This window comes from Schistocerca piceifrons, chromosome 5 (genome assembly GCF_021461385.2).
Source record: "Schistocerca piceifrons isolate TAMUIC-IGC-003096 chromosome 5, iqSchPice1.1, whole genome shotgun sequence".
NCBI lineage: Eukaryota > Metazoa > Arthropoda > Insecta > Orthoptera > Acrididae > Schistocerca > Schistocerca piceifrons.
Window position 1 is genome coordinate 564270838 of NC_060142.1, and position 288358 is coordinate 564559195.

General features: G+C 42.4%; 1 protein-coding gene across 3 annotated transcripts; it reads left to right on the forward strand.

Annotated features, from left to right (window-relative positions):
• Window positions 1-11896: 11896 nt before the first annotated feature.
• On the forward strand, window positions 11897-240416 carry LOC124798139 (endophilin-B1). 3 transcript variants are annotated; one of them, XM_047261413.1, is made up of 9 exons: window positions 11897-12082; window positions 12206-12347; window positions 79238-79366; window positions 80052-80214; window positions 98914-98977; window positions 116190-116225; window positions 123553-123743; window positions 201788-201944; window positions 239419-240416. In XM_047261413.1, the coding sequence occupies exons 1-9, from the start codon at window positions 12014-12016 to the stop codon at window positions 239527-239529; spliced, it is 1062 nt and encodes a 353-aa protein (XP_047117369.1). In that variant the 5' UTR covers window positions 11897-12013; the 3' UTR covers window positions 239530-240416. The 3 variants fall into 3 exon arrangements, with proteins under 3 accessions (XP_047117369.1, XP_047117370.1, XP_047117371.1); XM_047261414.1 differs by lacking the exon at window positions 116190-116225 and having other exon boundaries at window positions 11902-12082; window positions 239419-240412; XM_047261415.1 differs by lacking the exons at window positions 201788-201944; window positions 239419-240416 and adding an exon at window positions 165836-167511 and having other exon boundaries at window positions 11903-12082.
• The last annotated feature ends 47942 nt before the right edge of the window (window positions 240417-288358 follow it).

Genomic DNA, 288358 nt, shown 5'->3' on the forward strand with positions numbered 1-288358 from the left:
AAGTTACAGCAAAAAGACTGCTATATGTCATGTTAGATGAAGGGCAATCAGTGTATATATAATAGAGGGAAACATTCCACGTGGGAAAAATTGAAATATGTCTGCTTGTGTCTGTATGTGTGGATGGATATGTGTGTGTGTGCGAGTGTATACCTGTCCTTTTTTCCCCCAAAGGTAAGTCTTTCCGCTCCCAGGATTGGAATGACTCCTTACCCTCTCCCTTAAAACCTACATCCTTTCGTCTTTCCCTCTCTTTCCTTCTTTCCTGATGAGGCAACAATTTGTTACGAAAGCTTGAATTTCGTGTGTATGTTTGTGTGTCTATCGACCTGCCAGCACTTTCGTTCGGTAAGTCACATCATCTGTGTTTATTTTTATATATATATATATATATATATATATATATATATATATATATATATATATATATATATATATATATATATATCATCATATATATCATCTGAAAACAAAACAAACTTAGCACCTGGCAATGTAACAGATGAGAGGGCATTAATGGATACACGGTTTGGGGTGGTTATGTTGGATTGACTGAAGTCATTTGACATCCATCCTACTTCTCTGATCTGTTTTGAGCCCAATTCACATGTCTCTGAGCGTTAGAGTGGAACGGCCAGCTATACATTTGCAGAACACACTGACATGGTCCTGAATGGCAAAGCTCATGGTAATGGAAGAGGTGCTCATTGCCTTTATCAAAATTGTTTTCCACATCTGACTCCATCTCATATGCTTTTCACCACAATTATTCAACAGCTTTGACAAAGGGGGCCTTTCACATCAGCTGCCCCAAGTAGAGGTCACAAACCCAAATTCCAAGAGACCATACTGCACCACGATGATGTGAACCCATCAACAAGATTAGATTAGATAACATTAGGTTCAGTTATCTTTCCATTGGCCCAAAAAATGAGACGATTCTCATGGGTGTGGAACATGTCAGAAAATATAACATAAAACATTTGAATGTAATAATTACTACTGTGAACATTTGTCAGGAGATTGTTGTAATAGGTTAATAGAATGCGGTAAACTGGAACAGCTAATATTTACAGAATTAACAATTAACATGCTGTCAGAATGAACCACTGTCTTTAAATATGTCTGCTTGTGTCTGTATGTGTGGATGGATATGTGCGTGTGTGCGAGTGTATACCTGTCCTTTTTTCCCCCTAAGGTAAGTCTTTCCGCTCCCGGGATTGGAATGACTCCTTACCCTCTCCCTTAAAACCCACTTCCTTTCGTCTTCCCCTCTCCTTCCCTCTTTCCTGATGAGGCAACAGTTTGTTGCGAAAGCTTGAATTTTGTGTGTGTGTTTGTGTTTGTTTGTGTGTCTATCGACCTGCCAGCGCTTTTTTTATATATATATATATATATATATATATATATATATATATATATATATATATATATATATATATATATATATATATATATATATATATATATATAAAAAAAACAAAGATGATGTGACTTACCAAATGAAAGTATATACACTCCTGGAAATTGAAATAAGAACACCGTGAATTCATTGTCCCAGGAAGGGGAAACTTTATTGACACATTCCTGGGGTCAGATACATCACATGATCACACTGACAGAACCACAGGCACATAGACACAGGCAACAGAGCATGCACAATGTCGGCACTAGTACAGTGTATAACCACCTTTCGCAGCAATGCAGGCTGCTATTCTCCCATGGAGACGATCGTAGAGATGCTGGATGTAGTTCTGTGGAACGGCTTGCCATGCCATTTCCACCTGGCGCCTCAGTTGGACCAGCGTTCGTGCTGGACGTGCAGACTGCGTGAGACGACGCTTCATCCAGTCCCAAACATGCTCAATGGGGGACAGATCTGGAGATCTTGCTGGCCAGGGTAGTTGACTTACACCTTCTAGAGCACGTTGGGTGGCACGGGATACATGCGGACGTGCATTGTCCTGTTGGAACAGCAAGTTCCCTTGCCGGTCTAGGAATGGTAGAACGATGGGTTCGATGACGGTTTGGATGTACCGTGCACTATTCAGCGTCCCCTCGACGATCACCAGTGGTGTACGGCCAGTGTAGGAGATCGCTCCCCACACCATTATGCCGGGTGTTGGCCCTGTGTGCCTCGGTCGTATGCAGTCCTGATTGTGGCGCTCACCTGCACGGCGCCAAACACGCATACAACCATCATTGGCACCAAGGCAGAAGCGACTCTCATCGCTGAAGACGACACGTCTCCATTCGTCCCTCCATTCACGCCTGTCGCGACACCACTGGAGGCGGGCTGCACGATGTTGGGGCGTGAGCGGAAGACGGCCTAACGGTGTGCGGGACCGTAGCCCAGCTTCATGGAGACGGTTGCGAATTGTCCTCGCCGATACCCCAGGAGCAACAGTGTCCCTAATTTGCTGGGAAGTGGCGGTGCGGTCCCCTACGGCACTGCGTAGGATCCTACGGTCTTGGCGTGCATCCGTGCGTCACTGCGGTCCGGTCCCAGGTCGACGGGCACGTGCACCTTCCGCCGACCACTGGCGACAACATCGATGTACTGTGGCGACCTCACGCCCCACGTGTTGAGCAATTCGGCGGTACGTCCACCCGGCCTCCCGCATGCCCACTATACGCCCTCGCTTAAAGTCCGTCAACTGCACATACGGTTCACGTCCACGCTGTCGCGGCATGCTACCAGTGTTAAAGACTGCGATGGAGCTCCGTATGCCACGGCAAACTGGCTGACACTGACGGCGGCGGTGCACAAATGCTGCGCAGCTAGCGCCATTCGACGGCCAACACCGCGGTTCCTGGTGTGTCCGCTGTGCCGTGCGTGTGATCATTGCTTGTACAGCCCTCTCGCAGTGTCCGGAGCAAGTATGGTGGGTCTGACACACCGGTGTCAATGTGTTCTTTTTTCCATTTCCAGGAGTGTATATATATATATATATAGTATTCCCTAAATACTTTAATTCAGCTAAACCAATTGCAGTTGGAGAAACATTACTAGTTTAAACACAATGAAATTCAATCATGGCTCTTTCCCCAGCCATCTGTACCAGCTTAGCCTATGCACAACCTCATTCTGAGAGAATGATGAAATACTGGTAAACACCAAGCATCTACTTCTATTGCACTACTTTTATACACTCAGTTACAGGGTTTCTCAACAAATTATCATCCAAACATCTCCTTTTCCTGTAGCCAGTAATTTTCTTGCCCCCAGGAAAGGTGTACACATAACAATATGCCAAAATACTTTAGCCAAATCAGTTATCTATTTAACGTATAACCACCTTAAGTACCTGCCTGATGACTTCATGACTGTTGTTTGGTACCCAGTTGATATTATATATGTTGTGCAGTCATCAAGGGTACATAGTGGGCCTTCGGCTCCAAAAGCCCACACTTATTATGTTTCTTTGAATTATTTCCACACTGACACTTGTTAATGGCCCAGCATTGAAATCTGCAGCAATTTGCAGAAGGGTTGCACTTCAGTCACATTGAACGATTCCCTTCAGTCGTTGTTGGTCATGTTCTTGCAGGATCTTTTTACGGCCACAGCGATGTTGATGATTTGATATTTTACCGGATTCCTGATACTCTTGATACACTCGTGAAATGGTTGTATGGATAAATCCCCACATCATTGCTACCTCAGAGAGGTTGTATCCTACCACTCATGCACCTGCTATAACACCACATTCAAACTCACTGAAATCTTGATAGCATGCCATTGTAGCAGCACTAACCAGTCCAACAACTATGTCAGACACTTGTCTTATACAGGCATTGCCAACTACAGCATTCTTCAGCTTGACTTGCAGTGGGTTGCATCATCACTGTTGCTCGTCTTGCTCATCCAACACTTTTGCAATCATGTCCAGATGCGGAAAGGGAGGAAGAAGCAAGACTGTTATCGGGGCCAACCTCCCGCTCATGTTAGCTAGGGATGGCTGCAGCAACAAGAACAGGATGAACAAGAACAATGAGCAGTGCTACTGGTGCCAAAAGATGGGGTACCTAGCCAAGATATGCAAGAATACAGTTTGCGTCTGAAGTGCACGCAGGCGGATGACACATCTGACTGTAACAAACCGAGAGGAGTGACTGCTACTTGTACAAACTGCGACGGCACGCACACTGCTAACTCGTACGAGTGCAACAACATGAAGACCTGTATGCAGCAGAAGAGGGTCACCACACAAGAAGAGGTGGCTTATGAAGACAAGGCAGCCATCCTGCCCTCCCATGGAAATAGAGCCACCTGCTGCCACAACTGCAAGTGAGGTTGATGACCAGCACGTGCACGATGCTCCACTGGAATAGACAGACAAGACAACCATGCAACAAATGCTGGAGGTTATGACACAAGCACTACATGATCAAACGTTTCCATTTCACACCTATCCCTATCCTTATACCCCATCTAATATCCCCAAACCCTCCCTTCCCCATAAACCATAATTATTCGGCTAGGATATTACCAACTTGGCCACCATCATCCCTAAGAAGGACCTGTACCTGATAAACAGGCATCCAGTTTTCGCAGAACGTGACTGGCATCATATAATCAAACAGAAGAAGAAGAAGAAGAAGACATCTTATTCATAAACTCGTTAGTCTTTCTAGCACTCCTATTAATTCATTCTTGTCTGCTCAGACTAGTCCAATGCCACTCCAATAGTCCCAAAAACCAATATCAATCCAAAACCAGTGGAGTAAATGTCCAAGGACAACAAACTCCAGCATATAGACAATCTCTAGGGAGGTTGCCATCGCCAGAGTAGAGAGGGCAGACAATCAAAAATTACACGAAGCAAAATGTAGTGTGAGGAGGGCTATGCGAAAGGTGTTCAACAAATTCGAAAGTAAAGTTCTATGTACTGACTTGGCAGAAAATCGTAAGAAATTTTGGTCTTATGTCATGGATCAAAACAAAATGTCCAGACACTCTGTGACCAAAATGGTACTGAAACAGAGGATGACTAATGGCCGAAATACTAAATGTCTTTTTCCTAAGCTGTTTCACAGAGGAAGACTTTGCTATAGTTCCTTCTCTAGATTGTCACACAGATGACAAAATGGTAGATATCGAAATAGATGACAGACGGATAGAAAAACAATTAAAATCGCTCAAAAGAGGAAAGTCCGCTGGACCTGATGGGATACCAGTTCTATTTTAGACAGAGTACATGAAGGAACTTGCCCCCTTCTCGCAGCAGTGTACCATAGGTCTCTAGAAGAGCATAGAGTTCCAAAAGATTGGAAAAGGGCACAGGTCTTCCCCATTTTCTAGAAGGGATGCCGAACAGATGTGCAGAACTATAGACCTATTTCTCTAACATCGGTCAGTTGTAGAATTTTGAAACACGTATTATGTTCGAGTATAATGACTTTTCTGGAGACTAGAAATCTACTCTGTAGGAATCAGCATGGGTTTCGAAAAAGACGATCATGTGAAACCCAGCTCGCGCTATTCATCCACAAAACTCAGAGGGCCATAGACACAGGTCCCCAGGTTCTTGACTTCTGCAAGGCGTTTTATACAGTTCCCCACAGTCGTTTAATGAACAAACTAAGAGCATATGAACTATCAGACGAATTTTGTGATTGGATTGAAGAGTTCCTAGATAACAGAATGCAGCATGTCATTCTCAATGGAGAGAAGTCTTCCAAAGTAAGGGGAGTGTCATAGGACCATTGCTATTCACAATATATATAAATGACCTTGTGGATAACATTGGAAGTTCACTGAGGCTTTTTGCAGATGATGCTGTAGTATATCAAGAGGTTGTAACAATGAAAAATTGTACTGAAATGCAGGAGGATCTGCAACGAATTGACGCATGGTGCAGGGAATGGCAACTGAATCTTGATCTAGACAAGTGTAATGTGCTGCAAATACATAGAAAGAAAGATCCTTTATCATTTAGCTATAATATAGCAAGTCAGCAACTGGAAGCAGTTAATTCCACAAATTATCTGCGAGTAGACATTAGGAGTGATTTAAATTGGAATGACCACATAAAATTAATCATCAGTAAAGCAGATGCCAGACTGAGATTCATTCGAAGAATCCTAAGGAAATGCAGTCCGAAAACAAAGGAAGTAGGTTACAGTATGCTTGTCCGCTCAATGCTTGAATACTGCTCACCAGTGTGGGATCCATACCAGATAGGGTTCATAGAAGAGATAGAGAACATCCAATGGAGAGCAGTGCGCTTCATTACAGGATCATTTAGTAATCGCTAAAGCATCACAGAGATGATAGATAAACTCCAGTGAAAGACTCTGCAAGAGAGATGCTCAGTAGCTCGGTATGGGCTTTTGTTGAAGTTTCAAGAACATACCTTCACCAAGGAGTCAAGTAGTATATTGCTCCCTCCTATGTATATCTCATGAAGAGACCATGAGGATAAAATCAAAGAGCCCACATAGAGCCATACCAACAACCTATCTTTCCATGAACAATACGAGACTGGAACAGAAGGGAGAACCAATAGAGGTACTCAAGGTATCCTCCGCCACACATCATCAGGTGGCTTGCAGAGTATGTATGTAGATGTAGACGTAGATGTATTCTGCCTGTTTACACTGTATTTGAATACTCATTCCTATAGGTCTACCAGTTTCCTTGCCGCTTCAATGTGTAAAGCCTATTTTGTTATGGGGACATGCTTATTACATTCTTTAATACGTTTAATATTTTAAATTGTCATTATTGTATAAAAGAGCATTCAATTGTGGATACTGAGTAATTGGTTATGTTAGTTACATTTACCAAGCTATTGTATTTTCTTATTGCTTTTAAATTGTCAGGGTTTTGTGTAAGGAACATTTTGTTTTGATGCTTAATGACTGATGTTTTAATAACATTCTTATTGTTCATAATACTGTCTGATACTTTTAATGAAATTCTCAGAGTTGTAAAAGATATATGATTAAATGTAGAACATGAGTGGGTGGATGTGGAGATGAAAGTGCATATGTAGAAGCGGGTGTACAATCAATGATCCGATAACAAAAAATGAAAATATTAATAGCAATAGTAATAATGATAACTATTACTGTAAATATGCATTAGAATTTTTAAAGGGAGGTCACAGCATGTTATATTGGAGAGTCGTCGTCAGATGTAGCCTAGAAGTAACTTCGGGTGTGCCCAGGGAAGTGTGTTGGGACCTTTACTGATCAAGTTGTTATTAAAGACCTCACAGACAACATTAATAGTAAAATTATGTTTTTTTGAAATGATGCAATGAAAGAAAATATGTCAATTATTGATAAGACTTTAACGTGGTGCAGACATTGGCAACTTGCTCTAAATCAGAGGCCAACAAACTTTTTTGCTCAAGGGCCAAAACTAGCAATATGATGTGGCACCTCGGGCCGTAGATTTCAAGTTCTTTTTATTAACTGGCAAACCATACAAATGGTGTGTTATGAACCTCTAATAGACTAGCTATAGTAAAGAAGTGAGAGGTTTACCACTGACTTTCTAGCACTTATCGTTAAAGTCAATACTATTCGGACCACTACATGTAGAATGTTCTCTGTTTCAGATTGTTGCCACACTCAATGACCCATAAACTGTAACACTGTAATTGCCCGACGAAATGTTGCTGTGTTCTCTTTGTGAACAGATGGTTAATAACAGCAAATGGACTTATACTTAAATGTATTATGTAACATGAGACATGATCACAACTGTTTTCTACATGTTTTGAAAGTCATTTTTCTTCAATTCACTTGACTGAACTACAACAGCCTTAATTTTATTTCATACTAGATGAGGTACCTGGCATTGGCTAGATATGTATTTATTCCAATCTTACATTATTCTGTCTCTTCCTTCCCTCACGCTCTGACGCCCATCTCAACTTTCCCCTCGCTCACCATCTCTTCACCCCTTTATCTGTCCATTTCGCAGTCCCTCTGTGTGTGTCCATGTCTTCCTCCCCCTTCTCCCTCCACATTACCATCCCCTGCCCCAATAAGACGTTGCCTTTGCTTACCCCACAATATTTCTTTACAGATTGAAAATAACATGTGTATCAGTGTGGTTGAAATCGATCCGAGGGTTTAGGAGGAGAAGTGGAGGATAAACACACTCACTCAGTCACTCACTCACTCTCTCTCTCTCTCTCTCTCTCTCTCTCTCTCTCTCTCACACACACACACACACACACACACACACACACACACACACACACACACACACACACACACATTTTAAGAGCTAATGACTAATTACTTCTCTTAACAAATATGTACCACGTATTACCGTCTCTATAATGTGTATTCATGAATCCAATGCACTTTCATTTAAGATTGATACAATAGCAGATAATTGGTACGAGGCACATGCACCCATTTGTTGTCAGCACTGACAAACAAACAAGAAAACATTTCCATTACAATGTACTGTCCCACTGCAAAGACAAATGTATCTGCCCCTGTACCAAGTGGCACCTGTAAAGGTGATAGAACAAATTTTGATGAAGGAGACGGGTACAGCCGACAGCTGCAAACCATTTATTCTTCACCGGATTTCGATATATATCATTTATTGTTCTTCAGAAACTATAAACATTAGCACCTGTTAAAATGAAATAGTACTTTTGCAAACAAACCACTCGCAACTGTTGGATGTATGTGACTCCTTCGGCACATAACATTGCTTTGCAGTTGCTGACAACAATAAGCCATGTTTATGACACTGAAATTCAGCAGTACAGGGAAAAAGAGTTTTAAATACCCATCCTCCAGTTTCACAACTACTAGATTATGAGGGATATACTCATAGGAGACATAAGAGTAGTTGTGTCACCTTGTCAACAATTACATCTTTAGTCAGTCTTCACAGGAGTCGAGTGTTGAGACCAACAGGAATAATTGTTGTGGTAGCATGAGTCAATGACGACATGTGCAATTCACAGACTTTCACAGAATGACTGTCACCATGTTCACGAGTGGTGAAAACTGCATAAAATGCTGCTGATCAGATTTCAGTAAACTGGAAAAAAAGCATACAGTGCATGTGACTAATTCACTCCAGTTTAATTATCTCTGTTAAAATAAAATTCACGTGGCTTGCATATCTTACAACATTCATGTAGCTAGGCAGGAGCATATGAAGGGTGAAAGGAAGGAAGGGAATCATTAGTAATTTTTAGCCACTACCAAAAACAAATCTGGCCTCAGTGTATCTTGCTCCTGAAATTTATTTTAAAGTACTTTCGTGCAAGATGAGATAGATTTATTATTAAAACATTATATTACATTATTCAAATGGCCACAAAACTTTATTGTAATTGCATTAATCTCAAACTTTCAAAAAATATAGAAATAAATAAGAAATTTAACAAATAAGAAAAGAACAGATGCACTGCACATGCAACAGGCAATATAAGAAAGCTACAAGTCTCTTATTTAATCAGTTTTTATTCATTATAATTGCGAAACAAAAGTAAATACAAATATATAATTTTCATTAATATGACTTGTGATGTTGAACTTATTTGCTATGTCGTCTATATCTGCGTCATTTGGGCTGCATGCAATCCCCATTGCGTCTTCTAAATGACTGGACAACCGATTACGATATTTATTTTTCAGGTACTTCATTTTTTAAAATGAAGCCTCACAATGGTAACTTGAAGGAAATTGTGTTAAAATGAACTGCGCACAGTCTCGTAAATTTCTATATAATTGCTAGGCACACATTTCCTAAATTCAGTGTACTGTTGTTTTTCACGATGTTCTATAAACTGAGCCATCGAAGCTAAATCTGTACTGGAATCACATGCAAGACTGAAGTATTTGCATAGCTTGACTTTATTAATTACTGCCTCAAATATATATTTTGAACTATCTTCTATACAAAGTCGACAGGTAGATTCTGACAGTGTGAGCTTATTTATTTCAGCTGACATTTGTTTACTATTGGTGAAATTTTGAAACAAAGTTTCAGAAACAGTCATCATACATTGCTCCACTAACTCAGCATCAGTGAAAGCTTTCATATTTTTTGCCGGAATATTACATACTTGGTATGATGCTCTTGTGACAGCCTCACTTTGCCCAACTGCTGCAAACATAACGTTTTGTTGCAGATGAATGGTAGATTTTAGATGAGCAATTTTTTCATTTGAATTCATTTGAATTCAAAGGAAAAGCTACTGTAAATGAATGGTGCTTACTTGTGTAGTGGCGAAATAAACTGTATCTCTCCAGTGCCAAAATCGTATCCCGGCATATTAAGCAAGCATCAGTACCTTCTTTGTCTCCATTTATAAAGCACAACTCTTCTTCCCATACTTCTTGGAAACTTCTTTCCTCTTCACATATTTTCCTCTTAGTCACTATTCCTGATGGTACTGCAAACATTATTTATTCCACTAATAATTATATCACCAAATATAACCACAAATACACTCTATACGCGACAAAGCCCGCCGCCGACAAACGAGCGGCCGTGGGCACGCGGCGTGTTTGATGCACGGCTCACATTGTTGGCTAGCAGGTGTCTCACGCCTTTAGCGCTGCGGAACACCGGCACGTGGCGCGTTAAATGAAAGTGGTGAATGGTTTTCAGTTACGTAATTACTTCCCCGACTTTAATCACAATTCTACCCAATTTCCGTAAACAAAACACCGCTACGCCATACAAGTAGATAACTAATGCTACCCGTGCGAAGCCGAGGAGGGTCGCGGGCCGCATGAAAACATGATCTGGGCCGCAGTTTAACGACCACTGTTCTAAATGTTCAGAAATGTAAAATTTTGCACTACACAAAACTAAAAAATGTTGTGTTCTATGACTATAATATCAATGAGTCACTGTTGAAACAGGCCATTCCATACAAATAACTCAGTGTAACACTTTTTAGGGAAATGAAATGATCATACAGTTTCCGTCGTGGGTAAAGCAGGTGATACACTTCGGTTTATTGGTAGAATACTGGATAAGTGCCGTTGGTCTACAAAAGAGATTGATTACACACAACTTGTAAAACCGGGTCTAGAATATTGCTCAAGTGTGTGGTACCTGTACCAGATAGGACTAAAGGGCTATATTGACTGTATACAGAGAAGGGCAACACGAATTATCACAGGTTTGTTTAATCCGTGGGAGAGTGTCACAGCGATACTGAAGGAAATGAAATGGCACTCTTTTGAAGACAGGCTGAACTATTCCGAGAAAGTCACTAACAAAATTTAAAGAATCGGCTTCAAATGATTACTCGGGGATATACTACAACCCCCTAAGTAACATCACAAAGAGATCGTGAGGATCAGATTAGAATAATTACTGCACGCACAGAGGCATTCAATCATTCTCCCAGCGTTTCATACATTAATGGAACAGAAAGAAACCCTAGTAACTGGTACAATGGGACGTACTCTCTGCCATGACCCTCATGGTGGTTTGCGGAGTACAGATGTAGATGGGAGCTGTTACATGATTTGCTTTATTTCTTTCAAGGGTCATTTATGTCTACTGGATTCAACAGTTTTAATTTCGGCGTATAAATATCATGGAGACTTTGCCCCTGAGCTTAAGAGAATTACAATGCAGCAACCTGCTTTTACATTTTAGATCCGTCATCGTGACAAACTTCCCAAACAAAACAGCTATTCATGGCCGGGTAAACAAATGTCGCGGGCGCAGGAACCAGCCAATAAGTATGTGATATGAATTCACCCAATGAGTTTCACTACTGAGATTTACAGATTTTTCAGAGAAATTAGACACACATCCTAGAATCGATATTAATTATTTTTTAAAAAGATATTGGGCCGCAATTTGCAGCACAATGGAAAATCATTACAAGTAAGAATCACATAATTATACTGAGCAGCGTACTTTCTGTATAGAATTTTCTTCGTTATGATGGTTATACGCAAAGTTGCGAATCAAAGATGAAGCATGACAGGGAACTGAAGCCATCGACCAACACAGTTTACACTTTACAGTAAGTGTACAGTGTCAGAAATACAGATGGATATGGACTTCAACGTGAAGAAATTAGTTCGGGACGCAGGGACAGCAATCAGTCGTGTAGTGCAGGTCAGTTGGAGGCCCATATTAGAAACAGTTTTAGAATCGGAATTGTACTGTTGATTTTGTACTGCATTGCTGTCTTATTTTTGAAGTGTCAGTTTTCGTGATTATGTTCTTACGTTTTTCTAGTTAACAGAAGAAAAATTAGGGACGTCTGAAAAGACAGAACTCGATGCCCATTTTGAAAATTTAGCCGAGCGGTCAGATACAACAAAATTATGGACAGAAAAGATACTGAGAGACACGGAAGCCGTACTTACACCAAACCCAGGTGAGTGAAAAATGATTCATAATGTTAGCCTCGCAGTCGCATTAACACAGCATTTATGACTTCCCTCCCTTCACGAATGTCATTTTCTTAATAGGCAGTGGAGTGCCAAAGACAGAGTATTAACATTATTTAACATGTCTTCTGTCAATAGGCGCAGTAATGCCAATACGGAATCCTCGCTTATGTGTATTAGGTGGGGCAAATGTGCGCTTTCAGTGGAAACATATTAAATGTGGCAGTGATTTCTTAACGTCTTATAAACTGTCAGTACTTGAAGTTGACAAACGGTCGAACTAATTCTGAATGTTCAATAGAACCAAGATGTGCTATTGGGAGACAGTAGTCATTAAATGGTTATGTTCTGGTGGGATGAATAGTATATTCTTGGTGTTTTCAAACAAAGTGCAGATGGGCATGTCATATTGTTGTCAGTTATGAACTTATCCTACTGTAAAAAGATCTTGCCAAATAAATACTGGTGTAACAATTAGAAACCTTGGAATAATTAGCACTGCAGTCAGTTGTGAAGTTTTAGCATGAGTCCAGGCATAGTGGTAGGGAAAATTGTCATACTGCTCCAACCTAATCAATTTCAGATTAATCATTTGGTGCAGTGTATTAATGTAGGGACTGAAAAATTACTCAGCTATTCTTACACCTAATTCCCAGAAGCTCACGGGCTATTTTCATGGTAAATGATTGTGACACACATGACAGAAATGAGTGATTTTATCTATTTGCTAGACCTCATGCTGTGCTACAGATCACTCTCACCACAACAAAGTTTTCTGGGGGAAGGGTGTCCACTACCACATTGAGAGTCCATCCTGTGAAAGCCTAGTCATCTTTGCAAACTGTTGTAACCCACAACCATTTGAAAGCAAATTGACTGTCTCAGGATGTGTTCTAGCAACAGATTTCTTCTTTTAGTCAAGTTGTCCCATAAATTTCTCTCCTCATTTTAATTGATTACCTTTTCATTAGTAATCTTTCTATCTAGTCCCTTAGGTTTCTTCTGTATAACCACGTTTAAAAACTTTGTATTTTAATGTCTGTATTGTTGGAGATTTATGTTTGACCTCCATGTAACGCTACACTCCCAACAGGGCTTTTTAGAAAGGATGCCTTAACATTAAAATTTATATTAGACGTTTATTTTTTTTTTCTTTCTCAGAAAAGCTTTCCATGCTGTTACCAGTTCGCATTCTATATTCTCTTCTGTCTTCTGCCTGTGCCAATTATTTTGATGGATAAATAGCAAAATTTGTCTAATAGTTCTAGGGTCTTAATATCCTAAGTGAATTTCTTTGGTATCACCTGATTTAATTTGACTGCACTCCATTATCGTCGTTCTGTTTGTATGGATATTAATTTTATAAACTTTTCCAAGACACGACCCAGTTTGTTCAACTGCTCCTCAGTGTCCATTTCTATTTATTTATTTAGTTGATCATTGGCCATGTAGTACAGTAGTATTGAACATGTCAAACAGTCTGATAGAATTACAATGTAATCGCCAAAGGTCAAAGTTTTTATTTCTTCTCTCCATACTAACTTCCTTTTCCAGATTTCTTGTTTGTTTCTTCCATATCTTGCTGTATGTACACACTGAACAACCTAGAGGATATGTTAAAACACTGTCTCACTCTCTTCTTAACTACTGCTGTCTTTTCATATTCAGCTACCATAACTGCAGTTTGGCTTTTGTATTAGTTGTTCTTGCTACCTTCAGAATTTCACACAGTATTTGTCAACATTGTCAAAGGCTTTCTTTAAATCAACAAATGAAATAATTGTAGATTTCTTCAGGCTATATTCTAAGGTCAGTGTATGATGAGTATTGCCTCAAGTGTTAATTGTCACTATTGTGCAAACATGACTTACTTAACTGATGGTCTGGTAATATTCACAACTCTCGGTAACTGCCCTCTTAGGAATTGGAATTTTTACATCCTTCTTGAAGCGTGAGGGTGCTCTATCTGCTGTATCTCTTGCATACCAGTTTGAATTCTTTTGTTGTGGCTGGCTCTCTCTAATGGATCTCAGTGATTCTGAGGAATGTAGTTTCCTTCCAGGTGCTTGTTACACATTAGACCTTTCAGTGCTTTGTCAAATTCACACACTATTTTAATTTTTTCCATGTTCCTGTATTATACTTCACGATTACATGGAAACATTCCACTATCTTAGCTCCCCAATCAGCGCCATGTTTGCTTATAGTGTCAATCCATACAAAGTGGTCCAGCACTCAGAAAAATTTGAAGTTTTTAGACTGGGATGAGGTGTACCGTGAACCTGATGCCAATTTAAAATATAATTTATTTCATGACATTTTTTAAATGCATTTGAAAACTGCTTCCCCAAGAAAATAGTTAAATATACTCATAAGAAACCTTGTAACAAACCATGGCTTACTAAGGGTGTAAAAATATCTTGTAACCGGAAAAGGGAACTGTATCTGACAGCAAGAAAGAGTGGTGACCCAGAAACTATCAAAAATTATAAAAACTACTGTGTTATATTAAGAAAAGTTATTAAAAAATCCAGGAGTATGTGTATCATGTCTGAAATCAGCAACTCTGATAATAAAATTAAAACAATTTGGAATATTATTAAAAGAGAAACAGGTCAACCAAGAGCAGAGGAAGACAGTATTACCATCAAATTGAATGAAAACTTTATGAACAAAAAGTCAGAAGTTGAAAATATTTTTAATGATCATTTTCTAAATGTTGTGGATATATTAGGATCCAGGTGTTCATTAGAAGATGCTAGGCTGTTAATGGAAGAGGCCATACCTATGCAATTTGATACAATTGAAATCTCACCCACTTCTCCCTCTGAAATTAGGAAAATAATAAACTTGCTTAAAAGCAAAAACTCACATTGAATTGATGGCAGTTCCAGCAAAATACTAAAAGCTTGTTCTCAACAGATAAGTAAGATTCTCAGCCACCTGTGTAATAGCTCTCTGGAACAGGGCATTTTCCCTGATAGACTGAAATATGCTATTGTTATACCTTTGCATAAAAAGGGGGATAGATCTGATGTCAACAATTATCGTCCAATCTCCCTTCTAACAGCTTTATCCAAAATTTTTGAGAAAGTAATGTATTCAAGAGTAGCTTCACATATCTGTAAAAATGAAGTACTAACAAAATGTCAGTTTGGTTTCCAGAAAGGTTTTTCAACAGAAAATGCCATATATACTTTCACCAGTCAAATTTTGAATGATCTGAATAACCGAACACCACCCATTGGGATTTTTTGTGATCTCTCAAAGGCTTTTGATTGTGTAAATCATGAAATTCTGCTAGACAAGCTCAAGTATTGTGGCATGAGTGGGACAGTGCACAAATGGTTTAATTCGTACCTAACTGGAAGAGTGCAGAAAGTTGAAATAAGTAGTTCTCGTAACATGCAAAGATCAGCACATTCCTCAAACTGGGGAACTATCAAGAATGGGGTTCCACAAGGGTCAGTCTTGGGTCCTTTGTTGTTCTTATTATATATTAATGACTTGCCATTCTATATTCATGAAGAGGCAAAGTTAGTTCTCTTTGCTGATGATACAAGTATAGTAATCGCACCTGAGAAACAAGAATTAACTGTTGAAATTGTCAATACTGTCTTTCAGAAAATTACTAAGTGGTTCCTTGTAAATGGACTCTCTCTGAATTTTGATAAGGCACAGTACATACAGTTCCGTACAGTGAATGGTATGACGCCATTAATAAATATAGACCTTAATCAGAAGCATATAGCTAAGGTAGAATATTCCAAATTTTTAGGCATGTCCATTGATGAGAGATTAAATTGGAAGAAACACATTGATGATCTGCTGAAACGTTTGAGTTCAGCTACTTATGCAGTAAGGGTCATTGCAAATTTTGGTGATAAACACCTTAGTAAATTAGCTTACTATGCCTATTTTCACTCATTGCTTTCATATGGCATCATATTTTGGGGTAATTCATCACTGAGGAATAAAGTATTTATTGCACAAAATCGTGTAATCAGAATAATAGCTGGAGTCCACCCAAGATCACCCTGCAGACATTTATTTAAGGATCTAGGGATATTCACAGTAGCTTCTCAGTATATATACTCTCTTATGAAATTTGTTATTAACAACCAAACCCAATTCAAAAGTAATAGCAGTGTGCATAACTACAATACTAGGAGAAAGGACGATCTTCACTATTCAAGATTAAATCTAACTTTGGCACAGAAAGGGGTGAATTATACTGGCACTAAAGTCTTTGGTCACTTACCAAATAGTATCAAAAGTCTGACAGATAACCAACAAGTATTTAAGAAGAAATTAAAAGAATTTCTGAATGACAACTCCTTCTACTCCATAGAGGAATTTTTAGATATAAATTAAGAAAAAAAAGAAAAAAAAAACAAAAATATTAAAAAAAATAAAAAATAAAAATAAAAAATAAACAAAAAAAAAGTTGTTATATCAACTTCAGTATGTTGTTAAATTAACCTAATTATGTCATGTATTGGAAAATTCGACTCGTTCCACATCATTACGAAATATCGTATTCATGATCCATGGAACTAGTATTAATCTAATCTAATCTAATGTTTAGTGGACTCAATGATATTGTTAAAAAAAATTAATTGTTGAGAAATGGTCACTTTTGTGTCAGGTCAGAAGTGCATCATTATATTTATTTATTTTTTTCACCCAGGCATCTGGCATTTGTATAATTATTCAGTAATTGGTTGCCGTAGGACTTTCAGATAATAAACTTTTAGTTGAGCAGTCTCTAGCCTACAGATTAACGTATGGCCTAGCAGAATGTATTCCTTAATATATTTTTAATAGCTCAGTTATAGGTAGCATATTAAAAATTCAATTTTTGAACATAGCAGGAGTAACTTCTCAGCCTTAATATTTTTGTTTTGTTTCAATTTATAGTACAGCTACTTTCTATAGAGTATCAATGGAGAGAAGCTTATGGGTCGTTCCATGTCAAGTGGCCTAAATTTAGACAATCTCCCCACTCTACCATCTCCAATATTGATGAAATTTTTACAGGATGTACATATAGACCTTACGTGAAGCACTGACAAATTACAGCTTCATAAGTAGTATGTTGGAGCCACTAGCCACCTTTTCATAAAGGCTCATTTTTGACATTGCGACTGAAATGAATAAACAATCAACTTTGTTTTACCATTTTTCAGGATCTGGGAGACCTGTGATGCTGAAACTTTATGATCCTGTTCAACTGTGGTAAATTCATCATAGTGTGCTATCAAAGTGGCCCATAAATCTTGTCATACAAAATAAACTTACATTTATATTACATTAAAAAATACATGTACCAGTCGTACTCTTTATGGTTCCCAAGACAAATATTCCAGTTCTTATTAGCTAATTCATTTGCTAAAATTTGTTACTAATGGCAATTACTGTTGATTCTAACAATCTGTGTCAGCCCATTCTTGTTGCTGATGGAGCTGGAATGACAGAAAGAATTTGTTGGTTTGGAATCCAACAAGCATCATACCTAGCTAGCCAATAGAATGAATGAATGAATGTGCAGGTCCATTGGGGTGCATGAAACTGACTAAAACAACATTTTCTTCTTCTGAAACTTCATACACATTACCAATCCACCATTTTCCATCATATATACAGGCAGTGCATTGGCCTGGTTGTAAGGCTGTAATATTTCTGAATGAAACTGTTGCTTGACTTTGGTCAACATTTGCCACAAAATAATTTGTATCATTGGATACTCTTCTAATACAAACTTGCTTTTCATTTAATGGCACAAAATGGTGATTCTCTCTTGTTCCTGATACTGTTCAGCCATTTTTAACCTTGCTTCCTGTTCAGTTTTTAATGTTTCAATTTCTTCTTTTGAAACAAAATTGAACTTGATTCCTCTGATACTCTTTGTACAGTATTTAAGCAAATCAGCTGGTGTCAGACTCTGGTCCTCAGTTGGTATTTGAAGGCTTGCTCTTGCTGCCAGGTGCTTCACAGTTCCTCCAATTCCATCACATGGAGATTTTCCATGGCTTGTGGCAAAATACTTCCATTCAGGTGATATTCCAAAGTCATTTTTATGGTGGCAGAGATTCTGAAAATTTTTGAAGTTTTTGTACTGCGCTGCTGACACGTCACTGAAGCATTAAATGTGTGCGATTTTTCCAAGGAGACACTTTAGATCTTCTATTAATTTCACTATAAAAGCATGTACAGCGATTGCATCATGTTTCAGGCTGTCGCCTATTATACAATAGCTGATGCTGCTGAAGTCAAAGTTATTTCTGAAGTACACAACAAATGGGTGTTTTTCCACTGAAAACGTTGAGCTGCATCCTGGACTATGAAGGAATAATGTTCAGCAAAGTCCAGTAATATGATCAGTTCAGTTGGCTTACAGCTTTATTTTATGCATTTTAGGTGCTTGCTCTGGTGCTTTGCAACATAGTGAGGAGTGGAAAGTTTGTCCATTTTTGAAATAAGATCTTCATTAAAATCCTTGGTGGTCATCTGCTTGGTTTCTAATGTATCTCTATCAGTGTGCACTCACTGTTTAAACTCAGTTGTGTCATTTGGATCACTGTCTTCGAAACTACTTTCTTAAAACTGTTCCAGTAGTTCTTTTCTCGGCCAGATTTCACAGCGATGAAGCATGCAGTCTTGTGATTCCAAATCACACACTGTTTTAGCAATCAGACTCTTATAATCTTCTTTAATTGGAGTGCTTGCAAGCATCAGTTTCACATTTTGGTGTATAGTGTAAACACAGACTGAGTGAGTTCCTGCTGCACCCACATTGATGCACCATTTTGGCCTCAATTTGCAAAATTTTGAAAATCCAATTCCAGGCCCATGCTGAAGTCGATATGCAGCAAACATTTCTTTCAAATTATTCAGAAGGTGTTTTTGCATCAAAACTCTTTTCTTGTATTCTAATTATAGTCTTTTTGTGGACAAATTCGGCTAAATTCTTCATTCTGAAAAAAATGTTGCCACTCTTTCTTTTACGGCATCTTGAATCTTCTTGCCACATTTGTTAGTCGGCAAATCTAATAACCATTTTCTGCCTGTAACTTCCTAGCTGCTTTCACCATCCTCTCTGAAACACCAAATTCTTACATTCCCTCTTTTATAGTCCAGCTTTGTGATACTAATGTCAGTATTTGCAATTTTTAAGGCTGCCTGGACAATTGCAACTTCTCTTTCAATTCTTTAATCAGCTGCTTATAATCTTCACGATCTCGGGACATGTCTTGCTTGTACTAGGTGTTTGAAGATCTTTTGGGGAAAGTCCTCCAGCAGCAACAATGTTATTCGCAGTTGCCTCTTGAACTTCGCTTATTTTTCGTAACCTTTCACATCTTTTTGATACTCTCTGAAATTTGAGAGGGGAGATCTCAAAAGCTGTTAGGCTTGAATAGATTGATACTTCTGGATATGCTTCATCTTTTGACTGGTTTGAAGTTGACTGTGATTTTTCTGCATTCTTTGCCAAAAATTGTTTTCTGCAACTTCGACAGATCTTTTGACCAGGTTTCACATTGCTCTGTCACAGCTTGCAATTGTTTCGCTGTTTCCACATTGACAATCTGTAAACCCTTTTTAATGGCATGGTTCTTTGCACACAAAGGATTACAAGATCTCTGTTGAAAGTAATATTTGTACACAAGTATTGCTTTGTGATGAAAGCATATTTGTGCATTTTCAGTAAGGCATATCTCACTTTGGTTCATTAATTCCTGTTGCTCTACTGAAAATTCTTTGATTGGAGTGAAGCTTTGTTGATGTGTGTGTGTTTTCAGATGACATACAGAATTATCTGCAAGGCCGATGACACATGGTACTGAAACCTCGTTTATATCCATTACACTAAAATTAAATGTATGCTTCCAATTGCCGTTTGTTTCAATATTAGATAAAGTAGGAGTGGTGTGTATTTCCAACTGAAAAATATTAAACCGTCATAGGTAATGGGAACTTCCTTGAGAATACAACAGAAAAAAAATTAAATAACCTGCTAAACATTTCTAAAGAATCACCCCGTACCTTTAAATAAATTTCACTTACCGAAAAAATATGTTTATCCAGTAATGACAACACACTTTACATCATTTAAAAAGGCACACACAACATCTGAACACTCTTCAGTACACAAGTGTGCTTCAGACTGATTGTTGAAGCATGTTACCAAACTACATTGTTGATACTGAACTGATCTGTCTCCAAAGTAAAAACAACTTTTTCTGATCAGACAAGGTGAGCTCAGATAACTCAATTATTATTTGAGCAATCTGGGTGCCACTTGCAGAGCTTTGACATGCTGGCAGGCTGCAGATAACTAAAGTATTAGCTTCAGAAAGTTAATCTTTCAGTAGATACAAGACAATAAAGTATAGCCAAAATTTGGTACGACAAGATTTATGAGCCACTTTGATGGCATACTATGATGATGAATTTACCACAGTTTGACCTTTTGTACTATAACTAAGCTATTGTACCCAAAAAGTTGAACAGGCTCACAAAGTTTGTGCGACAGATCTCTTAGATCCTGAACAATGGTAAAACAAACTTTATCATTTATTCATTTGTCGCAATGTCAAAAAACAAGCCTTTACGAAAAGGTGGCTAAGTGGCCTCACCATACTACTTATGAAGCTGTAATTTGGCAGTGCTTCATGTAAGGTCTATATGTACATCCTGTAAAAATTTCATCAAAATTGTAGATGGTCAAGTGGGGACTCTTAGGCCACTTTACATGGAATGACCCTTACACTTAAAAGATACAATATTTTAAATAATGGATTTCTTAATTTTCTCATTATTTGCCCTGGAATATCTTTGTTAGGTAACCAGGTGAAACTTCACAAATTTCAGTATAGGCTAAATTCCAACATTGAGATTCATTTGGAAGTTGTGAAATACACAATTATGAGTAAAAAATGGTCTTTAACATCTGTGATATCTAGGCAGATAGAGTAAAGTATATCAATTGTACAATTTAAATGTGTGTATGATTAATTATTATTTTTTATTGAAAATGAGCCAACGAATTACATTTCAGTATCTTGTTCTCACCGTATTAGTTTTTACTGCATTGTTCATTGAACATCTGAGAAATTTTTATTCAGATTTAGGCATTAGGTTAAAAGTGCAGGGGAGACAGTTTCTTCAGTACATTTTTAACTTGCATCCAACCTTGATCCTTCTCAACTTTTTTAAATGATTTCTTCAGTACTGGTGGATGGTAAAATGTAACATGCACATCTTGGTTTTGGCAATCAGCATTAACTTTGCAAACCATGACAAATATATAAGTGTGTGTGTGTGTGTGTGTGTGTGTGTGGGAGGGGGGGGGGGGGGGGTTCTGCCTGCCACCCCCTTCAGTGTTGTTTGGGGTGGTCTCTTATGACACATGAACTGTGACCCTTTGATTTTTCTTGATTTGTATAATAGAACATAAATGGATGAACTGCAGCTGTTTGTTTTTACCCATTAGTGCCATTGTATCTCATCTTGAACAACAAAGGAATAATTTTCAGAAAAATTGGCAGGAACTAAGCATTCATCAGCTGCAAAAGTTTGCTTTTTATCTTTCCTAAATTTACTTTGAGCTTTGGCTATAAAATGATGCATTTTCAAAGTTAGCTACAAACACTTCAAAAAAATTCTTCTTGTGGTTTTACAATTGTCACCATTTCCATTTTCTCTCGTCACCTATTGTTTGTGTTGTTCCTTCTAACATGTCAAGTAAAGCTTACTTGCCTATACAATTTTGATAGTTTCCCATTGTAATACAAATGTAGCTGTCAATATTGCATACCAGAACTTCCAAAACATCTTAAGTCAATTCTAAAATTGGCCCAATCTATCATCAACTTTACATTCTGGTGATATGAACACAAAAGGTGATGGGTTCAACCTTCCAGTTTTAATGTTAGGATTTTCTTTTTTGAATTCACTGGAATAGTTCATTTAAATTACACAATACAAAGTTGTTTTGTCTCTGAACTTTAGTACTATTTTGTTTCACAGTAAAACAACATTTTTGCCAGGAATCAAATGGCGATTATTGTCATCTTGATAAAACATAATAACCTTTGGGATCATCTTTTCATCAAGCAAATTAGATGCATTTTGCTTTTGTAATAAAAGTAAAAATTTCCTGTTGTTTTACTAAACGCCGTGTTAATTTAACCAAACATTGACACATTAAATTCATCACAAACTTTTACTGGACTCAAAGAATTTGGCAGTAAACTGGTAATAATAATTTAACCTCTTTGTTTGCAATACGGCAGTTAATTTTTAGCTTTTCCATCAAATCGGGATATTCAGTTGATTAATTTTTAGACCTTTCATCTCATCTAGTACAAATTTGCATTTGAAATGAAACTTTTGATTGTAGTTGCCATTTTGTCAGTTTTTGCATTCAAGGCAGAAGGTCTTTTTTTCTTCATTTGGTTTGCTAATTTTACTAGCAGGCAATACACCTATGATTTTGCATGTTGAATCTACTTTTTTTATTGTTTGATAGCTCACAAAACTCTTTGTATGAACTTCCACCATCCCCCTCTTTGTTAATTACAAATATCGTAGTGTAATATGTTGAACACAATAGTTTACTTAGTATTATATTTATAAAAGGGCTTTTATTTCTAGAACAATGATCAAATGTTATTTCTCTCACGTCTTTTATTATTGGTTTCTTATGTGCTTTAAGAGTCCAAGCAAGGCTGGCCAAAATGGTGATGATTTTTTTTAAATGTTTCATTTCATGCTACTTCAAAGTTGATTTAATATTAGTCGATCTTAACTAAAACAACTCCTCCTTCACTGTAATTTTCAGTTAAAATAATGTCTTTAGGAATCACTCCATATACACTTTTATAAGAAGATATGCTGATAAGAATACCAATTTAACCCTGAGACTCAAGTTTTCAATGGCACACTCCAAAGCTCATAATTAATGGAGTGAGAGTTGGCAGAGGTTGGTGGAAGGAAACACAAAGTGTAAACTTCTCACCATTGATACTCTATAAAAAATAAATTACTATGCTATACAGTGTAACACCACAAAAAATTTTAAGGCTGGGAAATCACTCCTTCCTTAGAAAATTACTCTTCAGAAATTGATTTATTTTAATTTGTGACCAATAGCTTTGTTATTAAAAAATGTTAATTATTTAATTGGATAGGTAAAATATCTTCATACCAAGCAGCAGCAGCAGCAGCAGAATACACACATAAGACTGTTGTGATTGGCAAGCTTTCGGAGCCAGTGGCTCTTTCTTCAGGCAAAAGGGTTGAAGGGGAAGGAAGAAGGGTGAAGGAAAAGGACTGGAGAGGTTTAGGAAAAAGGGTAGATTTCGGGAGAGTCACACAGTATTGTGGGTCAGGGGAGACTTACCATACAGGATGAGAAGGAAAGACTGACTGTTGAGGACTATATCGGACGATATTTGAAAACCTGAGAGTTTAAAGTTGGATGACGGGGTAATATGCAAGACAGAGATTATTACTAAAACATCGTTCACGAGTTGATAGAGTGAAAAGCTAAGTGTATTGTATGTAACAGGGGTGGGAGGGGATGATGAAAAATAGATGGGAAAGAAATGAAATAATTAGAATACTAATATAGAGTGAAGAAAAGAGTAGTTACAGTGAAGAAAGGCTGAGATGGAAGTAATTAATGTAAATTAAGATTATGTGTATGATGAGAACCAAGGACATGTTGTAGTGATAGTTCCCCACCTGTGAAGTTCCGAGAAACTGGTGTCTGGGAGAAGAATCCAGATGGTGCGTGTGGTGAAACAGGTGCCGAGGTCACGAATGTAATGTTGTAGAGCATGCTCTGCAACAGGATATTGCGAGTTGGCAGTATACATCCTTTGCCTATGCCCACTCATCCTAATTGATAATTTGGTGGTAGCCATGCTGATGTAGAAGGCTGAACAGTGTTTACATAATAGTTGATATATGACGTGTCATTTCGCACATGGCTCTCACTTTGATAGTATATATTTTGCCAGTTACAGGGCTATTATAGGTGGTGGTAGGAGGGTGCATAGGGCAGGTATTGCAGCGGGGATGGTCACAGGGGTAGGAGCTGTAGGGTAGGGAGATGAGTGCAGGAGCAGCATAGGGTCTGGCAAGTATATTGCGGAGATTGGGAGGGCGACGAGAAGCTATTCTAGGTGTGGTGCGCAAAATTTCAGACAGAATGGATCTCATTTCAGGGCATGATTTCCTAAAATCATGGCCCTGTCGTAGTAGCTGATTAATGCATTCCAGACCAGGATAATACTGAGTCACCAATGATGTGCTCCGAAGTTGTTTTGTGGAGGGATCAGCAGTGCGAGGATTGGAACTGATGGCCCTGGAAATCTGCTTTTTAACTAGGCTGTGGGGGTAATTATGTGCAGTGAAGGCTGAGGTGAGAATGGTGGTGTACTGCTGTAAGCATTCTGCATCTGAACAGATGAGTTTTCCTCAGATTCCAAGGCTGTATGGGAGGGAATGTTTGAGATGGAAAGGATGGCAACTGTCAAAATGTAAGTACTGTTATTTGTTGGTAGGTTTAATGCGGATGGCCTTTGGTGAGGACGAGATCAACATCAAGGAAAGTGACATGGGATTTGGAATAATACCATTTGAAATTTAATTGTGAGAAGGTAGTCAGAGATTCCAGGAATTTAAACAGGTCAGCCTCACCATAAGTCAATATGGTAAAGATGTTATCAATGTATCTAAACCAAACTGGGGGTGAAGATTTGTGGATCCTAGGATAACCCCCTCCAAGCGAGCCATGAAAAGGTTGGCATAGAAAGGAGCCATCCTTGTTCCGATGGCTGTACCCCTGACCAGTGTGTATGTCTGCCCCTCAAAGGTGACGTAGTTGTTGGTAAATATTAAGTTTATTAAGGTGAGTAGGAAGGATGTCATAGGTTTGAAGTCAGGTGGGTGCTAACTGAGGAAATGTTCAGCAGCAGATGTTGGTATAGAGGGAGGTAGCATCAGTGGTGACAAGCAAGGTGTGTGGTGGGAGTAGGATTTCAGAAGATCTGGAAATCGCCGGTATTTTTGATGTAGTAGGGCAGTCTTTGTACTGTGGGTTGCAGGTGCTGATCAACTAAGGCAGATATACATTTGGTGGGTGCTTTGAAGCCAGCAACTATAGGATTGCCAGGATGATTGGGTTTGTGGATCTTAGAAAGAAGGTAAAAGGTGGAGGTGTGTGGTTTGGGTACAGTGAGAAGTTCTATGGATTGAGGTGCCTGAGGTGTTAAGGAGGGACTGAAGGTCAGTTTCCATCACAGGGATGGTATCTTTATGGCAGGTACTGTATGTAGAGGTGTCACACAGATGGCATAGACCTTCAGTGGCATACTCCTTTCAGTTAAACATTGGTAGATCCTTTGTCTGCTGGCAGGATAATGAAGAAGTCAGTGTATTAAGTAATATGTTCAGCTAGGTGACATTTATTTGTAGGCCAGTGTGTGATGAACTGTATATTTTTATGTGAAAGGCCTAGGACAACCCATTACTAAATAAATTAAAAAACTGCAGATGCTAGCAACTCAAAGTGCTTGCAACCTGAAACAAAAATTGCTGCCATTTCTAAATGATAAACAATAAAGAAATTTTGTAAAAGTTTTTGAGTCCACTAAACATCATGGAATACACCCAACAGATATCTTTTTTTTTTGTTTTAGGTGATCAAGCAACCAATTATTGCTTTTCTGGAACTTTTGGTATAGAATGACCCTTGGTGTGACCATCAGTGTACACTTCTTTGTATTCAGTTTTAGTCTATACTCTTCCCAAACATCTAGTTGTTTCTGTACTTCTTCCATTTTGTTCCCTCACACCATTTAATTAGCAGAAAATAACTTTGCTGTCACCCTCTCTTCCCATGTGTCTTTATAAAATCTGTCATCAGCATAAGAGTGTTTCTCTGCATCAACTATACTGTTCTGTCACCTCTTTCTCTCACACAACTTATGCTTTCCAGGTGCAATTCTTTTATCCACACTAGAACCTGCTTTGCTACCCTTTCCTTCTTAATGCCTACCAGACTCTACTGCTGGATACAGTGTCATAAAAACTAGCCATTCAAATGAAATTGAATCATTCGAAAATAGCTCTAGCATAAATGCTGACAATTTCAAATCGTTGGCTACCAAATTCAGCGATTGCTTCCTCTCAGTGACAACAAGTGTTGCACTCACTAATAAGCAACCAAATACAGGTGATTTGCATTTGGTGGTGCAGACATTGCACTCATCTTCAACAGGTACTAGTTTCAAAAATACAATCTGTAAGGAGATTGCAGAATTCATAATACCACTAAAAATGAGTGATTATGCTGGCCATGATGTTTTGTGTGTTCAGTATTGAAATCTTGGGCTGACTTTTTAGGATTACCCTTGAGTCACCTTTGTAATATATGACTGGGCTTATTTCCTGACAGAGTAGAATATGCTGTAGTCACACCCTTCTATAAAACTGGTTTTCAGCTAGCTATCTGTAGTTACAGACCTATATCACTATTTGCAATCTTTACAGAGGTGTTTTACAGAATTTGACTGCCTCTCTATTTTTGTCAGAGAAAGCAATAGGGGGGTCTCACTAGCAAAGTGCAGGTTGACTGAAAGGTTAGATTCCACCTTTTAGGTTTGACCCATGACATCAGGGTGTTGTGTTGGGTAACATCATGGTGGCACGGTGTTTTTGAGTTGAATTGTGTTTGTAGATGACATATTAATAGTATTTGGTGTTGTACTCTTGGAATTTGCTGTTTCTGTTTTGAACTTGTTTGTTAGGTATTTTAGTGATTCATTTGAAGTTGTTAGTTCATTATGTGATATTGTGATTGAAATAATGTGTGAAGGTTCACAACTGAGTTCATTTGATTTTGTTTGTTGAGGGTTATGCAGTTGTGTTTGTGTTAGGTATAAGTCATGCCATGTGATTCTTATGGTTGAAAATTTGATGGTGTGTGTTTTAGCAATGGGTATGATGGAGAAGTTTGAGTTGTTCATTGCTGGTTGCAGTGAGGAATAATTTGTTGTGCGCAATAAAATTTTTTCTGCTGTTTGCTGTGGATGAAGAATATGTTTGATCCCATGTTTGTTGTAGGCGTTTGAAGTTGGCCAAAGTCCCTGCTTCTTGGACCAGGGGTCTTTATATGTGGCGTTGTCACTGTGATAACGTGTAAAATCCTCACATAGAGGTACCTGGTTCAAGAATTCTGTGTTGGCCATCAGAGACATTGTTTTGGTTATCCATTTCTATTAACAGTCCTCTGTAGACACTTGAAGCAAAAAAAGATGCACCACTAAGAAATTATCCACATGGGACAGAAATCAGTGGATGTGATGTACATAGACAGACAGATGGCTGCAATTTCAGATAAATTGGATGATTTATTAAAGGCAAAGAGCCTCACAAATTGACACAAGTTAGTAATGTGTTGGCCCACCTCCGGTCCTTATCCAATCAGTTATTCAGCTGGGCACAGATTGATAGTGGTTGGATGTCCTGAGGATACTGTGACATTCTGTCCAGTTGACACATTAGATTATTAAAATCCTGAGCTGGTTGGAGTGTCCTGCCCTTAATGTTCCAAACATTCTCAGTTGGGGAGAGATCCGGTGACTCTGCTGGCCGAGGTAGGATTTGGCAGACATGAAGACAAGCAGTAGAAACTCTCACCATCTGCAGGCGGGCATTATCTTTGCTGAAATGTAAGCCAAGAATGGCTTGCCATGAAGGGCAACAAAACGGGACTAGGATATTGTGCTGTAAGGCTGCTGTGGATGACAACCAAAGGGTCGCCCTGGACATTCTCTCATGGTTGTAGGGCCGTATGGCAGATGACAGTGAGCTTGGTACCACACCATTGTCTGTGGCATCTCCATACATGTCTACACTGGTCACCGAACCTCAGTTCGATGTGGGACTTGTCACTGAAGACAATTCTACTTCAGTGAATGAGATTACATGCTGAATGCACCAAACACCACTGTAAATGGACATAGAGGTTAATGGTAGTCGGCACAAAGGACACTGTGAGCTCAGCCCCCTTTCTGTGAGCTGCCTATTAATGGTCCATGTGCTCATTGAAGCCCCAGTTGCACATTGGTTTAATGATGATGATGATGATGAATCCAGGGCTCTGAGTGCCTCATTGAAGATTGCCTGTGCGTGCGCGTGTTTTCTCTTGCCACCGCTTGGCGGGATAGTTTGGTAATATTCACTTCTGAAAGCACCTCCTTTCTTTGGTAGTGGAATTATTACATCTTTTTGAAGTCTACTTCTATTCCCCATGTCACATTTGTACATCTTGCATGCCAGGTGGGACGGTTTTGTTGTGGGTGTCTCTCCAAAGAAAATCAGTAGTTCCGAGGGAATATTGTCTATTCCAGGGGTCTTATTTCGACTTTGTTCTTTCAATGCCGAGTCAGTCTTTTGCAGTTTCATATCTTCTATCTCCTCTTTGTCTTCTTGCTCTTCCCATTCTGTCATAACGCCTTTGTCATCTCGCTTGTATAGCCTCTCCATGTACTTCCTTCATCTTAGAGCTTTCCCTTCTTTGATTAGTACTGGTTTGCTCTCCAAGCTCTTATTATTCAAACAGCTGTTTTGCTTTCCTTCAAGTGCCTCTTTAATTTGCCATAGTTGGTATCTATCTTTCCCCTAGTTAAACTTACTTCTGTTGTCTTGCACATGTTCTCTAGCCATTCCTGCATAGTTGTTTCGCAGTTTCACTCATTTTGCCTTTTGCCTGCTTCGTTTGCTGCATTTTTATATTTTGTCCTTATTTTAATTAAAGTCAGTATCTCCTATGTTATCAGACTGGTTCTGCTATGGCTTGTCTCTATATGTATATGACAGTCTGCTGCCTTCTGTACTTCATCTCTCCCCTTACTCCTGTAATCAGTCAATTGTCGCATAATGCTCCCTGTGAAACTTTAAACAACCTCTCATTCTTTTAACTTGTCCACATCTGATCTCCTTAATTTCCTACCTTTTTGCAATTTCTTTAGTGTTAATCTCCAGTTAATACCTAATAACTTGTGGTCAGATTCCCCATCTGCCACAGGAACTGTCCTACAATATAAAATTGCTTCCAAAAGCTCTCTCTTCCAATTATATAATCAATCTGAAATCATCCATTTTCTCATGGTCTCTTACAAATCATTCTTAATGAAGTGTTAGCAATGATTAAATTATGCTCTGTGCAAAGTTCTACCAGGTGACTTCCACTTTCATTCCTTTCCACCAGTCCACATTCACGAACTTCCTCTTCCTACATTTGAATTAGACTCGCTCATCACAATTTAATTTTCCTTCCCCCTTAACTATCTGAATAATTCCTTTTATCTTGTTATACTTTCTTTCAATCTGTTTATCATTGCGGCTCTAGTTGTCATATAAACTTGTGATATTGTAGTGGTTGTTGGTTTCCTGTCAATCGTGGTTACAATAATGCATTCAGTGTGATGTACCTAGTAGCTTTATCCATATCCCTATTTTCTTGTTCATTAGTAAACCTACTCCGGCATTACCCCTATTTGATTTTGTATTTATAACCCTATACTTACCTGGCTAGAAGTCCTGTTCCTCCTGCAATCAAACTTCACTAATTCCCATTATATCCAACTTCAACCTATCCATTTCTCTTTTTAAATTTTCTAGTCTGCTTGCCTGATTAATGCATATAACATTCCATGCTCCAGCCCATAGAATGCAAGTTTCATTTCTCCTGAAGATGACATCCTCCTGAGTTAGTGCAAGCCGGGAGATCAAAATGGGGGACTGTTTTACTTCTGGAATGTTTTGTCTGAAAGGATGCAATCATTTAGCCACAAAGCACCTTTGGGAAAGGCAACAGATGTAGTTTCCCATGCTTTCATCCATTTGCAGTATACCATCCAACCAACACCCTGTTGGCTGATGTTACGAGGCCAGGTCTATCAATCAAGACTGCTGCCACTGCCACTACAAAAAAGATGCTGCTTCTCTTCAGGACCCACATGTTTGTGTGTGGTGTCTCCACACACACACCCTTGTTTGTGGCTGTACATATGTTCCTGTCAAAAACAGAGCAAGAAACTGACAATCCACACCAATTCAAAAGAAAATTAAAGTATACCTCATTAGACATTCTCACAATTGTTTGGATGTCTGGATTCAGGGAGTTAAATTTCCTGTTAGCTACAGAAGCTGTTTTTGTTATAAAGTTACAAGCAAATAGTATTATACTGTAAAAAGAACTAAATATTTACAGATTCAAGAAAATGTTTTCTTTGAAACATGCCATTGTAATGTTTAATTATGTAGCTACCAACTTCAGATAAACAGTAAAACTGAGAAGGCAGCAGCTTTATTATTATTATTATTATTATTATTATTATTATTATTAAAGTTTGTTTTCATTGTAATTTACTGGATTGCATGAATAGCATTAAGCAATATAGCTACAGATTATTGTTATTGCTGTGTGTAGATTTTCTGTGATATGTGTCTTATATGAACGTGTGCCCTGACTTGTTCCACTGAAGGTTTTCCTCCTTAAAGGATTTTACAGAACATTATGAACGATTGAATGATTGATTGAATGTTAACTAATGCTATTTCAGCCTTTTTTAAAAAAGAAAATTTTTTGGAACACAGGTTGTGATGGCATACTGATCTGCTGTGTAGCTAGAGGCCTAGGTAATTTGAAAGATGACAGTTCGGTTGAGAGTTGGTGAAGAGGTTTCAAACGTGTCAGTTAATGTAAATAAATGTCAGTGTCCATAGTGCTTAGGCTAACTAGAGGATCTGTTGCTGCCTCTAGCATTATTTCCACTCAAGTAAGACTTATGCTTGTCCTCTGACTAAATGGTGTGAGGTGTGATCAAAAAGTAATGAGAACTTTTGTTTTTCTTGAAGAATCTCTATTTATTCATCATCTTCTGCTTTGGACCATTCAGAGCAATCCTCCTCAGATAAAACACACTTGTGCCAGTGCTTTTCCCAGTCTTGTAAGCACTTTTGGAACTCACATTTTGCTATGGTGTTCAGTTCCTTCAGTAATTCTGGTTTTATCTCATCAGCGGCAGTAAAATACTGTCCATTCATGTTATTGTTCAGACTCGGGAACAGAAAGAATTCGCAGAGTGCATAACTGGCAAACATGACGGCTGAGGCAACGTAACGGTTTAGTTAATGGCCAAAACTTCATGAACAAGCATTGAAGTGTTAGTGGTAGCATTATCATAATGCAGGTTCCAAGAGCAGTTTTCAGTTTTCTTCAGATTAGTTCACACAAATGGCTCATAACTTCCAGGTATCATACAATGTAGGCTTTCACGGCCGGTATTGTCTTCACTTAAAACTACCGGGCTGATAGGTCGTGGTTGATGTATAAAACTCTCCCCTGACGTTTCGTCTCTGACTGCGGGAGACATCCTCTGAGTTAAAGTGGCAAACCGCAAAGAGAACTCGAGGAAACACTGATTATATAGGCAGTACAGAGGGCGCCACTGTCCATCACATGGCGGCGGCTATGAGACTGTCTCTGGTAGTACCAACATTCTCGATTGAAAGTAATTGATAGTCACGCTTCCGCTGCAATGCTGAAAACCAAATTTTATCCAGTTTAACAGCTTTGTTTTTCTGTTAAAATTATTATGGTGTTTATCAACCTTGATAGCCTCTCTATACATGCGCGCATAATAATGAGGTTTTAGAGATGACACTTGTCTCGCTGAATTTTATTTCATGATTACCTTCCCAGTAAACATATTCTGCTATGGCTGATTCATCTGTGTGACCCAGGCGGCAATTCCTCATACGTTCAACAAGATGGGTGTTCATGCTTCTGTTTGTGGTACCAATATACACCTGTCCACAACTACAACGAATTTTATATACCCCAGTGTAGCCATAGGGTGTCGTGCATCTTTTGCGGATCGTAAATATTATTTTATTTTCCTGATTGGTCCGAAAATAGTTTCCACCACGTACTTGCTTAACTCTTTCCCAAAGCAATCTGTGACCTTACTAATAAACAGAAGAAAAACCTTGCCTTTCGGCTACTGTTGTTCTTCATTACTCCTGATTCTCTGCCTAGAGCTAAGTGCTTGATCTATATCCTTGCTAGAATAGCCATTCTTCACGAAGCTGACTGTAGATGTTCAATCTCATCTTTTAAATAAACAGGTTCACAAATTTTGTGTGTGCTGTCTACCAAAGTTTTTGTCTAATGTCATGGTTTGAATCTTTACGCAGATAACAATCAGTATGTGTGGCCTTTCTATACATATTATGGCCCAATGTTCCGTTCCGTTGTTTAATCACAGGCACATCCAGGAAATTCAATTGCCCATTACTCTCTGTCTCCATAGTAAATTGGAGTTTCAGATTAATGCTGTTTAGATGTGTCAGGAAGGCATCCAACTCGTCTGCTCCATGTGTCCATACTACGAACGTGTCATTGACATAGCGATACCATCTGGCTGGTCTCTTACTGGCAGTCTGCAATGCCCATTGTTCAAAAGTCTTCATAAATAAGTGAGCCACAGCAGGACTAGGAGGACTGCCCATAGCCACCCTGTCAGTCTGTTCATAAGTCACCATTGTATTGAAAGTAAGTTGTCGTGAGGCAGTGTCGGAATGAAGTCTCAATATTGGTAGGAAAAATATGCGCTAAGCATAAGGTAGCTTCATTTACCAGAATCGTGGTAAATAACGATAAAATATCAAAACTGACAATGATATCTTCCTGGCCCATGCTCATTTCCTTTAACTTGTCAATGAAATGAGTTGAATTTTTAATATGACTGTCCGTCCTACCAACATAAGGTTGCAGCAATGAGGCAAGGAGTCCTAGCTAACTCATGGCTGGGTCTACTTACAGCACTGACAGTTGGCCTCAACAGAACCTCAGGTTTATGCACTTTGGGTAATCCATAAAGTCTAGATGGGGCCACTTCTGTTTTACAAAGCAGCTTCTTATCGTCGGAGGAGAATGAAGACCCTTGCACCGGTCGTTTGGTCATTTTTTAAAACTTCACAGTCTGATCCTTCTGAAGTTTTTTGTAATTGGTGGGAACCGAAATATCATTGATCTTTCCATGATAGTCCTCACTGTTAAATATGGCATGGCATTACCCTTATCTGCATTAACAACAATAATGGTTCTATCTGCGTTTATATCCCTCAGCGGCTTCCTTTGTGCCTGCGACAAATTACTGTTAGGTGGCTTCCATGTATATAAAATCCTAACTGTTTCCATCCTAATTACGTTCAGAATGGAACGTTGGGCCGCAAGGTGTATAGAAAGGCCACACATACTGATCGTTATGTGCATAAAGATTCAGACCATCACCCTAGACAAAAAAGGGGTATAATAAAAACTTTGATGGATAGGGTGAACAAAATTTGTTAACCTGTTTATTTAAAAGATGAGATTGAATATCTACTGTCAGCTTTCGTGAAGAGTGGCTATTCTAGCAAGGATATAGATTGAGCTCTTTGCTCTAGGCAGAGAATCAGGAGTAACAACAAACAATAGTAAGGTCACAGATTGCTTTGGGAAAGTGTTAAGCAAGTACGGGGTGGAAACTATTTTCAGACCAACCAGGAAAATAAAAGAATATTTAAGATCCGCAAAAGATGCGTGACACCCTTTGGCTACACTGGGGTATATAAAATTCGTTGTAGTTGTGGACAGGTGTATACTGGTACCACAAAGAGAAGCATGAACACCCATCTTGTTGAACATAAGAGGAATTGCTGCTTGGGTCACATGGCTAAATCGGCCGTAGCAGAACATGTTTACTGGGAAGGTAATCATGAAATAAAATTCAGCGAGACGAGTGTCATATCTAAAATCTCGCATTATTGTGCACGCATGTATAGAGAGGCTACCGAGATTAGTAAGCACCGTAGTAATTTTAACAGAAAAGACAAAGGTGTTAAAGTGGATAAAATTTGGATGTCAGCAGTGCACCGGAAGTGTGACGATAGATTACTTTCAATCGAGAACATTGGCATTACCAGAGCCAGTCTCATTGCAGACGTGATTTGATGGACAGTGGCGCTGTCTGTACTGCCTATATAATCAGTGTTTCCTCGAATTCTCTTTGCAGTTTGCCACTTTACCACGGAGGATGTCTCCCACAGGCGGAGACGAAACATCAGGGGAGTGTTTATATATCGACCATGGCCTATCAGCTCGGAAGTTTTAAGTGAAGGACTTCCAGGTAGTATTTCTTATTGACTGAATGATCATAAGGCAGAAACTCATGATGCACTATCCCTTTGTAATCGAAGAAAACATTGAGAAAAACCTTCGCACATGATCGAACTTGCTGATTGGTTTCGATATCAAGCCTGAATACCCATGTTTCTTCACCTGTTATAAACTTCTTTAGAAGTTTTGGATCATTCCCAGCTTCATTCAGAAATTCCTGAGCAATGTCTGTGACATCATTTTTAATCAAAATTCAACAGTTTTGGAACAAACTTTGCTGCTTCACATCTCATGTCCAAAACATTTGAAAAAGTTGCTTGGCATGAGCCAAAGAATATGCCAACATCATCTGCAAGCAGTCTGTTGGTGATTCAGCCACTTTCTAGAACCATTTTCTTTCCTTCTTTCACATTATCATCACTAATTGATGTGCAAGGTTGTCCAGGGCGATCATCTTAATCTGCCTTGTAGAGGCACTCTTTGAAACATTTATACCACTTGTAAACTCTTGTCTTACTTCTGGTAGGTTCACCAAAAGTGACAGTTCTGCACTTTATTCCATTTTTCAAGCAAAATTTAAAGCTAAAATCTTTGATCCATCTTTTTTCAAACCTTTTCAAGGGTCAACAGTAAACTAAATATTCAAAACGGCTGAAAATGCAAACATATGTACCAAAAAGATAAACTTTTGAAAATTGGGTGTATGAAGCCTGCAAAATTAAGTTCCTGTTACTCTTTGATTGCACTTCCCGTGTGCTGTCCCAAAACTGTTATAAGCCTTGTGAGCTCATGATTCTTGGGTGAGTTTGTGCTTGGCTAGCAAGAGGCCCAAGTCTTTGCAGCACCACTTCCCTTTCTGTGCTGCATGTCTATCCTCCTATAGTCTTTCTCCCCTCCCTTAGGGAACTTTTTGGGTATTTTCGGGAATGCATTCTGAAGTTTCAGTAGCCTAGCATTGGAACAGTCCTTTGTCTGTTTTTTCCTTCTTTCTTCATTCTCCATCTCTTGCCCTTCCTCCGCCTTGGTGTGTGACATCTCTTTGTTTGTTCGTCCTTCTTGTGTGCTCCTGTAGGCTGGCCCGCATGTCTGACATGTAACAGGTGACTGTGTAACGCGTAGTTTCCAGACCTGGGTTGACAGGTAGGGTTTGCATATACTCCTGGTACAGACCCAGCTCAGGGAGGGGTGACTGCTTGAGCTGTTACCTTCCCAATTGCCAATTGATCCCTCTGCATGGTGTATGGAGGTATGACCTGAGGTGTGAGCAATCACCTAAGGTGAGTGAGCCCCCCTCTTAGGGAGCTCCCTGCCAGAAGCAGAATGCCATCGGATGCGCTGCAATCATGTTTTTTTTTCCACAATGAACCAATCATTCATCTCAGTCTACCTCCAATAAATGTAAATGGAAGAGGCTAAAGTTTCAACAACTCTCCCACCTGTGCCTTGGTGTCATGTACAGGAGGAGCCAATTCTTTTGCAACAGTTAATCCGTTTATTATTCAGAAAGGTTTTGATGCAGTTGCAGGCCCTGCGAACTCCTGCTCTCACTTACATAATGAGACTTTATTTCTGGGGACCAATTGTGAGTTTGAAGTCCAACAACTGCTTACAGCTTTTCCCCTCCACATTCGAGGCCCATCGTGTGTGGAATTCTTCCTGGTGTTATTTACACTCGGCTCCTTGATAGTCTGACCGAGGGAGAAATCTAACATTATCTGTCTGATCAGGGCATCACTGCAGTCCATTGGGTAATGAAACAGGTTGACGCAAACTTGGTGCCTACACACTCTTTTTCTCACATTTGATCGAGTATTGCTTCCATTAAACATAAATGCAGGCTATGAAGTCATCACAATTTGACCGTACATTCTGAACCCAATATGTTGCTATGAGTGTCAACGTTATTACCCACATTTGTGTGTCCTATCAAAACACGGTTAAATGTGTTACTTGAGGGTGATTACCCACCTCCTCCTCCCCACTGTATCAATTGTAAGGGCGACCATGCAGCCTCTTTCCATTAGTGTCCCATGTATCTCAATGAGTGGACTGTTTAGAAGATCAGAGTGAAGGGAAAATACCTTATCCTGTCACGTGCAAGTTGGTTGTTAGTCGAAAGCCCTGCATTTTTCCATCTCGCACTTACAGTGCTATTCATGCTACACCTCGCTCCATGGAGCTCGACCTACGCTATGGGGTGGAAGGTTGTAGGACACCCCCTCCTCGATAGATCAGGGATTCACTACACACAGGAAGCAGCTACATGGTGGCACAGTACTTGTGGTGTGCACATGGTTTTTTAGATTAGGTTCCTCCCCACGAGAAACAAACCATTTGTCTGAAAAATTACCAATTCTTGTCACTGATGTGGGTGTGCCAACTGTAAAATTGTTAGTTCGCTTAAACAGGTCATTCCAAAGGATTTAAATATGATTAAGCTCATGTTAGTAAATTGTCGAAGTGTCTGTAGCAAGATCCCAGAGTTACTCTCCGGAATACACTAGCAGTGCCAATATTGTATTAGGTACCGAAAGCTGGTTGAAACCAGACATAAAAAGCAGTGAAATTTTGAACTCGGATTGGACAATGTTTAGGAAGGATAGGACTCATGCAATGGTAGGTGGTGTGCTCATTTCAGTTAAAAGCTGTTTAAACGTAGTTGAGATAGATACTGGGTCGGACTGTGAAATAGTCTGGATATAGCTGTCATTCAGACAAGGATTGACCATTATATTAGGATGTTTTTATAGACCACCAGCATCCGCAACAAACATCACAGAACATTTCAGGGAAAGTCTTGAGTACATAGGATGTAAATATCCAAATTATCCATTAGTTATAGATGGAGACTTTAATCTGGCATCCATTGACTGGGAAAATTACACGTTTGTCACAGGGGGCAGAAGCAAAGATTCGTGTGAAGTTATTCTCGGGGCACTATCAACATACAACCTTGAGCAATTGGTTAAAAAATCAACTCTAGATGGGAAAATATTAGATACCTTGGTGACAGACAGACCTGATCTTTTTGAGGAAGTTAATCTACAAGAGGGTATTAGTGACCATAATGTCATTGTGGCTTCTATGTCAGTGGAAGTTGCAAAAAAAACCAAAGAAATAGTGTAGAGTTTTCTTGTTTCAGAAAGCAAATAAGTCATTAATGCATATCTTCATAGTCAGCTCCAAGCATTCACCACAGGACACAAAGATATTGAGCATCTTTGATCGGAATTTGAAGGTATTGTCCACCATGTGCCAGAGAAGTATGTGCCTAGCAAAAATATAGGGGAGGGAAAGGATCCACCTTGGTACAACAAACATATTAGGAAGTTGCTGAGAAAGCAGAGAATTTTGCACAGTCGTTTTAAACGTAGTCACTGCCCCGCTGACACAGGAATTACATGAAATGAAAGCAGCTGTCAGAAGGACACTGAGAGATTCTTTTAACGAATTTGAAAGCAATATTTCATCTGCAGATTCTAAAAATAACCCCAAATAATTCTGGTCATACATAAAATCTATGAACACTACAAATAATTCAATACCTTCTCTTGCTGACAGTAGGGGTAATGTAGTTGATGGCCATAAACAGAAGGCAGAAATTCTAAACCTAGCTTTCAAAAACTCGTTTATGGTAGAGGACTGTAGCACCATTCCCCCTTTCAATTATCGAACAAACGCAAGGATGGCTGACATAGTGTTTAGCGTAGCTGAGATTGTAAAACAGTGAAGATCCTTAGATGCCAGGAAGGAATCGGGCCCAGACGGTATCCCCGTAAGATTTTTCTATAGACTATGCTACAAATATAGCACCATTCTTATCCATCATCTATCAGAGATCATTGGACCAGTGGAAAGTTCCATGGGACTGGAAGAAGGGTCAGGTCATAGCAATCTATAAAAAGAGCAGGAAATCAGATGCACATAATTACCGGCCAATTTCACTGACATTTGTTGTAGAATCATGGAACATATTTTGTGTTCAGACATAATGACCTTTCTAGACTCTGAGAAGCTCATCTGCAGAAACCAGCACCGTTTTAGGAAACAGCGGCCATGCAACAAACAGTTGGCTCTCTTTTTGCATGATATACAACAGGCTCTAGATACTGGCTTCCAGGTTGATGCCATATTTCTCGACTTTTGAAAGGCGTTAGACTCAGCTTTGCACTGCCGCTTGCTCCAAAAAGTGTGGACTTACGGTCTATCCGATGACATATGTGGTTGGATGGAAGTTTTCTAACAGACTGGGAGCAGTATGTCGCCTGAATGGGGTGACTTCAACAGAAACAAGTGTAACTTCTGGTGTTCCCCCGGGGGATTGTAATAGGTCCTCTGCTTTTTACGGTTTACATAAACGATCTGGTTGATGGTATTGACAGTGGCATGAGACTGTTTGCCAATGATGCTGTAGTCTACAGGAAAGTAGTATCACACGAAAGTTGTGAACAAATCAATGAGGATTTGCAGAAAATAAGTGTGGTGTAATGACTGGCCGTTATCTTTCAATGTTAGTAAGTGTAACCTACTGTGTATAACAAGGTAAAAATCCCCATTAATGTAAGAGTACAAAATAAATGCCCTGTCTTTGGAAGCGGTAACATCCGTCAAGTATCTGGGTGTGACTATTCGAAATGATCTCAAATGGAATGATCAGATTACACAAGTAACAGGTAAGGCGAACTCTATATTGCAGTTTATTGGTAGAATTCTGAAGCGATACAGTCCTTCAACAAAGGAAATAGCTTATAATACGTTAGTTCGTCCAGTCTTAGAGTATTGTTCGTCTGTATGGGACCCTTACCAGTTGGGTCTGATTCAAGAGGTTGAGGTCGGGTCCAAAGACGAGCGGCAAGATTCATGACTGGTACATTTAGCCATCGTGAAAGCGTTAAAAATCTCATAGAAAATTTGAAGTGGGACACACTTGCAGATAGACAGCGCACTAAACGGAAGGGGTTGCTCACTAAATTAAGAAATCCGGTCTTCACCAAGGATGTAGAGCATATATTATTACCACCAACTTTCAAATCATGCAATGATCATCATTCAAAGATAAGGGAAATTAGAGCTTGTACTGAGGCATTCAGACAGTCGTTTTTGCCTTGTGCGATCCTAAAGTGGAACAGAGGTAGATGTAGATGGTGGAAATGGACATGCAGACTTGCAACCTCCAGTTCAGTACTGCAATTGTGGAATCACTCGGTATTGCAGTAGCATCCCTGTCTCCTTCTCATACAGCTGCACAACAAGCCACCAGATCTTTGCCCCCAGTGTTGAACTCACCTGCTACATAACCAGCAGACTGGAAAGGACAAAAGGAATACTCCCACCAAGACTTTTTACGTCCCTCCAGCCATCAGACATGTGGGTCTTTATCTGCTAACCATAAAGGCTCCAAGAAAGCAAACAAAGGCAATCACTCTTCTCCTTTCTGGCTCGAAGATCCTCTTCAACAGTGTTGCCTTGTGTGGTGTGCTCACCTGGCCGGTGTGCATTGCCTGTTTTTCTACTCTGGAGCCCACAGGCTGATCCAGGTAGCATGCTGACACCTCTGTAGATTTCATGGAGAAAGATCCTCCAGCCTCTACAATCTGTAACAGTGAATCTTCGAAGGCAGCCGCTGAGGTTACTACCTTTTATTTGTTCCCTTAACTCCATTCACCGCTATGACTCTTGTCCAATGGAACATTCACAGCTCTAGATCCAACAAGGAGGAATTATGGCTGCTCTTGGAATCACAGTGTCCAATTGTTTCTGCCTTCAGGAAATGAAATTGCATCCTCACTACTGCTTTGGCTTCCTGCATTTCCTTCTGGTCTGCTTTGACACCCCCCCTTCCCCGAGGATGGCATTCCTCCTCATGGGGAGTCGTGCTGCTCGTTAAGGATGATGTCCGTAGCCAAGCTATCTTACTGAACAGCCAGCTACAAGCTGTTGCAGTGTGCATTTTGCATCCCCTTTTCACCTTTTCTCTATGTAATGTCTACATCCTTTTTTCATTTGCTATCGCCAGAGCGAACTTGCTCCAGCTTTTGGTCAGCTCCCTCGCCCCATCTTGCTGCTTGGCGACTTTAACACCTACCTTACCCTTTGGGGCTCTTGGAGAACCAGCTAGAGAGATTCGTTCAGGGCTGACCTCAGTCAGCTCAACCTCATCTGTCTTAACACTGGAGCACCCATGTTCCAGTCAGACTCCATGCACACGTTTTCCCATTTGGACCTCTCATTCTGCACTGCCCAGCTTGCCAGTTGTCTCAAGTGGTCCATTCTGTCTGAGAAACACTCGAGTGACCCATTTCCCTTGTGCTACCTGTTGGCTGACTTCTACCCCATCTGCATGTAAATCCAATTTGCAGCTTTATGAGGCCAACTGGGGACTTTACTCCTTCCTGGTGCCCTTCACTGAACATTATTCCACAGTTGTGGTGACCGGGTAGAGTACTTATGAATGTTATCCTTACCACTGCAGAATGTTTGATACCTCACACTTCTTCTTTAATGTACCAGGTCAGAGTCCCTGGTGGACTGAGACATGCTGTGATGTGATGTGATTTGCATGCGGAGACATCCTCTCTGCATTTTTAACAGTCGTCCTACGATGGCGAAGTGTATTGGTTATAAACAGTTTCATATGCAGTGTCATTGCAGTATTCAGGAAAGCAAAAAAGCTAGCTGGATTTCCTTTACTGGTTCATTCTGTCTTTAGCCATGTGGTGGCAACCTCCGTCAGCTCTGTGACCAAGGTTCATTTTCCTGTTTCTGGCCTGAATGTAGCAGATGTCATTGTGGACCCTGTTGCTGTCTCCAACACCTTGGGCCACTATTTTGTGGAGATTTCAAGCTCCACTCACCATCATCCAGCATTTCTTTCTTGGAAACCAGTGGATGCATCTCAGTTGATATCTTCTTCCTCACACATTCGTGAATGCTACAGTGCTGCCTCTACAGGAAGCTTGACCATGCTCTCACCTCACCTCATCCTCATCTTCTGCCCCAGGGACAGACGATGTTAACATTCAGATTTTTCAGCACCTCTCTCTTGCAGGCAAACACTCTCTCCTTCATGCAACCAAGCTGCATTTGGGCAGATGGCACGTTTCCCCCATGCTGGTTTGAAGTCGCTGTCACACACATACCTATGCCTGGTAAGGACACGAATCTTTCTTCCAGCTACTACCCCATTTCCCTCACCAGCTGTGTTTGCAAGGGGATGGAACTTATGATTCGTGGTCAGCTGGTATTGTGGCTCAAGTCTCACAATCTATTAACCACTGCACAATATGGAATTTTTGCGCACCTTTCTGCAGTTGACCATCTCGTCATTGTCAGCCTGTGTCATGAACACCTTTCTGTAGAAATGCCAGACTGTAACTGTTGATTTTTGATCTGCTGGAGAATGGGCATCCTCCATACAATGCACACGTGGGGCTCCAGAGGCAGCCTGCCCCATTTTCTCCAAGAATGTTTAATGACATGGTTTTTTAAGGTATGTGGGGCACCTTTATCCAGGAGTATGGGATGCCTCAAGGCTCAATTCTGGATGTCGTCCTCTTTGCTATAGCCACTAACCCTATTACGGCGTGTCTCCTGCAGTGCCATCTCTGGCTCCTTTTCCATCAGTGACTTTGTGATTATTGCAGTTCTGTATTGACTTGTCTCCTTGAGTGGTGTCTTCAACGATGTCTCGATCATCTTTACTTGTCGAGCATTGCTAAAGGCTTTCAATTTTTCTTAGACCAAACCATTTGTATGAATTTCTGGTGGTACAGTTGGTTTCTTCCATCGTCTACATCTTGATCCTGTTGCTCTTCCATTTGCTGAAACTACAAAATTCCTCAGGCTCATGCTTGGTAAGAAAATTTCTTGGTTCTCACACGTCTTACCTGGCCACACTCTGTACCTGGTCCCTCAATGTCCTATGTTTCTTAAGCAGCATTTCCTGGGGAGCAGATAAGACCACAACTCTCCGTTTATACCAATCTCTTGTCTGTTCAAAACCAGACTATGGATGTTTCATTTATTCATCTGCACATTCATCTATCTTATGCCATCTTAACACAATCCACCATCGTGGAATGCATTTAACAACTGGTGCCTTTTACATTAGCCTGGTTGAGTCTCTATGCAAAAGCTGCTGAACTGCCACTGTGATACCGGTGTCATGTCCTCCTCCACAGATACGCATACCATTTGTCTTCCATGCTTGGCCACCCATTCTATGCCCCCTGTTTTGATTACTCCCTTGACTGTCAGTAGGGGGGGCACCCTACTTCTGTTACATTGCGGAGTTTGCTTTTGGCTACTGCTCTGGCAGCTTAACCTGACACTACCTGCCACTTTGCCAATGAGTGTGAACCCTTCACCACCTTGGCATCATGCATTGGCCCGTGTTAACCTTGGACTTAATTCGCTTCCTAGGAAAACTACTCCAGATTCGACCTATTGCTGCAAGTTTCTCGTCCTTCGCATGGAAATGGCAGTAGTACCCTTATGTACACTGATGGCTCTCGGGCTGACTGTGGTGTCGGATGTGCCTTTGTCATTGACACCAACAATTTTCGGTATCAGCTTCTAGGACGCTACTCAGTATTTACAGCAGAACTCTTCGCCCTGTATCAGGCCAAGCAGTACATCTGGCAGGCCATAGACTTTTCACTTGTCATCTGTCTGACTCTGTGCCCTTCAGAACCTCTGTGTGCTGTACACAGTCCATCACATAGTGCAGCAGGTTCAACATAGCTTCCACTTGCTCACTCTTGAAGGAGCCACTGTGTTTATGTGGATTCATGGTCACATTGGTATGATGGGAAACGAGGCTGCTGATGCTGTGTCCAAGGTCATACCTCAGCCCACTAGTTCTTCCATTGCTTCTGATGGTTTCCTCGTTGTCATCTATTGGCAGATGGTATCACTTTGGTACAATCACTGGTATTCTCTTCACAAGAGCAACCTCCAGGGAATAAAACTTCTCCATGTGGCTTGGCCAAACTCTCGGCCCTCTCGTAGCAAGATCATTTTAGCTAGGTTGCATATTAGGGCTCGGTCTTTTTAGCTATCACCATTTGTTAAGTGGTGATCCCCCCCCCACCTCCACTTGATGCTCATTGTCATCAACCTTTGACAGTTCGCCATTTCATGATCCGATGCCCTTTTTCTAATCACTTAAGTTTTAGTGTATGTTTGCCATCTGTTATCAGCCGTTTTAGTGAATGATATGTTGATCATGTTTTATTTTTTTCTGTTGTAGCAGTATGGTGAAGGACACTTAATCTGTGGTTAGGGACCTCCATTGTCTCCACGGCGTATTTTGTGGACCTTTCTCCAAGGGGAAGGCCTTGTTTTTTAGATCTTACCTTCTGTTGTTTGGACATAGTGTACAGCTGCTTTTCGTTGCTATCACTGATTAGTGTTATAAGGCTATGATATGGGTGCTTATGATCTCAGTTGTTTTTGTGTCCTTAAAAGACTGCACATTTCTCCAAAGCTTTGCTCATATACACATTCGCCACACACATTGCAGACATCTCCTCCTCCTCCTCCTGTTCTTTCCACCTCTTACTCCTCCCTCTTCTTTGTCTGTCTGCCCACTGCTCCTCTTCCTCTACACCTTTCACCTACCTCCTGCATCTTGTTCTCCTCCACACTCTCTTGTCCAACACTACCTCCCCCCCTCCCCCCCCCCCCACCCCTCTGCCCTCCATTCCTAATATACGAGGCGTGTTTTTTAAGTAAGGTCCATTTTGTTGTAGACACTAGTAGTTCATGTGCATACCGTAACAAGTGCATGTGTTGTGTACCGGCATGCCTTGGGAGCAACTGTGCTCAGTTTCAGCTATGTAGCTAACCTGTACGATTCTGTTCTGTGCTTTCAAAATGTTTGACTATCAACTCGCCCGCCACATGTGAGGTTCGCTCAGTAATACGGTTTTTGTCAGCAAGGAACCTGTCTGCTGCATAAATTCATTGACAGATTCACAAAGTGTACGGTAACACTGTTATGAGTGAAAGCAAAGTGCGTAAGTGGGTACAAAGATTCAAAGATGGCCGTGACAATGTCCATGATGAGGACTGCTCTGGTCGCCCTTCCTTATTGCGGACGATTTGGTGGCTTTAGGCGAGAATTCATGAGAACAGGTGCTTCACAATAACAGGTCTCTCAAAGGAATTTCCTGACATGTCGAGATCAGTGCTTTACAACATTGTTTCTGATCACCTAAAGTTTAGGAAATTGTGCTCCCATAGTGTGCCGAAACTCCTAACAGAGGACCACAGAAACCAAAGATTTGAGTGTGTGATGATGATCTTGACTCATTATCGTGACGAAGGTGATGGCTTCTTGAGTCAGATCGTAACTGGAGACAAAACATGGGTTTCGCATATCACCCCCGAATCGAAGCAACAGCATGGAATGGAGACACACACTCGCCTGTAAAGGTGAAGGCCAAACAGACTCTGTCCCAGCACAAAATCATGGTGTGTGTGTTTTGGGATAAGCGTGGTGTTTTGTTGGTCAACTTCATGCAACGAGGAACCACTATCAATGCAGAAACATTGCGGAGAAAGCTACGCAGAGTGATTCAAAACAAAAGATGTGGCTTGCTGACAAAGAGAATTGTCCTTCTCCATGACAATGCAAGACCTCACACTGCAGGTCATACCCGTGATTTATTGGACAGTTTTGACGGGGAAGTTTTAGACCACCCATCCTACAGTCCTGATCTTGTGCCGAGCGATAACCATCTGTTCCTCCATCTCAAAAACCACGTCAGTGGCAACCATTACAATGATGACGACGATGTGAAAATGCCAGTGAAATCTTGGTTATTGCAGCTGGCAGCAAGTTTTTATGAAGAAGGTATTTTAAAATTGGTTGAAATTTGATACGTGTTTGAACAAATTTGGCAACTATGTCGAAAAATAGTGAAGTATGTACTTTCTGAAAATAAATTTACTTTTTTGAAATAACCTTTCGTTGTGTTCTTACTTTCAAATGAACCTTACTTAAAAAACACGCCTCATAGTAGGGTCATCGTCAGGCATTGGTATCTCTCTTCTCTGCTGTTCTTGTTAATATTGCCCCACCTGCACTTCACAATGAATTACTTACTGTTGACCACTCCCAAATATGGTCTTACTTTGCTGAAAAATTAGTGCCCAATATTCAGCAGGACAGATTGGAAACTGTACAGCCATTACCTGCATTTGAATGTAATATAGTGTCCGTGAACGGTGGATCATATCAACAGTATAATACATCAAGCTGCTGAAGCATACGTCCCAAACCAAATGCTCAGCTCCCCCCAAGGAGTCCACAGCTCCTTTGTGGATATGTGCGTGGCGAGCACGGGACCCCGAGCTAGTGCGGCTCTTTCCTTTCCAGGCTGCATACCTTCCTTTTCCACATCCTTCCCCATCCCCCATCCTCCCTCCCCCCCTTCACCACCACCTCTTCCCTGCCCTTTCCCCTTCCTCTTCTCCCCCTATGGGAGTATGTTTCGTGCCTACGTCCGGAGACGGACGCTTGTAACTGTGAGACAGTCCTCTTCTTCGCTTTCTATGCTGGAAAGTCTCTGTCCTCCCTTTGTCCTTCTCTTTTGCTTGCCTCTTCTCTTTACCCTCTCCTTTACTGTGGTGTTTGAAACCTCTTTCTTTCCTTCCTGTGCATGTCTGAAGGCTGACCCACGCGTAACTGGTGACTGAGTAACATGTAGTTCCCCACCCCGGTTAGACAGGTAGGACATATACGTACCACCTGGCAACGGCCAGGCCCAGGGAGGGGTGATTACCCAAGCTGATACCTTCCGAACATGCCGATTGGTCCCTCCATCCATATCTCGGGAAGTGTGACCTGAGGTGTGAACAATTGCCTAAGGTGGGAGTGCCCTCAGAGAGGCCCCCCACAAGGAAGGAGCACACCATCGGGGATGCCATTAATCAAGGGGGAGACTTGCGCAATAGCTTCCTCTACGTCTACAATTTCTGCTCACAAGCGAAAGTTAAATGAGTCTCAGCCACGGACAATTCTTCCAGCAGTGCCACAGTTCCTTGTTGTTTCTTGGTCAAACGAAGGTAAAGATATCTCCACAGTCAACCCTTTCATTATTCAGAAAGGTGTAGACGCAATTTTAGGTCCTGCAAAGTCTTGTTCCCGATTATGAAATGGCACCTTGTTGTTGGAAACACTCATCGCCCTCCAGGCACAAAAATTGCTGCAAACTCCACTGCTACACACCTTCCCTGTCCGGCTGTAAGCACACCGCACTTTAAATTCATCACACAATGTGGTTTATACATGCTCACGCGACGGATTGTCCAATGAGGAAATTGAAAACTACCTGTCTGACCAGGCTGTAACGGCTGTACATAGCCACGAAAAGGGCTGACAAGGACTTGGTACCAACTGGTACTATCTTCCCTTACATTTGACAGAGTTTAACTTCCATCGAACATTAAAGTGGGCTATGAGATAATTTCAGTTCGCCCTTTCATCTCCAACCCTATGCGTTGCTATCGGTGTCAGCAGTTTAATCATACCAGCCAGTCGTGTTCCAATCTGGCCAAATGCGTTACATGTGGCAAGGATGCCCATGGGGTGCTTGTCCACCTCCATCCCTTACTCAACGGTATTGGTGACCACGCTGCTTCCTCTAGAGATTTCCCCATTTTCAAAGATGAACAGCTTATTCAGGAAATCGGAGTGAAGGAAAAGGTGTCTACATTTGCTGCTCGTAAGTTATTCGCCAGTCGAAAGCCCACTGTGCCTCCAGCAGGTAAATATAGCACTGTCCTTAAATCTCCTCAGCCTACTAAGGAGGCAACCACGCAGACTTGTGATCTCACCTTTAGTGCCACGGTCGTCAGATTGGCCAGTGCAGATTCCCCGTTCAACCTCCCCACTATCACTTGTTCACTCTGCGGCTCACCCTTAATAGGCTTCTGCTAAATCACGAGCCCCAAAATCAAACACTCGGACTTCCAAAAAAGAACCTACTCGCGAAGATTTTTTACATACCCTGACTTCACAATCATTGATTCTTGCCTCATCTCAACATCCTGTTTCCAAGAAGACTCATAAGAAACCAAGTTCCTCTCCTTCTCTGCCACGGGAGTCTCATCTGCAGCACCACCTGGCGGTAACTGCCCTTGGCTGTCTTCATGTCACCAAGGGGCACTGCTGGCGGCCGATCAACTGGCCGATCACTGGTGGCAGGAGCTGCCCCCTGAACAACCTATGGATCAGGATCTTCTGCCTTTGGCTGACCCCCCAGGGGGCTCACGGTTCTTTCGTGAGTACATGGGTGGCGAGCACGGGGCCCCGAGCTATTGCAGCCTTCCTTCTTTCCAGGGCTGCATTTCCTTGCCCTTCCCCTCCCTTCCTTTCCTTGCTCCTTCCCCTTCACCCTCTTCTCTCCCTCTCTTGGTGTCCTTGCTTGTTGGCCCCACTACCCTTCTGGTTATGTTGGTTTTGCAATTTGGTTTTGTTGTGTAATCACCTCATCCTTTTGGCATTTCCTGGTCCCCCTCTGGGGTTTGACCTCCACTACTAAATTTCTATTCCATAGTGTGAGCCATTTTGGGAAGAGCTCCTTAGCTAGTGTCTCTGACGTGTGCCCTCCTAGTTCATTCCACCTTTTCTTTCCCATCGTTGTCTGATGCTAGAGTGCATAACCAGCACGGTAGCCAGCTCGCGTGGTGGGGTCGCTATGTACCCTGTTGGTTGAGCCCCCCTGAAAACACAGGGATCACACTTCTGATACCTGAGCTGTGACCACCTCATATAAACCTAGGAGTGGTTGCTTGTCATCCTGGAGCATTGGAACTCCTGGCAATGGCCCCCCGTGCCAGACGGCTCTTGCTGTGTGGCGCCCGCGAGGAGAGCCCCTGATCGGACTGGGTGGTATCAGGGCAGCCACTATACAAATGAAATTCACACGGGTCCAGAACTCTGGCCGTTCTTCTGCGGCCGTCTTTCTGCATGGAACTGATTCTTTTAGCGCTGCTTCTCCTGCCCCTTCGGCCTTCCCTTGCATGGCTAACCCCTGGGAGGAGGGTCAGGCCCGTCGGCTAGGGGCAAATCCTTTCTCCCTGCTACCTGGTTTGCACCAGGACTGATGGGGATACTTTAGTCAATACCAAACCTTTACTCTTTGTGGAACACATTGAAGACAAGTTTGGTGAAGTGGACTCCCTGAGCAAGATGCGGTCGGGTTCATTGTTGATCAAAACTGCTTCAGCTGCCCAGTTTGTGGCCCTTTGTGCCTGTAACCATCTTGCCACAATTCCTGTGTCCATTACCTCCCACCAGTCTCTAAATATGGTTCAAGGTGTAATTTTTCACAGGGACCTCATCCACCAAACTGATGAGCAACTTCAGGACAGTCTCGGACGGTGGGGTGTTCACTTTGTTCAGCCTGTTCAGAAGGGTCCGAAGGACAATTGCATTGATACTGGTGCCTTTATCCTGGCCATTGAAGGGGATACCCTCCCTGAGAAAGTAAAGATTACTGTTTATTGATGTGATGTGAAGCTGTACATCCCACTTCCTATGAGGTGTTTAAAGTGCTTGTGTTTTGGACACGTGTTTGTGCTTTAGTTACATGTTCACCCCTTCCTCCTCCTCCTTCCTTACCCCATTCCCAGACCCCTCTCATCCCCTCCTCCCCTGCGGCTCCCACACCTTCTCTTCTGGGCGCTGCACCCCCTCCCCAGCCGGAGAAGTGTCCCCCTTCTTCAGCGTCTGCCAGTCAAGGGCGTCTCTCCCGGGGATACCCCTTCCCGGCACCTTCCAGGCCAAAGGTCTGCTGCCACGTGACGATCGCGAGAACCACGGTCTGTCGGCCCTCAGGTCGCCTGATCTCTTTCTGTTCCCGATCTTGCTGCTGCTGGCTCCTTTATGCCACACAGCCCTCCTCGATCTCAAACAGAAAAGAAGAATAAACGTAAGTTCTGGGACAAGGAGCCTCTGGTGTCACTGGAGGTCCCATCCCCGGAGCCCCCTGCGGGTTCGGGGGTAAGAATAGGCCCGCGGCATTCCTGCCTGTCGTAAGAGGCGACTAAAAGGAGTCTCAAACGTTTCGGCCTTCTGTGATGGTCCCCTCTTGGGTTTGACTTTTTTTTTTTTTTTTCCAAATTTCCGTTGTTAGTGCGTGCCATTTGGGGAAGGACGCCTAATGTGGTGTTTTTTCTATTGGTCCATCATGCACCACCATCTTGCATGTTCCTTATTGTCGTGTGGCGGGATTTACACCCAACGTCTTCTGGGTTACCTCCTTCTCGTCTTGTGCACAATCCCCTTCTTAGCGCCCACGACAACTGTGGACTCTTTAAACACCTAAAATCCAGCACGGTAGCCAGTCCGTTGTGGTGGGGTCGTCATGTACCCTCTTGATGTTAGCCCCCTGACCATGCAGGGATCGCACTGCAGATGCCAGAGCTGTTTCCTCCCCATGCATGCCAAGGAGTACGTGTCCATATTGTCTGGGGCACGGGACTCCGGGCAACGGGATATCGGCCAGGTACCCGTTGCTTTGGCTGGGTGGCGCCCTTGGGGAGAGTCCTCGTTCGGAGTAGGTGGCATCTGGGCGGATATGGCGCAATGAAGCGCAATCAATCACACCAAGCTGGTGGTCGCACGGCCACCAGCATCTCTAAGCGAGGCAGAGTAGATTTTGATGCTGCGCAATATGACCCTCAGTCGTTCCCCTCGTTGGCTGCGCCATGGGAGGGACGTAGATCTAGTGCCAAGTGGGAGCCTTATGTACCGCAATACCTTGTCTGCAGCAGGACTGATGGTGACTCCTTTCTTATGACGAAGCCTCTGTTTTTTGTGGAACACCTGGAGGATAAGTTTGGGGAAGTGGCGGGGTTGTCTAAAATGAGGAATGGGTCCATCCTCCTCAAGACGTCTTCCCCAGCCCAGTCACGAGCGTTGCTCTTGTGTGATAAGCTGGGTGATGTCCCTGTTACCATCACTCCCCACAGTAGCTTAAATATGGTCCAGGGGATTATTTACCATCGTGACCTATTGTTACAATCCGATGACGAGCTGAGAGCCGACTTAGAACGACGTGGAGTGCATTTTGTCCGTCGTGTACATCGAGGACCCAAGACTAACAGGGTGGCGACTGGTGCCTTTATCTTGGCCTTCGAGGGTGATGTCTTGCCCGAGAAGGTCAAGGTAATGTTTACCGTTGTGACGTCAAGCCCTACGCCCCCCCCCCCCCATCCCCCCCCCCCCCCCCCCCCCCCCCCCCCGATGCGGTGCTTCCAGTGCTGGAAGTTTGGGCACATGTCCTCCCGTTGCCCATCCAGCGCCACATGTCGAGATTGCGGACGCCCCTCTCATCCCGATTCTCCATGTGTGCCTCCGCCTGTATGTGTCAACTGTGGGGAGCACCACTCTCCATGCTCACCGGATTGCCCCGTTCTTCATAAGGAGCGGAAGATAATGGAATTTAGGACCCTGGACCGGCTTACTTATCGAGAGGCAAAACTGAAATTTGAAAGGTTGTATCCTGCTTCCCTTCGAACATCTTGTGCTGCAGCCACGTCATCGTCGCCCTCGCGAGCGGCGGTTGTCGCCTCTTCTGGGCCGCCTTCAGTGGGCCCTCGGGGCCATGCCTCTATGTCTGCCCCCCTCATGTCTGGGGGCACGCCTTCCTCTGTTGCCCCCTTAGCTGTTGGGGGGCAAACCCTCTTCTGTCGCTCCCCCCACGCTTACTTCGGGAGTGACGTCTGCTCAAAAACCGGGGGGCTCGATCCCTCCCCCTCCTTCTCCACCGGCGTTGCCTCTGTCGGTTCATCTCTCGCGGAAGGGGTCCCTCGGGGCTCTCCCTTCCTCCATTTCTTCTCCTACCCAGCTGGATGTCAGCCAGTGGCTGAAGGTTCCACCACCTGCTGGTCGTAGGGCTTCTGCATCGTCGTCAGCCTCCGACACTCCTTCAGAGAAGCTCTCCCAGCTCTCTCACCCTAAGGGCAGACGCGAGAAGAAGGAACGGAATGTGTCCAAGAAGGATGTTCCGGCGGTTTCAGTGCCGCCTGCTGTACATAGTCCTGGCTCCGGGGATGAGGTGGAGATCCTCGCCTCGGCCGCGGATCTCGCCCTCACAGAACCCTCAGGGGCATTTCCTATGGCCTCAGCTGACTCTCCCCCGGTGGCAGCAGTTGGCTCTGAGGCGCCGTCTGCCTCTTAGTCGCCTTCACGCCCTCCCAGTCCCTTACTGCTTCCATTCTCCAGTGGAATTGCGGCGGTTATTTCCGCCACCTGCCTGAGCTCCGGATGCTTCTGAGTGCTTCCCCTATTCTCTGCATTGCTCTGCAGGAAACTTGGTTTCCAGCAATGCGGACCCCCGCCCTTTGTGGTTATCAGGGATACTATAAGAACCGTGCTGCCTGTCAACGAGCATCAGGTGGGGTTTGCCTCTTTGTTCACCACTCTGTCTGTAGCTCGCCAGTACCCCTTCTGACGCCTTTAGAGGCAGTCGCTGTCAGGGTTGAGCTCTCACCAGCTATTACTGTTTGCTCTGTTTACATTCCTCCGGATGGGGAGCTCCCCCGACATGTCTTGGCTGCGCTGCTGGCTCAGCTCCCGCCACCATTGCTGCTTCTGGGCGATTTCAATGCCCACAACCCTCTATGGGGTGGGACTGTCTCCGATAACCGCGGTCGTGCGGTGAAGCATGTGTTGGCTCAGCTCGACCTTAGCCTCTTGAACACCGGTGCTCCCACGCATTTCAGTGTGGCCCATGGCTCGTTCTCGGCCATCGATCTCTCTCTTTGCAGCCCCAGACTTGTCCCATCCCTCCACTGGAGGGTGCATCCTGACCTGTGTGGTAGTGACCATTTTCCCATCTATTTGTCACTGCCCCAGTGTCATTCTTCTGGGCGCCTGCCCCGCTGGGCTCTCCACAGGGCTGACTGGCCGGCTTTTACTTCCACTGCAACCATTGAGTCTCCCCCACAGGGTGACATTGACGAGGTGGTCCGTGTCTTAACCACGTCAATCATTTCGGCGGCCGAGGCTGCCATCCTCCGCTCTTCTGGACTCCCTCGGAGGAAGGCTGTCCCCTGGTGGTCACCGGAGATTGCTGAGGCTATTTGCGACTGTAGGCGGGCTCTCCAGCGTCATAGGCGGCACCCGTCTCTAGAGACCCTCATCGCCTTTAAGAGGCTCCGTGCCTTGGCCCGTCGCCTTATCGCACGGCGTAAGCAGGAGTGCTGGGAGAGGTATGTCTCATCCTTGGGCTCCCGTGTCTCCCCCTCGCTCGTGTGGTCCCGGATCCGGTGGATTTATGGATACCAGACCCCTATGGGTGTCCCTGGGATCTCCTTGGATGGCGCTGTCTGCACGGACGCTGCCGCCATTGCTGAACACCTTGCTGCGCACTTTGCTCAAAGCTCTGCGATTGACACTTATCCCCCCGCCTTTCGCTCTCTAAAGGAGCGAGCCGAGCAGACGCAGTTATCATTCCACACGCGTCGTTCTGAAAAATACAATGCTCCTTTCAGCGAGAGGGAATTCCTCGTTGCCCTCACCGACTGCCCTGATACGGCACCAGGACCAGACTGCATCCACGCACAGATGCTGAAGCATCTCTCCCAGGACTGCCAGAGGCACATCCTCACCATCTTTAACCGCATTTGGAGCGAGGGCATGTTCCCGTCGCAATGGCGAGAGGGTCTTATTGTCCCCCTCTTGAAGCCCGGTGCGGACCCACTGACGGTGGACAGCTATCGTCCCATTACCCTCACCAACGTTTTGTGCAAATTGCTCGAACGTATGGTGGGGCGGCGTTTGTGTTGGGTCCTTGAGTCGCGCGGTCTCCTCGCTCCATCCCAGGGTGGCTTCCGTCGGGGCTGGTCTGCCATGGACAATTTGGTGCGGCTGGAATCTGCTATCCGTACGGCCTTTGCCCGACGTCAGCATCTCGTTGCTGTATTTTTCGATCTGCGGAAGGCGTATGACACCACATGGAGGCATCACATCCTTGCTACGTTGCATGAGTGGGGTCTTCGTGGTCGGCTCCCGACTTTTCTTCAAACTTTTTTATTGCGCCGCTCTTTCCGGGTGCAAGTCGGTGCCACCTCTAGTTCCTCTTATACACAGGAAAATGGGGTCCCGCAGGGCTCGGTGTTGAGCGTCTCCTTATTTCTAGTGGCCATTAATGGTCTGGCTGCAGCCGTGTCGTCGTCGGTGTCTCCTTTGTATGCCGACGACTTCTGCATCTCCTTTAGCTCCACGACTACGGGAGTCGCCGAACGCAGGCTGCAAGTAGCCATTCGCAAGGCAGCATCATGGGCTCTGACTCACGGTTTTCAGTTCTCTGCAGCCAAGACTCGAGTTATGCACTTCTGCAGGTGTCGGACGGTCCACCCTCATCCTGAACTTTCCCTCAACGGCCACCTGCTTGAAGTGGTGGACACTTGCCGCATCTTAGGACTCGTGTTTGATGCCCGGCACACATGGGTTCCTCATATTACTCAGCTGAAGCAAAAATGCTGGCAGCACCTCAACGCCCTCCGCTGCCTGAGCCACACGTCTTGGGGTGCAGATCGCTGCACGCTGTTGCGATTGCACAGAGCCCTTGTGCAGTCCCGGCTTGATTATGGGAGCCTGGCCTATGGGTCTGCGTCGCCCTCAGTGTTGACGATGTTAGACCCTATACACCACTGTGGGGTTCGGCTTGCAACTGGCGCTTTCCATACGAGCGCCTTGGATAGTCTACTGGTGGAGGCCAGGGTTCCCCCGCTGCGGATTCACCGCCATCGACTGCTCGCCGACTATGCTGTCCACGTGCATTGCTCGCCGGGCCATCCCAATCTTCGCCTGCTTTTCCCTGCCAAGGTCCTCCATCTGCCAGAATGGCGACTTCGTTCTGGGCTTTCCATAGCTGTCCGCGTCCAGTCCCTGCTGTCGGAACTGGACTCATTCCCTCTTCTGCCTCCCTTCTGGGTCCGTGCACCTACGCCTCCCTGGTGTTTGCCCTGGCCGTCCGTCCGTCTGGACTTGGCACAGGGACCCAAGGACTCGGTTCCGCCTGTGGCCCTCCGTCGCTGTTTTCTTGCGCTCCTCGCCTCATTTCCGGGCTGTGAGACTGTCTACACTGATGATTCCCTGGTTGATGGTCGCACTGCCTACACTTTTGCTCACGCTGCCCATGTTGAACAGCGCTCCTTGCTGGCTGGCTGCAGTATTTTTACTGCAGAGCTGGTGGCCATATTGCGTGCTCTTGAGCATATGCGTTCCTGCTCAGGTACGTCCATCGTCATCTGCAGTGACTCCCTGAGCAGCCTCCAGGCCATCGACCGCTGCTATCCCTCTTCTCCTCTGGTGTCCTCTATTCGGGAGTCTGTTTCCACCATTACCCGCTCTGGTCGTTCGGTGGTCTTTGTTTGGACGCCAGGTCACGTTGGCATCCCGGGGAACGAACGTGTTGACAGGCTGGCCAAAGGGGCGATCGACGCCCCAGCTTTGGAGATTGGCCTTACGGCTCGTGATCAGCAGCTGGTGTTGTGCCGTAAGGTGCTTGGGATGTGGTCTGTTGAGTGGCGTGCCATGACAGCCCCGAATAAACTGCGGGCTGTCAAGGAGACGACAGATGTGTGGCGCTCCTCCCTGCGGGCTTCTCGCAGGGACTCTGTCATCCTGTGTCGGCTCCACATTGGCCATACCTACCTAACGCACAGCCATCTTTTGCGTCAGGAGGATCCCCCCCCCCCCTGTGTCGGTGTGGGTCCCGGCTGACGGTAGCCCACATTCTGTTGGAGTGTCCCCGACTGCGCACCCTCCGGCAGTCTTTTAATCTCCTGGGCACTTTGCCTTTGGTTTTATGTGACGATGCCTCCATGGCTGACAACGTTTTAAATTTTATCTGTGGTAGTCCTTTTTATAGTTCCATTTAGGGAGGTCCTGCACCTTTCCCTTTCTGTGTCTTTTGTCCTCGCGTCTCTCAATGTTTGTTGCTGTTTTGGTGTGTCGTCAGATGGTTGACTCTTTCCCTTTTTTTGTTCTCGTGGTCAGTCAACCAGTCTCCGGCCATCTCCTTTTCTTCTGTTTCTTTCTGTCTGGTGTTCCTCTGTACTCTTCTTGTCTGTAGTGTTCGTTGCCTAATTTGTGTTCTTTTAGTGCCTGGGGGGGTGTCTCCTTCCCCTTGGGGTTTTACCTGCTCCGCGAATTTATGTATCGCCCGTTTTTGGAATGGGGGACTGATGACCTTCGCTGTTTAGTCCCCCTTAAACATCCCAACAACCACCACCACCATCCCCGGATTTACAACCAGATTCTGACCTGTTGTTCATGGATGTCGCCCCCCCTCTTGTCGGCGATGGGTGGTGACCTGGCGGCATGACTGGCTTTAGCCTGTTCAACCCCCATTTGAATCATCGTTCTGTGGTTATCCAATGGAAATGTAATGGATATTACCGTCACCTTCCGGAGTTGAAATCCCTTATTTCGTTTTACTCTCCAGCTTGTGTGCTTCTACAGGAATCTCATGTTACTGTTGATCACTCACCAACCTTCTGTGGGTTCCGGTTTTCTGTCGAAATCGGGGCAGCCCCCTGCGGGCTTCTGGTGGCGTTTGTACGCTGGTTCATACAGACGTTGCTAGCACTTGGATTCCTCTTCAAACTACATTCGAAGCGGTTGCTGTTAGGGTCCACTTGGACGCTGAGGTCATGATTTGCAATCTTTATCTCCCTCCTGACAGGACTCTTACACCTGCTGCCTTAACTGCCCTTCTTCAGCAACTTCCTCCTCCCTTCCTCCTCCTCCCCCTTTTCAGGGATTTTAATGCTCATCATCCCTTGTGGGGCAGTGCATTTCCATCTAGATGAGGTCTTTTCATAGACCAGTTTATTGCAAACCACAACTTGTGCCTCCTTAATCATGGCTCCCCTACTGATTTCAGTGCCGGTGATGGTACCTTTTCTCTCACTCACTTCTGTTGATTCTCTCGCTCCCTTCCTGCTCCCCAATGGACAGGTTACCTCGTTGGTCTTTCCAATGCGCCAATTGGTCTCTGTACACTGCACAGGTCGTGTTTTCTCCCTCTTTGCCGGGTCGTATTGATAACGTCCTATATGGTGTATCTGACGCGATTGTTTGCGCTGCTAGCCTTGCTGTACCACGCTCATCTGGACCATTTCGCCACCGGAAAGTCCCGTGGTGGAGTACGGCCATTGCCATTGACATCTGTGATTGTCGTCGAGCTTTGCAACACCTTAAGAGGCACCCATCCATTGCCAACCTTATTACCCTTAAATGCCTTCACGCCAAAGTGTGAAATTAATCAAACAGAGCAAAAGGATATGTTGGGAACACTTTATTTCTTCCCTCGGTTCTACTGTCCCTATGTCCCGGGTAAGGGCTACACTTTGCTCTCTCTATTGTTGCCATCGGCAGTCCACCCTCCCGGGCCTTCACCTCCCAGATAGCCTTTGTACGGACCCGTTGATAACATCTTGTGACCCATTTTGCAACGGCATCAGCATCAACTTCCTATCCAGCTGCTTTCCTTCACCAGAAACAGCAGGCCGAAGCTTCCGCCTTATGTTTTGCCCCTTGTCAGTCAGAATCTTACAAGGAACCTTTTACTGAATGGGAATTTCTTTCCGCACTTTCTTCTTCTCATGGTTCAGGTATTAAAATTCATGGAGAAGAAGTAAAAACTTTGAGGTTCGCCGATGACATTGTAATTCTGTCAGAGACAGCAAAGGACTTGGAAGAGCAGTTGAACGGAATGGACAGTGTCTTGAAAGGAGGATATAAGATGAACATCAACAAAAGCAAAACGAGGATAATGGAATGTAGTCAAATTAAATCAGGTGATGCTGGGGGGATTAGATTAGGAAATGAGACACTTAAAGTAGTAAAGGAGTTTTGCTATTTAGGGAGTAAAATAACCGATGATGGTCGAAGTAGAGAGGATATAAAATGTAGACTGGAAATGGCAAGGAAAGCGTTTCTGAAGAAGAGAAATTTGTTAACATCGAGTATAGATTTAAGTGTCAGGAAGTCATTTCTGAAAGTATTTGTATGGAGTGTAGCCATGTATGGAAGTGAAACATGGACGATAACTAGTTTGGACAAGAAGAGAATAGAAGCTTTCAAAATGTGGTGCTACAGAAGAATGCTGAAGATAAGGTGGGTAGATCACGTAACTAACGAGGAAGTATTGAATAGGATTGGGGAGAAGAGAAGTTTGTGGCACAACTTGACTAGAAGAAGGGATCGGTTGGTAGGACATGTTTTGAGGCATCGAGGGATCATAAATTTAGCATTGGAGGGCACCGTGGAGGGTAAAAATCGTAGAGGGAGACAAAGAGATGGATACACTAAGCAGATTCAGAAGGATGTAGGTTGCAGTAGGTACTGGGAGATGAAGAAGCTTGCACAGGATAGAGTAGCATGGATAGCTGCATCAAACCAGTCTCAGGACTGAAGACCACAACTACTACTACATGATACAGCCCCTGGTTCAGACTCCATTCATAACCAACTGCTTAAACATCTCTGTGCTCCACAACGGCAACATCTTCTCCAGGTGTTTAACCGTATTTGCCTCCAGGGTGATTTCCCTTCTCAGTGGAGGGATAGCATTGTGGTTCCTGTCCTTAAGCCTGGTAAGAACCCCTTGTCTGTTGACAGCTATCGGCCAATTAGTTTGACCAATGTTGTTTGTAAGTTACTTGAACGGATGGTAGCCCGTCGGCCCAATTGGGTCCTCGAATCTCGGGATCTATTGTCCCCTTACCAGTGTGGCTTTCGAGAGGGATGATCTCCAATCGATCATTTACTTCGCTTGGAATCCGCAGTTCGGCAGGCTTTTTCCCCAGCACCGCCATTTGGTTGCAGTGTTTTTTGACCTTCGCAAGGCCTATGACACGGCCTGGCGCCATCACATCTTACTTACCCTTCATCAGGGGGTTCTTCGGGGCCCACTCCAGATTTTTATCCGCCAGTTCCTGATCCATCGGTCATTCAGAGTTAGAGTTGGTACTGCTTTTAGTTCTCCACGGACCCAGGAGACGGGCATCCCACAGGGTTCTGTCTAGAGTGTCCTTCTTTTCCTCATTGCTATCGATGGACTTGTGGCCTCTGTCGGTCCCTTTTGTCGCCCCTGCCCTGTATGTGGATGATTTCTGCATTTGGGTTAGTTCCTCCTCGATGGCATCTGCAGAACGGCAGCTCCAGGTGGCTATACGGCGTGCCTCTGCATGGACCCTCTCACACGGGTTTCAATTCTCTCCTTTAAAATTGCGAGTGGTCCACTTCTGTCGCCGTACTACGATCCACCCTGATCCAGAGCTCTATCTTGCTGCACAACGATTGCCTGTGGTCCCACAGTTTCGTTTCCTGGGTCTTCTTTTCGACAACAAGCTCACTTGGTTGCCCCATATCAGACTCCTGAAGATAGGATGTTTCCGTAAACTCAATGTCCTTCACTTCCTTGCCCACTCCTCTTGGGATGCGGACCGTTCCCTCCTCCTCCGTCTTTATTGTGCTCTAGTTCTGTCTCGCTTGGACTATGGTTGTCAAGTTTATGGTTCAGCTGCTCCTTCCACACTGCACGTGCTGGATCCAGTCCACCATCGTGGTATCCATTTGGCCACCGGTGCCTTCCCTACTAGCCCTGTTGATAGTCTCCTGGTTGAAGCTGGGATCTCCCCCCCCCACCCCCCCCACTTTCTGTTCGGCGGTCCCAGCTTCTGGTGTCTTATGCACTCACTATCCGTTCCTCTCCCACTCATCCTTCCTATTCTATCCTGTTCCCAGACCATGGACGTCGCCCACCCGACTCCCACCCTCGGGCGGGTTTACCAGTTGGGCTGCGCCTTGCGTCTCTTTGCCGTGATTTTCAGCTTCCTTCTTCCTGTCTTCCTCGCTCCCTCCCCTCCACCCCTCCTTGGTTAGTTCCTCGGCCTCGAATTCGGATGGATCTCCGCCGAGGTCCGAAAGATTCAATCCCCCCGGTGGTGTTTCCGTTCCTTTTTCCGCCAAATTTTATGGGAGTTTCGGGATGCTGTTGTTTTTTATACTGATGGCTCTAAATCTGCTGATCATGTTGGGTATGCCTTCACGTCCTCTGTTGGAACGGAAAGTCATCTGCTGCCACCTACATGTGGGGTGTTTACTGCGGAATTGATGGCAATTTCCCAGGCCCTTACCTTTAGTAAACAATCCCAACACAACTGCGTTTTGTTATGTACGGACCCGATGAGTGGCCTTCTTGCTATTGACTGATGTTTTTCGCGCCATCCCTTGGTCTCTGCCATCCATGACCATCTCGCTGATATTCACCGTGCTGCTTGTTCCATTGACTTCCTGGCCATGTGGATATCCCGGGTAATGAGCTCGCTGATCGTTTGCCTGGGGGAGCAGTTACTTACCCCCCCCCCCTCCCCCCCCTGTTCCCTGTAACCCCTCCTGCAGTGGATTTACGGCTTCACATCAAATCCCACTTCGCACAGTCATGGGCCAATTCTTGGGAGGCTACTCCCCTGTCTAATAAACTTCGTGCAATTAAGGTGACACCGGGCCCGTGGCGTTCTTCCTTTCGCCTCTCCCGAAAGGACTCGACCACACTGTCGTCTCCGCATTGGCCATACCAGGCTGACCCATGGTTTTCTTTTGCGTGATGAGCCCTCCCCACTTTGTGGTTGTGGAGCCTTCCAGTCAGTAGCCCACATTTTGGTTGAATGCCCCCTTCTTTTGGCTCTGCGTGCTAAGTACAGACTCCCTCACACTTTACCTTTGATGTTGGCTGACGATTCCCGGATGGTCTCTCTGGTTCTCGGTTTCCTCCGGGAAAGTGGTTTTTATTCTCAGTTTTAAGGTTTTTAATCTCTCTCTGGTGTTGGGGCACGGCGGTGAGTGTTTGGGTGTCTCCCACTGTAGGCAGTGTTCGGAGATTCCCGATTCACCTCCCTGACCGAAATCCTCTTTTCTTCCCCTTTTACTCTGTTCTTACCCTTTTTTTTTTAAGGCTTGGTTAGTCTCCTTTTCCCATACGTACTTTCTACATTCTAGCGGTTGTACCTTTTAAGTCACAGGTGGTCTTGCCTATGCTGCTTCAGCATAGTGTTGGGTTCGTTCTCTTGCTGACTTCCCTTGTTTTGTTTTTACCATTGACAACATGACTGCCCCTTTACATTTTTAGCCTTTTCCCTTTTATTGTTCTGACTTTCCTGAGATGTCACATTAGCGGAACGGACCACATGTGAAACAAGGGACTGATGACTTTGCTGTTTGGTCCCTTAGACCTCAAACAACCAACCAACCAACCCAGCACTGCCATTTGGTTTTTCGACCTTCACAAGGCCTATGACACGGCTTGGCACCATCACATCTTTCTTACACTTCATCAGTGGGGTCTTCGGGGCCCACTCCCTATTTTTATCCACCAGTTCCTGTTCCATCCGTCATTCGGGATTCAGGTTGGTACTGACAGTTCTCCATGGACCCAGGAGACGGGCATCCCACAGGGTTCTGTCTTGAGTGTACTGCTTTTCCTCATTGCTATAGATTGCTCTGTCAGTCCTTTGGTCACCCCTGCCCTGTATGTGGATGATTTCTGCATTTGGGTGAGTTCCTCTTTGATGGCCTCTGCAGAGCGCCAGCTCCAGGGAGCTATACAGCGTGCCTCTGTGTAGACTCTCTCACACGGGTTTCAATTCTCTCCTTTAAAATCGCGGGTGGTCCACTTCTGTCGATGTACTACGATCCACCCCAATCCGGAGCTCTGTCTCGATGCACAATGATTGCCTGTGGTCCCACAGTTTCGTTTCCTGGGGGTCTTCGTTTCGACAACAAGCTCCCTTGGCTGCCTCGTATCAGACTTCTGAAGGTAGGATGTTTCCGTAAACTCAATGTTCTTCGCTTCCTTGCCCACATCTCTTGGGGTGCGCACCGCTCCATCCTTCTCCACCTTAATTGTGCTTTAGTTCTGTCTCACTTGGACTATGGTTGTCAAGTTTGTGGTTCGGTTGCTCCTTCCACACTGCACATGCTGGATCCAGTCCACCATCGTGGTATCCATTTGGCCATCAGTGCCTTCCCTACTAGCCCTGTTGATAGTCTCCTGGTTGAAGCTGGGATCTCCCCCCCCACCCCCTCCCTTTCTGTTCGGCGGTTTCAGCTTGTGGTGTCTTATGCAATCGCTGTCCGTTCTTCTCCCACTCATCCTTCCTATTCTGTCCTGTTCCCAGACCATGGACGTCACCCACCTGATTCCCGCTCTCAGGCGGGTTTACCAGTTGGGCTCCGCTTTGCGTCTCTTTGCTGTGATTTTCAGCTTCCTTCTTTGTCCTATATTCCACACTCCCTCCCCACCACCCCCCTTTTGGTTAGTTCCTTGGCCCCGAATTCGGATGGATCTCCGCTGAGGTCCGAAAGATTCCATCCGCCCCCCATGGTGTTCCGTTTCTTTTTCCGACGAATTTTATGGGAGTTTTGAGATGCTGTTGTTTTTTACACCGATGGCTCTAAATCTACTGATCATGTGGTATATGCCTCCACGTCCTCTGTTGGCACAGAAAATCATCTGCTGCCACCTACATGTGGGGTGTTTACTGCGGAATTGATGGCAATTTCCCAGGCCCTTACCTTTATTAAACAGTCCCAATACAACCGCATTTTGTTATGTACGGACTCAATGAGTGGCCTTCTGGCTATTGACCGATGTTTCTCGTGCCATCCCTTGGTCTCAGCCACCCATGAACATTTCACTGATCTTCACAGTGGTGCTTGTTCCGTTGACTTCCTTTGGGGCCCTGGCTATGTGGGTATCCCAGATAATGAGCTTGCTGATCATTTGGCTGGGGGAGCAGTCACTTACCCCCCGTTCTCTGTAATGCCTCCTGCAGCAGATTTATGGCTTCACATCAAATCCCACTTCGCACAATCATGGGCCAACTCTTGGGAGGCTATTTCCCTGTCTAATAAACTTCGTGCGATTAAGGTGACACGAGGACTGTGATGTTATTCCTTTCGCTTCTCCCGTAAGGACTCGACCGCACTGTGTCGTCTCCGCATTAGCCATTCCAGGCTGACCCATGGTTTTCTCTTGCGTGATGAACCACCCCCCACTTTGTAGTTGTGGAGCCTTCCAGTCAGTAGCCCACATTTTGGTGGAATGCCCCCTTCTTTTGGCTCTGTGTACTAAGTACAAACTCCCCCGCACTTTACATTTAATGTTGGCTGACGATTCCCGGATACTCAACCTGGTTCTCAGTTTCCTCTGGGAAAGTGTTTTTATTCTCAGTTTTAAGGTTTTTAATCTCGCTCTGGTGTTGGGGCAGGGCAGTAAGTGTTGGGATATCTCCCACTGTAAGCTGTGTTTGGAGATTCTCGACTCCCCTTCCTGGCCAAGATTGTCTTTTTTTCCCCTTTTACTCTGTTTTTATCACTTTTTAGGATTGGTTAGTCTCCTTTTCCCATACACTCTCCTACATTCTAGCTGTTGAATGCTTTAAAGTCGCAGGTGGTCTTGCCTCTACTGCTTCAGAGGTGGGATACTTCCTGCCTCTAGCGTAGCCTTCGGATTGCTCTCTTGCTGACATACCTCATTTTGTTTTTACCATTGACGACACGACTGCACTTTTACGTTTTTTAGCCTTTTACCTTTTATCTTCCTGGCTTCTATGAGATGTCAGACTATCTGAATGGACCACATTTGAAAAAAGGGACTGATGACCTTGCTGTTTGGTCCTTTCAAGCCCAACTAACCAACCAACCTTTGGCTGAATGCCGTTCCATGCTGTTGGCCACCAGCTCTCGGCAGTCATTGAGTTGAGAGCAACCGTGGTAAGATTCTTCCTTTTTCTGTCCACACCGTGTCAAATATCCATTGGAATATCCATAGCATTAGAGCCAATCGGGATGAATTGTCGATCCTCTTATGATCCTACTCGCCGATCATCTTCTGTCTTCAAGAAACAAAGCTGTGTCCCCACGATCGCTTTGTTTTCCCTCATTTTCAGTCAGTCCGGTTTGATGTCCCCTCTGTTGATGGCACTCCAACACATGGAAGACTCATGATTCTTCTCCATGATACTGTCAATTATCACCCAATCCTCTTAAACAGTTCCTTCCAAGCTGTTGCTGTCCGCCTTTCCCTTTCTGAATGCACCTTATCTCTTTGTACCGTATACATTTCATCGTCCACACTGATGGCAAGAGCTGATCTCCTTCATCTCCTTGGTCAGCTCCCGCCCCTTTATTTGCTGGTTGGGGACTTCAATGACCACCAGCCGCTTTTGGGATCTCCACATCCTTGTCCGCGAGGCTCCCTATTGATTGATGTCTTCCATCTAGCGGATCTTGTTTGCCTCAACACTGGGGAACCTACATTTTTGTCTGCCTCCATGTCAGACTTCTCTCATTTGGACCTTTCGGCCGAAACTGTTCAGCTAGCTCGGCGCTTTGAATGGTTCGCTCTTGCTGATACACACTCGAATGACCATTTTCCATGTGTCCTTAGATTGCAGCCACAACTGCCACCTCTGCGCCCAAGACGCTTGAAGTTTGCCCAAGCCGATTGGACACTTTTTCTTCTTTAGTGACATTAGATGACAGTCACTTTCCTGGCGTTGACGATCGGGTCACTCGTGTTACAAAAGTTATTCTTACAGCCATGGAACGATCAATACCTCTCACATCCGATTTGCCCCGGCGCCTCCCAGTTCCTTGGTGGAACGAGGCATGCTGTGATGTAATATGTAATGGCCAACTGTATTCGCTATAAGCAGTTACATGCGTGATGCCATCGCGTCATCTGCGATAGCAAGAAGGCAAGCTGGGACTTCTTTGCTAGATCTTTTAACACCTTCACTCCCTCCTCAGAAGTTTGGAGTCGAATTCAACGGTTATCTGGCATGCCTAGTTTCTCCCCAATCTCTGGGCTCACTGTCGTGCATGATACCTTAGTGGACCCTGTCGCAATTCCTAACTCATTGGGTCAACACTTTGCTGAGATTTAGAGCTCTTCAAATTACCCGCCAGCCTTTATCCCAAATAAATGTGCAGTGGAAGTGTGACCTCTTGCTTTCTCCTCTCAAAATAGTGAAAGCTATAATACTGTTTTCTCCATGCAGGAACTCCAACACGCACTCTCTTATTCTCGCTCTTCGGTCCCAGGATCAGATGGTATCCACATCCAAATGTTGCTGCACTTATCATACCGTAGTCTGCGTTACCTGCTTCGCCTTTATAACTGGGAAGCTATCGTCGTTTCTGTTCCAAAACCTGGAAAAGACAAACATCTCCCCTCTAGCTATCGCCCAATTTCTCTCAAGAGTAGTGTATTTAAGGGTTTGGAGCGTATGGTGAATTGCCGTTTAGCTTGGTGGCTGGAGTCCCGCAGTCTTAACACCTGCCCAATGTGGTTTCCAAAAGCATCGTTCAGCAGTTGACCATCTTGTTGCTCTCTCCACTTATAATATGAACAATTTTCTCAGGAAATGCCAAATGGTAGCAATATTTTTTGATCTGGAGAGAACATAAGGTACCTATTGGAGGACAGGCATCCTCTGCACACAGTTTTCTTGGGGCTTTTGAGGTCAGCTGCCCCTTTTTATTCATGAATTTATGGCAGAGTGCACATTTAAAGTGCGGGTGAACACTACACTCTCCCGTTCTTTCTCCTAAGAAAACGGGGTACCCCAGAGTTCTGTGCCAAGTGTTGTACTGTTTGCCATCGCTATAAATCCAATTATGGATTGTCTCCTTCGATGTCTAGGCTCCCTCTTTGTGGTCGATTTTGCGATCTTCTGCAGCTCTCAAGGATGTCTCGATCACCTTCACTGTTGGAGTATCAAAACCGGCTTCCGCTTTTCCCCCAGTAAGACCATTTGTGTCAATTTTTGGCGTCATACGGAGTTTCTTCTGCTTTCCCCACATCTAAGTCCTGTCGACCTTCCGTTCGCAGATGTCACTAAATTCTTGGGTCTTATGTTTGACAGAAAACTGTGCTGGTCCTCCCACGTTTCCTATCTTTTGGCTCACTGTCTGCGATCTGTCAACACCCTCCATGTTCTGAATGGTACCTCCTGGGGAGCGGACAGAGTGGTCCTTCGCCTCTATCGTGCCTTAGCGTGCTTATAATATGACTATGGAAGCATAGTTTACTCCTCTGCTCGGCCGTCTATTTTTTGGCGTCTCCACTCTGTCCACCACCATGGATTATGTTTAGCGTCTGGAGCTTTTTGCACCAGCCCTGTGGAAAGCCTTTATGCTGAGACTGCTGAACCTCCACTGTCCAATCAGTGGACTGTCCTTCTGAGTCATTATGTTAGCCATCTGTCTTCCATGCCTGCTTATCCGGCCCATGACCTTTTTTTCGACGCCTCCTTGGATTTAGGGTATGCAGGCCGCCCTTCCTCTCCACCACCACTGGGAGTCCGCTTCTGTCAGCTGCTATGTTCTCTTTCCTTGCACTTTCCTAAAACTTTCTTGACAACTGGAGGTACAGCACAGCCTTGGCTCCGCCCGCAGACTGCCTGCTCCGTGAATTTTGTCAGCTTCCCAAGGATGGTACCCCTTCTCTCGTTTATCATCGGGCAATTGCTGCTCTATGCGCACAAATGAAGGATGCCACATTTATTTACACTGATGACTCAAAAACATCATTTGGTGTTGGGAGTGCGTAAATTGTTGGCGACGCACCTAATCGATTTCTGCTTCCCGACAAGTGTTCGGTTTTTCCTGCGGAGCTTTACGCTGTTCTCCAGGCTGTCCAATACATCTGTCACCATCAGCACATCAGTCTCTCTTCTTCAGCCTGCTGTTCGCATGGTTCCCTTCGCTGATCTACCGAGTGTTTTATGTCGTCATGTTGCTCTTTTATGACACGCACATTGGTCTACACTTCCCAATAATAAATTGCGGGACATGAAAGCTCTTCCCTGTGCTTGGATCTCTTCCTCCTGAACTTGTTGTTGGGAGGAGATAATTTTAAGTAGACTCCGGATAGGACACTGTCTTTTTAGCCATCGACGTCTTTTAAGTGGTGATCCTCCCCCGCATTGTCCCCACTGCTCTCAACTGTGGACGGTGAGACACCTTTTACTTCAGTGCCCCTATTTTACTCCGCTACGTGCCCGTCGACAGCTGTCACCTGATATATCTTCCATTTTAGCAGATGAAGCACTCAGCCGATCGCGTCCTGGAGTTTGTGTCAGTGAGATGACATCGTTTTGAGTTTTGCTCCCATTGCTGCTGATTTCCAATTTGCTTTTTTTTTTTACCTTTCCCTTTCCCTTGCCACAGACTGGGTGCTAATGACCGTAGCAGTTTTGCACCCTAAAATTATAACAAAAATAAATAAATAAATATATGCTCAGCTCAGCTTAGAAGACAGTTCATTCTATGACAGAGTGAGAAATATCAATCTGCAGTTTGGAGTAAACAGAGACCTGCATGAATATTCAGAAGCAGACTGTCAGTGCTTCTCATATAGCAAGAGTGAGAGAAAACTCATGCAATAATTGAAGAAACCAGCTTGGACTGTATGGCAGAAGCTCTTATTTTATCATTTCTTTTACTTACTCCATTTGGATATGCTGACCTCAGAGTCTTCAACTTTGTGTTGGTCATAAAATGTGTGATGCAGATAGGTCCTGCATGCTGCTCTTTTTGTAAATGTATCGTTCAATTCTTCCTTGACTATGGTTACATAGTTAATGGCTCTGCAGACCAAGCTATCTGGTGATTGTGATCAGGAAAATGGCAATTATCATAATGAGCAATGCTGATGCATTCTGTGTTGCTGATGTGGTTTGTATCTATTTCAAAACAGTTCTACTGAATTTGCATACTGTAAATATCGTCCTCCTTGTATCTGTCAAGAAAGTAGAACAGTCAGTGGAAACTAATTTTAAACTTATGAAACTAATTTTAAACATCTGCTGAAAGACTTCCTTAATGTTGATAAATGGCTACAGCCACATACAGAGGATTTACATACCTCTGGTGAGCTGGCTTGTCTAGTCATAGTTTATTATATGTTATGAGATTTCCTAAGAGGAATAGCTCATCCTATGCTTTCCTGTATTTCATATTATTGCTTTTACAGCTATGGAACACTTAACGTCAAATTGCTGAGCAGGAAGTTTCTGTGGATTTAAATTAAACAGCACACTGTAGATGTACATGACACATGGTTTCATAGTATGATTAGATTTAAGGTATTTATTCCCCCACCTGTTTTATGTAGATTTTGATTTTACAATGGTGTACACCGATGAATGAAAGCTATTCTGCTTCTGGTGAAACTTCACTGTACTGCAAACTTCATGTGCTTCATGTTACCAACATAACCACATGTTTTCATGCCACTAGACTACATGTGGAGAGAGTCTGTACATTGCATGCCAGTGTTTCTCATCTTGGTCTTTCCCATTTTTAATCATGCTGGTGCTTTGGAAGAATGACTTTCAGTGTACCTCCATACAATCCTAATTCCTTATAATTTTATAAACATGATCATTATGAGATATGCTTGTAGAAGAAAGTAGTAAATTTGTTGAAGTTTTCACATTTTCCACTGAAATTTTAAGTGTAAGCCCTTTTCTGATGCACTGTCATTCTTGTAGTTTCTTATACTGAAATTTGAGTGTTCATGTAAATCTATCATACTGAACAAACTAACTTGCAAGGAATCTTGCTGTTCTTTTTTGAAGACTCGTGTGTACTTCCTCTGTTCAACAAGGTAAGTGTGCTAAATGAACAAACAGATGAGAGTATTGTAACCATCCTCCTTTACAAACAGATTGCACTCAAGACTCTGGTATCTGATTTGCAACTTAAGCAACTGTAGCGAAACTTGATATTTGCAAGCTGACTGATTATGGCAATTGATTACTGGTATGTGGTTCTATAAAGAAACATTATGTGCCTTTTTCGCTTAGATGCCCATAACAACTTTTATGCTGTTAGTTATCTTCAGTTGCTAACAATACTACGTTAATGGTTATTAGATTGAGACTGTACATATATAAGCTGCATTCCATTTTTCGTTTTTTTTTATGAATGAGACCCCGTTGTATAAACCTTAAACAACTTTCGTGATATATTGTTTATTTTTAAATACCAAGTGATGGAGAAAAAAGTTATTTGTGTAGTATCTCTGGCTGTAATGTACATTAGATTAGATTAGATTGTTTTCATTCCATAGACCAAAAAAATGAGATGATTCTAATGGGTGTGGAACATGTCAGAAAGTATAACATAAAACATTTGAATATAATACTCACTAACATGATCATTTGTCAGGAGATAGTCGAAATAGGTTAATACAATGCTGTAAACTGGAACAGAATTAACACAGTAGGAATGAAACACTGTTATGCACTATCAATAAAATTAATCATACACAAAATACCTAACCTTGACTGTTGTGACAAAGTGTTGTCAAAACTGAAGTCTAACAGATATTTTTACTTAAGCTGGCTCAACAGTATGTTAAAATATTCATCTATGAAGTAGAAGGATTTATGTATCAAAAAGTCTTTCAAACTCTGTGTAAACCATGCTTTATCTGAAAGCAAGTTTTTAGTGGTTGCTGGCAATTCATTGAAAATGTGTGTTCCTGAATATTGGACCTCTTTTTGGACCAAGGTAAGGGATTTTAGGCCTTTATGTAGATTGTTCTTATTCCTAGTATTGAGACTATGTATTGAGTGATTGGTTGGAAATAGAGATGTATTACTTCAACAAATTTCATTAAGGAATAAATACATTGAGAAGCAGTGGTTAGAATATAAAGTTCCTTGAACAGGTTTCTCCATGATGTTCTTGAATTTACACAACAAATTATTCTTATCACCTGCTTTTACACCCTAAAAACATTTGCTCGGTTTGATGAGTTGCCCCAGAATATGATCCCATATGATGTAACAGAATGAAAGTAAGCAAAGTATGCAAGTTTTTTAATATTTATATCTCCTACATCTGACATCATTCTAATGGCAAATACAAGTGCTTAAGCAGTTCTGTGGTATGCACTTCCCAACTGAATTTATGATCGAGTTGTAATCTCATAAATTTAACACTGTCAACCTCTTTGATCTGCATGTCTTCATATGTTATACTCATGCTGGAAGGAAATATTTTACAAGTTCTGAACTGCATACAGTGGGTCTTCTCAAAGTTTAATGACAGTGAATCAGCTTTAAACCAGTCATTAATGTCAGTGAAAATTTGATGAGCAGCTATTTCTAAATCTGTACTTGACTTACTACTTACTGAAATGTTTTTATCATCTGAAAACAAAACAAAACAAACTTAGCATCTGGCAATGTAACAGATGAGAGGTCATTAATGGATACAAGAGAAAGCAATGGACCCAAGATGGAACCTTGAAGAACACCACATGTAATTAATTCAGTCAGATGAAGACTGGCTGCTTGCTGCACAGCTATTTCACAACACCTTTTGTTTCCTGTTAGATAGGCAAGACTCAAACCATTTCACAGCATTGCCAGTGACACCATAATATTCTCATTTACTTAAGAGAATGCTATGGTTCACACAATCAAAGGCCCCCCCTGCGGGTCCGGGGTAAGAATAGGCCCGAGGTATTCCTGCCTGTCGTACGAGGCGACTAAAAGGAGTTTCAACCATTTCGGCCTTCCATGTGATGGTCCCCCTTGGGGAGCCTTTTGGGGAAGAACACCTTACGTGGTGTACCACTGGTCCTAAGTGCACTAAGACCTTGGCACTCAGCATTGCACCGGCGTTGTAACCATACCCACTATTCCTCAAATTGGGCCTAAACGCCTGATGGGTTGTCCAAGTTATGCCCATAGTGCATCTCCATCTGCACCAGCGATCATGATGGACTTTCCATGGCACCAGAAATCCAGCACGGTAGCCAGCCCGTTGTGGTGGGGTCGTCATGTACCCTCTAGGTTGTAGCCCCCTGACAACACAGGGATCGTACTGCCGATACCTGAGCTGCACCCTCCCCACGTCAGCCAAGGAGTAGATGCCCGTCTCCTTGGGGCATCAGGACTCCCAGCAATGGTCATCCTGCCAGGTGGCCCTTGCTGCGGCTGGGTGGCGCCCGTGGGGAGAGCCCCTGGTCGGAGTGGGTGGTATCGGGGCGGACGTTTCGCAGATGAAATGTCAACACGTATCAGGTCGCTCTGCGGCCGAGTCTTTCAAAAGAAAAGGTACCGTTTCTAGTTCTGGTTCTCCTGCCCTTTCCTCCTTGGCCACTCCATGGGAGGAGGGACAGGCCCGCCGGCTTGGGGCGAAGTACTTCCCCCGCTATTTGGTCTGTTCTCGAACCGATGGGGGGACATTCGCCACCTCCAAGCCCATGTTCTTTGTTCAGCACATTGAGGACATCTTCGGGGAAATCGAGGCTCTCAGCAAGATGCGTTCAGGGTCCGTTCTTATCAAGACCACCTCTGCCACACAGTTGGCGGCACTCCAGGCGTGCGACTGCCTAGGGGACATCCCAGTATCCATTGTCCCACATCTGGCACTAAATAGGACGCAGGGGGTTATTTTTCATTGTGACCTCCTGCTACAATCTGATGAGGAGCTCAGGGCCAACCTGGAGCGCCGAGTACTTGTCGGGTCCTTCTGGTGTCCCCCCCCCCCCCCCCCCATCCCCTTGAGTTTTACCGGATTCCATGTGCTCTAACAACAGTGACTGGGCGCTAATGACCTCAGCAGTTGAGCGCCCTTAAACCCAACCAAAAAAAAAAAAAAAAAAAAAAAAAACACAATCAAAGGCTTTTGACAGCTCACAGAAAATGAATTAATACATTCTCACTGTAAGTGTGAATAGCTTTCTCTATATCAGAACCCTTCAGGAATCCAAACTGTGACTTGGGCAGTGTATTATTTGCAGTCAAATGTTTGAGACTCTTGAACAAAACCTTTTCAAATATTTTTGAGAAAGCCGGCAAAAGTGAAATTTGTCAGTAGTTTGATGGTATCTCTTTATCCCCCCTTCTTGTAAAGAGGCTTATCTTCAGCATATTTTAGCTAGTCTGGAAATCTTCCGTTGATAAGAGATTGATTACACAAATAACTTAAGATAGAACCCAACTGTCATGAGCACTCTTTGATTAACTTTGTTGATATGTTATTGTACCCACTGGAATAATTACATTTAAGGATTTTATGATGGATGCTACTTCTTTGGGAGACGTGAGTATCATTTCCATTTTACTGAAGTTATTTTTAAAGACTGGTCTCAGATACTCCATTGCACTGTTCACCAAACCTGATAACCCCAAGCTGTCAGTAACAGAAATGAAGTACTTTTTTTAAGAGGTTTGCAACACTACATGTACTTATTACCAAAGTCTCATTTATTTTTAGAGCTATCTGTTACTGTTCCTTTTTACCCCACCTGTCTCTGTCTTCAAAATATCCCATACAGCTTTTACTTTGTTACCTGATGTAATTATTTGTTTCTTGTAATAAAGCTGCTTTGATTTCTGGATTACTTGCTTCAATATTTTGCAGTATTCTTTCTAATACATTACAATTCTAACATCAGAGCTGTTCCTAGATAGTACATATAGTCTCCCTTTTGTCCTGCATGATATCTTTATTCCAATGAAATGAACACCCTTAGCTGCTTACAGGCTTGACATCCATCAACAGGGACAGATGAAAATGTGTGCCTCGACCAGGACTCGAACCCGGGATCTCCTGCTTACATGGCAGACGCTCTATCCATCTGAGCCACCGAAGACACAGAGGATAGCGCGACTGCAGGGATTTATCTCTGACACACCTCCTGCGAATCCCACATTCTCAATGTATTACCCCACACTACACTCGTAGTGCCCCCGCCCATTATACTCATTACTCGCGGCGCGTTGCCGAGTAATGAGTATAATGGGCATTGGCACTACGAATGTAGTGCGGGACAATACATTGAGAATGTGGGATTCGCAGGAGGTGTGCCAGAGATAAATCCCTGCAGTCGCACTATCCTCTGTGTCCTCGGTGGCTCAGATGGATAGAGCGTCTGCCATGTGAGCAGGAGATCCGGGGTTCGAGTCCCGGTCGGGGCATACATTTTCATCTGTCCCTGTTGATGTATGTCAACGCCTGTAAGCAGCTAAGGGTGTTCATTTCATTGTAATTTCATTCTAACGAGCTGCTTGGTCATCAATGGTATCTGTTCTTTCGGACATGTCCGAAAGAACAGATACCATCTTAGTAAATATATCTTTATTCCTTGTGGAATTCAGTTTATTTTTGGACTTCTGTATTATTTGAGTTACCTTTATGGGAAAACAATTTTGAAAAGTGGAGGCAACTTTATTAATGAATGCTTAGTATTTTCCATTTGAGTCAGATGTATTGTAAACATCTATCCAGTCCATGTCTTTGAGTAATTTTCTGAATTTCTCAATTTTTGACTTATTTATTACCATCCTGTACTCAGATTTAATAGATTTTTATATTCTGACAAGTTTCAACATTTAACACAAGATGCTGCATGTCATGATCAGATAGCCCATTTACTATTGGTTTTGTGATAAGACTTTTTCCCTAGATTTGTCTACAAAGATATTATCAATAGCAGTCTCAGAACATTTACATATCCTAATAGCAAATTTCACAGTAGGAACTAAATTGAATGATAGTGTTACTGACTGCAGTAATTGTTCACTGACAGAGCTTTTCAATAAATCCACATTAAAATCCCCAGCAACCGCTATTTCCTTGTTTTTTACTATGAGATGGGACAGCAGAGCTTCCAGATTTTTATGGAGAGGTTAAAATTTCCTGTAGGTGATCTGTATATACCTGCTATTATAAACGACTTGTTACGAAATACTACTTCTGTTGCACAAGCTTGTAAGCGCTACTCTGAGCAAAATATATTAATATCAGTATTCTTGAAATCAAAACCGTTTCTGACAAATATGGCGACTCCTCCTTTCCCCATATTTTCTCTACAGAAATAAGAAGCTAACTTGAATCCTGTAACAATTAACATATCTATACCAGTGGTCACATGATGTTCAGAGAGGCAGATTATATCAACTGGTTTGCTCAACTCTAATTCTTCAACACAAATAAGCAACTCATTAAGCTTATCCCATAGTCCTCAGATATTCAGATGCAATAGTGATGATTGATTTTGTGCACTGGCTGAATTATAACTGGATGAATCTAATTTTCCTGCCAATTTTTGAGTGTCTTTAGTTTCAATCAGAGGCTGTCTACATGAATTGTGTACATTAAAATTTGCTTTCTGGCTGCCTGTTTTATCAGTGTGAATGTCATTTTCAGCCTCTCTCTCAACATCTTTTGTTTCTGCCCTCCCTACCCTAAAAAAACTGCTGATCTGTCACTTGTAACCACTTGACAATGCGCCTGCGCCCCCCCCCCCCCCCCTTCTGTTATTTGCTATTAGCCCAGTCAGTTTTCCCTTCCCTTTCCTGATGAGGTGAAGGCCATGCGTAGTATGGACAAGTGGGACACCTGCTGATAGTCAACAGGAACCACACCGATATGAGACCCCATATCTGATCCAAGCAGCTGTTTCAACCCTAAATTAACTCTCCTAACAGAAGAGTTAAAATGAGGCCAGTCATGGCGCCTCAGAACATACACAAGCCCAACACCAGTATGTCTCTTCACTGAAGCTATGTTTACCAGGTCACTCTCAGTTGAATAATTAGGGTTCCTATCTATGCTGTTGCTCGCCCCACCCACCATTACCATATGTGCTTAGTGCATCTTACATATTAGTAATCTGGTTTAGATAATCATTCATATCTTTATCTCCTTGAATAAATCTATTTTTTGAGAATTTTTGGAAGTATATGTATGTCAGCAAAACATATTTCAAAATAGAGTTGCAAGCTATGATTATACATTCTACAAAATTTGGCAGAAATATCTAGTTTGGGAAATAATTTTTCCTCAATTGCAGCATAACTTTTGAGATTTACACTTTATGCTTGTTGACTATTCTTTCTAAGTACATATTCAAAAGTGAGACTCTCTTCTAACTATAATCTACTATAGATTCCTCAAACAAGACTGTACCCAGTTCTTGGAAAAAGGTGCAGGTCACATCCATGTAAAAGAAGGGTAGTAGAAGTGATCCACAAAACTACCTTCTAATACCCTTGTCATAGATTTGTTGTAGAATCTTCTGAGCTCAAACATAATGAGATATCTTGAACAGAATGACCACCTCAGTGCCAACCAGCATAGCTTTTGATCATGTGAAAGCAAACTTCCACTTTCCTCACATGACATACTGAAAGATTTGGATCAAGGAACCAGGTAGATGCAGCGTTTCTTGATTTCCAAAAAGCCTTTGACTCAGTAGCACACCTGTGCTTATTGTCAAAAGCATGGTGGGTTGCCCAGAAATTACGCACTGCATTTTTTTCTTCGGCGATTCTTTATTGAACATAATGAGAATTATTCACACGAAACGATGGTGTTTTATCTACACACCCTCTTTTTCCACGTAATCTCCATCCTGTTCTATGGCTTTCCTCCAGTGCGAAATGAGGGTGTGTATCCCCTGTCAGTACCAATCCTTGTCCTGGTGGTGGAGCCAGTGTTTCACTGTGTGAATCACCTCCTCATTGTCCTCAAAGTCTTCCATGAATTGGCATCCTTTAATGACCAAAACAAGTGGAAGTCCAAGGGGCTTGGTCAGGGCTGTAGGGTGGATGGGGTAACACTGTCCAACCCTGTTTTGCAATGTGTTCAGCAATCCTCAGACTTATGTGGAGCCAAGCATTACCGTATTGCAGCAAAACATCTCCTGAGTTGCTGTGGTGCCGAAGTCGCCAGAAGCGCATCTTGAGTTTTGTCTAAGTGTTGACATATGCATCTGAATTAACAGTACTGCCTTTTGGCATCACATCAATGAGAATTGCACCTTCACTGTCCCAGAACACAGTGATCATGACCTTACCAGTGGAAGAAGTTGCTTTGAATTTTTTCTTCTGTGGGGAGTGGGAATGTTGCCATTTCCTCTACTGTCGTTTTGTTTCGAGCTCAGAATGGGGAACCTGGGTTTCAGCACCTGTCGCAGCTTGAAAGAGCTCCTCCTCAGCTTGAAAGTATTGCAAAAAATCAAGACAAATGTTTCTTCTGTGCGATTTGTGATCCACTGTGAAACACTGCAGGACCAATCTTGCACACACTTATGAATATCCAAGAGTGTGGATAATTGAATCCACACTTCCTTTGCTGATTGACAGTTGCAGCACCAGTTGTCGAGTCATAATGCATCTGTCCTCGTGAATGATATAATCAGCTCACTGCAACACGTGAGGTGTGACAGCCGTGTATGGTCTCCCCAACCGCAGCAAATCTTGGAGCTCCGCTGAGCCACTTCTGATGGCCTCATCCTCCATGCCCAGCGAGTAACTGTACTTCTGTCAACAGCAGATGCTTCATAGACTTTGCACAAGCGTTTGTGAATATTTCCCACAGTGTCTTTTTCTGCAGTGAAAAATTCAATGACGCCACATTGCTTGTAACCTACATCACCTACAGACGCCATTTTGAAACCGTCCTGCAGCTAAGCTACTTGTCGAAAGTGACAGCATCTTGGCACGCTCACTCAGAAGACTTCAAATAATACATATGTAATGATTCACATTCGTAGCATTGTTTTCGGCTGAGGGGGGAAATGCTATGCTTTACTTTCTCGCCACCCCTCGTACAATCATATGGGGTATCAAGTGAAATTTGTGACTGGATTGAGGACTTTTGATAGGGAGGACACAGCATGCTATCTTGATGGAGTCATCATCAGATGCAGAAGTAACTTCTGGTGTGCATGAGGGATGTGTGTTGGTACCCTTGCTGTTCATAATGTATATTAATGACCATGGAGACAATAGTGAAATCAGGCTTTTTGTAGATGATGCAGTTATCAATAATGATGTGCTATCTGAAAGAAGCTGCTTAAATATTCAGTCAGATCTTCATAAGATTTCAGCATGCAGCAGGGATGGCAACTTCTTCTAATGTTAAAAAATGTAAAATTGTGCAGTTCATAAAACAAAAAAAACATAGTATGTTATGACCGTATTGAATCAGACAACTGATACAAATACCTGGTTGCAACATCTTGTAGGGAGATGAAATGGAATGATCACATAGGTTCAGTCATGGGTAAAGAGGATAGTAGACTTAGATTTATTGGCAGAATACTGAGCAAGTGCAATCAGTCTATGAAGGAGATTGCTTACAAATCTTGTGCAACCGGTTCTAGAATATTGCTAAAGTGTGTGAGCCCCTTACCAAATAGGACTAACAGAGGATGTTGAATGTATACAAAGAAGGGCAGCATGAATGGTCACAGGTGAGTTTGATTCCTGGGAGAGTGTCACAGAGATAATGAAGAAACTGAACTAGAAGATTCTTGAAGATAGAAGTAAACAATCCTAAGAAAGTCTGTTGACAAAGTTTCAAAAACTGGATTTATATGACGACTCTAGGAATATGCTGCAATCGCCTATGTATTGCTTACATAGGGATCATGAGGATAACATTATACACACGCGCATTCAATCACTCTTCCTGCACTCCGTACATGAATGGAACAAGAACAAACCCTAATAACTGGAACAGTGGGATATACCCTCTGCCACACATCTCGAGGTGGTTTGCAGAGTATAGATGTAGATGTAGAAGTTCATGACTGTAACGAAAACATAGCTCTTACCAATTAAATTTCTGTGATATAATGTGTTCGGTACATTCTTTAACTTTTATGTTGTGTTCGATTTGGTTGCATCCATGAACAGCAGTGTATTTTGTCTACATTTGTTATAAATTTCCACTAAATTAGTTTGCTGATTAGCAGAACCTCTACAAAACAAAAACTGGTAACTGGATCTGTCTAGTAATACTGTGTGACTGGGAGTTACAAATTACGCAGTTAGTCACAATGGAGATGTAATATTCCCTGTAGAATCATACTACAGCAAGACTAATGAATTAAAATCCATTTACAAATGCTTCCTACAACATTTGGCTTAGTATTTATCCACATGTATACAAAGATTTTCAGTAATTCTGTAGTTTGCCCAGTTTTGTCAGTTGCTAAAGGTTTGTCATTTATCAGTGTTATGCTCTTTCATATTGGGACCTATGCCACTTTTCAGCAATTGTACAGAAGTAGGCTATGTAATAGTCAAAATCTAGATCTGTTCCAATAAATGACAGATTTTGCAAGTGATTGCTATCCTCCTTTAAATTTGAATCCTAAGAAACAAGTCTAACTACCTTCTCTGAAAACTATCTATAGCATATAGTTCAGAAGAGCACCCATGGTGTGAAGATACGTAGATATAATGGTGACAAATAGGTCTGACATGTTTGAAAATGTTAACATTAAACCTAGTGTCAGTGATCATGAAGCAGATGTAGCAATAAATATTCACAAAGTACAAATGGCAACTATTACAAGTAGAAAGGTTTAAATGTTTACTAAACTAAGTCAAAATGCCACATTGTCATATCTCGTGAATTAGAAACACGTATCTCAGAGTGTGAGCATGTAGATTAACTGTACCTCAAATCTAGGAGGAGGATGGTTCACAATGGAGGAGCCCACCATGGTTTATGCTGTCTCTAAAGAAACTTACAAAGTAATAGGAACTACTGAATTGAACTACATAGAGATGTGAAAGGAAATAAGACTGGCTGTTAGAAAAGGGGAATGTATGAAGCCTTACATGACTACTGTAGCATAAACCTCCCAAAAAGAAATTCTGGTTGTATGTGAAGGCTGCCAATGACACCACAGAAAGTGTCCAGACCCTCACTAGAGTACAATCCAGGAAATAATCAGTTAAGTCAATTAAAGTAACCTGGCTTGCCTTATCCAAAAAGAACACGTAATGTGAAACTGAGTGTGAAGTCGGTGCTGATCTTTCCTTGGACATAAGAAGGATTGTACATGCAGAATTTCTGTCAAATCAGAGCAATTCTGTTTACAGGTTAGGAAAAGGCTGCACAAAAGTTGTGTGTGAAAATGTGTGGCTATGTGGAATTCTGGTAGTGGTTTGTGCGTCATGACAGTGCTCCTGCACACATGGCTCTTGTGATCACCTTCAACAAAGGTGACTACTGTAGTCCACACACCCTGTCAGTCAGATTTAGGTGCCTTGAACTCCTTTGTGTTATATAGGATGAAAAGGCGCTTGAAAGGAAAGTGTTTCGCCAAAGATGATGACGTAAAACACAATGTCACAAATAGTATCAAAGGGGACAAAATTAAATGTGCTTCCAACACTAGAATGAAATTTGGACAAGTGCGTTAGTGCTTATGGAGAATACTTTGAAGGATATTATAATTATTTGGAAAAAAGGTAGATTTTTTAATAAATAAATCCCAGTTATTTTTGCCTCCCCCCCTTTGTAGATACTTGTAACTAAATAAATGCAGTTTTCCATTTGCCATATTAGTTTTGCCTCAATAAATTGAGGCATCGTAAGTGCCATTATGTAATGGTTTTATTCATGTGTGCGCTTGCTATTCAGTTGGTGAAGCTATTCTTATGCCTACACAACTAATAGTTCTTGTCTGAAAAATAAAAACCTTTCCACACTGTTATTCAGTATGTAATTAAAAAAGTGTTTTTTTTTTTTTAATTTTATAGGGAACAGGGTTGAAGACTTCTTGTTTGAAAAAATAGAAAAGAAGAGACCAAATCGGCTGACAAATCTTGAATACTTAGGATTGGATATGATTGAGGCAGGGAATGAATTTGGTCCAGGTACAGCCTATGGTAAGCAAGTGTTCTTTCAGTGAAACTTACATAGAGTTTAGTGGCAATATTATGAAAATGGTAGATTGCTACACACCTTATAGTGGAGATGTTGATTTGCAGACATGCACACCAAAAAACTGTTAGACAAGTAATCTTTCATCCAAAAAAGCTTCCTTGTGAATACACACACACACACACACACACACACACACACAAATGCATATCTCACACCCAACCAGTCTCTGGCTGTCAAAGCCAGCCAGAGACAATGCTCGTGTGTGTGTGTGTGTGTGTGTGTGTGTGTGTGTGTGTGTGTGTGTGTTTCTGAAGAAAGTCTGTTGGCAAAAAGCTTACTCGTCTGCCAGTCTTTTTCTTGTGCATGTCTGCAACTGTAAATCGCTATATGGTGAGCAATCTGTCTGTTTCATAATATTGTCACTATTCTAGCCTGGATTTTCTGTTGTTACATTGAGTTTACCCTTACTAATATGTAGTCAATTAAGGATAATTAGTTTTTGCATTTCAAAAGGACACTAATTGATAATGGGCAAAACAGTCTTAATTGTGCAATGTTACAAAACATTGTGTAGTAGTTGTCACATTTTTCAGTGTGTGATTATGAATTAACTTATACTATTAGCTTACAGAGTACTGTCCATTTGTAAGTAATATTAACTGAAACATTTGTTTCATCATCTTCTAGGAAGTGCATTGGTTAAGGTAGGACAGTGTGAACAGAGATTGGGACAGACTGAAAGGGAATTCATTAGTTCAGCTGGACAGTGTTTCATACAACCCCTAAGGAAGTTTCTGGATGGTGAAATGAAAACAATTCTGAAGGAAAGAAGTCTTTTGGAGAGCAAAAGGTAATTTTAATATTTGTATTTTGAGAAATTTGATTGGGGAAGTTATGACACATAAACAGAAAGAATTAACATTAATCTTTACTTCTCACTCTGTCATCACCTCTGCACTGAAACTGTCACCGTGTGTGCCAATGAACTGCACCTCTCCCTTCATCTTTGTCTTCCCCTCATCTCTCTCATCCTGGATTCTGAGCCTATACCTGTGTTCTCCTTGAAGAAGAGACTAATAGCTCCAAAAGTTATTTTGTGTGTCTTGTGGCAGCGCTAAAAAAGTTAATTCCTGGGTGGCAATACTGTCTCATAATCTTTTATAAAAAAGCAACTTGGTTTTCTTTTGCTTTTTTCCTAAGCAAAGATTTTCTTTTATTTTGAGCTGCATAAGAGGTAAAATAATCTGATTGGTAGGCTATCATCCATCTGGTAAATATTATGTTCATATCTTCGACTGCAGTGAAACATCCTAGACAACTGTTGTGAGTCTTGTTACTGTAACATAATAGCAAGTTCGTACTAAAGTTCTCTGTGAAGTTGTTCGCGTCACTTTCTGTAAATGAAGGCTAGTGCACTGTTGCTTGAAATTGTTACCAAATTTTCTCTCTAGGCCACTCCATGAGTGAAACTTTTGAGAGCTCAGGAGGTATGTGTTACATATGATTTGTCAAGGGAACAGGTTTTCATGTGATTTAATGTATTTTTGCAAGAAAAAGAACTGATTGAAAACCCAACTGCCTGTGCAGAACATTCAGTTGAGAGGTAATCTAAAGGTGAACAGAGGTAGAGATGTTGTTGGTTAAAAGTGAGATTGATTAAGGAAAAAGTAAATCTGCTGCAGACCATTGTGCATTAGATATTGGTAGATTGAGGAAGAGGAGATCGCAGTAAAAAATGGTTTTGAAACAGTTTTCTTAGAAAAGAAAAACAAAGTATATATTTCTTGGTCTTTTGGAGTGCATTAAAGATGATTCTTCACTTGGAACATGTTATTACAGGTACTGAAACATTCGTTTTCTGAAGAAATCTATAAAGTGTACCAAAACCAGGTCACACACCACTTTCACTGACTCCTCCCCCACCCCCCCTCCCTCCCTCCCATAAGTAAAGAATGGGAAAATTAAAAACCAGATCTATGCTAATATTTTAGATGCCACAGTGCTGCCCATAAGGAAAAAAAAGATTGGAATCATTTTTATTGGAGTGTGTGTGATAGTGTGTGTGAGAAAAATAATTGTACTAAAGTGGCCACTGTGTCACAAAAAAGTGCGCATCTACACTGCACTTGTTAATGAAAATTTGGTAAGTAAATCCATCTGTGCAGTTCTTGCTCAATCTTATTCCAAAGATCAAAATCATTGTGGCATTTTTCTAAGTTGAAGCCTGAAAACACTTAAATGACATTATCTTTGAACAAAACATAATTTTAAAGGAGCTACAAACCATCAACAGAGGATGGTTCCAGTACTATCAGTACTTGTAGTGGAGTATTTGAAGACAGCACACATTGTAATGGGCATGCGTAGTAATCTTGTAAAACATTAGCCTCAATACTATGTTTGCAATTATTTTACTCAGTTGTTTCCCTTCATTTCTTGCAATACAATTAAATATATAATTTGTAATAAGAGGGCTGCTCAAAAAGCATCAGAATTTTATTTATAAAATCAATCTTTATTCAGATGTAATTGTTTGACATTAGTCACCTTCAGAGTACTCCACTTGAGCTTTTACTAACCTCTCCAAATACTGCTGCCACTGTTGGAAGCATCAGTTGAAAGCTTCTTTTGGTATAGTGTGCAGCTGCCCTGTTGTATTCTGCATAATGTCTTCACTATTCTGAAACCTGGTCTTTCAGTTTAGGGAAAAACCAGAAGTCATTTGGTGCTACGTCAGAAGAGTAGGAGGACTGACAAACCACAGCCATTCTGTGTTTGGCCAAAAAGCTCTGAATTAATTGAGAATAATGAGCAGCTGCATTATTGTGGTGAAGGTGCCAACTGTTCGCTGCACGAAGTCTGGCTGCTTCATGACACTAGTACTTTCAAGGGCTTACTTGTGATGGACCATAGCACTAGTGTAAAAAAAAGACACTCGGTATGACTTTCAAATTTCTGTGGACCTTCCTCATGTTTTTGGTCTTGTGGGTGGTCGATATTTCCATTGTGATGACTGAACATTGTTTCTGTGTCGTACACGTAAACCCAAGTGTCACCAGTGATCCCTATGTTAAGAAAGTTCAGATAACTGTTTACTGTGTCAAGCATGACCTGTGTGATCTCCAAAGGAAGTTGCTTCTGCTCAGTTGTTTGCAGCTTTGGCACAAATTTTCTAGAGGTCCTCCTGGGGCTCAAATGCTCTTTTAAAATGGGATGAGTGGACATAATATTAATTTTAACCTCGTCCGCAAGATCTCTGATCACGATTCGTCTATCGTGCATCACCGAGGTCCTTACGTGATCAATAACAACCAGATTTCTAGATTCACTGATGAGTGACTATCTTTGAAGCCATTGTACCCCTATTTTATCTGTTTGGTACCCATTGCTTTGTCTCCAAACACTTATTGAGTCTTAAGGATTGTTTCAATTTGAGAATCGTCAAACTTGAAACAAAATTTGATGCATTAATGATGATCCAATTTTTCTGTCATTTTACCTGCAACACAGAGAAAATTACCACTTACACACATTCACTTGTCAGTGGCTAGGTAACAACTGGTTGTTTCCGCAGTCTTGAAAAAATTAATGTGTGCACTATGTAGGCCTACATACACAGGGAGCTTATGTGCTGCATACCATTGTTGATTTCAGCAATAAAAATGTTGGATATTTTTGAACAGCCCTCATATGTACTGCTGGTCATTAAAACTGTAACAATAGGAAGGATAGCAAATAACATAATTTCACCAATTTTTGGTGTATGTAATAGAGGAGGGATACGTGATCAGATTTGTAGATGACTTAGAGGTGTACAGTTTGTGAAATTTAGTACACATCACTGCCAGCAACAAATGCTCTGACGGACATGGGTACATTATTCTGTGCTTCTTCAGGTTTAGGCCAGAGTTCATCAGTTACAGTGGCTGGTGATTAGTGGCATATTAGTGTATCAGTAACCCATGACCAGCTGTTTTAAATGTGTGGTAAATGCATAAACTTTTGTGGCATAGGGAGTATTTGCACCTGCTGTGTAGCAATGTAGGTCATGACAATACAGGCAGTGTGTGGTCTTGCATTATGTTAGTTGAATGTCATTGGGTGCAAAATTGTTAGCATGCCCCTCAAAGCTGGTATGCCAAGGGAAGGTGCAACATTGGTCACCATGCTAACAATTCGTGGTGCTCCAGACTCATCATGCTGTTTGTGGATACTGGTTTCCCAGCAAAAATCTCATTTCCTGACTTGAGGTATGTGATAGGGCTGTGTGATTCTGTGTGACTGAGCAAGCAGTATGCCTGTCCTTTCGGACACTGGTCATTTGGGGCTATTGAGATCCTTCATGGCCCTGATGATGGCCCTCATGAAATCACTGATTTCATATTTGCACAACAGTTATGATATGCCAAACAGCATGAGCAGCTCTATCATGGAATAATAAACCACCATCCTGCCACTGTCAAATTTGATGAAGAGTATCACATAACTTAGGGAAGGGAGGGCTGCGTTTTTCCCAGTGAGCCCCAACAGCAGTGGTTTGGTATGGGTATGGTGGCTCTTGGTTTCCAGAGCTAGAGACTGGGCATATCAACAGGCCTCATCTACCCATAAACTCTGAGCATACATCAGAGATGATCACTAGGTATAGCGGTAGATTTTTGTGTGTTTCAGAGAATGGGACTCTTAGCTTCACCACCTGGACTGCAAGAAAGATACAAAAAAAAGAAGAAACCTGCAAACTCAAGGAACACATGTCCTACATGCTAATCAGGTGAATGTTTGTTGAAGTGAAACAGTATCTAGTGGGCAACCTCTGGGGCAACTGCCACGCCTCACCAATTGTACAAGGCCTGTGGTACTGTATCTGGGTCGACATTTGGATTCCTAGCAGTTCATGGGATCCTCATGGAGCAAAGTAAATTCAGATCTCCTCCTGATGGGAAAAATGTGCAGTCAAGTAGTACATACACCCAACCAACAAAGAGAATTTGGGTGATCAGTCCACCCAAGTAGTAGCCTTAAAATTATAGTAACAGAATGAGTTTCCCATAATGCTTTCATTGTTATCATGAGAACAAAGTAGACCTTTGAGAAGGTCTCTCCTTTCCATATTCACAAGGCATTGGAGGCTAATGTTGGGTCCTTAAAAAGTGTTAAATGACTTCGTAGTGGAGCACTTGTAGTTGAAAGTGCTGTGTCAAATTAAATATCTAAGCCTTAGGTGACTACCCTGTGGTGGCTGAGTTACATAAAACCCTTAACTTTTGTAAAGGCATAATTATCCGCTATGATATAGTGGAGATGGGCCCCGAGGAGTTACATGAAGAATGGAAAATATGGATGTCGCGGAAGTGCAGAACTGTATGAAGAGGGTCAATGACACATTGGAAAAAACTTCAACATTTATTCTAATGTTCAACACTCTGGAATGACCTGAATATATTTTCCTAGTGCGCATCCGTTTTTAGGTGTTCTCAGTCCAGTGTTATCCTTCAAATCTCAGAGATTTGGCCACACCTCAATGGCATGTAATGGAAGGGCTGTATTTAGAAATTGTGGAGGCTGAGCTCACAAAGCAGGTGATTTCTTGTACGCTTCCTTCAAAATATAACAAGTGCTCATGGGGTCACCCACTATTGAGCAGGGAGTGTGGGGACTTATTAGAGCGAAGAAAGGAAAATTCAGGAATAAATACCCAAATGAATGAACTGTAGACCAGGGCTCTCTCCAACGTTACCCCTGACCTCTTGGGTAAATTACCTCTGCCAAGGAAGGAGGACAGGGACAACCACCGCTAATCAATAGCGCCACAGGGACTTTTGAGTTGCTGTGAACTTAAATGGATACTGATCGCATTTGAAAGAATTGCAGCTTCTGGCCCAGGGGAGGCCTTTCTGTATCTACTTGCAAGAGATTCATTTTAAAGCCACTGATACACCTGTATTAAGGAGCTACCACCCCTACTGTAAGGACGATGTTACTGGAGAAAGATCTAGGGGTTGAGTGGCTGTTTTCGTCGATGCCAGATGCCATTCCTGTCCTGGCCATCTTACTGTGGCCGTACTAGCAGTTGCAGTGGAAGTTCTCACTCTAGTTAAAATCAAAATACATTCTTTAAATCCTCCATCGCATGATCTGTTGGGTGCAGATGCACAGACAGAACTCTTCTGGGGACTCGCCTGTCCATTCCTCCTCATGGGTGACTTTAATGCTTTTGGGCACAGCTATCGTATGCTCTGGAGGTCAAATTATCAAGCCCTTTGTCCACCTGAAGAATATCTGCTCTATGAATTCTGGTCAGATGACACATTTCTCCACAGCTACAAGGTTATCTTTAGCCATTGACCTTTATTTTTGTTCCCCAGCTGTTGCAGAGTTAGTTCAGTAAGAAGTGGCCACAGATCCTGTGTGGATTCATCTACTGAAATAGGCAGTGAAAAACAGGAGACCTTGAAAATGGATAGTTTAAAGGGAAAATTGGTGAGATAAAGTCAGCAGGCCACATTTGAACAGGATTGTCCCCAGGAGGTGGTGGAGATTATCACTTTGGGATCCAATGAGCCGACACCAATTCCATTCCCCCGTCTAGCAAGCACCTCACACGATGCCTGTCCCTTGAAATGATGAATGTCACTCAGCAGTCAGTCAGGATGCAGGTATGAGAAGATACAGACACTATCAAACTACAGAAAATCTTTGTGCCTTTAGATCAGTGAGAGCACAGACAAGTGATAAAAGAACAGAAGAGGAAATCATGGATGGAATTGGCAACTTCCATTAATCGGCAAATTTCCTTTGCAGATATTTAGAACTCAATAAAGTGAATTAGACTAGGGCAATGCACGTCCCATTACGGCCTTGTTGAGAAATGGGGTATTGGTGGAGATGCTGAAAGGTATGCCTCAGTTTATAGGTGAGCAGTTTTTATTGTCACTGTGTCATCCATAAAAACTCCTGCAGTCCAGATGTGGAGATAAGGAGGCTCCATTTCTTGGATACATTCTTCCATTCTCCATTTGGGAATTGGAATCAGTTCTGTCCATAACCAGAGACACTGCTCCAGGACCTGATCAGATTCACTATGCCATACTCTGTCATCTGTGCCCTGAAGCCAGATGCAAGCTCCTATCTTGTTTCAGTAAAATCTGGTTTGGTGGATAGTACTCAAAGGCGAGGGAGGAGGCAATATTAATTCCATTATTGAAACCAAGCAAGGATCATACTGACCCTAACAGTTGCCGAAGCGTAGCCCTTACTGTGCCGCTTCCATTGCAGTTTGTGTTGCTACCAGTCAATCCTTGACAACTTACTTTTACTGGAGAGGATGATATAGGATTCCTTCTTACACCAAAACCACGTGGTTGGTGTGTTTTTTGCCATGAAAAAGTGTACATCATCACTAGGAAATAAAACATTCTTTGCCAACTTCATGAATGGGGACTACGTGGATGTCTGCCACTTATCTAATCCTTCCTTGAGGACTGATCCTTTTGATATTGTGTTGGTGATGCCTTGCCTGACTGTAGCGGTTGCCAAGGCCGTGTACTCAGTGTCACATTATGTGCAGTCACCCCTGCAGTCAAGAACCCTGTTAAATGTTTCCTTATATGGATGACTTTGCAGTTTTCTATACTTCCTCCAATCATACAATGGCAATGAGGCAACTACAGCTGACGATCAGAAAGCTGGAAGCTTGGGCCAGTAAAACTGGTTTCATGTTCTCACCCTAAAAGCATGTTTTTCAATTTTAACCAAGCTGATGGAAATTTTAACCAACCACAGTTCACAATGGGGGAAAATATTTTACATTGTAAGGACAGTGTGCATTTTTTGGGTCTACTATTTGGCTCAAAACTAACCTGGCTTCTGCACCTGAAAGACCTTTAAATAAAGGGCTTCAAATCATTGAATAGTTTGAAATGCTTCAGCAGTATAAGTGCTGCTGACTGTGTATCAGTGGAAAACTTTGAATACACAGCCAATTGTGGAACAATCTGCCATCTTGGCATGTTCAGAATCCCAAAGTGACTTTAAGGTTGACGCAGTATGAGAAAACTTGTACTCCAGATTACAATTTTAAAACTGTTTTGTACAATTTTAAATTCATACCACAGTTTTTTCATTGTTTATACAAATGGATCCGAGCAAGAGAACACCCGTGGTTGTTCAGCTGTTGTCCCTGATAGGGTTTCGAAAGTGCGTGTTCTGGAACCATTTACAAATTGTGACATGGACTTTTGACATTCCATTCATCACAGCACAAAGTTTCTTGTCTGTTCTGACTTGCTCCATGGGCTACAAATGGTCTACCACACACATCCCATAGACCAGTGTTTTTCAACATTTTTCAATACGCAACCCTTTTCCAAGTAAAAATATTCTGGTGACCCCAGAACCATAATAAAAATATGATAAAAAGTACCACATCTGAACTTGAGTGAAATTCCAAGGTTTTGTCACAGAACCTTGTCACTTCCGTGTGACATTTATACCACAGCAGATGATCATCATAAAACATATGTTACCAGCCATGCTGCAACTGCTTTCTCCTGCAACCGCGACCCCATGAGTAAGACTTTGCGACCCGCCAGGAGGTCACGACCCACAGGTTGAAAAACACTGCCCTAGACCATTTGATTCAGCTCATCCATGACTACTTGCTTGCCTCCAACACTGTGGCAAGGAAGTTATCTTTTGTTAGGAACCTGTATACATAGGGATACAGGACAACGACATAGATGACAAAGCAGCAAAGGAAGCATGTCGGGATGGTATTGTACGTCAATGTGCCATCCCCTTGCACATCATCTCATTAGCCCATCATAATCTCATTATCTGACAAACAAATCGTGCTCAGTGGGAAACTGAATGGTTGGAGGTAACAGAAAACAATCTGTGGTCACTCAGATAGACCACACAGGCATGTCAGTCGACATGCAGACCACGCTGATGGAAAGAAGTGCTACTGTGTTTGTTTGCATGGTCATCTTCCGCAGCAGCTGTTTAAATCTGTTTCTGTAGGTTATCTGTCTTAAGATGACTGCAGTTTAATTAAAAAGAATTTGGTACACGGTACACATACTAAACACAGTACCATTAGAAACACAGTTACAAAGAAGAAATAAATACCATAATACAAATAACCACAAACAGTGGATCTTAGTAACAAAACTGAACAAGAAAATCAAGAAACAGAAAAGAACAAACACCCCACGGTCACCAATACAAGGACAAATTTACACACAAATAGCTGCACAAAATACGAGAATAGAAACAACACAAAGTATGCAAGAAACAGGAAGTAAAAGATAGTACACAATGACAGACAACCACAAATACACACACTGAATATCCAATGTTTTCAAAAAACAAGACATAAAAGTAGCACCCCTCCAGGGCCTCATGGTCCTTTAAGTGTGTGTGTGTGTGTGTGTGGCGAACACGGGGCCCTGAGCTATTGCAACCTTCCTTCCCTTCTTTCCCGGGCTGCATTTCCTTGCCCTTCCCCTCCTTTCCGATCATTGCTCCTTCCCCATTTCCCGCTCCTCTCCCTCTCTTGGTGTCCTTGTTTATGTTGGCCCCACTATCCTCCTGGTTATGTTGGATTTGCAATTTGGTTTTGTTGTGTAATTACCTCATCCTTTTGGCATTCTGTGGTCCCACTCTGGGGTTTGACCTCCATTACTAAATTTCTGTTCCGTAGTGTGAGTCATTTGGGGAAGAGCACCTTACCTAGTGTCTCCTACATGTGCCCTCCTAGTTCCTTCAACTTTTTCCTTCATGTCGTTGTCCAATGCTAGGGTGCATAGCCAGCACGGTAGCCAGTCTATGTGGTGGGATTGCTACGTACCCTGTTGGTTGAGCCCCCCTGAAAACACAGGGATCACACTTCTGATACCTGAGCTGTGACCACCTCATGTAAGCCTAGGAGTGGTTGCTTGTCATCCTGGAGCATCGGAACTCCCGGCAATGGCCACCGTGCCAGACGGCCCTTGCTGTGGCTGGGTGGCACCCCTGGGCAGTGGGTGGTAACAGGGTAGACGTTATGCAGATGAAACACATACAGGTCCAGAACTCGGGCTGTTCTTCTACGGCCAACCCTTTGCATGGAAATTATTCTTTTAGTGCTATTTCTTCTGGCCCTTCGGCCTTCCCTTCCATGGCTACCCCCTGGGAGGGGGGTCAGGCTCGTCGGCTAGAGGCAAAACCTTTTCCCTGCTATCTGGTTTGCACCAGGACTGATGGGGGATACTTTCACCAGTACCAAACCTTTATTTTTTGTGGAACACATTGAAGACAAGTTTGGCGAAGTGGACTCTTGAGTAAGATGAGGTCGGGTTCGTTGTTGATCAAAACTGCTTCAGCTGCCCAGTCTGTGGCCCTTCGTGCCTGTAACCATCTTGGCAGAACTCCTGTGTCCATTACCCCCTCACCAGTCTTTAAATGTGGTTCAAGGTGTAATTTTTCACAGGGACCTCATCCTTCAAACTGATGAGCAACTTCAGGACAGTCTCAGACGGTGGGGTGTTCACTTTGTTCAGAGTGTTCAGAAGGGTCCGAAGGAAAATTGCATTGATACTGGTGCCTTTATCCTGGCCTTTGAAGGGATACCCTCCCTGAGGAGGTCAAGATTATGGTTTATTGATGCGACATGAATCCATACATCCCACCACCTATAATATGTTTTAATTGTTTGCGTTTTGGACGCATGTCTTCCCATTGTTTGCAGGCCTCTCTCTGTGGTGACTGTGGACATCCACTCCATGAGGGGAGTTCTTGTGTTCCCCCTCCTGTGTGTGTTAATTGTCATGACAATCATTCTCCATCTTCACCGGATTGCCCAGTTTATAAGAAGGAAAAGAAGATACAGGAGTATAAATCCCTTGATCGTCTAACCTACACTGAGGCTCTTAAGAAGTATGCACATCTTCGTCCTGTGTCCATGACGTCTAGCTATGCTTTAGTTACATCTTCACCCCTTCCTCTCCCTTCCTTACTCCAGTCCTGAACCCCTCACCCCCCTCCCCCCCTCTCCACTGCGGCTCCCACACCCTCCCTTCCGGGCACCACTCCCCATCCCCAGCAGGAGAAGTGTCCCACTTCTCCGACGTCTGCCGGTCAAGAGCGCCCTTCCCAGGATCCCCCTACCTGTTTTTCATAGATGTTGCCCCCTCCTTGTCGGTGATGGGTGGTGACCCGGCTGCATGACTGGCTTTAGCCTGTTCAACCCCCATTTGAATCATTGTTCTGTGGTTATCCAATGGAATTGCAATGGATATTACCTCACCTTCCAGAGTTGGCATCCCTTATTTCGTTTTACTCTCCGGCTTGTGTGGTTCTACAGGAATCTCATTTTACTGATGATCACTCACCAATCCTCTGTGGGTTCCGTCTTTTCTGTCGAAATTGGGTCAGCCCCCTGCGGGCCTGTGGTGGCGCTCGTACGATGGTCCGTACAGACATTGCTAGCACGTGGATTCCTCTTCAAACTACATTGGAAGCAGTTGCTGTTAGGGTCCACTTGGACTCTGAGGTCACGGTTTGCAATCTTTATCTCCCTCCTGACAGGACTCTTGCACCTGCTGCTTCAATGCCCTTCTTCAGCAACTTCCTCCTCCCTTCCTCCTTAAACCTTAAAACTGAGAATGAAAACCACTTTCATGGAGAAAACTGAGAACCAGTTCGACCATCCAGTGTCTCCCACTGTAAGCTGTGTTTGGAGATTCCGGACTCCCCTTCCTGGCCAAGATCCTCTTTTCTTTCCCTTTTACTCTGTTTTTATCACTTTTTAGAATTGGTTAGTCTCCTTTTACAATATGCACTTCTTCATTCTAGTGGTTGAACGCTTTTGAATAGTGGGTGGTCTTGACTGTACTGCAACAGAGGTGGTATATTTCCTGCCTCTAGCATAGCCTTGGGGTTGGTCACCTGCTGACTTCCCTCATTTTGTTTTCACCATTGACAACACGACTGCTTTTTTACATTTTTTAGCCTTTTACCTTTTATTGTTTTGACTTTTCTGAAATGTCAATCTGTCTGTATGGACCGCATTTGAAACGAGGGCCTGATGACCTTGCTGTTTGGTCCTTTTAACCCCAATCAACCAACCAAAAGCAGCACACCAAACAAACATTTAATTCAGAAATGCTTCCCAAAAAAAGGATAAACAACAACAAAAACACCTTCTACCTTACAGAAAACTGACATATCCAAAAAACCATAACAGAAAAGAAACAGCTCGTAAAGGATCAGACGAACTTGGCAAACCACACACTCTTTAAACTGATTGACAACTTTATATAACATTAAATGTACACATATAACCACAAGCTTCATTTACCAGTACCATCTCCTCCCAGATTCTGTCATGTAATCACCATCCAAGCCCATCCTTGCCCTTCCTCCCCCCACCCCTACAAAAAAGTCAACCCATCCACACTCGTCTGTCTCTGCGCGTGCGCAGAATAACCGCAGAAGATCCTTTATAAACAAAACTGGTGTAATTATTTTTTTAATTAAATTGCACCTCCCCCTCCCCCCCCCCCCCCCCCCTCACACACACACACACACACACACACACACACACACACACACACACACAAAATAGTTTCACAGATTGGGAACACTAACAATGTGAATGAAAGCAAATGAACAGATATAAACACTATAGCAGTGCAGTATAAAAAACATTTTAAGAAAGCGAAATGTAAATAATGCAGCGCGGGAAATACCGCAGAATGGCAAAAGCTGCGAAGTTCAAATGTGAAATTAAGTCTTTCGATGCCAACCTCTGCTAGCAAGGAGGGAAGGAGCAGAATATGTAAAGAAACACAATAAGTAAATTGCAGACCAACTTTATAAAGAAAATGCTGTTTTTAGCCTAAAACAATCAAAAATGTTCAAACATATGTATCCTGTTCGCAGAATAACCACAGAAGATGCTTTATAAACAAAAGTGAAATGCATCTGGTGTAATTCTTTTTAATTAAATTGCAGTCAGCTCAAGACCAATAACCTATAGTAACGGAAGTGCTACTCATCAGACTGCACATTGGACATAACCGTTTAACACATGGTTTCTCCCTCTGGCAGGAATATCTGCCACTCTAAAGTTTTTGTAGTGTGCCAGTTTCAGTTCAGTATATTTTGGCTTTGTGTGCCTTATATACTGGCATCAGAGCAGCCCTTAACATGATTGCAGATCTGCCCACCATCCATGCTGATACTGACACCAGCATTAAATGGGCTCTGAAAGTTTGTGAACTGTCAGTCCTCATCCCTAAGGTGCTGGGGAGGGGAGGTGGACTTCAATGTTTTTATAACTGCTCTGCATGCTGCCGATGACCATGATGTTAAGTGCCCCACATCCTAAATAATAATAATAATAATAATAATAATAATAATAATAATAATAATAATAAATGCTTCCTGCAACCACTCTAGAAGGAAAACAGACAGAGGATGAGATGGTCAGATGAAGTTAACCGACACCTCATGTTCTGTTATTATCAAGCAACAAACTTAGGAACCAACACAACTGGATACAGACCACAAGTATACACACAATTTATTACCAGATATCCAGAATTAAAATTTTTAACAGAACGACTAGCTGATCAGATCCGTGTAGTAATCAAAAATAACAGGATACCCCAGTCAGAATTAGAAAACATCAAACAACAAGTACAACAAATACTGGAACAAGATAATGTGCAATCAGAAGAAGAAGAAAATACAGTAATGGACTCAAACATTCCAGAGCAAACAAACAAAGAACACCACGCATCAATTAAACAATCAGAGGAAAACGACATCTTAAGACAGCCACCAGAACAAGCACAAACAGAACATGAAGTGACACACATGTTAGATATAGAAGAAAAATTTCAGCCAACATATATAGAATACAAAGACACAAATACAGACGTTAGACCATTCTTGCATAGACCACCAAATAACCCACAAGTCGAAACAACAACAATCAACACAATCATACACAACAAAATAAATGAAAATACAACTATGGAAGAGTTACAACTACTGGTCTATATAGGAGCACTCACTACACTAAATATACACACTAGGCAGAGATCAGAACAAACCAACACACAGAAGAAACCCACAAAACCAGCATGGCAACACAGGCTACAGATCAGAATAGAAAAACTGAGAAAAGACATCGGACAGCTAACACAATTTATAAGAAATGAAATATCAGACAAAAAACTAAAAAGGTTAGGTAAAATCTCACAACAAGAAGCGATAGAGCAATTAGATGAAAAGAAGCAGAAATTACAAGCATTGGCCAAATGACTTAGAAGATACAAAAAAAGTGAAAATAGAAGGAAACAAAACCAAACATTCAACACAAACCAAAAGAAATTTTATCAGACAATAGATAACAAACACATTAAAATAGACAACCGACCAAACGTAACAGACATGGAACACTTCTGGAGCAACATATGGTCAAACCTGGTACAACATAACAGGCATGAACGGTGGATACAAGCAGAAACACACACACACAAGAAGATACCACAAATGCCTAAAGTGATAATTTTGCAACATGAAGTCACCCGAGCAATTAGTTCTACGCACAATTGGGAAGCCCCTGGAAAAGATAAAATAGCAAATTTCTGGCTAAAATAGTTCACCTCAACACATTCACATCTAACTAAATTATTTAACAGTTACATTGCAGACTCATACACATTCCCTGATTCACTTACACATGGAATAACTTATCTGAAACCTAAAGATCAAGCAGACACAGCAAACCCAGCAAAATATCGCCCCATAACATGCCTACCAACAATATACAAAATATTAACTTCAGTCATTACACAGAAATTAATGACACATACAACACAGAACAAAATTATAAATGAAGAACAAAAAGGCTGTTGCAAAGGAGCACGAGGATGTAAAGAGCAACTGATAATCGATGCAGAGGTGACATATCAAGCTAAAACTAAACAAAGGTCACTACAATACTCATACATTGAATACCGAAAAGCTTTTGATAGGTACCCCCACTCATGGTTACTACAAATATTGGAAATATACAAAGTAGATCCTAAATTTATACAGTTCCTAAACATATTAATGAAAAGTTAGAAAACCACACTTAATATCCAAACAAATTTAAATAATATCACATCACTGCCAATACAGATTAAGCATGGAATATACCAAGGAGATTCATTAAGTCCTTTCTGGTTCTGCCTTGCTCTGAACCCACTATCCAACATGCTAAATAATACAAATTATGGATACAATATTACTGGAACATACCAACACAAAATCACACATTTGCTATACATGTATGATCTAAAACTACTGGCAGCAACAAATCAACAACTCAACCAATTACTAAAGATAACAGAAGTATTCAGCAATGATATAAATATGGCTTTTGGAACAGACAAATGTAAGAAAAATAGCATAGTCAAGGGAAAATACACTAAACAAGAAGATTACATATTGGATAACCACAGCGACTGCATAGAAGCGATGGAAAAAACATATGCCTATAAATATCTAGGATAGACAAAAAATAGGAATAGATAATACAAATATTAAAGAAGAACTAAAAGAAAATATAGACAAAGACTAACAAAAATACTGAAAACTGAATTGACAGCAAGAAACAAGACAAAAGCTATAAATACCTATGCTATACCAATATTGACCTACTCATTTGGAGTAGTGAAATGGAGTGACACAGATCTAGAAGCACTCAATACACTTACACGATCACAATGCCACAAATATAGAATACATCACATGCATTCAGCAACAGAAAGATTCACATTAAGGCGAAAGGGGGGAGGAAGGGGATTTATCGACATAAAAAACCTACATTATGGACGGGTAGACAATTTAAGATAAGTCTTTATAGAACGAGCAGAAACTAGCAAAATACACAAAGCAATCACTCATGTGAATACATCGGCTGCACCACTGCAATTTCATAACCACTTCTACAACCCTTTAGATCACATAACATCAACAGATACGAAGAAAGTAAATTGGAAAAAGAAAACAATACATGGCAAGCACCCGTATCATCTAACACAGTCACACATCGATCAAGACGCATCCAACACATGGCTAAGAAAAGGCAATATATACAGTGAGATGGAAGGATTCACGATTGCAATACAGGATCAAACAATAAACACCAGATATTACAGCAAGCATATTATTAAAGATCCCAATACCACAACAGATAAATGCTGACTTTACAAACAACAAATAGCAACAGTAGATCACATCACAAGCGGATGTACAATACTAGCAAATACTGAATACCCCAGAAGACATGACAATGTAGCAAAAATAATACATCAACAACTTGCCATACAACATAAACTAATAAAACAACACGTCCCCACATACAAGCATGCACCACAAAATGTACTGGAGAATGATGAATACAAATTATACTGGAACAGAACCATTATAACTGATAAAACAACACCGCATAACAAATCTGACATCATACTCACCAATAAAAAGAAGAAGTTAACACAACTAATCGAAATATCCATACCCAATACAACAAATATACAGAAGAAAACAGGAGAAAAATTTGAAAAATACATCCAACTGGCTGAGGAAGTCTGACATGTGGCATCAGGATAAAGTTGACATCATGCCAATTATACTATCAACTACAGGAGTCACCACACAATATCCACCAGTACATCAACGCAATACAGCTACATCCAAACGTATATATACAACTACAGAAATCTGTAATTATTGATACATGTTCAATTACCCGAAAGTTCCTAAATGCAATGTAACATGTACCACACAGTTAAAAGGAAGTCACGCTTGATCAAGGTCCGCGTCACTTTCCATTTTTAACCAGACTAACGTCTGAGACAGGAAAGAGAAATAGTAATAATAATAATAATAATAATATAATAATAATAATAATAACTACCACCATCGCTCGCTCGCTCACAACCGCTCACTCCATCCCCTTTCCCTGCTGAACTGTATAAAAAGGGTAGTGTAAAGGAGATAAAGGAGATTTCAGAAATGCTGTAGCATTTGTTCTCTGAACACCTCAAACAAATAGCTTGGGTTGTTATTGAGGAACAATGAAGAAGAAACATATTTTGCATCGCATTTTTGACCTCATATATGTAACTCACCCTCGTGTCCCATTATTCTGCCTTTAATTTGGTTAGTCTTAGATAAATGAGACATACTGAAATACTAGATAAAATAGGTCCTACTTCTTAATAAAAAATCCCGAGTTTTTGATTGTTTTAATTCTTTCGGTGAATTTTTTCAGTGCGGTTTTCAAATTCATAAACACAATGGAAAGCTTTGATGTCTCCATTTGCAGCAGAAATATATTGTTTTCTTGTCTTTGCTGCTGTATTTACATCTGTAATAAGAGGAAACCCACCACCACCACCACCACCACCAATGTTTTCTTGTGTATGAAAGTTCAATTGATGTACTTTAAATAGTGACAACAGTGTAGTTAGCATGTAGAAAATCTCGCACTAGATACTCCAGTGTTTGCCATGATAAAGCAGTAGTCAGTTTTGTTGTTATTACGATTTGGTTTGTCAGATCCATTTCCTTAATCTGCTAGAATGAAACATGCTCTTCAAAAGTAGATGGTGACGGATTCCATAACCTCTGTCCATGCCTAGTAGGACAGTGCAAAGTATTAAAAATTGACACTTTAAAGACGGCAGTGTCTTTTCCATCTTCCATCAGACTCAATGCCTTCTGTGCAATAGCTTTTGTGTAATAAGTTTTGAAGATGCAGATAACTCCTAAATCCAAGGGCTGCCATTTGCTTGTTCAGTTTGGTGGCAGGTACTCTAACTGCACTGAATGTCCAGGGCAAAAATCTAGACACACAAAATTTCCTGTTATAGGTTCCTTGCATCAGGGCTATGCATTTGCTTATGTAATAGTTGTGATGATGTCATCCACACTTTGTTATTGGCACTTTAGTTCGTGGAAAACATTTTTTACTAGTTTCATATGATGTGGGGTTTTGATTCACCAATCACAAATAGTTTAATTTTTTGAGGACTATCAGCATTTGTGCTGGGCATTACTGTAAGGCAGACTTGACTGTTTCTCCTTCCATTGAAATTTTCACCTTAAAGACAAGTGTTTTGTTTGGAAGGATGGTGAAAGAGAAAAATTTAGTGTGTCTTGAAGATGTCCTTCAGTTTATAACACTATATAAGGTTGTGTAATGTACCACTCTGCCATTCACCAACAGTTTTTATGTTTGCATTGTTTCCTTTGCCACATTCAGTTCTTTACACCACATTATACTGCTTCTTAAACCTATCAATACAGCCTTTAGATGTAGAGAAGTCCTAGATTTAAAGTATATTGGCCACCCTCAGTGCCTTTTCACTAAACATCATGGTGTTCATGGACATGTTTCTTTTTTTTTAATTTAGTCCACGGTTACTTGCACTTTCCAAAATATTTTTGATGGTGGTATTCAACGTAGAAATGGGATATCTAAACTGTGTGCTAATTTAATTCATGTTCTGCAGTGCACTTTCTCTTCCAAGAATTCTTACTTTCTTTTTTATCTAAAGGGTTTTCATGCCTCCTCTTGTAATATTCTCTAGCTTAAAATTTTGACACACAACAGTAAACTTATACTTTACAGAAACAGCTAACATTTCAGTCTCTTGTGCAAGGCTATGAACAGTGCTACATGGTCAACATAGTTAACTGTTGGCACAGTGCTTGAAGGGAGTAGTTGTGTTGACTTAAATCGACTCACTTCAGTCTGTAGTGACAACTTTGGCAGAATCGCCGAAGTAGTCATCCGTAGCTATCGAACAACAAATACATATACAAATGAAAAGTGAAACTATATTGCCTGGTTTCCATACCATAATCAATATTATCTTCTTCAAAGTCAAGGGGTATTGTCTTTTAAACCACATCTGATTGAAACAAGATAAGAGCTTGTTTTTTGGCGTCGGGGCACAGTGTTGCATTTATAGTTATTAACTTGGGGACTGTGAACATAATACTTTCCTGAAAATTTTATTTTGAGGGTTCTACTTGTTCACACTGCTACATTAGTATGTTCCTTTGTTGTGTAAGCATCTCTTCTTGAAAGAAATTTATTTTTCATAAGAGTTCTCTGTTATAAAACACTTGGACTTCTGTAAGAATTCCTGCAGAGAAGAGAAAGCGAGAGTAATTTTTAAGATGTTGCAGATTTGATTTTTAAATAAAGTATCTTGGGCATCTACACATCAATTGTTCATATATAATCTTTTTCCCTACATGTACTTTAGTATAAATTTTGGAACTACTAAATTTACAAATTTTGTGAGCATATGAAGGGGGACCCCAATTGATTAGTTTTTTAGTTGTTTCATCTCTTAATAGAAGTAGCATAAAATACTGCATCTATTTCCCTCCCATCCAACAATGATATTGGAATTTGACTTTTGATACTGGGTATATTATTGTAACACTTGATCTGATTTGCATAAATGAGGCCACTCTTCAAATTCTATTTCAGGTTGGATTTGGATGCTTGTAAAAACCGGCTACGTAAGGCAAGAAGTATGCATTCGCAGCAGAATGTAAGTAACACTCTGTGTTTGGTAATTTTTTTTTTTATTTTTTTGTATCTTTAAGAAAAACCAAAGAAAAACTTCCCATATTAGATGACAATAGACATCCAAATGAGCAGCAAAAGGGGATAGAATTAAATGTTTAACAAAACAGAGGCATCTCCACATAGTAATAAAGAGGAAAGACTAGAACAATTGAAGTAATCAAGAATTAAATTTAAAAAGTAATTGAGGAGCCTGAATTTGGAGACAAGCAAGTGCGGATTAATCAGTGACAAAGTGCAAGCAACACACAAGATGTGAAAAGTGACAGAGGGCTCACAAAAAGAAGCAAATAGAGGAGAAGGAAAGAATGAAAGAAAAGGCATGAAATAATGAGTAATGATATATGAGCGAATGTGAAAGGTTTTGTAGTTGATGACGCAAGTGGGAAGTAGAAAAGAAAATTGCCAAGTGGAGGGGGGGGGGGGGGGGGGGGGGGGTCATAGTGAAACACCACACAAATGACTTCCTTTGTTTGGCTCTGTGTGTCTTGAAAATGGCATTGACACACAAACAAAACTAATTGTACAGTATGGTGAAAATCACAGATCTCTTCCCAAATATACAGCACTTCCATATTGTGAACACACGTGCAAATGACAAGTAGCAACAAAATTGCAAAGCCCATGCTTATTCCGGTCCAAGATGTTGGAACTGGCTGTCTTGGGTGCATGAGGAGTGCTTACTTGTGTATGTAAAAGGTGTGTGTGTGTGTGTGTGTGTGTGTGTGTGTTACTAATAAAGATCGTTGCCAAAAGCTTTATGTACATGTCTTTTAATTGTGCCTGTCTGCTTCTTGATGTGTCTGTTTTACAAAAGGTTTGGAAGGAGCTCTGCTCAACCTTCAGGGGACTAAAAAGCTGCTGAACTATAAAAGCTGTGAAAGGCTGGCACAAGGCTAGGTAAAAGAAGTTTGTTTATTTAGCAGCAGAAGCATCAGCCATTATTTTGTGGATTAGATAGGTTGATGTATCCCCCCCCCCCCCCCCCCCCCCCCCCCCCCCCCCAAGGGGCTTGCAATTCTTTCGTGAGTTCGTGCATGGTGGCCAAGGATCCTCGAGCTGTTGCAGCTCGTTCTTCCTTCCCGGCCAGCATTTCCTTCCCTGTGCCTCTTCCTCCCTGTCCTCACTCCTTCCCTGCGGTCCTCTCCATTCCCTCTATTATTTATGTCGACCTTGTGATCCACTTGGTTTCCTGTATTCCTTGCTGTTTCATTCCCCTTGCCTTTTCTCTTTCATGCTTCAATTTTGGCATCCCTTTGGCGTTTGACTTCTACTTCTGAGTATTCTCTCTGTAGTATGAGCCATTTGGGAAGAATTCCCTCCCTAGCACTGATGTTGTGGATACCTCCCCCCCCCCCCCCCCCCTTCCTTCCTCTCTTCCTTGCATGGCATAGCCCCTATCTTCTCTCTCTGCCCTGCTAGATCACTAGCACACGTACCTAGTGCATGTGGTGGGGTGGTTACGTACCCATCTGGCTGAGCCCCTGAGAACAGAGGTCACACTTATGATGCCTGAACTACAGCCTCCCCAATTGTGCCTAAGAGTGGTTGCTTGTCACTCCGGAGCATCAGAACTGACAGCAATGGCCACTGTGCCAGAGAGGCCATGTTGTGGCAGGGTGGCGCCTGGGGAGAGAAACCCTGATCGGTGTGGGTGGTATCAGTGTGGATGCTTTGCACATGAAACACACGAAACTCCAAAAATCTGGCTGTTTTTCTACAGTCATTTTTTTGGTTTGCAACAGATCGCTTATGACCTTACGATTTCCCTTCCCTGGTTGCTTCCTGGGAGGAAGGCCAGGCTCAACAGCTTGGGGTGAAACACGTTCCCCGCCACCTGGTCTGTACTAGGACAGCCAGGGATACGTTCACAGCCACAAAGCTGTTATTTTTTGTGCAAAACATCAGATAAGTTTGGCGAAGTACTCTCTCAGTAAGATGTGATCAGGTTCCCTGATAATCGAAACTACTTCTGCCACCCAATCTGCAGCTCTTCATACTTATCATGGTCACATCCTGATGTCCAGTACACCTCAGCAGTCTTTGAATATCACTCAGGGAGATATTTTTCGATGGAACCTCACCCTTCAAACTGATGAACTCTGGGCCAATCTGGAATGACAGGGTGCTTTTATTCTGACTTTTGAGGGAGATAACCTCCCAGAGGAGGTCAAAGTTATGTGTTATCACTGTGATGTGAAGCCGTACATCCCATCACCCATGAAGTGCTTTTGATGATCGCTTTTTGGGTACATCTTCCTGGTGTACAGCAGACCATCTCTATGGTGACTGTGGACACCCACGCCATGAGGGAACACCTGTTTTTCACCATCCCTGTCTGTTAATTTCCATGACCATCATTCTCCATGCTGACTAACTTGTCTGGCTTATAAGAAAGAAAGAAAAGAAGATAAAAGACCCTAACTCTTATGATCATTTATCTTACTTTGAGGATCGTTAGAAATTTGACAGATTTCATCTTGTGTCAATGACTTCTACCTTTGTCTCAGTTATGTACTTACCCTCTCCTCACTCTTCCTCATTCCAGCCCCATCCTCCTCTCCTCTCACCCTCCCCTGCAGTTCTCTCACTCTTCCCCCCAGGTGCCACTCCCCCTGCCCAGCAGTAGTAGTGTCCCCCTTCTTGGATGCCTGCCGGTGATTGGGCTCCTCCTGGGATCCTTCCTCCCAGTGTCTCAGACCAGAGGCCTGCTAATACAATTCGGCCATGGGACCCGTAGTCAGTGTGCCCCAAGATCATCCACTTTCTTCCAGTTCCAGAGCTGCAAAAGGCTGATCTCCCTCTGTTCTCCCCCTCCCACCTCCAGGGGACTCGCCACTCTTTTGCGGGTTCGTGCTTGGCTACCACGGAGCCCCAGCCTTTGCAGCATTTTTTCCCTTCTGTGCTCCATGTCTATCCTCTTGATATTCTTTTTCCCCTCCCTTCAGGAACATGTCTGGGATGTTATTGGGATGTTCTGCATTGTCTGTGACTAACGTAAAACAGTCTTACCTTTGTTTCCTTTCTCCTCTCATTTCTCCACTTTGGCGTTTGAGGTTCCTCTTTTTCTTCTTCCTCCCTGTGCACTCCTGAAGGCCAGCCCAGGCGTCTGATGCATAACAGGTGACTGGATAATGCGTAATTCCCAGCCCCGGTCGACAGTTAGGGTTCGCAAATACCCCCTGGTACAGGCCAGGCCCAGAGAGGGGTGATTGCCTGAGCTGCAACCTTCCTAAATTGCCGATAGGTCCCTCTGTCAGGTGTTCTGGAGGTGTGACCTCAGGTGTGAACAATGACAGAAGGTGGGTGCGCCGCCTAGTGATGGGGACCCCAGTTGGAAGGAGCGCGCCATCGGAGATGCTGGCAATGATGGGGATTTTCTCGCAATGAGTCAATCATCTTCCCAATCAGTATGTGTGAAATGTATACGTAATGAGGTTAATGATTCAAAGACCCTTCTTGCTACATCCCGGTTCCTTGTGGTCTCACATACTCAAGATGGTCAGTCCTTTGCCACCTTAAATCAGTTTATTATTCAGAAAGATGTTAATGCAGTTGCCGGCCGTGTGAAATTGTGCTCTCGTTTATGGAATGGCACTTTGCTTTTGGAGACTACTTCTGATTCTCAAGCACAACTACTACTTGCTGCCTTGCTTCTCCATGACTACTCTGTTACGTCAAGGCCCATAGAACTTTTAATTCTTCCCGGGGTATAATTTACACCAGGCTGCCCGTCAGTCTAACAGAGGTCGAAATCCAAACTTACCCCTCCAATGAGTGTGTCATTGCTGTCCATTGTGTAATGAAAAAGGTAGCTTCCTCCTTAGTGCCCACCAGCACTCTTTTCCTCACCTTTGTTAGAGTGGTACTTCCATCCAAGATCAAAGTAGGCTATGAAATTATCACGGTCTGGCCATACTTCCTGAACCTGATGTGCTGCTACCAGTGTCATCGGTTCAACCACACTAGAATGTCTTGTAGACACCCAGCCAAATGCGTAACCTGTGGTAGGGATGCACATGAGGGCGATTGTCTGCCTCCTCCTCCTCCTCCTCCTCCTCCTCCTCCTCCTCCTCCTCCTCCTGTTGTACCGACTACAATGGCAGCCATGCCGCCTCCTCTCGGAATTGTCCCATGTATCTCGATGATCGGGCTGTCCAAGAGATCCAGGGAAAGGAAAAATGCCTTACCCAGTCACTTGCAAGTTACTGGCTAGTCGCAAACCCTGCGTTCTGCCATAGGCACCTGTAGTTCTTTTCTTGTTACACTTCACTCTATGAAGGACATGGCCACACAGACATGTGACCTGCAATTTTGCTCTGAGGTTGTGAAATCGCCCAGTGTCAAGGTAGCATCGCCATCCCCCCACCCCTCTCCAGCTGTGCAACAAGCTGTCAAATGCTCGCCTCAAGGGGTGAAGCCACCAGCTATACAACCGGTAGGCCAGAAAGGACATGAAGAGTATTCCCATGAAGACTTCCTCCGTCCCTCCAGCCAAACACCACCAGAGTCTTCCTCTAACTGGAAAGGCTCAAAGAAGTCCACCAAAGGCAAACAGTCTTCTCCTTCACCAACTCGAAGATCCTCTTCAGCGGTGTCGCCACGTGATACCTTAGTCCGGCCAGCCTCCGTGTTGCCAGTGTACACCACCAACCGTTTTTCAGCGTTGAACTCAACAGAGTGACCATACAAGCAAGCCGATGCTTCTGTGGATCCCATGGAGCAGGATCCTCCTGCTTCTGTGCCCTGTAGTAGTGACTCTTCACCCGCTATCACTTAGCAGCTGTCGATGCGACATCCTACATCTCTTCCTCATCATGACTCTCTTCCAATGGAACGTTTGCGGCCTTCGGTCCCACAAAGAGCATTTATTGCTGCTTTTAGCTTTGCAGCATCCCCTTGTACTCTGCCTTCAGGAAACGAAATTGTGCCCTCATGACCGCTTTGAGCTTCCACATTTCTTATCAATTCATTTTGACCTTCCCCCTGAGGTCAGCATTCCATCTCATGGGGGCGTCATGCTGCTCATACAGGATGACATTCATAATCAACCCATCTCCCCGACTTACCTATCTTCAAGCTGTTGCAGTTTTCCTTTTGCTTCCCCACCTGACTTTTTCCCTCTTTACCATTTATGTCCCTCCGTCATTCGATGCCACCTGGGCAGACTTTCTTCAGCTTATTGGGCAGCTGCCCTCCATTTTTGCTACTTGGTGACTTTAATGCGCATCATCCCCTTTGGGGTTCTCCCAAGACCTGTCAGAGAGGTGCCCTCTTGGCTGACCTTCTTAACCTCTTCTGCCTTAACATTGGAGCACCCACTTTCCTTTCCGACTCCTCGCGCACCTATTCCCATTTGGACCTACCCTTCTGCACTGCCCATTGTCTTGAGTGGTCCTTTCTTTCGTACACCTACTCAACCAACCATTTCCAGTGTGCCATCCGTTTGCTGATTCCTACCTCATCCTCGTGCACACCCAAATGACAGCTTACTAAGGCTGACTGGCAGCGTTCCTCCTCCCTGGCGACCTTTGAAGAATGAGATTTCCCCAGTTGTGGTGACCAGGTGGAATATCTTGGACTGAAGCATGCCGTGAGCCAATTCACGCACGGAGACATGCTCTCCGTGGTTTTGACAGTTATCCTACAGTGACAAACTGTGTTCATTATAAACAGATGTGTGCAAAGTGTCGTTTCATTCTTCAGGATATCAAAAGAGCTTGATGGATTTCATGTATCAGTTCTTTTAATAGTTCCAGCCCTTCCTCTGTCATGTGGGCCAACCTCAGATGGCTCTCTGGGACCAAGAATCATTCCCCAATTTCCAGCCAGACAGTAGCAGATGATGTCATCATAGACCCTATTGCTATCTCCAACATCTCGGGCAGCCATTTTGCAGAAGTTTCGAGCTCTTCCCACTACCACCCTACCTCCCTCCATCGGAAATGAGCAGAGGCGGCTCAGGCGATACCCTTCTCTTCTTCGAATGGTGAGTGCTGCTATGCTGCCTTTGCTATGAGGGAGCTAGGTCATGTTCTTGGTTCATCCTGCTTCTCCACCCCAGGGCCAGACGCCATCCACATTCAGATGTTGCAGCACCTTTCTCTTGCGGGCAAGCACTTTCTGTTTAACATGTACAACCATATCTGGGCCGAAGGCACATTTCTCGTACGCTGACGTGAAGCCACTGTCATACCCATACCTAAGCCCAGTAAGGAAAAAAAACCTTCCCTCTAGCTTCTACCCCATCTCTCTTAACATCTGCATTTGCTAGGTGATGCAATGTACGATCATGCCCGACTGTTATGGTGGCTCGAGCCTTGCAATTTACAGACAAATGCACAGTGTTGATCTCAAGCATGGCATTCTGCAGTTACCATCTCGTTACTTTGTCCATTCAGATCATGAATGGTTTTCTGCAGAAATCACAGACTGTGGCCGTGTTTTTCAATTTGGAGGAGTCCTGCGACACCTGCTGGAGAATTGGTATGTGCTGTACTCTTCACACATGGGGCTTCCGTGGCCGCCTGCCCTGTTTCCTTCAGGCATTTGTAAAATACAGAGTTTTATGGTGTGACTCAGGGTTACGTCCTGAGCATCGTCCTCTTTGCTATTGCCGTTAACCCTATAATGGCCTGTCTCCCATGGGGCATCTCTGGCTCCCTTTTTGTTGATGATTTTGCCATCTATTGCAGTTCTCGACGAACCTGTCTCACTGAGTGGCGTCTTCAGCGATGTCTTGATTCTTTACTCCTGGAGCATCGACAATGGCTTTCACTTTTCCACTGACAAAACCATCTGTATGAATTTCTGATGAGGCAAATGGTTTCTCCCACCATCTTGGGCCTGTTGCCCTTCCATTCGTTGAAACTACGAAATTCCTTGGGCTCATGCTCGATAGGAAACACTCTTGGTCCTCCCATATGTCTTACCTGACAGCCTGCTGTATGCAGTTCCTCAATGTCCTGTGTGTCCTCAATGGTACTTCCGGTGGTGCTGATCGAATCACCCTCCTCCGTTTGTACCGGTCCCTTGTCTGTTCGAAACTAGACCATGGGTGCTTTATCGGTATGCACATGATACCTCTTATGCCGTCTCAATACTATCCATCATGGCATCTGTTTGGCCACAGGCTCCCTTTACACTAGCCCAGTTGAGTCTGTTTGCTGAAACTGCTGAACTACCACTGTCCTACTGCCGTGACTTTCTCCTCAACAGGTATGCGTGCCATTTGTCTGTCATGCGTAGTCGCCCATCCTATGCCTCCTCCTTTGATGATTCCTTTGATCGCCACTATGGGTCACATCCCTCTTCCCTATTACCTCATGGTGTCAGCTTTCGGCACTTGGTACGGTGGCTTAACTTCACACTACCTGCACCTTTCCTGATTGGTGAGAACCCTTCACCACCTTGGCTTCATGAAGTGGCCTATGTTAACCTTGGCCTTCACTCACTTCCTAAGGACACTGCTCCAGCCTCAGTCTATCACCTTCAGTTTCACAACCTTCGCATGGAACTTCGTGATAGTCACTTCGTGATAGTCACTTCGTGATAGTCACTTCGTGATAGTCACTTCGTGATAGTCACTTCGTGATAGTCACTTCGTGATAGTCACTTCGTGATAGTCACTTCGTGATAGTCACTTCGTGATAGTCACTTCGTGATAGTCACTTCGTGATAGTCACTTCGTGATAGTCACTTCGTGATAGTCACTTCGTGATAGTCACTTCGTGATAGTCACTTCGTGATACACTGATGGCTCTCGGACTGCCTGTAGGGTCGGGTGTGCCTTCGTCATTGGCACCTGTGTATTTCAACATCAGCTTCCAGCACACTGCTCAGTATTTACTGCAGTGCTCTTCGCCCTGTATCAGGCCACGGAGCACATCCGATGACACAGCCTTTTCAATTGTGTCCTCTGCTCAGACTCTCAGTGCCCTTCACAATCTAGGAGAGCTGTACACTGCCCATTCCTCAGTGCAGCAGGTCCAGGAAAACTGTCACTTGCTCACTCTTGGTGGAGCCGGTGTGATGTTTCTGTGGGTTCCTGGTCATGTTGGTTTGCCAAGAAACGAGGCTGCTGACGCTGCTGCCAAGGCTGCAGTCCTCTTAACTCAGCCCACTAGTTCCTATATTCCCTCTAATAAGCTCTGTGTTGCCCCGTCAAGAGGCGGTGTCCCTTTGGCACTGCCATTGGTCCTCCCTTCATGGGAATAAGTTCAGGATTATTAAGCCTCTCCCAGTGGCTTGGACGGCCTCCTCTCAGCCCTCCCTCCCGGCGGGAGGTGGTCATTTTAACTAGGCTGTGTGTTGGGCACTGCCTTTTTAGCTATTGTCATTTGATAAGTGGCACTACCCCACCACTTCGTACACATTGTGCCCAAGTCTTAACTGTCTGCCACTTCCTGATGGAATGCCCATTTTTTAACTGCTTGGGTTTGCCATCTGAGTTACCGGCCGTTTTAGCAAATGATGCGAGGGGTGTCGACTGCGTTTTACTTTTTATTCTCCAAAGCAGTATGGTGAAAGCTATTTACTTTTTATTCTCCAAAGCAGTATGGTGAAAGCTATTTACTTTTTAATTTGGACCTCTGTTTCTGTATGGATTCTTTTTTAGCCCTTTTTCCACGTGTCTAATTTTGGCTATCTTCTATTGTGTCAATTGGGACTGACACACAGTCATTTTTATCTCCTCTCTGTCTTCCTGTTGTATAGTTTTGACTTGGGTGTGTATGACCCCAGTTGTTTTTTGCACCCTAAAGCAAAACAAAATCAAAACCAAACCTCAGTTCCCAGCCCTCCTCAATCTATATAAGAGAAAAAGAAGAATCATTAGTCCCAGGACAAGGCCCCCTGGGGGCCCCAGAGGACCCACCTTCCCCCTCACAACCTGAGTCTGACATCTTACTTATAGATGTCACCCGGTCCTCGTTGGTGTCTGGATAACAGCTCCTTGCTTATTCAATGGAACTGTAGTGGATACTACAGTCACCTCCCATAGTTGCAATCCCCAATGCCTTTTCCTCAACAGCTTGTGTCTTTCTCCAGTAATCTCATTTTATTGGTGCTGACTCACTGATCGATCGTGGGTTGTATGCTTTCGGTCTGAACCAGGTCGGCCCTTCAAGGGCTCCCAATGGTGCATGCACGTTGGTCCATATGGATATTGTTAGTACATGGATCCCAGTACGTACCACATTGGAAACAGTTGCCATCTGGGTCCACTTGGGCCCTGTGGTCAAACTTTACAATCCCTATCTCCGTGTCGACAAGCTGCCTACATCTGCTGCCCTAACTATCCTCCCTCAGCAACTCACCCCCCTCCCCCACCCCATCTTCCTCCTTGGTGTTTTAAATGATCACCCTTTGTGAGGGCAGGCTTTTTCATCTAGTGGAGGGCTCCTCATTGACAAGCTTCTTGTGGACCATGACCTGTGCCTTCTTAACGAAGGTTCCCCTATGTATTTTAGCGTGTGAACGCATTATTGTGGCCAAGATACACGAAGCCCACGCCTACTACAGTAGTACAAGTTTATATATCAACTAGCTCTGCAGATGATGAAGAAATTGATGAAATGTATGATGAGATAAAAGAAATTATTCAGGTAGTGAAGGGAGACGAAAATTTAGTAGTCATGGGTGACTGGAATTCGATAGTAGGAAAAGGAAGAGAAGGAAACGTAGTAGGTGAATATGGATTGGGGCTAAGAAATGCAAGAGGAAGCCGCCTGGTAGAATTTTGCACAGAGCATAACTTAATCATAGCTAACACTTCGTTCAAGAATCATGAAAGAAGGTTGTATACATGGAAGAACCCTGGAGATACAAGAAGGTTTCAGATAGATGGTAAGACAGAGACTTAGGAACCAGATTTTAAATTGTAAGACATTTCCAGGGGCAGATGTGGGCTCCGACCACGATCTATTGGTAATGAACTGTAGATTAAAACTGAAGAAACTGCAAAAAGGTGGGAATTTAAGGAGATGGGACCTGGATAAATTGAAAGAATCGGAGGTTGTACAGTGTTTCAGGGAGAGCATAAGGGAACAATTGACAGGAATGGGAGAAAGAAATACAGTAGAAGAAGAATGGGTAGCTTTGAGGAATGAAATAGTGAAGGCAGCAGAGGATCAAGTAGGTAAAAAGACGAGGGCTAGTAGAAATCCTTGGGTAATGGAAGAGATACTGAATTAAATTGATGAAAGGAGAAAATACAAAAATGCAGTAAGTTAAGCAGGCAAAAAGGAATACAAACGTCTCAAAAATGAGATCGACAGGAAGTGGAAAATGGCTAAGCAGCGATGGATGTAGGACAAATGTAAGGCTGTAGAGGCTTCTCACGAGGGGTAAGATAGATACTGCCTATAGGAAAATTGGAGACCTTCGGAGAAAAGAGAACCACTTGCATGAATATCAAGAGCTCAGATGGAAACCCAGTTCTAAGCAAAGAAGGGAAAGCAGAAAGGTGGAAGGAGTATATAGAGGGTCTATACAGGGGCGATGTTCTTGAGGACAATATTGTGGAAATGGAAGAGGAGTAGATGAAGATGAAATGGGATATATGATACTGCGTGAAGAGTTTGACAGAGCACTGAAAGACTCAAGTTGAAACAAGGCCCCGTGAGTAGACAACATTTCATTAGAACTTCTGACAGCCTTGGGAGAGCCAGTCCTGACAAAACTCTACCATCTGGTGAGCAAGATGTATGAGACAGGCGAAATTCCCTCAGACTTCAAGAAGAATATAATAATTACAATCCCAAAGAAACAAGTGTTGACAGATGTGAAAATTACCGAACAATCAGTTTAATAAGTCACGGATGCAAAATACTAACGCGAATTCTTTACAGATGAACGGAAAAACTGGTAGAAGCCAACCTCGGAGAAGATTAGTTTGTATTCCGTAGAAATTTTGGAACACGTGAGGCAATACTGACCCAACGACTTATCTTAAAAGAAAGATTAAGAAAAGGCAAACCTACGTTTCTAGCATTTGTAGACTTAGAGAAAGCTTTTGACAATGTTGACTGGAATACTCTCTTTCAAATTCTAAAGGTGGCATGGGTAAAATACAGGGAGCGAAAGGCTATTTACAATTTGTACAGAAACCAGATGGCAGTTATAAGAGTTGAGGGACATGAAAGGGAAGCAGTGGTTGGGAAGGGAGTAAGACAGGGTTGTAGCCTCTCCCCGATGTTATTCAATCTGTATATTGAGCGAGCAGTAAAGGAAACAAAAGAAAAATTCGGTGTAGGTATTAAAATTCATGGAAAAGAAGTAAAAACTTTGAGGTTTGCCTATGACATTGTAATTCTGTCAGAGACAGCAAAGGACTTGGATGAGCAGTTGAACAGAATGGAGAGTGTCTTGAGAGGGGGATATAAGATGAACATCAACAAAAGCAAAACGAGGATAATGGAATGTAGTTGAATTAAATTGGTTGATGCTGCCGGAATTAGATTAGGAAATGAGACACTTAAAGTAGTAAGGGAGTTTTGCTATTTGGGAAGCACAATAACTGATGATGGTCGAAGTAGAGAGGATGTAAAACGTAGACTGGCAATGGCAAGGAAAGCATTTCTGAAGAAGAGAAATTTGTTAACATCAAGTATAGATTTAAGTGTCAAGAAGTCATTTCTGAAAGTATTTGTATGGAGTGTAGCCATGTATGGAAGTGAAACGTGGACGATAAATAGTTTAGACAAGACAAGAATAGAAGCTTTTGAAATGTGGTGCTACAGAAGAATGCTGAAGATTAGATGGGTAGAACACAAAACTACTGAGGAGGTATTGAATAGAATTGGAGAGAGGAGAAATTTGTGGCACAACTTGACTGGAAGAAGGGATCGGCTGGTAGGGCATGTTCTGAGGCATCAAGGGATCACCAGTTTAGTGTTGGAGGGCAACGTGGAGGGTAAAAATCATAGAGGGAGACCAAGAGATGAATACACTAAGCAGATTCAGAAGGATGTAGGTTGCAGTAAGTACTGGCAGATGAAGCTTGCACAGGATAGAGTAGCATGGAGAGCTGCATCAAACCAGTCTCAGGACTGAAGACGACGACGACAACATGGCACTTTCTCTGCCATTGATCTCCCTCTATTCCCCTCCGCTTCTTCCTTCCTTACAGTGGCTGTGCCAAACAATGTCCTCTGTGATAGTGGCCACTTCCTTTTGATTCTCTCATTCTCTTCCCACCTCCCGATGACCAGGTGACCCCACTGGACTTTCCATCATACTGATTGGTCTCTGTATACCTCCCAGGTTGTGTTTCCACCTTCCTTATCAGGTTGTATTGATAGTTGTCTGTGATCTTTCCAATAAGATAATCCACATTGCCATACTCCACTTAAAAGGCCCCATTTGCCTCTGCCAGTTCCATGGTGGAGAACGACCATTGCCTCCCCTGTCCATGACTGTCGTCAGGGCTTGCAACATCTTAAGCAGCACCTGTCCGCCACCAGTCTTATTATCTTTAAATGTCTTTGTGCCACAGCCTGTTAATCAGATGGAGCAAACAGGTATTTTGGAAATGCTTTGCCTCGTGTCTAGGTTCTTCTGTCCCTTCATCATGGCAGTGGGCTGTACTCTGCACCATATGCTCCCTCCATGGCTTTGCTCTTCCAGGTGGCCTTTGTACAGCTCCATCAGTTATTCCAGAATACCTTACGACCCATTTTGCACAGGCATGGGCATTAGCCTTCTATCCAGTTGCTTTCCCCCTCTGTTAACTGCAGACAGAAGCTTCCCGCTTATGTTTTACCCCTTGTCAGACAGAATCCTACAGTGAACGTTCCACTGAATGGGAGCTTCTACTGGCACTCTTTGTCTCATGATTCAGCTCCTGGCCCTGATTCCACACACAACCAGTTGCTTCAGCACCTAAGTCCTCCTCTAAGACAATAGCTTTCCAAATGTTTAACCATATTTGGCTCCAAGTCATTTTACCCCCTCAGTGGAGAGACAGTATTGTCATTCCTGTCCTTAAGCCTGGCAAGGATCCATTGTCCCTTGGTAGTTACCAGCCAGTCAGCCTGACCCATGTTCTCTGCAAGTTACTAGAATGGATGGTGGCTCATAGACTTGATTTGGTCCTTGAATCTTGGCCTTTTATCTCATTACCAATGTGGCTTTGTTCGAGGGAGGTTCTCAAATTGATCATCTGCTTCAATTGGAAACTGCAGTTCAGCAGGCCTTTTCTTAGTGGAACAATCTTTTCGCAGTTGATCACAAAGCGTACAACACAGCTTGGTGCCACTGTATCCTCCTCATGCTACTTGGAAGGGACCTTTAGGACTTCCTGCTGATTTATATTTACCGGTTCCTGTCCCACCAGTCATTCAATGTCTGGGTTGCAGTGTGTATATGCCCCAGGAAATCCGGGAAAACCTGGGAACTTTTTCATTCAGGGAAAAATGGGGGCCATATTTTAAATTCTGAGAATTTGTCAATGTTTTAGTCTTCAGCAGTTTAATTTTTGTGGTTTTGAGAAGTAAGTACTGATACTCTAACTAAGAATTTTACTTCAACCCACTACTGCAGAATATTACTGCAGCAATAAAAAAAAAGGAAAGAGAGTAACACTGAAATAAATGCACCATTTACAACAACAAAACACAGTGCACACAAAAGTGTCTGCTGACAGAGGTTAAATTATTGCAGAAAGGGCTGCATTACGAAATCTGAGAGAGGACCCTGACGTCGTGGTATTTAAAGTTGACAGAGGTAATGCAACTGTTTTGGTACCTCGTGGTGTGTATAAAGATAAGATGTATGGTCTGCTAAGTGACTCTACCTGTAGGAGGATTGATTACGAACCTACAGTATGTGTGCAGCGAAAAACTTCAGCACTATTAAATTCCTCCTCCTTACCGCAAGAGACCATCAAGAGGTTAAGACCACATGGTTGTGTACCTCCAAGACTGTATGGCCTTCCAAAGATTCATAAAGAGGGTCTTCCTCTGCGTCCAATAGTGAGCAACATTGGAGCTTCTACATATGATTTAGCTAAACATCTCGCTTCCTTACTGAGACCTTTCGTAGGCAAGTGCTCAAATCACATAAGAAACTCAGCTGATTTTATCAATAGACTGGGGGCTTTTCGTCTTAGCCGTGTAGACCTTCTAGTAAGTTTTGATGTGGTCTCACTTTTTACAAAAGTTCCTCTTGCAGATTCTTTGACACTGATTGGTAACATGTTTCCTGTTTATATCACCGCTTTGTTCAGGCACGCTCTTTCCTCAACTTATTTTATATTTAATCAAGAATATTTTGAACAGACTGACGGTGTCACCATGGGTAGTCCCCTGTCTCCTTTGGTGGCCAACCTTTTTATGGAGGATTTTGAAGAGAGAGTGCTTGAATCAGGTGCCCTGAAGGCAACAGTTTTTTGGTGGTATGTGGATGACACTTTCATAGTGTGGCCTCATGGAGAAGATAAATTAATGGAGTTTCTACATCACCTCAACTCCATTCTTAGCAACATCCTGTTCAACATGGAAGTAGAGAAAGATGGTTGTTTGCCTTTCGTGGATGTCCTGGTTTGAAGGAAGAATGATGGTTCTCTAGGGCATTCAGTTTACCGGAAACCCACTCATACTGATTTGTACCTGCAAGCATAGAGTTGCAATCACCCATCGCAAACCATGAGTTTGCTTAAAACACTTGTTCATAGAGCTCATACTGTCTCAGATCTAGATAGCTTACCTCAAGAACTCGCCCATCTAAAGACAGTATTCAGCAAAAATGGGTATTCCATCCGGCAGATTAATAGGGCACTAACAGTTAAAACTAAGAAGCAGGAAGTGAATAAAGAGGAGAACATGCCGGAACAATCTTTAGCTTTTCTTCCTTTCGTTGGCAACACTTCGTTTAAAGTAGCAAGAATCCTCCGAAAATTTCAGGTAAAAGTGGTTTTCCGCTCACCATCGAAGATTGCAGACCTTGTGGGATCAGTTAAGGACAATCTGTTACTACGAAAGGCCGGAATTTACAAGATACCGTGCCAATGTGGCATGGCTTACATAGGTCAAACCACACGCACCGTGAAAGAACGCTGCACTGAACATCGTTACACCCGCCTTTTGCAGCCAAGAAAGTCCGCTATTGCTGAACATTGTATTTCTACTGGACATTCAATGGAGTATGAGAAAACAATGATTTTGTCCACAGCAACATCTTTCTGGGACTCCATTATTAAAGAATCCGTAGAAATATGACTGGCAGAAAATCTGTTAAACCGTGACAGCGGCTACCAGCTAGATAGTGCATGGAATCACATCATCTCCACGATTTGCTCAAATCGAAGACGACAGATTGTGTCGACGACCGTGAGAAACAGCAACGCAGAGGGCGACTGAGTTCCGCTATCCACAAGCGAGGGCACTGCCGGCGGGCAGTGTGGTTCAACTATCAAGTTTTCGACGCATGCGCAGAATAGTTACAGTACGCTATATATTGTGGAACGAAGGACGTTTTCGCCAGTGTGCGATGGCTCATCTGAAGATGACTGGCAGGTGCCCAGTTGAAATATCGTGCGAAGTATTGAACGACGAACGGCTGCAAGCCCGAAATTTGTTTGAACAGGGTGGTTGTAGTTGGAGCCTCTCTTCATGTTTTCTGGGTCTGGGACCCATGATCACTCCTCCTTCAAAGACAGCTCTTTTATCCCTCAGTTTTTAGATCTGCCCTATCCTTTTATTTGTTCTACTGTGTGTGTGTGTGTGTGTGTGTGTGTTTTTAGCTTCATCACTTTATAGTTTGACCCCTCTGACGGGAACCGCGCACTTTTTGCAGGCAGCTCTATCTTATGCATTTAACTTTTGAACCTTGGGACTGATGATGACCTCGTTGCTTAGTCCTGTAACCTCTCTCAATCAGTCAGTGTCCTGAGTTGAAAGGTTGCGAGACTTGACAAGGCAATAAATGTTTCCTGCTACCTGCATGTCAAGCATATCGTGCAGATTCTGGTAGCATCAGTCTTTTCCAGCAACCAATGCTCTGTTTTGCTGCTAATTTTAGGACTAGATATCACTAGAGGTCACTATCAAAATTTGTTCCACAACGTCTTAAAGAATAACTTTTGTTCCTCAATCACTTGGTGGACTGCATAACTGAACCACCAGGTATATCAGCTGGTTCTCGGGAGTTGTTGTTACTGTCTGATGCACTTATTTTACAGAATCTTTCCATTTCACTTTTTCTTATTAATCAGACTTACCTGAAAAGTTGGTTAAAGCCTTTATAAAATTATTGTGTGTTCACCACCACCACCATCACCACCATCACCATCTCCACCACATGTTCATGTTCATCTTTCATCTTCATGATGACAACAATGACTATCAGCCCCTCCACCTCCTCCCCATGGTTTTTCTTTGACTTACTTGCACATACAATAAGCTCTCTCTCTCTCTCTCTCTCTCTCTCTCTCTCTCTCTCTCTCTCTCTCTCTCTCTTTGCTGCTGCTGCTGCTGCCCCACCCCCCCCCCCCTCCCACCACCACCACACACACCATATATATTCTCTCTACCTTTAGTCTGATTATAAGTTAAAAACTGTTGCTATCAATACTTCTCACGTAAATCTTTATATATAGAAGAAAGTGTGACAGAGGCACATTTACTATTTATCCTCTTGAAGTATTTATTTTCTATGGAGAAGTTTTCAATCTTTGTCAGGGTAATTGTCAGAAATATATTGCACCAGAAACCTTGCGCAGGTGACACCAGAGTTATGGTAGTTTTGTGGAGATAGACAAAAAGCTTAGATGATTTTTACCACATGAAAGGAATTAGGAAATTTGGTATACCTCTAGTATGGATGAACAGTTTCCAAATGAATATAATGCAATACTTTGAGATAAAAAAAATTACATTGCATCTGTTCATCACCCCTGTGATGCAGTGCTAGTACTAATCTCTATTTGGATTTGTCATAGTAAACTACTGAAGAATCTGAATTGACAGATCAGTAGAATATTGTTGTATTTTACGTGGAAAGTGGTTATAGTGTAGTCTGGTATGTGGCATCTTGTCTTCCTCCTTCCACCACCGTCTCCCTGCTCCTCACGTTTTCTTGCCTACATGCTCCTCTACCAAAATGTCTGTCTTGAAGTATAAATTTTGGATGTGTATTTGACATATTTAATAATTGTATGTTTTTGCTGCTTTCAACAGAAGGAAGGGGTGAACCCTGAAGTATTGATAGAACAGGTAAAATATAGTTCACATTCTCAACCACTTCTGTTCCTCAGAGAATGAAACTGTTGTGAAAACTACATACCTGTCATACCATTTTTCTTCACAGTAAGGATAATAAAAATATGTACAGCTTGTCTGTAGCATGATGAAGCTAGAATAGTGTAGTCTTTCACTGTAGACGTTGGAGAATGGTAAATTAAAAATTTTGCCACACAAGTAGCATGCACCAGATTATACTGCATACTGCATGCTTTCCTTCCTGCAAGCTGAGCCAGGGAGACATAGTAATTGTGTGTGTGTTTGTGGGTGTTCCTCCCTCCCCCCCCCCCCCCTCCACCCCCCCTTTTTGCATGCATTTTCTCAATGATAAACATAGTGCAAGTTGAAAAGATGCATTTATCAAGTGACAGCACTTAGTAATGTATTTTGAAGAAATAATTTTTCCAGTACATATGTACATATGCTCCATTAGATTACAAGGTAAAAAGTTACTTTCAGTGGTAGAACATCATTGTTAAGTGGCTAAAATTGTTGCTTTCATTATTCCGCTATATTTCAGTTAAAATAACTGTGTGATAGACACTTCTAGAAATCAAGTGGTAGACACTATCCACCAGCCAATTATAGTTCTTTCTTGAGTGCCACCTATTTGCTGTGTTGCCTGTTCTGTAAGTACATGCAAAGCATTGTCAAAAATGGCTGGTTGCACATCAGCTACATTGCACTTGCACAACCCCCTGCCTTTTACCTCTACCACCATTCCAATCTGTCGATCATAAATTTATGTTAGTTACAGGTATACTACTCAATGAGACCACTAAACATGCCAACTAGTTGCATGGTACCAGATGACTCAAGTGTTCTGTATCTCACATATGTGGCAGAATACATGATGTCATCTCAACATCAAATACATTGTATACAGACAAGACTTGTCACATTATCCTCTTTCCTCCTTGTCCCTTTTCACAATAGCAGGGTAGTGCTCGTGTTAACGTTAATGTATAACAAAGAAGTTGAAGGTCTATTCTTTCATTACTAGAAAGTGCAGTTCTAAAATAAAATTACCCAGTTCTGGTTTTTTAATGTTGTAGTAATGTTTCAGCTCCAACTAAAACTAGGAGTTTTACAGTGACTATCCTGTTTCCCATGCTAGTTATCGTACCCTGTGGTAAAACTCAGCATGTGTTCACCAAAGTTTGTGGGAGGACTTGATGAAGTTCTGTCCTTCACACAAAGTATTCAAATGAGACATTTGGCGAGCTTAGTGGCCTCTGATTAATAATGCCTGTTACACAAGCAGAAGTGTGAAAGGAATAAATAAAGCAATGTTTACAGGTTCCACCAACACGTTAAGTATAAATCTGTTTTGAGATGAAATGTATCCATTTCTGTTCTATTGGTTTGGAAGCTCAAACAGTATTTTTTTAATTGTCCACAACACAGTCACAAATCGTGCACTAGTTTTGTAATTTTGAAATTTGTGATAAATTGCCTCAACTGTGTTTTTGCTAACCTGGAGAGTGTACCTTGTCAAGCACTTATTTAACAACACATTACTATTAGCTGCCTTGTACACAACTGCTCTCTCTTGGTTGTCCATCAGCTTCAAGAAATGTTTATAAATCATTTACTCCAGTCATTGTAACTGTGGCACATCAAACAGGATGCAGTCAGCAACTCTGGACACAAAACTCATAGTGTTGTGATGACAAGATTATGATAATATCCAACATTATCAAAGTATATGATGAAAAGCATCCACAGCTTGTTCAGTACAAAACAGTTGACAATGCATGCCATGTGAATGATGTATCAGTACTGAAATCTTTGAGACTTGTTGATTTATGCACTATGCTTAATTAAGTTAGCACTTCTATGCAAATTTTTATTAGTTAGTTAGTTAGTTATGTGTTCCATTTATCAATAGCACGGAAAAACCATTATGATGTGCAACGTGTCAAATGCACATGAAATGTGCGCAGGAAACAAGGGGTTTTTTAATTTTTTTTTTCATTATAGCCTTATACCTAAATATTTCTATTATCTATCCCATTCCCTTAAATGGCACAAAATGCATATATTATATCTCCAGATTTATTTACTCATATTCAAGAATTCCTCTATGGTATAGGAGTTGTCAAGGAGGTATGATTTAAATTTGTTTTTGAAACTATTACTACTGTCAGACATTTTATTTCATCTGGTAATTTATATTTTACCCCTTTCTGTGCCCTATATAGGTTAAGTAAAGGGTAGTGTAGGTCTTTCTTTTTTCTGGTATTGTAATCGTGAATGTTGCTGTTGATTTTAAACTGGTCCATGTTATTGAGAAAAAAGTTCATTACTGAGTAAATGTACTGTGAAGCAGTTGTAAGAATTCCTAACCTTTTAAACAGATGCCTACAAGATGTGTGACTATGAACCACACACATTATTCTAACTAGGTCTACTTTCTTTTGAGCAATGAATACCTTTTGCCTAGGTGTTGAGTTGCCCCAGAATATTATTCCGTATGGCATCAGAGTGTGGAAGTATGCAAAGTATGTTAGCTTACTAATTTCTACATTCTCAAAATTGGCAATTATTCTGATTGGAAAAGTTGCGGAACCTAGTCGCTTTAGGAGATCCAAAAATATGACTTTTCCAATTAAGATTCTCATATATGCTCTGGCTACTGACTTCTTTTCATGTGTTATGTTTATTGAAGGAATTATGCTTTTTGCAGCAGAAAATTCGATGTACTGTGTCTTTTCAAAGTTCAGAGGAAGCCCATTCACAGAAAACCAATTAATGACTTTTCCAAAGACCTTATTTGTATCATTTTCTATTGGACTTTCTTTTACTGGATTAATAATTATGCTTGTATCATCAGCAAACCATGTCAGTTCAGCATCTTGTTTCACATAAGAAGGGAGGTCATTCACATATCAAGACCAGGAGGGGACCCATGATCGAACCTTGTGGAACACCTAATGTAATTTCACCCCAGTTAAACGAAGTAGCAAACTCCTTTGAATCACCTGAAGCATATAAAGAGACTTTTTGCTTTCTGTTCTGTAGATATGACTTAAACCACTCATATGGTGTTCCATTTATACCATAGAATTGTAATTTCTGTAACATAATGTCATGGTTAATGCTTTGGATAAGTCACAGAATATTCCTACTAGTGACATTTTACTATTTAAAGACTCTATTATGTGGACAGTGAAATTGTATGTTGCTGTTTCAGTGGGACAGCATTTTTGAAATCTGAACTGTGATTTACTAAGTATCCCATTACTGTTGAGATGGCTAACCACTCTTGAATACATTACTTTCTCGAAATTTTTTGGAAATGCTGTAAGCAAGGATACTGGCCGGTAATTGACATCTGTGGTTTCCCCCTTTTTGTAGAGAGGCCTGAAAATGGCATATTTTAACCTGTCTGGAAAAATACCCTGAGTCAGTGATACATTACATATGTGACTCAAAACATCAGCTGTAATTGCTCCACATTGTTTTAATAACTTGTTAGACATGTCATCTACTCCAACAGAACATTTGTTTTTCAAAGATTTAATAATTTTCCTTATTTCACTAGAGGTTGTTAGATGAAACTTAACTGACTAAAATTTTTAAAAACTGACTTTTCCATGTACTGCCTGGCTTTTTCTTTTGAACTGTTCTCACCAATTTTTTCTCCTGCACTTAAGAAGTGATTGTTAAATACATTGGCTCCCTGTGTACTGTTGGTTAAAATGGTCTCATTCTCTTTAACAGTAATACTACCTACTCCAGTGGTTACTTTTCCTGTCTCCCTTCTAACAACATTCCATATTGATTTTATTTTATTGCTGGAGTTCTTAATTTCTTCTCTAACATACATATTTCTTGATTTCCTTACAACTTTTCTCAGTATGTTACAATAATTTTTATAGTGCAAAACTACTTCTGGATCTTCACTAGTTCTTGCTGTCTCATACAGTTTTCTTTTTCTTTCTGAAGACACTTTAATACCTGTAATAATACACTCCTGGAAATGGAAAAAAGAACACATTGACACCGGTGTGTCAGACCCACCATACGTGCTCCGGACACTGCGAGAGGGCTGTACAAGCAATGACCACACGCACAGCACAGCGGACACACCAGGAACCGCGGTGTTGGCCGTCGAATGGCGCTAGCTGTGCAGCATATGTGCACCGCCGCCGTCAGTGTCAGCCAGTTTGCCGTGGCATACGGAGCTCCATCGCAGTCTTTAACACTGGTAGCATGCCGCGACAGCGTGGACGTGAACTGTATGTGCAGTTGACGGACTTTGAGCGAGGGCGTACAGTGGGCATGCGGGAGGCCGGGTGGACGTACCGCCGAATTGCTCAACACGTGGGGCGTGAGGTCTCCACAGTACATCGATGTTGTCGCCAGTGGTCGGCGGAAGGTGCACGTGCCCGTCGACCTGGGACCGGACCGCAGCGACGCACGGATGCACGCCAAGACCGTAGGATCCTACGCAGTGCCGTAGGGGACCGCACCGCCACTTCCCAGCAAATTAGGGACACTGTTGCTCCTGGGGTATCGGCAAGGACCATTCGCAACCGTCTCCATGAAGCTGGGCTACGGTCCCGCACACCGTTAGGCCGTCTTCCGCTCACGCCCCAACATCGTGCAGCCCGCCTCCAGTGGTGTCGTGACAGGCGTGAATGGAGGGACGAATGGAGACGTGTCGTCTTCAGCGATGAGAGTCGCTTCTGCCTTGGTGCCAATGATGGTCGTATGCGTGTTTGGCGCCGTGCAGGTGAGCGCCACAATCAGGACTGCATACGACCGAGGCACACAGGGCCAACACCCGGCATCATGGTGTGGGGAGCGATCTCCTACACTGGCCGTACACCACTGGTGATCGTCGAGGGGACACTGAATAGTGCACGGTACATCCAAACCGTCATCGAACCCATCATTCTACCATTCCTAGACCAGCAAGGGAACTTGCTGTTCCAACAGGACAATGCACGTCCGCATGTATCCCGTGCCACCCAACGTGCTCTAGAAGGTGTAAGTCAACTACCCTGGCCAGCAAGATCTCCGGATCTGTCCCCCATTGAGCATGTTTGGGACTGGATGAAGCGTCGTCTCACGCGGTCTGCACGTCCAGCACGAACGCTGGTCCAACTGAGGCGCCAGGTGGAAATGGCATGGCAAGCCGTTCCACAGGACTACATCCAGCATCTCTACAATCATCTCCATGGGAGAATAGCAGCCTGCATTGCTGCGAAAGGTGGATATACACTGTACTAGTGCCGACATTGTGCATGCTCTGTTGCCTGTGTTTATGTGCCTGTGGTTCTGTCAGTATGATCATGTGATGTATCTGACCCCAGGAATGTGTCAATAAAGTTTCCCCTTCCTGGGACAATGAATTCACGGTGTTCTTATTTCAATTTCCAGGAGTGTACAAGGTTTCTTTGAAAAGTTTGTGGTGTTAGATTTAGTAATTTTCTTTGGAAAACAAATTTTCAAAAATGATGTAAATTTATCAAGAAATATGCTGTATTTATCAGTAGCATTTGGCTCATTATATGCATCTTCCCAGTTTACATTTTCTAAGCTTTCTCTGAAGTGATCTGTAGATACCGGGTTGAGCACCCTCACACTTTTACTTAATGGTTTCTGAAGTGTATGCCCTGTTAGGTTAGTTAATCAGTTGTGCATCATGGTCAGATAATCCATTTACCACAGTGAAAGCATGTTTTAGTTCTACATCCTCTTGCTGTACAAATACGTTATCTATTTCTAATAGATACTACTGTACTGAGCTATACGTGTAGGGAAATTGATCACTGATTCTAAGTTATATTGTTAACAACACTTCTAGTTCACGTTTCCTAACAGAATTGCTTAGAAAGTCAACACTGAAATCACCACAGATTAATAACTTCTTCTTTTTGTCTGACAGACAGCATAATAGGGAGTCAAACATTTTTATGAATACCTCCCAATCTCCCCGTGGAGACCTGTACACTGTTGCTAATATCAGCACATTATTATCTAGCTGAAGTTCACATGCACAATCCTCAAAGTGCTGATCAACACAAAATTTGCTTACTCTAAAAGTGTAAGATGCTAAATCATACCCATTTATACTGACATTTTCCATCCCCACAGTTACATGGTGCTCAGACAAAGTATGTCAATCTCATTCTCATTTTTGAGATCATATAAACACATTATCAGCTCATCTACTTTATTTTTATTCCCCTGATATTCTGGTGATGTAAGTTGATACCACCCATAGCTTTATCTCTATTTGTTGTGCATGAAGTTTCTTTTCTTCTATTTTCGTTGGTTGTTGTCTGTCTGGAATTTGGATTTAACCTAAAAAACCTGTCTGCCTGGTCCCAATAACCACAGGGATCACCCCTTGTGTGACTGTGGTCCCCCTTACAGTATCTGCTAATAGAGAAGCTAACGTATCTTTCCCCTACCTATTAAGGTGCAGGCCATGTGTAGTGTAACACCACCTACCAATAGCATCAGCTGGAACGACACTCACTCGAGACTTTGCCAGTGTCTGGAGCATCCCGTTCAGCTCAGTGTTAATACGCCTTACAGCAGTGTTTACCCAGGGCTGATCATGGCGCTGAAAGACCTCCACAAACCCCACGTTTGTGTGCCCAGTTTCTGCTTCTATTTTACCCAGGTCACTCCTAATACTATATCTTGGATTCATAGCCAGGCCCGGCCATCCTGATTTAGGTTTTCCGTGATTTCCCTAAATCGCTTGAGGCAAATGCTGGAATGGTTCCTTTGAAAGGGCATGGCAGACTTCCTTCTCCGTCCTTCCCAAATCTGATTAGATCGATGACCTCGCTGTCTGGTCTCCTTCCCTAAAACAACCCAACCCCCATACCCAGGCTGTTTCCTGCTCCCCCAACTATAATTACCTGATCTTCCTTCTCAAAGTCCTTGCATAGCTGACCTAAGTTATAAATGGAGTAATCTGAGAAATTTTAATGTGGACATTCCTTGGTATAAACACAAGGACTTGACAGTCTCAAGACTGTCAGACTGTTGTACTTTTATGGATGCTCTTGCACCAGCATTCAATAATTGTGAATTTCTTGTACTTTAAACACTTATGATTACTTCCGCTGCAACATATTTCTCCACTTTCTCGTAGTATTTTTTGTGTGTATAACACATCCTGATTTAATTTATGCTGATTAAGTCCCATAAAGAAGGTATATTCCAGTGTTTATTATTTGTAACTATTGTTAATAACATAATGTACAGAAATTATTTGTGGCTTTGATGCTCCACTAAATATTTTCTTACAGTTTATTTTCCTTCTTTCTAGGCGGAGAAAGATTTAAGAGTAGCTCAGTCAGAATTTGATCGGCAGGCGGAGATAACGAAGTTGCTACTGGAAGGCATTAGCAGCTCCCACGCTAGCCACTTACGCTGCTTGCACGAATTTGTTGAGGCACAAGTCAGATACTATGACCAATGCCATCATATTATGCAGGAACTCCAACGTGATCTGTCAAGGTAAAGAATAATTTTTATATTTGCTGGAGAGGATGTGTAATGTCATTTGTGTAACAGGCCTTTTAATAGAAGTGTACTCAAAATACACAGCCAGGAGACACATTTGATAACATTATCTGCTTGCGACAGGGTCTGCAGCTACAGTGAATTTTTTAAAGATTTTATGATGGCTTCAGCTGAAATTTTCATTATTTAATGTATAATTGTGCAATTTTGGCCTTGGGCCATTGTCAGGTATATAAAACAAAAGCATTATACATTGGATGCATCAGTATCACTTAAGACTTTAACATAAGAACAAGTCCTGTCTCAAGATATACAACAAGGAGTACAACTTAATTTATAGAATGTATGCACATGTAGATCATAATTATTTTATAGAAATTCATTAACAAAGTCATGTGGGTCTTTGTTCTTATGTATATTCAGTTATCATTCATCACTGGTGTTTGCATTACAGTCATACTTATTAATGAGTATATGCGTTCCACAGTTCTATAAAGCTTTGTCATAGAACTGATGAAAAGTTGTCTAGGAAATTACCCACTTACTATATCCAAAAATTCATCTGAGTAGGAGGAGTTGCCATTCAGAAATTCTTTTAATTTCCTTTTAAATGCTATATGGCTATCTGTCAGACATTTGATGCTATTAGGTAAATGACCAAAGACTTTTCTGGCAGCATAATTTACCCTCTTCTGAGGCAAAGTTAGATTTAACCTTGAGTAGTGGAGATCATCCTTTCTCCTAGTGTTGTAGCCATGTACACTGCTATTACTTTTGAATTCGTTCAGATTGTTAGTAACAATTTTCAAAAGTAAATATATATATTGTGAGGCTACAGTGAAGATCCGTAGCTCTTTAAATAAGTATCCGCAGGATGATCTTGGATGAGCTCCAGCAATTATTCTGATTACACGCCTTTGTGTAATGAACACTCTTTTTACTCAATGATGAGTTACCCCAGAATATGACTCTATATGAAAGCAGAGAATGAAAATAGTTGTTGTAAGCTAATTTACTGAGATGTAGATCGCCAAAATTTGCAATGAGCCTAATAGCATAAGTAGCTGAACTCAAACGTTTCAGCAGATCTTCAGTGTGTTTTTTCCAGTTCAACCCCTCATCAATGCATACACCTAGAAATTTTAAATATTCTACCTTAGCTACCGATTTCTGATCGAAGTCTATATTTATTAATGGTGTCATTCCATTTACTGTGTGGAACTGTATATACTGTGTTTTGTCAAAGTTTAATGAGAGCCCATTTGCAGAGAACCACTTAATGGTTTTCTGAAAAACATCGTTTACAGTTTCATCAGTTAATTCTTGTCAGTTGGGTGTGATAGCTATACTAGTATCATCGGCAAAAAGTATCAGCTTTGCATCTTCGTGAATATAGAATGCCAAGTCATTAATATATTTTAAGAACAACAGAGGACCCAAGACCGAACCTTGCGGCACCCCATTCTTGATTGTTCCCCAGTTTGAGAAATCACCAGTTTTTTGCATATTATTTCAACTTTCTGCACTCTTCCAGTTAGGTATGATTTAAAGCATTTGAGCGCTGTCCCATTCATACCACAGTACTTGAGCTTATCTAGAAGTATTCCATGATTTACACAATCAAAAGCCTTTGAGAGATCACAAAAAATCCCAATGGGTAACTTCTGGTTACTCAGAGCATTTAATATTTCATTAATGAATTTACATATAGCATTTTCCATTGTGAAAAACCTTTCTGGAAACCAAACTGACATTTTGTTGAAACTTTATTTTTACAAAGGTGTGAAGCTATTGTACAATACATCACTTTTTCAAGAATTCTGGATGAGGCAGTCAGAAGAGAGATTGGGCAGTAGTTGTTGACATCAGACGTATCCCCTTTTTTATGCAGTGGTTCAACAATGGATACTTCAGTCTATCTGGGAAAATACCCTGCTTCAGAGAGCTATTACATATGTGGCTAAGAATCCCACTTATCTCTTGGAACAAGCTTTTATTACCCTGCTGGAAATGCCATTAAGTCCATGTGAGCTTTTATTCTTGAGAGAGTTTATCATCTTCCTAATTTCAGGAGGAGAGGTTGTATCATTAACTGCCTTGCTTCTTCTAATGAACCTTTAGATCCTATGTTCCCTACAACATTTAACAAATAATTATTCAAAATGTTTTCGACTTCCGGCTTATTGTTTGTCAAGGTTCCATTCGCTTCGATGGTAATGCCGTCATCCTGTACTCTTGGTTGCCCTGTCTCCCTTGTAATAATATTCCAAATTGTTTTGATTTTGTTATCAGAGGTATTAATCTCAGACATGATGCACATGCTTCTGGACTTTTTAATAACCTTTCTTAATGTAGCACAGTAGTTGTTATAATATTTGGCTGTTTCTGGGTCATTACTCTTTCTAGTTGTTAGATACAGTTCCCTTTTGTGGTTACAAGATATTTTTATTCCTTTAGTAAGCCAAGGTTTTTTCATGGTTTCTTATTATTAGATTTAACTACTTTCTTGGGGAAAAAGTTTTCAAATTCTCTTAAGTCTATCATGAAATAAGTTATATTTTAGATTAGCATCGGGTTCCTTGTACACCTCATCCCAGTATAATTGCTGAAGATTTTTCCTGAAATTTCTAATTTTTGAGTGATTAATTGAATGCACAACATTGGAGGGTAGTTTTGAATTACTGAATGGAGCTGTGTCATATACTGTAACTAGCTGAGCACCATTATCAGAAAGGCCATTCTCAACAGGACAAGAATTTGTTTTTAAACTTATCTTGGTCTATAAAAGTGTTATCTATCAATGTGCTGCTGTCCTTTACTACCAGAGTGTGAAAGTTAATGATGGATGTCGAATTGAAAGAACCGAGCAAGACTTCCATGTCATTCTTCCTATTACACACTTTCAGTGAATCAACATTGAAGTCCCGACAAATAATAATTTGCTTTCCCCTATCTGACAGATAGCACAACTATTCTCAGAAATATGATGTTAAACGACTGTTAACTCATAAACTTACTGGACAAATTATTTAGTAAATAAATAAATCGCACCTCAATCCTGTAGATGAAAGAACTTTAATGAGACACACATGTGTTGGTGTTGTTGTTGTCGTCTTCAGTCCTGAGACTGGTTTGATGCAGCTCTCCATGCTACTCTATCCTGTGGAAGCTTCATCTGCCAGTACCTACTGCAACCTACATCCTTCTGAATCTGCTTAGTGTATTCATCTCTTGGTCTCCCTCTACGATTTTTACCCTCCACGATGCCCTCCAGTACTAAATTGGTGATCCCTTGATGCCTCAGAACATGTCCTACCTACCAGTCCCTTCTTCTTGTCAAGTTGTGCCACAAACTCCTCTTCTCCCCAATTCTGTTCAATACCTCCTCATTAGTTATGTGATTCACCCATTCTTCTGTAGCACCACATTTCGAAAGCTTCTATTCTCTTCTTGTCTAAACTATTTATCGTCCATGTTTCACTTCCATACATGGCTACACTCCATACAAATACTTTCAGAAACGATATCCTGACACTTAAATCAATACTCAATGTTAACAAATTTCTCTTCTTCAGAAACACTTTCCTTGCCATTGCCAGTCTACATTTTATATCCTCTCTACTTCGACGGTCATCAGTTATTTTGCTCCCCAAATAGCAAAACTCCTTTACCACTTTAAGAAATCAGACACTTAATCTAATTCCCTCAGCATCACCCGACTTAATTAGACTACATTCCATTATCCTCATTTTGCTTTTGTTGATGTTCATCTTATACCCTTCTTTCAAGACACTGTCCATTCCATTCAACTGCTCTTCCAATTCCTTTGCTGTCTCTGACAGAATTACCATGTCATCGGCGAACCGCAAAGGTTTTATTTCTTCTCCCTGGATTTTAATGCCTACTCCGAACTTTTCTTTTGTTTCCTTTACTGCTCGCTCAATATACAGATTGAATAACATCGGGGAGAGGCTACAACCCTGTCTCACTCCTTTCCCAACCACTGCTTCCCTTTCATGTCCCTCGACTCTTATAACTGCCATCTGGTTTCTGTACAAATTGTAAATAGCCTTTCGCTCCCTGTATTTTACCCCTGCCACCTTTAGAATTTGAAAGAGAGTATTCCAGTCAACATTGTCAAAAGCTTTCTCTAAGTCTACAAATGCTAGAAACGTAGGTTTGCCTTTCCTTAATCTTTCTTCTAAGATAAGTCGTTGGGTCAGTATTGCCTCAAATGTTTCAACATTTCTACGGAATACAAACTAATCTTCCCTGAGGTCGGCTTCTACCAGTTTCTCCATTCGTCCGTAAAGAATTCACGTCAGTATTTTTGCAGCTGTGACTTATTAATCTGATAGTTCGGTAATTTTCACATCTGTCAACACCTGCTTTCTTTGGGATTGTAATTATTATATTCTTCTTGAAGTCTGACGGAATTTCGCCTGTTTCATTGTCAAACTCTACACGCAGTATCATATCTTCCATTTCGTCTTCGACATCTTCTTCCATTTCCGTAATATTGCCCTCAAGAACATCGCCCCTGTATAGACCCTCTATATACTCCTTCCACCTTTCTGCTTTCCCTTCTTTGCTTAGAACTGGGTTTCCATCTGATCTCTTGATATTCATGCAAGTGGTTCTCTTTTCTCTCCAAAGGTCTCTTTAATTTTCCTGTAGGCAGTATCTATCTTACCCCTCGTGAGAAACCTCTACATCCTTACATTTGTCCTCTAGCCATCGCTGCTTAGCCATTTTGAACTTCCTGTTGATCTCATTTTTGAGACGTTTGTATCCTTTTTTGCCTGCTTCATTTACTGTATTTTTGTATTTTATCCTTTCATTAATTAAATTCAGTATCTCTTCTGTTACCCAATGATGTGAACATCATAAAACCAGAGTTTATGTACGGCCATATTTAGGTACCATTTCCAAAAAAATTAATCTGTTTAAAGAATGCAAAATTAAAAACTAGCTACAGAAACATTAACAATCTACAGTGGTTATTGAGACACATACACCAAAAATAGAGCCTTCTTTTGTCATCACAAATATACAAAATTGACTGACGAATGGTCAAAATTTTATGTGGGACAAACAGAAAGTCAAGTTAGCACATGACTTAAAGAACACACAATAATAAGGGACAATAGCCCATTCACCTTCACTGCACACACAAAATACAACCACCACAAAATACAACCACCACAAAATACAACCACCACAAAATACAACCGCCACAAAATACAACCGCCACAAAATACAACCGCCACAAAATACAACCGCCGCAAAGTACAACCGCCGCAAAGTACAACCGCCGCAAAGTACAACCGCCGCAAAGTACAACCGCCGCAAAGTACAACCGCCGCAAAGTACAACCGCCGCAAAGTACAACCGCCGCAAAGTACAACCGCCGCAAAGTACAACCGCCGCAAAGTACAACCGCCGCAAAGTACAACCGCCGCAAAGTACAACCGCCGCAAAGTACAACCGCCGCAAAGTACAACCGCCGCAAAGTACAACCGCCGCAAAGTACAACCGCCGCAAAGTACAACCGCCGCAAAGTACAACCGCCGCAAAGTACAACCGCCGCAAAGTACAACCGCCGCAAAGTACAACCGCCGCAAAGTACAACCGCCGCAAAGTACAACCGCCGCAAAGTACAACCGCCGCAAAGTACAACCGCCGCAAAGTACAACCGCCGCAAAGTACAACCGCCGCAAAGTACAACCGCCGCAAAGTACAACCGCCGCAAAGTACAACCGCCGCAAAGTACAACCGCCGCAAAGTACAACCGCCGCAAAGTACAACCGCCGCAAAGTACAACCGCCGCAAAGTACAAAACATTAAGAAATTAGTACACATGTTGAATATGTTACAGAAAGGTGAAGTCATGGATGTAATGAAAGAAACTGAAATTTAAATTCAGCCAAAAAAACCAACTGGAAAGTTTCAAATAAACAAAAAGACCTGTGAAATGGAAAATCTCAAGACAACTTTTCACCAGTTCTACGATGAAACATTATAGATCCGTAGAATGCATATAGTTGTTAGAAAATGTGCCTGTAACGTAAAAGTGCACACAATCATAAAGCAGGTCATAAAAGGTTTTATTCAATTTTTGTCAATTTGGTTCAAATGGCTCTGAGCACTATGGGACTTAACATCTGTGGTCATCAGTCCCCTAGAACTTAGAACTACTTAAACCTAACTAACCTAAGGACATCTCACACATCCATGCCAGAGGCAGGATTCGAAGCTGCGACCGTAGCGGTCACGTGGTTCCAGACTTAAGCGCCTAGGACCGCATGGCCACAACGGCCGGCCTTTTGTCAATTTAATTACTTTTCTGTGCACTACTAAGATCAAATGTTTATATGAAATTAAGAAATGACCATTCTTCTGTAATAACAGAAAAAAAAATTCCGAATTATTTTATGGGAATTACATGCAGTCATATTTACAACAACCATGACTGATAATTAAATATGCATAAGAACGAAGATCTGTATGGCTCAGCTAATGAATTTTGTAAAATAATTATGATATTCCTAGTATACATACTTTTAAAAACATCGACTTTATGTATGAGCTTTGCAACAGGACTCAAAAGTAATGTGCTCTTCAACAGGACTCAAAGGTAATGTGCTCTTAAAATTATGGAAACCTATTTCCAATTTGTTTTATGTCAACTATATGCAGTCATAGGAGTACAGACATACATGATATATTATATCATTAACAAGTCCTCTATAAATTTAAATCCTCCTAGTATATCATGGGTTATGTTTTGCTCTTACATTACACTTACAAGCAGTGCTTATGCAACCAGTGTGTAATGCTTCCGTTTTATGTACGGGCTGTAGCCTAAGGCCAAAATTGCACATCTGTACATCGAATAATGAAAATGTCAGCTGAACGCATCACAAAATATTTTCTGCAGTTTCTGTGAGGCAGATCTTTAGCCTCGTTTCATGCTATCGGACTTTCTTAGGCTGTTTCATGATCATCTAGTTCTAGTTAAATTTCAGGGTATTTTGTGGGCTGCAAGGTTACTTTAGTATGCTTGAAAATAATAATGTTGTCATGTTACCATTATATAACAGTTAAGGAAACTGACCCATATCATGTACTTGGGCTGTGAAGGAGTGAAATATGTGTAGGGAAATAACGAATATTTAATGATGTTGTTATGGAAATACCAGGATGGAAAAAATTAAGTAAAAATAAGAGTTGCCAAATTTCTCAGCTTTAGCTGAAGGGTGCAAGTTGCATTCACACAATACAAGGGTAAGTCAATTATTATCCGCAATTTATATTTTTGTTTATTTTGGTGGTAATGTCATTTTACGTTGATGATGCATGCTTTGTTTATTTAGTGTTATATCTTTGCTGTTTTCAAGCTACAAAGTTAGTTTCGTTATTGCTGCCGTGCTGTTAATAATGGCTGCTCCGCTGTTTATTTGCACCAAAGAAGAGCAACATTCATTGGTTCATCGAAGGCTTTCGGTACAGTACAGGAACAGTGTGTTGCCACAACAGTGTGTCTACGAATGGATTGAAAAATTCCAAAACAGTCGCACAGGTGTTAAGCACGGTGAAGGAGCCGGACGACTGTTTACCGCCACAAATGAAGAAACCACTGAGCATTCACACGAAGTGATTCTCTTGGACAGATGATAAACTTTTGATGAAGTGGCACATCGTCTGCAAATTAGTCATGGTTCTGCCTACGAAATCATCCACAACAGACTTTGGTTTCATAAAATTTGTGCAAGATGGCTCCCAAAGCAACTCACACAGTTGCATAAACAAATGCAAAAAAAAATTGGATTGCTATGGTAACAGAGGGGACAACTTCTTAGACAGGATCATTACTGGTGACAAAACATGGATCCATCATTACGAGCCAGAGAGTAAACGGCAGAGTATGGAATGGAAACATCCAAATTCGCCGTGCAAGAAAAAGACCCATCCACCTGCAGGAAAATTGATGTGTGTAGTGTTTTTGGGATGCACAAGGTCCAGCACTGGTACATTATGGGGAAAGAGACACAACAATAAACAGTGTATGTTACAGTAAGATGCTTACTGCCAGACTGAAGCCTGCAATTCGATGCAAATGCCGCGGATTGCTGCCAAAAGGTGTGTTGTTGCACAACAATGCCGGTCCGCGAACTGCTGCACACACTGCTGAAACACTCCAGGAACTCACATTTGAAGTACTGGATCATCCTCCATATAGTCTCGATCATGCCCCCTTCTGACTATCACTTGTTTGGTCCACTCAAACAGGCATTAAGGGGTTGTCGATTTGCCTCAGATGAAGCAATGAAAGAAACTGTACATTCCTGGCTTGCAACTCAACCGAGAACCTTCTTTTATGAGGGCATCACTGAAGCCTGTACAACAATTGACCAAGTGCATTGAAATGCAAGGAGACCATGTCGAAAAATGATATTCTTGTAAGTTTCCTATTTGATTACAATAAAATTTTGTAACTACTTTGCGGATAATAATTGACTCACCTCGTAGAACCAAAACATTAAAGCTTTCAAGCCAGTGCCCTTAAAAAAAACACACACACACACACACACACACACACACACACACACACACACACACACACACACACCAACTCTGATGAAGTGGTTACTGAAGCTGACAGAAATGGGCAGAAAGGAAAGTCATGTGGGAATTACACAGGTTTAAAATATTTGGGGAAGGAGTGGGTGAGTCCCACGAGATCTGGGAAAAACCCGGGAATTTTTCCATCTGGGAGAAAACTGGGAAAAACATGGTAATTTTTTAGAATTCTGGGAAGTTTTCATTGTTTTAATTTTCAGTTAAATTTTTGTAACATTGACTGATAAGAGCCAATACTCCAACAAAGGATATTACTGTATCTCGCTACTGCAGAATAATACTGCAGCAATAAAACATGAAAGAGAGAAGAAAACGAAAATAAAACTAAGTTAGCAAGGAAATGCGCCATATACAGCAACAAAGTGCTCACACAAGCATCTGCCAACAGCAAAATTTGTCAATGGCTTTAGGAAGACTATGCAATGCTTCATGACAACAAATTGCCTCCAATGATCATGACATCACAACTGTTGACATTAGATTCGTTTGAGCAGTTGCAAGCGAGCGCATGTACAGTCGAGTCGCATATGAGTAGTACCTTCTCCCACTTCTAGCTACAGAAGTTAGCTGTATAAGCAATAGCAGCAAGCAGCCAAATGCTACCTGGAAAAAATTTTACTGGCACGCCTAAGCTGTCAGATTCACAGATGTGCAACAGGCCTGGATATAGGGGTCGGGGGGCAAACTGTGATATCTGCCCCAGGAGGCAATTTCTGTTGGGGGAGGGGAAGGGGGTGGGGGAGGATAGACCTTGATTCACAAAGCATCTAGCACCCAGTCTATCGATTATTCATATGATTTTGAAACTCATCCCTGTCGAAGAACAGGAAAGAAAGATTACGTATTATCTTCTCGGTGTAACCAAGAAAATGAAATTTCGGCAGAACATTTTTTGCTAGAATGCTACACTGGTTAGGGCCAGTTGTACAGCCCCCGGTTAGCAGCTGCTAAAGTTCTATTCTGGAAGTAGCACAGTAAACATGTTGTACAGTCACGTAATAACAGCTAACCGGAGAATAAACATGGTATAACTAAACCGGTAATTGTGGCAGGGTTAGTCAAGTTAACCGGAGAATAAGTTTTAACCCTGGCAGGAATAGTTACAGAATTAGTGATGACAAGATTGTTAAAATGAGGAAGGAGAAGAAACGGGGACATCACACAAATTATGGAAGAATATGATGATTCCAAATTTATATAAAATATTTGTACTACTACTTTTCAGTCTCGTGCTTCAGAAGCTAGATCGTATGAATGAAATGTGAAACTATTTCCTAACGTGAAACTTTTTGCTTGTAGTAGGCCTAATAGGCATATAAAAATGACCATTTGTGCCAAAACAGTGGTGGTGTGTGTTAGAATTGCTGCAATATTAGGCAGACCTATTTTGTGTTATCTAGCAGACAGTGACAAAATATATGTAATCAGATCGAGAAAGCACACCAGTCTTGGGTACTATTCATAGGTATTAATAGATTTTTCAGTATTAGACAACAGCATTTGGTTTTTTCATGTAGCTAAACCTTTTACGAACTTTGATGAGCTAATGGATTCTTTCCCAAAAGGAAAGCATGCAATGTAAAGCTGTACTAAGGTTAGTGAGAAAAGCAATTCTAGGACTTGAAGATTGAAGAAATGTGAACTGTCTTGCTTGTCTATTGTCTTTACGGGTTTTATGTATCCTATACTTTTTTAAAAAAAGTCACACAGAACATAAAGTTATTAGCTAAAAGGCAATAAAGAGTGCAAATTTTGTGCAGAGCTCCTGTTCACCCAGTTACAAATAACCCCATCCATTATTTATTGTGAGTTTTTTTAAACAGGGGCAGGTTGTCAAATTGGCCAATTGGGAGCAGGAGAGGCACCACATGACATTTTAATTCCCACTGTCATGAATATAGTTTGATGACACCCATTACAAAATGTTACACGTTTGAGTTCCACAGAGCGAAATACAGTGGCGTGCGATAGAAGAATGCTATGTGAAGAGGTGTGGCACTGCACTTTGGGGCATTTAAGACCAAACATTTCCTCAAATGCATACATTTTACGTATAAGACTTCAGAAAGATGTGCGCTACAAAAGGACATATTTTTGAAAAGTCTACCCCAGTACAGTAGATCTGGGACTGATCCACAGAGCTGTATTAAGTTGTTATGGGGAGGTGGGTAGGGTCACATGACCCGTGTTCACATTTAGTGAGTTTGCTGTTTCCTTTTTGTTTATTGCTCTCACATCAAATGCAAACAAAACGGATTTCTGTGGCCGGGAGCTATCAAGTCAATTAAAATACATTTACTTAATTACGTAAGGCTAAAATACATTATTAGTTTCAGATTTTATTTTATGTCCCCTTTCTGACAGTCGAGCCTTGCAGAAAAATGAAGTTATTTTTGTCGATTTGCTAAAGAAATTTGGCTTTTATTAATCTTTTCCACTGAGCCAGCCAATTTATTTGAAACTGAGCATTTAATTCCACACTATTGGCTAGTTTCAACTGTTCACTGCATTTCAAGTGCACGTTTTCATCTTCTAGCATGAATGGCATTATGCCATAATAAAGAACCAAACATGAGATAATACAGTACTGGTACTCCAAGAAAATTTACATCCAAATCTGGACATACGAATGTGCTCTTTCAGCCGAATTTTGCATTTTAGTTGTTGTTGTTGTTGTTGTTGTTGTTGTTGTTGTGGTGGTCTTCAGTCCTGAGACTGGTTTGATGCAGCTCTCCATGCTATTCTATCCTGTGCAAGCTTCATCATCTCCCAGTACCTACTGCAACCTACATCCTTCTGAATCTGCTTAGTGTATTCATCTCTTGGTCTCCCCCTACGATGTTTACCCTCCGCGCTGCCCTCCAATACTAAATTGGTGATCCCTTGATGCCTCAGAACATGTCCTACCAACCGATCCCTTCTTCTAGTCAAGTTGTGCCACAAACATCTCTTCTCCCCAATCCTATTCAATACTTCCTCATTAGTTATGTGATCTACCCATCTAATCTTCAGCATTCTTCTGTAGCACCACATTTCGAAAGCTTCTATTCTCTTCTAGTCCAAACTATTTACTGTCCATGTTTCACTTCCATTTTAGTATGGTGCATGAAATTCCCGTGCTCTTGGAGTATCCTCTAATGTCTTGGTTCTTTTATGGCATTATGCAAGATCTTTTAATGTTTTACACGTACAAACAAACAGGCTTCCTGCGTAGCTGCACAAGCGCGTTGTTGCTTGTTATCTGGTGCTCTCTGGCAACTGCTGAAACGAACCTGTTTCTAACGGGTAACGGGAAAATATTGTGAATGGTGGTTTGAAAACCGTTGCTTTCAAAGTAAATTTCCTTTTACGCAAGATGAACTATGTGTGAGAATGTACGATGAATTTCTTAAATAACAGAGCGTTTGACTCTCGTTCAAAAATCATCTCTTTGAGTATAATGATTTAGATTAATTTTGAGCCCAGAAGATCTGACATTTATGTTGTTCTTAAAATTTTTCTGACATATTTGTGTGATGTATCTTAAAGTGTAACATGTGCAAAAAGGTGCAACATTATACGTGAAAGCTTTTTTTTTTCCCCCCCCCAACACTACATATATTGATTTTAACAATTTCCTATTTGTGTGTTCCTGTTACTTAACAGTGATGTTGCTATTGGCTGACTACATCACGTGTCCTATGTTCTGAATATCTGCTGTTATCAGCTGGCGAGATCACGTGACGTGAGATATGACTGGCTTACAAAAGCGCATTGCAATCTCGATTTCAGTGCTTCGGAAAGTAACATGCGATGTTTGGTGGAATTTGAATTTATACTTTCGTAATACGAAAATACAGTGTACATGTTGCTGCACATGCGACATCTTCCCAAAACGTGTTTTGTTACCTGAGTTTCTTTTGCTGAAGTGCTGGGAAATTTTACACCAGTGTATAAAACCATAACCATTCAAAAGACTGATAACTTTTACAGTTTTGAGGAAAAGTATACTCTCAGTTAACATGGAAAAAGTGTATTTTCACCCAGGAGGAAGTGTACTTTTAACCGGGAATTTTTTTTCCTCGTCCACATATACACCCTGAAAAGACACAAAATGAAAAGTACAGGAAATCGCAAGGGTACTGGATGAAGTTCAGGCAAGGGGTTTTTGAGAACTGATCGTTTAGAGGATGGGAAAATACAATCAGATACTGAAGCAACTAGCGAGTCATTTTTGGTGTGGTGTGGAGCCTTTTCAGCAAATGGATGATGGAATTTATAGTTAGCCATGTTTCGTGGTGAACATTCGTGTAGGCAGAGGGATGGTTAGTTGTCATCCCCACATAGAATGCTGTACAGTGATTTTCCCAAAGACCCTACCTTCTGTAATATAGTTAATGCCTGTAATTAAACTACAATAGGTGTTGGTGAGTGGTTGTGTCAGATAGGTCATGAGTCTGGGTCATCTAAGGTAGAATGAATCCTGTGATATGGGATTGGTAATAGGATTGACTTTGGAATGGACTAAGATATGGTATACATTTTAGTTTAAGAGGGTAGGATTTAGAGTAGAATATCCCTTGTGACAAGATGCATTAGAAATCCTGGTGAAGGATGTGGGTGAGTTTTTAGTGCAAGTAAACATTTAGAAACATAAGTCATTGACATGAAAAACACCAGGGGAGTAGGATTTAGGAATAGATCTTGTGGTTCTGGAGGTGTCATAGGTCCAGATCATGAAAATGTCATCAGAAAATTTAAACCAGACAATTTCTTGTGGTGTGAAGTGTATGGGAGTTATTAGCTGACACAATCCATGAACAGCATGGCATGAGATGAAGCCATTTGGGTACAAACAGTGGTTACATAAATTTCTGTAGAGTTTGCTTTCAAAAGAAAAAATTAATGGCTCAGGATGTGATTGGCAAGAGTTGGTGGGCAGTGTGTCAAGAGGATGATGGGGAAGATAGGGGGAGCGGGTGGCCAGGGGTCAGGAGGAGGTTGTGCTGGTGGATACAGGCAACCAAGAAGTATGGTGGTTGTGAAACAGGAACTGTGATGAAGCAGTGGAAGAAGTCATTAATGTATTGCAGATGGGGAAAAGGGACTTAGAGAATCGTGGAGGTGTTGGTCAACAAAGACATATGATCTGCGAGTGCTCTAATCAGCCACTGTGGGGTGGCCATTAGGAAGACCAGTAAAGTTAGGTCTGTAAAAATTGGGGAGCTTTGTATCTATGGGAGTGGGAGGGTAGTGTGGGTGAGGAGGGATGTGTATTCAGGTGACAGGCTTTGACATGGACGTAATGTTTTGAGGAGCTGCTGAAAGGCCTATTACTATGGGATCATTACAGTAAAATTTGTAATAAATTATGTGGGAAAGCTAGCAGACCCCAGTCACATAGGTACTATTTGTGTGCACAATTTCTATTATCTGTTTGAATGTCAGAATAGGTTTTAAGGGCATGAATAACTGTTCATTCCATTTCTGTGATGCTTGATGCAATGGGAAGGGATTTGAGGAACACTGAAGCACCAGAAGGCATGATAGGATGTCGGGGTAACATCGTACACGTACATACCATCAGTGTGTATGTAAGTGATGAGAGTTGTAATTCAGTGAAAGATAAAAACAGCAACCAGAGTGCATTAGTGTTGTTCATGTTTAGTGTTTAATGGGTCCTGGTAGGGTATGTAAGGAGCATGAATGGTGTTGGTTGTTGAGCAACACCGTAGAGGACCTGGAGATGCTGTGTACTAGCGCGAGAAAGTGCTACCAGCACCTCTCGAGAGTTTGAAAGGGAGCATCATTGTGGGTCTCAATTTGACCAGTTGGTTCGAATTGGGGAATATCCAGGTTTGTGGATGTGACAATGGTCCAGTCTTGCACTGCCAGAGAACATTAAGGCAGGTACACTTGTCATCAAAGTTCCAGTCAATCAAGTCTGACCACTTTGAGAGGATTGCCATATTGTGCACTGTGCACATCATAACCCTTTCACTTCTGCATCTCCCATCCAAGCAAAAGTAATGATTCCCTGCAACATTCTGTGTCATCCTACGCCATTCGTCAGACTAGCATCAGGTAGATTGGGAATTAATTAGGTGGTAACATGTTCCATGCCAGCTTTGGGAGACGGAATGGCATAACAGCATGCACAACGAACTGCGTGTCATTGAGGAGACTATGAATGTGTGGAAGTCTTACATGCAGGCCCCTCGCAGCGAATCAGTTGTCCTCTGCCGGCTCCGCATTGGCCATACGTGGCTAATGCATGGTTACCTACTCCGTCTCGAGGACCCATCTCACTATCGCTGTGGCTCACAAATGACAGTTGTCCACCTCTTGCTGGATTGCCCACTTTTAGCCCCTCTGCAGCAGACTTTTTCGACAGCAGCTTTAGTTTTCTGTTTTATCCTTGAGAGTGGGTTTTATACATCTACATAGGTTTTAGCGCATGTCCTTTGTCCCTATGTGTCCTCCACCCTAGTGCTTTTAGAGTGGAGGGTTTAGTGTGTTGCAGAGTGGCTGGCCTTTCCTTTTTATTCTTGTGGTTGGCCAACCACTGTAATCTGATTTCATGTTTTACGCTCTTCTGTTTCTGGCATCTCTCTGTTGTTTTCTTGTCCTCTTTTGTTCCTTTTAGTGTTCAGTTCATTGCTTTCCCTTCGTTCTTGTGGCTTTTCCTTTCTTTCCGTTTTGTGTTATATGTTGCGTCCGTTTTATTCTCACACTTGTGGCATTCTTTTATTAGGAACAAGGGACCAATGACCTCGTAGTTTGGTCCCTTCTCCCTCCTTTAAACCAACCAACCAACCAACATGTTCCATGGGACATTTTGCACGACAAGTCATGATGATGTGGAATGAGTAACTATACTTTCATATTGTAAATTGATTTGTACATACGGTTACATTTTGAACTTTTTTTTGCAAATAGAAAGAAAGAAAGATATACAGATGTGAGTTAGTAATTTCTGTCCACCACCTTCTGAACATTGCAAGAATAAAAATTCTTCTACTGAATACGAGAAGTTGTCAAGGAGAAACTTCCTCAGTTTGTCAAATTTTACTATGCTATGTGTCAGGAATTTAATAACACTGGGTAATTGATCAAAAGTTTTGTTGTAGGATTGTGCACTCTTTTTTGTACTAAAGACAACCTTAATGTGCAGTAATGAATGTAATTTTCCCTCCTGGTATTTTAATTATGTACCTCATTGTGCCTCTTGAACTGTAGTGGATTATTTACAACAAACTTCATGAGGGAATAAATATACTGTTAAGCAGTAGTTACAATGCGCAACTCCTTAAACATATGCACAACATTATCATAGGTGAGCACCACATATTATTCTCACAGTACATAAGTGCACATTGAAGACCTGTTTTCTTAAAGAAGAGTTAACCCAGAACATTATTCCATATGACATTATTGAATGAAAATATGCAAAATGTGTCAAGTTACTGATTTGTATCTCCTCAAGATTTGCAATGATTCTAAGTGCAAATGTGGCTGAACTAAGTTGTTTTAGGAATCCAAAATATGTTTTTTCCAATTCCAAAATATGTTTTCTCCAATTTAAATTCTCATTGATATGGACCCTTAAGAATTTTAAAGTTTCCACCCTATTTATTATTTTCTCACCATGTGTTGCACATATCATTGGTGTAGTACATCTGCATGTACAGAATTGAATATTCTGTGTCTTTTTAAAATTGAGGGCGAGACCATTCACAGAAAACCACTCAATGATGATTTTAAAAACTTTGTTTAGCATTTCTTCTGTTTCTATATGTATTCTTGGATTGATTACAATACTAGTGTCATCTGGAAAAAGAACTAATTCCTCTCGTCGTATACTAGACAGAAGATAGTTTACATGTATGAGGAACAGTAGTGAACCTATGATTGAACCTTGGGGAACCCCATATGTGATTTCTCTCTAGACAGAATTATGTCCCTGGACTATATTGCTTGAATTACTAAGTACAACTTTCTGCATTAATTTGGCTAGATATGACATCCATTGGTTGGTTATCCATCAGTCCCATAAAATGTTGATTTTATGTACAAGAATACTGTGATTCTCATAGTCAAATGCCTTTGAGCGGTCGCGGAAAATACCAACTGGTGCTATTTTATTATTTAATGCTTGTAAAATCTGGCAAGTGAACATGTAAATGGCATTCTCAATAAAGCAACCCTTCTGAAACCCAAACTGTGATATGCTAAGGATACTGTTGTCGCTAAGGTGAGATACTTTTCTAGAATACATCACCTTCTCAAAAATTTTTGGAGAATGTCAGCATTGAAATAGGTTGGTAGTTATTTCTCTTACCACCTTTCCAAGAGAGTGGTTTAACAGTGGTGTATTTGTCTCTGTGGAAAAATGCCATGAGATAGTGATTCATTACGCATTTCAGATAAAACTGGGCTCATTACATAGGAACAAATTTTTAGTAGTCTATTGGAAACATCATCAAAACCAGAAGTAGTGTTATATATGAGGGAATGTGTAATTTTCTTGCTTTCAGGAGGCGAAGCTGGGGATACATTCATATGATTGGATTTTATGAAAGTTAAATTTTCAACATACTGCTGAGGTTTTGCCCTTGAACTATGTATCCCTATGCTTTGTACTATATTTAAGAAATGATTATTAAATGCATTTGCTACCTCAACTTGTAATTTATAGCCCTTCCATTCAGGTCAGTAGGACTGTTGTGTTGTTTTGTGGCTGGTTGTCCTGTGTCTCACTTCACTTAATTATGTATCTGTTGTTGTAAGTACTGAATTCTGACATTATCTGAATGATCTTTGATGTTTTAGTAACCTTTCTTAGTAATTTTGAGTATTTCGTGTAGTGTGCAACTACTGCAGGCTCCCTACTTGTTCTTGCCAAAACGTAAATTTCCCTTTCACAAGATACTATAATCCCTCTAGTGATCCATGGTTTTTCACCTGTCTGTTTAGTGTCCTCTCTGACTAGCTTGTGCAGAAAGCTATTTTCAAACAATATGGATTTACCATATAATAAATAAAATTTTGTTAAAATTTGGTTCATTATAAATAACACCCCATGTTGTCTCCTGTGACCTATTCTTAAAAATATACGTCCTGGAGTGATTAATAATTGTGATTTCCGCCAAGGAGTATCTATACTGTAAGGCACTATGTTACTTATGCTAACAAACTGTGCATCATAATCAGAGAGAGCATTTGGTACTGGGTAAAGTTAATTTCTTATCTTGAGCTTCGTGAAAGAAAATATTGTCAAATAGGGTTGTACTGTCTTTATCCACCTGTGTTGGAAAGTTACTGAGGCCAAATTGTAGGATTCAAATAAGGTTTCCAAATCATTTTTTTATCAGAAACCTTCAGAAAATTTTCACTGAAGCAAACAGTCCAGTAAAAACTTGTTGCTGACTGACAGATAGTACAGTAAGGAATCCAGATTGCCCACATATAGTTCAAAATTTCCCAGTGGGATCTATATACAGTTACAGTTAAAAGTGAACTGTTTTCAGCATTAATTCACAAACACAAGCTTCTTTGTGCTGATAACTACAAAATCTACTTGTCTCAGTGTTTTTGAACTTGTGTTCTGTCTTAATTTATCTAAAAGCTCCTTCTTTTCCTATGTCATTTCTGCATGAGTAAGCTGCAATAATTTAATCTTCTATATACAACTTATCTAACCCTGTTATTATGTGATGTTCATGCAGGCACAGTATGTCTTATCTTTTCAGAGGTTGTTAAATTTTCCAAACAGACAAGAAACTCTTCTAACTTAATATTCAATCCTCTAATATTTTGATGAAATAAGCTAACCTTACTGTTCCATGTGTTGGCTGCCTGTAGCCCCACAGCACAAATGGTCACATTGGAGTGGTACTGTGACAGGGAAGCATGGGCTGCTGATGAATGGCATTGCATTCAGTAAACTAGGCAAAAAATTATTAGTGTCGTATCTTTATGAGAAACATTAAACTTTCAGCTCAGGGCAGGAGCAAGTAGAGGAACTCTGGCTGAAGTTTAAAAGAATAGTTGACCATGCACTGGATAGATATGTACCCAGTAAAAAAGTTTATAATTGGAGGGAACCCCCATGGTTGCTGTAATGAAACTTCTAAAGAAAGAGTGTTCTGTATAATAGGGAAAACAAAGGGTAGGGCCACAGATAGGGAGATGCTGAATGAAATGTCTGGCTGTCAAAGCAATGTGTGTGAAGCCTTCAATGAGTACCATAGCAGAATATTGTCAAGTGATCTTTCACAGAACTCAAAGAAACACTAGTTGAATTTAAAGGCTGTTAGTGTCCAATCCCTAGTGAATGAGACAGGAACTGAAATTGGTGGTAGCAAAGTAAAAGTTGAAATGCTTAACTCAGTTTTAAAATGTTCCTTTACGAAAGAAAACCCAGGAGAATTGCCCCACTTTAATCCTTGTACCACTGAGAAGATGAGTGAAATAAGAATTAGTGTCAGTAGTGATGAGAAACAGCTGAAATCATTAAAATTGAACAAAGCTCTAGTGCCCGATGGAATCCCTGTCAAATTCTATACTGAATTTGCAGCTGAGTTAGCCCCTCTTCTCACTGTAATCTATTGTAGATCCCTTGAACAAAAAACTGTGCCCAGGTCGTGGAGAAAAGCACAGGTCACACCTATCTACATGAAGGGTTGTAGAAGTGATCCACAAAACTACTGTCGATATCCTTGACATCAGTTTGTCGTAGATTCTTAGAAGATATTCTGAGCTCAAACATAGTGAGATACCTTGAACAGAATGACCTCAGTGCTAACCAGCATGGATTTCGAAAACATTGCTCATCTGAAACCCAACTTGCACTTTTCTTACATGATATACTGAAAGCTTTGGATCAAGACAACTAGGTAGATGCAGTATTTCTTGGTTTCTGAAAAGCATTTGACTCAGTATCATATGTACACTTATTGTCAAAAGTACGATCATACACGGTATCAAACAAAACTTGTGACAAGATTGAGGACTTTTTGGTTGGGAGGACACAGCATGTTACCTTGGATGGAGAGTCAACGTTAGATCTAGAAGTAACTTCGGGTGTGCGTGAGGGAAGTGTGTTGAGTCCCTTGCTGTTCATGTTGTAAAAGTGTATTAATGACCTTGCAGACAATATTAATAGTAAAAGTCTGGCTTTTTGAGATGATGCAGTTACCTATAATGAAGTATTATCTGAAATAAGTTGTATAAATATTGTCACATCTTGGTAAGATTTCAACATGTTGCAGAAATTGGCAACTTGCTCTGAATGTTCAGAAATGTAAAATTTTGCTCTTCACAAAACGGAAAAGCGTAGTATCTGAAGACTATACTATCAGTGAGTCACTATTGGAATTGGCCAGCTCACACAAATATCTGTGCGCAACAGTTTGTAGGAAGATAAAATTGAATGATCAAGTAGGTTTAGGCATGGGTAAAGCAGAATATATAAGAATATACAGTCTACAGTTGCAGGTTAACTTTATCGTTTACCTAGGTTTCAATGTTAGTAATAACGTCTTCTTCAGAACCTGCAAAAAGTTAATATTATAATGTGCTAGTAAATTATATTAGATATGGTCATCCTACAGGATGCAACGTGTAGTACTTACATAAAATATTATGTAAATGTTTGCCTAAAACAAGCCATGTCCTAAGTCATCTTTATAAAACTTGATGCATAACCATAAGGTTTTGTCACTTCTATTAAACAAGCTGTAGCAAATTCACTTTAAGCCCATTGTATGGGCCTCGTCATGTGACTAGACTGCGGACCGCGAGGGCTTCGCGTTCTGCCTCACAGAGGGCGGCGTGCATGCGCGAGATGTATAGAATCAAACTCTTATTACGCACACGTCAGATAACATTTTTGCTATGAATTAATTTTATACTTTACTATTGTAAGTTAATTACAGTATCCAGCATGACTATGTTCTACATTCTACTACAGAGCCTTATAAACTGACCAACAATTCTCACATGAACATCTGTAGGAAAGGTTCTATTATTACAGAAACTGTAATGGTCACATGCATTATGAATTATTGTAAACCTAATATAGGCTGGAAGCCTTCGAAGTATGCCCTATTTTTTAGATACAGTTGATCGTTCAGTAAATTGCCTCTATCTGTAATTAAGTGTGCATAAATTTGTAGTTCCTCAAGCGTGTCGAGTCTATAGTCCTTAACTTCATGATGTTGTACCTCTATGTCACGTAAAGGTTTAGGTGTATGAGCCATTTGCACCAGATGTTCTGCAAAGGCTGACCCCCCTGTGTTCCTACGCCCTTTATTGGAAGATGTTCTTTAAACCTTACTGCTATAGCTATGCCTGTTTGGTCTATGTAATAACATGGGCAGTCATCACACATAATCTTATATACGCCTGATTTCGCTGACTTATCACAGTCTTTCTCAAGGGTATGAACCAAATTTCGCTTTAAACTATTACTCGTCGAGAAGGAAATTTTAAAACCTGAATTTTTCAACAGGCGCCTTATCTTGTAGGAGGTGTTACCTATATAAGGAACCGACAACCATTTCTTGGTCTGATCTTGGGTTTGAGTATTTGTGTTTAGTAAAGTCGTTGTCCTTTTTCGCGTTTTCTTATGATATACTTTCCTCACTTTCTTTGGATCATAGCCATTATTCTGTGCAATACTCTCGAGAATTTGTAATTCTTTTTCGAGGTTGACGTCTGACAATGGGATAGAAATCGCCCGATGGATACTAGAATAGAAAAACGCCATTTTATGCGCTTGGGGGTGGGTTGAATCGGCTGGAATGATGATGTCTGAATAAGTTGCCTTTCGTTGTTAAAAATTATGTAAAGCAGAATACTGGGGAAATGCAACCAGTCTACAAAGGAGTTTGCTTACAAATCACTCGCGCACTCATGGGACCAGTCCTAGAATATTGCTCAAGTATGTGGGACCCATACCAAATAGGACTAATAGAAGATATTAAATGTATATAGAGAAGGGCAGCACGGATTGTCGCAGGTTTGTTTAATCCATGGGAGAGTGACAGAGAGGTAGTGAAGGAACTGAACTCGACGACCTTTGAAGATAGACATAAACTATCCCAAGAAAGTCTGTTAGCAAAGTTTCAAGAACCAGCATTAGATGATTACTCAAGGAATATACTGCAATCCCCTATGTATTGCTAACATAGGGATCATGAGAATAAGATTCGAATAATTTCTACAAGCACAGGGACATTCAATCAATCATTCTTCCCATGCTCCATGTGTGAATTGAACAGGAAGAAACTCTAATAACTGGGATAGTGGGATGTACCCTCTGCCATGAACCTCACAGCGGTTTGCAGAGTATAGATGTAGATGTAGAAATACCTGCTGTTGGCCAAACATTGCCACAGTAAGACTACTGCTGAGCAGTGCCTGTTCTGTGTGATACAGCCATTGTTGTGACAGGCTCTCAGATGTACATGTTTGACAAACTGTTGTCTGGCACATTCTATAATTCATCCTGCTGCCCATAGATTGAAAGCCCCCTGCAGGTCCACGGGTTAGAATAGGCCCGAGGTATTCCTGGCTGTCATAAGAGGCGACTAAAAGGAGTCTCTCACGTTTCGGCCTTCATGTGATAGTCCCCTGTAGGGTTTGACCTCCATTTTTCAAAATTTTCCCGAAGAGCGAGCTAATTGGGAAAGGGCACCTTACATGGTGCATCATGTCCATTGAACATTGAGATTTGTAGCCCACTTCCTCATCATCGCATTGCAATCCCACTTCCCTCCATGTTGCTCCAGCACCACCTACTCCGAGAGCAACACCCTCCCAACCATTGGTGATTTCAGTCCCCACTTCTGAGCCTGAGAAGTGTAAGGCTTCTTCGGCTCCTCTCACTAGGAAGGGGTTCCTTGGGTCACTCCCTTCCCAGCTTTCTACTAGTGGGAAAGGTAACACCTGCCAGTGGCTGAAGAGCCCAAAAGCAGCTTGTGGTAGGTCTTCACACTCATCCTCAATCCTGGAGACTGATACAGTGAATTCCTCCCAGCGAGGGAAACACAAGGAACAGTGCGAGAAATCGAAAAAGAAGGCCCCCAAGAACAAGGAACTTGTGGTGGCACCCACACCATCGATACCTACAAGCTCTGCGTCTGAGGATGGGGTGGAGATTCTGGCATCTGCTGAGGACCTGGATCTTGCTGGACCCTCAGACGCAATGGATACAGACTGCTCAGGCAAAAAGTCAGAGGCAGCAGGTGACCCTGAGGCGTAAACTGCCTCATTGAATGTTCCGTGCATTCCCAGTCTCACGATGTCATCCTCCAGTGGAATTGCAGCAGTTTTTTTCCACTGCCTGGCTGATCTACGGCAACTGTTAAGCTTTACACCTGCTTCCTGCATTGCCCTCTGGGAAACCTGGTTCCCAGCAATGTGGACCCATGTCCTTCATGGCTGTAAGGGATATTACAGGGACCGTAGCGACTATAATAGTGTGTCAGATGGAGTTTGTATTTATGTTCTAAACTCAGTCTGTAATGAAACACTGGCCCTTCAAACCCCTCTTGAAGCTGTCGCTGTCAGAATACAGATGACCCAGGAAATAACTGTCTGCAGACAGATGGTGCAGTACCCCTGAACGTATTAGCTGCACTGATTGATCAACTCGCTAAACCTTTCCTACTTTTGGGAGATTTTAACGCACATAACCCCTTGTGGGGTGACACCATGCTTACTGGCCAAGGCAGAGATGTCAAAACTTCACTGTCTCGGTTCAGCCTCTGCCTCTTAAATACTGGTGCCACCACACATTTCAGTGTGGCTCAACATAGTTACTCGGCCACTGATTTACCAATTTGCAGCCCAGGACTTCTCCCATCTATCCACTGGAGAGTACATGACAACCTGTGTTATAGTGACCACTTCCCTGTCTTCCTGTCACTGCCCCAGCATTGGGCCCATGGATGCCTGCTAGATGGGCTTTAAACAAGGGGGACTGGGAAACTTTCACCTCTGATGTCACAGTTGACTCTTCCACATCGATGTGATGGTTGAACGGGTGACTACTATAATCATTTCTGCAGCAGAAAACACGATCCGTCACTCTTTAGGGTGCCCCCGGCAAAAGACAGTCCCTTGATGGTCGCCGGAAGTCGCTGAGGCTATTACAGTGTGTCGGCGAGCTCTACAGCGACATAAGTGGCACCGTTATCTAGAGCATCTGATACCCTTTAAGCGGCTCCGTGCCAGTGTATGCCACCTTAAAAAATGATGGAAGCAGCAGTGTTGGGAGAGATAGGTCTCGACCATTGTATGCCATACGTCACCTTCCCAAGTCTGGACAAAGATCAGACATATTTTTGGGTACCAGACCCCAACAGGTGTCCTTGACGTTACTGTCAATGGCGTGCTATGTACTGACACAAACGCGATTGCTGAGCACTTTACTCGAGCCTCTAAGACTGAAAACTACCTCCCAGCCTTTCGCACCATCAAACAGCGGATGGGAAGGAACGTCCTCTCGTTCACTATATGCCAAGTGAACCCTATAACGCCCCATTTACAGAGTGGTAGCTCCTCAGCACACTTGCACATTGTGCCAACACAGCTCTTGGGCAGGATTGGATCCACAGTCTGATAATGAAACATCTCTCATCTGATTAGAAGTGCCGTCTCCTCGTCATCTTCAACCGAATGTGGTGCGATGACTTGTTTCCATCGTAATGGCGGGAGGGCACCATCGTTCCGGTGCTCAAACCCAGTAAAAACCCACAATGTGGATAGATAACGGCCAATCAGACTCACCAACGTTCTTTGTAAGCTGCTGGTATGTATGGTGTGTCGGCGGTTGGGTAGGGGCCTGGAGTCATGTGGCCTGTAGGCTCCATGTCAGGGTAGCTTCTGTCAGGGGCGCTCTACCACTGATAATCTTTTGTCCCTCGAGTCTGCCATTCAAACACATTTGAACAGCCTTTTCCAGATGTCAACACCTTGTTGCTGTCGTTTTTCATCTACACAAAGCGTAGGACACCTCCTGGTGACATCATATCCTTGCTACCTTATACGGGTGGGGTCTCCGAGGCCCGCTCCAGATTTTTATCCATAATTTCCTGTCACTCTGTACTTTCCATGTCCAAGTTGGTGCCTCCCATAGTTAACCCCATATCCAGGAGAATGGGGTCCTGTAGGGCTCTGTATTGAGTGTATCACTATTTTTAGTGGCCATTAATGGTCTAGCAGCAGCTATAGGGCCGTCCGTCTCACCCTCTCTGTATGCAGACAACTTCTGCATTTCGTACTGCTCCAACAGTACTGGTGTTGCTTAGCAGTGCCTACAGGGAGCCATCCTCAAGGCGCAGTCATGGACTCTTGCCCACGGCTTCCAGTTTTTGGCCATTAAGTCGTGTTTCATGCACTTCTGTCAGCATCGTACCATTCATCCAGAACCAGAACTTTACCTTCATGACAATCCACTCACTGTAGTGGAGACATATTGGTTCTTGGTACCGGTTTTCGATGGCTACCTCACCTTCGTCAGCTTAAGCGGAAGTGCTGGCAGCACCTCGATGCCCTCCTCTGCCTGAGCAACACCAACTGGGGTGCAGATCGTTCTATGCTGCTGCTGCTCTACAAAGCCCTTGTTCAATCCTGCCTGGTTTATAGTTCGGCAGCACCCTCAGCATTGCATATACTTGACCCAGTGCACCACTGCAGCATTCGTCTAGCAACGAGAGCTTTTAAAGAGTCTGGTGGCCAGTGCTCTGGTGGAGGCTGAAGTCCCCCCATTGCAGATCTGATGTGCACAACTGCTGGCTGGTTACATTGCACACATTCATAGTTCTCCTGAGCATCCGAATTACCATCTCCTTTTTCCACCCATGGCAGTTCATCTCGTGCATCGGCAGTCCAGGTCAGGGCTAACGATTGTGATTCATGTGCAATCCGTTCTGTCTGAACTGAAGTCCTTCCCTTTACCACCTCCCATCCAGGTCCGTGCACATACCTAGGCCACAGATTTTCTGGGCCTTGCGCATACCGTATGGACTCACTCACGCCACTCTCCACTGTCACTTCCTCTCAATTCTTGACGTGTTCTGAAGCTCTCAAGTGGCTTACACAGACGACTCCATGGCTGATGGTCATGTTGGCTTCACCTACGTCCACAGAGGCCATTTTCGACAGCATTCCTTACCCAATGGCTGCAGTGTATTTACTGCAGAGCTGGTGGCCATCTCTCGTGCACTTCAGTATATCCATTCGTGCCCCAGGGAATCGTTTCTTCTGTGTACTGACTCCTTGAGCAGCCTACAAGCTATCGACCATTGCTACCCTCGCTATCCTTTGGTAGTGTCCATCCAGGAGTCCATTTATGCCCTGGACCAGTCCCGTCATTAAGTAGTGTTTGTGTGGACCCCAGTCTAATGCTTTAGATGACAAGAATCGATGTGGAGCTGATTTGCCAACTTCACACCTCTCTCACATCAGTTGACTTACTTGGTATGCACAGCCGACCTTCCTCTCTGGATAGTCACCCACGTTACTCTCCAAAACCTCCATATCTCTCTCTCTCTCTCTCTCTCTCTCTCTCTCTCTCTCTCTCTCTCTCTCTCTCTCTCTCTCTCTCTCTCTCTCTCTCCCCCCCCCCCCCCCTTTCCCTTCCCCTCCCTCTCTTCCCCTCCCTCTCCCTCTCTCGCTAAATACTTTTAGTTTAGTCTTGGTATACTTCAACAAAGAACAGAATCACTATTTCTCACATAAATATTCGAAAGTTTGCAAGTCAATCAATTTGTCTCACATTAGACTCGATTAAATACATTTACAATGGCGTTGGTTTAACAACCACGTAATTTATGAACATCTAGCAAATCCAACACATGACTTACTTGAAAGTCTAACCTTATTTCTTCATTTGTCCTTCAGTCACTAAAAGCACAGAATAATACATAAACACTCCTTGTTATTCTCTACACATCACTGAAACTCTGTGGATCGTACAGCAGGTACTTTCGGCCACCGCGTCCACATTTTGCTCGTAGACCTGGGCACACACAAACATGCAATGCGCAGTAGGTCAGATTCCTCTCTCTCACACTTCTATTTAAAATATCGTTTGATCAAGATGGAGGAAATCAAAGTGGTTTTAGAATTTATGCATAAATTCTCGAAGCACTACACCAGGACACGTCGGCATCCCAGGCTGGCCAAACAGGCTACATGGAAACTGCCTCTGGAGATGGGCATCTCTGAACCTGACCTGCATTCTGACTTATTCCATAGGGTTTTTCGGCTTTGGGAGACAGAATGGCATAACAGTACACACAGCAAACTGCGTGTCATTAAGGAGACTACGAATGTGTGGAAGTCTTCCATGTGGGCCTGCCGCTGGGAATCAGTTGTCCTCTGCCAGTTCTGCATTGGCTATGCTTGGGTGACCCACGGTTGCCTCCTGCGCCGTGAAGACCCGGCTGAGTGTCGGTGTGGTGCCCCATTGGCAGTGGCCCACATTCTGGTGCACTGTCCCCACTTTGACTACCCAGCAAAGAAATCTTGGGTTACCAGACTCGTTGCCGCTAATTTTATCTGACAATGCCGCATTGGCTGATTTAGTTTTACATTTTATTCATGAGGGTGGGTTTTATCATTTGATCTAATTTTCAGCGCATGTCCTTTGTCCCTCTGTCCCCTCCACTCTGGTGCTTCTAGGGTGAAGGTTTTAATGTGTTTGAGTGGCTAGCTTCTCCTTTTTTTTCGTGGTCAGCCAGCCATGGTAATCTGCTTTGTTGTTTTAATCTCTTCATTCCGTTTCTTGCATTTTTGTGGTTTTCTTGTCCTCTTTTGTCCATTTACATGTTTGTTGTCCTTCATCGTTCTTGTAATTTTTTCCCTTTCATTCCGTTTTGAGTTGCCACTCTTGTTTTATTCTCACACTTGTGGCATTGTTTTATTTGGAACAAGGGACTGATGACCTCGTAGTTTGGTCCCTTTCCCCCCCCCCCCCCTCTTTTAATCTAATCAACCAACCAACCAACCCCCTGTATTAGTTGGTGGCTCTCAGTAGTGTACCCCTCATGCCTGAACAACTCAAACGGACCAAGTGCAGGCCAGCTTCATGGACTTCGTGTGCCACTGACTTGCGTCTACACATGAATGAACATCTGGGCTGTGTAAAGTTATGTGAGTAACTATGCAAAAAAATGGCATTGACACATCATGCCTAAATGACATAAGTTAGATTGTAAAACCACCTGAACGGTATTGCTTTGTTCTCTACACAGAAAAAAGACGTAGTACTGTGGTAATGTAAGGTGTCAAAACACCGAAATTGATGCCTGTAATGTGTAGGTCTCATGTATCTGTGCTGGATTGTGGGCTTTTTCAAGTGGGGGACGTACTGGTTAAGGCAGCACCCCCCCCCCCCCCCCAAACACACACACACACACACACACACACACACACACACACACACACACACACACACACACACACACACACACCTACCTTTGAAATGGTTAAATTATCATCTAGTGGTCCTGACCTAGGTTCTCTCAACTTCCCAAAATCACTTGATGTGAATGCCAAAAATATTCTTTAAAAACTGAGGAAAAAGAAAGAAAAGGCTGTGGCTAGTTTCCCTCCATGTTTTGTGTAATATGACTCTCTCTCTCGCTCTCTCTCTCTCTCTCTCTCTCTCTCTCTCTCTCTCTCTCTCTCTCTCTCTCTCTCACACACACACACATAATGTCCCAGTTTGGCTTAAGATAAAACTGCTAGATACCTAGAACCTTGTGAAGTATTTTCAGAAACACTATGATTGGTTCCTTTTCCTGTGTATCTATTGAAAGTGTTGATGGCTTTTAATTTGTTACTGCCATTTTTAGCTTCTCAGAGCAGGTTTTCATCACTGAAATAGTGATCAGGGATCTCCTCTAGTCAGACAAACTCTCTAAGGAATGAACGTACTTGACATCTGTACTGTAGGACTAATGACAGAACAATTAAGTAATAGGCGTATGCAACACTCTAGCTAAAGCTACAAGAATAATTACATACTTTGCTAGGCGGTGCAACAAATTGGTAGAACAGAAACTACTGGAACAGTGTTGGCTTGCATACAAATAAAAAACGGGTGCTGAATCTGTAGCTTTTAACATTCAAAAAGTTCTTTTGTAAAGACAAAAGTGTAAATAAAAAATAGAAATTACTATAAAAAACATAAAATGAACATCCTTGGAAGTCCACAAACAAAAATATCAGTGAACAATAAACATGTTCTAAAAAGAAATACAAGATTATTTTTATTATTTATTGTGTCCTCTGGATCTAATTTAACTTTTGGAACTCAGTATTAATTTACTGCAGAAAATCAGTGTAAAACTTTTAAAATGAGAAAATGTAGATTAAGGGGGGAACAGTGTTGATCTCCCTTGTTACACTCTATAAATCTCCCAAAGTGCAATAACGTACAGTGCCCCAGTGCCAGCCACAGTCTATAACCTTGTCTTGGTTCCTGTAACAGTTCCCGCCATTCCTAACTTTCAGATAACACACACAGCACAAGTGAATATGGTAATACCATGAACATCTGTATTAAGACATGATAAATCACTCATAAAATATTGTAGTTTGTTTTGGTAACGTTGTATTCAACTCGTGTGCATTTGTTAAATGATGTTTTTTGGCTCAGTTTGCACTTTAAAGTGCTAAATCTTCAGTGTTCCGCAAACAGGCAGTAGACTTCATGTTTTATAGCACAGCTTGTTTCTGCCAGATGTCTTGCTGTCCGTTGTTCAGATATCCCAAACATTGTGAAAACTCATTAAATGGCCCTGTTATATATCATGCATGATCATTTTGTGATTACACTAATATCTTCTAAGAGTTGACCAATAGGTGAACCGTATTTCTATCAAACTCAATGAAAAGTTCATTAACAAGAAGTCAGAAGTAGAAAACATTTTTAACAATCATTTTTAAGTGTTGTAGAGAAAATAGGATCCAGCTGTTCATTAAGAAAAGTAAGGCAGTATATGGAAGAGGCAATACCTATGCAATTTGATGAAATTGAAATTCAACCCAGTTCTCCTACTGAGATTAGGAAAATAATAAATTCACTCAAAAGTAAAAGCTCACACGAAATTGATGACAGTCCCAACAGAGTACTAAAAGCTTGTTCCCAACGGATAAGTAGGATTCTCAGCCACATATGTAGTAACTCACTGAAACAGGGCATTTTTCGAGATAGACTGAAATACGCTATTGTTAAACTATTGCATAAAAAATAGGTCTGATGCTAACAACTTCCACCCAATCTCACTTCTGGCAGTTTTATCCAAAATTATTGAAAAAGTAATGTATTCAAGAGTGGCTTCACATATTTGTAAAAATGAAGTACTAACAACATGTCGGTTTGGTTTTCAGAAAAGCATTTTTAACAGAAAATGCTATATGTGCTTTCACTAATCAAATATTAAATGCGTTGATTAACCGAACATCAACCATTGGGATATTTTGTGATCTCCCAAAGGCTTTTGGTTGTGTGAATCATGAAATTTTCTAGATAAACTTAAATATTGTGGTACAGTGCCCAAATGGTTTAATTCTTATTTAACTGAAAGAATGCAGATGATCGAAGTTAACAGTACAGATAGTCTGCAAAAATCTGCAGAGTCCTTTAACTGGGGAGCTATCAAGAATGGTGTCCCACAGGGTTCAGTCTTGAGTCCCTGTTCTTAATATATATTAATGACTTGTCACTCTTTATTCATGAAGATGCAATGCTAGTTCTTTGTGCTGATAATAAAAGTTTAGTATCACACCCAACAAACAACAATCATCTGAGGAAATTGTAAATAATGTCTTTCAGAAAATTATTCAGCGATTCTCTGTAAATGGACTCTCATTAAATCTTGAGAAAACACTTTATATACAGTTATGTACAGCAAATGGCATAAAACCATTTGTAAGTGTATTGTCATATTGCTGCTTGGTTGCAGTGTGTCTTTGCGAGCAGGCAGCTTGATCTTTTAGGCTTTCCTATCAAAATGTACATGAAAGCCAACAAAACTCAAGTATGAAACAATTTTTGTAAAATTTAAAACCATTCAAGTAGCTCCTCAGTTGTGCCCACAAGGCCGAGTACCTGCCTTTTAAAGTCCTTCTACCAAGCAAGAACACTTACCGATACTGGAAACAGAACATGGGACTTCAGGTTCAGTCATGCATGCCGACCGCATTAGCTAAACGAAATTTAATTCCATACAAATAATGATGAGCCTTCATAATTTTCTGATACTTCATCTATGTTGGGGACACACTATAAGGAAATTCAATATCATGTATTGCTTCTACAAACACGGGACAGAAGTTTAGTCACTGTGGTGGCACTTAAGAGACAAATACAAAAGGTACCACATCACTGCAGGATCATAATTTTGAGTGCTGCTAAAACAGTTGGCAAACTGTGAATACATGTATAATCTTCTCCAAGATTTGTAAAAATGTCTGCCATGGCCATAATGCCTCTAAAGTGCCTGTTCACTGTGTTGGCCTTAGGTATTCAGTTTTTAAAAACTGGCAATTCGTTATGCAGATAATCTGTGATCAACTATTAAAATGGTACTGAGTTTAATAACCTACAGCACTTTGAATGAAATTCAGTCATTCATAGCACAGTTTGTGCTACTGAATCATTGTGCGTGTGTGCCAAGTAGACAGCCCACAATGTAATTGTGTCTTGCAGCTCCATCCGTAGAAAGCATTAAATATACCATACTAATGGAAAATTACAAAGTAGCAATTTGTTAATACTAGTGCAATACTAGCTCCGTACTGCCTCACAGTTAAATGAGACCATCCTCAAACTATTTGAGACCATCCTGGATGTACCCTCTATCAGAGGCCACCAAAAATCGCTAAAATTGGCGAACCTGTTGAGTAGTAATGTGCAGACAAACAAAATACAGACCAGATTGATAACCACCACCTCTTTGAAAGTCCTGTCTTTTACAGTCATTGCTACCATTTGTCTGCGATTATAATACTTCAAGACTTCATTCGAACACGTGTGTTTCTTTCCTTTAATCTCTGTTTCTGCCCAAACATACATGCATGCAAGATTCAGTTGCACAGGTACTTCTGTGCATCATTGGCTCCATGTCTAATCTTCTTCCCGAAAGTACAGCTTGAGCAGAGAAAACCGAAGTCACAAGACTTTAAACTGTCAAGTTTTTGTGTCCAGCCTCATCTAACTTCAGCAGCAGACCAAAGCTGTATGCTGTAGCACAGTAGCCATTGGTGAATACTGTGTTTAGTTTTGTTGTCATGTTTGGATCATCCGTGTTAGAATGTGTCAAGAAAAGGTGGTTCATCTATTCTGAGCATACATAAGACTTCCTTTCAGAAAATAGATGTTACCATCTACAGTGAAGCTAGGTGCATTTCGATTCTTCTCTTGCTATATATTAATGCTCAAGAAAAAATGATAAACTGTCATGCCCTATCTTTGAAAACTGCATTTTAAATGCTTTTCATGTTCTAACTATTTGTATGTTGTGTATCCAAGATGAAATAGTCCACCTCGGTTGTGTGACATGAAACTTTTTTCACATCTTTTTGCCACATGTTGATTATCATTTCTTAATACCTGCATTTGTTATATTGTGTGTTCCTGTTGTATGTATGTCTCTAACCCACTGTTCTGTGTTGATTTCCTTGTAGTCTTAAGTCAGTAAGTCCACAAAGTAAATCTCTTTCTGAAAATTATTAAGTTGTTTGTTGTTGATGCATGTGATGATTTAATTTCACCTATTACTCTTTTTATTTGTGGAAGTACTGGTAATAATATGATTATAGCAGTCAAAGGCGTCTCAAATTTAATTATATTATGCTCCATAAATGTTATCAATATGTTGTTTATTAATGCATGAAGATATTTTTTCACTGTTTATCCATTTAAACAAATTTATGTACTTGTATAAAATTGTATACTTACATGGGTAAGGCACTTGTTGACATGTCATCCACATTCAGTGCAAGTTTGCTAGAACTTAGTGTTTCTGAATTTGCTTAGAAAAGAATGTGATTCGGAGTTGAGAGTTTATGACCACCCAAAGGGTATGTGATGGATCCACACACATTCAGATTTCTAAAGAAGAAGTTACATGGTTATCAAAACTGTTGCACATACCATATGTATCTTGTTTTGTTTGCAACTTTAAGATGATTTTTATGAAAGGAGTTGTTTACACTGTTTCTTTGACATACATCCCTCTAGAACAGTATATTTTTCACCCCATAAAAGTGGTACTGATTACTTTCCCCGTTAATAGCTGTGATGAGAACCGTTTAGGTTCGGCACTATTCCATACTTTGCATCTTTGTTTCCCTGGTAGTGTATCAAAGTTTTGCCCACCCCCCCTCCCTTGATTAATAAGGAAGGAAGGAATCATCTTCTTCAAAGCATAACAGGTAATGCTCGCATGCTTCAGCTCGCTGTTTTTCAATTATGGAGTCCGCTGCCAGGAGTCAGCTGCCAGAGCACCCAGCTTGCTGACACTCGGTGAAATTGGAATGCATAACGCGCAGAGTGGCGGATTCTCAATGCAATTTGCTTGATCTCAGCAAGGAATGTTGACTTGGACATCACATTATTTGTGGATTTGAGCTTCGTTCATAGACTTTGTTCTGAGTAACTTGCAAGACCCTGCCATGAATTTAAGTTTCACTCCTTCCTTGTATGGGTTCTAAATGTTAGAATGCGATCCGTCCCTGGTACAAGTTGCTAGTTAGGTGGCCATCTTTACAGCATTCTTTTGCTGGTAATTGTGAATCTGCACCATTATGCCACATAGTGAACATTTAGCACATAGATTACAATATGTTTACCATCATACATGCTATTTGTGCCATTTTGCACATTTTTGCTACACATTTAAAGTTTTGGTGAACTCTCACTAGTGATTTTACCAATTGCTGATTTGTGTTTTTGAAAATATTGTTTCCACAATTTTCCATGAATGTTTTGAATTAGGGAAGGAAATTGGATTTTCTATTGAGTTACATTCTCTTGTAGTAAGAATTGATCATAACACAGTTTCAAAAATGGCTCTCTCTCAGCAACCATATACAAGTTTCAGCGCAGGAATTATACAACCAACTGGTTGCAATTAACTGTTTGACCCTGACTTAGGTTTCAACACCTCTAAGAATGAAATTTTTAAGAAACCCTATAAAAATAACACACAGAAAATCAAGTTTGACAAAATTACTAACCATGATGACAATTGTCATGGTATAAAGATGTTACTTGTGTAAAATTATTTTGCGAGAAAGAAACAGTCATTAAACACATTCAAGCCTTTGGCATTTATGCCTTATTACATACGCAGAACATTTAGTGGGAAAAAGAGGCGCTAATGTATATAATTCCACTTTCGCTGATCAGCTGTTAATTTCTAATCACAAACCAAAGTGTGTTGAAGAAGTTTCCATTTTGCACACAGAGAAGAAAGGTCATAGGCTTGACATACTCAAAGAGCTGGAGATTTTCAAGCATATTTCTAAGAACAATGGCCTCAACGAACAGTTACACTTACAAAACAAAAATATTTTCAATGGCTCTAATCCACCACTCACGGAATTTTGATTCCTTTCTAGCAGTAATTTATCGTAGGCTGCTTGACCAACGAAAGGTATATAATGACTGGAAAAAAAAATGCAGGTCATTCCCGTTTTTAAGAAAGGCTATAAGACAGATCTACACAATTATAGACCTATATCGTTGATGTCAGTCTGTTGTAGAATTATGGGAAGTGTTTTATTCTCAAGAATTATGACGTTCTTGGAAAACGAACATCTCCTCTATAAAAATCTTCATGGATTCTGCAAACAGAGATCCTGCAAAACTCGGCTCGCTCTGTTCCTCCATGAGATCCACAGCGCAGTGGACAACGGTGCTCGGGGTGATGTAGTGTTGCTTGATTTCAGTAAGGCATGCGACACTGTCCTGCCTTGCAGTTTAATGGAAAAAATAAGAGCTTACATAGTACTGGAGCAGACCTGTGATTGAATTAAAGACTTTCTTGCGGACAGATCTCTACATGTTGCTCTTAATGGAACTAAATTGACAGACTGTAAAGGTAATATCCGGAGTACCGCAGGGAAGTATGATAGGACTGTTGCTATTTGCAATATATATAAATGATATAGTAGAAGGCTTCAAATGCTCTTTAAGGCTGTTCACAGGTGATGCAGTTGTTTACACCAAAGTAGCAATGCCAGAAGATTAGAAAGAATTTCGAGAACGAACTGCAGAGAATTGATGAATGTTGCAGTCTCTGGCACTTGACCCTGAATGTAAATAAATGTAACACATTGCGCATAGATAGTAAAAGAAATCCACTACTGTACAGGTACACTATTGATGACAAACAGCTGGAGACAGTGTCTGCTGTAAAATGTGTAGGCATAGCTATCCAGAGTGACCTTGAGTGGAATGACTACATAAATCAGATAGTAGGAAAAGCAGACACCAGACTCGGATTCATCGGAAGAATCTTAAGAAAATGTAACTCATCCACGAAAGAAGTGGCTTATTATATGGTGCTTGTTCGTCCGATTCTTGAGTATTGTTCATCTATCTGGGTTCCTTACCAGGTAAGACTGATAAAGGAGATAGAAAAGGTCCAATGAAGAGTGGCACATTTCATCTTGCGATCATTTACCTGGCGAGAGAGTATTACGGAGGTGCTAAACAAACTCCACTGGCAGACGTTACAAGAGAAGCATTGTGCATCATGGAGAGATTTACTATCGAAATTTTGGAACAGCACTCTTCGGGAGGGATCAGAGAGCATGTTACTTCCCCCCACATACATCTCATGTATTGACCAGAAGGAGAAAATTTAAGAAATTAGAGCCAATACAGAGGCTTACCGACACTCATTCTTCCCACGCGCTATTTGTGAGTAGAACAGAATTGAAGGGATCAGATAGTGGTACTAAAAGTACCCTCCGCCACACACCATTAGGTGGCTTGCAGAGTATGATGTAGATTTTTTGCTGTGTTTTCCTGCCTCTAATTCAAAAACGTTTTTTCTTCAAATCTCGTAGATGTATACTGCTAAAGTTACCTTCATGCAAATAATTTTTAATTGTGCAGCTGTTTGTACAAATATTCTTTAATATCCTTTGTTTTACATAATGGTAACCTCTGTACAGCCTAGTAGATGGCTCTGTCATACTTAATTTGCTCGCCTTTTTTTGTATTTTCAAATGTAATAAAGTTCTCTTCCTTTATATTTTGTTTTTACAACTAACTGTTTAATTTAATTATTTCTATTGCAAGATCTCAAATTGGCATGTCACTGTTTGTGCCTAATAGGTGGCACAACTTTGCAGTGTTTTCATGGTAGCAGGGTAAGCTACTGGGCCAATCAGTTTGATGTTGTTCCTAGCCAGGAATACGTGTATTTTAATTTTTGACTTGAGCATATCTGCTCAAAACTTTGGCCATTACTTTCTCGCAGTGTAATTTTATGTAAGTAACCTTTGTATGCCGTGACAATTGTCATCTTGGTTAATAATTTTCTATGTATTATTTTATAGGGTTTTTTCAAAATTTCGTTCTGATGAAGACATTCGTAGAAGTGTCGAAAACTAGGTCAGTGTACCAAACAATTATTTGCAACCACTTTGCTGTGTGATTCCTATGCTGAAAACTGATGATGAGTATTTTTCCCCATTCTACAATAGTGTTGCCATTAAGACTTGTTGTAAGTGATAGTTTTTACATTTCATCTATGCAGGTGTTGGGTAATGGCTGCTGCTGACAAAACTAACTTCTGACTTAAAAAGATAAGAACTTTGCTCCTCTGTGGGACACGTATCGTTTGTTGTAGGTTTCTGTGTATTGAGCTTTCTATGCCCCTGTTAATTTCTATACTAGAATGTTGTCAGGTACGTCTGAATCAGTGTTCAACCTTATTGATATATATTTTCAGCTGGATTTGCACTGTAGAAATATTTCATCATAACTGAGGAAAGATTCTGTAGATTGTGACCTGGCATCTGGTTTCCTCTTGATACTGTTGACATGAAGGCCACAGCAGTTCTCATGCAGCACAAGTTTCTGGAGGAAAACTCAAGAATAGTTCTGTTAAGGGAGTTCTCACTTTTCGTACAAACTGAATGTCATCTGCTGAGAATGTTACTAAATATTTAGGGAACTTTCACTCAGCATGTAATCATTAGCTATTTGACAGTCATTGTTGGATGAAGACCTTCTCTAGATGTTTCCATATATTCTGTGTTGGCTGGTAAACATCTACTATGTTTCCCTTGTATATTTTGTGATGTCATCATCTACTTTCTGTTAGGTCACGGTACTTACTTTCTGTTTTCATCTACTTGCCTGGCTACATATGTCTCATTACCATAAGACAGAACTAGTTATGCCCATCGATTGTAAACATTCTTCTTATAAGAAGTGTAGGTTTTGAAGCACTGTTCAGTTAATCACAAGCAGTTAGGCTACTTTTATTCCTCAGATTTTAATTTTGTCGGGTGTCTAGTCACTCAACTGCCCTGAATTCAAAAGCTGAGCTGGTTCTAAGATTTCAGTGTTAACTTTTAATATTTTTATTTTGATGGTTGATAATTTGTCTTACTATAAATGATTTTCTGCCCTACTTTCAAACTTGTCACATTAAGCTCATTTGTTAGTTGTGGAAGCTTTATCTTCTCTTAAGACAAACCATACAGTCAGCAGCAAATCAGAAATGGTTCAGGTATGATCCATTAACAGATACTTCTCCATAGTGTAGAATCTGACTATTCTGTCTACAGCTGGTGAGAATACATTTGGTGATATGAAATCTCCTTGCGAGATACTCTTCAGTTCTGAATTTGCTATTATCCCAGAGAAGTCTTCTAGGTGTTACAGTATTGAGATATATGCATTTTTCAATATACTACCGTACTTACCCACATATAAGACAAGGTTTTTTCCCCAAATTCATAATTTGAAAAATACAGAATTGCCTTATATTTGCAGATTAAATTATTACTGCTGAGGTCAACACTGTTACATTGTTTAATGGATGATTATAGGGGTCATCTTACATTTATAGATGAAGTTTTGGCCACTGAGCTTTCATACAAATTTATTTCGAAGAATTCGTAAGGCTGAGGCTTAAAAAAACAATACTTGGGTTTGAATAGGCGCTTGATCAGTATCAGCCTTGCTCAGTCAATCACGTGACAGTTGACTCATGGTGCTAGTGCAAGGGATAGTCCAGAAACTGTGAACTAGCCACTTCAAAAATCTATTTCTGTGCTTAAAAATGAGCAGTTTTGCGAAACACAGGAGGAAGTTGCATTAAATTCTGTCAACTTACAAACTTTTGTTGTATTAGAATATTACTGCAATTAATTAATAGTTATCGCTTGTGCCTTTGCCCCGCATTTTGTGCAGGGTTGGTGTGGTTAAATCATATTTGCCATGTTAGTTTGAAGGGGTGGCCGGATGCCCTTCCTGCCACCACGCCATACCCCCTGGGACAGAATCAGAGTACCCCATCTGTCTGCATCTAGTGTAAATCATGGAAAAGTGCAGATGCGTTTCAAAATGTCAGAGTTGTGTGACTGAGGCGGGACGTGAGGGCCAGCCCAGTATTCACCTAGAGGGATGTGGAAAACCGCCTAAAAACCACATCTAGGCTGGCCAGCACACCGGCCCTTGTCATTAATCCGGCGGGCGAATATGATTTCAATAAAAGTTCTCGTAAATCTATGGATACTGAAAACGCACACACACACATTTGCTGCTTTTTAAGTAAAGATAACATTCAAAGGCGAAAATGTTGTGCCTCAAGATCCATTACTTCATTCTGAACCCAAAACAATATCTTATTTGGTTATGGGAAACTCTAATGATTTACCAAGTGGGGTTGCAAATGAGAAATTCGGTAGTGTTCATGTCTTAGAATACTGGGGGAAAACATTACCAGCTTTAGAACAAGAAGAAACGAGAAAGAAAAGTAATCCAGAATTAAATTTGTAACCAATAAAAATCACATTAAACTGACGGCAGTTGTTATTGCAAGAATAAATTACAGCAGAAAGACCCATTCAGAAAATACAACAGACAACACTAGATTGTGGGATGAGCAAAAGTTTGAGAATTGGGCCAAATCATGATTGCTGTCTTACTTTTTACATACTAGTTGCTGCTGTTACATATTGACCACACCCTAGAAGATACTGACAGCCTTGTTTCCCTGTTGCTCAAACACAGCATGGTTTGAGTGGGAACGGTGAGACCACTTGGGCTGAGAAGTGAGTACTAGGACAAGTGCGGGGAGGGGGGGGTACTGGGTACTTTGGCCTTTTATGAACACCTATCATGTTTAAACTGTAGTTTGCCTGAATCCTTTTGTACTTGGAATCAAATTGACATTCAAATTGGATGAACACTCAACAATAGCAAAAATTTCTGCGGGAGATAGTAAAAATCTAGATTGGAGCTAGTGAGCTGCTGAGTGCTTCGTGCAGCAATGATGTCAGTGCTTATCATGATGTATGATGGGAACGATAGGGGTTACGTCAGCTGCTGGTTCTACACATCCAAGGAGAGAGCAGAGGGCAGGCAATATGTTTGCAAGCAAGAGACATTGTAACATCTCACTTCAGTGTAGGTGCAAAATCTGCTATTTATTCAGAAAAAAGCTGTGGTCTCAGGTTCCACCATAACCACAGCCTCAAAAATTGCAACATATTCAGAAGAAGCAGCCAAATATGTGACAACGAAGATAGTTTCATAGCCATCGTGTTAGGAGGAGTTGGATGTTGATGGAGATGGAGAGGGAGATTTTTGATGATTTAAAATACTTGTCGCAGTTGACAAGCCAACTAAACAAAAAAGCAGTGAAGATAAAAATTAATGTACACAATTTCTTTTTCTTCATTTCTCTTTGCATTATCAAACTACGAACAATTAGTAAATGGCAAAATTTAGAATATCTATAATGTAAACTTCGAAGACCGATACCGTAGATCAATAAAAATTTGTAATTTTGATTAGTCCAAATATGTTAAACATATTTTTTTCCAAAGATCCTCCTAAACAAGGGAGGGTCGTCTCCTATCTCGAGTCATCTTGTACACAGGTAAATCAGTATGTATGAATTAATTTTGTTATTGGCACAATATGCCACAAGTTCATGTGATCAGTAGTTCTGTGTGCACAAAAAACTAAAGAAAATATATGTATGGTCTCTTTTAACTGTCTTCATTAGTGGAGGGGAGGGCAGTGGTAGTGGCTGCAGCAGCTACACATTTGTTCATTTTTCTCATCCTGATGGCCTTGTGTTTTCCTCTCTCATACCAGCTGCCTTACCTGGTAAGGCTCTGCAGCTAGCAAGTGAAGCTCAAGAAATTGCTGGGTGGCCGTTACCACTTGACTCACTGAAACACCCTTCACAAAGCTATTTTAATTGAAGTATAACCTATATTGAATCAATATCTTTTTTCTAAGGTGTCACCATATGACCCAGTGTCAACAAAGCTGGTCCATCTTACAGGTCAGTCCTTTCTCTTTCTTCCCTCCCCCCGTTTTCTCCTGCCACTTCTCCCCCTCATTCTCTATCTGGCCTCTTCACTCCCTCCCCTCCCTCCATTCCATTCCCTGCCCTGCCTCTTCTCCTCCCTCCCTCCCTCCCTCGCCCTCCCCCTCCCTCCCTCGCCCTCCCCCCTCCCTCCCTCGCCCTCCCCCCTCCCTCCCTCGCCCTCCCCCCTCCCTCCCTCGCCCTCCCCCCTCCCTCCCTCGCCCTCCCCCCTCCCTCCCTCGCCCTCCCCCCTCCCTCCCTCGCCCTCCCCCCTCCCTCCCTCGCCCTCCCCCCTCCCTCCCTCGCCCTCCCCCCTCCCTCCCTCGCCCTCCCCCCTCCCTCCCTCGCCCTCCCCCCTCCCTCCCTCGCCCTCCCCCCTCCCTCCCTCGCCCTCCCCCCTCCCTCCCTCGCCCTCCCCCCTCCCTCCCTCGCCCTCCCCCCTCCCTCCCTCCGCCCTCCCCCCTCCCTCCCTCCGCCCTCCCCCCTCCCTCCCTCCGCCCTCCCCCCTCCCTCCCTCCGCCCTCCCCCCTCCCTCCCTCCGCCCTCCCCCCTCCCTCCCTCCGCCCTCCCCCCTCCCTCCCTCCGCCCTCCCCCCTCCCTCCCTCCGCCCTCCCCCCTCCCTCCCTCCGCCCTCCCCCCTCCCTCCCTCCGCCCTCCCCCCTCCCTCCCTCCGCCCTCCCCCCTCCCTCCCTCCGCCCTCCCCCCTCCCTCCCTCCGCCCTCCCCCCTCCCTCCCTCCGCCCTCCCCCCTCCCTCCCTCCGCCCTCCCCCCTCCCTCCCTCCGCCCTCCCCCCTCCCTCCCTCCGCCCTCCCCCCTCCCTCCCTCCGCCCTCCCCCCTCCCTCCCTCCGCCCTCCCCCCTCCCTCCCTCCGCCCTCCCCCCTCCCTCCCTCCGCCCTCCCCCCTCCCTCCCTCCGCCCTCCCCCCTCCCTCCCTCCGCCCTCCCCCCTCCCTCCCTCCGCCCTCCCCCCTCCCTCCCTCCGCCCTCCCCCCTCCCTCCCTCCGCCCTCCCCCCTCCCTCCCTCCGCCCTCCCCCCTCCCTCCCTCCGCCCTCCCCCCTCCCTCCCTCCGCCCTCCCCCCTCCCTCCCTCCGCCCTCCCCCCGCCCTCCCTCCGCCCTCCCCCCGCCCTCCCTCCGCCCTCCCCCCGCCCTCCCTCCGCCCTCCCCCCGCCCTCCCTCCGCCCTCCCCCCGCCCTCCCTCCGCCCTCCCCCCGCCCTCCCTCCGCCCTCCCCCCGCCCTCCCTCCGCCCTCCCCCCGCCCTCCCCCCCCTCCCTCCCTCCCTCCGCCCTCCCCCCCCCCTCCCTCCCTCCCTCCGCCCTCCCCCCCCTCCCTCCCTCCCTCCGCCCTCCCTCCCCCTCCCTCCCTCCCTCCCTCCCTCCGCCCTCCCTCCCCCTCCCTCCCTCCCTCCGCCCTGCCCCTCCCTCCCTCCATTCCCTGCCCTGCATCTTCCCCTACTCCAATTTCTCCACCCCTCTCCTCCATTTCCCAGTCCCTCTAACAATTTCTTAACTCTCTCCTTCGTGCTCCCCTTCTCATTCCCCATTTACCCCAGCTCCAATACTCTACAACACGCAAGCGCGCACACACTCACACATGCTCCCTCCCTCCCTCCCTCCCTCCCTCCCTCCATTTTTCACGGCCTCTAATCCATCTCTTTCCTCTGTCCACCATTAGTTCATTTCTTCTAGCGTTTCATAGTAAGCTCTGACTTCTGTTTATTGATCTTAAATGTTTTGTTATTCAACATCAAGACAGTATCACTGCTGTTGACCTTTGTAACTGTTTGTTGACATCTGTAACTGTTTGTTACCGTTCCATATTGACACATATGGCAGTGTATGATTACTTGTTGCATTGTGATATGTTTCAGTGATGTTAAACCAACACCAATGTTGCGCGTAAACAGCGAAGATGTGGACCTCACTACTCCTGCCACATCTCCAATTACAGATAGCAAGTTTAGCATTTCAGAATGAAACACACTTTTGAGAAATGTTCTTCATTACAGACATTAGGTGTGAACATTATTTGTCTTTACCACATTAGATCAGTTTGTTAGAATTTGCATTACTAAATTTAGTCAGTGGATGAGGAGAAATTGAAGTGTACAGTTAAATTGAATGTAATAGTTTTCCAGCACCATTGTACATTTTTCAGACATTCTTTGTAGGTATAGGGAGATGTTTGCATACAGTTAGATTCATTGGGGAAAAGAGACTGAAATAACAATGAACCAAGATAGATTAAATGAATAACAGTAGCATAAAAATTTCTAAACCACATCTAAAAGCTAGCACATAAAAAAATATGTAACAGGTTCACAATATGCCATACATTCATCAATGCCAATTACTGTTTGCATTGTAATGGATTGTACCATGTTAATTTTAAATACCATTTTTGCTCAGTTTCAGTTGTATAATATGAGGCATTCTACCCGTACCAATGATTTTTCTCCTCAGTATGTAGATCTTACAATACAATATATAAAAAAGGAATCACGTCAGCATTTTTCTCCCTTTTCTAGTCACAGAAAGACAAGGTTTAAATGTCAGGTTGCATCAAATGTTTAATTGGTGAAGGCATTTATGACATAAAGCAAATATTTCATGCCAATTTTAAAATAAAACTACTACTTCCTCCCACATAAACCTTCTTTGTAAAAATATTAATAGATGGCGATAAATTACAGTTACAGTTTTCCTCAAATTGCATGTGGAGTGCTCCTAGAATTGATGAATAATACGCTTGACATTTGATTGATTTTGATGTGTTGTTGCTCAATTCAGTTCAGTTATTTATTACATATTTATTGTATGTTATGGAAGGTCCCGACACCTTTCTTTGTTCCTCTTCTGCGTGTGTTTTACGTTTAAAATTTGTTTTGATGAGAGAATATACTGCAACAGTAGTATAAATAATATAACATTGCAAAATGACTTGAGCTCTTAAGCACTCTTACACACACACACACACACACACACACACACACACACACACACACACACACTGAATGAGCAAAGTTTTTTTTCCCCCCCCCTCAATGCTATATTGAAATTTATATGTATACTACTTGTATAAATATTTTTTAAAATGTCTCACAGTTGTTTACCATAACAGTAATTTCTGTAACTTGATACACCCTGTAATGTAGAAAATTTTCATATTTGTTTGTAATGTTATGCACATGAATGTTGTTTCAAGTTCATGAAGTTAATTCTGTGGAGCTGCTAAATAGTTTAACATATTTTATTTTGGACATCAATGTGTTTGAGTCTGTTATGAATTAACTGTTGATATGAGCCTTAAATAATGTTGTTGTTATTCTTTTAATTTTCATATGGTGAAAATTAAGTTCTACATCTGTTTATCATAAGAGTTAAGTACTTATGTGTCCTTGAAACCTCTATGTAGTCAGTACTGCTATATGTCTTACTGTTAATTTCAATTAATGTTTCATTCTTCTGAGTGTCATCCTAGTTATGTAATTATAGATTCTGGATGCATGTATATTATGTGCTTTTTATGTATTAAACATATCTGTTCCTCTGTGAGTGTTGTTTGCCTCTGTAATTTCACACTTCCCTGAGTACTGGAATTTTCCTACTGTTGTAAGGCAGTCATTAATTTGCTGATTTGCATGGATGCATGCTGTAAGCCCTTTATTTTTTTAATTAGTTAATAAATAAGACAAGCCTAAGTAGAGTTTTTGTGTGTAATCCTTTATTAGCATTAATTTCTGCCAAAACTGCTTCTCTGAAACAATTATTTGAAATGCGATTACTGCATTGCCTTTTAGCTTGTCAATTGTGCTATCAAAATTTTTTATAAATTGCTCAGCACCAACTGCAGAACTGTGAACATGTATGAACTTAAATTCAAGGAGAGCAGGAAATGAAATAATAAGCCATACTAAACTTATAAATACTATGCAGTAAAAATAAATAAGTGACAATAGTCAAGGCACCCTGTTCAAAAATTCACATCTATGAAATCAAATGCTGCTGTCGAGTGACACTCAGAATCCTGGTGATCGACCTTGTGCACTGCTAACGTGCTTGTATCCTTTGAGATGTTGCTGCTCAAACCTGATAGATTCTGTGACATTAGTCCTATGAAGACACACTGCAAATTTCAGCTAATCCCAAAATCAACTGGATTCATCTCGGCAAAAATCAAAGGTCATTTGGTTGATTCTTAGAGGTCTTTCTCAGTATTATACAGTGTTTAAGGTATTTTCAGTTGTGATGAAAATTGTTGGAACATTCATAAATGATAATGGCCCGAACGATCATCTATCCATGTCCTTGCTTAACCTATTGGTCTCAATGCTCAAGATGTGCACTGGCTGTATTAACACTGTTCTTCTACAATCACCATGTGTCAGACAAATCCCAAACTCCAGAATGAGATTTCTACTCTGCAGCGGCGTGTTCGCTGATATGAAACTTCCTGGCAGATTAAAACTGTGTGCCAGACTGAGACTCTAACTCGGGACCTTTGCCTTTCGCAGGCAAGTGCTCTACCTGTTTTAATTTGCCAGTAAGTTTCAAATACCGAATTATCCAGTAAAGAGAAATTATTGCTCTTTTCCCAGGTTCAATTTCACATGTTTTCTTGCCCACTTTATTCACCCATCATGACATTAGGTGAAAGACGTGGGGCTTGTACAGCTATTCATAATAGAATCTTGGAGGTCAAATTGGTTCTGCAGAGGCAGTTGCATATCGTCTTAATCAACATTGCCTTTAAAGTACCTCTGTAAAGGCAGTACCCATTCTATTGCCTTCTTCTCAGGATATTTACAAACCATAATTTGTGGTAAGTCATTAGCCTGGAGATGTTAAGCACAGATAACCACTAACAGGCAGACCTACAAAGTTTTGTATGTCTTGGCATTGGTTGAATGTTCATTTGAAGGTGCTGTGGTGTACACCAGTTCAGTGGGCAATTTACCATGCTGACAACCTTTCTTGCCATAAAGTGACAACTCGTGCATTCCAAAGCTTAAAAAAACAATCTGTCACATTGCTCCATTCACGAGTGGACACACAACCCACTCTACTGAACTGCACTGCACTGCAAATGTTGTTTGCTTTTACCTCCATTACACAACTGACTGTGTGATATGTAGTGATGTCCTTGGGCAAGTGTGTTGAGAAAGACGTTTCTGATTTAAAATAATAAAAACTATAACTATAGAGAGTGGTGCAAAACATTTTTCGATCAGTTTATATTAACATCGCCCCACCCGTCTTCCAGCTTGGCTTAGAAAGAAGTTAAGGTCTATTTTAATTAATCTTATCAGTGTTGTAGGTCTTATTGTTCAATTACTGGTTGGATAAATTGCTATTAAGTAAAGATAGTTATTGCACTGGAAAAATGACAAAATTTAGAGTTCATGATTTAATGCATCAACAGGATGAAAGACCCAAATAAAGTTCAAAGTGCAGACATATAAAGCCACGCTTGAAATTTTTGAAAAAAACTTGGTTTGCTGCAAATCAACTAGATATTTGTAAAAGCCTTTTCACACAGCATTGCCCATGAAATATATCTTTTTCCATTTCCTTCAGCCCGCTCCTCTCTCTGACCATATCTTCTTCCTCCACCCTCCTCTGACCACACTCCCCCCCCCCCCCCCCCTCTCTTTCCATTTGTCTCCGCTGCTTCCTTTTCCACCTGCCCACTAATGTGTCTACGCCTTCCACCTGCTTCATGCATCTCCCCTCTCTGTCCATTTCTACCTTCCCCTCATTCTGCCCATCCCCCCCCCTCCCTCCAATCCATCTTAACCTGTCCCAAGCCATGCTCATCAGCACATGCAGTCCTTGCAATACAGCTCAACAAACCAAGCCAATACTGCTACCACAATGTGCCTGTCATACAAGGGGACCAAGAATCAGGGGCTTGAAAATCATTTATTTGCCCCTCGTGAACAGTGCAGTGTAGGTCACTAAAGCAAGACAATGCTGCTATAACAAAACATAACATACCTGTCACACAGCCTACATTGTCAGGATCTGAAAAACTGTTTCTTTCTGTTGACATGGAGGCTTTTCTGCAAAGCAGGTTTGATATGGCAGGCCAATACTATCCCCCACAACATGCCTGTCATGTAGGGCAACTTCTATGCTAGGGACTGGAAGAAACACGTTTTTCCCATATCTCTGCTCCTCTTGGAGCTAGAAGGTTATGAACTCCACAGTACTGATACTGGTGAAGTTTGCTGTGCCATATTTGGTTGATATCAATTCAGGGGTTTGCAAGAAAACCCCAGACTCTCTGCTTTATATTTATAACAGATAAAGAACAATTTGAAGTTTTTACAATTATTTTTCTACCCATTTCTGTCTTATTCTGCACCTTGTATAAAATTTAGGTTTTAAGGATAAAATTAGAAAGTTTTCGTGACAGATAAACAGAATGTAATAAATTGTCCTTCAAACAATCAAAAAAGATAACAAGTATTTAGAATTCACAACCAGGCATGTATCTCTAATGAAAGTTGAGAAGTGAGAGATTTGCAGTACGTCCTGATGTTTGCCAGCAGAAACCAATTTGACACATGAATGTACAAAAGGAAATTGTAGCTTGCAAGATTTTGAAGTTGGGCGGCATAAAGAGATCTTAGTTTTGTGGGAGTGGTGGGGAGGGGTAGAGAAAACAGAGCACACATTTTACAAATAAAACTCAAAGCTTCTGAAAAACTGTTTTAATCATTAAATCTACGATATTATAGTATCTATATAGCGTATCTATGTAAGCAGTAGTGTGTCGTCTCATGTGGGAATGTCAAGTATTTGGTCGGGGCAGTATCATGAAGAGGAACTGTGTCTCAAGTTCAGAATAATAATTGACCAAGTACTGGCTAGATAGGTACCTAAAGGAATTGTTAATGAAGGGAGGGGCTTTCATGGGATACACTCTGTAAAGAAACTTTTAAAGAAACAGCAACTATTGCATGACAGTTGTAAGACATACCACGAGGCTGTAGGCAGACAGATGCTAAAGAAAACTTGTTTGGCTGTCAGAAGAGCAATGCATGAAGCTGGCATTGAGTGCTGAAGCAGAATCTCTTTGGAAGACCTCCCAAAGAAATTTTGTTCATGTGTAAAGGCTGGTGGTAGCACCAAAGTTAATGTCCTGACCTATGTAACACAAGAACTGAAATTACAAATCATTCTGAACTTCTTTTTCAGATGTTCCTTTACAAAACATAATACAGGAGTACTGATCCAGTTTAGTTCTTCTACCTTTGGGGAGAGTGATGGTACAGCTATTAGCATCAACAGCATTGAGCAACATCTAAAAACATTAAAATTGAACAAAGCCCCAGGGCCCGTGGGTCAGATTGTGTACAGAATTTTCAGCCAAATGAGCTTCCTGTTTAACTGCAGTATGTTATAGTTCTTAAAACAAAGTACTGTGTCCAGAGGTTGCAAGAAACCACAGGAGACCCTCTTCTACAACGAGGGTAGCAAAAATATCCAGAAAATTACTATCCAGTATCAGCAACATCCATCTGTTGTAGAATATGTCAACATATTCTGAGCTCACATACAGTGAATAGAATAACGTATATGCCAACCAACATTAATTGTGAAACATCAAAAATGCTAAACGTAACTCGTGTTTTTCTTGCATGATGTTCTGTGTTCTGAAAGCCATAGATAAAGCCATTTGGGTATATGCAACACTTCATCCTTTTCAAAAAGCATTTGTCTTGTTATCACAGTAGCACTCATTAATGAAAGTACATTAATGTATGGTATCAAATTAAATGTGTGATTGGATTGTGGATCCCTTGGCATGTTAACTTGGATGGAGAGTCACCAACAAAAGTAAAAGTGATAATGGGTAACTTATTGTTGTGCAATATGTTGGAACTGTATAATTTTTAAAATGTTTACTGTAAAAATATCAGTTACAGTTTACGTTTGTCACTCATGCCAAATTGTAATTGACACTGTTACAGTAATTTTTTTTAAAGTAAAAATAACACTAGGTCCATTCTAGGGAAGTACATTATACTCTTTCTGTTCGCAGTGTACATTAATGACCTGTCAAATATTAATAGTAACTTTGAACGTTTTGCAGATGGTGTTCAGTTAAACATAAAGTACTATTTAAAACATCTGCACAAGATTTCAGAGTAGGAGAAAGATTTTTAACTTGCTTCAAATGCTCAGGAATGTAAAATTGTGTACTTCATGAAATCCAGAAACATAGTATGCTGTTACGGGAACATAAACAACCCACAATTTGAACCGGCCAACCCTCACAAATACATAGATGTAACATTTTGTTGAGACCTGAAATTGAGTAATCATATAGGCTCTGTTGCAGGTAAAGCAGTTGGCAGACTTCAGTTCATTGACAGGCTACTGGGAAAATGTAATCACTCTACAAAAATTGATTAGATGATACTCATGCAACCTATACCAAAATAGGACTATCTGAACTGGCAGACACTGGAGGACAGTATCAGATATTCCACGAGTTTACTTCTAAATTTTTCAAGAAATAGTAGGAAATGAGGGGGTCCAAGAATATCAGTCTTACACATAACATTCACATACGGACTGCACAGATAAGATTAATCTAATTACAGTGCGCACAAAGGCATGGAAGTAGTCATTGTATCTATGTTCCGTATGTGAATGTTCTGGGAAGATTTCACAAGATTTGGTACAGTCTGAAGGTACCTCTCTGCCATGCAATTTAATGGTTTGCAGAGTACAGATGTAGATGTAGTCAAGAGACCTATAATTCTCATAATTGAGAGAAGAATAGTACATATGGAATTTGAACATATTAGTTTTTGGTCAGGTTGGTGATATTCAGATACATGAAAATAGTTCCTAATTCTCATATGTATTTGCTTTTGGCATTGGCCAGAGAGAGAGAGAGAGAGAGAGAGAGAGAGAGAGAGAGAGAGAGAGAGAGAGAGAGAGATTAAACAATTAGAAGGGAAATGTGATTAAATTTATTATTAATAAAACTATACTGAGAGCAGACTTCTGTTTGTGTTGAGCAGATGTTCGCCAGTGAAGCCACAAAGGAGCGGATAATGACCAGTAGGGCCCTATCTGTGCTTGGAACAGCTACTCTTTTGTGAAAGTGAGGAAATTAGTATTTAGCTTGAGTTATCATGCACATAAAGATAACTGCCATTGAGAGGAATTGCTAAATTTTGAAGGACAAAAAAGAAAAGAAAAGAAAAGAAAAGAAAAAATACACCCAAGAATCACATAAAATGCAGATATTAATAGCCTTTGAGTGTCAGTATTCAGGTAACAATATTTCCTCAAATACTTCTGTTATTGGGATGTACTTCACAAATGATGAGTTGGTCACTTAATAAAACAATAGCTGTTGAATGAATGACTTCAATATTATGCGTTTTTGTATAACCTCTCATCAGACATGTGTGAAACAGAGGAAAGACAGTCCTAAGTAAGAGCAGCAGTGCTGCCAACCATGGCACATGACAAAATATCCACAGGTTACAAGTAAAGGAGACATACCAGTTGCATCGAGTTGTACAGGTTAACTGAAATTGCATGACAAACATAACTTTCTGAGGCAGCCCAGTGGTTGTACGGTGATAGCAGCACCATGGAATAAACTACTGATGACTACTAAATGACTTAGTCACAATTATTGTAGTACTGTTCCGATTATACAATGTGGTCGCGTGCTTCCTGTAAGGCTTCTTGACTCATATGCGGTTACTTCTGGTATCAGTATTGGAAGATGGGTACAATTTCTTTATTATATTGCTTCCTTTAATAGCTTGACAGTGACATGTGCAAACATCTTTTTATACATCTCCAGAGAAAAGAGGCATGTGGGTCCAAACTGATGATAGCCTGGTTAGCTAAGGTCAGTTAGAAGGGAAAACAAATTATTGGAAAATGTGGAAATTGTTTCTACCTGGTTCAAAAATTGACATGACTGTGGCTGTGCAGCGAGTGAAGCATGTTTCGCTTTGTTCATTGGCCTGTCTCAAAACAGCTTTTGTTGGTTTTTCTTTCCTTCCAACTTATCCTCATTAGTCTTCACCAAAGCCACATTACCACTGATTGTAAATGCTTTCTAGTTGTTTTCGACAGTGTCCCATCTTTCACCTTTATATGGGAGCATACTTCAGATGATCATAGGAAACAACTCACTCCAAAGGAGATGGAGTATGTGGAAAACTTTCAGTGACATTAGTAACATACCAGCAGTTCATTGCGTAAGGACTGCGACAGCTTGCTTGTAAACAAATAAACAGTTTTTCATCCAAGTGGCAGGAGTCCGCTATGGACTACAGATTAACAGTCAATATCATTTTCCATTTTAGCTCTTGTTCATTTGCCAGCTTTGATGACCTGCCTGTATCTCTTCTCGAAACCATCACTCCATGCTTTTTCCATTCTTCTGCCAGTGGACCCTTCATCTTTTTAATTTGTTCTCCAGCCTAAAACCCTGGTAGTTTTTCACCATTTGTCTACATTCATTCATGTGTCTTATTTTGTCCTCGAGGGTACTGATTTTTTAAGATCTTCATCACATATTTGAAACCATTCCAAACATTTTGCCTTTGGCCTTATAAACTCCCAGTTTTTTTTGTTAAACAATCATCAGGCAGTCAGAAAATGTGCCTATTGAATAATGACCTTTTCTTTTTAATCAAACATATTACTGGTTCTATCTCTCTTCTTTCTGAACTGTTCCTCATTTCAGCTCAAACATACTTTTGTATATGCCCATTATCTATCTTTCTTCTTCTTTTATGTGATCAGGCCCAGTGGACTGCACGCTGTTACAAGTTTCCTCCTACATTGTATTCTGTATATTGCTGCTATCCATCATCTGTCCACATCTATTGATGCTTGGTTTATATCTTCCCTGGGGGTCTCTTTCCTGTAGACGTGAAATCCAGGAGCTTCCGAGGCCACCTGTGATCTTCCATCCAGGCCACATGGCCGGCCCGCTGCATTCGTTTGGCTTTGAAAGTTCCTGCTGTGTCTGATCCTCCATTTCCCTGTGTCTTGCTTCCAGAACCAGACCGAAGGTCTTCCAAAGCATTTTTCTCTCAAAAACAAGGAGCTTATGGAAGTCCTGTTTCCGGGTACTCCATGCCTCCCTCACAGCCATATTGAACAACAGGCTGGATCAGGGTTTTGTATAGTCAAATCTTGAACTGTCTGAAGAGAGATCTGGTCCGAAGCAGTTGTGCTGGGCTGTGGTAAGATCGGTTTCCTGCTTGTATTCTGGCACTGATCTCTGCTTCACACGACGAGTTCTCAATGGAAAGTGCCCTTAGGTATTTAAATTCACGACCACTCTTGTAGGACTGCTCTCCCACCTGCAGTGATTGTAGATGACCAGCAGTCTTAATTTGACCACATGTCATAATGTGGTACTCTGTCTTGGCTTCGTTTATGTTTAACCAAATTTGCTGGCAGCCTCCTTTAGTGCTCTGGTCATTTGTTGCAACTCCTGTTCAGACCTGGAGAGTAAACAGATCTCGTCTGCATAGGCTAAGTATGCCAGTCTCTTTCCTGCAATTTCAATCCCTTCATTCTCTTGGAATGTCTTGCATACGATATTCTTAAGGGCAAAGTTGAACAGGATAGGGGACAACCCATCTCCGCACCTGAGTCCTGTTACGATTTCAAATTCCTCATTTATGTGATTTCTCATCTTCATATTTGCACGTGTTTCACTTGGACAGATCTTTATGAGATTGCTGAGTTTCTCTGCCATGCCAAACTCCCTTAAACAGCTGAGCAGGCTCTTGCGATGTATACAGTCATAGGCCTTCTTAAAATCAACAAATAAAATATGCAAATATTTACCATATTCACTCAGTTTCTCAATGAGCTGCTGGAGAACTGTACCATAGTGTCTTAGCTTGGCTTCAGTGCTCAGAGAATTCGTATTATAGAAGGGGCAATCTGAAAGTTCCTGTTTGATGGCATTGTTGCTACAGTGTATATGCAATATAGTGCAACTTTAATGCAGGTATAAAGCACCAACATGTAGGCAAGGGACTAGTGTGGCATTTGTGTCCTTCTGACATGTGAGCGGTAAAGATAGAATTGTGAACTGTGGCAACATTATTACCAAATGTGCTGTTATCCTTTCCTTGGCTGCTGAATGACAAATACCAGTGGACATCCAACTGAGAGTGAAGAATGTGTCTGGAGCAGCATGTATGTTGAAAGCCACTATAGCAGAATGGTTGACCAAGTTCCATTTTGCTTCATAACAATGCACATCCCCGTATCACAAATGTCATAACACAGAAGCTATGCCAGCTCAAGTGGGATGCACCCGAACACCCACACTATATGATCTCTCCTCATGTGATTATCACACCTTCAATTCCTTAAAGGCCTTGAAGGATCAACGATTCCTGTCAGACAAGGATATGCAGCAAACTGTTAGAGATTTCTTCAGACAGCAGAATACAATGTTTTACCATTGGTGAGATGATGGCCTCATTGCTCACAGTAATTTTGCCTGATTGGCCTACGAATTCTGGACCGTATGGCCTTCGAATGGAAACTTTTTGATCGCCCCTTACAAGTTTTTCATCATGTGACATGCTCGGTCCAGTTTCCAGATCGTAAAATTGATCCCTTCCTGCTCCAGTTGCCTCACGTGGTATCTAAATTTCTTCACACAATCAATATTCCTGTGATTTAAAATTATCTATTTTGGTCCAGTGCTGATGTTTGTCACATATTTTGTCTTCTCAAAGGAGAGCTGTAGTTCCACATTCTCAGCTGTCTCTATCAGTTAATCAACCTTTGAGATAATATTGTTGACAAAAATGACTACATCAGCCACAAAGGCCAAGCAATCACCATACACTCGTTTCAGTTTGGATCGCAGTCTGAACTGTTCTTCATTCTACTTGACACAATATCTTCCTCCATTCTCAAATGACCTTTTCGAAGACACGGATAAAAAGGAGTGAAGAGAGTCCAGCATTTTGTCCGACACTTGTTTTGTTCTCAAAGGTGCCTGGAATCTCGACAATGTCTTTTCTCTTTTGATACTATGTTAGACTGTTTAATCAGCTTTCTAGGTGTATCACCCACCCCAAATTCATCCAGGACATACATTTAGTAATGACTTATGCTCAAAGGAGTTGTATGCTTTTAAAAAGTCAATTAACACAACCACAGGCATACCTGTCAGTTGTACCTGATGATGTTTTATAGGTTTAAAATCTGCTGTGGGCAAGAATTTTCTTTCCTGAAGCTAACCTGGTACTGACCAATCTGTTTACCAAAATGATCCATTCTGTTTGGGGGTATTTTGGAGACAATGTTGTATAATACCCCTGTAATTATTAATGTCCATGATATAAATTATTTAATTAGTTTTCCTTCTCCCTTAGATCAAATAAGAAATGAGATCCTGTTGTGAAAATTGTCAGCATATATACCGGTACAATAACAAAGAGAAATTAATCCTGTTCAGTGTTAACAACATACTACAATATTTTTCTTGTGCTTTTAGAGACTGTGTATAATCCTTAGAAAAATAGCAGGAAAGTTATTGCTTCTTCAGTTATAGTAAGAAGCTTTTGCTCCAACCTTTAAACTCCCTTACCCGGCCACTAATAAAGGGACTTAAGTTACCGCAGATTCCAAATAACTTGCAAACTCCCATTTTTTTCAAATATGAAAATGATTGCCAAGAGTGGAAGAGGCAATAACTGACTGAAAAAAAATCTTAGTACCAACTGAGGAATTAACCCTGAACCTCCGAATTTGTAATATGACACTAAACAGCTTAGCCAATGTGTTGCATACACTCATATTTAGCAGACAGTAATAACTAATCTACAATCTGTAAAAATCTTGGTGGTTTTATCTGTTGATCATTTCTCTGTTATGCAGCATTTGGGACAGTTGTTTGGATATGTTCAATTGAGGTAAATAAGAAGTTATAACACTTCTTTCTTGGACAACTTTTAAGGAAATATTTCACAGCTGGAAAGGATGCACCTGTTTTAAGGGGAAATATATACAGATAGAACTACGGAATAAAAAATGCTAATGAAAAATAAGAAATAAGGTTATGAAATTAAATATTAGAATTGGGGGAGGGAGGAGGGGGAGGGGGGTGGAGGAAGGGACAAATTAGTGAACATTGTATAACAATCTGACATATAAAGGGAGGCCAAGGAGACAGGAAGCATGAATATGTGATAAAAGGAAAAAAGTGGGAAAATAGCAGCATTCTAAATGTGTTTGTGTAACAGACTGTCTTATCTGGTGAGTTTTTGATTTCCCATACAGTTTCAGCCATTCATCTTTAAAATTTCAGTACATATTCTGCAAGGTATGAGCAGCATCTAAATCATCTTTGCAAGTCTACTGCAAAACTTTTTCAATGTTTGTCAAACAATGGAAAATCCAGGATGGAATGTAATAATATTATGAAAAGGGAAGCTACCATGTAGTGGAAAGGCTGAGGCGCAGATAGGCGCGACAAGTAAGACTGTCACAAATAAACACACACACACACACACACACACACACACACACACACACACACACACACACGACTGCAGTCTCTGGCAACTGAAGTCACACTACAAGCAGCGGCACCAGTGCTTGATGAGAGTGGCGACTGGATGGAGGTAAGGAGGAGGCTGGGGCAGGGAGAGGAAGGGATAGTAGAGTACGTTAGGGGTGGGGGACAGTGAAGTGCTGCTGGGCAGCATGCAGGAATGAGGTGGAGAGAGCGTACAGCAGTTATGTGCAGTCCAGAGATTAGACAGAGGAGAGATGGTGGTGGTGGTGGGGTGGTAGTAGAAAAGGAGAGAAATAGAAAGACCAGGTGCTGTGTTGGGATGAGGGCTGTGTAGTGCTGGAATGGGAACAGGGAAGGGGATGGATGGGTGACTGCTTCACAGCCTGTGGCATATCGATCCTTCCCATGAACAGCAGCTTTTCTGAATTCCACAGATGGGAACTTTCCCTGCAATATATCCTACATTCCCATAACCCTCCAGGCCTCAACCTTCATCAGTCATTGTCCTCACCCATCCAGTCCCTTCCCTGTTCCCATTCCAGCATTACACAGCCCTCATTCCACCATCATACCCAGTCTTCTTACTTCCCTCCTTTTCCTCTACCCTCCCTCCTCACCTCACCACCTCCCACCCCACACCCCACCTCTCCTCTCCCCCAATGTCTAACCTCCCAACTGCCCATAGTTGTCATACCCTCTCTCCACCTCGTCCCTGCACATTCCCCAGCAGCACGTCACGTGTCCCCCACCCCTACCCTACCCTACCCTACCATGCCTCCCCCTTGCCACCCCAGCCTCCTCCTTACCCCTACCGAGTTGCCACTCTAACCTCCCGACTGCCCATAGTTGTTGTACCCTCTCTCCACCTTGCCCTGCACACTCCCCAGCAGTACATCACTGTCCCCCTACCCTACCCTACCCTACCCTACCCTACCCTACCATGCCTCCCCCTTGCCGCCCCAGCCACCTCCTTACCCCTACCCAGTTGCCACTCCCATCATGCACTGGTGCCGCAGCTTGCATTGTGGCTTTAGGTGCGAGACTGCAGTTGTGTGTGTGTTGTATATTTTTGATGAAGACCTTGTTGGCCAAGAGCTTATTTGTGGCGGTCTTTTCATTGTGCCTATCTGCGACTCAGATTTTCAGTATTTGTGATTTGTGTTATTCACAAATAAGTGGAAGCCCAGTAGGTCAGTACAAAGCAAGCTTTGCTGTTTCCGAATGTCCATTGAAAATTTTTTAAATGTTATTTTTCTCTTCTCATGAAACCTCTGCTATGGTCATGGTACGTATAGTTTGGAAACCACTGCTCTAGATATTTGTTATTGTACTGTGTTGTTAATGTTATTAAGTAATGAGAAAACTTTGCAAAGAATTAACATTTTAGCAAACGTGCTGCCATTCATAAGATTTTTTATTCAATTTCTGCCACAAAATTTTGTTTGTACAAAATTAGGAACTGTGAAGTTGATTTCTCCCAGCTCAGCTCACATACAGCATCGTAAACACTCCCTCGTTCCTCTGATGGTGATCACCTCACCCCCCTTCGTCACTCCCTCGTTCCTCTGATGGTGATCACCTCACCCCCCTTCGTCACTCCCTCGTTCCTCTGATGGTGATCACCTCACCCCCCTTCGTCACTCCCCCCTCCCCCTTCGTCCCTACCCCCTCCCCCTTCGTCCCTACCCCCTCCCCCTTCGTCCCTACCCCCTCCCCCTTCGTCCGTACCCCCTCCCCCTTCGTCCCTCCCCCCTCCCCCTTCGTCCCTCCCCTCTCCCCCTCCGTCCCTCCCCTCTCCCCCTCCGTCCCTCCCCTCTCCCCCTCCGTCCCTCCCCTCTCCCCCTCCGTCCCTCCCCTCTCCCCCTCCGTCCCTCCCCTCTCCCCCTCCGTCCCTCCCCTCTCCCCCTCCGTCCCTCCCCTCTCCCCCTCCGTCCCTCCCCTCTCCCCCTCCGTCCCTCCCCTCTCCCCCTCCGTCCCTCCCCTCTCCCCCTCCGTCCCTCCCCTCTCCCCCTCCGTCCCTCCCCTCTCCCCCTCCGTCCCTCCCCTCTCCCCCTTCGTCCCTCCCCTCTCCCCCTGCGTCCCTCCCCTCTCCCCCTTCGTCCCTCCCCTCTCCCCCTTCGTCCCTCCCCTCTCCCCCTTCGTCCCTCCCCTCTCCCCCTTCGTCCCTCCCCTCTCCCCCTTCGTCCCTCCCCTCTCCCCCTTCGTCCCTCCCCTCTCCCCCTTCGTCCCTCCCCTCTCCCCCTTCGTCCCTCCCCTCTCCCCCTTCGTCCCTCCCCTCTCCCCCTTCGTCCCTCCCCTCTCCCCCTTCGTCCCTCCCCTCTCCCCCTTCGTCCCTCCCCTCTCCCCCTTCGTCCCTCCCCTCTCCCCCTTCGTCCCTCACCTCTCCCCCTTCGTCCCTCACCTCTCCCCCTTCGTCCCTCCCCTCTCCCCCTTCGTCCCTCCCCTCTCCCCCTTCGTCCCTCCCCTCTCCCCCTTCGTCCCTCCCCTCTCCCCCTTCGTCCCTCCCCTCTCCCCCTTCGTCCCTCCCCTCTCCCCCTTCGTCCCTCCCCTCTCCCCCTTCGTCCCTCCCCTCTCCCCCTTCGTCCCTCCCCTCTCCCCCTTCGTCCCTCCCCTCTCCCCCTTCGTCCCTCCCCTCTCCCCCTTCGTCCCTCCCCTCTCCCCCTTCGTCCCTCCCCTCTCCCCCTTCGTCCCTCCCCTCTCCCCCTTCGTCCCTCCCCTCTCCCCCTTCGTCCCTCCCCTCCCCCCCTTCGTCCCTCCCCTCCCCCCCTTCGTCCCTCCCCTCTCCCCCTTCGTCCCTCCCCTCTCCCCCTTCGTCCCTCCCCTCTCCCCCTTCGTCCCTCCCCTCTCCCCCTTCGTCCCTCCCCTCTCCCCCTTCGTCCCTCCCCTCTCCCCCTTCGTCCCTCCCCTCTCCCCCTTCGTCCCTCCCCTCTCCCCCTTCGTCCCTCCCCTCTCCCCCTTCGTCCCTCCCCTCTCCCCCTTCGTCCCTCCCCTCTCCCCCTTCGTCCCTCCCCACTCCCCCTTCGTCCCTCCCCACTCCCCCTTCGTCCCTCCCCTCTCCCCCTTCGTCCCTCCCCTCTCCCCCTTCGTCCCTCCCCTCTCCCCCTTCGTCCCTCCCCTCTACGGAATAAAAAATGCTAATGAAAAATAAGAAATAAGGTTATGAAATTAAATATTAGAATTGGGGGAGGGAGGAGGGGGAGGGGGGTGGAGGAAGGGACAAATTAGTGAACATTGTATAACAATCTGACATATAAAGGGAGGCCAAGGAGACAGGAAGCATGAATATGTGATAAAAGGAAAAAAGTGGGAAAATAGCAGCATTCTAAATGTGTTTGTGTAACAGACTGTCTTATCTGGTGAGTTTTTGATTTCCCATACAGTTTCAGCCATTCATCTTTAAAATTTCAGTACATATTCTGCAAGGTATGAGCAGCATCTAAATCATCTTTGCAAGTCTACTGCAAAACTTTTTCAATGTTTGTCAAACAATGGAAAATCCAGGATGGAATGTAATAATATTATGAAAAGGGAAGCTACCATGTAGTGGAAAGGCTGAGGCGCAGATAGGCGCGACAAGTAAGACTGTCACAAATAAACACACACACACACACACACACACACACACACACGACTGCAGTCTCTGGCAACTGAAGTCACACTACAAGCAGCGGCACCAGTGCTTGATGAGAGTGGCGACTGGATGGAGGTAAGGAGGAGGCTGGGGCAGGGAGAGGAAGGGATAGTAGAGTACGTTAGGGGTGGGGGACAGTGAAGTGCTGCTGGGCAGCATGCAGGAATGAGGTGGAGAGAGCGTACAGCAGTTATGTGCAGTCCAGAGATTAGACAGAGGAGAGATGGTGGTGGTGGTGGGGTGGTAGTAGAAAAGGAGAGAAATAGAAAGACCAGGTGCTGTGTTGGGATGAGGGCTGTGTAGTGCTGGAATGGGAACAGGGAAGGGGATGGATGGGTGACTGCTTCACAGCCTGTGGCATATCGATCCTTCCCATGAACAGCAGCTTTTCTGAATTCCACAGATGGGAACTTTCCCTGCAATATATCCTACATTCCCATAACCCTCCAGGCCTCAACCTTCATCAGTCATTGTCCTCACCCATCCAGTCCCTTCCCTGTTCCCATTCCAGCATTACACAGCCCTCATTCCACCATCATACCCAGTCTTCTTACTTCTCTCCTTTTCCTCTACCCTCCCTCCTCACCTCACCACCTCCCACCCCACACCCCACCTCTCCTCTCCCCCAATGTCTAACCTCCCAACTGCCCATAGTTGTCATACCCTCTCTCCACCTCGTCCCTGCACATTCCCCAGCAGCACGTCACGTGTCCCCCACCCCTACCCTACCCTACCCTACCATGCCTCCCCCTTGCCACCCCAGCCTCCTCCTTACCCCTACCGAGTTGCCACTCTAACCTCCCGACTGCCCATAGTTGTTGTACCCTCTCTCCACCTTGCCCTGCACACTCCCCAGCAGTACATCACTGTCCCCCTACCCTACCCTACCCTACCCTACCCTACCCTACCATGCCTCCCCCTTGCCGCCCCAGCCACCTCCTTACCCCTACCCAGTTGCCACTCCCATCATGCACTGGTGCCGCAGCTTGCATTGTGGCTTTAGGTGCGAGACTGCAGTTGTGTGTGTGTTGTATATTTTTGATGAAGACCTTGTTGGCCAAGAGCTTATTTGTGGCGGTCTTTTCATTGTGCCTATCTGCAACTCAGATTTTCAGTATTTGTGATTTGTGTTATTCACAAATAAGTGGAAGCCCAGTAGGTCAGTACAAAGCAAGCTTTGCTGTTTCCGAATGTCCATTGAAAATTTTTTAAATGTTATTTTTCTCTTCTCATGAAACCTCTGCTATGGTCATGGTACGTATAGTTTGGAAACCACTGCTCTAGATATTTGTTATTGTACTGTGTTGTTAATGTTATTAAGTAATGAGAAAACTTTGCAAAGAATTAACATTTTAGCAAACGTGCTGCCATTCATAAGATTTTTTATTCAATTTCTGCCACAAAATTTTGTTTGTACAAAATTAGGAACTGTGAAGTTGATTTCTCCCAGCTCAGCTCACATACAGCATCGTAAACACTCCCTCGTTCCTCTGATGGTGATCACCTCACCCCCCTTCGTCACTCCCTCGTTCCTCTGATGGTGATCACCTCACCCCCCTTCGTCACTCCCTCGTTCCTCTGATGGTGATCACCTCACCCCCCTTCGTCACACCCTCGTTCCTCTGATGGTGATCACCTCACCCCCCTTCGTCACTCCCCCCTCCCCCTTCGTCCCTACCCCCTCCCCCTTCGTCTCTACCCCCTCCCCCTTCGTCTCTACCCCCTCCCCCTTCGTCCGTACCCCCTCCCCCTTCGTCCCTCCCCTCTCCCCCTTCGTCCCTCCCCTCTCCCCCTCCGTCCCTCCCCTCTCCCCCTCCGTCCCTCCCCTCTCCCCCTCCGTCCCTCCCCTCTCCCCCTCCGTCCCTCCCCTCTCCCCCTCCGTCCCTCCCCTCTCCCCCTCCGTCCCTCCCCTCTCCCCCTCCGTCCCTCCCCTCTCCCCCTCCGTCCCTCCCCTCTCCCCCTCCGTCCCTCCCCTCTCCCCCTCCGTCCCTCCCCTCTCCCCCTCCGTCCCTCCCCTCTCCCCCTCCGTCCCTCCCCTCTCCCCCTCCGTCCCTCCCCTCTCCCCCTCCGTCCCTCCCCTCTCCCCCTCCGTCCCTCCCCTCTCCCCCTCCGTCCCTCCCCTCTCCCCCTTCGTCCCTCCCCTCTCCCCCTTCGTCCCTCCCCTCTCCCCCTTCGTCCCTCCCCTCTCCCCCTTCGTCCCTCCCCTCTCCCCCTTCGTCCCTCCCCTCTCCCCCTTCGTCCCTCCCCTCTCCCCCTTCGTCCCTCCCCTCTCCCCCTTCGTCCCTCCCCTCTCCCCCTTCGTCCCTCCCCTCTCCCCCTTCGTCCCTCCCCTCTCCCCCTTCGTCCCTCCCCTCTCCCCCTTCGTCCCTCCCCTCTCCCCCTTCGTCCCTCCCCTCTCCCCCTTCGTCCCTCCCCTCTCCCCCTTCGTCCCTCCCCTCTCCCCCTTCGTCCCTCCCCTCTCCCCCTTCGTCCCTCCCCTCTCCCCCTTCGTCCCTCCCCTCTCCCCCTTCGTCCCTCCCCTCTCCCCCTTCGTCCCTCCCCTCTCCCCCTTCGTCCCTCCCCTCTCCCCCTTCGTCCCTCCCCTCTCCCCCTTCGTCCCTCCCCTCTCCCCCTTCGTCCCTCCCCTCTCCCCCTTCGTCCCTCCCCTCTCCCCCTTCGTCCCTCCCCTCTCCCCCTTCGTCCCTCCCCTCTCCCCCTTCGTCCCTCCCCTCTCCCCCTTCGTCCCTCCCCTCTCCCCCTTCGTCCCTCCCCTCTCCCCCTTCGTCCCTCCCCTCTCCCCCTTCGTCCCTCCCCTCTCCCCCTTCGTCCCTCCCCTCTCCCCCTTCGTCCCTCCCCTCTCCCCCTTCGTCCCTCCCCTCTCCCCCTTCGTCCCTCCCCTCTCCCCCTTCGTCCCTCCCCTCTCCCCCTTCGTCCCTCCCCTCTCCCCCTTCGTCCCTCCCCTCTCCCCCTTCGTCCCTCCCCTCTCCCCCTTCGTCCCTCCCGTCTCCCCCTTCGTCCCTCCCGTCTCCCCCTTCGTCCCTCCCCTCTCCCCCTTCGTCCCTCCCCTCTCCCCCTTCGTCCCTCCCCTCTCCCCCTTCGTCCCTCCCCTCTCCCCCTTCGTCCCTCCCCTCTCCCCCTTCGTCCCTCCCCTCTCCCCCTTCGTCCCTCCCCTCTCCCCCTTCGTCCCTCCCCTCTCCCCCTTCGTCCCTCCCCTCTCCCCCTTCGTCCCTCCCCTCTCCCCCTTCGTCCCTCCCCTCTCCCCCTTCGTCCCTCCCCTCTCCCCCTTCGTCCCTCCCCTCTCCCCCTTCGTCCCTCCCCTCTCCCCCTTCGTCCCTCCCCTCTCCCCCTTCGTCCCTCCCCTCTCCCCCTTCGTCCCTCCCCTCTCCCCCTTCGTCCCTCCCCTCTCCCCCTTCGTCCCTCCCCTCTCCCCCTTCGTCCCTCCCCTCTCCCCCTTCGTCCCTCCCCTCTCCCCCTTCGTCCCTCCCCTCTCCCCCTTCGTCCCTCCCCTCTCCCCCTTCGTCCCTCCCCTCTCCCCCTTCGTCCCTCCCCTCTCCCCCTTCGTCCCTCCCCTCTCCCCCTTCGTCCCTCCCCTCTCCCCCTTCGTCCCTCCCCCCTCCCCCTTCGTCCCTCCCCCCTCCCCCTTGGTCCCTCCCCTCTCCCCGTTCGTCCCTCCCCTCTCCCACCCCTTCGTCCCTCCCCTCTCCCACCCCTTCGTCCCTCCCTTTCGTCCCTCCCCTCTCCCACCCCTTCGTCCCTCCCCTGTCCCACCCCTCTCCCACCCCTTCGTCCCTCCCCTGTCCCACCCCTTCGCCCCTCGCCTCTCCCACCGCTTCGTCCCCTCCGTCCCGCCCCTCGCCCTCCCGTCCCCTCCCCTCCGTCCCGCCCCTCGCCCTCCCGTCCCCTCCCCTCCGTCCCGCCCCTCGCCCTCCCGTCCCCTCCCCTCCGTCCCGCCCCTCGCCCTCCCGTCCCCTCCCCTCCGTCCCGCCCCTCGCCCTCCCGTCCCCTCCCCTCCGTCCCGCCCCTCTCCCTCCCGTCCCCTCCCCTCCGTCCCGCCCCCCTCCGTCCCGTCCCCTCCCCTCCGTCCCGCCCCTCCGTCCCGTCCCCTCCCCTCCGTCCCGCCCCTCCGTCCCGTCCCCTCCCCTCCGTCCCGCCCCTCCCCTCCGTCCCGCCCCTCCCCTCCGTCCCGCCCCTCTCCCTCCCCTTCGCCCCGCCCCTCTCCCTCCCCTCCCCTTCGCCCCGCCCCTCTCCCTCCCCTCCGTCCCGCCCCTCTCCCTCCCCTCCGTCCCGCCCCTCCCCTCCGTCCCGCCCCTCCCCTCCGTCCCGCCCCTCCCCTCCGTCCCGCCCCTCCCCTCCGTCCCGCCCCTCCCCTCCGTCCCGCCCCTCCCCTCCGTTCCGCCCCTCCCCTCCCCTTCGTCCCGCCCCTCCCCTCCGTTCCGCCCCTCCCCTCCCCTTCGTCCCGCCACTCTCCCTCCCCTCCCCTCCCCTCGCCTTCGTCGAGCCCCTCTCCCTCCCCTCCCCTCCCCTCCCCATTGTCCCTCTCCCTCCCCTCCCCTCCCCTCCCTATTGTCCCTCTCCCTCCCCTCCCCTTCGTCCCTCCCCTTCGTCCCTCCCCTTCGTCCCGCCCCTCTCCCTCCCCTCCCCTTCGTCCCGCACCTCTCTCCCCTCCCCTTCCCCTCCGTCCCGCCCCTCTCCCTCCCCTTCCCTTACCACCCCTTCGTCCCGCCCCTCTCCCTCCCCTCCCCTCCCCTTCACTCCCCTTCGTCCCGCCCCTCTCCCTCCCCTCCCCTCCCCTTCACTCCCCTTCGTCCCGCCCCTCTCCCTCCCCTCCCCTCCCCTTCACTCCCCTTCGTCCCGCCCCTCTCCCTCCCCTCCCCTTCGTCCCGCCCCTCTCCCTGCGCTCCTCTCCCCTTCCCGCCCCTTCGTCCTGCCCCTTCGTCCCGCCCCTTCGTCCCGCCTCTCCCCTCCCCCTCCCCTTCCCGCCCCTTCGTCCTGCCCCTCCCTTCGTCCTGCCCCTTCGTCCCGCCTCTCCCCTCCCCCCCTTCCGTCCGCCCCCCCTCCCCTTCGCCCCTCCCCCTCCCTTCGCCCCTCCCCCTCCCCTTCGCCCCTCCCCCTCCCCTTCCCCCCCCCCCTCGCCCCTCCCCCTCCCCTTCCCCCCCCCCCCCTCGCCCCTCCCCCTCCCCTTCCCCCCCCCTCGCCCCTCCCCCTCCCCTTCCCCCCCCCTCGCCCCTCCCCCTCCCCTTCCCCCCCCCTCGCCCCTCCCCCTCCCCTTCGCCCCTCCCCCTCCCCTTCGCCCTTCCACCTCCCCTTCGCCCCTCCCCCTCCCCTTCGCCCCTCCCCCTCGCCTTCGCCCCTTCCCCTCCCCTTCGCCCCTCCCCCTCCCCTTCGCCCCTCCCCCTCCCCTTCGCCCCTCCCCCTCCCCTTCGCCCCTCGCCTCGCCCCTCCCCCTCCCCTTCGCCCCTCGCCTCGCCCCTCCCCTTCGCCTCTCCCCTCCCCTTCGCCCCTCCCCTCCCCCCTCCCCTGGGCCACTCCCCTCCCCCTCCCCTTCGCCTCTCCCCTCCCCCCTCCCCTTCGCCTCTCCCCTCCCCCCTCCCATTCGCCTCTCTCCTCCCCCCTCCCCTTCGCCTCTCTCCTCCCCCCTCCCCTTCGCCTCCCTCCTCCCCCCTCTCCTCCGACCCTCGCCTCTCCCCTCCCTCCTCCCCCCTCCCCTCCGACCCTCCCCTCCCCTCCGACCCTCCCCTCCCTCCTCCCCCCTCCCCTCCGACCCGCGCCTCTCCCCTCCCCCCTCCCCTCCGCCCCGCGCCTCTCCCCTCCCCCCTCCCCTCCGCCCCTCGCCTCTCCCCTCCCCTCCCCCCTCCCCTCCGCCCCTCGCCTCTCCCCTCCCCCCTCCCCTCCGCCCCTCGCCTCTCCCCTCCCCCCCTACCCTCCGCCCCTCCCCCCCTACCCTCCGCCCCTCCCCCCCTACCCTCCGCCCCTCGCCTCTCCTCTCCCCCCCTACCCTCCGCCTCTCCCCCTCGCCTCTCCCCTTCGCCCCTCGCCTTTCCCCTTCGCCCCTCGCCTTTCCCCTTCGCCCCTCGCCTTTCCCCTTCGCCCCTCGCCTTTCCCCTTCGCCCCTCGCCTTTCCCCTTCGCCCCTCGCCTTTCCCCTTCGCCCCTCGCCTTTCCCCTTCGCCCCTCGCCTCTTTCCTTCGCCCCTCGCCCCTCGCCTCTCCCCTTCGCCCCTCGCCTCTCCCCTTCGCCCCTCGCCTCTCCCCTTCGCCCCTCGCCTCTCCCCTTCGCCCCTCGCTCCTCCCCTTCGCCCCTCGCCTCTCCCCTTCGCCCCTCGCCTCTCCCCTTCGCCCCTCGCCTCTCCCCTTCGCCCCTCGCCTCTCCCCTTCGCCCCTCGCCTCTCCCCTTCGCCCCTCGCCTCTCCCCTTCGCCCCTCGCCTCTCCCCTTCGCCCCTCGCCTCTCCCCTTCGCCCCTCGCCTCTCCCCTCGCCCCTCCCCTCCCCTTCGCCCCTCCCCTCCCTTTCGCCCCTCCCCTCCCCTTCGCCCCTCCCCTCCCCTTCGCCCCTCCGCTCCCCTTCGCCCCTCCCCTCCCCTTCGCCCCTCCCCTCCCCTCGCCCCTCCCGTTCGCCCCTCCCCTTCGCCCCTCCCCCCTCCCCTCCCCTTCGCCCGTCCCCCCTCCCCTCCCCTTCGCCCCTCCCCTCCCCTTCGCCCCTCCCCCCTCCCCTCCCCTTCGCCCCTCCCCTCCCCTTCGCCCCTCCCCTCCCCCCCCTCCTCCCCTCCCCTTCGCCCCTCCCCTCCCCCCTCCCCTCCCCTTCGCCCCTCGCCTCTCCCCTCCCCTCCCCCCCTCCCCTCCCCCCCTCCCCTTCGCCCCTCGCCTCTCCCCTCCCCTCCCCCCCTCCCCTTCGCCCCTCGCCTCTCCCCTCCCCTCCCCCCTCCCCTTCGCCCCTCGCCTCTCCCCTCCCCTCCCCCCCTCCCCTTCGCCCCTCGCCTCTCCCCTCCCCTCCCCCCCTCCCCTTCGCCCCTCGCCTCTCCCCTCCCCTCCCCCCCTCCCCTTCGCCCCTCGCCTCTCCCCTCCCCTCCCCCCCTCCCCTTCGCCCCTCGCCTCTCCCCTCCCCACCTCCCCTTCGCCCCTCGCCTCTCCCCTCCCCACCTCCCCTTCGCCCCTCTCCCCTCCCCTCCCCACCTCCCCTTCGCCCCTCTCCCCTCCCCTCCCCACCTCCCCTTCGCCCCTCGCCTCTCCCCTCCCCACCTCCCCTTCGCCCCTCGCCTCTCCCCTCCCCACCTCCCCTTCGCCCCTCGCCTCTCCCCTCCCCACCTCCCCTTCGCCCCTCGCCTCTCCCCTCCCCACCTCCCCTTCGCCCCTCGCCTCTCCCCTCCCCACCTCCCCTTCGCCCCTCGCCTCTCCCCTCCCCACCTCCCCTTCGCCCCTCGCCTCTCCCCTCCCCACCTCCCCTTCGCCCCTCGCCTCTCCCCTCCCCACCTCCCCTTCGCCCCTCGCCTCTCCCCTCCCCACCTCCCCTTCGCCCCTCGCCTCTCCCCTCCCCACCTCCCCTTCGCCCCTCGCCTCTCCCCTCCCCACCTCCCCTTCGCCCCTCGCCTCTCCCCTCCCCACCTCCCCTTCGCCCCTCGCCTCTCCCCTCCCCACCTCCCCTTCGCCCCTCGCCTCTCCCCTCCCCACCTCCCCTCCGCCCCTCGCCTATCCCCTCCGCCCCTCGCCTCTCCCCTCCCCCCCTCGCCTCTCCCCTCCCCCCTCCCCTTCGCCTCCCCCCTCCGTCCCTCCCCCCTCCGTCCCTCCCCCCTCCGACCCGCCCCTCTCCGACCCGCCCCCCTCCGACCCGCCCCCCTCCGACCCGCCCCCCTCCGACCCGCCCCCCTCCGTCCCGCCCCCCTCCGACCCGCCCCCCTCCGTCCCGCCCCCCTTTTGTACCTTCCTGCACTGCCTTTTCTCCATCCATATGATAGAGTATTTTTCTTATTAGTTTGTATTCTCTGTTTCTGCGCCTGGTGTGCTCTTCATTGTTTACTATCTTTTGGTCTTCTTTGTTATACCTTGTATTTCCTGTAGACCAATTTACAATTTTTTTTCATCTTGTCATATTATTTTGTTACTTCTCATTAATTTCTGTCTCACTTTGTACCTGTTTTACCTCCGCTCTGTCATTAATCTCATGAAACAACATAGAGCTTTGCTGATGTTTGAATTATTTTATTCTCTAAATTTTTACGTTTGCGGTGTATTTGTTGTGCTTTGTTTTACTTATTTCTCTGTGTCTTCCCAGTCATAATAGTAAGATGTTAATTGAACTTCTCATGTTACCAGTAAATTTTTGCAGAAAATAGGTAAACAAAAGACCTAGTGTGTATGTGACATCAATCACCCCAAAATAAAATTGTGGATTACTTTGTGGAAAACACAAACCAGTAATGATAATATGTTTAGTGTGCAAATAAAATTGGTTTTGCTGGGGGCATACATCTTAAATGAGTAAACTTGCATAGACTAGAGGTTACAGGAAAGCCGCAGAAAATGTTTTCCTGCCAAAGAGTGGCCAAGAGCTTGTGGCCATTGTTTACTGTGATGCAGTATGGACTTTTTCATTCATTACCCTGAAAAGGGCATAGGAAGACTTGGAAAATACTCTGCAACTTTCCAGACAAACTAGATGAAAAAATTACATTTAAAGAGAAATTGAATCACAAAAGGAGAGAGGAAAAAAAAAATCACCTGTCATCAGAACAATGCAGCTACCCTCAAAGGTATTTTGGAAATGTAGGAAACTGAGGGATGTGAAGTACAAATTGTTAGACCATCCAACTACAAACTGGGAACTTTTCGTTTTGCTTTTCTGTATGTGAGTCTTAGCAATTATATACATATGACTAAATAGTTAAAATTTTAACCTTATAATAACTGTGCTTTCTATGTCTATCGGCCCAGTTTTCATATCGTCATAGGACTCACCTTCAAAGCTCTATGGCAAGGAGTGGAGTCATCCTGAAAAATGGAAACATCTCCAAACTGTCTCTAACGGATGGCATAAGCTTCCTTCCAATGATGCTAATGTAGGCATCTGCATTGACAGTGCCATTGATGAAGCCCAGATGACTTACTCCGTGACTGGAAATGCACCCCCAGACCATCTGTCCTTGTGGGTGTTTGACTGTATCTGTTATGCATGATGGCAAAAATTCTTCACCTTTTCTTCGATGCATGAACACTTTTCCATCTGAGCTATGCAGATTAAATTTGGACTCGTCTGAAAAGATTACTTTGTTCCACATCTCAGGTGTCCATGTCGCTTGTGCCTTTGCCCATTGTAGTCACTTTGTCACATTATCTTGGTCAATAAAGGCTTCCTTCTAGAAAGACGGACTGAGAGTCCAGCCTCCAGTAGTCTATTTCTTACAGTTTTACTGGTTACTGAGATGTCGCACATTTCTTCCCAGTCTTGCTTTAGTTCAGTTGATGACGCGACGATCATTGAGTGAAAACCTTTTCAATACCCGCTCCTGTTTGGCAGTAGACGCCCTTTTCCAACCTCCTCCTTTCTCACGATCAACATTTCCTTTTTCCCTGTATTTTTTCAGTAACCTTGAAATCATTGACTGATTAAATCCTGTCTTAAAGGCCGTCTCTCTGGTGCTGAGACCAACAAACGAATAAGCAAGTATAGCAGCTTTCTTTTCTGGTGTTAATTCAACTGACTGCCCATCTTCTGACTGCAAAGTCTCAACTCAAAATGGCAATATAACCACCGGTTTCATTGTAAAACCAATCGACAACAACAAAGAGTTGTGTATTGTTGCAAAACCTGCATGAAGAAGTCAGATAATTAAGGCAAGAATATGTCAGCAACACAGCAACGTTTAGCAACAATGGGACTGGTATAACCTGCAGCAAACTGCTGCAAAAGACAAAAAGATGAAGTAATTCATGGTGATGCAATAAATATTTCCACCACTGTAGTTTGTCTTGCCATGTATTTTTTTTTTTTTTTTTTTAAACTGCTTTTCACTTCTTTCAATCACCCTGAAGGGTCATGCATACAGTGGAGTTCGTGGTGGTCTTAGGGCATCATTCCTTGGCCACACATACTTGTACTCACACTTAAATAAGACCTCGAAAATGAATTTTCTTTCTCCATGCCTTAAAGGATTTTGCATCATGAGAAGACACACATGCAAACATAACTGGCTTAAAACTGCTGTCGAATCACCTGGCATAAGCTGAAGAACAGGCGTAGTCAAAAAGAATTCTCCCTGCACTCCTATCTGTTCACCATACACGAGCTGTGTGGCTGAACAATCCCAGTCCTCTTTTATCGCCCTGCACAGTCCCATTAATATCAAAGGCAGTGTATCCGACCCGGCTTCGATGTGACATGTCAATCCAGCCTCTAAAGAGTGATGCATGTACCGTCCCATTACTTGCAGGACGGTGGCTCATAGTGCGAAAATGGTTACATCCACATAACTTGAGAAGCTCCTTGAACAGCTGGCTCTTAATTTGTCTGTCCCTGTCTGTAGTGATTATCTGCAGAATTCCACACCTAGCAAACCGTCAGTTAACTAGAGCACTGGCCACTGATTCCACAGAAATGTGTGGAACAGGTAATGCTTCAGGCCACCTAGTAAACCTTTTGATCATAATAAGTAAGAGGCAAAATAAGTGAGAATGTGGGAGAGGGCCCACAGTGTCATTATGGGTTCCAAAAATCTTCCTTTTAGGGTGGGGAAAGAATCTACAGGTGCAAAGACATGCCTGGGATCTTCGCAGATTTGGCATTTTCTGAAAGCACACGCCCATCTCTGGCAATTCTTATGAACGCCAGGTCAACCCACTTTATCTGTAACCAGCTTTGCAGATGCTTAAGTTCCGGGATATGATAGGTTGGGGTAAATGTTAAAAGTGCTATGTCGCCACCTCATAGGAATGAATGACTACTCCGTTACCCAATGTGTCGCATCAAAGTGTTGCACCAAACTCCTCGATGTGTACCCTGCATCAGTATGTACTCTAGCCATAACACATTGGAATCCAGGTTAACTATAACCTGATGGAGGAAAGCACGTGTTTCTTGTTCCACTGCCAACTCCACCCAATCAACTGGATTAAGGCTGCACAGTTTTGGGACAGTCAGTCAGCTACAATATTGTTTTCACCCACAGTGTGATGAATATCAGTTGTAAATTGTGCAATAAACTCAGCGTATCTTCACTGATGAGGCAAGTTGAGCTGTGTCAGTTGTTGGAAGATTAATGTCAGAGATTTGTGATCTGCAAAAAGTTTGAAATGCTGGCTCTCCAACCAAGACCTAAAATGTTTCACTGTCAAGTATGCGAAAATTCTCAGTCCAATGCACACCATTTTTGTTGTTGGCAGTAGCTCTGTGGTTACCAATTTGGAGAAATGAACTATTCCAACACTGCGCCTACAGCCATCTAGCTCGCATCAACCATCAATGCCATGGCAGCACCTGCAACTGGGCATGCTTTGGCTGCGTTTGCCAGAGCTGTTTTTAGGTCACAAAATACTCTTCCAGCACCTGTTCAAGGAAACTTCCTGCTGCTATCCATGTTTTTACAGATGAGCAGTCTGTTTAGAGGTTCCCATACCTCTGCCTAATGTGGTAGACGTCTTCTAGAATAGTTCAACATTACTAAAAATGGTATTAAGCCTTTGTGTTTTAGAAAAGTTCCTGTAGAATGTAAATACTGTAGGGTTAAAAGAGACCACTCACTTAAAACCAGAAGCTTTGAGTTGTCAGTAGGCACACAGAAAAAAAAATGGACGTGCTAGCTTATGGAGTTATCCTTTGACGAGCTAGAGTAAAATACAGAAATACATTTTACTCTAGCTCGTTAAAAAATAACTCCAAAAGCTAGCAAGTTTTTCTTCTCTTGTATGTGCTTCTCACCAACTCACACTTCTCCTTGTCAGTGAGTGGTCTCCTTTAATCTTGAAGTAATTATCAGGCCTTTCTGCATAGGGACTGCATATCCCAAAACTGCACTTCCTAAAACTGCACTTCCTAAAACTGCACTTCCTTTTTAACCAAGACACATTTATTACAATTATTGACTATTCCATAACTCTCTAGCCTTTCAAACAGCATCTGTAACTGCTTGATATACTGCTTCTTACTCTCAGAAAACACCATAACATCATCCATGTAACAGAAAACAAAGGCAAAATGTTGCAGTATTTCGTGCATGAAGCAGTGCCATGCCTGGGCAGTGTTCCATAGGCCAAAAAGCATGGTACTGCATTCAAATGGGGCAGTAAGTGCAGTTTTGTGCTCATCTGTTTTTACTATCAGTATTTGTTAACTATCATACTATAAGTATGTGCATCAGACACATTATTGTTAAAATCGGCCACATTTGGAACTGGATATCTGTCCAGAGTGGTGCATGGGTTTAAGGCTCTATAGTCCGTGCACATTATTTATGAGCCATTCTTTTTCTTAATCATTTGGAGAGGGGATGCCCATGCACAGAGAGAGCTTGTGCCCGTCGTCTCTGAAAGCGTACTGTCAAAATCTAACTGTAAAAACTTTGTGTTCTGCCTAACAGCAGCTCTTGTCATGGGGAAAGCCTCATCAGAGGTCCACTGCATGAGCGTCTAGGGAAGTGATTCCAGCGGTGGTTTCCCATTGCTTTCCACTGATGACGATGAAATGATAATGAGGACAAAACAACACCCAGTCCCTGAGTGAAGAAAATCCCCGACCCAGCCGGAAATCGAACCTGGGCCGCTTGGCGTGACAGACTGTCCGGCGCACTGACCATTCAGCTATCGGGGCAGACAATCTAACTATGCAGCATGTAATTTGTGTGGTGGTAATTGCCGCAGCCTATCAGCCAAAGGTTGTCCTGTTGTGGTCTGTATGTGACGTGTGGAATGGCATAATTTGCTCTTAGCCACTGCTGGGTCCATAAGTGTGAGAAAGTCTGAGAGCAGCTGTTGTCTGTCATGATCTTGGTAGCTGGCATAGAGGTATGCATTCAGCCTCCATTCAGTTATCAGAGAAGCTCAAGCACTGCAATAGTTGCTTTGCATCAGTGTAGCAGCCACTTTAGCTCTAAGGACAGCACTACTCTTTCATAACTCCTCCATGATCACATGAACCACGATATTCTTAACTTCGTTCTCCCATATGCTTCCATTGAGTAGTTGACAAGTCTCTCTCCACATTGAAATTTTGTTAACACTGGCCATGGTCTGTTCTGAGTTCTTGTCCTGTAGAACTGGCACAAAAGCTGTAAAGTGCTTAAAAATTTGCCTGCAGTGTGTGGTGGTGCCATTGCGCACTATGTGGAAATCTCCATCCAAATCGAATATCACTGTCTGCTGTCTGTATGTGGCAATTGCAGAATTACTCACTTCTGTAAGTAAGGGATGTGTTGAAGATGTACAGTGTTCATATGCGTCCGTAAGATACACACTGATTTCTGATTCCGTGTCAATAAGAGAACGGTCAACAGTCATACTGTCTTGCACAAAACTCTGGCAAGAGCCAGTAATTGCAGATGCCAGAGCATTTTTACTGTGAAATATAGCTGGGCATAATAATTAATTAGCAAATACTCATCTTTGTTTCTCGGTGATCTCCAATGCTGCACCGAGCGAGGTGGCGCAGTAGTTAGCACACTGGACTCGCATTCGGGAGGACGACGGTTCAATCACGTGTCCGGCCATCCTGATTTAGGTTTTCCGTGATTTCCCTAAATCGCTCCAGGCAAATGCCGGGATGGTTCCTCTGAAAGGGCACGGCCGACTTCCTTCCCTGTCCTTCCCTAATCCGATGAGACCGATGACCTCGCTGTTTGGTCTCTTTCCCCGAAACCAACCAACCAATCCAATGCTGCAGAGCTGTAAAAGAATTTTTGTGAGTATTTGCTCCATCAAAATTTGACAGTAAAGCTAATGGTTTAGTAGTACCAAGAAAAATTTCAAGAAATTCAGGTTGTCATGATGTACTCTTTCAGAATTACAGTTTTCATTGCATAAAACTGTAACAAAACTGGCTCACAAAATCTTTCAGAAAACTGAGGCCCCATTGGCTGTTTCGCCACTGTTTATATATATTTCTAACAAAACTGTTCACATCATTCGTTATTCGAAACAGAAAATTTATGAATTAGAATCAAAAATTTTCTGTTGTAAATCAATTGGTATCATCTAGTTGCACATTAAATTGTTCCTCGCACATTGCAACGTAGTTTTACACAACTTTTAACTTTAAGTATTGAAATTCATAAAACATGTTCAGTAACAATGCTTTTTATTAGGTTGCTTAAATCCGTAAGATTATCAGTTGGAAAATTTTCCTAACATTTGAGCAAGTTTATTCTATAAATACTAATGAAAAGCTTCTAAAAGTTATTTTGGAATTACAAAATCTGAGATGTTTATGATTTGTGTTCAAGTATCAATTAATAATAGTCCAACCAGTGCAGAGATATTTGTGTGCTTGCTAACGTCAGAATTAAATTAAATGAATCAATGCAATAAATTGAGTTCGAAAGACAAGATAAATGAAATAATACTGTTACAAAATTTATAAAAGGCTATAAATGTGGCTGCCTGACACATGCGGTCATACTTATCCTAAAGATCATATATTGATATTTTTCCACAGCAAGAAATGCACTTTGTCTTCCTGTGACGAGTATCATCCACCATGAACTGGAAAATGTTCCATTCTGGTTTGTATTTTATGTGAGATCTCTGAATCACTTTTGGCAAATGCTATGATGATTCATTAATGAAGATATGGTCCATTAATTCACCCATGCTTCGCCAACTAAGATTGTGGTCCTCTACAGTCAACTCAATCTGGACAAAACAAACATTACCCTCCCTTTATTCCTTTGTTTGTACTCCAATTAGTACATTGCTCCATCATTTCTGAATTGGTGTTCCAGCGAGAGAGCCTACCGTTGTTCAGTGTGTTTGTGATGTACAAGTTTCAGCCACCAATGTTTAACTTGGTTGTATTTTATTTACTGAGAAAGAGTGGTATCAATTTATCTGAACACTTGCACTTCATTTTTCCTGATGAGATAGAAAGTGGAGCACAAGAACTAAGGTTTTGTGTAATGTTCTATTTTTCTCTAAACGTTGATAAAGGAGACATTAAAATTGTAAGATCATTCAGCATTACATGCTGAATACGCTGTTAATCCATTTTTTATTCCCACTAAAATATCAATTCAAAATGTAAGCTAAGAAAAAATGAATTTCCAGTTGTTGCTGAGTGTTGACAGAAGGGTAACAAGTAGGGGAAAATCCTTTTATTAATGATTTTTGGAAAAATTTATTCCACTTAACTGATAAAGAATTTCTGAGCCACCACCTAGCTTCAAGTTTCGGGGAAATTCAGTACCCAGAGAACTGATGTGCTTGCAGTGGAAGTGCAGAACAGTGGACCAAAAGGCATGGAATCAACAGCCTGCTGTTGTTGCTGTGAAACAAGAAAAATGTTACAATAATACCAATCAGTCATTGCTCTGTAAGCATTTTTGACGTACCAATATATATTTTTATGCAAGAGCTATTATAGTTAGTATTGATTTCTTTTTTAAATGCTGTTAGAAAACTGTTATTACCAGGTGCATTTCATGTAAATTTATTTCAAGAGTATATTTTGATTTATTGTCAGCAGTCTGTTGTTTCCTTTAGAAAGTGAACTAAACTGACAATATTTTAGTTTTGTGTGCAGTTCTTTTTTAACTACTGCATGAACATGGGGTTATTTTTATTCCTTGTTTTGTCATTTAGTACTGTTTGGTGGATACTGACACCCAGAGCAGCTGAACATTATCATCAACGGTCAGATGCAAATTCTAGAACTCCAGGTATTATTTTTATGCTGGTAAATTAATATTTCCAAGGGATTTTTATTGTAGGGTCCTTATACCAGTGATACACCCACGACAGACTATAGTATGTCTAATTATATGAAGTTTAGAGCTCAGCATTAAATGTTCAGTTTTTGAGAAAGGACCACAAAGCTTTGTAAACTTTTTTACATTCTTTATATATAAAAACAAAGATGAGGTGACTTACCAAACAAAAGCGCTGGCAGGTCGATAGACACACAAACAAACACAAACATACACACAAAATTCAAGCTTTCGCAACAAACTGTTGCCTCATCAGGAAAGAGGGAAGGAGTTTGTTGCGAAAGCTTGAATTTTGTGTGTATGTTTGTGTTTGTTTGTGTGTCTATCGACCTGCCAGCGCTTTTGTTCGGTAAGTCACCTCATCTTTGTTTTTATATATAATTTTTCCCACGTGGAATGTTTCCTTCCATTATATTGATATCATTTTTACATTCTTTTTGTGATATATTTGCTTTTATTCTTCCTACATTGGTATAAAGAATCTTAAAGATCTCTTTTCCAACGAGGTTGCAACAATTTAATAAAGTGGTCACAATACGGACATAATCCAGTCACAGAACTGCATCAGTATGATAGGTGCAAGAGAAATTTGAAAGAGTCACGTCTATATGGGAGATGTGCAATTGTAAATGAATTATTTGTTACAAATATCAAAATCTCGGCTCTACCACCTGGCAGTAAATGCGAAATATGCTGGATAAGTTCAGTCTGAATTAAAGTTGACTTCATTTGGGTCACGGATGTATTCAGCATGCAAAGTTTGAAGAATTACTAAAGCCCCTTGCACAATAATAATTTTAGATTTGTAGGACCTGTAAATATATATTCCGTCGACAGGTAAAATGACACCATGAATCGCTCCCAACAAAAATATGAAATTCTGTTTATTGATCTTAAAACTGGTAACATTATTAAAACAATGTAAAAATAAATCCTATATGTGTCAGTAAAATATAGAGAGCAAACACTGTCGTTATACCTGTCTAAAGGTGATTGTGCGTCACTCCAGACTTTCAGGAAAGAGGAAGGGTTATTACACAATTTTTGATGGAAGTTAGTCAACGCAACACTGTTTCAATATATGGGCAGAAAACTCAAAAAAATATTGTAGCCATTGTGCCCAAAACTCCATAGTGCTTGTAGGTGGAGGAGCTTCGGCGTAAACAAGTCTCGACACCACATTCCATAAATGCTTAAATGCGAGGCCTACTAGTAGTTATGGCACTGAACTTTTATTCAGAAAGAGCAGGTATCACTACCTGGGCTAGCCATCTTGATTAAGTTTTTCATGGTTGTCCTGAAATAATTTCAAGCAAATATTGAAATGGTTCCTTCATTTTTACCCCAGCCAGTTTCTGGGCCATTCTTAAGAAACCTGATTTATTATCCTCACCTCTATTTACTATAATGTGGCTGGAGAATTCAGCTATACTCATCTTCCCTTTTTTGATTTGATGTTCATGATTGGCAAACTGTTGTTAAAAACAAGTTCAGATATTTAAAATGTTATGAAAAGGATAGATTGCTACTCACTGTAAAGATGATGCATTAAGTTGCAGGCAGGCGTAACGATAAGACTGGTGGACATTGACCTTTCAACCAGTGCCTTCTTCAGAAAGGAAGAAACACATACATTCACTCAAGCAAGCGCACACCCACACACACACAAACACGAGACTGCTATCTCTGGCCAGAAAGTCTGTGTATTTCTTCCTCTATGAGCAAGTGACTGACCCATCCTAGATTATTCAAGTGTGTAAGACCCGAACCCAATAGGACTAATGGGAGATATTGAATGGATACAAAGGAGAGCAGCTTTAATGGTCACAGGTTTGTTCGATCCCTGAGAGACTGTCACAGATATGCTGAAAGAACTGAACTAGCAGGTGCTTGAAGAAAGACACAATCAATCCTATGAAAACCTAAGTAGACAGTTCATAAAAGCAACTTTAAGTGATGAATATAAGAATACATCATGATTCTCTATGTGCCATTCCCATAGGGACTGCAAAAAGAACATTAGACTAATTATGGAATGAACGGTAACATTTAAGCAATCATTCTCCCCACAACCCACACATGAATAGAATGGAAGAAAGCCCTAATAACTGATGCAACTGGATGTACCTTCTACCATGCACATCATAGGGGGTTTGATCTAGATATGCAGGTTTCCATCATTTTATGCTGTAGAAGAGCATCACACACATGTATAAATCCACCAAAAGCTGTACATTGTCATTTTGAGAACTGAAATCATAGTTCTGATTAACCTACATAGGACTCAAACAATACAGTATAAAAAATATGGGAGTGGCACCATACATCATCTGAGCAAGTTCCTTGGTTCCAGTCATCTACAGGTGTCCTGGGAGGAATAGTCAGTATTCAGGGACATGACAAGACTGATCATTTGAAGCAAAAAGTGTAGTAAAGGTTGTCTCTTTAAGGCACACCTTAAGAGCTACAAGCTCTCATTCAGTAGAAACATGTTTCACTGTAGCGAAGATGAACAAGTGCTCATAGCTCCTGAGGTATGCAGTTTAGAGCACATGTTGTTTTGGCCACAGTTGATGCCAACATACATTGTTTTTCCCTCTATCCTAACCTCTACAATATTTGGAAGTATCTTTTTATTTATATTCTGTTATAAAACCTTTTCCCCCTCCTTGTTGATATTACTTTTTTAATTTGCTGGCAGGGGAACTACATCATGACGAAACTGTGCTTTGTGTTCTGTCTTTGTATATTTCTGTCCTTGTCAAAATGAGTGTCATGTACCAAGTCTTCTCTTGCCACTATTCAATCAGTTGTAAGCCTTTTTGTTAAAGTTTTCCTTGCAGGTTTTGCAGTTAATTTGACTATGAAAGCAGATGTGGCACACTGAGTTAATGGTCATTGGAATGTTATATGTAATTGAGTATTAATGCATCTTATTCGCAGGCATTTGACTTGTATTATACACAGTGTTGTATACTAGTTAATTGGGATGTGATCAGAAAGCAGTCAGTACATATTAGTTAATTTTGATTCACCTGTTCCCATGAACCATTTTACTGAGTGTGTCCTTAGAGCGCATGTCACATTGATCAAATCATGAAAAATTTTCTTAGCATGATGTGAAAGTAACTGTTAACAGATATGACAACCATATGTGGCAAGCCTGTTAGAAATGAGCATTTTACTGTGATAGCCGTGATAAATACCACAGTTGTATATGATGACCTAGAATGTTTCACACTGCATCTTTTACAAGATTTTTGCCTGTATCACATAATATCTTTTACAAGATTTTTGCCTGTATCACATAATTCAAGAAAATATTCCCAAGATCATCTCACTAAAATTTTAGATGTCACGTATTTGGGTACAATAATTTAGCATCATGCAGTTTCAATATTTATGCTCAAAGGTCTAAACATTGTGTATGAAAGTTTCTAAATTTTAATCAGCTCTTGGTTGTGGAAGCTAAGGAACATATGGTGGAAGTGTTGTATACTTTTTATACTGCAGACAAACATGATGACCAAATTATGTTTGTGCTGTCATTCTTCTAAACAGAGACAACACAAATGTGATATCTTCTTTTTTGGCATTATTTTGTGTGTTTTATTGTGAGCACTAAGTAATTTAAGATTTAATGGCATCTGAAGCACTCTTGAAGAGACTTTCTGTCTTATGATCATGTGGAATATTATTAAAAATAAAATTATAAAAATAATTTCAAACAAGAATTTAAAAAAATATATTTTATTTTTGGTTTCAGCCTTTCTCTAAAAACTCCAGGAGTGACTCCTTTTCAGGCAACAACTTCTCATACAGAAAATCACCATGAAACCCCGAAAAGTGGTTACCAGAGAGCACGAGTTTTATATGACTATGATGCCAAGGATGCCACTGAACTGAGCCTGATGGCAGATGAGGTAAACACATTTCAAGATAAGTGGTGAACACCTAGAACAAGTAACATTAAATTAATATTTAGGGGTAATATAAACAAATTACATGAAATGGGACAAATAAGTAAAATCTCTAGTTGGGAAGACAAATGGAAGATTGGAAAATTTGTTGCAAGAGTGCTGGGAAAGTGCAGTGCATCTGTAAAGGGGCCTGCACATATTCAGTATTTATTGACAATACTAATTTATCAAACCTTGGTATATTGAAGTGACATCATACCATCAATAATATTGGCAATAATTACAAAATTAAGACAAGGATACATTGCTCTCACTATATGGAGGTGATGTTGAGACACAGACATGCATAACAAAAAGACTGCTAAGTATGTGAGCTTTCAGCCAAAAGGCCTTCGTCTAACGTAGAAAACACACTCATTCATGCAAGCACAACGCCCTCCCCTCTACCCCCCCTTCTGCTCTCTCTCTCTCTCTCTCTCTCTCTCTCTCTCTCTCACACACACACACACACACACACACACACACACACACACACACACATACACATGAGATAACCACTGCGTCTGGTCACTGAGGTTGCACTGCAAGCAACGACATCTGGTGGGAGAAGCAAACTGGATGGTCAGAGTAAGGAGGAGACAGGCGGGGTGAAGAGGGTAACAGGGCAAGAGTCAGATTGTCAGTTGACAAACGTAATTTTACAAGGTTAAGATGACAAACACCCAAAAAGATGTGTATGCTGCAATTATATTACCTACAGCTTGTAAGAAATCAAAAACAAAAAAAAAAAAAAAAAAAAAAAATAGGATATGTGTCCAAGAGTGGTTGGGGGAAAACAAATAGTGGGTGGTCACATGCTAATTTACGGACTAAACTCAGAACCATGGACCCAAAAGATATCATAAATTATTTTCTGGTAAGTCCTACATCATACAACAAGTTATTAATGTTGATAAGAGATACAACAGAGAAGCAATAATCCTTAAGGAGAGAGGCAGTTGCAGATGACAACAGATTAGGAGTAACCCTGAAATTGCTGGTGACAGGCAAGTCATTATAATGTTACGAAGTTTAGTTCTGTAAGATCTGCAAATTCAACTAATAAAACTGTGAAAACATGTCAAGCAATTCTATCTTCCTGATAAGGATATGTTCAGGCAATAAACATGAAGTATGTTTTTGCCCGTTGTGATAATTTGGTGTAATTGATATGCATTTTCCAAACTGCTTGTTACTGATTGCAAATATGATGTATTTTTCAAAGTAAAAGCAGTTTTCCCAAACTGCTATGTAATTCACCAATCTATACTATAGCTTCAAATTAATTGTGTCATAAGAGAATGCTCCGTTAACCTTCCTGAAGTGGTATATACAGTGATTATCTTCGCATAGCCTATTAAAATAGTTTTGTATTAAAATATTACTTAAAAATTGAATCTGAGGTATGATATACACAGACGAAATGAAAACATAAACAGTGCACACTAACACTGTGTGGCTGGTTGATGTACTATATTACCTTCTGAATGGAGAATATTGTCAAATCATCAACACTTGACCTCACATGTCCAGTATCTATTGACAATATGTCTATAAGCCCCCTCAGGCAGTCAATATATTGATGGTTTGATAATACCATTGAATGACCCCTTTATGGAAATGGCATATAGTATTGTAGTATAATCAGTTCTGGAGTGCTCCATCGTTTGGAGTCCTTAGTGAACAGACATGGTGGCAGACATCAAAAACACTCAGGAGACTGTAAATAGTAATCTCTTAAAGAAATACAATGTTGTTTTTGCAAAACCCATTTGATAAGTGTAAAGAAACAGTATTTAAGAGAGAGTACATGACATTTCTGCTGCCACTATTTCTAATTCACCCTTAAGGATCATGAGAATAGAATAAGACCAGAGATGATGATGATGATGATGCATACAGAAGCATATACCTAGCCCTTTTCCCCCTCACTCAGTACACAAATAAAACAGGATAGAAAATCGCTAATATTTGCTACAAAGTACTGTATGCTATGAACTGTATAGTAGCTTGTACAACATATATGTATTTCTCAAAATACATACCCTATAATTGAACTTCCTAAATCTGCTTCTTACATCTGCATTCATAGTGCTTCGTAAGACATCTAAAGATGTGGAACGAAGGATTCACCATCATCATCATCATCATTCCCTACCCCACCTCTCAACTCCCCTCTGATGTCTCATCCTCCTATTCCATTATAAAACAATGCACAAAAGTCTGGCAGTCATTAAGCCTCTTTATATGGTCTAATTTGTCTGATTTTATCATCATAGTCTTTTCATGAAATATCAGATTCTCTCTCTGGAGCATTTTCTCTGCTGTTTGGCAGATATTTACAATTTCATTTTTGCAATGTGTAGATGGTGTCAGCTCTTGCAAATGTGTCTAATTTCATGTTTCATGCAACAGCCACTGACAACAAACAGAAATGTCAGTTTGTTTCTTGTTGTTGTGGTTGTGGTTGTAATCTTGGTCGTGGTCGTGGTCATGATCGTGGTCTTTAGTCCAGAGACTGGTTGGCTGCAGCTCACCAAGCTACTCTATCCTGTGCAAGCTTCTTCATCACCAAGTAACCGCTGCAACCTACATCCTTCTGAATCTGCTTCCTCTGTTCATCTCTTGTTCTCCCTCTATGATTTTTACTCTCCACGTTTCTCTCCAGTACTAGATTGGTGATCCCTCGATGCCTCAGAATGTGTCTTACCAACTAATCCCTTCTTCTGATCAAGTTGTGCCACAAATTCCTCTTCCCCACTCAATTCTATTCCATACCACCTCATTGGTCATGTGATCTACCCATCTAATCTTCAGCTGTAGCAGCGCATTACGAAATAATGTATTCTCTTTTTATCTAAACTATTTATTGTCCATGTTTCACTTCCATACATGGCTACACTCTACACCCCAGACAAATACTTTCAGAAAGGACTTCCTGAAGATGTTAACAAATTTCTCTTCTTCAGAAATGCTTTCCTTGCCATTGCCAGTCTGCATTTCATATCCTCCCTACTTCGACCATCATCAGTTATTTTGCTCCCCAAAGAGAAAACTCATCTGCTACTTTAAGTGTCTCATTTCCTAATCTAATTCCCTCAGCAGCACCAGATTTAATTTGACTACATTCCATTGTCCTCCTTTCAAGACTCTGTCCATTCCGTTCAGCTGCTCTCCCATGTCCTTTGCTGTCTCTGACAGAATTACAATGTCATTGGCAAACCTCAAAGTTTTTATTTCTTCTCCATGGATTTTAATTCCTACTCCAAATTTTTCTTTTGTTTCCTTCACTGCTTGCTCAATATACTGATTGGATAACATCAGGGATAGGCTACAACCATATCTCACTCCCTTCTCAACCACTGCTTCCCTTTCATGCCCCTCGACTTGTATAACTGCCATGGTTTCTGTACAAATTGTGAATAGCCTTTGACTCCCTGTAGTTGACTCCTGCCACCTTCAGAATTTGAAAGAGAGTACTCCAGTCAACATTGTCAAAAACTTTCTCTAGGTCTACAAATGCTAGAAACGTAGGTTTGCCTTTCGTTAATCTATGTTCTAAGATAAGTCATAAGGGTCAGTATTGCCTCACATGTTCCAACATTTCTATGGAATTCAAACTGATCTTCTCCAAGGTTGGCTTCTACCAGTTTTTCCATTCTTCTGTAAAGAATTTGTGTTAGTATTTTGTAGCCGTGACTTATTAAACTGATAGTTTAGTAATTTTTACATTTTTCGACACCAGCTTTCTTTGAGAGCAGAATTATTATATTCTTCTTGAAGTCTGTAGGTATTTCACCTGCCTCATAGATCTTGCTCACCAGATGGTAGTTTTTTGTCATGGTTGGCTCTCCTGAAGCTATCAGTAGTTCTAATGGAATGTTGTCTACTCCTGGGGCCTTGTTTCGACTTAGGTCTTTCAGTTCTCTGTCAAACTCTTCACGCAGTATCATGTCTCCCATTTCATCTTCATCCTCTTCTATTTCCATAATTTTGGCTTCAAGTACATCGCCCTTCTATAGACCATCTATATACCGCTTCCACCTTTCAGCTTATCCTTCTTTGCGTATAACTGGTTTTCCATCTGAACTCTTGATATTCATGCAAGTGGTTCTCTTTTCTCCAAAGGTCTCTCAAATTTTTCTGTAGGCAGTATCTATCTTAGCCCTAGTAATATATGCCTCTACATCCTTACATTTGTCCTTTAGCCATCCCTGCTTAGCCATTTTGCGCTGCCTGTCAATCTCGTGTTTGAGACCTTTGTATTCCTTTTCACCTGCTTCATTTACTGCATTTTTGTATTTTCTCATTTCATCAATTACATTCGATATCTCTACTGTTACCTAAAGATTTCTACTAGCCCTCGCCTTTTTACCTACTTGATCCCGTGCTGCCTTCACTATGTCATCTCTCAAAGCTACCCATTCATCTTATTCTGTATTTATTCCAACTGTTCTTGTCAATTGTTCCCTAATGATTTTTCTGAAACTCTGTACAACCTCTGGTTCTTTCAGTTTGTCCAGGTCCCATCTTCTTAAATTCCTACCTTTTTGCAGTTTCTTCAGTTGTAATCTACAGTTCATACCCAATAAATTGTGGTCGAGTCCACATCTGCCTCTGGAAATGACTTACAATGTAAAACCTGGTTCCTAAATCTCGGTCTTCTACATCTGCATCTACATCCATACTCCGCAATCCACCTGGCAGTGTGTGGCGGAGGGTACCTTGAGTACCTTTATCGGTTCTCCCTTCTATTCCATTACATAATCTGTCTGAAACCTGTCAGTATCTCCAGGCTTCTTCCATGTATACAACCTTCTTTTATGATTCTTGAACCAAGTGTTAGCTATGATCAGGCTATGCTCTGTGCAAAATTCTACCAGGCTGCTTCCTCTTTCATTACTTACACCCAGTCCATATTCGCTTACTACTTTTCCTTCTCTTCCTTTTCCTGCTATCGAATTCCAGTCTCCCATGACTATTAAATTTTTATCTCCCTTCACTATCTGAATAATTTCTTTTATTACATCATACATTTGTTCAATCTCTTCGTCATCTGTGGAGCTAGTTGGCATATAAACTTGTACTACTGTGGTAAGTGTGGGCTTCGTGTCTATCTTGGCTACAATAATGCATTCACTATGTTGTTCGTAGTATCTTATCTGTGTACCTTTTTTTTTTTTCCAAACAAACTCCTGCATTACGCATTACACCTATTTGATTGTGTATTTATAACCCTGGATTCACCTGACCAGACGTCTTGTTTCTCCTGCCACCGAACTTCACTAATTCCCACTATATCTAACTTTAACTTATCCATTTCCGTTTTTAAATTTTCTAATCTGCCTGCCCGACTAAGGGATCTGACATTCCACGCTCTGATCCATAGAATGCCAGTTTTCTTTCCCCTAATAATGATGTCATCTTGAGTGTTTCTTGTTACGGACAAAAAATTGTAGCAAACAGAATTTTTTGTGTGCATATTCAATGCAATGGTCCCAAATTAACCTGGTGCGATACTCAGTTTAACAATATGTACTAACAGTAACAGCAAAGCATGAAGAATACATTGATAGAAATAATGGAAATTCTGGCTGGAATTATATGTAAACTAAAGGAAAAGCAATCACTCACCTATAGCAAATTCGATGAGTGGTGCATACATACACATAACAGAAAACAGCATTCACTATCTTTTGAGGTCTGGCTTTTTTTCTAATAGAAACTACGCACATAACCACACAGACACCCAAACGCTTACTACCATGGCCGCAACAACAAAAACATCAATTTTTGACAATATAATGTCATTGGATAGATAAAAACACCACTCAACAAATGGGAGCAGAACACGCACATTATAAAAAAAAGTTATAATTATGTAAGCTTTCGGAGTCAATGGATTCTTCTTCCAGCAGTAGGGTTGAAGGGGAGGGAAGAAGGGTGAAGGAAAAGGACCAGGGAGGTCTAGCAAAATGGGTAGATTTCAGAAAAGTTACCCAGAACTGCTGGTCATGGGAGACTTACCGTACAGGATGAGAAGGAAAGACTAATTGTTGAGGACTGCATCAGACGAGATCTGAAAACCTGAGTGGTTAAATGTGGATGACAGGGTAATATGCAAGACAGAGATTACTACTAAAACATTGTACACGAATTAATAAGAGTGAAAATCTAAATGTATTGTACGTAACAGAGGTGGGAAGGGGCAGTGAAAAGTAGATGGGAATTTAATTATATATTTTCTCTAGCTGGTAACTTATATGAAACAGATGGTAAAAGGTTTGATTGGTAACAGATAATGGTAGATCACACACGGTACAATTTATTATCAAAGTGACTGCTTATTTCAAAAACAATTTAACTACCTTCAGTTTTAGCAAGATCCTAGTTTCACAATATGACACTATACACTTAACATTGAAACCTTAAGACCATGAGAACGCGGCATGGATAGTTATTCTAATAACACCTTAGGGAGCACAGCCAACCAAAGCTGACTCAGTACTCCAACTGTCCACTATCTGCTGTATTGCCACACTAAGCACGTGCACAAAGCAACAATCACTATATCAGAAAAGTGTTGTCAGAAGGCAATGATTGATCTAAATTGTTGGACATAGCTAACCCAGCATTAGCTGCAGTAACACAATACATAATCTGTGCAAAAGCTAATCTGTAAACTTATGGCAAATGTCAGAAAGAATGACAAATATACTGACATGCCTAGGAAAAAATCTATTTATTTTAACCAAAGACATTGAAGTATCTCAAAAAGTGCACATCAGATCACAAAAAGTTATGATTCCAATTTGTTTGTCTTGGCAGGGACATACAACAATACCATGCTCTACTTGCCACCCCACCCCGTATTTGGGGGAGGGGGTGGAAGAAACTTGAGAAATTTTTTTTTAGGGGAACCCTCATTTATTTATTGCAGATTATGATTCTATGGCAAAATCTACATATGTTTTGTCTGGAGCATTTTTTTTTTGTTTCGCCACAGATGGCAGAGTAATTGGAGGGATAGAAATGGGTACACAACCATAATTTACGACATGCTACTCAGTGAGCCTTGATATATGCAGTGCCGCTTGGGACCCCACCTCTGTGCTGCAAGATTTGGACAGACCAGTATTTCATAACTTCTAATTCAAAACACCATTTGCAACGTTGTATTCCGACACATTGAACAGGGTACTACTCAACATGCCACTATGGCTGTGCAGCAAACTACGATATACCATAACAGGCAGTGCACTGCAACTGGAGCTTATGTATCATGCAGATGTAGAAGAGATGGCGGCTCTAAACATTATGTGCACTGTATATTGGCTGCACACCTGTATATCATTTGAAGAACCGATGTGCAAGTGAACAATGAATGTTGCAACCACAGAAGAAAAAATTGAAATGATCATGATTTACGAAGAATGTAGGAGAAATTTTGAGGCCGCTGTTGCCTTGTATGCCAAGCATTTTTCGGAGGAAGCTTGCTCTCATTCCTTCTTTTACAGGGTTATGAACACCTTTCTGTCTGAGGGCAGCGTATTGACCGGCAAAAGAAAACAAGCAAATGTGTTATAGGAGAAGCTAATGAAATAACTGTACTGGCAGCAGTGCACGACAGCCTATGGATAAGTGCCCGAAAATTTCATGGCAATTCACATACGACCATAGGTAGTATTGTCACAATACTACATTGTCATAAGTATCATTCATAGCACGTGTCACTGCATAAAGAACTTCACAGCACCGATTTCCATAATCGGGTAGTGTTCTGTGAATGGGCGACTTCAACAAATTCAAATGACCCACATGTTTTTTCCAAGGTACTATTTTCCGATGAGTCTACATCCACAAACAATGGTGGTGTTAACCGACATAACATGCATTACTGGAGTGTAGACAATTCCCACTGGTTATGGTAAGTTGACCACCAACATTCTTGGTCAGTTAACATATGGTATGGCATCATGGAGAACAAACTCATTGGTCCATATTTTATCAACAGCACATTGAATGGGTGCAAATATAGAACATTTTTGGAATAGGAACTACTGGTACTACTGCAGGACATTGCCCTGGATGTTCGACAACACATGTGGTTTCAGCATGATGCTAAACCAGCACATTATGCAATTGAAGCACTGGAGGTATTAGATCGTGTTTACAATGGTCAGTTGATTGGCAGAGGTGGCCTATGGGGAAACAAAGAAAATGCTCCAGACATAATGTATGTAGATGTAGATTTTTCTGTAGAATCATAATTTGTAACATTAAATGAAATGGGGTTTCAAGGTTGAGAGAGAGCAGGGGGGGGGGGGGGGAGGCGGCAGAGAGACATAAAGTTCAATTGTGGAGTTATGGAGTTAACTTGCAAAGATGGGCCACAGTCGGTAGGCAAGAAATAACAGTTAATTATTAAATTATTACATGATGCTAAACTAACTAGCACATGGCTATGTATACGTAGCAAATGTCACTGCATGAAAACATACTTAAAACATAATGACACCTGATGGCATAAATAATCTTCAAAATGTGGTGTTCAAGAACAATGTAAATAGAAAAAGACCAGAAATACAACTATCTATAGAATGTGCCCATTATGTAGAACTGTGTCAATTAATGTGAATTTCATTATTAAGTAACAAGCACATTAATGTAAAATCTGTGACTGTTTCTTCACAAAACCAAATGCATGATTTAATTTTTTTTTAAATGCTTGTAACAAAATAATTATATATGTGTATTGAACTAATCAACTATTTACTAATAATAATTGATGTCCTTCACAGAAGAAATTAATTTAGCACAGTCGAGACTATTTGTTATACTGTCTTTAAGCAATCTTCATTATGTTCAAAAGAATGGGTATTGTAAGGAATGAATTCTTTAATTGGAATGTTAATAGTACACAAACTTATATTGGTCACATAAAGAGACTCATTAATAAATTGTTTATACAAGATATATAATATTTCCAGGGTAAATAAACAAATGCTAACTTTTAGTAGGTGTAGAACTGAGGAGGGAAAATGAAAAGGGGACGAAGCTAGGTTTGTGGCACACAGTTTACATGTCTAAATACATGTTTGTACACAAATACCTCAGAATTTAGAATATCCAAATGTAAACATACTTTACATTGCCGTACTTTATCTTAATCACTCTGCTTTATAAAGAACATGACCGGCACTTAATTCGTCATGCAGCTCCACCTGGCTTCATTGAGAACAATTCCATATTGCCAGCCAAAATGTGCTTCTCGGCCCCTGTGATGTCAACTGGCAGTGCACAAAAGATATTTACATACTAGTTCACAAGTGCTGCTAGTTCCTTGCACTACTTCTGCAGTCTGTCATATTCTAACAGTAACACAATATGAAACTTCCTTAACATCAAGACTGATGGTCACAAAGTAAATAAAGTAAAGGAATTCTGCTACCTAGGCAGTAAAATAACCAATGACAGACGGAGCAAGGACGACATCAAAAGCAGACTCGCACTGGCAAAAAGGCGGTTCCTGGCCAAGATAAATCTACTAGTGCCAAACATAGGCCTTAATCCGAGGAAGAAATTTCTGAGAATGTATGTTTGGAGCACAGCAGGAGGAGGGACAGGAAGATAGGACATCTGTTAAGACATCAGGGAGTGACTTCCACAGTTCTAGATGGAGCTGTAGAGGGCAAAAACTGTAGGGGAAGACAGAGGTTAGAATACATCCAGCAAATAATTGAGGACATAGGTTGCAGGTGCTACTCTGAGATGCAGAGGTTGGCACAGGAGAGGAACTAGTGGCGGGTTGCTTCAAGCCAGTCAGAAGCCGGATGACTCAAAAAAAACAAAAAGTCTTTCCAACTCAACAGAATTTTGATGCACTATCTTTCGAATTCTAAATGGTCCCAAGTAATAATGCAGAAATTTCTTGATTTCATCCTTTGCCTTTGAAGACTTGAAATGTGATCATATCTGCACATAATCTCTGACTTTGTACACAGTGGATTTCACTAAGTCGTCGCTTCTCCATCTGCTGTAATGCCAATCGCTGTGTCTCTACCACTATGAACTCACTTCACGATGGAAGATAAGTAATCTCAAGGAAACTCTTCTTGGACTTCTTGCCGTATGAAACGCACAGGGTGGTAGACCAATACTATTATGAGCTAACCTGTTCATCACTTCTTTAAAATCGTATAACTTATTAACCCAGTTCTTATGTTTCTTTCAGTGGTGTGCTTGGAACATTCTTCCTAGCTCTCGTGTTATATGCATAACTGGATTAGACACTGGATGATATGTCAATGTAGCAATGTGACAGGTCCTCTCCTCTTCATTAGAACAAAATTGTGGTCCATTGTCCGACAGGGTACATTGGAGCCAAATCTTATCCAGAAAATAATCTTCCTCTAATTTTTTTAATTGTGATTTTGCCATCTACATCTACATCTACATTTATAAAGTGCCACTGTCATTACCTCCCTTTCCTGTTCCAGTCGCGTATGGTTCACGGGAAAACTTGTTCCAATGGAAAGAAGCAAATAATTTTTTAGAATAATTCCACCATTACTAAGATCTGTGAGAAAGACTTCAGAGAAGATACACAGATTCCCCACGTTCCAGCACCTATCAGTTCCGCTCCCCCCCCCCTCCCCCCGTTCTGATTCATGCAACAAAAGCAACTCCAAATTGTTCCTCTAAATCAACTGGACATAATTTTGTTTGTCAAACTCCTTAAGCTGTCCTTGCCTGAGCATGTTACCAACAATAATATTTATTCAACAGCCAGCACTGCAATTTTTGTGCATTAGTTTTTCTACAATATTGTAGAACAAAAGCAAACTGGTGCTTTTCATTTATCAGAGTATTGTTGTTGCACACCCATCTCTACCATAATGACCAATTGTCTTTAACAAAAACTACTTCATAATTCATTACTGCACCCTCCATTGGGACCTGTTTCATAGTTTCATGCGGTGAGTTAAAACAGACCTTTATTTTAGTAACATTCTCTCCTATCTGTTGACATTGTGTGTCGACCTCATGCAGGAATTCAGACTGTTGTGTGAAATGATTCACCACATTCCTCCTTAAATTTATTGAACTGGTCCTGCATCTCTTTACAAATATCTATTACCTTTTGGTCCAACATTTTTTAAACCAGTTTTCAGTTTTTGACTATGCTCAGACATTTTTGTTCAAATCTGTGTTCCTGTTTTGATCATCATCATCATCTAACTTTTGAATATCTGCTCTCAGATCTGCACTCTGTTTTTGTAAAAAATTTTATTCATCCTACCTTTGTGTATTATCAGCATGATTGTTGTCTGTCACTGATTCTCCCAATTCAATTTCTGCTTTCAAATTTGAATTTTCATTCTCAGTTGCCTCTACTATCTGAGTTCTGTTCATTAACCCCAATTTATTAATGAGATGCGTATCAACGACCTGATTAACACTGTCTTCCCTGTTAATTGCATCATCATTCTCGGTATCACTATCCATTGTTATTCAAGTGTGTGTACTGCACGCATAATTTGTAATGAAAATAACAGTTTGTCTGTACCCTTTCTCCTGTCCAATGCTGTTTGAAGATTTGAAGTGTCTCTGAAAATTTCAAATTCATTCACCATATGTTTAGGCTGGCAATGGAGCTCCAGATCCAAAGATTGTTGCTGGATGCAACGTCCTTGTCACCAGTCTCCATGTATAAAATGACCAGTTGGTGTGTCATATTAATGAATACTGCCTTTTTTCCTCTTTATCTCAATAATTTAATTATGTATTTTCTTTTGCTGGTAACTCTTAAGAGCCAGACAGTGAAAGGGCTGAATTGATAACAGTTAATGGTATATTGCACACAATACAGTTTATTATCAGAGTGACTATTCATTTCAAAACCAGTTTAAATACACTCAGTTTTAGCAAGGTCCCACATCCCACAATACAACATTAATCACTTCACAGTCAAACCTCAAGACCATCTGAACACAGCGTGGGTAGTGAGCCTGAAAACATATTAAAGACCAGGGCCACCCAATGCTGACTCACTACCTCAACTGTCCACTCACGACTGTGTTACCACACCAAGTACATGCACAAAGCAACAGTCATGTGTCAGAAAAGCATTGTCAGTGGGCAACAGGACACATCCAAGCTAGTGATAGCTGGCGGTAACACAATATATGATGTTTGATGAAGCTAATCTATAAAGTTACGAAAAATGTGGCAAAGATTGACAAATATATTAACCTGGGAGGATATAAGATCCTCACAACTTCTTAATGCTATTCAAGCTTATGTCATCTATATTTAATAAATTAAATTATTATAAGGAGCAGTGAAAAAGCTTCTGTTTGAGAGCATTGCTGCAGCACACATGCAACGTAGCAAGACTCTGATGCAGGTAAATAAGTGCTGACATGTAGGCAAGGGATTAGTGTGGCATTCGTGTCTTTCCGGCACGCTTGAAGTAAATGTGGAAACGTAAACTACGGCCACATTATTACCAAATGCATCAGAACAGACCAACATGCTGTTACTCTTTTCTTGGCTGTTGAATGTCAAACACTGGTAGACATCCATTTGAGAATGAAGAATTTGTCTGTGGCAGCATATCTGTCCGAAGCAGCCGTTGTGAAATGGTGCAACAAGGGTTGATGTTGCTTCATGATAACACACGTCCCCATATTGCAAATGTCATAACAAAGAAATTAAGCCAACTCAAATGAAGGACACTGGAACACCCGCTCTATGATCCTGAACTCTCCCCATGTGATTATCATGCCTTTGGTGCCTTAAAAAAGGCACTGGAGGGTCGACAATTCCTGTTGGATGAGAATGTGCAACAGGCGGCTACAGACTTCTACATAAGCAGGAAAACATGTTTTACCAAATGAGTATTTTGAACCTGGTGCATCGGTAGGACGATTGCCTCAATGTTCGCGGTGATTTTTCGTGATTGGCATACCAGTTCTGAACTGTACAGCATTCAAACAGAAACGTTTTGATTGCCACTCATTATAAACTTGTTCCTTTGAAATAAAAAAGCTGCTGTCTCTTCTGTTTTGCTATATAATTGATATTTATCTGCCATTAATAACTTAATATTTACTTAATTACAATGGTATTTTTCAAAGAAAATATTTTTTACGTCTTTAAATACTGAATCATATTTAGAGTACATCACTATGTGATACTACTTCAAAACATACATTGCTACCTGCCATATAGCTAAGAGAACGTTTCAATTCCTGACTCTAGAATTTCATATAATTTACAGAAAGAGTTGCCAATGAAGTATGTTCTTAATTTTCTTTTGAATTTGTGTGGATTCTCAGTTTTTTGCTTCATGTCAGTCAACAAGTCCCCATACATCTTCTCAGCAGAGACATAACTCCATTCTAAATTCTGAATGAGGAGCAAAATCTAAACAAAAATTGTTTTTGAGTCTTGTACTGTGACTGTGTGTGTTGTGGTTTGGCCAAAACGTGTTCTTATCAACAGCAACAAAATCATTAACGAGGAAATCCAAGAAAAGACTTCTGCAAGTTGTACAGTTGTTACTAGTAGTAGTAGTAGTAGTAGTAGCAGTAGCAGTAGCAGCAGCTTTATTCATCTGTCAATCTCTTTTTACAAGGATATTGGATATGTCAAAGTATTTACAAGTGTAGGCCAGTTTAAAATAAGCTAATTCGTATACACATACATTTAAAGACTTCTAGTTAGAGTCAATCATTAGATTTACTCCTGATATACAATACTTTTTTTACAAATAACTTATTAAATAAGTCATACTGTTCACTCATATGTCACTGTACTGCAACTTCCCATTTGCTATCCTGAAAAACTGAGACAGCATCCCTTCGTAATGAGTGAGATGAGATGTTGAGCTCAGAAAGAGGAAGACGTGTTAGTATTGTGCTATGCATAGCTTGGGGGTAAGTATTTCTAGAAAGGAAAAAGAAGGAAAAATAACAAAGTGAAGGAGTTATGTGGAATGTTGGATGTTTTATAATAATAATAATAATAATTATTATTATTATTAATTGTATTTTTGCAATTTCTTTAATCTCTTTTTGGTAATTTATTGTACAGTTTTATTCCTTGGTAGAAAATGCTGTTTTGAGTTTTATGTTTATTTTTTCTTGGTAAATGTAGGTTGAGTCTAGCTCTTGTTGCATGGTCATGGACAGAGCTGTTTGTGCAGTAATTATCAATGTTGTTATTGATGTGCACAATTGACTGGTAAATGTATTCACATGGAGCAGTTAAAATCCCCTGTGTTTTGAACAGATCTTTACAATGAACCCAACTAGTATTTTTGGTTGTTATTCTTATGGTTCTTTTCTGGAGTTTGAAAATTGTGTTCATATTTTGTGCGTTTGTTCCCCAAAAAAGAATTCCGTAGCTAAGAATTGAGTGTACATATGAATAATATGTAACTAAAAGACACTGCATGTTACACTCTGATGATAGGATTCTAAGGGCATAACATGCTGATGACATTCTGTTTGCAAGTACCTTTGTGTATTCACACCACTTTAACTGAGAATCAATATTCATTCCTAGAAATTTTGCATTTGTTACACAGTCTGTAGAGGTTCCAGCTACATTTAATTGAACATAGACATTTTTCCTCTTCAAACTGAAATTCATGGCATTTGTTTTCTTTATGTTCAATGTCACTTTATTGCCTGTTGACCTATCATCAGCTTCCTTGAGAGTTTCATTTGCTATCTCTGCAAGGAGTTCTCTTGTTTTCTCAGTGACTATAATATTGCTGTCATCAAGTGAAGAGCATTTTTTCACCATGAGTAACACTACTTGGAAAGTCATTGATGTACATCAGGAATAGTATTGGTCCTAATATGCTACCTTGCGGAACACCCATATTAATGTATTTTGGTTCTGATGAGTGTTTTACTAAATGTTTAGATCTATTTGAAGTATGTGTTATCTCTACTCTTTGTGCCCTATCTGCTAGGTATGATTGAAACCAGTCATTAGTTACCCCTCTTATTCCTAATGCTTCCAATTTATTTAATAGAATCTTGCGATCGACTGTATCAAAAGCCTTAGAAAGATCCAAAAATATGCCTGTGACACTCATCTTTATCAAGAGCATCAAGTACAACTTTTGTGAATTCTACTATGGCTGACTCCGTATTTTTGCCACTTCAGAAACCAAACTGTGATTCTCTTAAAAGAATGTCTTTATTCAAGTAATTCATTAATCTGTCTTTCATAATTGCTTCTGTTATTTTTCCACCTGTGCCTCAAGGAAGTTTACACACTGTACTTCATTCAGTGTATGACAATTAATGTCAGCTAGTGCTAACAGGGTGTCTTTATTGCTGGTTTGAATCTGCATCATATGAGTCTTTGTAAAATTAAGACTCAAAATATTAGCATTGAACCACTCATGGGCATACTCAACTATCATTTGAGCTCTCTCTCCTAATATTATATTTGAACTCTCAGTATGCTTGTATTATCAGCAAACATTACAGTTCTTTTAACTGGCCTTTAAAGTCATTGCTAGATTGTTTATGTTGATTAGAAATGATGATATGTTCTCTATGCCTGAGACATATTATGTAATGAAACCATCTTATTTCTGTTATGAAGTTAAGGAACCGTCCAAGCAAAGCAGATATCATTAATGTCATAACTCTTTAGTATATTTTTGGAACCCACAGAGTCAAAGGCTTCAGCAAGTTTACAGGATATACCAACAGGATATTTTTCTTGTTTAGCTCTGCTGGTACTTAATTTGTAAGTTCTTGCATTGTTTGATGTATGGAGAATCCCTTACAAAAATCAAAGAGGCACTCAACAAGTTCTCCTCAGTTAAGCAAGTCACATCATTTATGAGCAATTCATAGGGCAATTTCTCTATTTTTCAGAGTCGGGAAAGAAAGATGATGATGGTCTGTAATTAAGTATGGTTTGCTTATCTCCAGTTTTGTAGATGGGTGTTACTACAGTATATTTAAATCTGTCAAAAAATATACTCTGATTCAATGCTCGGTTACAAATATAGCTTAAGAGTAATCCTATCAAGTCAGCGTAAGATTCTGATTTTCTGCTAGACCCATTATCATAGCCAGCAGAATAAATTGCTACTTTTTAATAACTGATGAATTCTATAATCCCATTAGGGATCCATCCGTAAAGTTATGAGAATTCAGCCGTAACCAAACTGTGTCTGCTGCTAATATGTTGGCTGTCAAATGTTCAGTCATTCTTTGAGCTAGCCTGAAAGACTGACAGTAAAGTGCTCCCATCCATCTTAGAACTGGTATGCATATGTGAACACAGCAAATTATTTTGGAAGTAAAACTACATGAGCAGCAGAGATTATATGCTTCCATGACTCCTACATCAAGGATGTTGTTTCATAAATTCTGGTTGACGGTGGAGCAGTACCATTATCAGTGAGAGTTAACTATTGTCAAAGTTAAAACTGTCATCAAGATTTATTAAATAATTTGACAAACATACATTAATAGCTTCCCTGAAAACACAATATTAAAAGGATGTTCTCACAGTCCGTATTGCGGCTTTCGTGCATGCACTACTTGGCCATAGCAGAATTAGCAGACTGTAACAGCTGTGTGTAATATCAATGCTCTGCCCAACATTTTTGAACTGTGGAGAAAGTATGTTCAGTAATGTAAACACCAAAGTGACAGGAATCTTATACATGCCTGCCTCCCATAGAACCAAGCATCCTTCACTGAGCCAACAACCACAGCTATCTTAATGGTGCTAGTAGAAAAATAACCTCGACTTTTATGTTTAGAGAGTATACAACCTGACATGTGGAATAATCGGGTCTACTGGCGTATGTTTGTGTCGCTCTGGCACAATATTTCGGCCACGTAACTCATTGCCTTCTTCAGGTGCTACCTGAGACTGCCGTATTGGAGGATCTTGTCCAGTATTTATGCCCAGAGGGCGCTGGGTGCTATCTTTGCCATCCGCGCACGCCTGGCGCTGCTTGTAAGGTGTTGTCTCTTCCCCGGTGCTCCCTCGGACATCCACGTCCAACTTGTTCGCCATCTGTGGCAGCTCTCTGAGGCTCGCCCTGTGTCGGGCATTCCATTCACGGTCCGCGCCCGCCTGGTGCTGCTCCTGAGATTTTGGCCCTTCCCTGTTGTTCCCACGGACGTCCGCACCTGGCTCATTATGGCAGCTGTCTGGGGCTGGACCCGCGTTTGGCATTCCGTTTTTGGTCTGCACCTGCTTGGCTCTGCTCCTGAGGTGTTGGCACTTCCCTGGTGCTCCGACAGACGTCTGTGCCCGCCTCGTCCACCATCTGCAGTTGTGGCAGCTGTCTGAGGCCCGTCTCGCATCGGGCACTCTGTTCGCGGCCCGCGCTCACCTGGCGCTGCTTGTAAGGTGTTCTCTCTTCCCCAGTGCTCCCTCGGACGTCCCCGCCCGACTTGGTCTCCATCTGTGGCAGATCTCTGAGCCCTGTCCTTTGTCGGGCGCTCCGTTCGCGGTCCGCGCCCGCCTAGCGCTGCTCCTGAGGTGTTGGCACTTACCCAGTGCTCTGACAGTCGTCCGCGCCTGGCTCGTCCATCATCTGCAGTCGTGGCAGCTGTCAGAGGCCCGTCCCATGTCAGGAGTTGCGTTCACAGTCCGCGCCCGCCTGGCGCTTCTCCTGCGTTGTTACTACTTCTTGAGGAGTTTCTAGGTTCCTTTCGTTGGGCCCTGATAAGCTCCAGAGCCGGACTCCACACTGAGCTGAGCTGGTAACCGCTGTCTTGGTTTATTGGTTGTCTGTGACCTTGATCACAATGGCCTCCTTTATGACACCGTCCCAAAATCTTGGCATCTGTGTTACAATGTTGGTGTTGTTGTAGTCCATTGAGTGACCGAGCTCCAGACAGTGCTTCGGTATGGCAGATTTGGTTGCCTGTCCAAGTCTGGTGTGCCTCTGGTGTTCTTTGCACCTGATGTCCACCGTCCTGGTTGTCTGGCCAGTGTATGACTTTCCACACTGGCACGGGATGTTGTAAATGCCTGGTTTACGTAGCCCCAGGTTGTCCTTCACACTCCCTAGCTTTGTCCCAATTTTGGAGGGTGGACAGAAGATACTCTTTATATCATATTTTGAAAGAATTCTGCTGATCTTTGGAGAAATAGGTCCAGCATATGGCAGGTATGCCACCTCCTTCGCCTCCTCTGGCTCCTCTTCTGTACCCTGTGGTTGGCTGGTAGCACAAAGTGACCTTTGGATGTCTGTGGAGGAGTATCCATTTCTGCTGAACACCAGCTGTAGATATTCTATCTCTGTGGCCAGACCCTCCATATCCGACAGAGCCCGAGCCCTGTGAACTAATGTTTTCAAGACTCCATTCTTCTGTGCCGGGTGGTGGCAGCTACTGGCTTGAAGGTATAAGTCAGTGTGGGTGCGCTTACGATACACACTGTGCCCCAGAGTGCCATCTGCCTTCCTCTTGACCAGGACATCCAAGAATGGGAGCTGTCCATCCTTCTCTAGTTCCATAGTAAATTTTATACTTGGGTGGCATGAATTTAGATGTTCCAAAAAGGCATCTAGCTTCTCCCTGTCGTGGGACCAAATGATAAAAGTGTCATCGACATACCTAAGAAAGTGCTTGGGTTGGTAAGTGGCTGATGCAAGTGCCTCCTCTTCGTACCTTTCCATGAAAAGGTTGGCTACCACTGGTGATAAAGGGTTGCCCATTGCCACTCCTCCCGTTTGTTCATAAAATTGACCACCATAAAGAAAATATGTTGGAGGTCAGTACATGCTTGAACAGGTCGAGCAGGGCACCATCGAACTTCTTTCCAATGATATTGAGTGAATCAGTGAGTGGCACTCGTGTGAAGAGCGACACCACATCGAAACTGACCATGATGTCAGAGTCCACGGTGTGTAGCTGCCTTAGCCATTGTAGGAAGTCCTCAGAGTTCCGAATGTGGTGTGCACATTTGCCCACATATGGTGGCAATATCTTCTTCAGGTATTGTGCAGTGATGTATGTCGCTGCGCAGATGTTACTGACGATAGGTCAAAGAGGGACCCCCTCCTTGTGTACCTTGGGGAGTCCATAGAGTTTGGGTGGTACAGGTGCTTTGGGATGAAGCTTCTTGATGACTTGTTCAGGTAGACCTGTCTCCTTCAGCAACTTTCGGGTCTTCTTGTCCACCTTGTCTGTGGGGTCGCCATCTAGTGGTTTGTAAGCAGTGTCTTCCAGAAGTTGTTGAACCTTTCTATCGTACTCCAACTTGTTTAAGATGACCGTGGAGTTACCCTTATCAGCTGGCAGAACTACAATGCTGTCATCCTCCCATAGCTGCCTAAGTTCCACCCTCTCCTCACTCGAGATGTTGGATTTGGAGGGCTTCGTCCTGGTGAGTGCCCTGCAGGTCTCCCTGCAGATCTCTTCAGACACGTTGGAAGGTAGCTTGTTGACGACTTGCTCAACCGAACTGATGAAGGCTGCAATAGCTACGCTTTTGGGAGTCACTGCAAAATTGAGGCCCTTGCTGAGTGCTTTTGAGGTGGCCTCATCGAGCTGCTTGTTGCTCAGGTGGACCACTGTCCGTGTGTCCCCATCCTGTTGTACCTTCTTGTTAAGGCGCTCAAACTTGGCCTATTGACATGCTGTTGATTTCCTAATGTGCAGTTGACAGCCAGTAAATTATGATCAGAAGCCACATCTGCCCCTGGGAATGTTTTGCAGTTTAAGATTTTGTTTTGACGTGTCTGTCGTTTGACCATCATCTATCATGATTCTTAAACAAATTAAATTTCATTATATGCAAAATTCTATCAGGTAGCTTCATCTTTCATCCCCCCCCCCCCCCCCCAATTCATGTTTTCTTGCTATATTTCCTTGTCATCCTTTTCCTGTCATGGAATTCCAGTCCCACTTCAGAATTAAATTTTCATTTCTCTTAACTATCTTAGTAATTTCATCTGTGCAGAAGCATATAAACTGCTACTGCTGTGCAGGGTGGTAGTTTGTCTATTTAGGCTGCAAAAATGTGTTCAGTATGCCATCCATAGTAGCTTACCCACACATTTCTATTTTCTTCTTCATTATTACACCTGCTTTCGCTTTTCCCACTTCATTTTGCATCTATAACTCTTCATGTACCTTACCAGAAGTTGTGCTCTTCCTGCCACCACACTATACTAATTCCTTCTATATCTAACTTCAACCTATTCTTTTCCATCTTTAAATTCTGTAAGCTACTTGCTGCATTAAGAGATTGCCCATTCCACCCTCTGATCCATAGAATGCCAGTTTGTTTCCTAATGGCAGCATTTTCCTAAGTAGTCCAGTTTTACCTTCTTAATATTTTACCCATCTGTACACTAGAGCTGCATGCCCTTGACAGAAGTAATGGCTGCAGTTCCCCCTTGTTGTCAGCCATTTGTATGGCTTATGTTACAAAGCCAGATCACCCAACCGTTCAAACCCCAAGTTTTTCTGGCCTCTCAGTAGGAAGAGTGGGGGGCAGGGGGGGGGGGGGGGGGGGGGGAAGTGGAATATACAATATAATACTTTTAGTTGTGAAATAATACAATGAAAAATAATAATTTCATCTCACAATATTATCAACCATACTGTTGCATATATCCACAATGTTGTCACATATTGATGATGATTGTCTTTATCATCGTATTAAGGTAGTACTTAAACAAGACATTACATATCAAGTGTCTTTCACAGAAATCAAAGACAAAAATAGGAAGTTAATCAAAGTACCAACAATAAAATGTTGCAATCTACAACTTCAAGTAATTCTCTAATTCGTACTTTACCCACCTTCCAGCTTCCATTCTTGTGCTGCCACTGCTCACCCCAATGACTAAAAGTAACATTTCAAAAAATAAAATGGAGAATTGGTTTGTTTAGATATAGTGGTCATTTCTTTGGACCTCAATGAAGTGATCATTAAAGATGTTGGCACATTTTCATTAACAGATGAGAACAATAACTGTCATTATTTATAAATGTACTTGCACTAAATTCACTAACATTTGTGAAAATCACAAAAAATTCAAAAAGAATGGACCAGTCAGAACTCAAAGGGTTTGTAGAGTAGTGAACCACAGGATTGTAGAGAGTTGCTACACATGTAGTCCGTAACAGTGTCGTCACCTGTGTGGTAGTGTGGTATCCAAAAGGTAAGTGTGTGTGTGTGTGTGTGTGTGAGAGAGAGAGAGAGAGAGAGAGAGAGAGAGAGAGAGAGAGAGAGAGAGAGAGGCAACGGATAAATAACGATTCCTCGGGAAACCAACATTGCTCATGAAATGATTGGAATGAAAAGAGGATTGAATGTGGTGAGGAGCAACTAATGAGTCTATGTCCATTCAGTGTAGACACACTAGGGGAATGAAATCCATCTTATCCGTGTAGCTGTACCAAACTATACCGCAGTTCGATCCGTGATGCTGCTTGGTAATGGGTGCGCATCTGTCCACGTCAAAGATTCTATGCAATCTGTGACAGGCAAAAGTGATAATGCATGCTTGCACATGCCTGTATGAGCATGCAGGCATGCCCCCCCTCCACACACACACACACACACACACACACACACCATTTCTTCATCTTTCCATATCCAGAAAGCACAAAATCCCCCTGCGGGTTCGGGGTAAGAATAGGCCCGCGGTATTCCTGCCTGTCTTAAGAGGCGACTAAAAGGAGTCTCAAAAGTTTCGGCCATATGTGATGGTCCCCTCTCGGGCTTGAGCTCCATCTTTCTAAATTCTTCCAAAGAGCGAGCCAATTGGGGAAGTGCGCCTTGCATGGTGCACTGTATCCGTCATGCGTTGAGGCCTTTAGCCAGCTATCTCGTCGTCGCAATGCTGTCCCGCTCATTTTCCATCTCATGGGCGAGGATACCTTCCTGGGTGCGATTACCACTATGCACTGTGCAGTGTTACTTTTTGTTGCGACGATGACCTTCGACATCTTTGCACCTAAGATCCAGCACGGTAGCCAGTCCATTGTGGTGGGGCCGCCATGTACCCTGTTGGTTGTAGCCCCCTGACAACACAGGGATCGCTCTGCTGATGCCTGCACCGTTAACTCCCCATGTATGCCAAGGAGTAGATGCCTATCTCCTTGGGGCATCGGGACTCCTGGCATTGGCCATACTGCCAGGTGGCCCTTGCCGAGGCTGGGTGGCACCCGTGCGGAGGGCCCTTGGTCGGAGTGGGTGGCATCAGGGCGGATGACCCGCAGTGAAGCATGGTACATCATCTCTCGCTGGTGGCCAGCCGCCAGAAGTCTCTAAGCGCTCTCGGGCTCAATTTAATGCTCAGAAGTACGATCCAAAAACGTTCCCCTCCCTGGCCACACCGTGGGAGGAGTGTAAGTCTCCGGATGGCAGTGACAATTATTCGCCCCAGTTCCTAGTTTGTACGAGAGCTGATGGGGAGTATTTCATGTCCACAAAGCCTCAGTTGTTCGTAGAGCATTTAGAGGACAAGTTTGGGGAGGTGGAGGGTTTGTCCAAAATGCGCTCTGGGTCAGTTTTGATAAAAACGGCATCCTCTGCCCAGTCACGAAGGTTACTTCCCTGTGACAAGTTGGGGGATGTTAACGTTACCATCACCCCACATACGAGTTTAAATATGGTCCAGGGTATTATTTTCCATAGGGACCTACTTTTGCTGTCTGATGACAAGCTGCGCGCCAACTTAGAGCGTCGAGGTGTGCATTTCATCCGGCGCGTTCATCGGGGTCCGAGGGATAATCAGGTTACTACCGATGCCTTCATCTTAGCCTTCGAGGGTGATACGTTACTGGAGAAGGTCAAGGTGATGCTCTACTGGTGTGATGTCAAGCCCTATATCCCTCGCCCAATGCGGTGCTTCAAGTGCTGGAAGTTTGGCCATATGTCTTCCCGCTGTACTTCCAGCCTCACATGTGGAGATTGCGGACGCCCATCGCATCCCAATAATCCATGTGCTCCCCCTCCCATCTGTGTCAACTGTGGAGAGCATCATTCACCTTGCTTGCCAGACTGCAGGATCCTACAGAAAGAATGCAAAATCATGGAATATAAGACCCTGGACCGACTGATCTATAGTGAGGCTAAGAGTAAATATGAGTGACTACATCCTGTGGGAATAACATCTTCCTATGCCACTGCTACAACAACCATGCTAGCCCCATCAGTTCTGAGAACTCCCAGCCGGATCGACGAGCCGTACAACTCCACATGCCCCCTTGCCCGTGGGGGGCTCTACCGACCCTGCTGCTCCTGCACCACCTACCTCGGGAGTAACACCCTCCCATTCCTCAGGGACGTCCGTCCCCATTTCTAAGCCAGAGAAGCGTCCACCTTCTTCAGCTTCTCACACTCGCAAGGGGTCCCTTGGGTCCCTCCCTTCCCAGGTTTCCACAAGCGGGAAGGCTGACTCCCGACAGTGGCATCAGTGCCCACAACCAGCTGGTTGCAGGGCTTCGCGATCCTCCTCCGTCCCGGAGACTGAATCGGTGAAGCCCTCCCAGCCAGTGAAACCCAAGGAGCAGCGTGAGAAGTCCAAGATGAAGAGGTCTAAGCCCAAGGAACTCGCGGTGGCACCCACCCCATCGCAACTTTCCAGCTCTGCGTCTGAGGACGAGGTGGATATTCTAGCGTCCACTGAGGACCTCAATCTCACCAGTCCCTCAGACGCAATGGATAGCAATTGCACAGGTGCTCAGTCGGAGGCAGCAGGTGACCCAGCGGCATAATCTGCCTCCCCAGTCCCTTCACGCCTTTCTCAGCCATGGATATCATCATCCTCCAGTGGAACTGCAGTGGTATCTTCCACCATTTTGCTGAGCTCCGACAACTTCTCAGCCTTCACCCTTTCCTCTGCATTGCTCTTCAAGAAACTTGGTTTCCGGCAATGTGAACCCCAGCCCTCTGTGGCTATCGGGGTTATTATAGGAACCGGGCAGCTTATGAAAGGGTATCTGGTGGTGTCTGCATCTACATCCTTCACTCTTCACGCCCTTCACGGCGAGTCTGTCCCTCTACAAACACCTTTAGAGGCTGTTGTTGTTCAGGTGTGGACACCACAGGCTGTTACTATCTGCAGTCTTTATCTTCCACCGGATGGTGATGTCCCACAGCATGTCCTGGCTGCACTGGTAGCCCAATTGCCGCCACCTGCCTGTTACTGGGCGACTTCAACACCCGTAACCCTCTGTGGGGTGGGTCAGTGGCAACAGCTCGAGGCACCACCGTTGAGCATGTATTGACACAGCTCGACCTTTCCACTTTAAATAATGGTGCCTTCACACATTTCAGTGTGGCGCATGGCACGTACTCAGGCATCGGCCTTTCAATCTGCAGCCCTAGCCTTTTACCATCTGTCCAGTGGAGTGTACATGACGAACTGTGTGGTAGTGACCACTTTCTGTCACTGCTACAGCGTCACTCTTCTGGGCGCCGTTGCAGATGGCTGTGAATAAGGCTGACTGGGACTTGTTCTCCTCCATGGCCGCTATTGCGCCTCTTTCTAATGAAGCCATTGATGTGGTGGTTCGCTCGGCCACCACCGGCATCGTGACTGCCGCAGAATCTGCCATTCCCTGTTCTTCTGGGTCCCCTCGGCAGAGGACTGTGCCTTGGTGGTCGCCTGCGATCGCCTAGGCGATTAAAGATCTCAGGCAGGCACTCCAGCGTCACAAGCGGCATCCCTCATTAGAAAACTTCATTGCCTTGAAATGGCTCTGTGCACGGGCCCGCTGCATCATTCGCCAACACAAGCAGGAGTGCTGGGAACAGTATGTCTCCACCGTTGGCCTCCATATCTCTCCATCGCAGGTTTGGGCCAAGATTAGGCACCTCTATGGCTATTGGACCCCTGTCAGCACCCGTGCCCTCTCACTGAATGGAGCAGTTTGTACTGACTCTGACGTAATTGTAAACCACTTAGTAGACCATTTTGCTCTCAGTTCCGCTTCTGTGAATTACCCAATGGCCTTCCGCTGCATTAAAGAGCGGTTGGAACGTTGGAGCCTTTCATTTCACACCCGCCATCCTGAGTGCCCTAGCCGCTTGCCCTGATACAGCTCCCGGGCCAGATCGCATCCACTGACAGATGCTGCAACACCTCTCAGTGGACTGCCAGCGATGCCTCCTCGACCTTTACAACCGTATCTGTGTCCAAGGTGAGTTTCTGTCGCAATGGCGAGAAAGCATTGTTATCCCCCTTTTGAGACCTGGCAAGAACCCATTGGAGGTGGACAGCTACCGCCCCATTATCCGGCTGTTGAGTTGGGTACTCGAGTCTCGGGGCCTTCGGCTCCGTCTCACGGTGAGTTCCGTAAAGGCTGCTCTGTCGCCGACAATCTGGTGAACCTGGAGTCAGCCATCTGTATGGCCTTTGCCCGCCGTCAGCACCTCGTCGCTTTCTTTTTCGACATGCGGAAGGCGTACGATATGACATGGCGCCATCACATCCTCTCTACGCTTCATGGTTGGGGTCTTCGGGGTCCACTGCCGATTTTCCTCCGAAATTTTCTGTTGCATCGTACCTTCTGCGTGCAAGTCGCGGCCTCCCATAGTTCCTCCCGAGTTCAGGAGAACGGGGTACCACAGGGATCAGTCCTAAGTGTCTGCCTGTTTATAATTGCAATTAACGGGCTCGCTGTGGCGGTGGCAATGTCTGTCTCAGCTTCCTTGTATGCTGACAACTTCTGTCTCTACTATAGCTCCTTCGGCATTGCAGCTGCTGAACGTCAGCTACCAGGCGCTATCCACAAGGCGCAGTCTTGGGCTGTAGCGCATGGCTTCCAGTTTTCGGCTGCCAAGACCTGCGTTATGCATTTCTGCCGGCGACGAACAGTTCACCCTGAGCCACGGCTTTATCTTGCTGGCGAACTTCTTGCTGTGGTGGAGACACATCGGTTTTTGGGTGTGGTTTTCGATGCCCGGTTGACTTGGCTCCCACATATTCGGCAGCTTAAACAGATGTGTTGGTGGCATCTTAATACTCTGCGATGCTTGAGCCACACCAGCTGGGGCGCCGACTGATCTACCCTCTTACGGCTCTACCAGGCATTAATCCAGTCCTGTCTGGATTATGAGAGCCTGGCTTATTGTTCAGCATCCCCATCTGCATTGAGGGTACTGGACCCAATCCTTCACAGTGGGATCCGACTTGCCACTGGTGCTTTCTGGACCAGCCCTGTGGACAGCATACTTGTGGAGGCAGGTGTCCCTCCACTGCGGTTACAGCGCCAACATTTACTGTACGCTTATGCTACACATGTTTGTAGCTTGCCCGGGCATCCTAATTATCGTCTCCTGTTCCCTGAGTCGGTCGTCCATCTCCCAGAACGTCGGCCCCAGTTGGGTTGTACGATCGCGGTCTGCGTCAGAGAGCTTCTCTCCGGGCTTGGGGTCTTCCCTCTTCCACCTCCTTTCCGGGCCCCTCTGCGTACACCCTCGTGATGTGTGCCCCACTCATGCCTTCGGCTCGAATTGGCACAGGACTCGAAGGACTCGGTCCCTCTGGAGGCCTCCCACTGCTGCTTTCTTTCCATCCTTGCCACGTATCAGGGTTCTGGCGTTGTTTACACTGACGGTTCGATGGTTGCTGGTCGTGTCGGTTATGCTCTCACTCTAGGGGACCACTATGAACAATATTCATAGCCGGCTGGCTGCAGCTTTTTCACTGCTGACTGCTGAGCTGGTCTCCACTTTCGTGCCCTAGAGTATATCCGCTCCTGCTCAGGTGAGTCCTTTGTTATCTGTAGCGACTCCCTGAGCAGTTTACGAGCTATCGACCGGTGCTTCCCTCGCTCTCGTCTGGTGATGGCTGTCCAGGAGTCCCTCCATACTCTTGCCCGTTGCGGCCGTTCTGTGGTCTTTGTGTGGCCTCTGATCATGTCAGCATCCCGGGCAATGTTGTGTCTGGCCAAACAGGCCACCAGTGAAACAACTCTGGACATTGGCCTCCTAGAGACTGATTTGTGAGCAGTCCTATGCCACAAATTTTTTGCGCTTTGGGACGCTGAATGGTGCGATCTGACCACACCCAATAAACTCCGAGCTATCAAGGAGACGACGGCTGTGTGGCGGTCATCCATGCGAGCCACTCGCAGGGACTCTATTGTCCTTTGTCGGCTCTGCATTGGCCACACCTGGCTGACACACAGATATTTACTGAGCCGTGAGGACCCGCCTCTATGACGCTGTGGGGCAGCTTTGACAGTGGTCCACATTTTGTTGGCCTGTCCACTTTTAGCTGTGCTCAGGCAGACATTGGCACTGCCTGATACGCTCCCTGCCCTTTTAACAGATGACACTGTCATGGCAGGCTTCGTTTTGCGTTTTATTCGGGCAGGGGGCTTTTATCACGTAATCTAAGTGTTTGTCTTTTTTGTGTTGAGTCTGGCCTTTGGCCTACTGTTTTAGACTGAGTTTTTAAGGTGTTTCTTGGTGGTTGGCTTTTCCTTTTTTGTCTCTATGGTCGGCCAACCACTGTCACATTCTGTGTGATTTTAATCCTTTTTCTCTGATCTCTGTCTAAGTCTTTCTTGTCCTATGTCGTCTGTTGCCACGTCCTTTATCCGTTTTCCTTCTGTGTGGGTGTTTGACGTTTTGGAAAAAGGGACCGATGACCGTCGCAGTCTGGTCCTTTTAATCCCACAAACCAACCAACCAAAGCACAAAAACTGTATACCGTAGTTGACACATCAGTGGTAGTGGCCTTCCTGACATGTTGAGCAGCAGAATACAGTGTTTTCAGATGAGTTTTATTTCAGCCTGTCCTACAGCAAAATTATGATGCTATCATATGGTTACCACATGGCAGCTTCCAGTGTTGAGTGACATAGCAGGTAAATGCAAGGTTCGATAATTTTGGTCCCATTAAATACAATGTGCTCTCTTAACTGCTGTGTACTGAGGAAAATCTGAACAGCTACCCTCAGGGATGTAATTTCAGTTAGCGCAATACTGTGCCCATGAGATGGGGAATGGGCAAACACTCTTCAAAGAATGGCAGGTACCACAGAATCCATAGTATGCATGTTTCATTGTCACTCAGTTTGTCTATAATGGTGTTGGCTGCTGAATCGTTCATTGTGATTCTCAAGGAACTACTGCTGATGCTTCGTAGACCTGCATACAAATGGGTTTACCTTAAATTGTCAAAGTACATACGCAGATCGTCTTTTGTTCCATGCTATGTCTTTAGAGGCAGACAGATGTAGCACATGTAGTCAAAACAATTCTGAATCCTCAAAAAGTCCGGTAATAACTTGTAGACTATCATGTTTCTTATTTGTAGCATTACGCTTCTTAAAATTGTGTGTATCCTTTTCAGTGTTGCTTTTTTCAAAATAATCATTCCACAGAAAATAATTCCAATTTTCATCAAAAGAATATCTTTTACAGTGATAATTTATTGTAAATAAATTAACTTAATTAGAATTTGCAGGTGTCAAATATTACAAATAACCCACATTGTTGTTATTATTTACACTTATTGTATGACACCAATAGATAATAAAAATAAATAAATTATTTCACACACTCATGGTTCCCAAACAGTACCAGTATGGCCACAATTTACTGTCGTTGTTGTCATCTTTATTCTGAAAACTGTTTAGAAGATCTTCTCTGTGGTAATCTATCACGTGCAAGGCTCTTCATCTCTGCATACCCATTGCAGCTTACATCCATTTGAAGCCGCTTATTGTAGTCAAACCTTGGTCTTCCTCTTTAGTCTTACCTGACCACACTTCTCTCCATTCCCAACCTGATTGATTCCTATATATCTCTGGATGCATTTCTGCCGTCAATTTCTTTTCTCTTCACTTCGATTCTATACCTTCAGATACTTATTCGATCTACACATCTGTTCTTCAGTATTCTTCTGCAATACCTAATTTCAAACTCTTGTATTATCTTCATGTCTGAACTATTTATTGTTCACATTTCGGTTCCATATAAAGCTACAAGCTAGACAAATACCCTCAGAAAAATTTTTAGACATTTGCATGTCGTGTTTACAAATTTGTCTTTTTCATAAATGCTTTTCATGTTTTTGCTAGTCTGCATTTTATATCCTCTCTGATATGACCATCATCACTTATTTTGTTGCCCAAATAACAAAACTCACCTACTACTTTTAACGTCTCATTACATAATAAGTTCTCCCTGTGCCACTAGATTTAATTCAACATTTCATTTCCCTCGTGTTGTTGTTGATGTTCATCTTATTACTCCTTTTGAAAACACTATCAGTTACATTCAACTGCTCTTTCTAGACCTTTGCTGTCTCTTACAGAATTTCAATGTCATTTTCCAAACTGTGAAGTGTCTATTTGTCCATTTTAGAAGTATACTATACTTTGTTGGTGAAAAATATACCATATTGTATGGACTAGAAGACGCACTTTTTTCTGTGAAAAATTGTCTCCAAAATTCAGGTGCATCTTATACTTGAAATTAATATAAAAATGTTCAGTGTTTGATATAAATTCCTGCAAGTCTTAAGAATGCTCATATATTCAGTGGTGTAGGAAACCTCTCTCTATGTGGCAGCATTTGATTCAACTGACAGCAGCAGTGCACCCATGCAACGAACATGAGTTGTGGGGATTCATAAGATTGCTAACACGTCTCCCTCATGCCCCACCATCACAAACTCAGAACACTGTGTAGCCTATAATACATCATTGCAGTCTATGGTGCCAATGAACTTGAAAGTGATTTGTGTTATCAGTAACAGTACAGATCATTTGTTAGTAGCTAGTTTTGTAATGGGGAAAAAAAAAATTTAATTGGCAGGCTAGTAGAGAAGAACTGAAAAATTGAGGAAGACTAAATGTGCAAATACCGGGTGGAATGGAAAATGGCTAAAACTAGACGATGACATATTGAAATGGATTCAAGGCCATTGTCAAAATAGCATTGGAATTAATACAAAAATGATTCAAATACCCGCTCGTAAGCTAGCACTCCAGTGGAACTTGACAGACTTTAAGGGTGATGTTAGTTGGTTCTACAGGTTTATGAAGCATCATGAACTAAGCATGTGAGCCAAAAGCAAAATGTCTCAGAAAATTCCACAAGAGTATGAAGAGAAAATATCATCTTTCCACCACTTCAGCATTCAACATCGGGGGGGAGAATGTGGGATAAAGTTAAATAGCATATATAGATGAAACTTCTCTGACATTTGATGTGCCAAATAACAGAACTGTTGCTGTGAAAGCTGCTAAAACTGTAACTATGAAAACAAGTGAACATGAAAAAATGCACTACACTGTTGTCCTTTCATGTTGTGGTGTTGATACTAAACTTAATGCAGTGATCTTTTTCAAGTGCAAAACAATGCCAAAACCAGAATGAGATTTTAACTCTGCAACGGAGTGTGCACTGATATGAAAGTACCCAGCAGATAAAAACTGTGTGCCAGACCAAGACTCAAACTCGGGACCTTTGCCAGGAAGTTTCATATCAGCGCACACTCTGCTGCAGAGTGAAAATCTCATTCAGGAAACATCCCCCAGGCTGTGGCTAAGCCACGTCTCCACTATATCCTTTCTTCCAGGAGTGCTAGTTCTGCAAGGTTCATAGAAGTGCTTCTGTGAAGCTTGGAAGGTACGAGACAAGGTACTGGCAGAATTGAAGCTGTGAGGATGGGTTATTATGCGTCATGCTTGGGTAGCTCAAATGGTGGAGCATTTGCCCGCGAAAGGCAAAGGTCCTGAGTTCGAGTCTCTGTCCGGCACACAGTTTTGATCTACCAGGAAGTTTCAATGCCAAAACCTTCTGAAATACCACAAGGTGGTGGTGTTCTTATACATGACAAGGTTTGGATGGATGGGGCTGTTATGAAACTGTGGATTGATAGAATGTGAGAGAGAAGGAAAGGTGCTTTACTGAACAAGAGTTCTCTTTTTGTGCTAGATCAGTTTAGAAGTAATTTGAGAAATTGTGTGAAAGAGAAACTGAGACATGGATATACACAGCTTGCTGTTTTACTAGCTATTCACAATTGCAATCTCTTGATGTCTCGATAAATAAACCATTTAAAGTGTATATGAGAGAGTAATGGAACAAACGGATGATAGATGAAACCAGAATTCATGCCGAAGGGAGCTTTAAAGCAGCTTGCAATCAAACAAGTGTGTCAGTGGATAAAGCAGTCGTGGTCTATAGTGGAAGAAGACATTATTGTTAAATCTTTCAAGAAATGCAGAATAAGTAATACTCTTGGTGGCAGTGAAGACCATTTTATATATGGAGACAACATCAGTGATGATGAAGAGTAAGAAGAACAAGAAGAAAGTTCAGATGATGATTTTTAGAGATTTGAAAGATCAGTTAGGTTTTATGAACTAAAAACATTCTTTTTTTTAGGTATGGCTTTGCAATCTAATAATAAAACTGGTAAAAATGCTCTTTTTTAAAACTGCTTAAGAATTAATGTGCATCTTATAGTCCATAAAATATGGTAATGACATGTTGACCATATAAATGATTTTTTTTACACATTCAAAAATTCTTCTTTGGTGTAGGAGTGTGCTCAAACAGATATGATTTGGTTTTTTTTTAAAAAAATATCTGTTGAATTCGTTACATCACTGGATAGAGAGTGGAAACTTTTTATGACCAAATACCTCATTCCTTTCTGTGTTAGACATATTCTAAATTAAAAGGTTATGAGGTGGACTATTTAATCAAAATAAGATACTTGTGATTCAATACTTGGTGCAGATGAGTTTTTATAACTCCATAGCTTCAGGAAAAAAACATAAAAAAATTTAAAAAATATATTAACTGTCAAGTCTTTGTCAGTACGACCATCTGAATCACATAATTTGCATCAGATTTTGAACCACTGGGATGCATTTTTAGTTTTGGAGGAAGAAATAGTTGAGAGTTGACAGACCCGGCGAATAAGGTAAATGGTGCAATATTGAGTTGTTTTTCACAAAATAAATGGCAATTTCATGCTGCCAATTGGGGCAGGAAAAAAAAGAGGTGTGAGTGAATTTAGTGTTCTAGTTGGAGTCTTAAATCCCTTGTCAAAGAAGCCGTTGGTACAACATACACAGTCAATATTGCCTTCAACCTTGTTTTTTTGTGAGTGTATTTTTCTGCTTTGGTGGTGGGGGAGGGGCGGGGGGGGGGGGGGGTGTTTCACTGATACATTCAGGAGTCTGCCCACGTCTTTACAGAATTATAGAGTAAAACAAAATCTTATCACCACTGTTGCAAGAAAATTGAATTATTGTGTGCACACACGTACTTTGCCAATGGTCTTGTTGCAGTTGTAACACCGGTTTCCGTCGGATCACCTAAGTTAAGTGCTGCCAGGCTGGGCTAGCACTCGAATGGATGACTATCCAGTCTGCCGAGCGCTGTTGGCAAGCGGGATGCAGTCAGTCTTTATGAGACAAACTGAGGAGCTATTTGATTGAGATGTAGTGGTTCCAGTCTCGTAAACTGACATATGGCCAGGAGAGCAGTGTGCTGACCACATGCCCCTCCATATTTGCATCTAGTGATGCCTGTGGGCTGAGGATGACAAGGTGGTCAGTCGGTACCATTGGGCCTTCAGAGGCCTGTTCGGACGGAGTTATACACACACTTCAGTAACAACGGCTAGATTGATGCCACTCAACATAAATATGTAAAAGTCTTCCAAATACAGTCTGATAGATAGGGTTCATGGCAGAGCTGCAACAAAATCAGTGCAGAATCAGAACTCCACTCTGTGTGACTGCCAAACTGTTGAAAATGAACATTTAATAAAAGAAAGTCCAAGATGGAATAATATAGAGGAGACATTGAGTTGCAGACCCACACAAAGGAAAGACTTAAGTTTTCAGCCAAAAGGCCCTCTTCTGAAGTAGAAAACTTACACTCTGCTGGTGGCCAGAGACTATATGTGTGTGTGTGTACTTCAGGAGGAGGCCCTTTGGCCAAAAGATTTAATGTATAGCAGTCTTTTCATTATGCCTGTCTACGACTCAGCGTCTCCTCTCTATGGTGAATAGCAGTCTATCCTTACAACAAACTTTTGTCAACAAGTGGCCACAAAAACCTTAACAATTTTGTAATCTGTCCTTTTCATAAAAATGAAGATTTGTCATAACCTGTTCATAGAGGAAAGATGCAAAAACACCTGTCAACACTGGACTGACGATCCAAGTGCTAAGTACTGACAGTTTTACTAAACTGCTTAATATAAATGGCAAGATGCTTCCTTCCTAAAGTAATGTCTAATTCTTTCCTTTTCATTATGAAAACTGAGCTGCAGCTGTAATAACACACACACACACACACACACACACACACACACACACACACACACACACAAAAGCTGTATCTATAACTAATACAGTATGCAAATGAAGTAAATTCCATGTAAAAAATGCTAGTGGCTCACTAATGCACTCCACATTTTAACACAACACAGTACATTATGTTCTACAAATAATCAAGCTAATTATGTGTTTCAAAACTGTCCATTGAAGGAAACGTAACTGTAGATTTTTGCAGAAAAACTTCCTTTAGATTAATGAATTTAAAGTAAAAGTATATTCTGTAATGGGGAAAAAATTATATGTGCATGTGTGTATGTCCCAACCTCCTCATAAACCACTGGACTGATTACATCCTAATTTTTTGCACATGCTACTTTTTGTCTAAAAGTCTGAGATGGGAGAGTACTACGTAGCTCCAACAGTGGTGGATGTGGAGGTGAAAAAGTTTTGGTAACATCTGACATTTAGGCTGTCTTGACTAATTACCGTGGTGTGCAGATTGTATGAAAATGTGTTCCACAGCGTGTAGATGCAGATGGGCATTGGAAGCATGATATGGATGTACAAAGGGAAGAGAAGGTGAAGAGCAGCAAGAAGAGGAGGAAGTGATGGACAGAGATGGCGTAAGAGGAGAAGGTGGGACAGAGGGGGTTGCAGAAGGAATGGATAGAGGGGGGGGGGGGGGGGGAGATGGAGTGGATGAACAGAGAGCAGGGGAAGGAGGAGATGGGCAGAGAGAGAGAGAGAGAGAGAGAGAGAGAGAGAGAGAGAGAGAGAGAGAGAGAGAGAGAGAGAGAGAGAGAGGGGGGGGGGGGGGGCATTGACAGAGAGATGGGCTAGGAAGGGGAGGTTCATGAGGCAAGTGGAAGATGCTGATGGGTAATGGACAGGTGAAAAGGAAGAGGAAGGAGGAGGAGATAGAGAGGGGGGAGGAGAAGATGGACGGAGAGGGGAAAGGAAAATGTGATCGGAGAGAGGAGGGAGAAGAAAATGGTTATAGAGGGGCAGGAGAAGAAAGAGCTTTTTGTATATGTGTGTGTGTGTGTGTGTGTGTGTGTGTGTGTGTGTGTGTGTGTGTGCGCGCGCGCGCTCACACACACAAAATCTGATCAAAAATATCTGTATACGCATTAGTGGTCCGTACTATAGTATGTGTCCACTCTTCGCTTTTATAACGGTTTTTCTGCTGGGGATACTTCCTCTGCTGGGGATGCTTTCAGTGAGGTGTACAAATGTTTTTAGAGGAATTACAGCCTGTTCTTCCTAAAGAGCTGAAACCAAAGAAGGTTGAATGCAGGGTTCTGGAGTAAAGTCAGTGTTTTAAACATTAACTCATTCAAAATGCATTACATTTTGTTGAGATCAGAACTCTGGACAAGCCAGTCCATTTCAAGGATGTTTTTGTGCACAAACCATTGCCTCACAGTCACATGAGCAACAGTCAACTCAGATGGGTTGAAATGTCATTGATGGATTTGTTACAATGGTGACACCTATGACTAGTTCACGTTCAAAGTCACTGATTTCTCCTGACCGACCGTTCTGGTCTTTCTGCTTTTCTACTGACAATGCAATACTCCCTGCCTCCTTTTATAGTGGCGGATCCACTTCTTGTGACATCTAGTAATCAATTCTGCATTACGTAGGGCTGTCTGAATGCTTTTGATGATATGCAAGTGAATTGTGAATTTGCAAAATGACTACATTCCTAGAAGTACATTTTCAGAAGAAACAAAAAACCATTTACTATCTTACTGAAGTGAATATTGCACTAGATTATTGCATGATATGCTACACACATCGAAATTACATAAGACTGTCACTACAAAAGCATGACTTGTACTCCCTTCATGTTCAAATTTTGTTTTAAAAAAGAAGAACTGAAGTCGTTTTTCAAATTAACTTCGGTTGTGTTTGTTATGTAATAAAATTCTGACATATAAAAACATACAATTGTGTTTTCTGTATTGAAAAACATTCAGACTGCGTAGAACAGTAAATCACCCAGGGAAATAAACATACAGGACAAACTTCCAAAGCAAAATTGCAAATTTACTCATTTGTCTTTCTTTCCCAAGCTGCAATTTTCTCATAAAATGCTTTGGATTCATTACAGTCTGGAATGTACTTGAGCATTTTGCATATATCTTTAATTTTATTTTTGTTGATTGGACGTACACTGTTTGGATAAGCATGTCTGTGTGATAATTCTGGGATATGTGGACATCCTGGCCCAAGGATGAAAGTATGTAGAATTATTTTCTTTTAGCACTAGAGCTGACTATGTATTCACACATGTCCTTCGCTGTGTAGTCTGTCCACACACCTCAATTTATCTTTTCGCTACTGTGAAGTCCCAATCATTTGACAGAAAGGAGTGTCCTCCGATAGGGAAGAGAAGTATGATGTTCAAAAAATGCCTGTGAGCACTTAAAACCACTAAAAACCTGATGAGTGTGGTGGTCTTATACTGGCCTGGACAGCCATCACAATACAACAAGAGTTCTTGAATACTAGATGAGACACAGGTATTGAAACAGTGGAGGAGAAAACTGCATACCGTATTTGGACTTTTGTTAGCTTGCCTCTTGGTAGATGAGTTAGTTTTCATGTTATGCCCAGAGAAAAGTGGAACTGTTAGTTGACAATAATAATACATGTTCTGAAGTGGTATTTTAGTCAAGCAAACATTTTGCATGCAGTCAAATGTTAAAGCAAGGGAAATCCTCTCTCTCAGTGCATAACTTGGGTGCATCTTCCAGTGTTTTGTAGAACTTTTTGCTGTGATATTTGTGAACTATGAGTTCTGCTGCAGCAACACATTTAGATTGATCATTAAGTGCATTGCTGTTCACTTTAACATTCTTCACACTTAATGCATGTGTCTGCGCTGGGCCTAACAAATCTCAAAAGGAAATGGTCATTGAAATATCTGTAATAATAGTGTTAAAACACATTGCTATCAAGATATTTGACAAGAAACATTTCATGTGTTATTTTTACAGTTAGTTCACTGTTTATGTAGAAAACATCTGTGTTTCCTTACTGGGTTTGTTTAGTTAGAAATGGCACAATACGAGAATGAAGTATATCAGCCTCTTTTGTGTTTCCTGGTTTATGTTTTCCACGTTGGTCTTTAGGAGACTTTCCACTAAGTGGCAACTTACACGATCTCTTTATCCTGGATTTGGTAACACAATAAACACTGGGGAAGGCTTTCTTACATACTTCTATGCCCTTGTCTGAATCTTTAACATAATACTTGAATATAGCTGCCCTAGTACCAGGCTCATCTTCCTTTCCTCTTCATCTTTTTATGGCAATTTTGACAATTTGTCCCTGTAAGAACATATCTTGTTCATTCTTAATTTCAAAATATTTCATGTAATTAACTGCTTCTAACAATGAAGTTTAAGAAATCAAATTGAAACATTATTTCCTGCTTTACAAATGTTTATAAACAATTATTAATATGATTACCAGTCTCGGTAAACTACAGTGATGTGTACAGGAATACTGTGTACAACAACACTGTGAAACAAAATTAAATCCAAATAGATTATCTGCAAGCAGGTCATGTTTGTGTAGGTGAAACTAACTTCCCCATATGAGTTACATGCTCCAACCCTTTAATCTTAGCACATTTTATTGTAGCTGTCTTGTATTCTGCACCCCTTTCGAGTGCTTTCCTCCTTGTTTGGTCATTATTTTCTTCATTTCTAATGAAACCAATACATAAAGCACAGCTATTAGATGGCTTTTTTGTTTTCAGAATATGTATCACAGGTCTACCACACAAACAAAAGTAATATAGACCTTTTACCAACTTAAGTCCTGGACTAAGGCTGTTTTGCTGGTAAACACGAATGTTCTGTTACTGTAAATAATGTAGAGAAGTTACGGACTAAAGTCATTTTGGTATTATGCAATGTGAATTGGGTATTGGAACATTGCTGTGCCCATAACCCAAAACCTTGGAAATGTAGACTTAAGTTGTTGTACAAATTAACAGTTCAAGTACAAAACTTAGTGTGTCAACCTATTGGCAATGATGCTTGGTGATAAAAACTACTACCGTTTTGTACTGCCCCAACCATGACCATCAATTACACTGTCAAAAATGTTTGTTTTTCTGTTTTCAGGTGATCACTATTTGTGAAATTTCTGTTGATGAAACAGATTATTTCATGGGAGAGCGAGGCAGTCAGAAAGGAAAAGTACCAAAGGCGTTCTTAGAAATAATCAATCCATAAAAGAAATGCAGATACTTGCTCAACTAATAGCAATATTGTCACATAGAGTGCATCCAGTTATGTTATATTTGCCATCAGTAAGAAAGATGCAACAAGTTTTTGTAAGTGCCAGCACAGTGGGTGTGTGTTGCGATGGGGGATTTTTACATGCACCTGTGTTCAGAAGAGAAGAAAGGTTTTGGATAAATGTAGTCTAGAGCTTTACTGAAAATGTAGTTATAGTAAGATATTTGAGAACGACAGTTGAGAGAATGGAAAGGAAATAACATTCCACAATCTATTTCTCCATGGGAGTAGCCATGGAGGAATCACCACCTTCATTTCCTATGACTGTTATTACCTTTTGGATTTGTACATGACACTTATATTCATTTGGTCTGTGGGATACTAAACATCACATTAAAAAATCACATTTGTTACACTGGTGTCTACATTGCTGTTGCAAAATCTGCAATACATTCCTTTACTTCATTAAATCCAACAATTATGTAATTACTATGCATAAAATTAATCTACAATATATAGTAATGTAAGTGGGTAATGCCAACTTCTATGAACTATTATCCACAAAAATATTGTTTGGCGTGTGGAAAACCAAATTCCAATAAATTTGTAGTGAGAATATACTCATCCATGTATCTACATTCAGTAATACATTTTGAGAAAAAAATATAAGCTCTGGACTTTGTTTTCCTTGGTAAAATATGTTTTAACTCCTATTGTGTTGTTTTTATTCTAATATTAAAAAAATGAATAATGTAGCAGTGTCATGTCATGTCCTGTTACATTTTGGTGTAACTCATAAATAAACTGCCTTATAACTTTATGACAACAGAATGTAAAATTGTATCTTTCCAGTCAGATAGTGTTGGTGATAATCAGGAAATAACTGCAAATATAAAGTGATGAAAGACTGATTTTCTAAAAATAAAGCTGAAATGACAACTGGTTTGTAAATGAAAGATATTGATATTTTATTTCAATTCATTCCATAACAAAGAAGGTAAAATATTCCCAGTATGGCATATATGCCTAAAGTATTATTTTTTATTGCTTTTATTGGTATGTCTCACACTGTTTATAACACCAGACAAATTAATCTTGTTGCTATATTGCTTTGTATGACATTATTTTGGCACATAGTCAGTCTCGAAATCTGTGAATAATCTAATGATGTAAATATTAAATTCCATATACTATCTCACTGTAGAATATTCACTCTTTTTGCAAAAAGTCATGTCATTAATACAACTTTATAGGCAATAAAATTCAAGCAATAAAAACTGTAGATTACAATGTTTCCCAGCACTCAGGTACCATTTGTATATAAGCAATTACATAGTTTTCTCTGTGACTTCATATTCTTCTCTATGTTGTCAGTAACTTCCTTATAAAGTTTAAGGAGATACTGAGAAACAGTCACATATATATATATATAGTGTGTGTGTGTGTGTGTGTGTGTGTGTGTGTGTGTGTGTGTGTGTGTGTGTGTGTGTGTGGCAGAATGACTGTTTATGTGAGAAAGTTAAGCTTAAGTAAAGAAAGGAAAAAACTCAAGCAAAAAGCATGCCTACCTTTGCTCAGGTTTGGCAATTAAACAAATAAATTTTCACTGAAAGTGTATGTTGTCAAGTATGGTATCATTTTAGTCCCAGTTAAACTGTATGGAGATTTTGATACTCCTGATTTATATGAATTTTAAATTTATATAGTTTTTTATTTTGTGAAGCCAGAGTTTATTGTGTATTATTGTTATGGATAAATAAGTAGAAAAATAAGTATGTATTACACTGTTTTCTGTGAAGTAGCCTGATGAAGTGATGTCCTACTTGTTTGTTGCAGCTCATATGAATAAACTAGACAGATGCACATCAGAGAAGAGCTGCTACCTATACACTACTTTGTTTTTCAATGTATTTCATTTTGAAATGTGATGAAAGTTTCCATCTCCTGAGTACAGAATATATATTACATAATTCTCATGATAATTATTTTCTAAAGGCTTAGCTGTATCATTGCAGCAATATCACTTAATCTCATATGTCACTTCAAGGTTTCCTAATAGGCTTTAACATGAATTCAGCTCATCATGATGACCTTCATTCATATTCATACTTACATTGCTTCTAGCCTCTGTTTATCTATTCTACTCATTGACTAGCTCTCACATCTCAAGTAAGAAAATTCCAAACACTTTCTTTGCCTTGATGTTGATGTATATACTCATTAAGAGACATTCCTTCACTTGGGATGCAAATCTGGCAGTAGTTACCCACAATTTCCACAACACATTTTTTATCATCAGAATTTGTGCCCCCTAAACAGTGAAACTTTTTTAACTTGTCCACTTGCTGATTATCTAAGTACCACATTTGTAGTGATTTGTTGACTCACTGCAGGTGTGAATGTTTTCAGCATTCTGTTCCTATATTTTTCTGAATGTGCCACTAAAGCAATATTTTCATCGAGTCACATGCAATAGAAAGTTTCTTCATTTATTTTAATTCCCTTTGTTTTCACTTTTAAGATGTTAATACTCTCTTCAGTAAACATGTTGATCAAGTATGGTGAAAGGGGGCAATTTTATCTTATTTCTTTCCTGAATGTAGTTCTTCCTTAAATAGTTATGTCTTCTGCTTCCTGTGTAGTTCCCTGGTGAACCTTCTATCATTCTTATCAATTCTCATTCTCCACCTAGGGTTGAATGTCAGTTCCAGTATAGCACATTAAAGTTCTTTTGCAAATCAATAAAAAACTGCAAAAGTCTTTCTTTTCATTGCCTGTCCACTCTCTAGTATTATCCACAATGATTATAATGGCTGTCACAGTTCTCATGCCGAATCAGATCCATCGTTCTTTAAGCAAAATTTACCTTTTTTTGGTTCATTATTACATTTATTACATAGCAATGCCTTTGGTGTATAAAATAATAGAGTTAGTAACTTACCAAACGAAAGCGTTGGTATGTTGATAGAAACAATAACAAACACAAACACACACAAACAAATTTCAAGCTTTTGCAAGAGGGAAGGTCCTGATGAAGCAACCGTAGGTTGCGAAAGCTTGAAATTTGTTTGTGTGTGTTTGTGTTTGTTATTGTTTCTATCAACGTACCAACGCTTTCATTTGGTAAGTTACAGAATCTTTGTTTTTAGATATATTTTTCCCATGTGGAATGTTTCCCTCTATTATATTCAAATAATAGAGTTATTGTTTTATAATTACTACTGTTGTTTTGAACAAGGGATTAATCACTTCTCAATCTCCTTATTTTCAGAAATTCTTATTCTACGTCATTGATATCCATTACTATTGCACCCATCATATTGTGCAGAACTTGTTCAAATCCATCTTTGTTGAAAGTGGAAAGTTTCCTGAGCTTTAATGATTTCCTAATCATTATACATATCTTGTGTGGATTTTTTCCAGCATGCACATTTCTTTGCTGTCAGTTGGTAGATTCCATTTTTTTTTTCTTTTCCTTTGTAAATCTTGTTATTACTTTACTTTGAAGAATGCCATATTTAGGGTATCCTCTGCAATACCAGGTGCCCGCTTTTCAGTTGCTTATGTGTACATATATTAAATAAGATTTAGTAATTCTCATGTAAGCTTTCAGAATATTCTGCTTAGGTTTTTTTCTGGTCTGTATAAGATCCAGTATCTCTTTATGTCAACCAAGATTTTCTTGGCTGCAGCTTTGTCTTGTCTATTACCTCATCTACAGCCTTTAAACTCCCATACTTTATCTGGTTCAAATTGCAGTTATTTCATCTTAAGTTATGTGTGACTTCTTAATTATATGGAATTTCTGTTTTCCGTATACTCTTAATGATTTTCTGATTTTCTTGAACCTCATACTATCCTTAGCCACAACTGTCCAGATCTGGATCCAGATAACTATGGCTTGATGGTACTTGACTTCATAACATTCCCTGCCTAAAATGGAACGTCTCTGTACCTTGCTGAAGTTACCAGTAGTTGTACACATATACTGTCTTCAATTTTGGAACTTTGATGAACAATTTTATCATCATCGTATGTTGAGCACAGAATTACAGCAGTCTTTTATGGCTCTCATTCTGTTCTGTTCTGCCCTACCAGCTACTTCTATAGCCTTATCCTTCCTGTAGAAACCAACAAAAGCTCCAAAGTTAATAATTATAATAATCTTTTGTTGTCTTTATAAAAAGAGTAGACCATCATTTGTGTAATAAATATTGGTGTTCCTGAAGTTATGTTTGTTGTCATAGTGTACTGTAAGATTATTCACCAATATATCGTTTGAGATACAGTGAACAGTGCCTATACAATAAAGGAGGTAGTGAATAGTGTATGGAGCCTTCCTACTGTTGAATGTAATTTAAGAAATTAATATGTATATGGCAGCATGAGAGAATTATTCATAGATTGTTAATGATAATGGAAATATATAGTAGCACATTGACATTACTATTAGTGTTTAAGACAAAAAATTCTACCGTTTGTAAATGGAGTAATAATAAGGACTTGCTGATTTTTTTAAAAATATGTAATGCTCAAGATAATTCATGTTTCATTTGTACAATGGGGAGACTTTTTTTGGGAGAGGGAGGGGGAGGGGGGTGTATTAGGTTATTGCAGATATATGCCATTTATATTATATTTGAATGTGGACTTGGACTTTGTGGCGTATACTGCTGATGAAATCATCTCCGGCTTCTGTCCAGATGGACGAGTTGAAATTCTGTGATGTTTCAGTGAGTGTCACTCTCATCTTCTGGAGAAGTATCGAGATTGTGTGGGCATCTCGTATATATATATCCCTGAGTGGCGACTGATTCTCCCTACCCCTTTTCCCATACATAGGTTTCAGTCTCACCCAGACTCACGAAGCATCAACAACTGGATGCATTCTTGGTGTAAAGCTGCTAATACAGGGTTCCATGGTGAACTTAGGTGATAACCCTCATCCTTGTGTTTCCATTGGACCTTATCTCAGTGGATTCTTTGATGATACTCTCCCAAAAGCTGCTAGCTCATCACAACATTTTTGTTTTACTTAAATTCAAAAGTACGTCCCTCATTGAGGCTATGTTCTGCCACTGCTGATTCATCTTTATACGCCAGATGTATACATCTAATATGTTCCATGCAGCTTTGCAAGATGCAGTGTTGTGTTTGCCCAGTGTACTTGTGACCATAATCGCAAGGAATGCTGCATATACCTGATATTTGTAGTTTTAGTTTTACTGATCCAAGCATATCCTGCATTTTTCATGGTAGTCAAAAGATGGCCTTGAGTTGTTTTTTCCAAAGATTTCTCACAATTTTCTGAGAGAGGCCCAATGTAGAGGATAAAGCAAGTTTTTCTACCTCTTTATTTTCTTCTATTTTGCAGAGACTGTACCATTCATTTTCTTCAGTGCACATCTAATCTGCACTACGCTGTACCCAGCTGAAAGGCTGCCTTTGTCATATATGGCATGTGCCTTGTGTGCTAGAGTGGTTAGAACAGTGTACTGCTGCACCAAATGATGACAGGTCTTTGCATGAAGGTACAGATCTGTGTGGGGCTTCAATCTGTATACTTCATGTACATCCGCTTGTCTTATTATTAAAATATCTAAAAATGGAATTCACCCATTGAGTTCTAGCTCCATTGTGAACTGTATATTTTGATGAATGCTGTTCATATAGTTCAAGAACTTGTTCAAACCTCTCCGCCATGTTCCCACACAATAAAACTGTGACCTACATAATTTAATAAGTTTTTAGTGCCATCTATTCACAATGTTCCATGTGGAGACTGGCTGTCTCAGAGGCAAGTGGTGAGCCCATGTCTACTCTGTCAGCCTATTCATAAAATTCCCCACTGCATATGAAGTAGATCGTGATTGGTATATGTTTAAACTGCTGCGCTGTTTTGGGCTCAAAATGATCTGTTAAGAGTACCAAGGCATCTTGAAGTGGTACTCATGTGAAAAGAGATGTCACATCAAAGCTCACCAGGAGATCAGCCTTCTGTAGCAACATCTCTTCCAGGAAGGCCACAAAATCAGCCAAGTTCTTCACTCAGAGACTGGAGAATCCCACTATGGGTTTCAGAAGTGAGGCTAGATACTTGGCCACTCCATATGTGGGTGCATTATTAATGTTCACTATAGGACACAGTGGTAAACCTTCTTCAAGAACTTAAGCAGTCCATACAAGTGTGGAGGTACTGGATAGAGGTGCTTCTTATCTTTTTTCATTAGAGCTGACTTGTGAAGCAAAGTTGTTGTTTTCTCATTATCATTGGTGCTGGGTGTTAAATACTTTTATCCGTTACACAGATGACATTTTCACTCTGTAGAAATATGGCAGAGAGACCCTGAATAAGTTCCTGGACCATCTGAAAAGTGTCCACCAAAACATACGAGTTCACAGTGGAGCTAGAACAAAATGAGTCTTCCATTTTTGGACATTCTAATAATAAGAAAAGCAGTCTACAAGAAGAAGACCAATACATATCAGTATCTTCATTTATCAAGCTGTCATCATCCAACACAGTAGTACATGCTCAAACAACTCCATTGCACAGGGCACAGGCCATTTGTGACAATGAATGTAACACCTTAGAAATGTGTTTCGTCAAAATGGGTGCACTGAAGTGCAGTTCAGATGTGGGTTAAAGAAAATGAAAAAAGGTGTAGAGGAGGATGAAGAGAAACCCACCTTTATCCTCTATATTAGACCTCCCTTAATAAAGATTGTGAAAATTGTCAGAAAAACAACACTGAGACCATATTTGTCACCACAAGAAACAAAAACTATGCTTGATTTAGTAAAGGACAAACTGAAACTGAAAATACCCAGTGTATGCAGCATGCTTTGCAAGTGGTTCTGCCAGTACTTCGGACAAACACAGCGCTGCATCTCGCAATGCTGCATGGAACATTTGGACATGTATGTGTGGGGCATTTTGATGCAGCCACCTGGATGGAAGCCCAAGATAATTTCATAATTTATATTATAGTTTTGCAGCTGCAACCTCTAATGGTCAATAATTTCAGAACTTTGGCTGTGATGTATATAAATGTTAAACATGTAATTTAATTTAATACTATGTGGATATGTGCTATCTAAACATCATTGTTTTTTCAGCCTTTAAGGTTGAGCATACATTTGTGCTGTGACCTCAGAGGCAATAAGTTGCTGTAATCATTTGTCATATAGGTAGCTCGGGCATAAAACTCAACATTTCAATGTTCATATTATTTCAAGAAAAAAAAACCTATTTTGTTGTTTTCTTTAAGCAAGCCGTATTGTCTGATGTCAAGGATTCTGCAATCCAGATATATGTTCTCTGATAATACCTGCTGATGGAAACAGTGGAATAAAACTTTCTATAATTCTTTGCACACAATGATTGTTGTTATACTGTTTTTCCTTATTTCCTAACAAAGCCACTGTCATTGATTTTAACACCTGTTCTCTACTTCATGTAGACTTTCACATAAATGATATTTGAGTTAGACTTAATAGGGTTTGCTATAATCTACATAGAGAGTCTTGGTATTTAATCACCTGATCTCTCCGTGATGTTGCACTGGTGCCTGCCTGCATTGTTCATTAATCCCTCGGAGCCTCAATGATCAAAGTCTTGTAGAATAGCTGTCAATTGATTTCTATAAATTGTGCAGATAATGTATACCACACATATTCCCATGTGATGTGTTGTATTTTCACAATTATTACCACCACAAAGATTATGATGACCAGATTCAGTTTTACATCAAATGTTTTTATGCAAGCCTCTGCACTTCACTACACACCAATGTGGCATTAATAACATAAGCACTGTCAGAAACTACAGTCATTTTTAGATGTAATATTTGAAGAACACGGTAAATGGTCCACAAACTCTAATTTTTGAGACAGTCACCAAGATGAGTAAATATAAAGTGGAGAACACAATACCAGTCTGAAGTAAACAATTTGCATCAATTCAAAAGAATTAATATAGTCAATACTTAAGAAAAGTACATCATATAACCTACACGTATGAGTCATTCATATGTACACAGTCAAAAGATTCCCATAAACATGTTCAATATGAACTTCAGAAACATGAAATTGTTATATTAATAGTGAGCCACAACTTTTCTACATAGAAACATTGTATGTAAAGATCAGTTGTGAACGCAAGAATTGACTTAACACAACCAAGATTAGCCATGGTTTCTCAAGATCCTGCCTGGGTGTTGGGTGAATGCTTGCTGATCCTAGACTGAAAATGTTGGTTGGTGTATGACTGTGTGAAGACTAGCCTGTGGATGCACTGCATCTCCAAAACTATACAGTCATTTGAAAAATGGCTAGGTTAGATTTTTCTGTTTAGTATGAACTATAAGCATTAATAGTAACTTGGTTAGTGCAATATGCAGTTGTTTAGGAATTTAGAAATGATTATGAAACCATTTTATGCCTTCATATTGGCAATATCCCATTTACACATACAAGCACCATATTGAAAATTATGCAAAAATCTTAATTAACAGCTTAATCATGTGAACTCTTGTATAAAGCAGACCAACAAAAGTATAATGGCAAAGGTTGGAATTCAACAAGGACAGAGGCAAAACCTGCAATGGAATATGTAGGTGGTCACAAACTTTAATGTTAGGTATCTCATAAGTTAATTAGTTTCACAGAAATTGAAACATATTACCGAAACATTGGAAAACCAGTCTTTCTAGTGGGTGATGTCACTGTGTCCATAAACACATATTAGTTCACATGAAAATTGCAGTGTCATCTGTAATAAAAAGTTCAATGATTCATATATTTGATTAGCCAGGTTTTCAGGAAAACTAGATCCATTAAAACTTATCATTTGCATAATGAATTCAAGCAGGGAAAAACACAGTTAAGGCTTTGACAATATTATGAATAGGATAGGTTGCTACTTACCATATAGCAGAGATCTTGGTTTGAAGATAGGCTCAACAGAGACTGTCAGTTGAGACAGTGATTGTGTGGTGTGTGTGTGTGTGTGTGTGTGTGTGTGTGTGTGTGTGTGTGTGTTGTCCAATTCTGAAGAAGGCCTTTTGGCAAAAAGCTTAGTTGTTTGACAGTCTTTGTTGTGCCTATCTGTGACTCAACGTCTCCGCTATATTGTGAGCAGCAATCGATCCTTTTCATAATATTGTCATTATTCTATCCTGGATTTTCCATTGTTTGATTTCAGGCTCTGAAATACAGGGCTATTACAAATGATTGAAGCGATTCCATAAATTCACTGTAGCTCCATTCATTGACATATGGCCACGACACACTACAGATACGTAGAAAAACTCATACAGTTTTGTCCGGCTGAAGCCGCACTTCAGGTTTCTGCCGCCAGAGCGCTCGAGAGCGCAGTGAGACAAAATGGCGACAAGAGCCGAGAAAGCGTATGTCGTGCTTGAAATGCACTCACATCAGTCAGTCATAACAGTGCAACGACACTTCAGGACGAAGTTCAACAAAGATCCACCAACTGCTAACTCCATTCGGCGATGGTATGCGCAGTTTAAAGCTTCTGGATGCCTCTGTAAGGGGAAATCAACGGGTCGGCCTGCAGTGAGCGAAGAAACGGTTGAACGCATGCGGGCAAGTTTCACGCATAGCCCGCGGAAGTCGACGAATAAAGCAAGGAGCTAAACGTACCACAGCCGACGGTTTGGAAAATCTCACGGAAAAGGCTAAAGCAGAAGCCTTGCCGTTTACAGTTGCTACAAGCCCTGACACCCGATGACAAAGTCAAACGCTTTGAATTTTCGGCGCAGTTGCAACAGCTCATGGAAGAGGATGCGTTCAGTGTGAAACTTGTTTTCAGTGATGAAGCAACATTTTTTCTTAATGGTGAAGTGAACAGACACAATGTGCAAATCTGGGCGGTAGAGAATCCTCACGCATTCGTGCAGCAACTTCGCAATTCACCAAAAGTTAACGTGTTTTGTGCAATCTCACAGTTTAAAGTTTACGGCCCCTTTTTCTTCTGCGAAAAAAACGTTACAGGACACGTGTATCTGGACATGCTGGAAAATTGGCTCATGCCACAACTGGAGACCGACAGCGCCGACTTCATCTTTCAACAGGATGGTGCTCCACCGCACTTCCATCATGATGTTCAGCATTTCTTAAACAGGAGATTGGAAAACCGATGGATCGGTCGTGGTGGAGATCATGATCAGCAATTCATGTCATGGCCTCCACGCTCTCCCAACTTAACCCCATGTGATTTCTTTCTGTGGGGTTATGTGAAAGATTCAGTGTTTAAACCTCCTCTACCAAGAAACGTGCCAGAACTGCGAGCTCGCATCAACGATGCTTTCGAACTCATTAATGGGGACGTGCTGTGCCAAGTGTGGGAGGAACTTGATTATCGGCTTGATGTCTGCTGAATCACTAAAGGGGCACATATTGAACATTTGTGAATGCCTAAAAAAACTTTTTGAGTTTTTGTATGTGTGTGCAAAGCATTTTGAAAATATCTCAAATAATAAAGTTATTGTAGAGCTGTGAAATCGCTTCAATCATTTGTAATAACCCTGTATTTGAGCACCCACCACATGTATATTACATAGAAAACGTACATAAACTGAAAAATAAGTAAAAAAAGAAAAAAGATATTATTAAAAGTTTTGCACTGAGAGCTGCTGGAAGATTCCAACTTACTCTGCTTCATTGTAGACTTCTATGCAAATGATATTTGAAGTTCAAAATTTCAAGGACTTTGCTGTTTTGTCTTAGAAATGATCTGAAGGGTGTTAGTTGTTTCTATTCAGTCTGGTAGAATCAATAAGTTAACTGTTGTACACCTGAAAAAGAATTATCTACACAAATAAAACCAGAAAATAATGAGATATGCATGATTAATATGATAACAGAAAATCCTGGGCCGGCTGCTTTGGCCGAGCGGTTCTAGGCGCTTCAGTCCAGAACTGCGCTGCTGCTATGGTCGCAGGTTCGGATCCTGCCTCAGGCATGGATGTGTGTGATGTCCTTCGGTTAGTTAGGTTTAAGTAGTTATAAGTCTAGGGGACTGATGACCTCAGATGTTAAGTCCCATAGTTCTTAGAGCCATTTGATCCATTTGAAAATCGTGGGTGGAATGCAAACAGTGGAATGAGTGGATGAAATATCAAGCAATGCATGGCACATAAAAAATAAGTTGCATTTATTCCTTTTGAACTTTTCGTCTTTAGAGTGCTACGTTCATGGACGTACTCTTGTAAGTGCTGGGCTGTCATTGGTTGTACGTTATCATATCCTAGTGAAACACTACACTCACACACAAATATCCAATTGCATTGTATTCTGAACACTTTGAAAGGACTAAGTTCAACTTCTTGTTCGCGTGTCATATGGATACTTTCAGATTTGCACTCTGATCCAGTGGGTAAGCTATGAAGAGCAACACTAGAATGTAAAACTTATTGTTATGAACGCTATGAATGCATGGTGTCTGTTCTTTTGGATCTGTCTGAAAGACCAGATACAAATGGAAGGTGGAAAGGAGAGAAAGGAAAGGAATGGAACTATTGCTGTCAGTTGAATTGGGACTTCATGTAGAACAAGTGGCACCAAGTAAAAATGTGTGTGGAAACAGGATTCGAACCTGGGATCTCCTGCTTAGTAGGCAGTTGCACCAACCACTGTGCCATCCAGGTACAGTGTTTATCGTGATTGCATAGATTATCTCAACACGCCTCCCAGCTGACCCATGTTCCCACTTAGCACCACCTATCCGTAGTCCCCATTCGTGTCCTCCATGAATACTACTTTGTTCTTCTCACAGGGGGCCAAATATACTGTGCATCTGTGCTGAAGGTGTCTGAAAAGACAGACACCACACATTCATATAATTGTTTCACCTTGACAGGCATTGAATCTACCACCCTCAGTGGCAATAGTAATTGTTCTTCCATGGTTTATCATGGCTGTTTGTTCAGAAAGTAAATTGTAACATTTCCTGCTTTGTCTAACTGACAGTTTGTTCCAGCTGTTGTTGCTTAAAGGATACTCCAATCTTAATTCCCTAAAATTGTTGTGTGTTTGGCATTAGCTAGTGAGTGCTATTTTTCTGAAGTAGTTTCATTTACTTAGTCATTGGTCAGTAACTAAGGTTGTTTAACACTATTTTATATTTCCTTTTAAAATATTTAATCTAACAGTTTTTACTGGTCATTCATGGCTGTTCCTCGCTTAATGAAAATTTGTATATTTATATACTCATAATGCCAGTTAGTGACGGCCATTCTCTCAGTAAAATTGTGCGTTACATTGTTCAACGTACTTAGATGTTGCTTAATAATGCCCACATGCTTAATACTATGCTTTTTTTTTAAATTTAATTTAACTGTTTCTACTGATAAGTCCTGGTCATCCTTACTCAATGAAAATTTGTGCATTCACATACTGATACTGCCAGTTAGTCATGGCTATTCTCTTAGTGAAATTGTGCCTTGTATTGTGTAAGTTACTAAGCTGTTGGTTAATAATGTCTTCTTGCTTAGTACTATAATATATTTCCTTTTAAACATTTAATTTAACAGCAAGGCAGCCAGTTATCTCTTCAGAGCCGATGAGATGCACACCAGCTCTAACTCATATGGGAATCGGTGAAATGCCACAAGTGATGAGGATAATGGGTAAGAGGCAGTACATTGGTAATGTGTGGGTAAGTTGAGAATTTGAGTCTAATGGGGGGTGCACTAGGGGTAGACGGTGCAGTTGCAATCACCACTGTATCTGGATGGTTCAGTGGTCAGAGAATCTGCTAGTGAGCCAGAGATCTGGGTTCAAATTCTGGCCTGACACAAGTTTTCAACTTTCCCCCCTGTTTTCAGTCAATGCCTGCTTGCAGCCAATGTCTGTAATCCCTTTGTGTCTTTTTAATGGTCAGTTTCAATCTTCCTTGCTTAATGAAACTTGCAGATTCATATACTGATACTGCCAGTTAGCCACGGACGTTCTTTTAGTAAATTATTCTTTGTATTGTTTAATTTACTAAGCTGTTGGTCACTAACTCCCTCTTGCTTAATGCTATGTTATATCTCCCTTTAAATATTTATGTTAACTGTTTCTACTGACCTGTCACGGCCATCCTTGCTTAAAGAAAATTTGCATATTCATCTACTGATACTGCCAGTTAAGCATGACTGTTCCCTCAGTAAAATTATGTCTTGCATTCTGCTAAAATTAATCGACTGTTTAACATTTTGGGTCACTACCATTTTTGGAAGAAATTGGTGTTATTAATGGTTCCAACCATTACTCTCATTAGGCTGAATGAAATATTGGTGTTCTTCAACTAACTAAATTTGCTCAACTGAATTTGAGTCAGCTGTGGCCATCTTGCCAAGTGATATCTATTTTAAATTTATGTTGTTCATTTTACTGTTAGTTAGCCATGACTGTTTAGGATAGATAAAAATATTAAGGAAAATAGTTTGAAATTTCTATGTGGAGATATAATTGAGACACCTGAATTAGTGGACTCAAATCCTTTTTAAGAAAAGTGTAAGTGCTCTTAATTTGCTTGAGACAAAAAATTTAATGCAAATACATATTTAATTGAAACTATTTGTATTTCCTAACACAACAGTTGTTCAAGTATCGATGTATGTACTTTTTGCTTAGACATTAAAATAAATGCTAAGTGGGAGCTCAGTGGTGTACCACTCAGGGACCATGATATCCAAGCAAACCAGCTCCAAGGTTAAGTACCACCTATCCCCTACCCCTCCTGGATGTGCTTCATTAAGTATTTTGTGAAAGTATCAGCTAACATTTCTTCAGAGGTCAGATGTGCAAGTTAATAGCACCTAATTAAACATTCCTTCTTATGCCAGTATATTTGGATCTAGAATTTATCATTAGATTCTTGACTAACTGAATAGTTCCTTTATTACCACAATGTATATTAAGTGGCTTAATGAGACTACTTGGATCTACTTCAGACGTAAGTTATCTTAATCACAATAAACCTTTAATAGGTGGTGCCATTTCATGTACTGTATTCGGCTTCACAAATAGAATGTGCAACAGGCTTTTGTTTTCTACTAGACCACAAAATTAAAGAATTTCATACTTTATGCATGTCTCAATTACAGTGTATCTGCCACTGATTTTATTTCCCCAATCTGCATCACTGAAGGTCATTATTTGTTTATTGCAAACTCTAGAAAATTGTAGCTTGAGGCCCATGGAGCCCCTTAAGTATCTACACACTCTTTTTACTAGCAACTAACAGCCCTTATTAAAACACTAATTATATCTGTTGAGTTTATTGACAGCAAAGCGTATGTCGGATCTGGAGACAGGATGTACAGAGAAGACTTGACTCCTGATAAGGTACATTCATACAAGTTGATCGGGCTGCCTCATAGCTCAAACAGAGTTCTAGTGATGTTGACACTGGCTTGGCTTCATTCATTCCAAATTTCTCCAGAACTTTTCTGGCATGGGATTCTTGGAAGCTCCATTTTTTTTTCTTTTTCATGATTTCATGTACTTTCCATACCTAGGCATTGGTCCATTGGTCCTAAGACTTTAAAAAAAATTTGATTTGATTCAAAATACCTCTGTCATTTGAGAATAATAGCACATCATCAACATATAAATCAATGACTAGTTTGGTCCCATCTTGTGATGGTATTAACCTGGTTCAAGCCTTCTTCTTGGTAGTTTGTTGTTGTTGTTGTTCTTGTTGTTGTGGTCTTCAGTCCAGAGACTGGTTTGATGCATATCTCCATGATACACTATGCAAAAAAAGGGGCAATGAGTTTTTTAACATCCTGTAATTGCCTTCCATTGTGATGCATAATTTTGGCTCAAAGTGCCTATAACATTTCTCTGTAATGGTGCAAAAGCATGGTTCCCTTCACCGTCACCCTTGGGTTCGGCGATGCTTCCGACAGCAACGTGTCAACATGTGCAGAAAAAAGGCCAGAGCTCGGAAGTATATGTGAGGTGTAAGGTGAATTAATGTGTCACTCTAGCATCAAATTTCACCACAATTCTGCCCAGTGCCACCATACACTTATCGCATGATGGAAAGGTCATCATACCCGCTCTTACCCACATTTCACTCCTTCTTTTGATGCCTACCTGATGGGGCCAGAACCACAACAGTCAGCCTTCAAATCACATCATTTTCATATCAATGGTTGAGGAATACATTTGAGACACACAGTCATTCAGATCTGATATGGAAAGGTCTTTGGAAGTGGTGTAAAGTGCATCAATGAAAGTACTCCTTTCGTTAGGGATTTGATTGTCACACATTTTGCCGTCAAAAACAACAGTTCACAGTGTGACGAGCAACAGAGCAATGTTCTCGACAACATTCAACTCTGCTGACATTGTCCTGTTACTGGTCACATAATGAACTGCTGTTTTTGACTGCAAAATGTGTAACAATCAAATCCCCAAAGAAAAGTGTAGTTTCACTGATGCATTTTACATCACCTCCAAAGAACTTTCCATATCAGATCTGAATGGCTGCGTGTCTGAAATTTATTCCTCAACCACCGATATGAAAATGGTGTGATTTAAAGGCTGGCTGTTGTGGTCCTGACCCCCATCAGGGAGGCATCAAAAGAAGGGGTGAAATGTGGGTAATCCCTTCAACACCCCTTAGGTCAAAATACGCATTACAAAGTACAATCTGGTAAACACAGTTTATCTTTGCAACAACCAAAGAATTTCACCTAGAAGTTTAACTGAGACATGTTGTTAACAACAAAAGTGACGCAGACAATGAATTGCTTGAGATATGATGGCTTTACTGAAGAACTCGGTTTGAATGAATGCTAACTTTCATTGAAATGCTAGTGAGTACTTTCTATGCACCAACTTTACTACACAATTGGTGTGAACATTCACGGAGATGTTAATTCAGTACTAGTACACGAGATCCACCCTACACAGAGTGGTGTCAGTTTCATACTGCACATGTGATTTACAATTATCGAAATATTGTGTATCTATCCCAGAACTGAAGATTTGTGGGTTGGAAGGGATATTTATAAACTGACATAAAGAAATCTTGGAAAATTTATGAGAATCTTTGAGCTGTACATTCAGGCAATAATTTCGTCTACACAGTAAGAGTTAGTAAAGTACAAACTATTTCCTGTGTCTACACTTTGGGTTGCCTATATACAAGTAGAGTTTCCATATCTGTAATTATGATAATTTAACCAAATTCTTAATTAATGCCTTAACTGATTACTGGAGTATGTCATCTGGTGCAGAAAAATTATTGCAACCAAAGTATAGTGATAAACTTGATAATTACACAGGTACAGTGGCACAAAAGACAATAGTAATTTTTGATGTGTCTGATCTTTAATACCACTTATCTGTTAAGTTAATTAGTTCCTGAAAAATTAAAAGATGTTACTGTAAGTCTGGATTCCTAGCTTTCTAAGGGTATGCACTAATATTTCCAGAACAGTTGATAGTTCACTCAAAATCTATCAATACATGCCGGCATCATAATTTCAATTATTCATTGATTTTAGTCAGCATGGTCTCCAGAAAAACTAAACACATTATTATAGTCAGCATACTTTGGGCATACACTACATATGTACATGTGTATGACTAAACTCAAAATGAAAAATTAGAAAAAAATTATTATTATAGGAGTGCAATAACAGCAGCTGGGATAGTTCTAGCTTACTCTGTTTCAGTCTCTCTCCAAATAGATAGAGGGATCAGTGTTTGATCTGATCAATTTCAGTTTTCTTTGCACCTCATCAATTTTTTTTATTCCAGTTCCAAATAGCCTATTAAAAGTCCATAAACAGATTTCTTCAGCCTCCATACTTTTCCAGAAGCTGCAAAAATTTTCCCATTAAGTGACATACATATATCCAATTGCATCTCCATAGAGATAGGCAGTGGTGATATCAACATGACCAATCTCCAGGTTGCCTTGAGCTGCTGTAGATCAGATATTTGTAATGGATACATGCTGGACCACTGGTGTGGAAGTTTCCTGATAATTAACACCTTAAACTCAAGAGTGCCCTTTTACCACTAGACATACTTTAAAAATGTTTCTGGTGTACTGTCAGTCCCGGGCTTTATCGATATTACCCACTTAGCCTTGAGATGTTTGTGTCCCCAGAGTAGCACTACTTTCTTATTTTTGTTTTCATTCAAACATCAAGTTCTGTAGGACCAAATTGAGAAGCAAATGGAACTCTAAGGTCATGGAACGCATCAATACATGAAATTACAACATAAAAGTAATAACAGATAAAAATAAAATGTTTATGAACCCAAAAAAATTCAATCCATAAATTAAACACAATCAACAATACAACAAGAATCAGCTTAATTTTTCAAGGAACTCCTCGACGGAATAGGAGGAGTGACCCATGAGGAAACTCTTCAGTTTTGATTTGAAAGTGCGTGGATTACTGCTAAGGTTTTTGAATTCGAGTGGTAGCTTGTTGAAAATGGATTCAGCAGTATACTGCACACCATTCTGCTCAAGAGTTGAGAAAGTCCGATCCAAATGCAGGTTAGATTTCTGCCGGGTATTAAGAGTGTGTGTGTGTGTGTGTGTGTGTGTGTGTGTGTGTGTGTGTGTGTGTGTATAAAAACAAAGATGAGGTGACTTACCGAACAAAAGCGCTGGCAGGTCGATAGACACACAAACAAACACAAAATTCAAGCTTTCGCAACAAACTGTTGCCTCATCAGGAAAGAGGGAAGGAGAGGGGAAGACGAAAGGAAGTGGGTTTTAAGGGAGAGGGTAAGAAGTCATTCCAATCCCGGGAGCGGAAAGACTTACCTTAGGGGGAAAAAAGGACAGGTATACACACGCACATATCCATCCACACATACAGACACAAGCAGACATATTTAAAGACAAAGAGTTTGGACAGAGATATCAGTCGAGGCAGAAGTGTAGAGGCAAAGAAGTTGTTGAAAGGCAGGTGAGGTATGAGTGGCGGCAACTTGAAATTAGCGGAGATTGAGGCCTGGCGGATGACGAGAAGAGAGGATATACTGAAGGGCAAGTTCCCATCTCCGGAGTTTGGATAGGTTGGTGTTGGTGGGAAGTATCCAGATAACCCGGACGGTGTAACACTGTGCCAAGATGTGCTGGCTGTGCACCAAGGCATGTTTAGCCACAGGGTGATCCTCATTACCAACAAACACTGTCTGCCTGTGTCCATTCATGCGAATGGACAGTTTGTTGCTGGTCATTCCCACATAGAATGCATCACAGTGTAGGCAGGTCAGTTGGTAAATCACGTGGGTGCTTTCACACGTGGCTCTGCCTCTGATCGTGTACACCTTCCGGGTTACAGGAGTGGAGTAGGTGGTGGTGGGAGGGTGCATGGGACAGGTTTTGCATCGGGGGCGGTTACAAGGATAGGAGCCAGAGGGTAGGGAAGGTGGTTTGGGGATTTCATAGGGATGAACTAACAGGTTACGAAGGTTAGGTGGACGGCGGAAAGACACTCTTGGCGGATCATGAAGGACGGATCTCATTTCAGGGCAGGATTTGAGGAAGTCGTATCCCTGCTGGAGAGCCACATTCAGTGTCTGGTCCAGCCCCGGAAAGTATCCTGTCACAAGTGGGGCACTTTTGTGGTTCTTCTGTGGGGGATTCTGGGTTTGAGGGGACGAGGAAGTGGCTCTGGTTATTTGCTTCTGTACCAGGTCGGGAGGGTAGTTGCGGGATGCGAAAGCTGTTTTCAGGTTGTTGGTGTAATGATTCAGGGATTCCGGACGGGAGCAGATTCGTTTGCCACGAAGACCTAGGCTGTAGGGAAGGGACCGTTTGATGTGGAATGGGTGGCAGCTGTCATAATGGAGGTACTGTTGCTTGTTGGTGGGTTTGATGTGGACAGACGTGTGAAGTTGGCCATTGGATAGGTGGAGGTCAATGTCAAGGAAAGTGGCATGGGATTTGGAGTAGGACCAGGTGAAACTGATGGAACCAAAGGAGTTGAGGTTGGAGAGGAAATTCTGGAGTTCTTCTTCACTGTGAGTCCAGATCATGAAGATGTCATCAATAAATCTGTACCAAACTTTGGGTTGGCAGACTTGGGTAACCAAGAAGGCTTCCTCTAAGCGACCCATGAATAGGTTGGCGTACGAGGGGGCCATCCTGGTGCCCATGGCTGTTCCCTTTAATTGTTGGTATGTCTGGCCCTCAAAAGTGAAGAAGTTGTGGGTCAGGATGAATCTGGCTGAGGTGGTGAGGAAAGAGGTTTCAGGTAGGGTGGCAGGTGATCAGCATGAAAGGAAATGCTCCATCGCAGCGAGGCCCTGGACGTGGGGAATATTTGTGTATAAGGACGTGGCATCAATGGTTACTAGGATGGTTTCCGGGGGTAACAGATTGGGTAAGGATTCCAGGCGTTCAAGGAAGTGGTTGGTGTCCTTGATGAAGGATGGGAGACTGCATGTAATGGGTTGAAGGTGTTGATCTACGTAGGCAGAGATACATTCTGTGGGGGTTTGGTAACCAGCTACAATGGGGCGGCCGGGATGATTGGGTTTGTGGATTTTAGGAAGAAGGTAGAAGGTAGGGGTGCGGGGTGTCGGTGGGGTCAGGAGTTTGATGGAGTCAGGTGAAAGGTTTTGCAGGGGGCCTAAGGTTCTGAGGATTCCTTGAAGCTCCGCCTGGACATCGGGAATGGGGTTACCTTGGCAAACTTTGTATGTGGTGTTGGCTGAAAGCTGACGCAGTCCCTCAGCCACATACTCCCGACGATCAAGTACCACGGTCGTGGAACCCTTGTCTGCCGGAAGAATGACGATGGATCGGTCAGCCTTCAGATCACGGATAGCCTGGGCTTCAGCAGTCGTGATGTTGGGTGTAGGATTAAGGTTTTTTAAGAAGGATTGAGATGCAAGGCTGGAAGTCAGAAATTCCTGGAAGGTTTGGAGAGGGTGATTTTGAGGAAGAGGAGGTGGGTCCCGCTGTGATGGAGGACGGAACTGTTCCAGGCAGGGTTCAATTTGGATGGTGTCTTGAGGAGTCAGATCATCAGGAGTAGGATTAGGATCATTTTTCTTCGTGGCAAAGTGATACTTCCAGCAGAGAGTACGAGTGTAGGACTGTAAATCTTTGACGAGGGCTGTTTGGTTGAATCTGGGAGTGGGGCTGAAGGTGAGGCCTTTGGATAGGACAGAGGTTTCGGATTGGGAGAGAGGTTTGGAGGAAAGGTTAACTACTGAATTAGGGTGCTGTGGTTCCAGATTGTGTTGATCGGAATTTTGAGGTTTTGGAGGGAGTGGAGCTGGAAGTGGGAGATTGAGTAGATGGGAGAGACTGGGTTTGTGTGCAATGAGAGGAGGTTGAGGTTTGGTGGAAATGTTGTGAAGGGTGAGTGAGTTGCCTTTCCGGAGGTGGGAAACCAGGAGATTGGATAGTTTTTTGAGGTGGAGGGTGGCATGCTGTTCTAATTTACGATTGCCCTGTAGGAGGATGCTCTGAACAGCCGGTGTGGATGTGGGAGAGGAAAGATTAAGGACTTTTATTAAGGATAGGAGTTGACGGGTGTGTTCATTGGCTGAGTTGATGTGTAGGTGAAGGATTAGGTGGGTGAGGGCAATGGATTGTTCACTTTGGAACTGGTATAGGGACTGATGGAAGGAAGGGTTGCAGCCAGAGATGGGAACTTTGAGTGTGAGCCCTTTGGGGGTAATGCCAAATGTCAGACAAGCCTGAGAAAATAAAATATGCGAGCGTAATCTGGCTAGGGCGAAGGCATGTTTGCGGAGGGAATGTAAATAAAACTTAATGGGGTCATTGTGGGGGTGTTGTGAGGGTGACATGGTATTAGAAGGTGGAAAGTGTAACATGAGGTGAAATGAAAATGAAAATAAAAATATATGGGGAGAGATAAAGGTGAACCGGAAAGAAACTGGAGATCTGGAATGAAAAAAGGCGAAAAGGTGTTGGTTACAGCTGGGCTATGTTGGACTTGGGTTGGTAGACAACGATGTGCATAAAGGTTAGGTGGTTGTGTTGCCGCCAAAACACGTTAAAGGACGGAGAAATTCGGGAAAATTGCGAAAAAACTGCGTGTAGTATATTAAAAGGAGTGGTATTGTGGTGGCAGATTATGAAAATGAGGCTAACAATTGTCTGACGAAGAAATAATGGCGTTAAAACCCGTGGGAAGCGGCTAAAAATGATCAGTGATGTGGGAAAAACAGAAATGGAAATAAAGCGAAAGTTATTAGAACTGGCCGAAATGGTTGTTTAAAAGGTGAAAGGAGCTGTTTGTGAACTAGAAACGGTGGATATTATAGCGGCGGTAGTGCTGAAAGCGGCAAAAAAAAAAATATATTTTTTTGGTTATGGTTTGGAAGTGGGTTACGTATTATTGAGTATATATATAGGCGGGATAAAATAGTATAGCAGATTACGGTAAAAAGGAGAAGGTGAATACAAAGTGAAACTACTGGCAAAAACAGAAAGAGGAAAATAAGACGACAGAAAAGATTTCGAAATGCAACAGTGACAATAACAAACGTAATTGTTGGATTCAAATTAATGATATCAATATAATGGAACGAAACATTCCACGTGGAAAAAATTATATATAAAAACAAAGATGAGGTGACTTACCGAACAAAAGCGCTGGCAGGTCGATAGACACACAAACAAACACAAACATACACACAAAATTCAAGCTTTCGCAACAAACTGTTTCCTCATCAGGAAAGAGGGAAGGAGAGGGGAAGACGAAAGGAAGTGGGTTTTAAGGGAGAGGGTAAGGAGTCATTCCAATCCCGGGAGCCGAAAGACTTACCTTAGGGGGAAAAAGGACAGGTATACACTCGCACACACGCACATATCCATCCACACATACAGACACAAGCAGACATATTTAAAGACAAAGAGTTTGGGCAGAGATGTCAGTCGAGGCAGAAGTGTAGAGGCAAAGAAGTTGTTGAAAGACAGGTGAGGTATGAGTGGCGGCAACTTGAAATTAGCGGAGATTGAGGCCTGGCGGATGACGAGAAGAGAGGATATACTGAAGGGCAAGTTCCCATCTCCGGAGTTTGGATAGGTTGGTGTTGGTGGGAAGTATCCAGATAACCCGGACGGTGTAACACTGTGCCAAGATGTGCTGGCTGTGCACCAAGGCATGTTTAGCCACAGGGTGATCCTCATTACCAACAAACACTGTCTGCCTGTGTCCATTCATGTGAATGGACAGTTTGTTGCTGGTCATTCCCACATAGAATGCATCACAGTGCAGGCAGGTCAGTTGGTAAATCACATGGGTGCTTTCACATGTGGCTCTGCCTTTGATCGTGTACACCTTCCGGGTTACAGGACTGGAGTAGGTGGTGGTGGGAGGGTGCATGGGACAGGTTTTACACCGGGGGCGGTTACAAGGATAGGAGCCAGAGGGTAGAGAAGGTGGTTTGAGGATTTCATAGGGATGAACTAACAGGTCACGAAGGTTGGGTGGACGGCGGAAAGACACTCTTGGTGGAGTGGGGAGGATTTCATGAAGGACGGATCTCATTTCAGGGCAGGATTTGAGGAAGTCGTATCCCTGCTGGAGAGCCACATTCAGAGTCTGGTCCAGTCCCGGAAAGTATCCTGTCACAAGTGGGGCACTTTTGTGGTTCTTCTGTGGGGGATTCTGGGTTTGAGGGGATGAGGAAGTGGCTCTGGTTATTTGCTTCTGTACCAGGTCGGGAGGGTAGTTGCGCGATGCGAAAGCTGTTGTCAGGTTGTTGGTGTAAAGGTTCATGGATTCCGGACTGGAGCAGATTCATTTGCCACGAAGACCTACGCTGTAGGGAAGGGACCGTTTGATGTGGAATGGGTGGCAGCTGTCATAATGGAGGTACTGTTGCTTGTTGGTGGGTTTGATGTGGACGGACATGTGAAGCTGGCCATTGGACAGGTGGAGGTCAACATCAAGGAAAGTGGCATGGGATTTGGAGTAGGACCAGGTGAATCTGATGGAACCAAAGGAGTTGAGGTTGGAGAGGAAATTCTGGAGTTCTTCTTCACTGTGAGTCCAGATCATGAAGATGTCATCAATAAATCTGTACCAAACTTTGGGTTGGCAGGCCTGGGTAACCAAGAAGGCTTCCTCTAAGCGACCCATGAATAGGTTGGCGTACGAGGGGGCCATCCTGGTACCCATGGCTGTTCCCTTTAATTGTTGGTATGTCTGGCCTTCAAAAGTGAAGAAGTTGTGGGTCAGGATGAAGCTGGCTAAGGTGATGAGGAAAGAGGTTTTAGGTAGGGTGGCAGGTGATCGGCGTGAAAGGAAATGCTCCGTCGCAGCGAGGCCCTGGACGTGCGGAATATTTGTGTATAAGGAAGTGGCATCAATGGTTACAAGGATGGTTTCCGGGGGTAACGCAATGGGTAAGGATTCCAGGCGTTCAAGAAAGTGGTTGGTGTCTTTGATGAAGGATGGGAGACTGCATGTAATGGGTTGAAGGTGTTGATCTACGTAGGCAGAGATACATTCTGTGGGGGCTTGGTAACCAGCTACAATGGGGCGGCCGGGATGGTTGGGTTTGTGGATTTTAGGAAGAAGGTAGAAGGTAGGGGTGCGGGGTGTCGGTGGGGTCAGGAGGTTGATGGAGTCAGGTGAAAGGTTTTGCAGGGGGCCTAAGGTTCTGAGGATTGCTTGAAGCTCCGCCTGGACATCGGGAATGGGGTTACCTTGGCAAACTTTGTATGTGGTGTTGTCTGAAAGCTGACGCAGTCCCTCAGCCACATACTTGTCTTGATTGGAATTTTGAGGTTTTGGAGGGAGTGGAGGGTGGCATGCTGTTCTAATTTACGGTTGCCCTGTAGGAGGATGCTCTGAACAGCCGGTGTGGATGTGGGAGAGGAAACATTAAGGACTTTTATTAAGGATAGGAGTTGACGGGTGTGTTCATTGGCTGAGTTGATGTGTAGGTGAAGGATTAGGTGGGTGAGGGCAATGGATTGTTCAGTTTGGAACTGGTATAGGGACTGATGGAAAGAAGCGTTGCAGCCAGAGATGGGAACTTTAAGTGTGAGGCCTTTGGGGGTAATGCCAAATGTCAGAGAAGCCTGAGAAAATAGAATATGGGAGCGTAATCAAACAGCCCTCGTCAAAGATTTACTGTCCTACACTCGTACACTCTGCTGGAAATATCACGTTGCCATGAAGAAAAATGATCCTAATCCTACTCATAATGATCCAACTCCCCAAGACACCATCCAAATTGAACCCTGCCTGGAACAGTTCCGTCCTCCGTCACAGCGGGACCCACCTCCTCTTCCTCAAAATCACCCTCTCCAAACCTTCCAGGAATTTCTGACTTCCAGCCTTGCATCTCAATCCTTCTTAAAAAACCTTAATCCTACTCCCAACATCACCACTGCTGAAGCCCAGGCTATCCGTGACCTGAAGGCTGACCGATCCATCGTCATTCTTCCGGCGGACAAGGATTCCACGACCGTGGTACTTGATCGTCGGGAGTATGTGGCTGAGGGACTGCGTCAGCTTTCAGACAACACCACATACAAAGTTTGCCAAGGTAACCCCATTCCCGATGTCCAGGCGGAGCTTCAAGGAATCCTCAGAACCTTAGGCCCCCTGCAAAACCTTTCACCTGACTCCATCAACCTCCTGACCCCACCGACGCCCCGCACCCCTACCTTCTACCTTCTTCCTAAAATCCACAAACCCAATCATCCCGGCCGCCTCATTGTAGCTGGTTACCAAGCCCCCATAGAATGTATCTCTGCCTACGTAGATCAACACCTTCAACCCATTACATGCAGTCTCCCATCCTTCATCAAAGACACCAACCACTTTCTCGAATGCCTGAAATCCTTACCCATTGCCTTACCCCCAGAAACCATCCTTGTAACCATTGATGCCACTTCCTTATACACAAATATTCCGCACATCCAGGGCCTCACTGTGATGGAGCATTTCCTTTCACGCCGATCACCTGCCACCCTACCTAAAACCTCTTTCCTCATCACCTTAGCCAGCTTCATCCTGACCCACAACTTCTTCACTTTTGAAGGCCAGACATACCAACAATTAAAGGGAACAGCCATGGGTACCAGGATGGCCCCCTCGTACGCCAACCTATTCATGGGTCGCTTAGAGGAAGCCTTCTTGGTTACCCAGGCCTGCCAACCCAAAGTTTGGTACAGATTTATTGATGACATCTTCATGATCTGGACTCACAGTGAAGAAGAACTCCAGAATTTCCTCTCCAACCTCAACTCCTTTGGTTCCATCAGATTCACCTGGTCCTACTCCAAATCCCATGCCACTTTCCTTGATGTTGACCTCCACCTGTCCAATGGCCAGCTTCACATGTCCGTCCACATCAAACCCACCAACAAGCAACAGTACCTCCATTATGACAGCTGCCACCCATTCCACATCAAACGGTCCCTTCCCTACAGCGTAGGTCTTCGTGGCAAATGAATCTGCTCCAGTCCGGAATCCATGAACCTTTACACCAACAACCTGACAACAGCTTTCGCATCGCGCAACTACCCTCCCGACCTGGTACAGAAGCAAATAACCAGAGCCACTTCCTCATCCCCTCAAACCCAGAATCCCCCACAGAAGAACCACAAAAGTGCCCCACTTGTGGCAGGATACTTTCCGGGACTGGACCAGACTCTGAATGTGGCTCTCCAGCAGGGATACGACTTCCTCAGATCCTGCCCTGAAATGAGATCCATCCTTCATGAAATCCTCCCCACTCCACCAAGAGTGTCTTTCCGCCGTCCACCCAACTTTCGTAACCTGTTAGTTCATCCCTATGAAATCCCCAAATCACCTTCCCTACCCTCTGGCTCCTATCCTTGTAACCACCCCCAGTGTAAAACCTGTCCCATGCACCCTCCCACCACCACCTACTCCAGTCCTGTAACCCGGAAGGTGTACACGATCAAAGGCAGAGCCACATGTGAAAGCACCCATGTGATTTACCAACTGACCTGCCTGCACTGTGATGCATTCTATGTGGGAATGACCAGCAACAAACTGTCCATTCGCATGAATGGACACAGGCAGACAGCGTTTGTTGGTAATGAGGATCACCCTGTGGCTAAACATGCCTTGGTGCACGGCCAGCACATCTTGGCACAGTGTTACACCGTCCGGGTTATCTGGATACTTCCCACCAACACCAACCTATCTGAACTCCGGAGATGGGAACTTGCTCTTCAATATATCCTCTCTTCCCGTTACCCACCAGGCCTCAATCTCCGCTAATTTCAAGTTGCCGCCACTCATACCTCACCTGTCATTCAACATCATCTTTGCCTCTGCACTTCCGCCTCGACTGACATCTCTGCCCAAACTCTTTGTCTTTAAATATGTCTGCTTGTGTCTGTATATGTGTGGATGGATATGTGTGTGTGCGCGCGAGTGTATACCCGTCCTTTTTTCCCCCTAAGGTAAGTCTTTCCGCTTCCGGGATTGTAATGACTCCTTACCCTCTCCCTTAAAACCCACTTCCTTTCGTCTTTCCCTCTCCTTCTCTCTTTCCTGATGAGGCAACAGTTTGTTGCGAAAGCTTGAATTTTGTGTGTATGTATGTGTCTGTTTGTGTTTCTATCGACCTGCCAGCGCTTTTGTATGGTAAGTCACATCATCTTTGTTTTTTTATATATATGTTTCTGAGCCAAGTGTGTCATTGAGAACTAGAGAAAAGAATACTTTTTTTGCATTTTTCCTGTCTTCCTTATTTATCCCTTCCAAGGCCTCTTTGACATCAATAACTTCATTTAGAAGTCCTTCTTGCAAGAACTAAGTAAGGCAATCAGGCCATTTCTTGGGTTTTGGTTCCTTGATTAGCTGTAGAGTGTAACACCTTTATGAACCATAGGATCATTTTTTTTTTTTTTTTTTTTTTTTTTTTTTTTTTTTTTTTTTTTAAATTGTGATGATCCTCATCTTGAATGTTAGTTTTCATTGGATAACTGTCAAAACCATAAAAGCATTCATTATCATTGTCTACTGATTTAATTTCATCTTCCATATGTGAAGTGTTGTTGTCATGAAGAAATTCTTGTTGTCCGGCACTAAATGTTGGTGATCTTACGTTCCTCTATCTCTGAACTTGGAAATTTCTTATCCTGCAGGAAATTTTCATACCTGCTGATAGTTATGTGGCAACTTTTCCTATCAATAGCCTTTGGTTGCCTGTTAGTAGCCTACAAATGTCAACTCCGTGACTTCGTATCCCACTTATTGTGATGGGTCTTGGGGTGTGAACCAATGCACTCCAGTCAAAAAATTTTCAAATGTGGTAGTGGAAGGCTTCCTCCTGTACCAAAATTCTTTTTTTTTCATCAGTCTTCTGTCTGGTTTGATGCAGCCCACCACGAATTCCTCTCCTGTGCCAACCTCTTCATCCCAGAGTAGCACTTGCAACCTATGTCCTCAATTATTTGCTGGATGTATTCCAATCTTTGTCTGCCTCTACAGTTTTTGCCCTCTGCAGCTCCATCTCGTACCATGGAAGTCATTCCCTCATTTCTTATCAGATGTCCTATCATCCTGTTCCTTCTCCTTACCAGTGTTTTCCATGTATTCCTCTCCTCTCCGATTCTGCACAGAACCTCCTCATTCCTTACCTTATCAGTCCACCTAATTTTCAACATTCGTCTGTAGCACCACATCTCAAATTGTCTTCTGTTCCAGTTTTCCCACAGTCCATGTTTGACTACCATACAATGCTGTACTCCAGACATACATTCCCAGAAATCTCTTCCTCAAATTAAAGCTGATATTTGATATTAGTAGACTTCTTTTGCCCAGGGATGCCCTTTTTGCCATTGCTAGTCTGCTTGTGATGCCTTCCTTGCTCTGTCTGTCATTGATTATTTTACTGCCTAGGTAGCAGAATTCCTTAACTTCATCTACTTCGTGACCATCAATCCTGATGTTAAGTTTCTCGCTGTTCTCATTTCTACTACTTCTCATTACCTTCATCTTTCTTCAATTTACTCTCAATCCATACTCTGTACTCATTAAACTGTTCATTCCATTCAGCAGATCTTAAGCTGATTGTGTGGTAATTCTCGCACTTAACAGCTCTTGCCGTCTTCGGAATTGTGCGGATGATGCTTTTCTGAAAGTTGGATGGTATGTTGCCGGACTCATACATTCTACACATCAATGTGAATAGTCATTTTGTTGCCACTTCCCTCAATGATTTTAGAAATTCTGATGGAATGTTATCTATCCCTTCTGCCGTATTTGATCTTAAGTCCTCCAAAGCTCTTTTAAATTCTGAGTCTAATACTTGATTGCCTATCTCTTCTAAAATGACTCCTGTTTCTTCTTCTATAACGTCAGACAAATCTTTCCCTGATAGAGGCTTTCAATGTACTCTTTCCACCTATCCGCTCTCTTCTCTGCATTAAACAGTGGAATTCCTGCGCACTCTTAATGTTATCACCCTTGCTTTTTGTTTTTTACTGTCACGGAAGGTTGTTTTGACTTTCCTGTATGCTGAGTCTGTCCTTTCAATAATCATTTTGTTTTTGATGTCTTCACATTTTTCCTGCAGCCATTACGTCTTAGCTTCCCTGCACTTTCTATTTATTTTGTTCCTCAGTGACTTGTAGTTCTGTATTCCTGAGTTATTCTCGGAACATTTTATACTTTCTCCTTTCATCGATCAGCTGAAGTATTTCTTCTATTACCCACGGTTTCTTTACAGTTACTTTCCTTGTACCTATGTTTTCCTTGCCAACTTCTATGATGGCCCTTTTTAGAGATGTCCATACCTCTTCAACTGTACTGCTTACTGAGCTATTCCTTATTGCTGTATCTATAGTCATATAGAACTTCAACCATATCTCATCATTCCTGGGTACGCCTTACAATCCAGTATCTGATTTTGGAATCTTTGTCTGACTGTGATGTAATCTAATCAAAATCTTCCCCTATCACCCAGCTTTCCAAGTATACCTCCTCCTCTTGCAATTCTCAAACAGAGTATATGCTATAACTATCTGAAACTTGTTACAGAACTCAGTTTAGTCTTTCTCCTCTCTCGTTCCTTGTCCCAAGCACATATCCTCCAGTAACCTTTTCTTCTACTCCTTCCCCTAAAACTGCGTTCCAGTTTCCCATAACTATTAGATTTTCATATCCCTTCACATACTGTATTACCCTTTCAATATCCTCATACACTTTCTCTAGCTCTTTCCTTTTCAGCTTGCGACATCAGCACTTATGCCTGAACTATCGTTGTCAGTGTTGGTTTGCTGTTGATTCTGATAAGAACAACCCTATCACTCAACTGTTCACAGTAACAAACTCTCTGCCCTACCTTCCTATTCATAACGAATCCTACTCTTGTGGTACCATTTTCTGCTGCTGTTGATATTACCCTATTCTCATCTGACTAGAAATCCTTGTCTTCTTTCCACTTCACACTTCACTGACCCCTACTATATCTAGACTGAGCCTTTGCATTTCCCTTTTCAGATTTTATAGTTTTCCTACCATGTTCAAGTTTCTGACATTCCACACCCTGGCTCATAGAATGTTATCCTTCCATTGATTATTCAATCTTTTTCTCTAGGTAGCATCCCCCTTGGCAGTCCCCTCCCAGAGATCCGAATGGGGGACTATTCCAGAATCTTTTGCCAGTGGAGAGATCATCATGACACTTCTTCAGCTACAAGCCACATGTCCTGTGGATACACGATACATGTCTTTAATGCAGTGGTTTCCATTGCCTTGTGTATCCTCATGCCATTAAGCATTGCTGATTCTTCTGCCTTTAGGGGCAGTTTCTCACCCCTAGGACAAGAGTGTGCCCTGAACCTCTGTCTGCTCCTCCATCCTCTTTCACAAGGCCATTGGCAGAATGAGGAGTGACTACTTATGCCGGATTTCTTCGGCGGCCAGTGCTGACTATTAATCAAAACTTAAGCAGCAGCGGGATTCAAACCCGGGACCGAAGGCGTTTGGATTATGAATGAAAGACGCTACCCGTAGACCACAGGTGCAAACAAAATTCATATGGCATTTTATCTGTAAGAGTGGTGGATGGGAAACGATGTGATCTTGCATTCAAAACTGCGAAAGGCATCTGAAAACATCTTAGACTTACCAGTTTCTGATTTTTGTGGTGGCCAGTGGAGACAGCATCTATTGGTGGAAGTAAAAGGCTGTATTTTGAAGAATGGGGGAAAAGACATCCTGATTCTACTGAGATCCTGCTCAGTATTCTAGAAGCCTGGTCATGGTTAAAATGAATTCAAATTGAACATTTCAGAATTCAGTTTGGTACAGTTAAGAACCGAAAAGTCAAATAGCAATGAACCAGGGAGTTATAAATGATCATAACAATCAATTTATGTAAGTTAGTTACTTGCCTGTTCCATGGATGATAATTGTGATTTCTCAATATTTCGCTGAATGAATCTGTTTACAATTACAAAGCAATGCCCCACTAAAAAAACATGGCAATGCACTGACCATAACACGACTGTTTTTTAAATTGATCTTAAACTTAATGGTGTGCTCCTGAAAGTCTGATTGAGTCGTAGTTTCCATCTCATCCACAATATTTTGACAACGGATCCACCCATTTTCTTCAGGTGCTGAGAGTTTTGTGGTTATGTGTACTTGCTGCCTGTATTCCAACCAGACTGTGAAATATTATTGGTCTCATGCTGTGAATTATAGCAGAGTTTGATTCCTGATGCCCACTACAATCACTGAGGCTCTCTTATTTTTCAGAGCTGATAGGGATATTTCATGAAGCACAAATACTCTCAGCAGTGCCCAACTCTGATGGATGTGATGGCTAAGGTCTTAATAAATTGAGTGCTGGACATATAGCCTTGTTTAAACTGAACCATCCATCCCTGTTTATTAGGTTTCTGACATCTTTATTTTGATAAGATTCCTTAATTACGTTGTCTCAGAAACTTTTAATTTGCACCATGATGCTGGTCTCATTCTACTTCAGTTCTTGACTATATTTGACGCAGTGCTCAGTGACGGCTGATTTGCTTGGTTGTTCCAGTTGGGTGTGTCACTGATGTTCCTTGACCATCTTCTGAAATTACCTTGTACATTGGTTAGCAGAATTGAGTACTAGGTCAACTGAGCTTCTGAAAAATTTATCTTTACAGATAAGCCATTTGCCTGGATTAGAAAAAATTTTAGCCCCAGAATAGAGGCTTGAGGCAGCCGCGTGATACAGTATGCCAATTTTGAATATTAATTCAAACTATGGAAGATCCAGGATAGAATAATGACAATATTATGAAAAGAATCATTGCCACTCACTATATAGTGGAAGCACTGAGTCACAGACAGGCACACAAAAAATTCTGCAAACAAGTTAAGGTTGTGACCAAAAGGCCTTCTTCTGCATTATACAACACAAATACACATTCACACACATGCAAGTAACTCTGCTTCAGTGGTACTGTCAAGGGGAACATTACCATTGGTATGAAGGTACTGAGAGTGCCTTGCCACTAGTATACTAAACATACAACCAAAATCTCTATAGATTTTCTGCCATATTTCAAGATGGATTTTCATTGTGGAAACTGTGAAAAGTAGCTCAGATTGAAGTTCACTATAAGTTCTGAGCATCTGTAAAGCTTTGCCAATCTTGGGTGATTTTGCATTCTTTTAAATCTGGTGTGCATTTTCCCATTGCTTCTGTGATAGTCCCCTGAACTGATTTATGTACAGTCACATATCTCTTTCATCTCTCATTACTTGATATAAAACTCTCAACTGTCAATTACACTATTTCTTTGAGTTTAAGCCAAATTTGGGCTATGGTTACATAGTTAGTACGGAAGGGATGGAGATTGTCTCTCGGAAGGTGTCTACTGAGTTTTTATCTGCTTTGTAATTAGTCATATTGTGTTTTGCATTTGTTTTTGATGAATTTTTATGTTACAGCTGCTTACCATATGCTCAGGATTGTTTGCTGCCAAGAAGTCTAGTTTGTTATCGCAATCTTTACACTTTGTGTGAGCTCATGAAAGAGAGCTCAAAATAATTTCTGGGGAAAGCTTTGAATACACTTGAATGATTTTAAGATTGATAAAGAACAATAAAATGAAAAAAGAGCGCTATGAGAAGTTGGTAGTAGTTTGTTGAGAATGTGCATGATGAACCTAGCTCATTAATATCCATGCAGTTTCAATGGGGGGGGGGGGCGGGGGGGGGGGACAGAAGTAGCAAGGATGTACACTGCTGAAAGACCGTAATGCGTGAGACAGTGTATTGGATGGAGGCTTTTATCAGCAGTGGATGTCATAATAATGTGAAGTCAAGTTTGTGTTTTCTCCTGTAAAAGTCTCACAAACCCAGTTTAATGGTAAATTTATTGTTTATTGTGTTTACAGTGTAATAAAGCTACTGAGAGCCCTTGGAATTGGGTCAGATGGTGGTGTTAACACTTTGAAATGTTTTTACCTTATCGTATACAGGTGGTGATGGTGGAAGAACACACAGAACAGTAACAAAACACATAACAATAATAAATTGTGTGCAGGGAAGCATAACATATTTGGCAGGCATCTGAAGTAAATTCACCATATTTAGTAATAAATTAAAATACAGCTTTAACAGTTGCTTATCAAGTAGCAGAACTCTATGAAACTTTTCAGTAGCTTTCTAGAAATGTTCAATGAAACCTTTCCATTCATAGCCATACCTAACTAACCCAGAGAAAAGTAGACTTCAGTTGATAAAGATATAAACATTTTTAGCTGCAGTTAATGGCAATTTCAGACTGAATTAAAACATAGTAAAAATTGGTATTTTACTGAATGTCAGATACATTTAAATGTTGCAGCGGCCTGAAAACAAATGGTAAATAAAATTTAATTTCAACACACACACACACACACACACACACACACACACACACACACACACTCAGAGAGCTGAAACTACACTGCGAGCAGCAGCACCAGCACATGATGGGAGTGGCGACTGGATGGGGGTAAGGAGGAAGCTGGGATGGGAAGGGGGCGGTGGATAGTATGGTGGGAGGGGAGGACAGTGAAGTGTTGCAGTTTAGAGAGAGGGTAGGAGAGAAGGTGCGGATGGGGGAGGGGGTAAGTAGTGGAAAGGAGAGAAATAAAAATAAAAGAAATTAAAAGACTGGGCGTGGTGGCGAAAGGACCGCTGTGTAATGCTGGAATGGGGAACAGGGGCCGGCTGGGTAGGTGAGGACAGTGATTAATGAAGGTTGAGGCCAAGAGGGTTACGGGAACGTAGGATGTATTGCAGGGAAAGTTCCCACCTGCACAATTCAGAAAAGCTGGTGTTGGTGGGAAGGATCCATATGGCACAGGCTGTGAAGGAGTCATTGAGATGAGGGGTATCATGTTTGGCAGCGTGTTCAACTACAGGGTGGTCCACTTGCTTTTGGCCACAGTTTGTCGATGGCCATTCATGTGGACAGACAGCTTGTTGGTTGTCATGCCTACATAGAATGCAGCACAGTGGTTGCAGCTTAGCTGGTAGATCACATGACTGGTTTCACAAGTAGCCCTGCCTTTGATGTGATAGGTAATGTTAGTGACCGGACTGGAGTAGGTGGTGGTAGGAGGATGTATGGGGCAGGTCTTCCATCTAGTCTATTACAGGGTATGAGCCATGACATAAGGGACTGGGAGCAGGGATTGTGTAAGGATGGACGAGTATATTGTGTAGGTTCGGTGGATGGCGGAGTACCAAGGTAGGAGGGGTGGGAAGGATAGTGGATAGGACATGTCTCATTTCAGGGCTCGATGAGAGGTAGTCAAAACCATGGTGAAGAATGTAATTCAGTTGCTCCAGTTCCGGATGGTACTGAGTTACGAGGGGAATGCTCCTCTGTGGCCTACTGTGCGACTTTGGGAGGTAGTGGGAGACTGGAAAGATAAGGCACTGGAGATTTGTTTTTGTACAAGGATAGGAGGATAATTATGGTCAGTAAAGGCTTCAGTGAGACCCTCGGTATATTTAGAGAGGGACTGCTCATCACTGCAGATGTGATGACCGCGGGTGGCTAGGCTGTACGGAAGGGACTTCTTGGTATGAAACGGGTGGCAGCTGTCGAAGTCGAGGTATTGCTGGTGTTTAAGTTAGCTGACTGTATTGAAAACCTCATCAGCTATGAGAGTACTTCAGTGAGTAAGTCTGTCAAAAGTCTGGCAAACAATTAGACAGGTGAAGTGAAGTTTGTCTATTGCAAATGTGGATCTTTCCCTGACTGTTTAGATGTAGACCAAGAACTGCATATTCATTTCTTTCCAGTCATTCAAGTTGAAAATTAACAGACAGTCAATTCCTACACACATTTGTAGTAATATTGATTCTTTTCTATCATGAAGTGATTCCCAGGCTTGATTTTTCATGCCTTGGGCATCATGTCTGAGAAATACTGGTTGAACTATTATGTACAGTTGGTGTGTGAGTTTCAGCATACATTCCAGAAAATCTGCAATGTTCCTCTGGAACCTGAATCTGAAGTAACTATTAATGTATTGTTCACTGAACTGTTTGCTAGTGTAATCCCTAGGTATTTAGGAATAAAGAGATACAATTGAGGTTCTCTGAGGATATAAATACTGTGATAATGAACAGGTCAATAGGCAGTTCAGTTGAAGAATTATGGCCATCTCTAGAACGAGCATACACAGAAGTTGGAAAGAAAAAGATAGGTACAGGGAAAGTAACTGCAAGGAAACCGTGGATAACAGAAGAAATACTTCAGATGATCAATAAAAGAAGGAAAACCAAAAATGTTTTGGACAATTCAGGAATACAGAAATGCAAGTCACTTAGGAATGAAATAAATAAGAAGTACGGGGAAACTAAGGTGAAATGAATACATGAAAAATGTGAAGAAATTGAAAAAAAAAATATTGTCAGAAGGTCTGAGTCAGCATATGGAAAAGTCAAAACAATCTTCAGTGAATTTAAAAGCAATGGTGATAACATTTAGAGTGCGATGGGAATTTCACTGTTAAATCAAAGAAGAGAGCAGGTAGGTGGGAAGAGCACATTGAAGGCCTCTATGAAGTGGGGAGCATGTCTGATGGTGTGACAGAAGAAGAAGTGGGAGTTCATAGGGAACAGATAGGGGATCCAGTATGAGAATCAGAATTTAAAAGAGCTTTAGAAGACTTAACCCTTCATTCCCTGTTGGTGCTTCTAAATACCACTTCTTTTAGTCATTGTTTATTCTGAATGGACATATATATCCCACATCTTGAGCTGATAATACCTTCAAATACATGTTTGCCTTCAGTGGGAAAAACTTCACTGCCTTCTGATCTCATTTGCTATTTAAAAACTGTTTGTATGACCTTCGTGACTACTGAAGGTTAGCTTTGGAGGTACCATATTTGTTTTGTTTACTGTCATACAGCTGTTGGCTATTTTAGCGTTTATTAGTGCAGAAATGACAGAGTTCTGTCCTTTTTCCTTCTCAGGTACCTGTTTTGTTAAATCTGTGTGGTGTATGCGTGAAATAAACTGAAAACCTTGTTGTACTTTAGAATACCATCTGCCCATATGTGCATCCTTTGTGTGCTGCTACACTGTTGTAGTTTGTTGCTTTCTTTGATTTTTTTGTTGTATTTTACCAGCTTTATTCATCTAGTTGCATAAAGGTCAGGCTCCTTTTACAGTTAGCATGATTCTCCTGGCTGTAAATAGTGTTTCGCAGAGAAGTACCATTTATTGTGCATCAAAAATACTAATAGAAAATGAAATTGTTGCCATTCTTCTCAAAGGTTTGTGAGATGATATTGATGTTATGGAAGTAGAGGATGGTGAGGACAATGATGCTGATGGAACTGATTCTACCAATCCTGCAGCTTTGGGTCTTGATGCAATTTTTGAAAGAGGTTGTTTGATAGAAAGTGTACCAGTGGAGCTCAAAATCAGTTTACTTGAAGCTGTAGAGAAATAAGAAAAACAAGAGATAAATGGTTCCAGAATTAAATTTTCACTGTACAGTAGTGTGTGCACTGATATGAAACTTACTGCCAGATTAAGACACTGTACCAGACTGATTCACGAACTCGGGCCTTCGCCTTTTGTGGGCAAGTGGTCCACCGACTGAGCTACCCAAGCACGACTCATGACCTAACACTTGACCGCGAAAGACAAAGGTCACAAATTCGAGTTTTAATCTGCCAGTAAGTTTCAAGAGATAAATGGTGACATACACAAACACCTTGCGGAAGTAGAAAGGTCCCTGAGACAGTAGGTGGAAGAAATATAGATGATCCAAAATTTTCTGGAATGGGGGGGGGAAATTCAGTGAGATAACCCAATGCAATGAACCCTGTGTAACACAGTTATAAACTGTAGCATGTTGCAGACTAGAAATGCCACATTCTTACCTTTCATATTTATCAAAGGAGAAATGAGACCCTGGACAAGTAATCTGAAAATTATGTGTTAGGAAAAAGGGGTGGTTTCAGGTTCACCAAAGACGTTTTGGACAAAAACAAGAGACTGGATCTCAATAAGTTTTTACTTACTTTGCCCTGCCTGTTACGCTTAAAGCAGAGAAAACTTTGGCTTGTGGCATAATGAGTATAAGTAGGAAAAGCTACTCATCAGATGATATCATCAATATAAGGAAAAGAGAGATTCTACTTACCATAAAGATGACATGTTAAGCTGCAGATATACAGAGCTAAAAGACACTTACACATTAGCTTTGAGCCACAGCCTTCATCAGAAAGAGAAACACACACACATTCATTTACATAAGCAAGCACACCCCACGCACAAATGATCACCGTCTCCGGCAGCTCAGACCACATTCTGGTCCTTTTGGCCAAAAGCTTACTTGTGTAACAGTCTTTTTGTTGTGCCTATTGGCAACTCATCATCTCCACTATATGGTGAGTAGCAATGTATCGTTTTCATAATATTGTTTAGTATACATACAGATGTATAAGTTTTAATGAACACAATTGTTGGGTTCAAATTAATGATATGAATATAATAGAGGGAAACATTCCACGTGGGAAAGTATATCTAAAAACAAAGATGATGTAACTTACCAAACGAAAGTGTTGGTATGTTGATAGACACACAAACAAACGCAAACACACACACAAAATTCAAGCTTTCGCAACCCACGGTTGCTTCATGAGGAAAGAGAGAAGGAGAGGGAAAGACGAAAGGATGTGGGTTTTAAGGGAGATGGTAAGGAGTCATTCCAATCCCGGGAGTGGAAAGACTTACCTTAGGGGGAAAAAAGGACAAAGGTAAGTATATAAGTATATATGTGCGGATGGATATGTGTGTGTGTGTGTGTGTGTGTGTGTGTGTGTGTGTGTGTGTGTGTGTGTGTGTGTGTGTGCGCGAGTGTATACCTGTCCTTTTTTCCCCCTAAGGTAAGTCTTTCCGCTCCTGGGGTTGTAATGACTCCTTACCCTCTCCCTTAAAACCCACATCCTTTTGTCTTTCCCTCTCCTCCCCTCTTTCCTCATGAAGCAACTGTGGGTTGCGAAAGCTTGAATGTTGTGTGTGTGTTTGTGTTTGTTTGTGTGTCTATCAACATACCAACGCTTTCATTTGGTAAGTTACATCATCTTTGGTTTTAGATATATTTTAATGAACACAGTAATATATTGGGTAAGTTACACCTTTGTACAATTTCAATACAAAATTTTTAAGCCAGTGAGACAACTGCAGCTTTAAAATCCTATGCCAATGTACTGACTATCAATAATGGATCTGCCTAAACTGCTGCGAAGATAAATGATATCATCTTTGACTCAGCCTGTTTTCATTACATAAAGTGGTCACATGTCATTATATTCGCCGAGTATAATGCCTCATTCCCACATTGATCCCGATTCATTTCTTTCATTTGCAAAATATGTGTTGTGTTTTAGCGGTTTTGTGCCAGGACCTATAAACAACGGATCACTTATCATGTTGTGACTCGAACTCTGCATGCCTGGCTCTTAATTAACTTTGACTGTGAAGCACAAATTCTGCCTTCTTAGTGCTTCCCAGATTCATTTGTGCACTTACACTCACTTCATACTGGTGCTCCAGTGCCTAACCTCACCCGGCCAATGCCACCATGGCTGTACTCATGCCCCTACATCTTGGACCACATGTGTGTTTCCAGGCTCATTCAGCCTACTCAGGCTGTGTGCCACACAGTTTGAAGCATGAAGCCACATTGCCTCATCAATTTGCCAGACTGACACCTCTGCCTTCACTACCTTAGCAGCCTGTGAATTTTGTTCATCCGTGCATACTGCAATGTTCCGCTCACTGATCCTAATTGTTTCCTACAAACTTTTCGAACTGTTCTTCAGTGACGACAGTGGTCACCCCATCCACATGATTGGGGTACCTTACGTGCTAACCATGCCATGTGTGTTCCCACCTGCCCCCTCACTTTAGGCCTCGGGTAATGCAACGCATCCTCTGCCTAGCTCGTCAGCTGCTCTACATCACAATTCCACCACCTCTTCACCATTCATTTGTCAGCCCATGTCCTACTCTGTTTTGGTGCAGCATGTTGCTGTGGACAGATTCCCCAGACTTCCCTAGCCGCAATAAGAGAACCCAAAAACATGGTTTACTCTGGTGGGTAACAACTCAGACATTCGTGAAATAATGAATCATGACACTTGTTTTATTTGTCTTATTAGCCATGACCATGATCATGCAGACCTTATTAGTAGGGCCCAGATTTTAATTACCTAAAAAACAGTGAAATATGCAAGCATTTATGACATAAAACTTACATAGATATGACCTTAAAAATAAAATATGACTTAATAGAAGTTTATTTAAAGCATTCTTCTTTGTTTATTTAATTTTTTATTCGCCATAAAGTAATACAAAATTCACTTCTCAATGTATTGTAAGTACAGTTCTTTCTTTCTGTAGGGTTTGTGGCTGATTTGCACCTATTTTTTGAATGTCTGAATGTTTTATTTTCTAAATACTAAGCACAGTGAAAAGATCATCTATCGAAACAGTAAAACAATGTTTTTATTTCTACATGGTATTTAAAGCGTTAAACATTATTTAATACCGTATGTCAATCTTAAGTATCTGATGCAAAGTTGCACTGGATCACAAGGTGCATTTTCAGGTTTTCCATTGTCAAAGATCTACAGTTGTCGCTGAGGATAGTTTTGTACCTGGAAAAGCTCCTCTCCACTTCACAAGATGTCACTGGAGCATATTTGAAGGCAGCCAGGTCACTGGAGTTCAGCTTTGTTTCAGTATCTTCAAATGTTGCGGCATTCCCTGAAAGACTGACACTAATTTTGCACAGTGTAGAATATCCAGGATTCCGTTAGAGAACACTTTGCAGTTTGGTTTTCACTTTGTCAGCCACATGACCACGAGCTCGACCCAACTCACTCTGCACATGTTGCACAATACTCGGGGCTTCACATAGCTGAGTGCCAACAGCTTCCAGTCATTTGATGGCTTTTGATATCACTGAAAAATTGGCGTTGATGTATGCCAAGTTTCAAGACAATGTATCTGTAAAAACTTCTTTCACAATTTTGATAGCAGTTGATTCATCGCTATCAAGCTCACAGAAGATTGTCTTTATTTGGGTGTAGTTGGTACAGTAATACTCAGCAGCATTAAGCCTAGAACCCCATCGTGTAAGAACAGGTTTAGGTGGAAGGGGCGTTGAAGGCGCTTGTTCCTTGAATTTCTGCACCTGTAATGGAGCCTTCACATAGATTTTCTTGCCACAGGAAATTAATTTGTCCATGTCAGGGTAATCTGATTGCACCTCTTCAGCAACTCTGTGCAATGGTCTCCAGCCATCCTGATTTAGGTTTTCCGTGATTTCCCTAAATCGTTTCAGGCAAATTCCGGGATGGTTCGTTTGAAAGGGCACGGCCGATTTCCTTCCCAATCCTTCCCTAACCCGAGCTTGCGCTCCGTCTCTAATGACCTCGTTGTCGACGGGACGTTAAACACTAACCACCACCATCTGTGCAATGCATGTGCAAGGCATGTGGCGTATACCATACTGGGGTAGAGAATCTGAAGCTCTATGACTGCTTTAGCCATATATGAAGCACCATCTGTTACAAGCAGCAAAATGTTGTCTCTTTTCACACCATCCAACCACAGTAGCTTCAGAGAGTTGTCAAATAAAATAGCAATCGTCGAATTGTTTACTCTATCGAGAGCTTCACACGTTAGTAGGAACATATCTCCAGGGCCATCAACTTTTAGAACACCAACAACAACATTTGCAATATATTGCCCACTAATATCGATAGTTTCATCTATCGACAGCTAGATCTTTTGCTCAGCAATAGTAATTCATATTTTGTTGAGCACATCATTGTAGCATACGGATAAATAGGTCTTTCTCAGTGTTGATTCATCTGGAACTGGATGTGTTGTGCACTTCTCCCAGAACCGTCTGAAGCCTGGATTCTTCAGCTTTTCCAATGGGATGTTACAGGACACCATCATCTCACACAAATTCTTGCAGAATGATTTCACGGTTGACAATTGACCCGTCTGTTCAAATAACAGCGTTTGCCTGCTGATATTTTCAGCACTTCATTTCACACAGCTGCTGTGTTTAGCGGTATTACAGTGTTGTTGCACGTTAAAGCACTTTTCTGCACTAACTTTAACTTCACACAGTTTACAAAATAATATTTTCCCATCAGTACTAAAGAACTTCTCTCCAAATTCTCGAACATACCTCGCAACTTCACACTGTCGGAGCACTTTGCTTTAGGCATGTTGAACAAGGCAAAGGCTGTATTCAAACTGGTTACTGGGAACACCTGTGCGACTGCGATGATTATTATGGCAGAAGTCGCCTTTGTTGGCTCTGAGAGCATATTATCGACTCTGCCCAACAATGTTTTTTATGTTCGCGAAACGACTGTTGTGGTACACCGATTTTCTGCTACAGTCCTGAGAAATAAAGCTGTGTACTAATTTATCTGTTTATCTTTCATAATAGCACGTTAAATATTGTCTCGTGAGCAACATATTCATTTTCTTGAAACTTGGCATCCATCAACGCCAATTTTTCAGTGAAAAACAGTATATGCATTTTAGGCAAAAGTTGACGGAAATATGACCTATTATATTGAAAGTTAACCGCAATATGACCTATCATTAAAATTTGTTGAAATATAACTTTATATGCACAATCAAAATACATTTTTCGACACTAAAATGCCTAGATTTGTGTATGAATTGTTCTAAAATTCACCCTATAGTTCAGAGAAAAATATGACTTGTCATTAAAATCTGGGCCCTACTTATTAGTGATCTGCTTCTCAACTCGTGTACCTAATGTAAATACATCACCATGAAGTCTCTCATTGTTGAGTGCATGTAGCTCTCTGTGTCGGAAGTGGTACTTTACATTGTCCATGGCATACAACTTCAAGCCAGAACACCTCCACAGCTATGGAGGCACCTGCAAGTGCAGGTTGTTCATGGCCGCTTTATGGTGTGGACTTGGCCTCTTCACCTGCTGCTCCCTCACCCCCGACCGTGCTTCATACAACTTAGGTCAGAGACACTCAAACTATCAAGGTTTCATGTGATCAGGCGCTCCCATCTCATGCTGATATGTGTGTGTTCCCCACACATACTCAAACTGCTCTTTTTGGCTTAATTGAAAATGATATCTGCCATAGGTTATCCACTACAGACTGCCCTCTGGTCCATTACAAGGCACAACACCTAAACTCTAGGAAACTCTGTCACACAAAAGTAACCATTCATAAACTCTTAAATGGCAGAATCATGCATCCATCAGATAGCAATTTGTTGTCACTTATTCATTAGTCATTCACGAACTCCTAAATGCCAGAGTTGTTCATCCATCAGGTAACAGTTCATCTGATCCATAAGAAAGATGGTTCATTCCAGTTGTACAGGGACTATTGCTTGATCAACATATGTACCATTATCAACAACTACTCTAGTCCTCCCATACAAGACTTTGCTCAACAACTCAACAACACATGGATATTTAGTGTGATTGACTGTCCGAAAGCATATCATGAGATTACTATGTACGAAGACAATATACCAAAAGCAGCATCATTAAGCCATTCAGCTTGTTTGAATACCGCCTTATGCCATAAGTTCTCGAGAATGCTGCTCAAATGTGGCAACAGTTCATCGACACTGTACCTTTCTCATTACCTTTTAGCTATGTCTGTCTTAATGGCATTCTCATCTACTCCACCAAGGGGCACAAGCAACACTTAACGCAGGTCCTGAAAGCACTCGCCAACCACAGTGTGGAGATTAACTATGACAAATCACAATTGCACCACACTAGCATTACCTTCCTCAGTCACACCATCACTGCTGAAGGAATCTGTCCAGCATCAGACTGCGTCACATTTATCAATGACTTGTCATTGCCAGAGACCTACCACAATCTGTGATGATTACTCAGAATGGTAAATTTCTTCCTGTGCCATATACCTCACATTACTTCTCCCCAGACCCCTTTGATGGACACCTTCGCAGGCAACACACTTGTGGGGCATGGAAAGTGCAGTCATCCAACAGCATGATCTGCACATTTGACACTCTCAAGACTACCCAAACAAATGCCATTACACTCGCACACCTACGTATTGATCCTCACGTCTCTATTATGACCGAAGTGAGTGAATTATCAATCAGCACTGTTCTTCAGCAACACGTCGATGATACGACCCAGGCTGTCCATTTTTTTTTTTTTTTTTCAGAAAGAAACATCCTTGTCAATGCAAGTGGTCGACATTCAACAAGAAACTCCTTGCAATGTATGAGACTGTTTGATACTTTTGTAGGTTGTGAAGTCATGATCTTCACTGATCACAAACTGCTGCCAACAATCTTCTCCCACAACATTTCCGTCATATGGACCTCATTAGTCAATAAACCACAAACTTCCACTACATTGGGGGAGGAGGGGGGGGGGGGGGGGCTGATAATGTCGTTGCCAACTACATGTTGCATATGCGTGCCATTTCTTCTCCCTCGGGCTTGCATAAACTAGTGCACTTACGAGTGGATGACCCAGACATTCAGAATCTCCTTTGTGTTGACAGTGGAATCACGCTGTCTTCCTGATGCTTCACGTCCAGTGGCGTGTGATGTTTCTATGGATATTCTCCACACCCTTGTCCTGGTCTCCCTCCAACATACGACTTTTTCGGCCATTCATGACCATGCACACCTAGGAATTATGGCTACCACTGGCTTCATGACATAATATCTCATCTGGCTTGGGATAAAAATGACTCTCTTGGACATGCATGTGCTTACCTTGCTAGTGTAGCAAGGTTGGTCATCATGCTCGATCCCCTCTAGGACAATTCAAAATACCAAAAGGGTGGTTCCATCATGTACACCTCAACCTTGTGGGTCCTCTTCCCTCCTTCGAAAGGCTTTAGGTATATACTATCAGTCACTGACCATGCCAGCAGTGTGTTCCCCTCAGACACATCTGCAAATTCAGTCACATAAGCCTTTGTCTCTTCATTGTTCTCACACTTCAGCTGTCCATCTTCTATCATGACCAAATAAGGCAGACAATTTGAGTGACTCCTCTTTACCAGGTTATGTGCCCTGTTCAGTGCCAACAAATCCCACGTGACTATGTACCACTCCCAGAGCAGTGGACTGATTGAGAGATTGCACCACTCATATGTCACTCAGGCTCCTGGTAAGAGGGCCTTGTGTGCATTTTCTTCCACTTCCACACAACCTTTGATGACCTGAACTCTTCCTTAGCTCAAATTTACATGGCAACAGTCTGATACTCCCTGATGAGTTTACTGATGACTTTGATCTCCCCTCCCCTCCCTTGCCGAGGTCCCTGCCTTTGTCGAGCGCATCCGTTCGCCTTTGTCGAGCACATCCATTCGCACTCCACCTCCACACACTCACACTGTACCATGAGTTTTTGTATACAAAGATCTAAGCACTGTTAGTTTGTTATGCTCCGTGATTACACATTACAGGCAGCATTACAACCTCCTTCTCCAGCCATACAGGGTGTTTCATTGACTGAATAATACTTTAGACATTTGCCTCAATGGGAAACAAAATACCATGTCACTTAACAGAGCTAAACCCACTTGGACCCTTGATGAGGACCCTCCCTTGATATCCAATTTTGAAATGTCATCCCTAGACATGTTTCCTCCATGTGCATTGGCCAGTTGTCTTGAGTCCACATCTCCCTGTGTACCTGCCAACAACAGTGCTCTACCTGATGACTCACAGCCAGATGACTTGCTTTCCCTGAGTGTTACATCTGTACCATTGCCACTGCACTCTTCTCCCAGTATTGCCATCTTCATGATCAGCATATCAGCATGTTGCATCAAAGATCTCTCTTTCCAACTCTGAAACAACATCCTCTTCATTTCCAGACTGCTCCGTGTACGCTTGATGATTCGGCAACTGTCCACATCATTCTTCTTTGCTCCTTCTAGTGTCTGCACAATGCTGACAAGGACAATATTGCAGCTTCCTCATTGTCCCAATTGCCATGCACTCTCCCTTTATGGTGCTGGACACCCAGTCCCTCTCTCTCAAGTGGACCGACCTCTGTGTCTTCCTCACTCATTACAGAACTACAGGGACCCAAGCCTTCACACTGCCTCCAGCCTCGAGAAATGGTCCAGTTGTATCTCCTTCATTGACCTGCCATGACGTCACTGATTGCACAATCTTGCACACCTCCTTGTCTGACGCCAACCTGCTGCCATTCCACCCTTTCAACCAATGTGCTGGTCCTTCATTTCCTTCCCCATGCTCTAAGGTGCCAGGTGGGGTCAGGGGGCAGGGAGGTAGGTCTCTGTGGTGACTACCAATAGCAGACTGACTATCGAGAGTCTGCCTAAACTGCTGTGAATCTCAGTGATACCATCTTTGACTCAGTTTGTTTTCTCTTGCCATTGTGATCATTAGTGAATTATGATTTTGTTTTGGTGTATCATAATAAATATGTTTTATTACATGATGTAGTCACATATCATCATACTCTCAAAATATAGTGCCTCATTCTCACACTGTTAACGAAAATATTACAGCAGCTTTTTGGAAATCAAGCCATAAGAATTTAAGAATCGATGTGTAGTAATCTTAGAGACATTGTTCCATTTTTCTCTACCAATAGTGTCCTCATTCTAATATTGTGTTTAAGCTTACTGAGTGTAATTGGTGAAACAGGTCTTTAAATGTTGTCTGCTCATTCTGTAAGATGAACTATCTTTGTTATGTTGGCTTTGCTGATTTAATCATCACCAACATGAATTTCACCTTTAAGAGAGTTAACTCACCACCTTCCAACCTCTGTCTAATTCCAAAATTCTATCTGTGGAATGTTGTCACAGAACTGTATGTTAAACACCATATCTTGGACAAAAAGATAATCATAAAATAAAGGAAAATCAAACTTGAAATTAAATAGATGTTGGCATTAAGAAACAATTAGAAGTAGTACTTCCTTACCACACACAAGAAATCTAAAACAAATGATTCAAAGCGTTGCTACTGTACACATAATCTTCTAAACTTCATTATCATCCATTGTATTGTTTTGCTCTATCATCACCTATTAACCAAGAGCAATGTGCAACTAATATTCCCTCTCCCCCTCAAAATAATAATAATAATTATAATAACACCTCATGTTCTGTTATTACCAAGCAACAAACTTAGGAACCAACACAACTGGATACAGATCACAAGTATACACAACATTTATTACCAGATACCCAGAATTAAAATTTTTAACAGAACAACGGCTCGCTGATCAGATCTGTGTAATAATCAAAAATAACAGGATACCCCAGTCAGAATTAGAAAACATCAAACAACAAGTACAATAAATACTGGAACAAAATGATGTGCAATCAGAAGAAGAAGAAAATACAGAAATGGACTCAAACATTCCAGAGCAAACAAACAAAGAACACCACGCATCAATTAAACAATCAGAGGAAAACGACATCTTAAGACAGCCACCAGAACAAGCACAAACAGAACATGAAGTGACACACATGTTAGATATAGAAGAAAAATTTCAGCTAACATATATAGAATACAAAGACACAAATACAGACATTAGACCATCCTTGCATAGACCACCAAATAACCCACAAGTCGAAACAACAACAACTATCAACACAATCATACACAACAAAATAAATGAAAATACAACTATGGAAGAGTTGCAACTACTGGTCTATATAGGAGCACTCACTACACTAAATATACACACTAGGCAGAGATCAGAACAAACCAACACACAGAAGAAACCCACAAAACCAGCATGGCAACACAGGCTACAGATCAGAATAGAAAAACTGAGAAAAGACATCGGACAGCTAACACAATTTATAAGAAATGAAATATCAGACAAAAAACGAAAAAGGTTAGGTAAAATCTCACAACAAGAAGCGATAGAGCAATTAGATGAAAAGAAGCAGAAATTACAAGCATAGGCCAAATGACTTAGAAGATACAAAAAAAGTGAAAATAGAAGGAAACAAAACCAAACATTCAACACAAACCAAAAGAAATTTTATCAGACAATAGATAACACACACATTAAAATAGACAACCCACCAAACATAACAGACATGGAACACTTCTGGAGCAACATATGGTCAAACCCGGTACAACATAACAGGCATGAACGGTGGATACAAGCAGAAACAGACACATACAAGATGATACCACAAATGCCCGAAGTGATAATTTTTCAACGTGAAGTCACCCGAGCAATTAATTCTATGCACAATTGGAAAGCCCCTGGAAAAGATAAAATAGCAAATTTCTAGCTAAAGTAGTTCACCTCAACACATTCACATCGAACTAAATTATTTAACAGTTACAGTGCAGGCCCATACACATTCCCTGATACACTTTACACATGGAATAATTTATCTGAAACCTAAAGATCAAGCAGACACAGCAAACCCAGCAAAATATCACCCCATAACATGCCTACCAACAATATACAAAATATTAACTTCAGTCATTACACAGAAATTAATGACACATACAACACAGAACAAAATTATAAATGAAGAACAAAAAGACTGTTGCAAAGGAGCATGAGGATGTAAAGAGCAACTGATAATAGATGCAGAGGTGACATATCAAGCTAAAACTAAACAAAGGTCACTACAATACTCATACATTGAATACCAAAAAGCTTTTGATAGTGTACCCCACTCATGGTTACTACAAATATTGGAAATATACAAAGTAGATCCTAAATTGATACAGTTCCTAAACATAGTAATGAAAAACTGGAAAACCACACTTAATATCCAAACAAATTCAAATAATATCACATCACTGCCAATACAGATTAAGCATGGAATATACCAAGGAGATTCATTAAGTCCTATCTGGTTCCGTCTTGCTCTGAACCCACTATCCAACATGCTAAATAATCCAAATTATGGATACAATATTACTGGAACATACCAACACAAAATCACACATTTGCTATACATGGATGATCTAAAACTACTGGCAGCAACAAATCAACAATTCAACCAATTACTAAAGATGACAGAAGTATTCAGCAATGATATAAATATGGCTTTTGGAACAGACAAATGTAAGAAAAATAGCATAGTCAAGGGAAAACACACTAAACAAGAAGATTACATATTGGATAACCACAGCGACTGCATAGAAGCGATGGAAAAAACATATGCCTATAAATATCTAGGATAGACAAAAAATAGGAATAGATAATACAAATATTAAAGAAGAACTAAAAGAAAAATATAGACAAAGACTAACAAAAATACTGAAAACTGAATTGACAGCAATAAACAAGACAAAAGCTATAAATACTTATGCTATACCAATATTGACCTACTCATTTGGAGTAGTGAAATGGAGTAACACAGACCTAGAAGCACTCAATACACTTACACGATCACAATGCCACAAATATAGAATACATCACATACATTCAGCAACAGAAAGATTCACATTAAGCAGAAAGGAAGGAGGAAGGGGATTTATCGACATAAAAAACCTACATTATGGACAGGTAGACAATTTAAGAAAATTCTTTATAGAATGAGCAGAAACTAGCAAAATACACAAAGCAAACACTCATATAAATACATCGGCTACACCATTGCAATTTCATAACCACTTCTACAACCCTTTAGATCACATAACATCAACAGATACGAAGAAAGTAAATTGGAAAAAGAAAACACTACATGGCAAGCACCCATATCATCTAACACAGTCACACATCGATCAAGACGCATCCAACACATGGCTAAGAAAAGGCAATATATACAGTGAGATTCATGATTACAATACAGGATCAAACAATAAACACCAGATATTACAGCAAGCATATTATTAAACATCCCAATACCACAACAGATAAATGCAGAATTTGCAAACAACAAATAAAGACAGTAGATCACATCTCAAGCGGATGTACAATACTAGCAAATACTGAATACCCCAGAAGACATGACAATGTAGCAAAAATAATACATCAACAACTTGCCATACAACATAAACTAATAAAACAACATGTTCCCACATACAAGTATGCACCACAAAATGTACTGGAGAATGATGAATACAAATTATACTGGAACAGAACCATTATAACTGATAAAACAACACCGCATAACAAACCTGACATCATACTCACCAATAAAAAGAAGAAATTAACACAACTAATCGAAATATCCATACCCAATACAACAAATATACAGAAGAAAACTGGAGAAAAAATTGAAAAATACTTCCAACTGGCTGAGGAAGTCAAAGACATG

Bases quoted from the DNA above. Each gene is read 5' to 3' on its own strand.
- LOC124798139 (XM_047261413.1), top strand. From the start codon at position 12,014: ATGGATATGGACTTCAACGTGAAGAAATTAGTTCGGGACGCAGGGACA. The intron at 12,083-12,205 runs GTCAGTTGGAGG...ACGTTTTTCTAG, and splicing joins CAATCAGTCGTGTAGTGCAG to TTAACAGAAGAAAAATTAGG. The intron at 12,348-79,237 runs GTGAGTGAAAAA...TTAATTTTATAG, and splicing joins CGTACTTACACCAAACCCAG to GGAACAGGGTTGAAGACTTC.